The 288,358-nt window shown below is 46.6% G+C and overlaps 8 protein-coding genes across 18 annotated transcripts in view; 5 read left to right on the top strand and 3 right to left on the bottom strand.

Annotated features, from left to right (window-relative positions):
• The window catches only part of LOC146072690 (volume-regulated anion channel subunit LRRC8D-like), a 6,055-nt gene extending 5,154 nt beyond the window's left edge, over positions 1 to 901 (top strand). Inside the window, exon 2 of the mRNA XM_083179886.1 lies at positions 1 to 901. This exon is cut by the window's left edge and continues 1,777 nt beyond it. Within this exon, the coding sequence (XP_083036012.1) occupies positions 1 to 565 (565 nt within the window). The 3' untranslated portion in view covers positions 566 to 901.
• A 14,068-nt stretch (positions 902 to 14,969) lies between these two features.
• Positions 14,970 to 36,833, top strand: MAP2K7 (mitogen-activated protein kinase kinase 7). 2 transcript variants are annotated; one of them, XM_083184959.1, is made up of 12 exons: positions 14,971 to 15,128; positions 22,214 to 22,261; positions 22,812 to 22,950; positions 25,823 to 25,889; positions 28,712 to 28,825; positions 30,939 to 31,058; positions 31,606 to 31,713; positions 32,142 to 32,321; positions 32,450 to 32,530; positions 32,686 to 32,828; positions 33,230 to 33,275; positions 34,559 to 36,833. In XM_083184959.1, the coding sequence occupies exons 1-12, from the start codon at positions 15,011 to 15,013 to the stop codon at positions 34,694 to 34,696; spliced, it is 1,302 nt and encodes a 433-aa protein (XP_083041085.1). In that variant the 5' UTR covers positions 14,971 to 15,010; the 3' UTR covers positions 34,697 to 36,833. The 2 variants fall into 2 exon arrangements, with proteins under 2 accessions (XP_083041086.1, XP_083041085.1); XM_083184960.1 differs by lacking the exon at positions 22,214 to 22,261 and having other exon boundaries at positions 14,970 to 15,128.
• A 20,627-nt stretch (positions 36,834 to 57,460) lies between these two features.
• TGFBR3L (transforming growth factor beta receptor 3 like) lies at positions 57,461 to 77,025 on the top strand. 3 transcript variants are annotated; one of them, XM_083184962.1, is made up of 9 exons: positions 57,461 to 64,127; positions 64,217 to 64,347; positions 67,030 to 67,154; positions 72,001 to 72,141; positions 72,278 to 72,580; positions 76,135 to 76,273; positions 76,351 to 76,383; positions 76,435 to 76,566; positions 76,670 to 77,025. In XM_083184962.1, exons 2-9 carry the CDS (start codon positions 64,302 to 64,304, stop codon positions 76,699 to 76,701), a joined length of 951 nt encoding a protein of 316 aa, XP_083041088.1. In that variant the 5' UTR covers positions 57,461 to 64,127; positions 64,217 to 64,301; the 3' UTR covers positions 76,702 to 77,025. The 3 variants fall into 3 exon arrangements, with proteins under 3 accessions (XP_083041088.1, XP_083041087.1, XP_083041089.1); XM_083184961.1 differs by having other exon boundaries at positions 64,249 to 64,347; positions 76,670 to 77,024; XM_083184963.1 differs by having other exon boundaries at positions 57,462 to 64,127; positions 64,249 to 64,347; positions 76,456 to 76,566; positions 76,670 to 77,021.
• Positions 77,026 to 80,275: 3,250 nt separating this feature from the next.
• Positions 80,276 to 121,465, bottom strand: EVI5L (ecotropic viral integration site 5 like). 4 transcript variants are annotated; one of them, XM_083184951.1, is made up of 20 exons: positions 121,318 to 121,465; positions 118,908 to 119,068; positions 115,317 to 115,482; positions 114,139 to 114,363; positions 113,356 to 113,430; positions 113,005 to 113,130; positions 107,932 to 108,075; positions 107,749 to 107,838; positions 95,661 to 95,758; positions 95,512 to 95,572; positions 88,364 to 88,417; positions 87,678 to 87,710; positions 87,198 to 87,338; positions 85,925 to 86,053; positions 84,590 to 84,730; positions 84,316 to 84,474; positions 83,297 to 83,443; positions 82,763 to 82,858; positions 82,530 to 82,625; positions 80,276 to 81,769 (listed from the first exon to the last, which is right to left on the bottom strand). In XM_083184951.1, exons 2-20 carry the CDS (start codon positions 119,066 to 119,068, stop codon positions 81,482 to 81,484), a joined length of 2,430 nt encoding a protein of 809 aa, XP_083041077.1. In that variant the 5' UTR covers positions 121,318 to 121,465; the 3' UTR covers positions 80,276 to 81,481. The 4 variants fall into 4 exon arrangements, with proteins under 4 accessions (XP_083041077.1, XP_083041078.1, XP_083041080.1 ...); XM_083184952.1 differs by having other exon boundaries at positions 118,908 to 119,037; positions 121,318 to 121,450; XM_083184954.1 differs by lacking the exon at positions 84,316 to 84,474.
• A 17,247-nt stretch (positions 121,466 to 138,712) lies between these two features.
• LOC146075584 (CD209 antigen-like protein C) lies at positions 138,713 to 190,874 on the top strand. Of its 3 annotated transcripts, XM_083184955.1 has the most exons (12): positions 138,713 to 139,777; positions 140,133 to 140,270; positions 149,656 to 149,712; positions 151,416 to 151,454; positions 151,744 to 151,794; positions 155,251 to 155,367; positions 158,510 to 158,551; positions 161,370 to 161,441; positions 161,895 to 161,948; positions 165,043 to 165,191; positions 180,703 to 180,806; positions 187,478 to 190,874. In XM_083184955.1, exons 1-12 carry the CDS (start codon positions 139,738 to 139,740, stop codon positions 187,608 to 187,610), a joined length of 996 nt encoding a protein of 331 aa, XP_083041081.1. In that variant the 5' UTR covers positions 138,713 to 139,737; the 3' UTR covers positions 187,611 to 190,874. The 3 variants fall into 3 exon arrangements, with proteins under 3 accessions (XP_083041081.1, XP_083041084.1, XP_083041083.1); XM_083184958.1 differs by lacking the exon at positions 140,133 to 140,270; XM_083184957.1 differs by lacking the exon at positions 149,656 to 149,712.
• A 13,438-nt stretch (positions 190,875 to 204,312) lies between these two features.
• LOC146075582 (perlucin-like protein) lies at positions 204,313 to 225,067 on the top strand. The gene is made up of 9 exons (XM_083184950.1): positions 204,313 to 204,447; positions 210,868 to 210,918; positions 211,041 to 211,148; positions 213,347 to 213,388; positions 215,241 to 215,288; positions 216,039 to 216,080; positions 218,907 to 219,070; positions 220,513 to 220,622; positions 222,994 to 225,067. The coding sequence occupies exons 1-9, from the start codon at positions 204,405 to 204,407 to the stop codon at positions 223,130 to 223,132; spliced, it is 747 nt and encodes a 248-aa protein (XP_083041076.1). The 5' UTR covers positions 204,313 to 204,404; the 3' UTR covers positions 223,133 to 225,067.
• Positions 225,068 to 229,983: 4,916 nt separating this feature from the next.
• Positions 229,984 to 261,083, bottom strand: LOC146072689 (low affinity immunoglobulin epsilon Fc receptor-like). Of its 3 annotated transcripts, none has more exons than XM_083179883.1 (7): positions 260,962 to 261,083; positions 256,020 to 256,094; positions 250,105 to 250,212; positions 248,718 to 248,753; positions 238,939 to 239,081; positions 233,141 to 233,256; positions 229,984 to 230,830 (listed from the first exon to the last, which is right to left on the bottom strand). In XM_083179883.1, exons 1-7 carry the CDS (start codon positions 261,071 to 261,073, stop codon positions 230,704 to 230,706), a joined length of 717 nt encoding a protein of 238 aa, XP_083036009.1. In that variant the 5' UTR covers positions 261,074 to 261,083; the 3' UTR covers positions 229,984 to 230,703. The 3 variants fall into 3 exon arrangements, with proteins under 3 accessions (XP_083036009.1, XP_083036010.1, XP_083036011.1); XM_083179884.1 differs by lacking the exon at positions 260,962 to 261,083 and adding an exon at positions 256,573 to 257,031; XM_083179885.1 differs by lacking the exon at positions 233,141 to 233,256.
• A 9,914-nt stretch (positions 261,084 to 270,997) lies between these two features.
• On the bottom strand, positions 270,998 to 286,668 carry LOC146072688 (uncharacterized). The gene is made up of 6 exons (XM_083179882.1): positions 286,568 to 286,668; positions 285,127 to 285,279; positions 284,223 to 284,312; positions 283,155 to 283,217; positions 274,644 to 274,706; positions 270,998 to 274,547 (listed from the first exon to the last, which is right to left on the bottom strand). The coding sequence occupies exons 1-6, from the start codon at positions 286,638 to 286,640 to the stop codon at positions 274,120 to 274,122; spliced, it is 870 nt and encodes a 289-aa protein (XP_083036008.1). The 5' UTR covers positions 286,641 to 286,668; the 3' UTR covers positions 270,998 to 274,119.
• Positions 286,669 to 288,358: the final 1,690 nt, after the last annotated feature.

The following is a 288,358-nucleotide window of genomic DNA, read 5'->3' as shown; positions in this document are numbered from 1 at the left end:
GCAGTCCATTGATTTGTCGTCAAATATGCTGCAGGCTGTTCATGAACTGGGAACACTTCAGCGTCTCCGAAATCTAATCATCTTGAGACTGTGCCATAATTCTATCTACCATCTTCCACCATCTATTGAGCTTCTGTTAAATCTAGAAGAGCTGTATATTTCCCACAACTTACTGGAGACACTGCCAGTGTCCATTCTTAACCTTGTTAGGCTAAAACATTTAGATGTTAGCTACAACCGTATTCGATTTATTCCTCCAGAAATTGGCCATTTAACGCGTCTGGAAATGTTGGCAATTACTTCTAACCAAATAACTTTCCTGCCACATGAGCTGTTCCGCTGCACTAGGCTCAGGTTCCTTCATGCAGGTTCCAACAAACTCTCCAGTTTAGCACCTGAGGTTGGGAAGCTGCCTCTACTGTGCAGCCTGGAACTCATAGGAAACAGCCTGACATCCTTGCCCGAGGAGATTGCCAACTGTTTACAGCTGAAAAAAGGAGGTCTGGAGGTGGACCAACAAGTGCTGGAGAATTTACCCCAAGGATTAAGGAGAAGATACTTGTAAATAATTAATCATAAATGAATGGCATAAGTACGCTTTCTTGAGATCAAAGACATATTTCACTGAGTCATAATCGTTGGTCCACAGTGGTAAAATGATCTTCTTACAATACAGCTTAACCAGGTCAATAGAAAACTTGTGGAGACTTACATAAAACCACATAGAAATTCCATTGTCATTGAAATGGCTATGTCTCATGGATACATGCTGTATGTTACAGTATAACAATGCAGCCTTCTACCTGATCAGCACAACGTCCCGGAACCAGCCTACATTAGCTATTAAGTGATTTTATTTCCTATCACTCCATTGTGTACTGTATCTATCAATAGCTATGTAGGCACGTATCTGCACATGAGATTTTTTAATGTATATTTTATATTTTCATATTGCTTATGTTATTTTGTGTTAGAATTAAACATTTTATAGTTCTTCAAATATCACCTCTGTTATTGCTAACATTAATTGTTTTAGTAACCCGCCACTGGACTTATTGGGGGATATTTACTAAGATGGGAGTTCTATTTCACATGGGATGTTGCTATGAGAAACCAATCAGAATCTACTTAATTATTTAGCACCTTCTCTAGAAGATAAAAGATAGTTTCTGATTGGTTACCCCTGCAAACCATATGCACTGCAGGTGGAGCAGATGTAACATGTTTTGGTTCTGTGCAGAGTAAATACCGGCTGTTTATTTTTACACTGCAATATAATACCAGTTTGAAGTACAAACCCCACCCAAATCTAACTCTCTCTGCACAAGTTATATCTGCTGCACCTGCAGTGCACATGGTTTTATCCATTAGAGAATTTGCTTTTGCAAGTGAACCAGAATCAGGCCCACATAGTGATGTGTGCTGAGCAATCTGTGCTAACCAGTGCTTAACTCCGTGTTCTTTGTGAACATGCGGGTGATCTGACTAGTTTTAGACTGCATGTGCTGAAGATCTGAACAGGCGATGGCAACGCGCGGGACCGCGCATCGCTATGGGGCATACACCCGGGGTGATGTGTGCTTTATTTCAAAGTGATCTAGACAGATCAATTAGAAAATACAGAAACATCTTCCGGTGTGTATGTACCCTTACAAAGATGTACAGGCCCTGGTCAGACCTATTTTGGGGAATTTACACACTTTGTGATTTTCCACAGACTTGGCATATAACTGAAATACTGGCTCCTTCTGCATGTAGCCAACAAATGTTAGACACCTTTAGTTCTACCATACAATTTAGATTTCAGTTTGGACACACCCCACCCAAATATAACTCTCTCTGTACATGTTACATCTGCCCCACCTGAAATGCATACCTCCCAACATGGACGTGGCCTAGTGACAAGGGGGTGTGGCTTATACTTGTGACGCTCCCACAAGGCCACACCCCATTTTCGCCGCTGTGGGGCCCTTCTGGCTGCAGGAATAGATACATGCGCACAGCATCTATTCATCGGTGACAGGGGGTACATACTCCCAACTGCATGTTGCTTTGAGCGACTTTCAGCTCAGAGTCGCCCAGTGTGTATGGGCCATTAGAGTTCTTTTTCTTTTACATGGCTACAGTTCCACAGACTGAATGTATTTTGTTGGTAAGGATTAAATGAAACACCAGATGGTTAACAGTCAATACATAGACAGGGTGTAAAGGTTGAAGGTTAAATGGTCGACACAGACTTATGCCAACAGGATCAGAAGGTTGACACAGAAAAGGTTGACATTTTTTTTACCCTAGTCCTAACCAGGAACCTTACCCTACCCCTAGTGCCCTACCCTAACTGTCCCCATAGTGCCTAACCCTAACTGTCCCCATAGTGCCTAACTGTCCCCATAGTGCCTAACCCTACCTGTCCCCATAGTGCCTAACCCTAACTGTCCCCTGGTTCCTAACCCTAACTGGCCTTAATAATGCCTAACCCTAACTTTCCTCCTAGTGCCTAACCCTAACTGTCCTCCTAGTGCCCAACCCTAACTGTCCCCATAGTGCCTAACCCTAACTGTCCCCTGGTGCCTAACCCTAACTGTCCCCTGGTGCCTAACCCTAACTGTCCCCATAGTGCCTAACCCTAACTGTCCCCATAGTGCCTAACCTTAACTGTCCCCATAGTGCCTAACCCTAACTGTCCCCTGGTGCCTAACCCTAACTGTCCCCATAGTGCCTAACCCTAACTGTCCCCTGGTGCCTAACCATAACTGTCCCCATAGTGCCTAACCCTAACTGTCCCCTGGTGCCTAACCATAACTGTCCCCATAGTGCCTAACCCTAACTGTCCCCATAGTGCCTAACCCTAACTGGCCCCAATAATGCCTAACCCTAACTGTCCCCATAGTGCCTAACCCTAACTGGCCCCAATAATGCCTAACCCTAACTTTCCTCCTAGTGCCTAACCCTAACTGACCCCTGGTACCTAACCCTAACTGGCCCCATAGTACCTAACCCTAACTGCCCCCATAGTGCCTAACCCAAACTGACCCCTGGTACCTAACCCTAACTGTCCTCCAAGTGCCTAACCCTAACTGTCCCCATAGTGCCTAACCCTAACTGTCCCCTGGTGCCTAACCCTAACTGTCCCCATAGTGCCTAACCCTAACTGTCCCCATAGTGCCTAACCCTAACTGCCCCCATAGTGCCTAACCCTAACTGTCCCCATAGTGCCTAACCCTAACTGTCCCCATAGTGCCTAACCCTAACTTCCCCCATAGTGCCTAACCCTAATGGACCCCTGGTGCCTAACCCTAACTGTCCCCTGGTGCCTAACCCTAACTGTCCTCCTAGTGCCTAACCCTAATTGACCCCTGGTACCTAACCCTAACTGTCCCCATGGTGCCTAACACTAACTGCCCCCATAGTGCCTAACCCTAACTGCTCCCATAGTGCCTAACCCTAACTGTCCTCCTAGTGCCTAATCCTAACTGCCCCCATAGTGCCCAACCCTAATGGACCCCTGGTGCCTAACCCTAACTGTCCCCATAGTGCTTAACCCTAATGGACCCCTGGTGCCTAACCCTAACTGTCCCCATAGTGCCTAACCCTAACTGTCCCCTGGTGCCTAACCCTAACTGTCCCCATAGTGCCTAACCCTAACTGTCCCCATAGTGCCTAACCCTAACTGTCCCCATAGTGATCAACCCTAACTGTCCTAGTGTCTAACCCTAACTGTCCCCATAGTGCCTAACCCTAACTGTCCCCTGGTACCTAACCCTAACTGGCCCCATAATGCCTAACCCTAACTGTCCCCATAGTGCCTAACCCTAACTGTCCTCCTAGTGCCTAACCCTAACTGTCCCCATAGTGCCTAACCCTAACTGTCCCCATAGTGCCTAACCCTAACTGACCTCTGGTGCCTAACCCTAACTGTCCTCCTAGTGCCTAACTGTCCCCATAGTGCCTAACCCTAACTGTCCTCCTAGTGCCTAACCCTAACTGTCCTCCTAGTGCCTAACCCTAACTGTCCCCATAGTGCCTAACCCTAACTGTCCCCATAGTGCCTAACCCTAACTGTCCTCCTAGTGCCTAACCCTAACTGTCCTCCTAGTGCCTAACCCTAACTGTCCTCCTAGTGCCTAACCCTAACTGTCCCCTAGTGCCTAACCCTAACTGTCCCCTGGTACCTAACCATAACTGTCCTCCTAGTACCTAACCCTAACTGTCCTCCTAGTGCCTAACCCTAACTGTCCCCTGGTGCCTAACCCTAACTGTCCCCATAGTGCCTAACCCTAACTGTCCCCATAGTGCCTAACCCTAACTGTCCCCATAGTGCCTAACCCTAACTGTCCCCATAGTGCCTAACCCTAACTGTCCCCATAGTGCCTAACCCTAACTGTCCTCCTAGTGCCTAACCCTAACTGCCCCCATAGTGTCTAACCCTAACGGGCCTCTGGTGCCTAACCCTAACTGTCCCCATAGTGTCTAACCCTAACTGTCCTAGTGCCTAACCCTAACTGCCCCCATAGTGCCTAACCCTAACTGTCCCCATAGTGCCTAACCCTAACTGTCCTCCTAGTGTCTAACCCTAACTGTCCCCATAGTGCCTAACCCTAACTGTCCTCCTAGTGCCTAACCCTAACTGACCCCTGGTACCTAACCCTAACTGGCCCCATAATGCCTAACCCTAACTGTCCCCTGGTACCTAACCCTAACTGTCCCCATAGTGCCTAACCCTAACTGTCCCCATAGTGCCTAACCCTAACTGTCCCCATCGTGCCTAACTCTAACTGTCCCCATAGTGCCTAACCCTAACTGTCCCATAGTGCCTAACCCTAACTGTCCTCCTAGTGCCTAACCCGAACTGTCCCCTAGTGCCTAACCCTAACTGCCCCCTGGTGCCTAACCCTAACTGTCCTCATAGTGCCTAACCCTAACTTCCCCCATAGTGCCTAACCCTAATGGGCCTCTGGTGCCTAACCCTAACTGTCCTCCTAGTGCCTAACCCTAATTGTCCCCATAGTGCCTAACCCCCCCCCCCCACTAGTGCCGAACCCAAAGTGTCCGCATAGTGCCTCGAACTAACTGTCCCCTGGTGCCTAACCCTAACTGTCCCCATAGTGCCTAACCCTAACTGTCCCCCTAGTGCTTATCCCTAAAAACCCCTTCCGAATCTTATACCCAACCTTAAAAATCCTGATGTCATTGTTGACCAGTACCGGTCAACCTTTTAACCCTGTTGACCATCTGGTGTTGACCGATTGAAGCTCTATTTACTATCTTCCTTCCCGGACATCGCACGCTTGTGGCGAGTGTGAACCTGCTGCAGTGGCAGGCAGGGAGATGGAAGTCTCCCTGCCTGCCCTAGAACGTATGCCTGCCGGGAGCCAGGCAGCACAAGCTGCCCCCCCCGGGACGGCCAGCAGGGGACCAGGTATGCACTGCTCCCGATCGTGCATATGTAATGATCGGGAGCAGTGAATATATGAATATCTAATGAGCGGCTCTCGGCTCCCGGCTCTGCTATGTGTAAAAAAAAATTCCTGATTTTTTGACACCAAATGTAAAACAACAACAACTTTATTTTAAAAGTTCACTTTCCACTTCACCATGAAAAGATGGAGATTTGCTACACGGCGAAAATCACTTAGAAAGACGGTGAAAAGGTCACATTGAATAGGGTGATTCACTTTTTGACCCAAAAAATCACCTTCCAACGCGAAAATGCGAGGGGATGCGGTGCACTTTAAACTGTGTCCATGTCGACTGTGTTGACATTCATATAAAACAACAGTGAAAAACCCCATGTCGACCTTTTGACTGTCGACCTAGACACTGTCGAACTGATGACTGGTCGAACTAACGACCTATTGAACTAATGACCTTTCGATCTATAACCATGTCGACATTTACCATGTCGACCTTTTCCCATGTCGACCTAATGGTGTCGACCATCATGCTGTAGACCAAATGATCCCAACCCATAAGTTAGCTGCCTCTCATTCCTGCCCTTCATCCTTAATGCTGCCCTTATAGAATGTAGTCTGTAAGCAGAGCATTGAGCAGGCAGCCAATGCAGCATTATAATAGTTTCCAGTAAGTAAACCTCTTTATTCTGAAAGGCATTCTTATACCCCTTTCCCACTGCAGGCTTTACACGGTAAAATGCCGTTTTTTTAGCCTTTTTAAACGGCTAGAGCTGCAGTGGGAAAGCTCCAGGTTGCTTTACACGGTTAACAAATACCGGTATTTGTTAACCGGGTAAAAAGCAGTGTTTTTACCGTGTAAAAGCCGTTTTTTCGGCAGTGGGAAAGGGGTAGCCCTTTACCCGTTAAAAAAAAAACGGCATGGGGTCCCCCCCCACTGCTGTAACCAGCACCAGGCTGAAGGAGCCGGGGCTGGTATTAAAAAAATCAGGAAACCCGACAAATAGGGGTTCCCTGATTTTTTACAACCAGCCCCAGGCTCTAGGTCCGGGGCTGGTTCCCAAAATACGGGGGACAAAATGACTAGGGGTCCCCCGTATTTTAAGAACCAGCCCCAGGCACAACCAGCCAGCAGGGTAATGCCACAGCCGGGGGACACTTATGATATAAGTTCCCGCGGCCAAAGCATTAACCCTACCGACCAGTCAGCCTGGCCAGGGGCCCTGGGGGAGTGGGGACCCCCCCAATAAAGGGGTCCCCCCCCTCCAGGACTTACCTGACCAGGCTGAAGCCTGGTGCTGTCCTCGATGCCCCTGGGCGGTGGGCATCGAGCTGATGGTATGGTGTAAAAAATAGAATAAAAACCATTGTCTTTTACTGGTGAACTATGAGTCCCAGCAAGCCTCCCCCGCAAGCTGGGACTTGGAGAACCACAAGTCCCAGCCTGCGGGGCATTAAAGGGCCCGCTGGGTCTTGTAGTTCCACAGTAAAAGAAAGAGTTAAATAAACACACTGACACACGTGAAAAATAAAAGTTTAATACATACATAACACATACATACTGATACTTACCTATCTTGAGCCCGTAGGTAGCCCTGGTCCTGATGTCCTGGTCCGTGTCGGCGTCTGTATCCATGTCGGCATCCCTGTCGGCGACGGCGTCCGAAGAAATCCATTTGGGAAGCTGTGGAAGGAAACCATACTCACCTGTCCCAGCGCGACGTAGTCCAGGTAAGGTCTTTGCAAAAAAAACAAACCGAACACCCGAACCAAGCGGACAGCTGAGAGACGCACGGTGTGTTTACATCGTGCGGCTCCGCCCCCGAATGCCGCTATTGGCCGCCCTATTTGTCGGGTTTCCTGATTTTTTATTACCAGCCCCGGCTCTTTCAGCCTGGTGCTGGTTACGGCAGTGGGGGGGACCCCACGCCGTTTTTTTTTTTTTTAAATTCTCCCCCCCCCCCCTATCTTTACACTGCTTAAACGGGTTTTTAAACGGGTAAGTGTGAATGTGACAAAAACAGCTTTTAAACGGTAATTTACCGTTTAAAAGCTGCAGTGGGAAAGAGTCTTTATGGCTCTTACCCGTTTAAAGACCCGTTTAAAAAAAACGGGTCATTACCCGTGTAGGCAGTGGGAAAGCAGCATGAGACTATATTTCATGGAATCTCTTATATATTTAGCCAGATCTGTCACTCAACCCCTGTGGAAAACGTTCCTGTGTAGAACAGTTTCATGTGTATGACGTTCCACCCCCTTGACATCACCTCCCCCCGCCCAGCCAGGGCTACAGTACACGCCCACCATCCACCATTACTCCACAGCAACCATCCACCATTACTCCTGCACATCCCTACCCTCTGCCAGGACCCCCGCGACCCATCTTCCGCGATTCGCGGGACCCCCCGCGACCCCCCCTCCCACGATTTGCGGGACCCCCCCGTGACCCCCCCTCCCGCGATTCGCGGGACCCCCCGCGACCCCCCTCCCGCGAATCGTGGGACACCCGCGACCCTCCTCCCGCGATTCACGGGACCCCCGCGACCCCCTCTCCCGCGATTCGCGCGACCCCCCCGCGATTCGCGGAACCCCCGTGACCCCCCCTCCCGCGATTCGCGGGACCCCGCACCCCCCCTCCCGCGATTAGCGGGACCCCCGCTTTCCCCCCTCCCGCGAGTCGCGGGACCGCCGCGACCCCCCCTCCCGTGATTCGCGGGACCTCCCCGACCCCCCCCCCTCCCACGATTCGCGGGACCCCCGCGACCCCCCTCCCGCGATTCGCGGGACCCCCGCGACCACCCCATCCCGCGATTCACTGGACCCCCGCGACCACCCCCTCCCGCGAAACGCGGGACCCCCGCAACCCTCCCGCGAATAGCGAGACCCCAGCGACCCCTCCCTCCCGCGAGCCCCCTCCCGCGATTCGCGGGACCCCCGCGACCACCCCATCCCGCGATTCGCTGGACCACCGCGACCACCCCCTCCCGCGAAACGCGGGACCCCCGCAACCCTCCCGCGAATAGCGGGACCCCAGCGACCCCTCCCTCCCGCGATTCGCAGGACCCACGCGACCCCCCCTCCCGCGATTCGCGGAACCCCCGTGACCCCCCCTCCCGCGATTCGCGGGACCCCGCACCCCCCCTCCCGCGATTAGCGGGACCCCCGCTTTCCCTCCTCCCGCGAGTCGCGGGACCCCCGCGACCCCCCCTCCCGTGATTCGCGGGACCTCCGCAACCCCCCCTCCCGCGATTCGCGGAACCCCCGCGGCCCCCCTCCCGCGATTCGCTGGACCCCCGCGACCAACCCCTCCGCGCGAAACGCGGGACCCCCGCAACCCTCCCGCGAATCGCGGGACCCCAGCGACCCCTCCCTCCCGCGAGCCACCTCCCGCGATTCGCAGGACCCCTGCATCCTCCCCTCCCGCGATTCGCGGGACCCCTGCGACCCCCCTCCCGGCATTAAAAGGGCCCCCTGCGACCCCCCCTCCCGCGATTCACGGCACCCCCCCCTACTGCGATTTGCGACCCCCCCTCCCGCAATTCGCGCCGCGAACCCCCCCGTAGCGCCCCCCTCCCGCGATTTGCGGGCCCCCTCGGCACCTCTTGCGATTTGCGACCGCCCCGTAATTCACACATTCGGGGACCCCCCCTCCCGCGATTCATGCCCCCCTCACGCAATTCACGGCACCCCCCACACCCCCCTTCCTGCGATTCGCAACCCCCCACGACCCCCCCTCCCGCGATTCATGCCCCCTCCCGCGATTCACGGACCCCCGCACCACCCCCTGCGCCCACCCTCCCTTGATTCACACCCCCCTCATGCAATTCACGGCAACCCCCCACACCCCCCCTCCTGCGATTCGCAGCCCCCCCACGACCCCCCCTCCTGCGATTTATGACCCCTCCCGTGATTCACGGACCCCCGCACCACCCCCCCTTGACTCACGGCACCCCACGCGCCCCTCCCGCAATTCACGGACCTCCGCAACCCCCCCTCCCGCAATTTGCAGACCCCCCTTCCCACGTTTCAAGCCCCCCGCGCCCCCGCCCACGATTTGCGGACCCCCGCCCCCTCCCCCTGTACCACCACAAGCAGGTACCGCCCCTAGGTGGGAAATCCGGCCCTGGCTGCCGCACTGCAGGTTTCCCCACTGCCCTCTGCACCAGCGCCACAACTTTTATCAATGTCTTGCCCACATACCACTATTATACGGGATGCGGTCATTCGTCAGACTGCATTTAGGTCTACAGTCATTAGGTCGACCCCACTAGGTCGACTGGCAGGTAGGTCGACCTGACTTAAGGTCGACATGGGCCAAGGTCGACATGACATAAGGTCGAATTTGCATAAAGGTCGACATGAGGAAGGTCGACTGGTCATAAGGTCGACATGGGTTTTTCACTGTTTTTTGAGCCGACATGTGCCGACAGGCGGTATTTCATGCCCTACCATCCACTAGGGCGTGGTGGGAGAATAAAATAGTGTGCCGAGCGCAGCGAGGCACCGTGCCCGAAGCATTGCGAGCGAAGCGAGCGATGCGAGGGTCCGATTCTCATTGCCAACTGTGTCCATGTCGACTGTGTCGACATTCGGATCAAAAAACAGTGAAAAACCCATGTCGACCTTATGACCAGTCGACCTTCCTCATGTCGACCTTTATGCAAATTCGACCTTAAGTCATGTCGACCTTGGCCCATGTCGACCTTAAGTCAGGTCGACCTTCCTGCCAGTCGACCTAGTGGGGTCGACCTAATGACTGTAGACCTAAATGCAGTCTGACGAATGATCCCATTCCTATTATACAGCCTCCTGCTCTCATGCACGCTCACTCCCTCCCAGTGGGAGGAGACGCTCACCCACTGCCGGGAGCTGCATACTGTCCCCCACCCTCCTCCAGTTCTAGGGATGCCCATCGACCATCAATGATTTTCAAATAATCGATGGTTTATGGCCGATGTTGAATACTTTTGCCATCAATGTGGGAGGACACTGCCCTGCCTCCTGTTCTCCTGCCCTGTAACTTCCGCCAGTGGAGACCCGCTCACCCTGTGTTGCCCACATTCCCCTATCATGCTTTACCGCCCAGCCTCCTGCTCTCATGCACCCTAACTCCCACCTAGTCGGAGGAGACACTGACTCCTGTATTTCTGTGCTGCCACGCTGGACCCTCACCCACTGGCAGAAGCTGCACAGTGTCCACCACCCTCTTTAGTCCCCCGTATGCCCACACACCCCTATCACTACCCAGCTTCCTGCTCTCCTGAACCGTAACTTCCACCACTGGGTAACCACTGACGCTGTGTTGCCCACATGCCCCTATTATGCCTCATATCCCAGCCTCCTGCTCTCATGCACCCTAACTCCCACCCAGTAGGAGGAGACACTGACTCAGGGCCACCGTCCAGTACTCCTGTGCTGCCACTCTGGACCCTCACCCACTGCCAGAAGCTGCAATACAAGGCATCTTTCATACAATTCTAACCATATTTCTCACAATACAAATGTTCACAAATTAAGGGGCGTAGCCCCTTACGCCGGTGTGAAGAGCGCCCGTAGGGCGCGATGAATCACCTAGTACTACAATATTATGTTAACGCTGCACTATGAGCTGAAACTACTCATCAATACAATTCTATGCATTTAGCATGTGGACATGAGCTTTCACCTAAGCTGGGGATGGTGAATTTAGTCACAAAATCAGATTTTCTCTATCCTGTCACATGTATTAGATACACATAAATAAGATTAACAATAGCTTTATCTGAAAATATAAGTTGTCAGTTCATCACTATAGAATAGAAATATTCTTATTGTATCTTATAGAATAAAAGGCTATTGCTGCTCTCATGTTGTGAATTCAAGAATTGTGCATGCCAGCAGCCACTAGATGGCACCCAATGGAGAAAGTCAATTGTTGAACCATTATGGTGCACAGAGTTGGGAACTAGTTTAACTAATAAAAATACAGAAATGCATAAAAACTACAAACATTTGAAATAATTAAATTACCCATAACATAAAGGCCAGTATTCAATGCTCCCGATTCACCGTTTTTTCAGCAAATCGGGCTGTTTTCACTCCTTGCAGTGAATCTTTTTCACTGAAAATCTGATTCGCTCTATTCAATGTTCACTGTTCGACGAAAGCGAACAGCGCATGCCGGCCAGTTCTCCAATATTATTCCACAAGAAAGCCACATATGTGGAGCTCCGCAATTCAATTGCAAAATTATCCTTGTGCTCATTATTATCATTTTAGTTAATGTGTTTTTTATTTTTCATGATTGTTTTTATATGTATAAAATAAATTGTTAATATTTTTGAGAAACCGTCTGGTCTTCCTAATTGTTCAGACAGCGCTGGCACATCACCTTTCTTTTTTAATCCTAACCTATTGGGCTTGACAACCCAGTGCCAGCTGCTGTTGATAGAGCACCATTCAGGGGTTAAAATTCGCCGTCAGGGGCAGCGAGCCCCTGCTGAATTGAATAGGGTGACAGGGAGAGCTGCCAGGAAATGCTGCAGCCCTCCGGAACCCTGCGAATGTGCAGCGAATCCTAAACAGAATTTGCTGCGCATGGAGAATAAAAACATTGAATACTCCCCTAAATGTAAAGCCACTTGCTTTAGTGAAATAGGATGTTGGTGCATTCTATTTGCACAGAGTCACTGTAGATGTGTTGTAAATCAGGGAAGACTCTGAAGTGCAGAAACCTTTACTTAAGGTCCATACACACTGGGCATTTTTGAGCTAAAAGCAGCTCAGTTTTGTCTTGCAAATTCGACATATCCAGCATGTACCACATTGATAAAATCCTGGCGGGGGGAGGGCAGGGAGGTCCCTGCTGTGTGTGGCAGGCAGTGGGGTCTCTGTGGCACTGGGCATTAAGTCAGTGGGTCTGTACAGTTGATGGGAACTGAGTAGCGCTATTCGCCAGATGAAGCACTGATGAATTTGAAAACCCTGGCCGGACGCCGATTGGCTGAGTAGTGCTATTTGCCGGGCGGCAGCATGGGAAGCGCTGCTGAATTTGAAAACACTGGGCGGATGCTGATTGGCTGGGTAGTGCTATATCGCTAATATCGAAGTATCGCTACTCCGTTCCCATCCGCCTCATGGACCCGCTGACCAGCGCCGCAGGGACCGCCTCACGCTCCTTCCCAGCCACCGCCCCTCTGCCAGCTGGCCAGACCCCACAGTCTGCCCCTCCCGCTGCATGGGAAGGAGGTCCCAGGATAGGTGGTCGGACGGCCAGCAGGTCCGACCAACTGCTCGGGTCCGATGACCGTGATCTATCCTTATGTATCCCTCCTATTATACAGAAAAAGTGAAATAGTCCCAAGGAGCAAAGCCGGAATCCTGCAGCCAGGGCTATTTTTGTGCAGGCTCCAGCAGGAACTGTGGCCCTTATTCTAGTTCACTCTTTCTGACAAAATATTTCTTAGATGGACAAAACCATGTGCACTGCAGGTGAGGCAGGTGTTACTTGTCCAGAGATAATTAGATTTGGGTGGGGTTTTACACCTGCCTCACCTGCAGTGCAAATGGTTTTGTCCATCTAAGAAATAGTTTGTCAGAAAGAGTGAACTAGAATAAGGGCCACAGTTCCTGCTGGAGCCTGCACAAAAATAGCCCTGCCTGCAGCCTTACAGTGGAAGAAAAGGTTCACCAAAGGCCTCTTGTAGACAAAATGGTTAGCGGAGAACCAATGTAGAATAGGCGCTGGTTTCCTGTTCACTTCAGTAATATGATTATCCAATGGCTCATATATGTGGAATATGAAAAGAGAAACAGATGGACATTTATTAATTATGAATCTGTGTATATATGGTCCACAAAGGGAAGGTCAAAGGGCTAGTTTGACCCAAAGAAAGAATTCCCAAACAGATATCGTACCCTCACTCACACAGAGGGATGGGTGTACAAACACATCAAGGTATCTTTGAGTTTGAAAAAACACCTCCGTGTGTGGTGGATGGTAGAAATATGGTCGAAATATGGTCGTACCGTACTCACATGTACGAACACAGCCGTAATCACATAGAGGTATTTAGGATCCCAAAGATGATGGGTAAGGGTTATACCAAATGACTCCAGATGTCCCAGTGTAATCAAAAAGAAAGAGGAGAAAACGTTTTCTCTTAGTGCAAATATTTATTGAGAATAAAACATAGATGGTGTGCAGGATGCAACCTGTACCGGATAGATGTAAAAACAAAAGGAATCGTACCTGAGCAGGCAATGTATGGCCATCCACTGCCAGCCAGGTGTTCCAAGGTCACAGGTGTAGTAGATGCACAACTCCTCTCCACCAACGCGTTTCGACAGATAAACTGTCTTTTTCATGGCCTTGAAAAAGACAGTTTATCTGTCGAAACGCGTTGGTTGAGAGAACGTTTTCTCCTCTTTCTTTTTGATTACACTGGGACATCTGGGGTCATTTGGTATAACCCCTACCCATCATCTTTGGGATCCTAAAGATACCTCTATGTGATTACGGCTGTGTTCGTACATGTGAGTACGGTACGACCATATTTCTACCATCCACCACACACGGAGGTGTTTTTTCAAGCTCAAAGATACCTTGATGTGTTTGTACACCCATCCCTCTGTGTGGGTGAGGGTACGATATCTGTTTGGGAATTCTTTCTTTGGGTCAAACTAGCCCTTTGACCTTTCCTTTGTGGACCATATATACACAGATTCATAATTAATGAATGTCCATCTGTTTCTCTTTTCATATTCCACATATATGAGCCATTGGATAATCATATTACTGAAGTGAACAGGAAACCAGCGCCTATTCTACATTGGTTTTCCATCTAACCATCCCTCCTTTTATCTCTATAGATTGTAAGCTTGCGAGCAGGGCCCTTCTACCTCCATGTCTGTTTGTATCTACCCAGTTTGTTTAATCACTGTTTTCTCCAATTGTAAAGTGCAACAGAATATGCTGTGTTATATAAGAAACTCATACCTCTTAGCATTTTTTTTAATTCTCACGTGTCGCAGGGTTTTCAGAGATTAAAATGTCACCAGAATTTTTTAAATTGCATATTGGGAGCGCGAATACCCGCTGTGATCCAAAATTTGGAGCAATGGGTGCGAGTTTTTCTTGTGAAGAAAACCATGCGTCCAATTGAATTGCACCCAAAGTGCGTACCCCAATTTATGTGTGTACCCAACTTAATCCACCATTTGGTGATCAAGTGTTGCCAACAAAATGTGTCTCCACTACAGACGCCACATTGTGTGAGGCATTTACATATGGGCCTCAGTGAATTTTCGTCTCCAGAAGATTGATTTACGCTTACCAAACTCTAGTCAGCAAGCACGCACCTCAGCCAAAAGGCCAGCACAGATGTGCACCGCATCCAGAAGAACAGCGTGCCGTACATGCGCCGTGAGGACGGAGATGGGATCGCTATCATCGCTGCGGGATCTTGCGCGCAGCCGCAGTGCCAGCTGTCAATCTCCCCCTGTGTCAGGCTGTCCCGGGCTGTCAGGAGGCCGCGCATGCGCGCAGGCAGCTGTCACTCTTCCCTCTCCCCGCGCACGCGCCCTGGGCTGTTTGTTTATTATTAGTGCGCGGAAGAAAGATGGCGGCGTCCTCCCTGGAACAGAAACTCTCTCGTCTGGAGGCGAAGCTGAAGCAGGAGAACAGGGAGGCGAGGCGGAGAATTGAGCTGGAGATCAGCCCGCAGCGTCCCCGGCCTAGTAAGGATGGTAGGGGGAGCGGGGAGAATGGAGGGGGCAGAGTGTACCGGAGCCCTGTGTGGGGGGAGGGGTGATCCTGTTACCGGAGAGGTGATCGGGGCACTCTGCTGTCTGATGGAGGGCGGCTTGTGGTTATTGGGACGGGGAGATGACATGGAGGTGTGAGGGGGATGCCTGCTGGGAGGACTGTAATGGCCGAGAGGCTCTTACCTCTATAGAGGGGACCTGACTAGCTTTTGAGATGTGGCTTATGGCCCTTGCTGTGACATTAGGTGTAGAACCAGGTAATGGCATAGTAGTGAGAGGATGGTGGTGACACAAACCTGTGTGCTCTGATTTGCCTAAATGGATTGGTGGCTCCAGGGGTTCCATTTGATGCCTGCATTAGGCACTCTGCTGGAGGCTGGTTGGAGACTGCTTGGCTGCCTGGATTGGGGGCTCTGCTGGAGACTGTTTGGCCACCTGGCTTGGGTGTATCGCTGGAGACTGAACGTCTGTTGTTTAGGGGCTCCACAGTAGACTGGGTGGCCGCCTCTGGTTTGGGGGCTGTGCTTTAGACTGCGTGGCCGCCTCTGTTTTGGGGTCTTTGCTGTAGACTGGTTGGCTGCCCCTGGCTTGGGGGTACTACAGGAGGCTGGTTGGCTGCCCCTGGCCTGGGGGCTCGGCTGTAGGCTGGTTGGTCGACCCTGGCTTGGGGGCTCCGCTGTAGGCTGGTTGGCCGCCCGGGTTAGGACACAGTGGTTAAGTTGCCACCTGGATTGGGTTGCTGGGGGTCTGGTGCTGGGATGTGGCCTCTCTAAGCAACCTTTGACTCCAACTCCCCAATTAGTAGTGGAATCTCATACAAAGGTTTTATTTCTCCCCTCCACACGCTTTGGTGTGCTGTCTGGATTGGGGAGCTGGGGTCTGGTTGAGAGAGACTACTAAATGCGGTATAGCTATATAGGGAAGTTAAATAGCTTTATCTGGTTTATTGTAGGACAATTTAGTCCCATTTAGCGAATACCAAAAACCATTACTTATGGTATGTGACTTGGAAGTCATTGCTAGTAATGTCAGATGTACAACTTTAATGATTACTTTAAAGCTATTGCAGATTTAAAATGTGGGTTATTATGGCCTCTGGAAAGAGATCAGCAGATGTTCCTATTACTGGAAATGGGAAGGCAATGTTTGAGACTGTTCTAGTTCAAGGTTTTTCAAAACCCTGGGCTTTATTGAACCCTAAAGCCCCATACAAAACGGGGCGAACCGGCCTCTCCTTTCTGAGCGACGTGCTTAGCCATGATTGCTCATCCCACATCGCAGCACACCCCTGATGCACACCACGATCTGTGCAAAGCGGGGCTTTGCCTATTGTTTATAAGCAAAGCCTCACAATCTAGCAGGATAGACTGTGTAAGCACTGACTATCTGTGTGGGCAATAGCGATGTGCGGGACCTCATATAACCGTCGCCCGGGGCTATACATACTAAGTATTCAGTGCTTCATTGCTAAGCGATCTAGTCAGATCGCTTAGAAATGGGGTGAAATTGGGGTCAAAGTTTGCGTATACCAGCTCCTCAGTTCTGGATATATTGGGTTGCTGTATTACCTGAGCAGAAACCTTCCTTACTTATACCCCTTTCACACCAGAAGCAAACAACCGGGTTAACGCTTTTCAACCCAGGAATTTGCTGTAAAACACAGGTTTTTCTGTGGTGTAAAAGGGTCAACACGGGTCTTAAATTCCAGCTTTTCGACTCTGCTCTTGACCAGGGTTGGAGTGCCGGGATTTAAGACCCGTGTTGACCCTTTCACACCACAGAAAAACCCGGGTTTTTCAGCAAATTCCTGGGTTGAAAAGCTTTAACCTGGTAATTTGCGGGTGGTGTGATTTGGGGTTAGGACGTAACCGGCAATATCACCGGCACTCAAAAATGCACACCGTGAGTCTTATTTAGATTGCATCATATCTAGTTTAAAATGCGTGTGATGTACTACAACCGCGTGTGTTAAGAACTAGATGCGATGCAATCTAGTTAAAAAACTACGTGCTGCACATACTTTTTGTACCATGGGATGCACAGAAGCATGCATCGCCTTGCACAGTACAAAATGTACCATGTATGTGTATGGGCACCATAACTCACCCACAAATAAAAAAGGGGGGGTTGGCCACCGCCATTACAGGTCCTGCATTGCTGGGTTGAGGTGATAGGGTGACAGTAGAGAGTAACAGATGGTGAGAGGGTTTCAGGTGACGGGGGAGAGTTGACAGGAAGGGGTAAGGTGCGATGCGCAGAGGTGATGGTGATAGGAAGGGGTGAGGTGAGAGGGAGTCAGATGACAGGGGACAAGGTGATGTGGGGCAAATGGCACCAGTGCCTGCGATGCAACTGGTCAGTTAGGATGGGGACAGGGTACTGCTGCTGATTTTCAGCAGAAGAGGGAGAGACGTGGTCAGTTTCCAGTGCTGCTGCTAACTTCCAGGGGGTCAGTTTGGGCGCTGGTGCCTGCAATGCCGCTGGTCAGTTAGGAGGGGAGAGGGGGGGTGGGTCAGGCACCACTGCCTCGGAGGTTGTTGCCTGCACTGCTGTTGACCAGTTAGGAGGGGGGGAGAATGGGGTCGGGCACCGCTGCCTGTGCTGTTGCTGGTGACTTCCAGCAAGAGAGGGTTAGCTTCTGGTGCCAGCGCTGCCACTGGTCTGTTAGGAGTGGGGTCGGGCAGCCCGTGCTGCTGCTGACGACCTCAAGCAGGAGGGGGTGTGGATACTCTGCCGCTGACCTGCCCATGATCAGATTCTGCTTCCTCCTTCCATTCAAAAATTCTGGTTGCCAGGAAGCAGAATCTGGTTGCCATGGCGACCTGGCGCCTAGTATTTGTCGAACCCTGCACTAGAAGCACCAGTGCAGACAGCAACACCCCTGACAGACGAACTGCATGTGTTTTGAAAGGTGCAGTAGTAGAAGGCACACTATTACTGTTGGGAAAACATGAATTATAAAATGCATTTGGTTTCTGACTCCAGAAATGAAAGTGTTCTTCCCTATAACATCTGTAATTTATTTCTTTATTACCAGGTATTTACAGTATATAGTGCGCACACATTCCGCAGCGCTTTACAGGGAATATTTGAACATCCACGTAAGCCTTACAATCTAAGGGGGTAATTCAGACCCGCTCGTAGCAGGCCGAAATAACTCCCCTGTTCGATGCTTTGGTTTTGCTCATGCACGAATATGTGCATGTGCGAACGTCATTGGCGATTTTCACACTCGCCGAGGCGTTCATTCCTTGCAGGTGGCAGGCTTGGGGTGGAAGCCGGGGAACGCAGTTGTGTCGATGCCTGATTGGGGTGGGCAGCGGACATCTCATGACGTCAGTGCCCATCCCGAATTCACAGGATGCGTACACACAGTTGAAAATACTTCGATGTCGAGGGGGGGGGGGGGGGGCGTTTGCTGGGGTGGTGTTTAACTGGGATGTGTGCATTCACAGCCAAGCGAACAAGTCTGAATCGCCCTGGTATTCCTACCACACCCTGATAATCGTACCATACCAGGGCCTGTGTCCTACAGTATCCAGCATAATGTGAATGACAGTGCAGTAATGTAGACCATGTGGAAGTCCTATTTATGAGATACTGTACAGTAGGGATCGAGTGGTACAGTGGATTACGTGTTAATAAGAACGGAACCAGGAATACTTTTAGAGATAATAAAGCTGATCCTGAGAACAATATCCCGAACTTAGTACACAGAGTAAAGACAAAATCACTAGATAACAGGACTCAATAGCGTGATTGGGCGGCAGCGTGGCCAGGGGAGGTGCTTTGATACAGGCATAAAATTAGCTCTGGAATGCTTTCTAAGATAACAATGCTGCATCTGTGAATAAAACCCAGTACTTAGTACAGAGCGGTAGTGTGGCATTGTATTGTTTATAAAGGGAAGAGCATGATTGGCCAGCCTCTCGCATGTCACTGTCTATTGCCACAGCATTGTATTCAGCACTGTAGTCTTAACGTGTAACATTCGCCACCCAGTGGTTAAACGGCGTATTGCATGATGTGGGCTTAACGCCATAATCTTATTTACAACTCTCGATTTAGTAGCCTAAATAGAGCGCTATGAGCAACGATGTATGCGGGTACGTCTGTAGAAGTGTGTTCCATGGGACGCAACTTGGAGGCAGAGTGTGATGTAGAGAGTTCAGGTAGCGGTGATTGGCAGAGCATGACAGAAGAGCTGGATCATGGGTGTTGCAGTAGTCAAGGATAGGCAGGAGTGATTGAATGAGCCTTATGCTGCTTTCAGACCGCAAAACTGGCTTTGACCCTGTATTTGGAAACGTTTCCAAAAACGGGTCTGCCAGGTAAAACCCCTTTCACACTGCATCTCTTAAACGGTATATTACCGTTTAAGTGCGTTTTTTTGCACTGGCAGACCCGTTTTTGGAAACCTTCCAAATACAGGGTCAAAGCCAGTCTTCAGCGACCGCCCCCCCCTCCCCGCACGCAGGTTAACACATACAATCCCGTTAACCCCTCCGCACCCCCAACCCCGTTAAACCCTCCCCGCATTGTTTAAGAACACACACCCCCCCCCCCTGTGAAGTCGGTACCTCCTCACGTGAGTGACTTACGGAAAATGGCAGCCCCCATACAAAAGACAGTTTTTTTAAATGGGTTTTCCTATGGGGCAGCCATTTTCAGAAAGTTCCATATTTTTTTCATACGCGAAGCCAGCTGTGGTACAGTACTGCGGCTGCCGATCAACTGCAACGTGAGGAGGTACCGGCTTCACAGGGGCGGGGGGTGTTCTTAAACACAATGCGGGGGGTGTTAACGGGTGTGGGGGTGCGGAGGGGTTAATGGGTTTGTATGTGTTAACCCGCGTCCGGGGGGGCGGCGGCGGCCTCCAGCGCAATGAATATTTAATGAGCGCATTAAATATTCACTGCACTGCTTATTGGCTGGGTCCTAAATACCGTTTCAGACCCGATTTTGATCCCAAAATACCGGGTCTGAAACGGGTAGGACCCTCCATTTTAACCGGTTTACAAAAATGGCTTTTGTAAAATGGTTATGGGGTCCTGCACCCTTCAGACCGCACAGATTACCGTTTTAAAACGGTAAAATAACGGCAATATACCATTTACAAAGTGCGGTCTGAAAGGGGCATTATTGTAGCATCCTCGTCGAGGAATTGTATCATTCTGTTTCAAAGCTGCGAGAGAGAGCAGCTTTGGAGAGGGAATGAATGTGAAAGAGGGGTCTGCCACCGCAGCAACTGAGGAATCGGAGAAAATTATAATGTCAACTGATTGGTGAGGTCTGATAACTAGAAGGAGAGGTGATGGTAAGCTTTACTTTAGGTTATGTTGGGACATCTATTAGGAAATAGTAGTGTGAACATATGAAAGGGAGGACAGGTAGATATCATCAGCATACAGTAATTTGGCCCTAAAATTGGTGGGATTTGACTGTCCAATCCCGGGATCCTGGGTTTAGACTGCTCATGCGCACTCTATTGCCGGGCAGTGTCTGAGCACCTGACTGGCTTCTCCCATCCCCTGCTGTGCAGCACTGCATAGTGTGATGTGGTCCGGTCACACCGCACATCCCGCGGCGCACCACACTGGTTTTGAGGGGTGCAGGCTTTTTTTTTTTTAAATTAGGGATGCCAATCCTGGGCTTGTTATCCCTAATAGGGATGTTACTGGAGTCCTATGGGCATGATTAACTCACAGAGGAAGGAGGTGCACATCAAAGAGTAGAGGGCCCATGACTGAGCCTTGTGGGACTCTGGTGGAAGAGGAAACAGAGAAGCTGTAGTTGGACATGTAGAAAATCCAGTTGAGATGGTGTGCGGAAGGTGAGGGCAGTCTACGGTGTCAAAAATAGGCAAGGGTGATCCAGACTGAGTTAACAGTAGCGACCTTACATTATAAAAATTATCATTGCTGCAGTTTCTGTCATAAAGGGGATGTACATGAAAAGTGTGTGGGAGGGATCAGGAGGAAAGGAAGCTGGTGAGCCACTTATAGATCAGGTGCTCCAGCAATCCTGGAGTAAATGAGTGAAGACTGTAAATGAAACGTGTTTATGTCTATAGCTGACCATTTAACATGGCTCCTTCCACCTGGCACAACATACGCCACCTCCCATTGTACAGTTACTAAGGCTAAAACGCAGGCCTCATGGAGTGAGAGTGATCTCCTGGTCTGAGCTGGCTTGGGAGCGAGAAGGACTTCTGAGATTGGAGCTGTTCTGCAGGCGCTGTGGGAGGGAGGTGACCTTGATGAAGGGAGAGAGATGGGGACTACAGGGAATAGAGCTGTCCTTGAGGAAGAGAGTGCAATTATCTATGGCAGGCCTGGCTAACCTGAGGCTCTACAGCTGTTGTGAAACTATAAGTCCCAGCATACATTGCCACAGTTTCGCTATTATGGAATGCTAGAATTGTGGCAAAGTATGCTAAGAAGTGTAGTTTCCCAACATCTGGAGAACCACAGGTTTGCCAGGTCTCATCTATGGTATGGATTGACTAAATAATATATAAGTCCAGGGCCAGTAACGTAACTTGAGGAGCCTGCAGTGATTTCATAGGCACATTGGCTTCTTGGTTCCAAGGATTTGTCTGGTTACGTCTGTGATGGTATTGAGATGAGGCGTACCCGAATTGTGCTGGTATGTAGCAGAAGGGCCCCATGTTGTACTGGCAATGAAGTAGAACAAATGCACTTATGTGATTGTGTTGGTGGTACTGAGTTGAGGAGTCCTTCTAAGACCAGAGAGTGGAAGGTCTGTGGTCTGATGTGTTAATATGGGAAGGGAATTGATGTTATTTTAAGTTTATTGGAAACTGTCTGAGAAAATTCCCATGTCTTTATATCCCCATTATCTTCTGACCATTTCTCATCATACCCATCTACGTTCTCCATATTGCTCACCCCTCTGTTCTCATGGTTCTGTTCATTTTTCCATGAAAAGATTCCTTTGTTCTTTCCCTGTCTCCGATTTGTCTCTTCTTATGCCCTAGGTTGCTCTGTATTTTATGTTGATTTTTATTTTTTTCCCTCCCCTATTTTTCCCCCCAGTTATTCTCATCACTCTAAGCCCCACGCCCGCTCCATCCCAGCGAGCAGGTACCGGATCTTCCTTCTCAACTCCTCACTTGCTCCAGGCCCAGCTAACGGCCCCATGTTACCTAACACGCACCCACTGCTTTTTATTATTATTTTCCTGTATTCTCTCCTCATACTGACCCTCCTGTGTACCTGCTTTCCTCTGCTCATGCCTGGCATCGCTTTCCCACCTACCTCTGTGCATGGGATGGGCAATGTTGCATGCAGAGTGGACATGGCATGCGGGCTTTGGAGCATGAGCTCAGGAGAACCTAACAGAGGAACAAAGATTAGATGTTTAGTAAAACAAGTGTGGGAATTTGGGGGGGGGTGCATTGCATGGACTGTAATAGATCAGAGGCGAGGGAAAATCAACTATTACTAAAACTGACTATTGTGTGGGGGCATGATGTGTAACAAATGCTACCAGTACGCGGTGCGATAGAAGCCACTGGAGCAGGTGACTGACAGAGGGGTTAATATGGAACATTGCTGTTGCTCAGTGCTTACGTCTGTTCCCCAGTCTTTCTCCCTTTTCTACATATCGCCCTCTACCACTTTTTTTGTGCAGCCTTACAACTCCCTCTTGCCAATGATGGACACACTCGTCCTGACAACCCCTCACACCACCATTCTTCAGTGCCTGTGCGGCCGCGGAACATGCTGAACATACCCCAGTCCAACTACGTGCCGCAGAGAAGCTTGGAGAGGTGAGACCATGGCAGGCTTACACCTGATTCATTTCTGCTTGTGGTCACATCACAAGCCTACACACGTTGCACGTATGCGTTATGTTAAGGGAACTTAAAACTAATGGTTTTGTCTCATCTGTCCATTACACAACAAATGTCCCCCCTGTCTCCTTTCCAGTTTATTGCAGTAGATAGGGAAAGGAACGCAGGGTCCAGACGAGGGCAGCAGTAACTAAATCAGATGATACTGCAGTTAGCACATGGCAGCCTGGGTGGGAAAGATTCTGCCAGACTCCCTCCAATGATTTCATTGGCATAGGTGTTTGGTGCGGAGGACCCGAAAGCAAATGAGATCCTAATGCTGTGTACACACGGGTCTATATGATTGCTGGGGATATATTGCTAGCAATATATCCCCAGCAATCATATTGCTAGTGTCTCCTTTTCATCAGCGATGAAAAGGAGACACTGCTACGGGGCGGAGCTCAGCAGCAGGTGACGGGAGGAGGGAGGGAGCAGCGTCGCAGGGCATGGGAGAACAGCGCTGATTTCTCCGGCGCTGACCTCCTGCCCGGCGCTGACCTCCTGCCCGGCGCTGACCTCCTGCCGCGGGAGCGCGCTCCCAGCCATCTATCGCCGGCTGCACATGAAATCACTGGCAATATGGTCGCTGAGCGACCATTTTGCCAGCGATTTCATACATAATTGCACCCGTGTGTACGCACCTTAAGAGGCTGGTAGAGACAGAGAGCCTAGCATGGCCTTGTATATCTACAGTGTCTAGATCTACAATCCAAAGGTCGATAGGGTCTAATGGCCGACAGAATCTAAAGGTTGACAGTCAAAAAGGTGGACATGGTGAAAGGGTTGACCTTGGAAAGATCGCCATGAGTTTTTCATGTTTTTTTTTGTGTGTCTGCGTGTACCGCGTCCCCTTGCATGGCTCGCTGTGCTCCATACGCTATTATAATCTAACTCTGTGCCCACGTGGCTGGCAAAGTATGAGCACGTCTGTTCTAAAACAAATCACCAAAACTCATGTCGACTTTAAAAAACATTTGACCATGTCGAGCTTTGGATTGTCTACCTAAACCCTGTAGATCTAATGCCTGGATACCCTCGGTGAGGATGCAGGCTGTTTTACCAACCCTACTTGCTCATGCAACATTACAATAAATAAATAGTCTGAACAAAAGGAAATTGGTGTTTAAAATATTATGTTCCAGTCCTTCCCAATCATATGTTGTATTAGTAATATAGGTCTGGAAACTGAGTGGTCTGCAGGCTTATAATCTGGTAGAGAGGGGATTGATAACTTCACCTAAACCAGGGGTGGGGAACATTTTTTGTGCCAAGGGCCATTTGTATGGCGGAAAAAATCCTTCGGGGGCCATATGTAAAAAAATAATGTTAGAAATAGTCCTGCTGCAGCCATCCCACGCTCCGGCGGCTGCCGCTGAATAGGACTGACAGTCTCCGGCTGCTGTTGATTAAGAGGAATCTCGCGAGAATTCACCCATGCGGGTGGGCAGGCCACTCAGACCGGGCCTGAGGTTCCCCACCCCTGACCTAAACAATCCATTTTTAGCGGCTAGACTCCCCCAGGGCCCCTGTACTCGCAGTAATATGCCCCGCCTTTACGGGGGAAAAAAGCTGTGAATGGTTGGTAAAAGTAATGCCCTGCAAGTAGAGGGTGTCCTTTATCTGCATGTTCCTTGGGTGTTCGTGGAAAGTTACCTTGCTGATTACTTGCTCTTGTATGTGATCAGTAAACCTCAAGGTAATAGTGCTCCCCAGTGGCCAGTTATAAGGAACAATTCCCAAGTATTTACATAGCTTTATCCAATCTATTCGTAAAAAGTGTGGTGACACTTTTTTGTTGAGTTAGAAACCTACGGATTTAATTAATCTATCATTATCTTGTTCCATTGATTAGATAGTCATGATATTGTTATACAGAGCCTGTCAGTTACTTATGGCACAGTGGGCTACGCACAAACACCCAACCAATTTGTGCGTATATCAGGGTTGCCGACCCTCCCGGAATTTCCGGGAGTCTCCCGAAAATCGGGTCCCCCTCCCGGCCCCCCGGAAGGGTGGGCAACCTCCCGGATTTAGGGGGGACCCCCGCTGACCCCAGGATCGCGGCATTAAAATGCCGCAATCCTCGGGTCTCAGAGGAGGGGGCGGAGCTAAAACGGCACAATCGCGTCATTTTAGCTCCGCCCCCTCCACGGAGATCCATGAATTAGCTGCTTTACCAGCACGGGGGCGGGGCTTAGTGATGTCACTCGCAAGCCCCGCCCCCTGAATGGCTGCTGAATCTCTCCTCTCCGGGCTTCTCCCGGAGAGGAGAAACTTAAAGTCGGCAACCCTGGCGTATATATCATGTGTCGCTGTCAGCGACAGTGCAACTCTGCTAGTGTGGGGCGTCTTCATATTGCCGAAAATGTTCGCAAATCAAGTAGGCTGCACCAGGAGGCACTGCTGATTAATTGTATATTGTGTGTGCCTGTCTATATACAAAGCACAAGAAAGCTTGGCATGGAAAAAAGCCGTGTCCGCTGCATTGTAGCAGGTTAATCAGCACAGTCTCCTGGTGCCTTCTAGACCCATGACATTGCGACTGAGTTGCATTTATAAAAAAAAAAAAAGATCCCCAACACTAGTAGTCTGTCGCGCTGTATAGTGTGACCGCAGAGATGATGTACCAGGATGCATCTGTATTAAGCTGTGTTTGACTACTAGGGCAATAGGATGAGATCAGACTAGTGTCCCTCTCCCAGTGTGTCAAACTGGAAATATATTGGGCAGCATGATGTTGTGGTTCTTTATTTAATAATATTGTTTTATATTTCATTTTTATCTAATTTATTTTTTTATTTTTCAGTACTGAAATTGATCTAAAGCTGCAAGAAATCATTAAGCAGACGGGTTTTCTTTTAATTGAGGGCCAGGTGAGAGATGACTGGAGTACACATTTAGCATAACTAACATATGTTCTAGACTAACATATGTAGGATTGTATGTCATTGTTTGATATAGGACAGTACAGGTGAGTCTGTGTAATAGGGGTACCTAGAATAGTACTGTATGGCAGGTGTAGAATAATATAATAATGTGCAATCTGTTATAAATACATTATGATACTGGCTCAGGTAGTAGAGTGGAGAACCCTACAGGATGGTTATGTTATGGCCGATGTAATAGAGCATGGATATATACTGGGCAGTTTTATGGAGAAGAATCCTATACAGGACAGTCATGTAATAACATAGGAAAGTCTACATATGAAATGAGGGATCAGTATTAAGGTGTAATATATAATGGCCTATTGAATGGTGAATGTAATCAATCCGTGATCTATACCAAGCAGTTACAGGGTGACTGGTGATCCTGATCAGTGGGGATACAGTGCTTCTTGTTTGCGAACCAAATCAAACAACGGAGGCAAGAACTTTACACATGCTCATTATTTTATGTATTTATTGAAGAAAATAGTCCAATATCCCATATCTGTCAGTGGCAGAAGAATGTGAACCTTTAGGCTTAGCGGATAATTTGAAGGTGATTCGGGTATTCTCAGTCCATGGGATGATGGCCAAGTGTGAGTGGACAGCCTGTGTGTTTAAAAACAGGGATCTACCAAAGTCTGAGGTTCCACACGTTTGTGGAAGTGTATCATGCCACGAGCAAAGGAGATTTTTGGGGATCTCAGAAGAAGAGTTGTTGATGCTTATTGAGGTGGAAGATGTTACAGAACCATCTAGTTCGGGCTCCACTAATCAACAGTCAGAGAGATTGTGTACAAATGAAGGAAATTCCAGACCGTTATGAGCCTCCCAGAAATCTCACACCGAGAGCAATGCATCTAATCATTTTTAAGTTCACAAAGGAACCAAGTCAAATTCCTGACCTTAAGCCAATCACAATGGGGGTTATTCTGGTTTACTCCCTCTGGCAAATTCCTCCTTAGATGGACAAAACCACGTGCACTGCAGGTGGGGCAGATGTAAGATGTGCAGGGCAAATACTTGCTGCTTTATTTTTACACTGCAATATAGATCTCACTTTGAAGTAAAACCACATCCAAATCTAACTCTCTCTTCACAAATAAATTCGACCCCACCTGCAGTGCACTTGTTTTTGTCCATCTAAGAAGGAATTTGCCAGAAGGAATGAACCAGAATAACCCCCAATGTCTGCAATGGCCTGATGCGAGCGGTCCATGAGAGAGTTGAAGCTGTTTTATATGAAGGAATGGTGTAAAATCCTTCCAAGCCAGTGTTCAGGACTTGCAAATATAGCCACATTGCTGCGATCTGGCCATTCGTGTCCGTGTAGCACAGTAAATATCACCAGCAGAGTGGAATCGCAGCGCTGCACCATGGTCCCTCTAAAGGTTTTCTATGAGCTGCGTGTGTGAATAAAGTGCACAAGCACGGTGACCGGTGTGCGCTTTTCACCATGGATGTTGTACTTTGTAATTGACACAGCAACAATCTATACCTTCATCAACAATTACTGGAAACCTTTAGGTGCAGATTGCTGCATAAGGGGTCATACCAGATACTGAAAGTAAAGGTTCACACATTTTGCCACTGGATCTCTGCATTTTGCCATTTGGATCTCTGCATTCACTTAGGACTTGTATAAAAATTTGAGGTAGATTTAGGCCAAATTTTAGCAGACATATAGACATTTCTGAAGGGTCCACAAACTTTCAAATATCATTGTTGATGCTGGGCAGTTACAGGGTGATGTTGTATCACTTGGATAGATGCTGGGAAGTTACAGAGCAATGTCGTTTGTCGAGGATAGCTACTGGGCAGTTACATTGTGGTGTAGTACTGAAGGGATACATTCTGGGCAGTTGCAGGCTGATGTACGACAGGGATAGATGCTGGGAAGTTACAGGGTGATGTTATACGGCAGGGATAGATGCTGCGCTGTTACAGGGTGATTTTGTACGGCAGGGATAGATGCTGGGCAGTTGCAGGGTGATGTTGTGCGGCAGGGATACATCCTGGGCAGTTGCAGGGTGATGGTGTACGGCAGGATACATGCTGGGCAGTTGCAGGGTGATGGTGTATGGCAGGGATACATGCTGGGCAGTTGCAGGATGATGTTAGATAGCCGAGATAGATGCTGGGCAGTTACAGAGTGATGTTGTAAGGCAGGGATAGATGATGGGCAGTTGCAGGCTGATGTAGGGCAGGGATATATGCTGGTCAGTTGCAGGGTGATGTTGCACAGCAGAGATAGATGATGGGCAGTTGCAGGGTGATGTTGTACGGCAGGGATACATGCCGGGCAGTTACATGGTGATGTTGTATGGCAGGGTTTAAAACTGTGCAAATACAGGGTGATTTATGCAAGAAACTGATTCTGGGCAGTTACAAGGTAAAGTTGTACAGAGGGTACAGAAGCTGGGCAGGCAAGGACAAATAAAGTATAGTTCTCATGTGAAGGGTCAGTGCTAGAGCTCAGTGATGGTAACAGTATGCAGGGTCAAGGCACAGGTCCATGTGTATTCCCAGGGCAGTTGGATGGTAAATGGATCACTTTATGGATAATAGGACAGATGTGCAGTCATGTAATAGAGCAGTGAGTGATCTGTAACCATCACATGAGCCTCCTACTATATAACGAGGTGACTAGAGGTAGATACAGGATAGTAATTAGAAAGAGGGCCATGGGCCATTTGTAGAGGAGCTGGAATAGGGCATGGGATACAGTAGTGGGGATCTCTTCTGACTTCTAATGTTCTTGCACTCAGAAATTCCAGGCGGACATCAATGATCTGGAGAATTTGGGGGAAATCGGCTGTGGGACTTGCGGACAAGTCTGGAAGATGAGGTTTAAGAAGACTGGGCATGTCATTGCTGTTAAGGTGACTGTGGAGGATTGGTGTCAGGGACGGAATGAGGTCTAGAATGCAATGTGTGGTATTTTCTTTATTCTAGTCTCACTACAGTCTGGGATGTAGACAATTCTGATGCTCGGATGTTATTTTTCATTGTTTTCTGTTTTCTCTGCCATGGCAGGGCATGTGGGAAGAGGGGTAAAGGCAACATGCAAGTGCAGGTTTATACAACTGGATATGTGGCCCATAGCAACCAATCAGATTCTACTTCTTATTTAGCGAACACATTCTATAAGAAAATAGCTAGAATCTGATTGGCTGCCATGCACAACATCCCCACTTCCAAAAAAAGTTATTAAACTTTAGTTAATATACCCCTTAGTAGTGTCAACTCTAGGATTTTTTTAGGGCAGGGCGCTGATCACCGAGCAGGGCATATTTTATATTCGAAATTTTACATTAGAAGCAAAAAACATAGAGTATATAAAAACCTGCACACTGCACTAGGATGACGCTCATTAAACATTGTACTACTGTCTTAATAACGATTACACATTATACCACACACCATCATACCCATTACACATTATGACATACACCGTACTACCCATTACACATGATGGCACACACCGAAAGTTCTTAGAGGCATGTCAGCGCGGTAGGGGGCTGTGTAAGGGCGCACAGTGCCACACACAAAAAGGCCAGGGTGCATTTTGAGCTTTTAAAAATGGGCAGGGTGTGGCACCCTGCAAAAGAAGCTTAGAGGGAACACTACCTTAGGATCTGCCAATAAGCATTCAGGTACTAGGAAATTAATTCATTTCATCCTCTTACCACTTATGAACAGATGCCACCATTAATGTTCCCTGTTTGATGTTAGGCCCGTTTAGCGGTCACCTGTTTTCGGTCCAGAATCCATAGCAGCCAGTAGACCAGATCAATGGATCCATAGGGCAAGGCTAGGAATACATCTAGTGCTGTTGCTTGTCTTGATGATGATAGCATTAAGTGATGTTTTGATCCACTATTACAGGGGTAGCCAACTCCAGTCCCCGAGAGCTACCAACAGTTCATGTTTTCCAGACCACCTAGCTGGGGTACAGGTGCACTCTTTACTCACTCCCAAATTACATAAGATCCACAGGTGGAGCTAATGACTTATCTTGTGATTCTGTGAGGAGACCTGGAAAATGTTAACGGTTGGTAGCTCTCGAGGACTGGAGTTGGCTGCCCATGGTCTATTATATCGGAATATAAACTATGTAGAGACTGGTGATAGTTCATTGTATCCTCTATAGTGAACGGTGGCTTTATTGGCCATCACTAATGCAGCAAGTTAAAACAAAATGAATATTATGTGACCTCTCTTGTTAAATGGAAAGTTTGGACTCTCCAATGTATGTTTTTTTTATTTTTCAGCAATATGTATGTATTTGCCTATATTTTCCCCAGGGAGTTTCTGCAAGCTGAAATTGTTGGTATTTGCCTTCAAAACTGCTTTGGGTTCAGACTTCCTATTTGTAAGGCTATTAAACAATACATGTGGCACTAGTCAGGGTATCCGGTCCATAGGTCGAACTTGTCTAGGCCGACACATGACGAGGTCAACGAGTTTTTGGAGTTTTATCTGAACTCTTCATTCTTTACCATTCACGGAGACTCATTGTGAGCGAGTGCGGTACACAATTTGGGGTCCATGTGATACGGTATACATTTTGGGGTCCATGAAATCTACAAAAAAAAACATGAAAAACTCGTGTCAACCTATTGTATGTTGAGTTTGTCACTGTCGTCCTAGACACAGACAAGCATGTCCAAACTATGGCCCTCCAGCTGTTGTGAAACAAGTCTGATCATGCCCTGCCACAGTTTTGCTATAAGGGAATGCTAAAGCTATGGCAAGGCATGCTGGGATGTGTGGTTTCACAACAGCTGGAGGGCCACAGTATGGACATGCCGGATTTATGCAATAACCACTTCTCAGCGCCTGTGATGAGTGATTACAGATATACTGGTTTGAGTTTTGCCAGAAGTGGAGTCAGTGGCCCTTTCATATTGATCCCTGGGAGTAGTTGTGTATATAATGTGACCACCCTCTGAGGTAGTAAGATGTCATGATTTGTCTGTCCTTGGTCTCCAGCAAATGCGGCGCTCTGGTAACAAGGAGGAGAACAAACGGATCCTAATGGATTTGGATGTTGTTCTGAAGAGTCACGACTGTCCATACATTGTCCAGTGTTACGGCACTTTTATCACAAATGTAAGTTTACCATAGTACTGTATGGATTGTTTCTGTCCTTCTATGGTTCCGGTCACCCTACTCTACTTTTGCCTCAGTGCTTCTCACCCAGTAAACACCCCCCCCCCCTCAATCATGGATTGTCAGAAGCAGCCAATGATTGGATGTTGGGTTTAAAACGGGACCACAAACATTTTGGATAAAGGGTTTTTTTTTTTTTCCGGATTTTGGACATTTTTTTTTTTCATACTTACCTGGGCCCCTGGTGGTGCCCCGATGGTTCCACGGCGGCCTTCAGGATCCTCTTCAGCAGCTTCTCTGGTCCCAGGGGTGCCTTGCAAAAGTGCGCGGACGCATGGGTGACGTCACCGGCGCGCCTGCGCATTCGTGCAATGCTCCCCTGGGACTGGAGATGCCACAGAAAAGGTTCCCGGAGGCCGCCGTGGACATTGGGGGACGAGGTAAGTATGAAAAAATGTGGCTGGAGGGAAAAAATGTTTTGACCAAATCATACGCACCAACAGTTGTTCTTGCAGCATGTGAGTCCTTATCTGTGTTCTCTCTATAGACAGACGTGTTCATAGCCATGGAGCTGATGGGGACGTGTGCAGAAAAGCTGAAGAAGAGGATCCAGGGACCCATCCCAGAGAGCATTTTGGGAAAGATGACTGTAGCAGTGAGTAGTACGAATGATATGACAGAGCTTTACAAAGGTTTTTCAGCAGTGCGTAAACTGTGGGGGGTTACAGAAAAAGTAGGTAAAAGGTTATGGTGGGTATTCAATGTTCCGACAGTCATAATCCTGGCCCCCTCTTGCCCGGCTCAACAGTGTATTGACAGGTGCAATTCAATGTTCTGCTTGTCCACTGTCGAAAAGGGGTCGTGTTGGCCAAAGACGGCTGTGGATTGTCGTGATCGGGCCGTGAATTTCAACAAAACAGACCCGACTGGTTTTAAAGTCAGATCCATTTTGTCGGAAACGGAAGCATTGAATAGGCGGCTGCCGCCACTATTTCCCCTGTCAGAAATAGCGGTGGGGATTGAATACCCCCACGTGTGTCGTTAAATTGTCTCATTGCACTGAATTCTCTCTTGTCTTCATAGATTGTGAATGCTTTATATTATTTGAAAGAGAAGCATGGTGTTATACACAGGGACGTGAAGCCCTCCAACATATTGCTGGATGCCAATGGACAGATAAAACTGTGTGACTTTGGAATAAGTGGGCGGCTTGTGGATTCCAAGGCCAAAACCAGGAGTGCCGGATGTGCTGCTTATATGGCGGTGAGGGAGAAAGGGGGTTTGGGGTAGGAGGGGGAAAGAAAAGTGTTCTGTGAGCACATATGGAGAGGGGTAATTACTAGCTGCTTGATGTCAGATTAAATTAATGTTTTTTTTCTTGGTTTTCTCAGCCTGAGAGAATTGACCCTCCGGATCCAACCAAACCAGACTACGACATCCGAGCAGATGTCTGGAGTCTAGGAATCTCATTGGTGAGTTAATGATCCTGGAAAGCCCAGCATATTCTCAGTGTGCTAATTCCTTCTCCTGACTCGCTTTGGAGGCCATTTTGTAGTTGATGACGGTCTATGAACTTGCATGTTTTTCTTATTGTTCATCATACTCCAGCATGCTTGTTCTCCCTCAGGTGGAGTTGGCGACAGGACAGTTCCCTTACAAAAACTGCAAGACTGATTTTGAAGTTCTCACCAAAGTCCTCCAAGAGGAACCCCCAGTTCTCCCTCACAATATGGGGTTTTCTTCTCTCTTCCAGTCTTTTGTGAAGGACTGGTAAGTTATAAATGACATATTTCTGTTCACGGTATGGTACCCCCACCTTTCCCTCGTAAGTCATCACGGGCCGATCGTACAAGTACGGTTTGTTTCAGCTTCACTGGTTGTCCTGGACTTTGTTACCTATTGCATTATGATTGGTTCATTGTCCCCTCTATGCATTTAAGATGATATTTCACTACCAGTGGTCCATGATTGTGGATTCCATTATCATCTTGTGTATTTTATCTAATTGACAAGGAGGCTGCATATTCAGCAAAGCCAAGCACAGCCTGTGCTCCTATAGCTGATCAGGAGGATATCATTTTTTTCCTATAAATGTGCCAGTCACCAGTGCACAGCCTTTTGTTATTTGTCCTACTCCTTATACTAACTACCTGTCTGATTTCTGTCTACAGTCTCACTAAGGATCACCGAAAGAGGCCAAAGTACAATAAGCTTCTGGTGAGTAGATGAATGGTCTTGTCTACAGGTGACTGTTTCCGTTATGGAGCCACTTTATTGATCACGTTTGTAGTGGCCGAGAGGTTTTACTATTCACAAGACATTTCTGACACACTAACAACGTCTTGGACTGCTCTCCACCCATTACCTAATTTGGGTACTCTTTACCTAGAACGGCGCCCGCGATTAGAATCGCGGGCGTCGGGGGTAAAAAATCGCGGGTACATCAAAATCGTGTACCCGCGATGACCGCGATTTTCCCATAGGGAACAATGTTAAAAAGCCTGATTGACCGCGATTTTACTTTAAAATGCCTCAATGCCCGCGATTTTCACATAGGAATCAATGTTAAATGGGCTACAGAGCCCAAATAGGCAGAATTAACCCTTAAATGTCACCCCAATTTTTGTACGCCACCACACGATCCACGCCAACCCGAAGCGTGGCGAGCGCAGCGAGCCCGCGAGGGGCGGCGGTACGCGTCCTCCGACCTTTTCATGCCCTACTATCCACGTCGGCGTGGAGTTGAGAATAGAATAGTGTGGCGAGCGCAGCGAGCCACCGAGCCCGAAGCGTGGCGAGCGGACGCGGATACCTTCACAGTTATACGCGTCCCCTCGCGGGCTTCACAGGTATCCGTGGCGAAAAGCGGACACCTGTGAAGCCCGCGAGGGGACGCGTTTACCTGTGAAGGTATACGCGTCCCATCGCGGGGCGCGCTGCGCTCGCCACGCTTCGGGCTCGGTGGCTCGCTACGCTCGCCACACTATTCTATTCTCAACTCCACGCCGACGTGGATAGTAGGGCATGAAAAGGTCGGAGGACGCGTACCGCCGCCCCTCGCGGGCTCGCTGCGCTCGCCATGCTTCGGGGTGGCGTACAAAAATTGGGGGGACATTTAAGGGTTAATTGTGCCTATTTGGGCTCTGTAGCCCATTTAACATTGATTCCTATGGGAAAATCGCGGGCATTGAGGCATTGAATGCAAAATCGCGGTCAATCAGGCTTTTTAACATTGTTCCCTATGGGAAAATCGCGGTGATCGCGGGCATCGCGTCGCGGCCGTTTATGTACTGCCCGCGATGCCGCGATCACCGCGATGGGCGCCGTTCTAAGTAAAGAGTACCCTAATTTGTATTGTATGTGTGTAGTTTACTTGCGAGACAGAACTTTCATTCTTCCAATAGAATTTGATATTTCTGCTCCTGTATCTTCTTCTTCTCCACTATCTCTTCAGCTAGTCTTTTATGTTTTGTAATAACTGTCTCTTGCTTGCCTTCCAGGAGCACCAATTCTTGCGTCGGTATGAAACACAGGAGGTGGATGTAGCCTCTTGGTTTCAGGATGTCATGGCTCAGACAGAGTCTCCAAGGAGCAGCACTCTCCTTAGCCCTCAAAACCTCCCCTTCTTTAGCAGGTAGCATCTGGCTCGGGAGGGGAGGACTGCCCCCTCCCCAATATGTTCTGTGGATGCGGCTTTGAGACTCAAATTTGGATAATCATGTATTACGTGGTGTATGGGGGATTCTTACGAACATTTTCCTCAAAGGGGAAGGTCTTCTCCCTCTCCCTCATTATTTCTTCTGTTGGAGAATACCCTCGTTTACCCTTTCATACTGCCCCGATATGGAACCTAGGACGAGGAATCCCCTTCGTATTATGAGATGTCTTTAATCAGCACATTACTGCCCTCCTTTTATCTAGAGACTCTGCATCAGAGTTGGAGGCTCCTATCAAAACACTGGTGACCTCCATGTGGAAGCATGTAGGTCTGGATGTACCACCACTTGTAGGCGATGGGTCATATGGAAGGTTTCATAGACTGTAACTCTGATCCAGTGCCCCGAGGGAAGACATGGAAGCCTATTTATATAAAGGCAGAGGTTTTTTCACGATAGGGGAGGTTTATATTTATTTTTTAATTAGAAAGTTTGGCATATTCATAGTCTCTCCATAACCACCACATTTCTTGTACACCTGTTATTTGGGGTGGTTGAATGGACCCATATCAAACCACCTGTTTTTATTTTCCCCCACATATCCCACCACACCAGCATATCCTTGTAACTGCTTTCTTATATGAGGACATCCTCGAGACCACAAGTTCATTACAGGCCAGAGACCTTACGTCAACAAAATGCCATATGTATTTAAATGCTATTCATAGCTGAACAGGATCAAGCACATTGTCTTTCTGACAAGCATCTCCGTCTAAATGTTCCTAGTCTACTGGTGAAGTGGAGGTATGTGTCAAGGTCCTCATCCTTAGCAAGTTCTCTGCAGTATCGTGCGGTCAGTCCCAAGTGGGCAGAGAGATGGCTACAAAACACACTGTTGCTTCTTAGACTCTCTTCATGAAGACTATTTGATGACCTCCAGCTACATGTATGGAAAAGGTCCATACGCCTCTGTTAAAAGCAGAACTGTTACAACATACAGTATGCTCGGCAGGGGAAGTGTGTCCTCAGGAGACCTGTTGAGGGTAGATGTGCTGCTAGAAGTTAATATCGTGTGAAGATATCGACTTGTTAGTGTATCTGCTGAAGGTGATAGTAGATTTTTTTTTTTTTTTTTTTTTTTTTAACTGATTTTTGTTTTTGGTGCTTCCACCACAAAGACTTTAAAATAAGGGAGAAGCGGTTCTCATAACTAGCCTCTGTTGGCTCAGGATGAAGTGGATGCACATACCATGGCTTTGATATGGTGATCCCACTTGGCACAAGAGGAGGGAGTGAGAGAAAGCTTTGGACTGAAAACCCATCAAGACTGAGACTCCGTGGTTCCTCTATGCAGGTGGTCACAGAAGTAAGTTGCTGGACAATTGGGGCATTTTCTGTAAAGAGCCCACAATGATAGGAGATTGGAACAATGCATGTGAACAGAAAAGCAGGAGCAACGTTGCTCTTTTTGGCTGGGGCTCTGAGAGATTAGCGCACGTGGAAATGAGACAATGTCAGAGGAAGAGGTTACGCACGGTTTCCATGGAGATCTCATGCAGGAAGTATTTGCAAATGCATTGCTCAGCTACAGAGTAGATGATCAATGCACTACTTGTCTTCAGGACTGTTCATAAATGGGTCTATAGATGCAGTTTTAATGCATTATCCGTTAATTAATTGTCAGATCGATAAGTGACCGCCCCCTTCCTATGTGAAGGTGGAGCCTGAAGTGGTTGACTGGGTGGGAGGGGCTTAATATGACTGTACCAAAGCTACATGGTGGATTGGGGGGGGGGGGGGGGGGGGGGGAGATATCCCACCGGTTTTAGTGTCTGTAATTATATTATTGCAGCATTGTAGCAGGCACACTGCTATTTTGCATTGTAGTGCGGGTGTGTATGTGTGTTTCCTTTTTCCCACCTCTTTCCCCACATCCCCCTTTTTTATTTAATTTTTTCCTCTCTCTTTTTTTTTTTTTTTCTTTTTTTTTTTTTTCCTCTTTTTCACCATCTATCCTCATCCTGCTTCAATATATCCACTCTACTATTCCTGTTGCATGTGTCCAGCTGGCTTTTCTGCAGGGGAGGCCAAGTTCGAAATAAACTCTGCTACAACACTCCAGGATGTGCGCAGTTACTGTATATGGAAGTGAGGTTTCAGTTTCTTATATGGTGCTATATCTGGCTTTTTTTTTACACAAGCACACAGACATATAGGGTGAAATGTAATAGGATGAGAGATTCAAAAAGTGAGAGATCCCCAGTTTTTTTTTTTTAAAGCCGAAATCACTAACTCTGCAAAACCAGTTTTGTGTTTAAATGATTGCCGCTTTAAAAAAACCTGGAGATTTCTTACCAAATCTCTCACTTTCTGAATCTCTCATCCTGTTAAATCTCACCCATAGTCTTAATGCAATCATTACATCCATAATAAAGCCAGAAACTTATCACAGACAGGTGTAGTATCAATCAGCATCTCAATCCAATGAAGTCAGGTCAAACCAGCTTTACACAATACAAATATATATTCTACACAACGTGCACTACAGATTTTCCGGCATCCCCCCTCATTGCCAGGACATCTAGTATTCGGTGGGATGTGAAGGGGATAGTACCGATAATCCGTCAAAATGGATTATCCGACACGTGTCAGAACTGAGGATGCCGGACTCATGGTTGTGTATGTATGTATATACAGTAGGAGCAAGTTTCATCTTTGCTCCTTAGGCCATGGCTATTCTATTGTTCTCAGCTGCAATACGTATTGTATTGCAGCTGAGAACAATAGAATAGCCATGGCTAGCCATGACCAAAGGAGCAAAGCTGAAACTTGCTCCTACTGTATGTGTGTGTTCCTTCAGCAGGACAAGCAACAGAACTGGCAATCAGAATCCAACATAGTTTTGAAAGTATGAAGGAAAAAAATAACACCCAGGGCCCAACAGCTGTTTCAACTGCACATTGCAGTTTTCCTCAGGGGCTAATGTGAGGAAACTGCAATGTGCATTTGAAATGGCTGTTGGGCCATGTGTTAGTTTTAGTCAAAGCATGAAAGAAAAAATATGTTGGATTCTGAGTGCCAGTTCTGTTGCTTTTCCTGCGATCCTGTGAGTGCAGTCTTCAACAATTATATTGTGAAAAAACACATGTGGAGTCCATTAAAAAAAAAAAAAATCCAGGGATCAGTGGCAACAGCTCGTCTGATGATTGTATCAAACTGCTTGCTGTTGGTTTTCTTCAGGTCAATTTTTATGGAGAATCACGATATTACGTATCAATCGCATGTAAATGCCAGGAAAGTTCTTGGCCAGTTTTTCTTTGACTTTTTACTACACATCTCCCCTTTGTCATAGATTAATGTCTCATACACTGAAAGCTTCCTCTAAAAAATGCTCTACAGAAACCACATAAGTCTGTTCACTGGTTCTAGAGATTAGCCGGAACGGGCAGACACATGCCTACCATGGACTTTGTTTTATACTATGTAGAGATATTTAACAGTTTTTTTTTTTTGATTTTCATTGGAATAAATGTTTAGCTTGGACATACTAAGGCAAATTAAGATGGGAGTTCTATTTCACATGGGATGTTGCTATGGGCAATCATTCAGAATCTACTTATTTATTTAGCACCATCTAGGATATTAGGATATAGATAGTATCTGATTGGTTGCTCAAAGCAACATGCCATGTGAAATAGGTTTGCCCGAATGAAAATGAGACTTTTGCTGTAGCGGAGTTGTATCTAACCGCAGTGGGTTAATGTGTTTCCTGATAGATGGTGTCATGTTTGTTCCCAGTTGCGCTTATGTAGAAAAAAAGCTTCGCCTCAGTTTCTTAATTTCTTTAAAGTGGTTTTGCGCGGTCAGATGTATGATGGATTTCTTCAGATCAGCGCATTTATCGCAGGATGAAAGTGGTGTACGGGAGCAGTGTCTTGCACAGTGCGTCCCACCTCCATAATGTTGGCACCACCGGAATATGGTGCACTGAGTGAGACTGCTCTCCGTACACCACCTTCATCCTGCACTAAATTTCTGAAGCATGTTCACTTCTGGGAGAAATTGGATAACTGCTCTTTGCGCTGATCTGGAGGAATCCATCATGCATCGGACCGTGCAAAACAACTTTTACAGGAGTAAAGATACTGAGGCAAAGCCGTTCACTACACGTAACTCGGAAAAACGTAACACCATCTATCGGCAAACAAAAATTCCATAGGTCGACAGGTAAAAGTAAAAGGTCAACATGGACTTGAGGTTTTTTTTTGGTGTCTTTTGACCTGGACACCGTATAAGTGTACTGCTTTCCCCCACTGTGCTCGCCATGCTCCAGGCACGGTGCCTTGCTGTTCTTGGCACCCTATTTTATTCTCCCTCCACACCCTAGTGGATGGTATGGTTTTTAAAAAGGATTTTTTTTGCAAAAGAAAAAAAGGTCGGTTTTCATATCCTATCAACCTTTTATAGGTGTCGATACAATGTATGTTGACCGAATATAGATAGACCCAATGTATGTCGACCCAATGACTGTATCTCATTTGGGCACACTTTATAGAACTCCCATTTTAGTAAATTCCCCCCACTCTGTACTTTGTTGGATTTCTAATTGCAATAAACTATATAAAGTACTACATATTTACAAACAACAACGCACCTCCTAGCCATTTTCATATATCCTTTTTGATTGCACTCCTTTTTGTTGGTTAGGTCTCTCAAAGGGTATTTTTACACCTATCCCAAGTGCATTCCACCGCCTTGGACTCTATTACCTCTGAGAGGCTATTCCACTTTTTCCCTCAAATTTACTCTGACCTGACCTCCCAGTTTCAGTGCATGTGCTGGTGTTCTTTGATTTGTCTTCCTTAGCAGAGTTTTTTCCCTATATTTGAAAGCTTCATTCATTTCCCCTGTTCCTTTCTCCGCTACAAACTATACAAGAAGGATCGTCTAGACTTTTTGGGTAAGTCTTGTGATCTAGGCTATGCAACATTTTTGTTGCTTTTATTTGTGCCATCTTTAATGTACCCTATATGGACAAAAGTATTTGACCACACCTGTTAAATATTAAATCCTGTTTTAATCAGACCCGTTACCACAGGTGTATACAATCGAGCACCTAGCCATGCAGTCTCCATTTGCAAACATTTATGATACAAAATGGGTCATTATGAAGAGCTCAGTGCCTTCAAGTGTGGTACTGTGATAGGATGCTACCTTTGCAATAACGCTGTTCATAGATTTTTAGATTGTATAAGTGCAAGTGTTTAGGAACCGCCATGCTGCTGAATAACTTGTAAAATCACAGAGTGTGGTTAATGACTTCTAAGGTGTACCAAGAGTGGACTGTGGAGCAGCACAACATGTTCTTTGGGGTGACTGATCACGCTTTTCTGTTTGGCAGTCAGGTGGGCGAGTCTGGGTTTGTCAGATTCTGGGAAAATGTTGCCTGCCTGAATAGTATATTGCCAACTCTAGGTTACTAGATGAGGGATAATGGTATGGGGCTGTTTTTTCAGGGCTTACGCTAGGCCTCTGATCTCCAGTAAAGGGCAGTTTTAATGCATCAGCATACCAGGACATTTTGAACAATGCTATGCTTCCTTCTCTATGGCAGCAGTTTGGAGAAGGCCATTTTCTATTCCAACATGACTGTGCCCTGTACACAAAATAAGGACTAAAAAGACAATTGATGATTTTTCTGTGGAAGAACTTGACCTTTAACCCCATCGACCGCCTTTGGAATGAACTGGAACGGAAATTGTGAGCCGGTGCCTGGTCAGAAAGTGCTCTGCAAAATGAATGGGAACCTATTCCCACAGAAACACTCCATCTTGTTAAAAGCCTTCCCGGAAGAGTGGAAGCTGTTCTAACTGCAAAAGTATAATCTACTGTCCGTTTGTGTTTCTCCGAAACACTGCCATCTGTTGGCAGTGAGTGAAACTACATCTTTCTCTTGCACAAACACAGAGGCAATCACAAGGCAGCATACTAGCTTTAGAATCATTTGCTTTGAGCGGGCTTACGAGTACTGTATGTATTTAAGTACAATATCATTACAGTCCCTGTTGATGTAATGGTCAGGTGTCTAAATACTTTTGTCAATATAGTAATTTTATATACTTCCGGTGATATGGCCTCCAGAACACAGTATTCTAGGCCATACCAGTGACCTTTACAGGGGCATTAATTGACCTTTTACTGGGGCATTTTTTTTTCTGCTGCTGATTCCTCTACCTATGCAACCAAGCATCTGACTTTTCTTCCTCATTGCTTTGGTAAGTTGCTTACCTGCCTACCTTCAAGTCATCTGAAATGGTGATTCGTAAATTAATTTTCTCCTCTATTTTTCATTATAGGGCTCTTGATGCTATATTTAGGGCCAAATGTAATGAGTGTGTTTGTTTGAGAATCAGAAAGTAAGTGATTTTGGGACCGTTTTCCCATTTGTTTTAAAGCAATGATTTCACAGTACACTGAAAAACCAGGTCAATTTTGCCATGTAACTAACTGCCGCTTTAAAAATATGGGAACCCCCCCATCTCACATTCCTACTCTAATACTCTATATGGCCCTATATTTAGACTTAACATTTTTTAAGCCCCAAGTGTGTCATTTTGCATTATTTGATATAAAATTGTAGTTGCCATTTTCTTGCCTGTTCCTCTAGTCTACCTCGATCCTCAATCATTTGTTTTACCCCTCCTGGTGTGCCTACTACCATGTTGCATACTTTTGTGTAATCGGCGAAACGCCGTACTGTACTTATTATTTTTAAATGAACAGTTTCTGTTTCAAATTCTGTTCCACTTTGCAATTGGACACACAGATAAAACAATACTGGGTAATAACAAACAGTAATAAAGGTAGAAAGGCCTTGCTCGCAAGCTTACAATCTGTATGTAAATAGGCATTGATACATAAGGATAGGTGCTATCTATTGCATAGTTCGAGGTGGGCTGCTTAATGGCACATAATGGCAGTGATGAACCAGGCTCTGAAGGAAGAAAAGTGAAGAAAGAGAAAATATGTTGTCTGTACAGTGGGGATATAATTGGATAGGAAAGTACTGTATATGATGTTCAGTGAGCTGTTTTGGAATGTGATTAGCTTTCTGAAGAGATGAGTTTTCAGGGAACACTTGAAGGTTTGGTGTCTGAGAGAGTCTTATTGTGCCTGGAAGAGTATTCTACAGAGTGGGTGCAGCCCCAGGAAAGTCCTGCACTCATGCATGGTAGTGAATGATAAGTGTGGCGGAGAGATTGGTTGGGAGATGTTTTGAAATAAGTGAAGAGATGTAAGTTGGTGTAGTTTGGTTGGTCTTGTGCATGAGTAAAAGTATTTTATATTGAATAAGGTAGAATACAGGTAACCACCTGAGGTACTTACAGTGGATCTGCAGCCGATGAATGTCTAGCAAGGGAGATAGCCTTACAGCTGCATTCAGAATGGATTGTAGTGGTGAGAGTCTCTTCTTGGGGATGCATGCAACATGAATTTGAGACAGATTTGTGGGGAGCACAGGACCGTTCTGAGATGTGTATAACACCTAGACAGCGAGCTTGTGGGGTAGGATTGATTTGATGAGTTCTCAACAGTGATAGATATATCAGGTTGATAACTTATCTTGGTCGATGGAAATATTATTAACTGTTTTGGAAATGTTAAGTTTGAGTTGGAAAGATGATATTCAAGATGAAATGGCAGAAAGGCATTCAGAGACATGGAGCAATACAGAAGGTAACAAGTCTGAAGAGGATATATAGGTTTGAGTACCATCTGCGTACAGATGATACTGAAATTCAATAGAGCTAATTAGTTTACCAAGAGATGAGGCATAGATTGAGAAAAGCAGAGGACCTAAGGCTGGGCCTTACGATACTCCAACTAAAATAGGTAGCAAAGAGGAGGTGGATTCAGAGAAGCCAACACTGAAGGAGCGATTAGGTGGGATAGGAACCAAGAGAGGGCAGTCTTGAAGACCTAGTGATTGTAGTGTTTGTATGAGTAGAGAATAATCAACAAAGCCGCAGTGAAATCTAGAAGAATAAGTAGTGAGTAGTTGACTTTGGACTTCGCAGTGACTAGATCATTTACTACTCTAGTTAGTGCTGTCTCTGAGGAGTGTTGGGGCCAAAAGCCTGTCTGATGAGGGTTCAGCAAGTTGTGTGAATATAAAGGGTGTGAACCATGTGTAGGCAAGTTTCGAGTAGCTTTGAGAGACATGGGAGTTGAGCGATGGGACGTAGTTTGAGGGAGTGTTGGGGTCAGATTTTTTTTTATAATGGGAGTAGTCACTGCATGCTTCAACACTGCATACTTTCCCTTTTAATATTTTTTGCAATGTCATCAACAATGATATTAAAGCACTGGTCCCAGTAGATACCTGGGAAACTCCACTAGTAACCTTTCCTATCTGTGAATGCATATACTACAATTCTTTGTTTCTTGTTCTGCAACCAAGATCTTATCCATTCAACTGTCCTAGAATCCAATCCCAGGCATTCCAGTTTGTTTATCAGTCTGTGGTTTGTTAAAAGCCTTCCTTAAGCCTAGATAAGATATATCCACTTAATCTCCTTGAGCTATTCATTTTGTAACCCAATGAAAATAGTTAGTTAAATAAGTTTGGCCTGATCTTCCACCAGTACATCCATGCTGTTTGAACTCCTGCAAATTGCTGTACTTGAGAGATTCCATAACTCTTTATTTAAAGTGGTTTTATAATTTTCCTGCAACTGATGTATGGCTCACTGGTCAGTTGTGCCTCTTCCTTGCTTCTACTTTTGTGCAGTGGGCTGGCATTTGCTCTTTTCCAGTCCATTGGAATTACTTCTGTTACAAAATCTCTGTATGTGTAACCTCCTTTAGTGTCCTTGGATGTGACCCCATTGATTTGTCAATTTTATTGTTGGGATGAAGTCATATGGTCAATCGCAAAGAGGTAGACAGGGGAGCAGGGGAGCTGCCCAGCACAGGGCAAAGCCATCTCTCAAGCTGGGTCCTGCCCAGTGATGTGCCCCAAAAAATTTTCAGGGAACATTGCTAAAATGTTATGTGTCTGTAGTTCCTAGCTGCAAAGCTAGATGTGAGCCTGTCATGTTTAGGTGTGCAGTGGCTGTTTGTGACCTTACACAGCGGTGGTGGCCCTCCCCTCGAATAGTCTGGACACGCCTGCATATTTTTTGTGCCAGTCCCACAAAATGCTTTGTCCCAGCATCGTCACCACTCCCCTTTGGAATTTAAACTGCGATAGGGAATCGGGCTCAGTTTAAGTGTTTGCACGTGCACAGATCTTGTGTGTAAAATTTGTGATCTGTGAATATTGGAGATCTGCGTTTGGGTCTTAATTAGGGCCATAGTCAGGTGTATGATTACCCAGTCCTACCAAAGAGGTTATAAGGATCATTTTCATATGTGGGTTGAAATACTGTCATTAACAAAAATAGCTCTATAGGAGGCTTAAATCCAGGTAAGTGCAGAACAGTCTTTGTTACAAATGTGAAGACCGTTTCATGTCCCATGTCACACACCATGGCAAGACTGAGCACAGCAACAAAACACGTGGTAGTTCTACTGCATCAGCAAGGTCTTTCCCATGCAAACGTTTCAAAGTAGAGTCTAGGTACGCATCATGCTATAGCGTCAGGTGTTGAACTTTTTGTGTGCCAACATTGCTGTTAGAGATCCTGAAAACATCCACTAAAAATGCCAGCGCCGCTCACAGCGACTGTTCTTTTAGTATAAATAAATACAAGTGATAAAGCACGCAGTGCATGCATTTTGAGCGATTGTCGTGGAGGATGAACCACTTTCCATAGTAAGAGGCTATGGAAAGTTTTCCTCTGACTGTAAAACGGGTGGACAACGGTGATGCGGGAACGTGCATCCTCGCTCATCGCACGCCTGTATACACTAGTCGATTTTGAGCTCAAAATGGGAAAAGTGAGCTACTTTGAGCAAATAATCACCTAGTGTGTATACACCTTTTGAGTTAGACGAAAGAAGTCTACAGGAGCAGAGTTCGCTGAGATAATTGTTCACCTGTTTAGCTCCTGTGTAGCTCCAGTTTCAATGTAAATATTCTATTAACACTTTGAACTGAACAGTTTGAATCTCCACAGCTTAAGATTTTATTTTAAATATTGGCGTCTTGTGGAGGAATGGGTATTTTTAAGAGGAGCTGCTCCTCCACAAAAGATAATAGGGGCTTTGTGATGTTAAAGCAGGCATGTCCAAACTATGGCCCTCAAGCTGTTTTAAAACTACATGTCCCATCATGCCTTGCCCCAGTTTTGCTATTAGGGAATACTAAAGCAATGCATGCTGGGATGTGTATTTTCACAGCAGCTGGAGGGCTATAGTTTGGACATGCCTGTGTTAAAGCTTTGTAAAAAAAAAAAAAAACTGTTTAAAATTGCTACATGTATGTCTTGAATGAAAGCTAGTTTGGCATATTACAAATGCTCTGGGAATAAGTGCAGGATGTGTGTGCTCTATGTAAATCTCTTATATATTTGGCTACATCTGTCACTCAGTGTGTGTGTGTGTGTGTGTGTGTGTGTGTGTGTCTGTAACGCTGGGTGGAGCCTCTGACTCATATGACTGACTCACATGACAGAGAACCAGCCCAGTGAGCCCACAGTGACAGGCACCCTCTGCCTCCCCATGTTGCCCAGGAACCTACTCCACAGCCACCAGGTGAGCGTCCCCCTCCCGCGATTTGCGCCACCCCCTCCCGCGATACGCGCCACCCCCACCCGCGATTTGCGGAAAAACAGGCCCCTCCCGCGATTCGCAGCACACACCCCCACCACCCCCTTCCCGCGGCACATCCCCCCCCCCTCCCGCCATTCGTTGCACCCCCCTGTGACACCCCTCCCGCGATTTGCGGCAGCCCCCCTCCCAGGATTAAATGGCACATGCAAAACACTGATATGGCTATGGTCGACAATGAAAAAGGTTGACATGAGTTTTTGAAGATTTATTTTAAATTATTTTAATGTTTTCATATTCATTCTCATGTGTCGACATGGACACCAATGAAGTGCCACACTTATGTCAACATTTACATGTGTTTGACCTTTCTGTTGATTTTTTTTTCTTGTGGCGATACGCGGCACATCCCCGCGCCCTCCCCCCCCCCCACGATTTGTGGCACCCCCCCTCCCACGATTCACTCCAACCCCCGCCCCCCCCTCCAACGATTCGCCGCAAACCCCCGCGCCCCCACTCCCGCGATTCGCGGCACCCACCCCCCGCAACCCCCCCTCCCGCAATTCGTTCAAACCCCCCCGTACCCCCCCCCCTCCCGCGATCCTCCTCTTTAGTCCCCCTTATGCCCACACACCCCTATCACTTCCCAGCCTCCTGTGTTCCTGTGTCATGACCTCCGCCAGTGGGGAGCTGCTGACCCAAAAACACCCTACTATACTATTGCCCACACACACACACACACACACACCTAAACAACCGCTTTTTAATGAAACAAAACAATACACACCCCCTTCCACATCATATGCTCTCTATTTAACACATTTCACCTATAACTCAAGTTGCAATACAGGCCATCTTTCATACAATTCTAACCATATTTCTCACAATACAAACGTTCACAAATTAAGGTGGGGCAGCCCCTTACGAGGGTGTGAAGAGCGCCCGTAGGGCGTGATGAATCACCTAGTAACTAAATTATTGTATTTTCCCTCTTTGATAACTCCTTCATACAATTTCATGCAATAGGTTATACAAAACCCTTTATTAGAGACCGCTTGTAGATGCTTGCAGTAGCAGGAGGCCACCGTCCTTATGTGTTTCTTCATATTGTCAAACTTTGGGCATTATTCAGACCTGATTGCTGCTGTGCTAATTTGATCAGATAGCCGCCCAGACAGAATGAAATCCCGCCCCATGCAAGTCTGCAAATGGATCAAATGATCCCTTCCACAACTCTGGGACAGAGACCGGGTGGTCGAGACCAGGACTGATGTCATACGCCTTCCCTGAACATTACTGGACACGCCTTCACTTTTTCTGACTCTCCCGGAAAACAGCCGTTTACCTCCCACAAACACTGGCTTCCTGTCAGTCAAGTTGTGAGGGGATTGGGAATATATTCATTGATGGTTTTGTCACGTGCTGTAGTTTGATCATTGATATTCTTGTAAATTCGCAGTAGGGCGATCAACGCTGCATGAAGGTCCCCATATCGCAGCGTGCAATGCGACGCGTTATCGGGTGGATCACATCCCAATGCATACGTTTTGCATGCGATGCGATCCGCGGGAAGTACAAAAAGTATGCGCAGCACTTTTTGTACTATGCAATGCCCGCGGGATGGCACGTCACATTGCACACTGATATCGCAGCGTGTATGGGAATCTTAACACACTTTGATTGGTAAGGAAGAACTCGCTGGCCTGCCCTCACTAGGACTCTTGTTTCTAATTGGTTGTAAATACCTACAGCCATGTTCTATATTGTAGTGGAATGCCCTGAAAGTCATGTTTAAAAGCAACTTTTATTCTTCAATGAGGAAAGTGAGGACCACTTGGTTTAGTGATAATTGTTGCAGTGACTAAAATGAGTTAGTTGATTGTGTGTGTGACCACCGGGTGGTGCTGTCTCCCTTAGAATGGGGACATTTCAGAACAAGACAATGATAGAAATGGATGTGAATTATTATATAGACAGTGTGGGTTGACGTGTTGGGTCGGCCACTGAAGGTTGACACATGCATTCGGTTGACAATGGGAAGGTCCACAGGAGTTTTTCGCATTTTTAAATAAACTGCGGGCAAGACTATATAGTACATATATACTATACTAGGTGATTCATTGCGCCCTACGGGCGCTCTTCACACCGTCGTAAGGGGCTACGCCCCCTTAATTTGTGACCGTTTGTATTGTGAGAAATATGGTTAGAATTGTATGAAAGATGGCCTGTATTGCAACTTGAGTTATAGGTGAAATGTGTTAAATAGAGAACATATGATGTGGAAGGGGGTGTGTATTGTTTTGTTTAATTAAAAAGCGGTTACAGAGTAAGATGTACATTGATAGTGTGGAGGGTACAGTGACATTTGTGGGGGGGGGGGGGTTGTTGTTGAGGTGTGTGTGCAATAGTATAGTAGGTTGTTTTTGAGTCAGCGGCTCCCCACTGGCGGAGGTCACGACACAGGAAAACAGGGGGCTGGGTAGTGATGGGGGTGTGTGGGCATAAGGGGGACTAAAGAGGAGGGTGGGGGACACTGTAGCTTCTGCCAGTGGGTGAGGGTCCAGCATGGCAGCACAGGAGTACAGGACGGTGGCCCTGGGTCAGTGTCTCCTCCTACTTGGTGGGAGTTCGGGTGCATGAGAGCAGGAGGCTGGGCTATGAGGCATGATAGGGGTATGTGGGCAACACAGCGTCAGCGACTCCCCAGTGGTGGAAGTTACGGTTCAGGAGAGCAGGAAACTGGGTAGTGATAGGGGTGTGTGGGCATAAGGGGGACTAAAGAGGAGGGTGGGGGACACTGTGCAGCTTCTGCCAGTGGGTGAGGGTCCAGCGTGGCAGCACAGGAGTACAGGATGGTGGCCCTGAGTCAGTGTCTCCTCAGGTAGGGTGCATGAGAGCAGGAGGCTGGGTTGTGAAGCATAATGGGGGAATGTGGGCAACATTCCCCACTGGCGGAAGTTACGAGACAGGAGGCAGGGCAGTGATAGAGGTGTGTGGGCATGTGAGGTAGTAAAGGTTTTTGGCTGTTGCAGAGTAGGGATAGGCATTGGTGCAGACGCCATCGATAATAGTAAAATATTACTTGGATAACCATTGATTGTTGTGGCTATCGATGGTCATCCATTATATCTGACTGAATAGGCCGTGGGACAATCAGAACTCGGTGGCGGGACTTCCGGGTGTGGGGGGGGGGCGGAGCTATGCTCAGTGTCCCGGCACCATAAAAAAATTTGAAACTTGATCGGTTCTCCTTTGCCATCGATGTAGGGAAACCATGTGGTCCTCCCCCATTGATGGCAAAAGTATTCAACATCGGCCATAAACCATCGATGATTTGAAATCGTTGATGGACATCCCTAGAACTGGGGACACTTCTGGCAATGGGGGAACCTGCAGCGCGGCAACCATGGGCCAGATTTCCCACCTAGGGGTGGCACCTGCTTGTGGTGGTAAAGGATCCCCCATTCTCACGGGGGTATGTGAAATGTGGGGGTCCGCTGGGGGGTGGAATTGCCGGAAAGGGGTCAGGGGGGTCTGCGAATTGCAGAAGGGTGCGGGGGTTTGCAAATCGCCAGAGGGGGTTTGCAAATCGCCAGAGGGGGTTTGTGGGGGTCAGTGAATTGCGGGAAGGGTGTTGCGTGGGTCCATGAATAGCGGGAGAGGGTGGCGTGAATCGTGGGAGGGAGGGGCTGCGTGGGGGTGGGGGCAGAATTGCATTAGGGAGGGTGCAGTTGTCCACGAATTGCGGGAGGGGGTCTGCAAATCGCGGGGGTGCCGTGAATCGTGGGAGTGGGGGCGTCAAGTGCGGGAGGCGGGACACAGGTGGCCCGCGAATTGCGGTAGGGGTGGCCACAGGGGTGCCGTGAATTGCGGGATGGTGGTCCGCGAATCGCGGGAGGTGGGGGGGCCCGTGAATCGCGGGATGGGGGTCTGCGAATAGTGGAAGCGGGTGTAGGTCGGCAAATCGCGCGGGGGGTCACGGGGGGGGGGGGGCCGTAAATCGCGGGAGGGTGGGTCGCAAGGGGTGCCGTGAATCGCAGTGGAGGGCCATGAATCGCGGGAGGGGGGATTGCAGGGGGTGTTTGCCGCAAATCGTGGGAGGGGGCGCTAGGGGTTGCCGCGAATCGCGGGGGGGGGGGGGTGTGCCGCGAATCACGTTTTCAAATGTACCAACACCTGGCCGCCGCAGACTCCTACTCCCTCCCCATCCTCCGTGCTGCTCCTCCTCCCCCAGCAGCATGTCAGCCATGGATGTCTTTCTGGCTGCAGGGGAAAGGAGGAGACACCATGTACCGCACGGAGACCCCCGCACACCACATCACCGGTATCGCTGGGGGCCTCTGTCACCGCACCGCGATGCTAGCCGCATATATTAGTACATATGCGATAGCATCACAGCGAAGGGTGGCGGTATGTTACTACATCCCGCCCCTTAATCATTTCACATAAGAAAATGGGTCTAACAATACGCTTACAAGTAATGCCACACCAAATGCCAATCTGCTTCTCTGATGTTGAGGGCCTACTGGAGCAGGGCATATCCAAAACTCTGCCAGCATTTATCACCATGGCATAAGGAGAGTTCAATCAAACACACACTATGGGGGGTCATTCAAACCTGCTTGCTAGGCTGTATTTATTCGCTGCCTAGCGAATAGGTAGATGTCGCCCCCTCTGCTGCCCGAATTCCCACGCTACCACGCAAGGGCATGTGTTTGCTTACACATCTGCTCGCATGTGGATGCACAGATGAAAAATCATTCCATGGTTACTCACCATGGAATGATTTTTCCTTTGTTCGGAATAAAAAGTAAGCCAGGACTAAAGCTGGCCATACATCAGAAAGATCGATCTTAAGATCGATTGCACTCATGATTGTGTACAATTTCCCTTGAAATCCCCGGCAGTCCTTGGTGGTTTTTGAACACACAATCTACACGCAATCCATCATACAATCAGTCATACAATCCATCTGCTGCATGATTTTGTACACAAGATGTGCATACAATCCATCATACAATCAGTCATACAATCCATCTTATGATTGATTGTATGATTGTGTACACAAGATGTGCACACAATCTGCATACAATCCATCTTACAATCAATTGAGATTGTATGATTGGGTACAATATCTTTCTGATGTATGGCCAGCTTTACTTTTCATTTGGACGGTTCCAGACGAATTCGGGGTGGGCACTGATGTCATGTGACTTCAGTTGCCTGCCCCCGAGCAGGCAGCGGCAGGGCTGCATTCCCCTGAGCCCGCCCAGCGTTTCTCTGGGTGTGCCGCTATGCAGGCCTGTAGCAGTTGTGCATGCGCAGACCCCCTTTATTGGGGACAGGGCTAAATTGGCCCCCTGTTCCATTGTCAACATCATTGATCTTGTGCCAAGATGAGTGATCACTCAACGTGTATGCCTCCATCATCTACACTACTCCCAGCCGTGTGTAGGGTAACGTGTGGCGGAGACCAGACACAGCACTGTTCTGTGTGGAGCTTCAGTGCAAACTCCATTCATATTATTCCTGTATTACAACATCACTGCATTCAGTGCACAGTAACCTTTCCGACCTCCTGTATAACCCAAATTCTTAGTTCTTTTTATGTTCAGCTTATTTTGTGTCTTGTGTTTTATAAATGCAAATCTAAAGCATTCTGAGTCCTATTTGTAGAAAGGGGCTAAATTAATAACATTATTAGAATTATTAATATTACATTATTCCAGGGTTGCCAACTTTTACAATCTCCTCTCCGGGAGAACCCCGGAGAGGAGACTGTCTACATCACTTCTGGGGGCGGGGCCTGATGGAGCATCATCAGTCCCTGCCCCCAGTAATGCAAATACCGCAATACGCGGGTCTCCGATGAGGGGCCAAAAATGCGCGATTTGCATATTTAGCCCCGCCCCTTCCGACGAAATGCCGCGGATCGCGGCAATTTAACGCTACGGGCTACGGCCACCACAAGGTAAATGAGGGGGGGAAGGGGACAGCCGGAATCCGGGAGGGTTGCCCCCCTTTCCGGGGGACCGGGAGGGGGACCCGATTTTCGGGATTCTCCCGGCCATTCCGGGAGGGTTGGCAACCCTGCATTATTCTCTGATAGATTATTTAGTGTAAGTGAAGTACACATTGCACATTTGCTCAACCACATCAGTAAAGACATTAGTAGCAATGAACTGTTGTTTGGATGGTGTAACTGTTGTTTGGATGGTGTTAAGTAACCTATGTGGGCATTGATTTGTATATATTAAGCTGGTTATGATTTGCTTCTGTCAGAAAACAAACTGCTTATTAAAAGCACTTCCCATAAGAGCAGTGTCAGTTCTGCTTTTTAAGACTCACAAACGCCTCAACTGTGGTGTCCAAGAGTAATCCCCTGCCAACCATCAGAAGAGATCCAATCACTGGGGGTGTACAGAAGAGGCAGATGCCACACCTACATGAATATAGTATTTTTGCTGCCATGAAAATGTGACATTTTCCTCTGAGCCACTCGGTTTGGTTTCCAGTTATTAAAGGGCACTCACACCTTATGTGAGTGCCCTTAGGCCAGGAACACCCTGACACGTGAAATCAGACTGGCAAAAAAGCGCTATGCCAGCAAGCTGACAAATAACCTCTCAGCCAACGACCCTGCAGCAGTCTGGAAAAGCATGCAAGCTACTATAGTAGTACAATGTAAACATGCTTGGGATCGGCATATTGATATCCTTACAAAAAAATAAGGATCAAATATGGTTTGAGGTAACATGTTTAAAAAAGGGGCAGACTAGATGGGCCAAGTGGTTCTTATCTGCCGTCAAATTCTATTTTTACTACCAGCTACAAGAAAGCCCAACTCAAATGCTCCAGGAACTGGCTGAGGAGCTGAACAAGTTTTACTGCAAATTCGAAAAAGGAACCCATTGCCTCAAACCCCCCTTCCCCATGGCCATATTGAGGCAGCTCCAATGCCACACCACCCTGACCGACACTCCGAGATCTTGCAGGTGGACCTGGGGGAGGTAGAAGCTTTGTTCAAAAGGGTCAGACTTATGCTGGCCACACATCAGACCAACTTTATTCCAACCATCCAACTGGTTGGTTGGTTGGACTGAAAATCTGGTACTGTATGGGGGCAAATGCCAATAAGCAATTTGCTCACAAACTCAGGAGAATGGACAAAAACCTTCAGTGAAATAGTTTAAATCAAATATATCTAACTACAGTACCTTGTCTGGATGACAGTTTTTTTTCCATTTCCAGATTTGGGAAACAAATGACTTAATTACAAATCAGATTTACAGGATCCTATGCAGTACCAGGTTTTTATTCCCTCAAACCAACTAGTTGGATGGTTGGAGGAAAGTTGGTCTGATGTGTGGCCAGCATTAGGAAGGCTATGGGTCCTGATGGAGTGTTGCCATCTACACTTAAGACCTGTGCAACGCAGCTTGCACCCATCTTCACTGTGATCTTTAACACCTCACTGGAAGCGAGTAAGGTCCCCGCCTGCTTCAAACACTCAGTTATTCCGGTTCCCAAGAAGTTGGCTGTGAAGGATCTAAATGGCTACAACATCAGTGGTCATGAAGGCATTCGAAAGACTGGTACTGAACCATCTAAGGGAAGTGACCAACACCCATCTCAACCCCCTGCAGTTTGCCTACCAAGCAAACAGAATCATCGAGGATGCAGTTAGCCTAGGGCTCCATTATATCCCAGAACACCTAGATCAGGCATGTCAAACGTTGGCCCTCCAGATGTTGTGAAACTACACATCCCAGCATGCTTTGTCACAGTTTTGCTATTAGAGAATGCTAAAACTATTGGAAAGCATGCTGGGGGATGTGTAGTTTCACAACATCTGGAGGGCCAACGTTGGACATGCCTGACCTAGATCATCCAGGTACCTAGGCGAGGGTCCTATTCATTGACTTCAGCTCGGCATTTAACACAATTGCCCCTTCTATCCTAAAGCCCAAACTACTCTCCCTAGGAGTTCCAGAATGTACCTGCTCCTGGATCCTGATGGCACGGAAACAGGTGGTGAAAGCTGGAGCCTTCACATCCACCATACGTACGATCAGCACTGGTGCTCCCCAGGATGTGTCCTTTCCCCCCTGCTCTTCTCCCTCTACACTAACGACTGCATCTGGAGTGACCAGTCAGTGAAAATCATAAAATTTGCTGATGACACCACCATCATCGGCCTAAACAAAGAGGCAGATGAGTCTGTATACAGACAGGAAAGGACAGGCTTTCACATTGGTGCAGCAGAAACAACCTAGGCCTAAACCCCATCAAAACAGTCCAGATGATAGTAGATTTCAGGAGAAAACCAAATGCCAAGGTCCCACTGGTAATTTCCAACAGAGTGGTGTCATGGGTAGAGACCTTCAAATTCCTTGGGACTAAAATCTCTCGCAACCTCAGATGGGAGCTCAACATAACCTCTATTGACAAAAAGGCCCAACAGCGGCTGTTCTTCCTGAGGCAACTGAAAAAAATTAATTCCGCAGGAGCTGCTGTGGCTCTTTTACACTTCTATCATGGAGTCCGGTCTATACTCCTCTATTACAATCTGGTATGGAGGGGCCAATGAATCTGACAAACGAAGCCTGCAAAGAGTGGTGAGGACAGCAGCGAAGAACCCTAACCCCCCCCCCCCTTAAGCAAGGTCAAGAAGCGAGCTGCGAAGATCGGGGCGGACAAACTCCACCCTGGCTATAACTTGTTTGATATTCTCCCATCAGGTAGATGCTTTATTCCTGCCAAGTCATCAAGAACCGCAAAAAGCTTCTTCCTGACAGCTATTCAACTATTGAACAATGTGCTCTAAGATACTGCTAATCTAACACCTAACTGCTCAGTCTAACCTTGCAAATCATAACATGTGAATTGATGCAGTGTATGTATGTCCTGTTATCCCTCTGGTACCATGCTTGAAGCTGCACTGTACCCACAAAATATTCCTAGTATACGAGAGCATACATGGCCAATAAAGTGATTCTGATTTGCCTACCCTACCTTGCACGCCAGAAAGGTGGGCAAGACTCCTGCATGCCCCCAGAGCCCCACATCTCCCCTGCTCACCTTTGCAATACCACATTTTAAATGTGGCTAAAATGACAAATTGTGTCCTCATAGAAATGTGAATAATGATATTTGCTGCACTGGGGATTAAGCTTGATGACATTGATATCAGTCCCCGCCCCCCGAAGTGCCTCTGACAGCCTCCTCTCTGGTATTTTCGTGGAGAGAACAGAAAAAAAGTAGGTAAGTATCACTTACAGTACATTAGATAGAGGAGGGACCCTCTTTTTAAAATATTGTGGCCTCTGGGTACTTATTGTAGCGTGTTCGCCAATCAAAATCCCCCGCTCCATGAAACATACATTTGTATCAAAGCTTGGAGAGAGTATGGGCCTGATATACATGTGTTTGGAGGTGCTGTCACCACCACTTACATGGAATCCGCAGTGATAGCACACTAATACTGTATGTTAATGCAGCAGGAGATCACATTGGCCAGCTTCGTGACCCAAGGGGTCGTGCAAGCAGCACCATGCAGATCCAAGAATAGGCCAGGATATCATCTTCCAACAGAGATCCTGGCATTGTCACTGTTTCGGAAAATGGAGGCTGTCACTGCCCCGTGCCCATCACCAAACAGCAGCAGACTGTTAGTTACTGATAGACTGCAGCTGGGTGCCGGACGGCTCCCCGACAGTCGGGATTCCGACAGTCATTCCTCCGACGTCGGAATCCTGACTGCTCCCTTGTGGGGGTCCACGACCCCCATAGAGGGAGAATAAAATAGCTTGCCACCGTGCCCGCAAGGGGCTTCATTGCTCTCCCCACGCTGTGCAGTCGGGATTCCGACGCCTGAGTAATGACTGTCGAAATCCCGACTTTCGGGGAAATATACCACACCCCTGCAGCCAATGTCACAGACCTAGAATGCATATGTGCGGTACAGGTCCAATGCAGACACCGAATATCAGTACTTTTTGGCATGATCCACACCGGGGGCATTACTAGAACTTTTAGGGCCCCATAGCAATATCTTAAAAAGGACTCCCCTACCCAAGAGAGGGGGGGGGGGTGTTGTGAGACAAAGAGGGTAACGGGGAGACAGAGAAGGATAGAGAAAGGGTCTCACGGAAAATAAGGGAACTAGAGAAAAGAAGCAAGAGACAGGGTGTCAGGGAGGAAAAGGGGAATAGAAGGGAGAGGGGGTTAGAGAGAGGAACAAGATAGAGGGGGAGAGAGAAAGTGTCAGGGAGAGGGGTTGGGTGGAGAGAGTGTTAGAGAGAGAGCTGGAGAGAGACAGTGTCACGGATAGAGTAAAGCAGGCATGTCCAAAATATGGTCCTCCAGCTGTTGTGAAACTACACATACCAGTGTGCCTCACATAGTTTTAGCAATCCCTAATAGCAAAACTGTGGCAATGCATGATGGGACTTGTAGTTTTACAACAGCTGGAGGGCCATAGTTTGGACATGCCTGGAGTAGAGTGTCCATGAAAGGGAAGGAGATAGAGAGAGATGGGGACAGAAGGAGGGGGTGCGATGACTACCTGACTACAGCATAGCCAACGGTCTCTGATGGAATGGACTTCACAGTATTAGGCCCTGCCACCTATTTGCGGCACTCCCGTGAGATGGCCAGCCTTGTGCCACAGCATGAGGGTCCGATACATCCTCTGGTTGAAGCTTGTGAGGGGAGAATGCAGTGACAGCCAGTGGCTGCGTTCTCTAGTGGGCAGGAATGAAAAGGGAGTTGTGGGCTTTTGGGGCTGCCAGTGACTGGGTCCATTGGGAGCTGTAGGCCCTGGCCCCTACATTGGAACCTAAACCAGGGCCAAAGTGAAGTAACAATCAGCTCCTAATTGGCATTTTTTAAACACACCTGTAACATGGCAGCTACTTTATCTCTCCACTTTCTCACTCTGCTTATGATGGGAATAATCCAATCTTCTCTAATTCTGGAATTTCTTCTGTATGGTATCTTATACAATCTCAAAAGGGTAATAATCACTTTTTCTATGGACATTTCCATTGTAGACTCATAAAAGCGAGATGGACCTGAGGAAGAGACTGGATTAGTGCTCAGCAGCTGTTTTATTGTTTATCCCTGTTCACCAGACCATAAGGGAAGAAGGTAAGTGGAAAAGTGACTGCCCACACGTTTTTCAGGTCCGGATCTCTGGGAAATCTGTGTGTAGACTGCATTATATCACTGTCTTCACCCTGAGGTCTGTTTAAAGTGTATATTTTTTGGATTGTATTTTATCTTGATTGTTCATTTCAATGGGCAGTATTCAATGAGAAAAGTTCTCCGTGTTTTGTGGAGAACTTGTGCTTTGTTCGCCTTGGACGGAGCATTTTGCTCTCCAAAAGCGAGCAACCCTATTCAATGTGAAATTCTCTCCGTCTTTCTAAGTGACTTTCTCCGTGTCTCTCCGTGTAGCAATTCTCCATCTTTTGATGGAGAGCTGGAATGTGAACTTTTAAACTAAAAGGTTTTTTTAAGAAATTTTGGTGTCAAAAAATCAGTTTTTTTGGTACTTATGTAGTAACTGGGCTGCCGATTTTGAAATCGGGTCCATCGCATCGCATCGCACCCGACCAAATCGCATGCGATGCGATGCGATGCGATGCGATGCGATGGACCCGATTTTTCCATAGGATTCAATGTTAAAATGGACTGAGTCCATTTTAACATGGAATTGAATGGGAAAAAGGGGTCCTTTTCATACCCCTACTATCCAAGTGGGCATGGAGTTGGATATAAACCTGTGGCGAGCGTAGCGAGCCACCGAGCCCGAAGCGTGGCGAGCGTAGCGAGCCCCGCGAGGGGACACAGAATACCGTCCCCTCGCGGGGCTCGCTTCGCTCGCCACGCTTCGGGCTCGGTGGCTCGCTACGCTCGCCACAGGTTTATATCCAACTCCATGCCCACTTGGATAGTAGGGGTATGAAAAGGACCCCTTTTTCCCATTCAATTCCATGTTAAAATGGACTCAGTCCATTTTAACATTGAATCCTATGGAAAAATCGGGTCATCGCATCGCATCGCATCGCATCGCATCGTATGCGATGCGATGCGATATCGCATCGCATCGCATCTGATTGTATGCCTTAACTTAAGGCATACAATCAAAAAATCGGCAGCCCAGATACTACATAAGTACCGTTTTTTTTTTCTGTGAAGGGGCATGTTATTGTTATTCATGTGCTTATAGCACATGAATATATATTTAATTTAAAAAAAAAATATTTCTATTAATTTTTTTTTTTTTTTTTTTTTTTTTACACAGTGCAGCCAGCAGGGGGCCGGAGCGCTCGAGCCGCTCATTAGATATTCATATATTCACTGCACCCGAACGTAACTATGCACAAACGGGTGCAGTGAATACTGGGTCCCCCGCTGGCTATAGGGGGGTGCAGCCTGGGTCCTGGAGAGCCCCCCTCCCCTCCACAGTCCTCTGGAGCAGCCAGGGAGACTTTAATCTCTCTGGCTGCTTCCGGCTCCCTGAAAGCTCCCTGTAGGGGTTAAGACTCTCCGCGAGTGGCGGAGAGCATCAGCCACATTGAATAGAGGGAGCAGGAGTGGCAGAGAGCCCTCCGGAACACGGAGAGTGCATGGAGAGCGAAATAAAACGCTCTCCATGCACGGAGAACTTTTTCATTGAATACTGCCCAATAAGTCAACTTTTTTATGAGAAAAGATTTGAAAGAAACCATTATGTGCTTGGAAAACTGCATTTGATCGTGAGTAGGGGTACGATATCCCATTTAAAGAAACCTAGATATGTGTATTTCAGCTTACTACTAGTGAGTTGATGTACACCTACGTGATGCAACTTTAATAACTACAACAGTTTAACAAAAACGTACTTTACACATTGGATCTTGTATGTCTTTTATTTATATATAAACTTCGAGGACCACTTGTGAGAGAGAGAAAAGTTTATGAAAAGTGGAGCAGTGGAGAGAACGTATAATTCCTGAATATTCATTTATTGTCCTAATCTATTGTCCTAATCTATTGTCCGTGAAAGGGGCGCCAAGTTTTGAGTAAAATTACTTTTTTTTGTGTCTCATAAAAGCGAGATGCCTGCACATAAAGGTAAGATGTTCCTTGAAAGGATTCTTTATGGTCCTTCAACCCTTCCTTCCCTCAGTAGTAAACAGACATGGATGGTATTACCAAAGTTGTTTCCAAAGAAGTATATTTATTCCAAGAAGAAGTAAAAGCAGAAAAAAACTGTGTGTGTGTGTGTGTGTGTATGCATCAAAACTCTCCAGAAGAAGAATACAGCAGGAAGTGTTTCCCTTTCTCATCAGGAATGAGCAGAACCCAAGGCAGCCTAAACCCAATGGAGTAGGTAGGTATACATCCACAGAGAGAATTCCCTTTCAATTGCACCTAAATGGTAGCACCTACTGTACACTTACATACCTCCCAACTACTATGCAGATGGAGGAGGGACACCGAGAAGCGCGCTAAAAATTTAGTGGTGTGGCCGAATGAAAGGAGGTGTGGGTCTATACTCGAGGCTCCTGTGAGGCCATGCCCCATGCCCCCCCTTTGGGGCCATGACCCAGAGGCTCTGTGAGCCTCTAGCCATGCCCCCAGCCCCCTGGCTGTGGGAATAGACCCTGTGCGCATGCACACAGCATTTATTCACCACTGCTCAGCAGCCGACGGGAACTCCCAATAGCCCCCCGCCGCCGCGGGACTCTGTCGAACGCGGGAACGTCCCCGAAAACTGGGACGTTCCCACAGTAATCGGGACTGTTGGGAGGTACAGTATGCACTTACATGTGTATCATCTTTAAATAATGTGGCACTCTTGTAGATATTAGGGAAAATATAGTAAGATGGGAGTTCAATTTCAGATGTGATGTTGCTATGGGAAACCAATCAGAATCTACTTATTAATTTAGCACCTTCTAGAAGATAGTATATGATTGGTTGCCCCTAGCAACATCCCATCTGAAATAGAACTCCCATATTAGTAAATTTCCACCATTGTTTGGAGATTACATGACACAGGAGCAGGTTATTAATCTGCAATAATCTGTACCACTGTGAGCTATCTGATCGGCTATATATTGGGATATATGTAATAAACCAGTGGTTCCCCAACTGTGTGCCGTGGCACCCTGGGGTGTCTTGAGACACTTGCAAGGGTGCCCTGGTTTGGGTGACCAATTCAAAATATGCTCAATGAAATAGGCTAAAACAGTGCTGGTGCCTGCCAATCCTAAAATATGTGGATAAATTGAAGCAAATCTTGTCCCTTACCATATAATTAAACCCCATACCCCCCAACTATCCCGATTTTTTTGTGCAGTGAATAGACAGAAGAGAGTCAGAGGGTACCCAGGGCATGGTCAGCAGCTCTCACAGCACTGGTCATGCCCCCACAACGGCAAAACGCGTGTATAGCCTCGCGATTGCAGGCATCTCAGCAAAGCTATGCCCCTTTTTTGGAACGTGCAGGAGTCCCAACCCTGGCCCTATAAGAGTTCAGAGATATGTATACCTAAGTATGAGATATAAAAACAATTAAAAACATTATAAATAAGAAACTATAGGCCTAGAGGTGCCGTGAAATAAATTCTGATACTCTGAGGTGATGTGATTTTAAACATTTGGAACCAATGTAATAGGGTCTACATTTGCGGGATGCTGGTTGAGCTTGGACACTATTTATAAGTGGCAATCATTTACAAGGCATATCAAGCCTTGTAATTGACTGATGCTTTGAAAAAAAAATTCTGCTATCGGCTGGCACCCCGCATCTCTGCTAAACTTATACCCGGCTATGTCCAATGGTGGCAATGAAGAATGAGGACTTCAGTAAAAGGTGCCCACATCTTATCCAAATGCTCCAGTTAAAAAACCTTACTTAGTTACTGTAATTTCCACTAATTGTTACTATATTTTCTGCATTTAGAATGGAAAGCTGTAGATTTCTTACCAGGAAACCAGCAATCTAATGATTGTGACAACAGGAAGTGCTGTAACTTAACTTCCTCACTCCAGCAAGCCAAGCATGACTGAGTGTTCTATGTACTAAGTCTGAGACAGAGAGAGAGAGAGAGAGATAAAGTACATACACAGCCTGAAACAATGCAGTTAGAAGCTGATTGGTTGTTACTTTATTTCCTTTCAGCCAGAGTTGCCTATACTGTAATGGCTGGGAAGCTCCTGAAAAATTGTGCCCACCTCCTGGGCCCCCGGAAAGGTGGACAACCCTCCCGGATACCGGCGGCACCCCCTCGAATCTCCCTGGCCGCAGCAGTAAATTACCATGATTCTCGACTTTTTGGAGAGGGGGCCTAATTGCAAATCACATCATTTAGCCCTGCCCTCTCCTTGAAGGCCTGCAAATTGTGGGATTTGCAGTACTGACGTCTACATCAGGCCCACCCTGTGAAGTGCTGCTGACAGTCTCCTCTCCGGGCTTTTCAATGGGGGTGATTCAGGTTGGTTTGCAAAAGCTAACTCCTTTTTTAATGGGCAAAACCATGTGCACTGCAGGTGGGGCAGATGTAAAATGTGCTGAGAGTGTTACATTTGGGTGAGTTATTTTATTTATCTGCAGAATAAATACTGGCTGGTTTTTTTTTTTACACTGAAATTTAGATTTCAGTTTGAACACACCCTACCCAAATGTAACTCTCTCTGCACATGTTACATCTGCCCCACCTGCAGTGCAGCATGTACTGTATTTGCCTATTAGAGAGAGATTTTGCTTTTGCAAGCCAACCTGAATTATGCCCAATATTCCCCAAAACAAGAGTTGTGATATCAAATACACTCCTATATAATACAAAGTTCCAATGTACAGTAATAACATATTGCCTTGATTTCTGTAAGCAGGCTAACTCAAGGTGCCCATACATGATACAATTATTGTATGCAATTTGGACTAGATCGCACCGTAACACATACGTTTTGCAATGCAATGCTAACTAGTACAAACAGTATGTGCAGCACATGGGCTGCTAAGGCCACAGCTGCTGTCTTGTAGAGATGCCCACTGCTGAGATCTCTCACACAGCATCAGATGCACTATGGCCACACCATCATATCTGTGAGTAACCCTATGTCCGCCATTACATAGCTGCCATGGCCAGGGGCATCTATAAGAGAATGAACATGAGCCAACTGCGACAAATGAGTCAGGCTCTGTACGCTGAAAGCACCATCTCTTCTATGGAAGGAGACACTGGTGCTTTATATCTTTATGAGGTGATGGAAGAACATTCTGGGAACACCCTGTAGCTAACTTTGTTTTTATGTTAAATAAAACCACACAAGCTTCTGGTATGTATGCAGAATGAGGAACCATTACTGACATTTGGGTGGGCACCTCTTTACCACCTGTCATGGTCTGCTGCCCGAACTACCTCTTCATAGACTTATCTTAAATTTTAGATTTATGAACAACATAATAATAATAACATTAACACTGCCTGCAGGACCACTATGTCATTTTATACCGCTTTCACACTGCCAAAACGTTTCACAACCCGGGTATTTTTAAACGGTGTTTAAAACGGGTCTGAGCCTTCACATTGCAGTAGATTACCGTATTAAATACCGTGTAAGCACCATTCATATGAGAACCCGTCTAATCCCCTGAACATGTTTCAAGGCAGAATGCAGGGGACAGCCTATCACAGGTCTGGAATCTGTTGTTTTTACTAAATACCGTTTCAGAGCCATTCTCACTGCTTAAAAAACGGCTCTGAAACATGTAGGACTCCGCTTTTTAAACGTTATGAAATACCGGTTATCTTTAACCGGTAAATGAACTCTGGCGCTTTCCCACTGCAGCCTTAAACGTTTTGAAATGGGAAAAAAATTGCAATATACCGTTTAACAAGTGCGGTGTGAAAGGGGTATTAGTGACCGCCAGACAATACAAACACCATTTTTAGTGATTGCCAAAATATTATAATCTCATCATTAAATACCAAGGTCAGGTGAGGAGGCAGCATTGGTTGCATCGCAGCACCTGACATGTCAGTCATGTGACTGTCAGTACTGTGTGGCCAGCTTGCCCTGGACCTGAGACAGCAGATATGCATTGATTGTGGCAGCTATGACTGGTAAGATCAGCAGCCGCCAACATAATAAGATAGGTAATATAGCGCTACTGTATATATAGCGAGACAGCAATTAAAACCAGCAGTACACAATAAATTGCAGCCTGAAGTGGCTGAAATGGGCTTGGCCTAATTTGCATAAGCCACACCCTCATTTGGATACACCCCACCCCCTTTTCCGGGTGCTCGTCAATGGAAAAAGTTGGGAGGTATGATTTACATATCAGTTACATATCATGTCCTCAGTAGTGCCAGTTGCATATCATGTCCTCAGTAGTGGCAGTTACATATCATGTCCTCAATAGTGCCAGTTGCATATCATGTCCTCAGTAGTGCCAGTTACATATCAAGTCCTCAGTAGTGCCAGTTACATATCATCATACCTCCCAACTTTGAAACTCCCTGAAGAGGGACACAAGCCTGAAAATTGGGGGACGTAACCCATAATCACATCTCCCTGTGAGGCCACGCCCCTGTTTTGACGCTGCGGGGTTATGGCCCAGAGGCTCTGTGAGCCTCTAGCCATGCCCCCAGCCCCCACTGGCTGTGGGAATAGATGCTGTGCGCATGCGCACACCATTTATTCACCGCTGCTCAGCAGCTGACATGGGGGGACTCCCAGCAGCCCCCCCCCCCCCGCCGCCACGAGACAATGCCATGGTATTCGGGACTGTTGGGAGGTAATCATGGTTAAGGGCCCCATACATCAGCAATTAATTCAATTTTCAGATATGGAGATGATTGCCACAATTAATTTTAGATGTGTGGGCTCCCCCTTTTGGCAATCCCAATCAAAATCGCCAATCGATTGCTTAATCAGGTTTTTAAACATGTTTAATAATCTGGTATTATCTGCAGATCTTTTTTTATATGTGTGGGCATTCCCAATTCGTCGTCTTCATCTATTTACATTATGAACAGCAATCGATTGGGCAATTCGCAGATATGAAGACGCAATCTTTAGATGGAAAAATCTGCCGATCACTGAAATAAATCTGTAATGTGTGGGCAAAGTCAGATAGATTGTAAAATCCATTTATCTGGCCAAAAAATCCCTGTATCTGGAAATCCATAAATTGTGATTGCTGATGTATGGGGCCCATTAACTTAAGGTATGCGATGACCCACGACAGGCGCCGTGCTAGGAAACAAGTACCTTATTTATAAATTATTTATTAAGTGTTTTCTATACTGTAAAATGTAAAGTTTTGATAAATGTCTGTAGCCTATAATGTCCATCAAATATACAGTATATTGCTTGTTTTAAATAAATACCAGAACCAAGGTTTCAGAATGAGCCGTGACTAACATTTCCCCCTCTTCTCCTTGGTACATGGATCTCTGGCTTGTGTGTGTCACCTGCTGTCTGAGCACCATAAGGCCACTGCCACATGTGCGGTTAGTAACAGGAGAGGGAGTTGAAGGACAGGACACAGGGAGAGATGGAGTTGGCCAGTTGGAGGCGGGAGCTCTGGGTAGAAGAGGAGACGGCAGAATTAAGATAGCCTGAAATCTGAACTCATCTATGGCTATATAAGCCAAACACCCTGCTGTTCGATTCTGCAGCTCTGCTTGGCCAGGTAAAACACCTATTGTAGGATGCCCCAGTATTGTGTCTTGTATTCAAAGTGTCTCCATTATAGATGGTGAATATATCGTTTATTCACAGCCAATGGCTCTGCTGCTGTTGCTGTTTTATAGGTTTATTCCCTAGTAGGGAAAGCCGGAACACAAAGAACTATTGTGCGCACGGGATGCATTTCCTGATCATCGTGCTGTTCTGCGCAGGACTAGTGGAAGGTAGGAATGGCTACATTTGTATATTATTGGATGTATGGCTAATTAGCACTCACATTACTCAGGAGAAAGCAGGATTCTGATTGGAGGGATTCCAACTGTTTTCATGCTCACTATAATAATCATCTTTTTTTAAACGCATAATCAAATTGACATGTGACATACCATATGCAATGCTATGTATCTATAGAAGTCTACCAAGCACACTGCCACCAAACCCCTGTAATACCCCTATTGTGCACCATACAGGACCGGAGCCACCACTAGGCAGCTCTAGGCATTTGCCTAGGGCTCCAGGCCACTGGAGGGCGCCAGTTTATAGCAGGAGGTGCCCGTGAAGGTGAGTGGCACCGGTGGCTGCAAACCCCCCCCCCCCCAGAGCAACTAATGCGGCCGCTGCCGCATTACCCAATCCCTCTTACTACCCCTGGTATTACTTAGCGGTGGTCGCCACATCATCCGACACCCCCCCCCCCCCCCCGCGCGCCCCGGGAAATGTACAGCGGCTGGGGGGGCGGGTGAGCACCGGAGCGCCCCACTCCTGCCTGGGGCCATCCGGTGGCTTGCACCGGCACTGGCACCATATCAGTCTAAGATGGGAGTTCTATTGAAGATGGGATGTTGCCCAAACCAACCAATCAGATTCTATCTATTATCTTCGAGAAGGTGCTAAATAAATACTGTAAGAAGTAGAATCGGATTAGTTGCTATGGGCAACATCCCATCTTCAATAGACCTCCCATTTGAATAAATGTACCCCCATAGTGCAGAGATATTGCCCCAGTAGTACAGAGGAATAATCTGTACACCCATTTTCCCACCAATCCTCTGCATGTGTACAGCACCTCAGAGATGAGAAGTGTCAGTCACAGACATCCAGTCCGTCTCTTGGTAGTTCCTCCATACAGATTATTGCAGCAATTATAATTCTGCTTATAGAATATTGGTTGTAATCTCATTTATTACTTTAATAAATCATGAGCGTAAGACGTCAATATTTCAATATTTGTACATACAGTATTAATCGGTACTTATGTAGTATCTGGACGCCCGATTTAGAAATCGGGTCGGATCGGGCACATCGCATCGCATGCAACCAAATCGGATGCGATGGACCCGATTTTTCCATAGGATTTAATGTTAAAATGGTCTGAGTCCATTTTAACATAGAATTCAATGGGAAAAAGGGGTCCTGTTCCTTGCCCCACTATCCAAGTGGGCATGGAGTTGGATATAAACCTGTGGCGAGCGTAGCGAGCCACCGAGCCCGAAGCGTGGCGAGCGTACACAGAATACTTTTTAAAAAATCTGTGACCCCTTCGCTCGCCACGCTTCGGGCTCGGTGGCTCGCTACGCTCGCCACAGGTTTATATCCAACTCCATGCCCACTTGGATAGTGGGGCAAGAAACAGGACCCCTTTTTCCCATTGTCCCATTGAATTCTATGGTATGTGTGCGCACAGGGGCATAGCCAGAAGAACTTTATGAACCCTTTAGCAACATTTTGAAGGGGTCTCTGTCCTGTGCATTAGTTGTTAATACAGTATTCTGCTCCATAATAGTGCCTCGGTTAATGTTATGCCACTTGGTAGTGTACTAGTTAATGTTATGCCACTTGGTAGCGTACTAGTTAATGTTATGCCACTTGGTAGTGTACTAGTTAATGTTATGCCACTTGGTAGTGTACTAGTTAATGTTATGCCACTTGATAGTGTACTAGTTAATGGTATGCCACTTGGTAGTGTACTAGTTAATGTTATGCCACTTGATAGTGTACTAGTTAATGTTATGCCACTTGGTAGTGTACTAGTTAATGTTATGCCACTTGATAGTGTACTAGTTAATGTTATGCCACTTGGTAGTGTACTAGTTAATGTTATGCCACTTGGTAGTGTCCATGTTCACATTATGTCACTGCGTAGGACTGGCAGTACACATTAGCCAATGCAATACCCTCAATCCAAATTACAACATACAGTGCCCCTAGTACATATTATGCCACATTACAGTGCCCCCAGTTCATGTGGTTATGGTATAAAGGGTCAATAGTGTCTAAGTCGACAGTCGATAGGTCAACATAAACAAAGTTCTCACAAGCATAAGATTGCCACATGAAATAGTTGACAGTTTATCATGGCTTTTTGGGGTCAATGTCAACAACTGAGCGCTTGGATTCATAATTAGTATTCTGCATCCTTTTGCTTACTATGCTTGGGGCCAGGTGCTACTGCTGCGCCCGGCGCACTTTACCGTTCCCAATAGAGTCCATGAGTTTCCAAAAAACTCATGTCTATTTTTTCCATGCGTCAACCCTTGCCATGTGCAATTTTATCTTGTGCCAACCTTTTGTCTATGTCAACCTTGGGCATGTTGACCATATGTTGTCGACATAGACACTCTAAACCCATTGACCGCCTACCAGTTTATGTTGTGCCACACTATAGTGCTTCCACTATATATTATGCCACATTACATTGCTTTCCATTTAATTTTATGCCACATTACAACATACGGGTCCAGGGGTGTTACTAGGTACTAGACTGGTTAATAATAACATTGTTTGCCAGGGCTCTCTGTACTCAAGTACGAGCTTGGTGGCCTAATGGAGAAATTGAGATTGTCCATTAACAAAAGCATCAGGATATAATTACCAGGTTGTCTCACTCTTGTTCTCTGTTATTTTAGGTCCTCCACCATGGCTCAGTTTTGAAAGTCCCAGGGACTTGGGTTTAAAGCAACCCCCAGAGGCTCCGTCTCCGGCACCTTTCCTGTGTCAATATCCTTCTGATAAACTATTCAAAGGACCAGATGTGAGTGAGTATAGTTGTCAGTGGTCCCTATTTTCCAGGGGCAATACAAGGATTTAAAGATGTATCCAATCGAAGTCTCACTAGTTATTGACCAAATGTGCAATGCCGTATTTTTACTCTTCACCTTCATGCATTCCCTACAATATGTCCCTATTATATAGCCTGTATAGTTAAAATTTACTGACCACCATGTACTACACACAGCACAGCATTAGTGTCCACCATGTACTACACACAGCACAGCATTAGTGTCCACCATGTACTACACACAGCACAGCATTAGTGGCCACCATGTACTACACACAGCACAGCATTAGTGGCCACCATGTACTACACACAGCACAGCATTAGTGGCCACCATGTACTACACACAGCACAGCATTAGTGGCCACCATGTACTACACACAGCACAGCATTAGTGGCCACCATGTACTACACACAACGCAGCATTAGTGACCACCATGTACTACACACAGCACAGCATTAGTGGCCACCATGTACTACACACAGCACAGCATTAGTGGCCACCATGTACTACACACAGCACAGCATTAGTGGCCACCATGTACTACACACAGCACAGCATTAGTGGCCACCATGTACTACACACACAGCACAGCATTAGTGGCCACCATGTACTACACACAGCACATCATTGGTGGCCACCATGTATTACACACAGTACGGCATTAGTGGCCACCATGTACTACACACAGCACAGCATTAGTGGCCACCATGTACTACACACAGCAAAGCATTAGTGGCCACCATGTACTACACACAGCACAGCATTAGTGGCCACCATGTACTACACACAGCACAGCATTAGTGGCCACCATGTACTACACACAGCACAGCATTAGTGTCCACCATGTACTACACACAGCACAGCATTAGTGGCCACCATGTAATACACACAGCACGGCATTAGTGGCCACCATGTACTACCCACATACCCACAGCACGGCATTAGTGACCACCATGTACTACCCACAGCACAGCATTAGTGACCTATATGTACTACACACAGCACAGCATTAGTGCCCACCATGTACTACACACATCACAGCATTAGTAACCACCATGTACTACCCACAGCATTAGTGTCCACCATGTACAACCCACAGCACAGCATTAGTGTCCACCATGTACTACACACAGCACAGCATTAGTGTCCACCATGTACTACACACAGCACAGCATTAGTGGCCACCATGTACTACACACAGCACAGCATTAGTGTCCACCATGTACTACACACAGCACAGCATTAGTGTCCACCATGTACTACACACAGCACAGCATTAGTGTCCACCATGTACTACACACAGCACAGCATTAGTGTCCACCATGTACTACACACAGCACAGCATTAGTGGCCACCATGTACTACACACCGCACAGCATTAGTGGCCACCATGTAATACACACCGCACAGCATTAGTGGCCACCATGTACTACCCACATACCCACAGCACGGCATTAGTGACCACCATGTACTACCCGCAGCAGAGCATTAGTGACCTATATGTACTACACACAGCACAGCATTAGTGACCACCATGTACTACACACAGCACAGCATTAGTGACCTATATGTACTACACACAGCACAGCATTAGTGACCACCATGTACTACACACAGCACAGCATTAGTGGCCACCATGTACTACCCACAGCACGGCATTAGTGACCACCATGTACTACACACAGCACAGCATTAGTGACCTATATGTACTACACACAGCACAGCATTAGTGCCCACCATGTACTACACACAGCACAGCATTAGTGACCACCATGTACTACCCACAGCATTAGTGTCCACCATGTACTACCCACAGCACAGCATTAGTGTCCACCATGTACTACACACAGCACAGCATTAGTGTCCACCATGTACTACACACAGCACAGCATTAGTGTCCACCATGTACTACACACAGCACAGCATTAGTGGCCACCGTGTACTACACACAGCACAGCATTAGTGGCCACCGTGTACTACACACAGCACAGCATTAGTGGCCACCATGTACTACACACAGCACAGCATTAGTGGCCACCATGTACTACACACAGCACAGCATTAGTGGCCACCATGTACTACACACAGCACAGCATTAGTGACCACCATGTACTACACACAGCACAGCATTAGTGACCTATATGTACTACACACAGCACAGCATTAGTGGCCACCATGTACTACACACAGCACAGAATTAGTGGCCACCATGTACTACCCACAGCATTAGTGTCCACCATGTACTACCCACAGCACAGCATTAGTGTCCACCATGTACTACACACAGCACAGCATTAGTGTCCACCATGTACTACACACAGCACAGCATTGGTGGCCACCATGTACTACACACAGCACAGCATTAGTGGCCACCATGTACTACACACAGCACAGCATTAGTGGCCACCATGTACTACACACAGCACAGCATTAGTGGCCACCATGTACTACACACAGCACAGCATTAGTGACCACCATGTACTACACACAGCACAGCATTAGTGACCTATATGTACTACACACAGCACAGCATTAGTGGCCACCATGTACTACACACAGCACAGCATTAGTGGCCACCATGTACTAACCATAGCATTAGTGTCCACCATGTACTACCCACAGCACAGCATTAGTGTCCACCATGTACTACACACAGCACAGCATTAGTGTCCACCATGTACTACACACAGCACAGCATTAGTGGCCACCATGTACTACACACAGCACAGCATTAGTGGCCACCATGTACTACACACAGCACAGCATTAGTGGCCACCATGTACTACACACAGCACAACATTAGTGTCCACCATGTACTACACACAGCACAGCATTAGTGTCCACCATGTACTACACACAGCACGGCATTAGTGCCCACCATGTACTACCCACAGCACGGCATTAGTGACCACCATGTATTACCCACAGCACAACATTAGTGACCACCATGTACTACACACAGCACATCATTAGTGACCACCATGTACTACACACAGCACAGCATTAGTGACCACCATGTACTACACACAGCACAGCATTAGTGACCACCATGTACTACACACAGCACAGCATTAGTGACCACCATGTACTACACACAGCACAGCATTAGTGACCACCATGTATTACACAAAGCACAGCATTAGTGACCACCATGTACTACACACAGCACAGCATTAGTGACCTATATGTACTACATACAGCACAGCATTAGTGCCCACCATGTACTTTACACACAGCACAGCATTAGTGACCACCATGTACTACACACAGCACAGCATTAGTGACCACCATGTACTACACACAGCACAGCATTAGTGACCTATATGTACTACACACAGCACAGCATTAGTGCCCACCATGTACTTTACACACAGCACAGCATTAGTGACCACCATGTACAACACACAGCACAGCAGTAGTGACCACCATGTACTACACACAGCACAGCATTAGTGACCACCATGTACTACACACAGCAGAGCATAAGTGCCCACCATGGACTTTACACACAGCACAGCATTAGTGACCACCATGTACTACACACAGCACAGCATTAGTGCCCACCATGTACTACACACAGCAGAGCATTAGTGCCCACCATGTACTTTACACACAGCACAGCATTAGTGACCACCATGTATTACACACAGCAGAGCATTAGTGCCCACCATGTACTTTACACACAGCACAGCATTAGTGACTGCCATATACTGCAGACCAGGGAGGAAGGGTAAATGCTAATGCAGGGGGCAGAAAAATCTCCTGAGGGGATAGAAGCTCATCAGGGTTGCACCTCCTGCGAATTTGGATGCTATTATATATGCCCCAAGTGTGAACTTTAGGGAATAAAAAAATAGTCCAAACCGTTTTGACTGTCATTTTCCTTTAATATTTACTTTCTGCACATATTTCATATAATATATATTGTGAAGATTTTTGCAAAGATTGTAAGGGGATTTCTTTGGTCAGGTGTAAAGTTAATTGTGAACCATGGGAATTATGCAGTGATGTGCGGTGAGGTCAGTGACTGGGGAGGCTCTGGTGAGCCACTGCCATCAAAACCCAATTCACTACCTCCAGTGCCCGTAGCGGACAGTATCCCTGCTACCCCCCACCAAAGATCAGCTACCATCGCTGATCTTTTCTGCCCCCGTGAATGTCCGGGTACCTCCTCCACCCGATGCCGTTGCCATGAATGCCGGCTACCAAAGGCACTGCCCGTTAGAGCCAGTGCTTGCTAACACTGCTGCCCACAACTGTGACAGCGAATACAGACTGTCAGTGTGTGACAGACTAATCCACTGTCCTACCACATCTGTCTCAGGGACAGGGGGCGTGCTTTGATGTGGGCTTAAGGCATGTCTCTGCCACTGAGGCAAATGTACAGGTTCCACTTCCCCATTGCTTTTTAATGGGCCTGTGCCTGCAATAAGCCCCGGCCCGCTGCTGACAGTTCAGAGGCAAAACTCCCACTGCCTCCCAGTTCTCACACACAGTGTCTCACCCCATAAATTATTTAAAAAAATACCAGTAAGATATTTATTACACAGGTGAGGCACTGCCTCCCCTGACTTTACGTCCCTGGAATTATTCTCCAGAGCATGAATTTCTACTATGCATGCGGATGGATACCTGATACCAGAAAGCTGAAAGATACATGTGGCTGTGAACACGTAGATCTGTGACGGAGCTATAGAACAGTGATGCATATATAGTGTATAGAGCTATATAACAATATAATAGTGACAGGAATTTATAGTAAGCAGTTTACTTATTCTGCATAATCCTAGTATATCTGTATTGTGTCCATTCTTCTAGTCTCCCTGCACCTCCCATCTGCCCCCACAGCGCAGCCACATGGACTCGGCACGCGTGCAGTTTCTGGTCCATGGCCCAGACAAGCTATGTGAAGGTGGAAGCATGTGCAGTGTGAAAGTAGGAAGCAGAGTGCAGGCAGAGGTCAGGTGACTTATCTTTCATCTATTTCTTGTTCTTTACCAGTCTTTTTGCTGCTAAAAATGAATCTTTCAATTTATTTTATTTGAATATCCCCTCAAATGTTTATTCTGATATTATAGCAATGACTTCCTCATAGGTGTCTCTTTCTGCTGCATTGCCATCCCTTGGTCTCTCTCTGGCCCAATGTTCACTCTCACCGTCTTCAGATCCTTTTAATTCCTCCCATATCCCGCTTCTTGTGGACGATTGCCCCGTTGCAGTAGGAGTATCCTTGACTTTGGTCCCGCCCATACCATGCACCAAGGCTCTACCCACCAAGAGATTCAGCTTCCAGCTCGGTCCTTTCTACAACAATTCCATCCAGTTCCTGCACTGCAGAGTACAGTTTTGCTTGAAGGAAACAATGTGCAGTAGCGCTGAGACTATGCCAATTCCAAAGGTAACTTGCATATTATATTTCACTTACTCAGCTACTCCCCTGCCAAATGTTTCAGTGATTTCCACCTTCAGACAACTTATTTACATTGTCAGATGCTTTGTTGCATAGGGAGAGGAATCAGCAGCAGAAAGAAGAAATAATAATGCCACTGTATAGGTCATCGTTCCCAAACTGTGTGGCTAGAAATGCTGGGGTAAATATATATTTATTAGTATGAATATATCAATATATAAAATTAAAAATAATTTTCTTTATACACATTTATACATAAAGAGACACATATAAACGTAATACAATAAAAATCTTTGAAAAAGCTCCAATACGAGCGAAACGCGTTAGAGGAGAATTGCCCGGTGTCTACATCCAAAGAAGGGACCTCTAAACAGCCAACAATCACCGATATTATCCGCTAACAGCAGCACAAACAGAGACTGCAGATCTATTCCTTCCAGCTGACAGAGAGCGGGTGAGAGACGCGACTCTGCAGCACTACGCAAACAGCAGCACAAACAGAGACCACAGATCCATTTCTTCCAGCTGACAGAGAGCGGGTGAGAGACGCGTCTCTGCAGACTCACGGGCCAGCCTGACGCCTGACTGTGACCCCAGCCGTGTGTGAGAGACACGGCGTCTGGACTGAGTTCAACTGCCGGCTTTTGGGTCAGTGTCACGGCGACGGAGTTCTCTGCGGGTGTAGAACGGAGAGTCACAGACTAAAGTATACTTACCAACTCTCCTGCCTCCCTGCTAATTTATGCTACAGCCCAGCGTTACATTTGTATGGAATCTGTGAGTATGAGATTTATCTAAAGTGCACTGGACAATTTTATACTAAAATCACAAGCGGTGATTGAAAATTACCAAATTGGCTGCTAATATTGTCCCCTCTTTCACTGGAAAAACGATATCCATCCTTATCAAGGAAAGCTTCCTTTCGTGAAGCAATATTTAACTATTGATTTATTCATATTTTTAGGTGGCCACCGATTTTTATTGTATTAAGTTTATATGTGTCTCTTTATGTATAAATGTGTATAAAGAAAATTCTTTTTAATTTTATATATTGATATATTCATACTAATAAATATATATTTATTTATCATTTAGTAGTAATCGTTAATTTAGCCTACGTGCACCTGCTATATAAGCGCAGTCTATATAAAAGGTTTTTGGTTGGACAGGTGGGGTAAACTTAGGTGCACCCAACACCTGATTAGGTGCGAGATCACAATCGCACCATTTAGTCTGCTGCTCACTATATAAAATATCCTTGTTACAATATTTAATTAAGATTTTGATAAGTAAAAAATAAAAATATCACAGTTTGATTAGCGCCTATCACAGGGAGAAAAAGTATAATACTTTCTTTCCCAAAAAATAGAAATGCTGGGGTGCCACAAGAGGTGCCGCCGGTTTAGGGGTCCAGGACCAATTCAAATTATTTAGATTAAAGTGCTCAGCAAAACAACTGTGTTCCGAAGTGATCAGCCAATCATAGCACAATACTTGCCTACTTTTAAAATCTATTTTCAGGGAAATATTAGGAGATAATAAAGTTCACCGCTCCACTGAGAGGTGTGTCATGGTCCACCCAAAGGGTGTGTCTAACTCCACCTATTACCACTAAGGGGCATGTACTGGACCCGATTTAAAGATGGACATTACTGCATTCACTCTGGCACATGTTGCTGGAGTGACGGGAACGATAATATGCAAATGCTAGTTTTAGCCTCCCCCTCATGTACTAGCATTCATCCCAATGTGCAACCCCCCAATCCCAATTTGTACCACTACATGCTGAAACCCCACATGTCAGAGACAGATAGGGAGAGAGTATGTGTGTGTGAGACAAAGAGAGATTGTGAGAGTGTCAGTGGAAAGTGGAAGAGAAAAGAGAGATTGTCTGGAAGAATGGAGAGAGAGAGAGAAAGACTATTAGGGGAGGGAAAGAATGTTTTGGGGGGTGAGAGTGTGAAGGACAGAGTTTCAGGGAGAGAGTGTCAGAGGGAGATGAAAGGAGAGAGAGGGAGAGAGAGAGAGCAACATGGTCAGAGAGAAAGGGAGAGAGGCATTTTCAGAGAGACCGTGTCAGGGAGAGTTTATCTGTGAAAGAGATGGTGTCGGGGGTAGAGAGTGAGGGAGGGGGAGTGAGCAGAGTGATTGCAGAGGGCGGGGGGGGGGGGCAGTGAAAGACATGGAGGGATGGGGACAAGGACCGACAGAGCACTATGTGGAGCATAGATGACTGGATGGGGGCATAGGCGAAAAGAGCAGCATTTTGGGACATAGATGGACAGATAGACAAACATTACACAGCAAAGGAATAGGACTTCCATGTCCACCTCCTTTACCTCTGCAGCTGATATGTACTTACAGACAGGTTCAATCTCCTGTCAAAAGAGCTACAAATCCCTTCATACACAGTTATAGGAATTTCTTCAGCACTGAGACAAACGTTACATCCAACCCTTGATACAATATATACAATTGGTATTGTACTTCAGAAGGTAAAATCTCCCAGCTTCCGATTAGTATTCTCAGTAAGGTACTTCTAATTATAAATGAATGATATGGAAATACTATTTGCACGCCTTCAGTGATGACGTTAAAAAATAAATGTTATAGTTTTACCAATCCATCCATAAAAAACAAAGAAAAAAAGTCAATCCACCCTTTGCTAGCAAATAAAGGGTGTGATGAAATACATGGTATGAGGACCGAGCCTGGTGACTTCTAAAATATTTGCAATGAAGGGAAATGTTATGCTAAAGGAGGGTGGGCAGTTATTCCAAAGATCCGTTAGCTCCGGGATATGAGCAGAGCTGGGTAGATAAACACCGCCGCTCCTGTAGCCATATACTCTGTCCTGTTTGCTCTGAGATGTGAGTGGGACTGATGTGTAGTTACCGACGCTGTAGCAGCCCTGCACGTTGCTCCATACCAGTTTCCTCCTGCTAGCAGTCTCTGCTATTGCGCCGTACTGCTAATCCAGTTATAACCCTTTTCACTGCTGGTTCTCCCATTTGGTATTCTGGTCCCCACAGACATGCAATTTGTAAAACGTCCATAGACAGACAGACAGACAGGCAGACTGAGGGCATAGACAGAAAGATAGGTTAGGGGGTGCTCACCATCAGCAGGGTGTGGTATAAGGTACCGACAGTCGGGATCCTGACACTCATTAGCCCGACATCAGGATCCGACTGCCCGGACTCAGACAGCATGGCGAGCGCAACAAAGGCCCTTGCGGACAGTCAGTGATTGGCTGAGAACTCTCTTGGTCACTCACTGGCTGTCCATTCATTTCATTTACTGTAATTCATTTCTATGTGTTTTTTTTCTATGTGGCTTTCCTTGCGGGTTTATGCATGTACCAGCCAAATGATCACTTACATACATTTTATCTGTTAAGCACCTTGATCCTACTGGAGAAAGACTACTGTATATAAATACAATTATTATTATATTACTTCGCCGGGCTTAATAAATCTGTCCCCATGTAACTTATTCTGTCTAGAATAAAATGTATTCCTTTTCTTACCACACTATGCCAGTGTCGCTTTCCTAATGACCACTGCAACCAACTTACTGCTCCGCCATTGTACCGGAGTCCTGAGCTCCAGCGCACAGTGACGCAACCTCTGTTGGTGACAATCTCTGGTCCCTCTCGCCCACTGCTCCATCCCAGCACAGGTACTGTACATAGTATCACCCAGCATATACAGAAACACAAACAATAAATGATTGTAAATGTAATTCTTGCTTTTTAGGCCACAAGAAGCCATCTCTTCCTGCACGCAGAGGTGAGTAAGACAAAACCCTTTATGTAGGCGCTGACCAAAGCGGATGTCTAGTCTATTTGTCTGTCATTACAGAATATCATGTACAGGGGGTAGGGGTGTCGGCAATGGTTGGGGTCACACTCTGCTCCTTCTTCATCGGGTCAATGCTGATGGCTGGACTGTGGTGTATTCACATCAAGACATGTGAGTAAGGCATCTATTTCCTTTTAACATGACCTCCGCGTGCCTGTGGTCCAGTACCTATGACACTTAGGTGTGTGACAATGACACTCTCTCTTCTTTACAGCGCCGGACTGTCAGGTGACGTCAAGCTCATAAGGACATCAGAATTCCCTAAAGATGTGATGATATGTGACAGTAATGGATCGGACTCCTGTATTTTATCTACGAGTTGACGTTAGTCATCAATAAAAATCTGAATGCAGCAAAGTATTTTGGGTGTTAGTTACAGTCCAGTGACTAATTATACAGTACAATACAGGAGCGGAACTAGAACTTTGTGGGCACAATATCCAAATCTCTCCACTGAGTACAAGCAGCCATGTTGTGGGCTGAACCAATTTCCAGTGAACTTAACACTATACAATAAGGACAAGATTCAGGTTGACTCGGTAAGTTGCAAACATTCCAGCTTACCGAGTGCCAGAGACGCCCCCCCCCCCCCCCCCAATGACCCTGTCGAGGCATGTCGACCTAATGACTTTCAACCAACATGCTGGTGACCTAATGACCGTATTCCAGCAGGCATCGGCCCGACCGCGTACCCATGGGAATGCTGGGTGTTCCCATGGGTCAGCCCCATTCCCGCCACCATCCATCCCCGCCCTGATGCTTGTGTACGGCTTGGCCGCAAAGGGGAGCTGCATATGCCCATAATAGACCATGAACAGTTCCCAACACATCGGATGAGTCAAGCAGAATGATCCCCTAAGTGTGTGCTCACTGTGGGGTAGATGTATGAAGCAGTGATAAGGGAGGAGATGAGAGCCAGAGGAGAAGTGGCCCGTGGCAACCAATCAGCACTGAAGTAACATCTAGAATTTGTATAATATAAAATTATACAGAGCAGCTGATTGGTTGCCATGGGTCACTTCTCCTCTGGCACACTTTTCCTCCCTTATCACTGCTTCATACATCTACTCCACTATGTTAAAAAGTATTGATTGAGGGGATGTCTGTCAGACGTACGCATAGCACCAGTTTCACATCTGAGGCATGGTTTCATCAGAGCAAGCATGGCAGATTACAATGAAAGGGACTATAAACCCTATATATTTTATTTTCACGTAGTATTTGCATACTGTGACATCTAGATACAATTGATTGAAAAGTTTCTTTCTTTAGGTCTTTACCTATTATAGGATGATGGTGGTAGTAGTAACCTACGTGCAGAGCTGATAATGCAGTGGAGAGGACATTGTTTGACTTACCTTCCCCAATATTCCTTACTCTCCATCCAGATTCTTCCTGTCAATCAAACTGTATGAGTGATAATGATCTCACAATGCTGTGGGTGTATAATTTAGTGATCAATATATTGAAACATATAGCACCCTGTGGTTAGAGAAGCCCCATCATTTCTGTAGGACAACTCTAGCGCATTGCATGGCCATTCAGTGAATTATAGAGAACCGCCATTGCCTCTCTTGTATAGCATCATTCAAGAGAATGTATAGACCTACAACCGCATAACAGTACTGAATAGAATAACACAGAGATGCTTTATTAATAACAGAGTGAATTTATTTATTGAATAAAGTGAAGGTGTGGCCACAGCAGCCACTACAATATCTGCAGCTGGGGTGCCAGCCACGTGACTCATTGACCAGTGTAAAAGTGCAGATGGAGCAGTGTGGCACCTGCCTAACACTACAGGTAGAGTAGTCTGCAGGGTCTTCAATAAATCAGCTCCCTGAAAAGAGGTATCAGAGAATCAGTTTTGTCAGACCCCAAAAAACAATAGACTAAAGTCACCGCACCTGACACCTGCAGAGCTTCAGTCACCTAACATGTACAGTACCTGCAGAGCATCACGCCTCCAACACCATGGGCGAGATATATCAATGCTTGCATATAGATAAAGTACCAACGATTTACCTCATGCCATTTAAAAGGCCAGTTAGGAGCTCATTGGCTGGTACTTTAGCTCTCTCCCACATGTCTCATGTATCTGCAGAGGTTCACTGCACTTCCACTATCTCCTTATAGTGTCTGCACAATCATCGCTCGACTCCCACAATCCCATGTGCCTGCACAGTAACACTGGAGCCGCCAGATATCACTAATGCCCTCCTCCCTATGCAGGTGCCAGGAGACCCTCAGTCCCCCCCACCCCCTCCCGGGGCAGACTTACAGTATGCAGGACACAAGTACTAAGTTGCGGCTCACCTACCTGAAGCTCTGCACCCACTGTCATATCACTGTCCTCTCAGTTCTTAACCTGCAAGAACCGTCATGGTGTACCCTCAGAGTCTGCTTATGGTGCATTTGGCACTCGACAAAATTAGACAGAAACAGCAGTATTTACACACTATACACATATAAACAACAGGCGTGCAAGTACGTTCTTGCACGGAACATAGTGCACTGTTCACAACAACATCATATTAAGGTCCGCTGGAGTATCTGACATTATACAGCCAGATATAATACATGACAGAGTTTATTATTCTGTTCATCAAAAAAACGTAAATCTTTTATATAGTGTAAATGGAATCGTTCTATGCAGTGGTATGTGTTGGGGGCACTTATTGCACTTTAAAGGTAAACTATAGATTTATATTTTTTGTGCATTTATCAGTATATGACTCTATAACGGCCATAGGTTCAGGCGAAAGGTCTCACCTATAAAGTTAAGAAATTACATTGATATTTAAAAATGTACCTCAAAAACAGGATTAGATAAGCCATGGCTCTCTAGCAGCAACTGGTAATGCCTGGCAATTTCTAGTTCCACAGCTGAATGAGAGCCAGGACTGCTTTATCTGGGTATAAAACAGGCATGTCCAAACTATGCTCTCCAGCTGTTGCGATAATACAATTCCCATAATGCCTTGCCACAGTTTTGCTATAAGGGAATGCTAAAACTATGGCAAGGCATGCTGGGATGTGTAGTTTCAAAGCATCTGGAGGGACACAGTTTGGACATGCATGGTATAAAATAACAATGAGATGTACCCCAGTTTGACAAATCATTGCCCTTAAGATTTGCATTTTACAGCCTACAAATAAGTTAAAGCAGGACAAAAGCCATTATAATGGGGATATTCAACATGCGGCTCTCCGACTGATGTGTAATACACATACCTGCATGCCCTGCCACAGTGCATGCACTGGTTTAGGATTCCCTAAGCGCAAACACGTGACAGTGGATGATGGGAAGTGTTGTTCCTCAACAGCCAGAGGGACACATGAATACCTCTGCATTACATTATAAAGAGCCAACAATAGGGACCATTTTGTCCTTCATACAATAGATCGGACACCTGTAACAATTGCACTCATTACATTGGCAAAGTGATGGAGTGTGCGTTTTTGTCTACATATTTGAATGTTGCATTTCTGTAGAGAGAACAATAATAATAAAAAAAGAACAAGATATATCTTATTTGTTTGTTAACACTGAAGCATGTACAATAAACAAAATAATTATATATAAATATATATACATTAACACAATTTGTTCTGTAGTGTCAGAGTCTCAGTAACACTGTAGTAAAAGTACTGGGCTGGTACAGTTTTGCGCAGTGGTTAGACAAAGGCCGGCTGGAGGCTAGGCCAGGAGACTCTGGAGTTTGGCAAGCTCAGATTGAGCTGGTTGGAGGCACCTTTGTTTCATACTATATTATGTCAGCAGCCATATTAATCATACTTTGTATGTGGGGGGGGGGGGATCATTTAGCTAAGCAGAAATGTGGGTTTATGTGAAAGGGTGTCATGTTCACAAATCTGCTGTAGTCCATAGGGTAGGTCTGCTTTAATTTTCCAATCTACAATACAAAATGGCAGCTGGAATCTCATTGGTTGCTATGGCTAGGGCAGTGGTGTTATATGCTCAAGTCTTCAAAGACAGACAGAAGTAGTGGCCCAATTTGTAATATACAATATTACAAAACCATAATAGCATTCTGTGAGGCTTAATGGAGTGTTCCCTTTTCTTATTTAGAGGTATTATTACGTGTAACCTTCACACAATAGAGGCAGCCATTTTGTGGTCTGAATTAACATTTATGAAAACGCATTCAATCTCTTGAGACTATGGACATCACAGAGGTACTTCATGAAGTACACATCGGAGGCACTAATTTTGTGAACTGAACAAATATTCAAATGCAACCTATACATTAATATCTTTAAGGTACTGGTTCTTATAAACAGTGGTTCAACCCACAAAATGGCTGCCTTCATGACATTATGGTGGCAGGTACACTATAAAACTTCAGAACTTCCTATATCCATTGAAAAATCAACACTCTGCTACAATCCTTTAGCAGGAATACTGATCTTCTGCATTCACAACTATACTAACTATACTATAAGAAACTACTAGCCAGGTTCAGCAATGGTAAGAGTAATTCATATTATTTTTTTGTCACATAGAACTATAAATGTTGTGGAGCAATCTTATGTCCCTTATTATTTGTAATGCAAGTATGGGTTTAATTATTTCACATTCCAGTTTGCCCATTTCCCCCGACACTGGTTAGTCCTCTATAGGTGTAAAGCATGTGAACAATGGACATTCAGGTGAATGTTAGAATAAAAATGTGAAGTTAAAAACCATCTACTGGATTATCTCATGGAAGTCAGTCAGAACCCATGTGTCAATTCCAACAAGATTCTGTGAAAGTCTCATATGAGGTGTAAGATGAAGGTCTCATTCCATACTGCATGAAGTAGTGTGATTAATACTGGTCCTCTTAAAGGTCAAACTTCAAGTATCCTTGTTGGGATATGGAGGAGCAAATGAAGCACCCATGACGTACCCATCAGTTGTTGCTTCTCAGAGAGAATACTGAGGCTCCTCCTTCAGAGGAATAAGTCGTCCTACAGTGCCAGGCAATACACAAAGATGTGATTTCTGATCCTAACCTTCCTGCTATTCCTCCTCTGCTGGCTCAGGGGGAGTATCAGATGTTGCGCCATTGGTTTCTACTCCTTCTTCACTATCAGAGCTGGCAGAACTCCTGAGGGGCCGCAGAAAGCAAGACTTGTGTGGGGAGTGGGAATACAGGGCATCTTGCAAGGCCCCGAGTGGTCTGGAGAGCAGCTCCTCATCTGAGGAAGGAATAGAGTCTTCATCTTCCCGCCCAGAGTGGGAGGAGAGGTGCAGTCCATCGAAATTTATGGAATCAGAATAAGGTTTGTGACCTCTAAGAAGGAGAATCTGTGGAGAGGAGAGAGATATCAGAGATTGTAAAATAGTATTACACAATATCTTACAATGGACGAGACTTGTCAATTACAGATGGTCCATAGTCAATAGGTTGAACCCATATTGTTGATAGGGTCAATAAGTGGATATGAAAAAGGTAGACACCACAAAAGGTTTACAGGTACAAAAGATTGACAAAAAAAACTCACATGAGAATTTGTAATTTTTATATTTAATCACATGTAACCAGTGGAGTCTCCAGAGGAGGGGCTACAGCAGAGTTCAAAATTCAAATAGGGGAGCCCCACCAACTGCCACACTAAACTGACTAGCAGTTGGTGTTACTCCCCTATTTGAATTTTGAACTGTACTGCAGCCCCTCCTCTGGAGCCGCTACTGCATGTAAACCAAATTATTGGAAAGGTGTACCCTTACAGACTTGCATAGTACTACAAGCTTTGGGCAAGGTGCCTCACTCCCCTACTGCTGGACTCGCCACAGGGTACAATTACCAATTATAGTCCACGTGGATGATAAATTATGAAAAAAATAGAAAAAAAAAACTTGTGTCAACCATTGTCATGTTTACTTTTTGCACCTGTCAACATGAAGCACTGTTGACCTATTGAGAAGGTTGACCTTTTTTTTTACCAGTTGACCATATCATCCAGATACCTTATACAGACAGAATAGACATTTGGTGCACACCATAGATAATTAATTTCAAAGGAAAACATGTACTGGTGAACCATTGATAAACACATAGACTGACCTCCTGCCTCAGCTCCTCGATCTGATCCTTCAGCTCCCGGATATACTGAGAGGAGTCGGAGTCATTCAGCTTTCCTTGTATCACCCCTTCCTCTTTCTGGGAGAGAGGAGAAGGAGTCAGAGAGCAGCATTTACCACAGGTGACAGGGATAACACAGCAGGGATGGGGGAATCTGAACAGATGGAAGTGGTGTAAATGGACAGACGTGCAGATGGTTCATATAAACCCTTCACCTGTATCTCCAGCTCAGCGATCCGCTGACGCATTTCAGCAACGGCTGCCATGCTGTCTGCTTCTCTCAGCCTCACTGCCATCACTTCTTCTTTATTCTGGGAAGAAACACAAAATGGCTCATTTACAAAATGGAGGTGGCACACAGAAGCCCTTCATTTACTGCTGTACTCTCACTAATGTGTATCCTCCAGACCTTGCACATACTATGTATGGAAATGTGACAACTTGCACAGCACAATGCGTACTGAGGACATTTGGGTGGGGGGTGGGGGACAGGTGTTGCCTAGTTTTGACGTCATGCACTCTGCCCACGAATAATGTATTTTTGCACTGAGATCAGGTCTACTAGGTGGGAGACCACTGGACTTTTTAACTACAATTCAATCCAGTCTTCAATCCACAATAATAATAACACCTAGGCTGGATATGCAGAATGATCATAGAATGGCTAAATGGGGCTTAAACATAGGTGCAGACCAATATATGTAGGCTTCACTTGTATATGTCCTGTGCTGCACCATCTTTAGCCTCACCTTGCACTCTGTCACTGCATGTTTCCGCTTAGCCTCGCTCATCTGTGTCTGCAGAGTCTTGGTCTGAGCGGCCTCAGTTTGCAGCCTCTCTCGCAGCTCCTTGCACTCTTTCTCCAGCCGCGAGAGCTGTTTCTCATGCATCAGCTCCTGGGGAGAGTAGGAGGCATCAGCAGCCTGTTGGGTGACTCAGTTTATCCCAGGACCACAATTCCCTGTAATTACTGTACAGTACATCCTTTCATCCACACACAGAGCATACAGGTACAATAGGTCTTCTGCTGCAGCCTGTTTCACCACAAACTGATGCTAGGGGCATCCTGTTACTTGACATCAGTTAGTGAATCCTACAGGTACCTTCCTAGTCACAGCTTACACTGACTTTCCACTGCCAACACCGAACACAAAAGCTACAGAAGCTGGTAGAAGACAAAAAGCTTAAAAGAGCAAGAGGAAAGAACCTCAGTTGTATATGTTAGTGTTAATTTTAGTACCCTGCATCTTCCAAAACCAAGTGCAGTTCCTCTTCCCTGCCTGGGGTGTCTGCTCTGATAGGCAGACCAGCTTTGGTCTGCATATTAGTGCTGAACTACAGACCACACTGTGCTAGAAGCACCATTGCAGAGAGTTACTTTCATTATACACAGCCAATCAACCAATCAGAAGCCTTGTCACTAAGGACCATTTTATTAAGTTAGGACTTCTGCAGAGCGTGGCATTGTGCCCTTTTATATAAACATTCCTTTCACTTCATTCAATTATATTATTTAACAAAAGATTACTAAAAACAGTACTTGTGTATTATCATGGCGCCCGCAAAATCAGCCGAAAATCGTACGCAAATCGCAGGCAAAAATCGGATGCGATTTAGCGACCGATTTTCGGCTGATTTTCATGCTATTCACAACCTTGAAGTCAGAACGATGCAAGATTAAGCATGACTGACACCAACCAGCCCTTTACAAGGAGAATATACAGAATACAATACAGTATATGACCACTGACGGCAAATGTCGAGTCACCTGACTTTCCAGTACAAGAACTCTTTGGCGGAGTTCACGTGTTTCGCTTTGAGCCATGGCTTCTCTTAACCGACAAGACATAATCTCATCCTGTAGGTCCCCAGTTGCACTCTTACGAGGAGAGTCTTTCCAAATACCTCCACCCCGGGACGACAGTGACTACATAATAACAAAAAAATGGCATGACAAGAAATAAAAAATGATTATGACAAATGCTGAGGAGACAATGTGAACTAGAGGGAAAGCTCTGAAGACCTAATTATGTGTCTCTCACCTGCCAGCGATCACTCAGCTCGATCACTTGTTGCTTTCCCTCCCGCATGACCTGCAAAGCGTGGGCTTCTCTCTTCCTCAGAGCCTGCACTTCTTCCTGGAGCATTGCAATGTTACTCTCATCGGGAAGAGAGCTGTTCCGCTGCAGAGAAGAACATCCATGATAGAGAGGTTCCTCCAACCTTTATATCCCATAGTTGGAACTTGACTGATACTGTACGTCATCTTCTCCAGCTGTTCCCAACTCAACAATACCTCATTTTATATGATGATGTTTGGACTAGCTAAGGTCTCACCTTAGCTAGCTGGTACCATTGATATCATGCTATCTTCTGTAGCTGGAACAGGACATGAAGTACTTTCACATTTCTAGTAGACCATATCATGTCTCACCTTCTACAGATAAACCACCATACCATGGGCCCATATACACTTCATCATTCACCTTCTATAGCTAGTAACGAGCATCCGGTGGCTCACCCTCTATAGCCGCTATACACCATGTTGTTAAGTCATGGTCTAATGCTAGCTAGCCAGTAAAGACTATGTAGACATCATGGTCTTCAATTGTTCCCAACTATGAGCCTGAATCCGACCTGATTGCTAGACTAGCGTATTCTCGCAGCCTAGCGAACAGGTCATCGCCGCCCACTCCCCCGATCAACACTCTCCCCCTCCCGCCGCCTGCAACCTAATTGCTAGCATGTGAATGGATATGTACGAGAACACATCATCCCGCATGGGGCCGAAGGTTTGCGACCATCGAATGATTTCTCTCCCCATCGGAAATAAAAGTCATTCTAAACCGACTTATTTCTGCTGCAGATCGCCGAATACGGGGCGGGCGCTAACGTCATGTGACATCAACCGCCCATCCCGAGCAGTGTACCCAGGAGAGCGTCCAGTGTTTTTATGGGGACGCCTCATAAAAAAGCACAGCGTCCCCTGCTGCCACCCCCTGTCCACCCCTGTCAGTGGGAACACCTTGAAAAATGTGATACTCACCAAATGCATTCATACAGGGAGTATGAACATGCACATATCCACGCAAGCGCAAACCCCCCACCATCAGAAACGGGGCCAATTCCTGTCCGAGCCAGCTTAACACAGGCTTATATCAGTATTACTGTAGCTGGTATAGAACAAGTCACATTGGGGGAAATTAACTAAGATGAGATTTCTATTTCACATGGAATCTCTGGTCAACCAATCAGAATCTACTACTTATTTATTTATCACCTTTTAGAAGATAATAGATAGTATCTCATTGGTTACCCATAGCAACATGCCATGTGAACTAGAACTCCATCTTAGTAAATGTCCCCCATTGTCTCACCTTTTCTAGCTCTACTACTTTCTCCTGCATCTCCTTTAGGGCTCCCAGTGTCTCTGCCTCTCTTAGCCGGGATTGTTCTCGCTCTGTCTCCAGGTGGGTAACTAGCTCTTCTGTAATACGTGGATCACCCTACAACAGGAGAGAACAACAGATTTCCTCAGCCTAGTACAGGTGGTGCCAGACATTATAATAATGCAGCCAATATACCATTGTGTGGGAGGGTCACGTACATGTAGCAACAGGAAGACTAATGTCACAGATTTTGCATTGCACGCAAGTCCGAATGTGGCTACATCTAGTGATAAACTGCTGCGTACACATCTTAGTGTACTTGTGAGCAACTCAGTTGTACGTATCTCCCTCTCTGCACCTGTTGAATGGCTGTGGGCATCAATAATGTAAATTCCCGCAAGAAAGACGTTTGTGGGTGTGTCTCTTGCATACAGATAAGTGGGGTGGTGTGCTTGCATTACAGTGGGCCTCCCAAATAGTGTTTGATTACATGTGACAAGAATCAGACCCAATTAGCGTACGCTGGCTTATGTGCGCACATGCCTGTGTCAATATCACGCACTAAATACATGCCACACAGACTATTACATCCCATTCTGACACTCATGTGGCCACAGTTGCAGCAATCAGCATGATATACCTGCGGGGACATGGAATGTTCAAAATAATGGGTGGCCCAAGCTGTATATAGGCAGAACAATGGGGCGTTCCCTATCAAATGATATAGAGCTGCAATAATGCAGCTATTTTATGGACAAACGCAGAAACAAAATTGAATTTGATGAAATGCCAATTATCTTCTATGGGTGGAGAATTCACTCCTTCGCTAAGCGTGCTTACAAAAGTACAGTACATTAATATGTACACATTCTAATTAAATATGTAAAAAAAAAAGTACAATGCCGGTCTCATGGTTGGATAACATGACGAGGCATTAACTGTGCAAGTTAGCGTTCTGACTAAAGCAAACTGTATTTCGGTGCTGTATTCGTGAAGAGATTGGATAGGATAAGCCATCCTCTGATGAAACCACACCCAGTAGGAGGCGGAGAAATGCATTTGCAGGACATTGTTTCTTGGCGCAGCGGTCAGCCACTTGGGCAGGGACTGATGCGAATGTTTAAATATTCTCTGTGCGGAATAGGTGTGTGCTATATAAATAACTGGTAGTAATAATAATAATAATAATAATAACTGAACGTGCTGGTGGGGTTTAGAAGCATTGGTTAGGAAGGCTGTTCCATCATGGAATCTCGCTCACCTGTTTATCCTGCAGTTGCCGTATAAGGTTCTGTGCACTTTGTAGATTCTCGGCAGAAGTGTAATATTGCTGCTTTACCAAAGCCAGTTCTCTTTTTATGGCATAGTTCTCCTCAGCTTCCTGAGCCCGTGTCACCTGACCCTGTGTGGGAGGAGCCAAGGAAAGCCATTCCTATCAGACTTATTCTGCCACCCTGACATATCAATCCCTGCATGCCTCCCCAATGGTCTCTATTTTTGCAGAAAGGCTCCAGTTATCTCTATTTCCATAACCCCTACCCAGTCTTCTGAAGGCACAATCTACAGTCTGTCTGTATTATCTGTCTCCATAACCAATTGACATTCAGCCCCACCATGGAAGACATTAATTGGTTTCCACCCATCTACAGCTGTCTTTGCCCATGACAGGACCAATACATCAGGAAAAGAAGGAATCACAGGGTGATCCTAGACAAATAAGCAAGAAGAGAGGTCACTGTACCTGGATGAGCCTGTCCGCTAATGCAGCACTTTCCTATGAGACAGTCCACAAAGGACGAGGAGACAGGAAGAGAGAGGAAAGGAAGGAAAAAAGCGAGAGAGAAGACAAAAGGGAGATAGAGCAGGGGAGAGAGAAAGAAAAAAGGTAACCACCACCGCACTAGGAAAAGCAGAGTTAGACAGGTTGCACCAAAACCATTTTTAAAATGACATTTCTCTATTGGAAGAAATCACCCTGGGACAATTCAAAATGGCCACCTTACAAATATGGCATTTAGTATGTATTCCCTGGGCCGGATTAATGTTTGTAGGGCAGATGTAACATGTGCAGAGAGAGTAAGATTTGGGTGGGGTGAGTCCAAACTGAAATTACGTGCTCTCTGCACGTAACGTCATCCCCACCAACATTGCAATATGGTTTCGCCCAGTTGTGTGCTTTACTTAAAAATATGAATATGATACCAATAGATTTGTTTGAAAGCCACTACTATGGACTACTGGATCTAATTAGTGAGCAGAATTTGTTCATCCAATCAATTTTTGTTACAATGCAGGAGAAGAAGGTAAGGCAGCCATATTGAAATATCCCATGTAGGGAAGATGGGGGAAGGAAAATTATGGCATTACCATAGACACTGTGATGAGGGGAAGAAAGAACAGTTAAATGATAGAGATGCAAAGACTTACCTTTTCTAGTGTCTCAATACGCTGCTTTAGAAGTCTGTTCTCCGTTCGCAATCGCTGCACAGAGTGGTAAGAAAGGAAACAGGCATCAGGTACAGAAAAACCTTCCAACCCAACCAGAGCAGACGTACTTACACTGCTCTTCTACAAAGCCTCAGGAAGCTTATTGGTTGCTAGACCTGGATGATTAGATGTATATCTGCTAGAACAGATCTATAAGGAGCTTGCTCAACCTTTAGTCCTCAAATAGTTTCATTCATTTACATGTACACCAGAAATTTAGCTTTTTATTGTCTATTTCTGGTGAAGCACAGCGACAATAACATCACAAGGGGTGGCAGCAGATTCTATCTGCACAGTATATAAATGTGTCATCATACATCATTGCTGCAGTCACACCAAGCAGCACCTCTATGCGCACCATGTCCCTTGAGACTCTGCAGGTGTCAGGCATCTTGTTTGCAGGAAATGTGTCTACATTGCACCACAATGTAACTGACACACCAGGAGACTGTGCTGATTAATGTGATATAAGACACTAGTATATCTGTGTGCAACTGAGTCTCATCTGTACACAAAGTACTACAACAGGCTTAGCCAACCTGTGGCTCTCCAGCTATTGTGAAACTACACATCCCAGCATGCCCTGCTACAGTTTTAATATTCCCTAATAGCAAAATTGTGGCAGGGCATGCTGGGACTTGTAGTTTCACAACAGCTGGAGAGCCACAGGTTGGTCAGGCCTGTACTACAATGTAGCAGCCACAGCATTCTTCCAATACAAGTGCTGTGCTGCCCCATATACAGTCTCAGACACACAGAATATACAAGTGTCATATATCACACTCTATATTTCTCTTTCAATGGTCCTGGTGACACAGCTCAACACTGGGATGTAGGAGGGTCCGAAGGAGCCAGGCACCTATCCTAAAGCTTTAGAGGGTAGGCTCCTCCCCTACTGCATCCCTGGACTCTTCAGTTCGTGTTAGGTGCCCACTGGAGTGGGTGCTATTCTAAAGGGCTGCAGGAGCAGCCGAAGAATTAGAGTAGTTAGGGTTTTTTTTTATTATTTTATTAACTATTACCCTAGCTAGGTAGGCACAGTGTGAGGATTTTCATAGTGAATCCTCACACTGCTAGCGCAGCAGGAGCTGACAGAAGCGCGTCCTGTCAGCTCTCTGTGCACAGGGTAGACTCTGTCTGGTCTCCCTGTGCTGCGCTTACAGCCTCTATTAAGAGGCTGCCTGGGCTCCGGAGTAGCCTGAAACCGGCTCCACATTTAGGTGGGGATCATGGGGGACAGGCGCTCCGTGATGGCGGCGGCCATTTTATGCGGAGCTTACACGCTGAGCTCCTGACTGAGAGGACAGCAGCGCTGTGACAGGCATGTTCCAAGTGGTCCCCATTTGAGGGGGAGATACTGGAACAAGGAAATCCTACCTAAGGAGCGGCTAGCTGGGGGTGGTTGGCGCCAAAAGGTCACGGACCCCGCAGCAGCAGGGACTTTGGTCTCTTCCTTCACTCTGACTTTGGCGCCTTTCAGAACGCTTGCAGCGGAGCTGAGCTGGCTTATTGATCCTGGCAGAGTGACTTGGATTTCCTGGGCATCGCTTCCCCGCAGTTGAAACCTACAGACAGCTAAGTGATTGGGTGCATTGACTTTGTATAAACGCTTGTACAATTGTTTGCACTGTGTATATTGAGATATATATATATACGCTTCACTTGCATCATGTCTGAGCATCAGGCTGTGGTTTTGGGGGAGGGAGTCCTTAGTGCACTGAGCGCGTGCAATGTTTGCACACAAAAGTTTGTCCCTGAGCAGATGGCCAAGGGGGGCTTATGTATTACTTGCGCTGATGTGAGACCCATGGGCAGTGAACACCATAGGGGAGAGCAGAGTGAACCTGCGTGGGCCAGTGCCCTAGGCAGGTCGGTAAACGCTTTGGTGCAGCTTCTGGACAGGCAGAGTGATGTGCTGGTAGAATCACAGAGACCTATGCCATCATCTCAGCAGTCGTCTGGCTCCTTACCTCTTACCCAGGCAGATCCTGCACTTATTCAGGTGATGCAGGATACTGCTAAGGGGATCAACAGATTCAGTGAAATACTGGACAAAATGGATGAGGTTACAGGGACCCCTAAAAGGTCTTATGCTATGCCTAATGTGTTAGAGGAAGAGGAAGGAGAGTATACTGACACACCCTGGGACCAGGGTGATGATTTTGAAGAGACCTCTGCTGCTGGTATAGAGGATCTTATTGTGGCTGTAAAACAGGCGTTAAAACTGTCTGTTGAGGATAAGACCCCTGTTAAGGGTGTTTTTAAGCGACAGCGAAAGGAGGCTGTTACTTTTCCCTCAGATGAGGGGTTACAGGAACTATTGGAAGGGGCTTGGAAAACCCCAGATAAGAGGCTACAGATGCCTAAAAGATTCCTTAGTCTGTACCCCATGCCGGAGTCTCATTCTGAACTCTGGGAAAAGGTGCCTGTTGTGGATGCTTCTGTGGCACGCTTATCAAAAGCTACGGTATTACCTGTACAGGGTGGTGCAGCTTTTAAAGATGCTGTGGATAAAAAGCTAGAGGGAAACCTCAAGGCTATTTTTGAAGGGGTGGGGTTTACCCTGCGTCCCCTTATTGCTTCAGCCTGGGTCTCTAAGGCCATTATAGAGTGGGCTGGTGAGCTATGCACCATGCTGCAGGCTGACCACGGTGCTTTGCTGGTAGCAGAAAAGATTAAGGCCGCTGCAGAATATGCGGTGGAAGCAGAGGAGGAAGCTCTTAAAATGGCTACCAGAGTATCCACAGTCTCCATAAATGCCAGGAGGGTACTCTGGCTTAAGGCCTGGGAAGCGGACAATGAGTCCAAAAAGGCCTTAGAAATGTTAGCTTTCAAGGGAAAGTTACTTTTTGGTTCTGAGCTTGAGGAGATTATAAAACAAGCCACAGGCGGCAAGAGTACGTTTCTGCCGGCCTCCTCAACAAAGCAGTCATCCAGATTTGCTGCTTTTAGGCCGTCCTTTCGGCCCTCCCCTAGAGGTGGTGCGTCCTTTCGGGGACAATCGTTCAGGGGAAAGTTCCAGAACTCCAGGGGCAAATCCCAAAGGTCCAAGTTTGGCTCTTTCAATAAGAAGCCTGCCTCTAAAGGAGAGGAAAAACCCTCCGCATGACTGCCAGGGGATCAGCCCGGCAGGGATAAAGGTGGGGGGGGCGTCTTACACACTTCAGAGACGCTTGGGCTTCTCTAGACCAGGATACCTGGGTCTTAGAGATTATTACCCAGGGTTACAAAATCCCTTTCAGAGGGCGGACTCCAAAGAGGTTCATCCCCACACCCATACCAAAGCAGGCGCTCCTGCGCACAGCTCTTATGAGAGCGGCTCATTCCCTTTTGGAAAAAGGGGTGGTAGTCCCGGTTCCCAGGGCAGAGTGGAAGAAAGGATTTTACTCCACGCTGTTCCTGGTGCCCAAACCAGACGGGTCTTTCAGACCAATACTAAATTTGAAGTCCTTAAATGTTCACCTTTGGGTAGACCATTTCAAAATGGAGTCTTTGAGAACTGTACTCCTGAGTCTGGACCAGGGAGAATTTCTGGCGTCCATGGATGTCCAGGACGCATATCTGCACGTTCCCATTCACCCGGAACATCAGATGCTGTTGAGATTTGCCATAGGAGACCTGCATTTACAGTTCCGGGCGTTACCCTTTGGCCTAGCAACCGCGCCAAGGGTATTTACAAAAATAATGTCTGTGATGGCGGCAGTGCTGAGGCTCAGGGGAATCACAGTAATACCCTATTTGGACGATCTCCTGTTCAAAGCAGAATCAGCAACACTGCATCAAAGTCATTTAAAAGAGGCCATCAGTTTTTTGCAGGCTCACGGCTGGATTTTAAACTTACAAAAATCTCAGTTGGTACCATCACAGAGGATCCAGTTCTTGGGAGTCATACTGGATACCCATCTCCATCGGGTATTCCTCCCGGAGATAAAGGCCAGGGACCTGGTCAATCTAGTTCAGGAGATCCTCAGTGCTCCGAGCTTGTCAGTATGGAGGTGCCTCAAACTCCTGGGGAAAATGGTGGCGTCATTCGAAACGCTTCAATTTGCCAGGTTCCACTCTCGAGTATTCCAATGGAACATTTTGTCAGCCTGGTCAGGAAACACTTTGACCATGAAGACGGAGTTGATAGTGCTGTCCGCAGACACTCGGGACTCCTTGAAATGGTGGACAGAGGTAGATTCCCTTCAGTGGGGTCGGTCATTACAGACCTGGGACTGGTTGATAGTAACTACCGATGCCAGTCTCAGGGGCTGGGGGGCAGTAGCCCTGGATCTCAGGCTGCAGGGCCTGTGGACGGCAGAGGAATCAGCGTTGCCAATCAACATCTTGGAGCTGAGAGCTGTCTGGAAAGTGATTTCCTTGGCGGGAGACAGGTTAAGGAACTCCCCCTTGAGGATTCAGACCGACAATGCCACAGCTGTGGCGTATCTGAATCACCAGGGAGGTACACGCAGCAGATTGGCCATGTGGGAGGTGTCCAGAATCTTTCTATGGGCGGAACAGAATGTTCCTGCAGTATCGGCTATATTCATTCCAGGAGTGGAGAATATAGAAGCAGTCTTCCTGAGCAGGGAGGAGCTCAAGGAAGGAGAATGGAGCCTACACCCTCAGGTGTTTCACCAGATCACTGCAATGTGGGGAACTCCGGATTTGGACCTAATGGCATCCAGGTTCAACCATCAGGTGCCCAGGTTCTATGCCAGAACGAGAGATCCGCTAGCAGAGGCAGTGGATGCCATGACTACCCATTGGCAGGGAGATCTTCTTTATGCATTCCCTCCTATTCCGATGTTAGCAAGACTGTTAAAGAGGGTACAGGACCAGAAGGTCCCGGTGATCCTTGTGGCCCCAGATTGGCCAAGGAGGTCTTGGTATTCGAGGCTTCAGAGGTTATCAGTGGATTCATGGCGTCTACCTCTGAGACCAGACCTGTTAAGACAAGGCCCATTCAATCATCTGGATTCCGATCGATTGATTTTGACGGCTTGGTTATTGAAACCGCCATTTTGAAAAAGAAAGGATTTTCTGACGCAGTAGTGCAGACTATGATAAAAGCCAGAAAGGCTGTTTCTTCTGCAAATTATTATAGAGTCTGGAAGACTTATATTAGATGGTGTGAGAGGCAAAAAGCTCACACATCTCACTTCAAATTATCAAAAAATGTTGGATTTTTTACAAGATGGATTTTCTTCGGGCCTAAGCCTTCAGTCGTTGAAGGTGCAGATTTCGGCCTTGTCCATCTATTTTCAAAAAAAGAATTGCCATTTTACCGGAGATTCAAACTTTTTTACAAGGGGTATCCAAACTGAAACCCCCTTACAAGCAACCAGTAGCACCTTGGGACCTGTCACTGGTTTTGGATTGCCTTCAGAAGGCACCTTTTGAGCCTTTGAGGTCGGCTGACTTTAAGTTTCTCACGTGGAAGTTAGTGTTTTTGTTAGCAGTAGCATCTGCTAAGAGGGTGTCTGAGTTGGGAGCCTTGTCATGCAAATCTCCCTTCTTAATCTTTCACGATGACAGGGCTGTTCTGAGAACAGTGCCGCAATTTTTACCGAAGGTAGTCTCTGCCTTCCATTTAAATCAGGAGATAGTTCTACCTGTGTTTCAACCCCCAGAGGGTTCCAAGAAAAGGGACAAGTTGAAGACTTTGGATGTTGTGCGTGCCTTACGCATATATGTGGACAGAGTGAAGAGTGTTAGAAAGACTGACACTTTATTGGTATTGTATGACGTACATAAAATTGGTTGGCCTGCATCTAAGCAGACCATTGCTAGGTGGTTGCGATCTGTGATAGCTTTTGCATACACCAAAGTGGGTAGGCCTGTACCGGCCAGAATTAATGCGCATACCACCAGGTCAGTTGCTACCTCTTGGGCGGTCCGACATGGGGCCACAGCGGAGCAGGTTTGCAGAGCTGCCACTTGGTCATCTGTTCACACATTTGCCAAATTCTATAGGTTCCATGAGTTCGCGTCGGAGGACGCATCATTCGGGCGAGCAGTGCTGAGAGCTGCAGACCTGAGCGTACCCTCCCAAAGGACCGGCTCTGGAACGTCCCAGTGTTGAGCTGTGTCACCAGGACCATTGAAAGAGAAAAAGGGATTTTTGTAAGAACTTACCGTTCGAATCCCTTTCTCTGATATGGTCCTGGTGACACAGCGATCCCTCCCTTACGCTCAGTAAGTATGCCAGAATTTCATGATGTTCATGTTAAAATGGTTAAAAGTTAACAGTTTCTGTTATAAAATGTGCATATAATATGTGCAGGCGTTTGTACTGAGTTTATGTATTCCAGTGGCTTTGAAAGTTGAACTGAAGAGTCCAGGGATGCAGTAGGGGAGGAGCCTACCCTCTAAAGCTTTAGGATAGGTGCCTGGCTCCTTCGGACCCTCCTACATCCCAGTGTTGAGCTGTGTCACCAGGACCATATCAGAGAAAGGGATTCGAACGGTAAGTTCTTACAAAAATCCCTTTATTGTGTTTCTATTAAAGATGCATTTTCAGCAAAATAAGCCATCTGGCAATTATAGAACGGAACAGGACCTGGTGGCTCCCTGGCGCCGGGCATCATGCGCTGCGTGGTGTACTAAGGCAAGATGTATGAGGACACGTTTATTATTGTCACGTAATGTGAAGGTAACATGAGGGGCTACCTGATACTGTAGGTTGGCTTCCACCTACAGGCATCAGTCTGGTCTGTATTTAGGAAGACATGACTTTTTACTTCCTGATTTACGATTGGCTAGCTCTAGAGACTTGACTGTATGCATGATTTCAATAGGATTTATTTATTTAGGGAAATGACTACTTCTGATGACATCTGCATCATTAATATCACAAACATTCTACAGTGCTGGACAGTGGTTACCCCATAGACTTACAGCATAACATGCAGGGTAAGACCTGTGTGACAGACAAGAAAACAGGGCACTGCACACAACAGTTTACTATCTAGTGGACGCTTTATTTGTTCATTTGCTGGGATTTGCATGACAACTTCTGATTGGACGGCTGCCTGAATCTATTGCTCTACCCGTGCCTGGCTTTAGAAGACATGTTTTACATTTGACAGCAGAGGTTTCACCTTGATTTCAATTTGCTCTTCCATCTCTTTGCTTTTAATTGCAGCATATTCTTTTTCCAATCTACGGGGAGAAACCAACACGAACGTCTGAGCGTGAAACACACAATTATGAAGTGCAAAGTGTAATCTCATTTGGCATAGGTCCATACCGTTTCATTCTCTTTGGGTTGTACTTGACTTGGTATGCCTTAAGGATCAGCTTATCGGGGCAGCTGTCAAACTGGTGCGGGATTACCTTTTGAAAATACTGAGATGACAGATACAATGCTGTTACTTAACCAAGGTTTACAAGACAATCATTGAGAATATCATTGTCTCTTTATATATAAAATATAAATTAAATCAGACTAAATTCAATATCAACATGAGATCAGATACAATGCTATGAGATCCAAGTCCAAAGAGGCTCTCTTGGGTCTTCTATTCTGACTTGACTATTCAACATGGTCTGTGTATGAAAGCAGGGGTAGAGTGTGGCGCAGTTCCACAATAACCTACCTACAGTATACAGTACATCTTCTTGTTGACAATCTGATTTGACCGTTAACTATAGTGGCCAGGAGGAGTAGTAAAGCCTGCAAGTGTGCTAATGGGGGAGGACAAGATGAGGTGATGAAACCACCACATCAGAAAGGAAGGGTTTCCCCCACCTCATCTCACACTTTGTCAAGCCGATCTACATAGAATCTGGTCACGTCTGCTTTGAACAGAGAACACTGAGGCGACTCATGGCCCTCATATAACCAATTTCATAGAGATTATGGCCGGTATTCAATGCCACTGACGCTGAGCTATGACGGTGAGCAGTGCCGGTAGCTCGCCGTCAGAGTATCCAACTCCCCCCCCCCCCTTTATATGCTGGTTCCACCTCGGTGGTTCGTTTTCAGTGTGGTGGAAACTGCGAGGCTCGCCACAAAATGCAGCGGACTCGCTGCATTTTCGGAGAACCTCGCCGTTTTAGAGGATCCTTGCCGTTCTCCGACGGTGAGGATTCCGGGCAAACATTGAATATGGCGAGGGTGTTGGACGGCTAGGATGGCTCACTCTATAGAAGTACAGACACATACACACGCACGTGCACACACACACACACCTACTGTATATCCATACCGATTTTCTGCTCCACCAGTGTACCACGTTTCCATGGAAACTTGCCGCTCACTATATGAATACTACAGATAGTATATGAATATTGACAGCAGCCCTACTTAATGTATTCCAAATTACAAAATAATAGTCAATTTCCAATCAAGTGAAATATTATCTTTTTCCCTTTACTGATAAGTGCAGATACTTTATCTGGTCCGATCCATTTGTTTTTGTAATTACTAATTACTGCAATCTTCTTTCAGACAAGTTCCGACACTTAAGGCTTGAATATGTGCAGTGCAAAATATAAAGTGCTGCCTGATAAATGGACAGATGGCAGATAATAATTCAATGACATATGCGAAGACAAGCCTGTGTTCTTTAAGAATGTATCAGGTAGGTGCAGGGGTGCCGACAGGTCGGCCTGGCACCGTTAAAGCAGAAGGCAAGCAGCCACAAGAAAAACTATATTTGTTTTTTTTAGGGTGGGGTGAGAGGTGCAGAGTGCACTGAACAGCGTGTGCTGAGCTGGGGAAAGAGGCTGTGCTGCGGCCTGTCCTCTCTCAAGAAATGCCTAGCTCTCTGCAATGCGGCAGGGGGTGCAGAACCTTGCGCCTCCATCAGACCTGAGTAAAAAGTAACTCTTCCCCCCTCTCAGTGCCACTGGGCAGGCAAGACTCAGAGGCAGATGGAAGATATAAACATGCTTGCGATACATGAGCAATTTAAATATACCTAGGACAGGCATATGAATATCCTTGCAAATACCTAAGGATCAAAAAGGGTTTATATTATACCTAAAGGATCCAAAAGGGCCAGACTAGATGGGCCAAGTCGTTCTTATCTGCCGTCACATTCTATGTTTCTATGTGAGATGAGATCATGCAGAAGGAGTGTACCACCACTCACCACCAGCATCATCGCTTCCTACAGATCATTTATAATTTACTGTTCTGAACACTTTAAAAAAAAAATGAGAAGAGACAATTGTGCATTCAAGCACTAAAGGGGTTGAAGAGATTAACCCCTTCACGACATTTGACGTATATATACGTCATGGCCGGGAAGTACTTCCCGACACATGACGTATATATACGTCATGACTTTAAACTGTCACTGCGTCTCGAGACGCAGTGACAGAGGGACGATGTCTGCTGTCCCTGACAGCAGACATGTCCCTGCATGCCCAGGGGGGGCTGCGATGTCGCCCCCCCGTCGGCGATCGCTGTGATTGGCTGTTCAGTGTGAACAGCCATTCACAGCGTTTTCCTGTGTTACCAGCGAATCAGACGCTTGGTAACACAGGTGTCAATCACCGCCGGGCGTCAGGGGGCATGAGGGGGTCATCGGTGACGATGACACCTCACCCCACCCTCACCCCACCTGCCCCCAAGGCTGTGATTGGTCCGTGGGACCCACGGACCAATCACAGCCAAGGCGCGACATTTAAACTAACGGTGACTGCGCTGCAGACGCCATTCCGGTCTGGAGTAGCGTGCAGAGCGGTCACCGTGCCTATCTGCCGTGATACTGACCTGATTCTTGCTAATACTTACCTGATCCTTGCAAATACCTTACCTGATCACTTGATCACTGCTTGTAGCGTGCTGGACGCTTCCTGGATCTGACTTCCTGAGACTTCCTGCTGCTGCTGCAGTGTGATAGAGAGATAGAGAGAGAGAGATAGAGAGAGATAGTGACAGAGAGAGCTATATTTTGTGTCTGCTACCCCCCCTTTTTGGGGGTGCAGGGGTTTTTTATATATAAATAACTGTCGCTGCTGCTGCAGTGTCATAGTGATAGATAGTGATAGATAGTGAGAGATAGTGATAGATAGTAATAGATAGTGAGAGATAGAGAGATTTGTGTCTGCTACCCCCCTTTTTTGGGGGTGCAGGTTTTTTTTTTATATATATAACTGTCAGTGCTGCTGCTGCAGTGTCATAGTGATAGATAGTGATAGATAGTGAGAGATAGAGAGATAGAGAGAGATAGTGACAGAGAGTGATAGAGAGTGTATATTTTGTGTCTGCTACCCCCCCTTTTTGGGGGTGCAGGTTTTTTTTTATACATATAACTGTCAGTGCTGCTGCTGCAGTGTGATAGATAGTGATAGATAGTGATAGATAGTGAGAGATAGTGACAGAGAGTGATAGAGAGTGTATATTTTGTGTCTGCTACCCCCGCCTTTTGTGCTGATCACTATATCTGAGGTGATCAGCAACTTTTTGGGGGTGCAGAGGTTTTTTTTTTTTATATATACCTGTCAGTTGCTGCCAGTTGCACCAAAGGTTGTGCACCTGCTGCCCCTCACTGGTAATCAGTGTCGCATCACTGATCACCTTTTTTTTTTTTTTGTGGGTGCTGTGGTCTTTTTTTAATTTTTTTTTTACACACACTGTGATTTTGTGGGTGTCCTGTGGCCACTGTGCGCTGATCAGTGACGTACATCACTGATCAGCTTTTTCGGCACAGGGTTGATCTATTTTTTTTTTTTTTGATCAAATTCCTGTTGCCTTTGAGCGCTGTTCAGTGACAGACGTTACTGACCAACATCTGTGCTCAATTTTTGGTGCAGGACCTTTTTTTTTTGTTTTTTTAACCCCTTCAATTTTTTTTTTTTTTAACCCCTTCAATTTTTTTTTTTTTTAACCCCTTCATTTTTTTTTTTTGTATAAAGTATTTTTTTTGTTCTGCACTACATACACACAACACACTACATACCCCCCGGGTTGAAATAAAGTTTGTACCCCCCCCTACACTATACACGTGTTGAAACATTTCACTACCAGTAACACAAAAATAAAAATGTCATCCCAAATGTCATCCCAAATGTCATCCCAGTCATCCAGAAGAATGTATTCAGTGGAGGAGGCATATGCCATGCTTGCCTCTGATTCTGACACAGCCAGTGAGGCAAGCGGGGAATTTGAAGGATTCGTCTTAAGCTCCTCTTCCTCCTCTGGTGATGAGGGACCCCCTCAAAGACGCCCCCGTAGAGCAGCTGAGACCCCCCCCCCAATAATTGATCTCGTATGGACCCCACCACCAGACAATTTTGAGCCCCAGGTTCCTGAGTTTTTGGCCATGCCAGGAATCCAATTTGATTCCACAGGTCTCAGAGAAATTGACTTTTTCAAATTATTTTTCTCTGATGATTTTATAAATTTAATGGTGGACCAAACTAATTTATATGCCCAGCAGTTTATTGCTCAAAACCCCACGTCATCATTTGCTAGGTGGACCCCTGTAGATGCAGTAGAGATGATGACGTTTTGGGGTCTGGTGTTTCATATGGGCATAGTAAAAAAGCCACAAATTAGGCAATATTGGAGTACAGATGTTCTGTACAGCACCCCATTTTACCGTATGGCCATGACTCGGACTTGTTTTGAGGCAATCCATAAATTTATACATTACACCGATAATGCACAGTGCCCACCCAGAGATGATCCCACCTTTGACCGGCTATTCAAAGTCAGGCCGGTCATTGATCATTTCAGTGCCAAATTTGCAGAGCTATACATCCCTGAAAAATTTATTTGTATTGACGAGTCCCTTATACATTTTAAAGGAAGGGTTAAATTCCGCCAGTACCTTCCCAGTAAGAGGGCAAGGTATGGCATAAAAATGTATAAGCTGTGTGAAAGCACCACAGGGTACACCCACAAGTTTAGGGTATATGAAGGGAAGGATTCAAGAATTGAACCGCCAGAATGCCCCCCCTCCCTCGTAGGTGTTAGTGGCAAAATTGTCTGGGATTTAATGCACCCCTTCCTGGATAAGGGTTATCACCTCTATGTGGATAACTTTTACACCAGCATCCCCCTGTTTAAGGCCCTTGGTTCAAGAGGTACAGCAGCTTGCGGTACTGTGCGCAAGAACCAAAGAGGCCTCCCCAAAACGCACATTGCCCAAGTAATGAGAAGGGGTGAAAGCAGGGGAATATGCACCGAAAATATGTTGTTGGTCAAATATAAGGACAAGAGGGATGTCCTTATACTGACAACAATTCATGGAGACAGTACCACCTCCATCCCTGTACGAGGTACCAGTACCCACACCTCAAAACCAAATTGTATCCTAGATTACAATAAGTACATGGGCGGAGTGGATCTTTCAGATCAGGTACTGAAGCCGTACAGTGCCCTGCGGAAAACAAATATCTGGTACAAGAAGCTGGCCGTGTATATCATCCAGATGGCACTGTATAACGCTTACGTGCTATTCCGTTCTACCGGCCAGAGGGGGACATTTATGCACTTTCAAGAGGAAGTCATAAAGGGCCTAATATTTGGGAACCAGCAGGCAGAGGGCCCCAGTACTTCTAGTACTGGCCCCGTATTGTACCAGGGCAGCATTTTCCCAACGAAATCCCCTCCACTGCAAGAAAGGGCAGGACACAAAAAAGGTGCAAAGTTTGCTATAAAAAGGGAATAAGAAAGGAAACTATTTTCCACTGTGAAACTTGCCCCGACAAACCCGGCCTATGTATAAAGGAGTGTTTCAAAATATACCACACATCGATGGATTATTAGGTTCATCATTTCACCGTGCATCGGGGGTCTTGCTAATGCCACATAGCACCCACCATTCATTCCACCAGAATCTGAGCTGCAAAATCCAAAAATCACTCCTTCCCTTCTGAGTCCTGCCATGCACCCAACTGGTATTTTTTGGTCACATGTGAGGCATTGCCGTACTCTGGAGAAATGGGGGCACAGATTTTGGGGTGCTTTGTCTCCTTCATTCCTTGTGAAAATGAAAAATTTTGAGCCAGAAGTACATTTTTGTGTAAAAAAATGTAATTTTTCATTTTCACAGCCCAGTTGTACCAAAATTGGTGAAACCCCTGGGGGTTTGAAATGTACACTATACCCCTAGATGAATTCCCTAAGGGGTGTAGTTTGCAAAATGGGGTCACTTGTGGGGGGGTTCCACTGTATTGGTAATGCAACATAGCACCCACCATTCATTCCACCAAAATCTGTGCTGCCAAATCCAAAAATCACTCCTTCCCTTCTGAGTCCTGCCATGCGCCCAACTGGTATTTTTTGGTCACATGTGAGGCATTGCCGTACTCGGGAGAAATTGGGGCACAGATTTTGGGGTGCTTTGTCTCCTTCATTCCTTGTGAAAATGAAAAATTTTGAGCCAGAACTGCATTTTTGTGTAAAAAAATGTAATTTTTCATTTTCACAGCCCAGTTGTACCAAAATTGGTGAAACCCCTGGGGGTTTGAAATGTACACTATACCCCTAGATGAATTCCCTGAGGGGTGTAGTTTGCAAAATGGGGTCACTTGTGGGGGGGTTCCACTGTATTGGTAATGCAACATAGCACCCACCATTCATTCCACCAAAATCTGTGCTGCCAAATCCAAAAATCACTCCTTCCCTTCTGAGTCCTGCCATGCGCCCAACTGGTATTTTTTGGTCACATGTGAGGCATTGCCGTACTCGGGAGAAATTGGGGCACAGATTTTGGGGTGCTTTGTCTCCTTCATTCCTTGTGAAAATGAAAAATTTTGAGCCAGAACTGCATTTTTGTGTAAAAAAATGTAATTTTTCATTTTCACTGCCCGGTTGTATCAAAATTGGTGAAACCCCTGGGGGTTTTAAATGTACACTATACCCCGAGATGAATTCCCTGAGGGGTGTACTTTGCAAAATGGGGTGACTTGTGGGGGGGTTCCACTGTATTGGTGCTTTGGGAGTCTTGCTAATGCAACATGGCACCCACCATTCATTCCACCAAAATCTGTGCTGCCAAATCCAAAAATCACTCCTTCCCTTCTGAGTCCTGCCATGCGCCCCACTGGTATTTTTTGGTCACATGTGAGGCATTGCCGTACTCGGGAGAAATTGGGGCACAGATTTTGGGGTGCTTTGTCTCCTTCATTCCTTGTGAAAATGAAAAATTTTGAGCCAGAACTGCATGTTTGTGTAAAAAAATGTAATTTTCCATTTTCACATCCCAGTTGTACCAAAATTGGTGAAACCCCTGGGGGTTTGAAATGTACACTATACCCCTAGATGAATTCCCTGAGGGGTGTACTTTGCAAAATGGGGTGACTTGTGGGGGGGTTCCACTGTATTGGTGCTTTGGGAGTCTTGCTAATGCAACATGGCACCCACCATTCATTCCACCAAAATCTGTGCTGCCAAATCCAAAAATCACTCCTTCCCTTCTGAGTCCTGCCATGCGCCCCACTGGTATTTTTTGGTCACATGTGAGGCATTGCCGTACTCGGGAGAAATTGGGGCACAGATTTTGGGGTGCTTTGTCTCCTTCATTCCTTGTGAAAATGAAAAATTTTGAGCCAGAACTGCATGTTTGTGTAAAAAAATTTAATTTTCCATTTTCACATCCCAGTTGTACCAAAATTGGTGAAACCCCTGGGGGTTTGAAATGTACACTATACCCCTAGATGAATTCCCTGAGGGGTGTACTTTGCAAAATGGGGTGACTTGTGGGGGGGTTCCACTGTATTGGTGCTTTGGGAGTCTTGCTAATGCAACATGGCACCCACCATTCATTCCACCAAAATCTGTGCTGCCAAATCCAAAAATCACTCCTTCCCTTCTGAGTCCTGCCATGCGCCCCACTGGTATTTTTTGGTCACATGTGAGGCATTGCCGTACTCGGGAGAAATTGGGGCACAGATTTTGGGGTGCTTTGTCTCCTTCATTCCTTGTGAAAATGAAAAATTTTGAGCCAGAACTGCATGTTTGTGTAAAAAAATGTAATTTTCCATTTTCACATCCCAGTTGTACCAAAATTGGTGAAACCCCTGGGGGTTTGAAATGTACACTATACCCCTAGATGAATTCCCTGAGGGGTGTACTTTGCAAAATGGGGTGACTTGTGGGGGGGTTCCACTGTATTGGTGCTTTGGGAGTCTTGCTAATGCAACATGGCACCCACCATTCATTCCACCAAAATCTGTGCTGCCAAATCCAAAAATCACTCCTTCCCTTCTGAGTCCTGCCATGCGCCCCACTGGTATTTTTTGGTCACATGTGAGGCATTGCCGTACTCGGGAGAAATTGGGGCACAGATTTTGGGGTGCTTTGTCTCCTTCATTCCTTGTGAAAATGAAAAATTTTGAGCCAGAACTGCATGTTTGTGTAAAAAAATTTAATTTTCCATTTTCACATCCCAGTTGTACCAAAATTGGTGAAACCCCTGGGGGTTTGAAATGTACACTATACCCCTAGATGAATTCCCTGAGGGGTGTACTTTGCAAAATGGGGTGACTTGTGGGGGGGTTCCACTGTATTGGTGCTTTGGGAGTCTTGCTAATGCAACATGGCACCCACCATTCATTCCACCAAAATCTGTGCTGCCAAATCCAAAAATCACTCCTTCCCTTCTGAGTCCTGCTATGCGCCCCACTGGTATTTTTTGGTCACATGTGAGGCATTGCCGTACTCGGGAGAAATTGGGGCACAGATTTTGGGGTGCTTTGTCTCCTTCATTCCTTGTGAAAATGAAAAATTTTGAGCCAGAACTGCATGTTTGTGTAAAAAAAATGTAATTTTCCATTTTCACATCCCAGTTGTACCAAAATTGGTGAAACCCCTGGGGGTTTGAAATGTACACTATACCCCTAGATGAATTCCCTGAGGGGTGTAGATTGCAAAATGGGGTGACTTGTGGGGAAGGTTCCTAACTTTTAGCACTTATGGTGCCTAGAAACCTACATGGTGCCTAAAAAAAAATCTCATAAAAAGGAGGCTCCAAAATCAAGTAGGTGCTCCTTCTATTATGAAGCCTGTGGTTTGGTCAACGTGCACACTAGGGCCACATATAGGATATTTTTGAAAACACAAGAATTGGGGGAATCAATTTTTAGTCACATTTCTCTAGTAAAATCTACTGTATTTGTTAGAAAAATGTATTAAAATTGAAACTCTGCAAAAAAAAAGAAATTTTGAAATTTCACCTACACTTTGTTTTAATTCCTGTGAAACACCTAAAGGGTTAACAAACTTCCAAAATGCTGTTTTGAATACTGTGAGGGGTGCAGTTTTTGAAATGGCATCATTTATGGGGGTGTCTCACATACAAGTCCCTCAAAGTCACATCAGAACTGAACTGGTCCCTAAAAAAATCAGTGTTTGAAATTTTCTTGAAAATTTGAGAATTTGCTAGTCATATTTGAAGCCTCCTAGTGTCCAAAAAAATGAAAAGGGGGTTGAAATAATGATGGCAACATAAAGTAGACATATGGTCTATGTTAGTTATTAACTATTTTGAGTGGTATGATTATTTGTCTCACAAGCAGAAAATTTAACATTTTGCATATTGCTAAATTTTCCATTTTTTCACGATATTTTGGTATTTTTCACAAAAAAACACAGACTGTATCGACCAAAATTTACCACTAACTTGAAGTACAATGTGTCACGAGAAAACAATCTCAAAATCACTGGGATAAGTAAAAGCAAAAAAAAGTTATCCCCACTTAAGTGAGACATGTCAGATTTGAAAAAAAGGGCTCTGTCATGAAGGCACAAACTGGCTCTGTCATGAAGGGGTTAAGGAATTAGAACAGACCTATGAAGGTCACAGGGAGAGATTCAATCCTATATTTGTCTATAACTATGTCCAAGCTTTTGCAGTGAATGTGGGTATTACTGTATGTAGTTGGAGGAACAGCTGCGAGTAAACGATGTAACATGATAAAATCAGCTTAAGCTGTGTACACACGGCCGCGATATGGGCTATAATAGCTGGAAATATGGTCGCTGGCAACCATATTGCCAGTTATGGGAGTGTGCCCCGGTGATAAATCGCTGGGTGCGCGCTCCCGTTTTCAGCCCCATTCTAATTGCTGGTCGCAGGAGCTTGCTCCTGCGACCAGCGGATTACCTCGCTGATTGCGACCTAGCTGATTACCTCTGCGGCACCGCCCGGCAGAGGTTCCCTTTCATCAGTGACCATCTCTGGTCGCTGATGAAAAGGAGAGACTGAGCAATATATCTCCCTTAAGAAGACAGGGCCTGATTAAAAGCTTTCAGGTGCCTTAAGGTGCATACACACGGGGGGAGATACATTGCTCAGCAATTTATTGCTAGCAATATGTTGCTGAGCAATATATTGCTCAGTGTGTACACGGCTTTAGGCTGATACACATGTAGCTCCTCCCCTTGTAATGCTGCTAAACACCTGTGTATGGGGACTCAGGGACTCGTCAGTCATACTGCCCATGTGCATGTAACACAGGTTATATAATTGCATGTAGGATGTAATGCTTGTGGCGTGGAAAGGAGACTAAGGGGGGTATTCAATGTCAGGGGCACGGCTGTCGAGCAAGCTCGACAGCCGTGCCCCTGTCCCGTTCTCGTTTTGCTCGCCTGGAGCTCGGCAGTCGGGATTCAATGTCCCGGCCGCCGAGCGGCGAGAAGGGGGCGTGGCCGCGAGTTGATGACGAAAATAGACGAGCTCCGGCCAGGAGCTCGCCTATTTCCGGCTTTTCTCGGCAGAACGAGCCCGACAGCTTGTGCTGTCGGGCTCGTTCTGCGCAAAACCCCCGTTCAATGCTGTCAGGGAAGACAGCATTGAATAGGGCCCCGCAGCCATCTCCCCCGTCAGGAGATGGCTGCAGGAGCACACCTAACATTGAATACCCCCCTATGGGCGAGATTTAATGCCGCCCGAGTCCAGCGGCAGTGCGAGATGTCCGCCGAACTCGGACGTTTTTAAAAGGGGAATTAACTTATAAGGCAAAACCATGCCTTGTAAGTTAATTCCCCTTTAAAAAAAACGTCAGAGTTCGGCGGACATCTCGCACTGCCGCTGGACTCGGGCGGCATTAAATCTTGCCCTTTGGCTTTTGGCTGGTGCTGTAGCACAATGTATTTAAAGTAATGGTTCCATCAGTAAGTTACTTTGGCACAGCCATCCGGGAGTCACCCGGGAGTCAGATCTTTACCCCCCACAGTACATTGGGAACTGCGATAGATAACAGGCATGGAATAAATTAGGGCTTAATTAGCAGCCTAATCAGCATATTGGTTAATCAGGCATTTTAAGTAGGGTCTCATCATGAAAGAGAATAATGATGAGAAGTCCGTTGTTACACTGCGCAGCCTACTTGTGCAGTCAATAGTCCTTCTAAGAGTGCCATGATGGCGTGATTCAGTAACACCGAGCACCGTGATTCAGTAGCACCCCCCCCCTGGACTGGTTGGGATGGGTGGCTCTAGTGTGGCAAGCTCTTACATTTTATTAACACTTAGCACATTTTTTTTCCCCACTAACACTATTTCTTTAATATTTTAATAAAAAAATGTTTTTTCTTTTTTTCTCTCTCTCTCTCACTTTCTATACAAAGCTTCGGCTTCCTATCACTAATATTTATTAACACTATAGTATCTCACTGGCATGCTGCTCTGGGCTTTCTAGCTTATGCTAGTTTTTTGGGGTGCCACACCCTGCACCTAGATATAGTGTTAGGGACCCCCAATATACAGAGAAGCCTAGACGATGGCTTGGAGGTTTATCATACATTTGCGCAAGTATATGTGACCAATATCTCTGAATTCTATTATCATGTAGTGTTCAAGATTGGTTGCTAACACCATTCAGTGAGCTGGGAGAAACCTTGTCTTTGTTTACTTACACAAAAAGGAACTGCACAGGTTTCTAAAAGGTGCAGGGTGCTAGAACGAACACTACTTATTAAAAGTGTACAAACCATTACCTTTTCAAACCCAGAATTCCATCTGAGAGGCATTTTGGGTACAACGCCTCCCAGACCCATAGGTTCTGTGTAGCCATCACAACAAGAGATTGTACAAAAATATAAAGGGGGGGGTGGGGGGGGGGGGCAAATATTTCTAATATCAGTACTACGGTAGGCTTTACCAGACTGGTGGTGCTATAGCCCAATCTAACTTATGGGTGCTTGGTCTAATAAGCAGAGATGTGCAAGTTTGGATTTATTTGGTTCTTCTGAAGAAATTATCGCATGTTCTGATTGGCTATCTGCTGTCACGTGTTTGCGATAGCCAATAAGTTATCGCTTTGAGATCTGAGTAAAAGCGAACCTACACAGCTCTACTAAAAATTGTTGTAAAAGATTTTTATTTGTTTATATATTTCCATTATATAAACAAAAACATCAATACAAAATCTTACCTGCGACATCCCTTCCATGTCCAACTGCATCAGCTCAGTCTGGTTTACGGTCAGCAGGGCCATTCCCACCCGGAATATGACCTCCAGTCCCTGTAATGTGACACAGAGTCAGCAAAAAGAATCCTAGAACTCTGCACTGGACAAACTGATCCCTTCTGTCCAGGGACCACGGCTGCCACTCACCTCATAAATGAAGATGTCAAAGACGCGAGTGGCCACAGGTAAGGGGAACGTTGTGAGGAACAGGGTTAGGAACCAGGAAGAGGCATACATAGACGTGTGGAAGCAGTGAGAGCGGAAATGGAGATTTAACTCAGGGAGCTGGTCCTGTAAAACACACAGTACAGCAACTGCGTCAGTGAGGACATAACTGGAATCTGTACTGGAACATGTATCACCGCCATAAGGGCCACTGCTACAGGGGCATCCGAGGACCACGGTCAGCTATCTCTGTATAATCAGAAGCAACAGTCTGATATAAAACACAAAAAATATTTCATACACAACAGGTGCAGTATAGGAAATACAGTTATGTCAAGCATGGAGTGTTCCTTCCAGCCAGTCCTTAGTAACGGTGATATGAGGGATGATTGACACCTAGGACATATCATTTCCGCAATCAGTGCATTATCAAAAAAATACAAGTAATAAAAAAGAAATACAGAAGGATGGAGCATAATAAAAAGGGCCTGAACATCCCTGATCCTATGCGATACAAGCTGTAAGATCTGGGAGGTATACTCTGGGGAACGGCCATCAGTCAGCTATACAAGGTATGGTAGAAGAGAGATACACAGATGTTCGATGGTAATTCTATCACCTATAGATCAGTGATATCCAACTGAAATGTGTGGCGTTAGTATCCATTTCAGTGGCGCACCAATGAAGTTGGCTGCTGTAGGGGACACCAGGAGGGGAGCAGGAATGTGCTCTGCACTGTGCACTGCTCCTTTCCCATTGTAGCAGCTACTCCTCTCCTCCTCTCCCTGCAGCAGCAGTGAAAACAAGACTCGCCCTCATATCAAAATGTAAGTGGCACTTTTGGGGGCATTGCTTAAGGGCCACTACTAATGGCATTATGTGGGGCCATATTGTGTGGCATCATGTGTCATGGGCATTACGGGTGTAATGGGCCTTACAGTTTGTGGCATCATGTATAATGGGCATTACAGTGTGTGGCATCATGTATAATGGGCATTACAATGTGTGGCATCATGTTTAATGGGCACTATGGTGTGCAGCATCACGTTTAATGGGCCTTGCTGTGTGTGGCATAAAGTGTAATGGGCATTTGGGTGGGCAGCATAACTTGTAATGGCCATTATGGTGTACGACATAATGTGTAATGGGCATTACAGTGTGCTGAATCATATGTAAGGGGCATTGCGGTGTGTGGCATAATGTGTAATGGGCATTACGGTGTGTGGTATAATGTGTAATGGGCATTATGGTGGGCAGCATAATTTGTAATGGGCGTTATGGTATACAACAAAGTGCAATGGGCATTACAGTGTGCTGCATCATGTGTAAGGGGCATTACGGTTTGTGGCATAATATGTAATGGGCTTTACGGTGTGCGGCATTATGTGTAATGGGCACTATAGTGTGTAACATTATGTGTAATGGGCACTATAGTGTGTAACATTATGTGTAATGGGCACCGCAGTGTGTAATGACACAATTTTTTTACCTTTGGTACTTGTTGCCAACTGTCACTCACTGCATCCCTGTCACCCTCTACCTCTGCTGCACCCACTGCTATATATATATATATATATATATATATATATATATATATATATATATATATATATATATATATATATATATATATATATATATATATATATATATATATATATATATATATATACATACACATACATACACACACACACACACACACACACATATTTTTTAAACAATTTGGAAACCCCTCTCTAAAAATCCTGCGTTTGCCCCTGCATTTGCAGTTAAACAATGGACAAACTCCCTCAGAGGGCTACAACAACCTGCAAGTAATAACAGCAACCTAATGCTTACAGTGTGATATGTAACAGTGCTCAATCTCCGCGGTAACATACTGGCAGAATTATATGAAACTAAACACAACCCGAGCACTATCCATTCAGAGAATTCCATCTTACATGGGAAAGATCAACTCTTGGCCAATTAGTAAATTATAACATTGCAGCGATTGAAGTAATTACAGGATTAGGTTTCCAAGGATAGACCAGCACGTAGCTAATTAGTACATTGTAATGTTTAGAATGATAGAACAACTCTTGGCCAATCAAAGCATTAGGTACTTGTGTAATAGCACGGCGCCTGGCTACTCTACGTTTTCAGCAAAGCCCAACGGCTGCCTAGTGTAGTTAGTGTAGTGACTCTGTGGCAGCCCAACGGCTGCCTAGCGTAGTGAACATACGGACTCTGCGGCAGCCCAGCTTTGTCCCCGGCGTCCATGGCACGCCTAGTGAGCACCTCTCATACAGCGCGGGTTACCGCCAGATCCCCTGCGCTGGCGGACACCGGCGGAGAGGGGATCATGCGGGCGCCGGCAGAGAGGCGAACCACCTGTCTGAGACGCAGGTGCAGCTCAGACGCTCCTGCGTCTCAGTAATTATTGCGGCAGGGTACGGGGAGATGGGGTTAGGGGGTTCGGTCGCACGTTTGTCTCCTGCATAAAGGGGGTATGCGGGCGCAAGTGCGTCTTATGCACAATAAAGGAGGCATTTGCCAGTGCTTCATGTTACATACTGACAAATGCCTCCTTTTTAAACCCCCACTATCCACACAAGCCCGAAGCGTGGCAAGTCCAGGGAGCCCCGCGAGAGGACGAGTTATGCGTCCTCCCGATTTGTTCATACTCCCACTATCCATGTCGGCGTGGAGTTGATTCTATAAAGTGTGGCGAGCACAGCGAGCCCGAAAGCGTGGCGAGCCCCGCGTGGGGATGCGGAATACATGTGAAGTAATCCGCTGCGCTCGCCACACTTTATAAAATCAACTCCACGCCAATGTGGATAGTGGGGGTATAAACAAGTTGGTAGGACGCGTAACGCGTCCCCTCGCCACGCTTCGGGCTGGTGTTGATAATGGGGGTGTTTCAGGAACACATTCACACCAGCCATATCATACATCTGAGACAGTAATGACAACATGTGTTCTACAGCCATTACGCAGTCACTTCACCTCTGACTGACTACAGTAACTGCGTAACGCTGACTGACTACGCTTGCCGTGAGAACAGTACGCCGAATCTGTCAGATACGCTGACTACGCTGGGCGCACAAACACTACGCTGATTCTGCCAGCGCCGCTACGCTAACTACGTAATGAGCGCCGTGATATTACACAAGTACCAAGCAATATATATACAACAAACACCAACCTGTATCCAATCAGATTATTTCAGGTTTACTCATAGCCAGTTAGCACATTATAGCATTAAAGGGGTAGATTAACTCATTGCCTGTAACTACATTATAGCATTACAGGGATAGACCAGCTCATAGCCAGTAACCATATGATGGCCCTTTTTCAGATCTGATTGCAGTACAAATTTGTTCTCAAACTGGGCAAAACTATTTGCACTGCAGGTGGGGCAGATGTAACATGTGCAGAGTTAGATTTGTGTGAGTTATTTTGTTTCTGTGCAGGATAAATACTGGCTGCTTTATTTTTACACTGTAATTTAGATTTCAGTTTCAACACACCCAACCCAAATCTAACTCTCTCTGCACATGTTACATCTGCCCCACCTGCAGTGCACATGGTTTTGCCCATTTTGAGAACAAATTTGTACTGCGATCAGATCTAAATAAGGGCCGATATTATTACAGGGATAAACTTATAGCCAATCAGAGCTTTGTAACGTTTCAAGGCCAGAAAAACCTGTAGCCAATGTGAGCATTTCAATTTCCATGACTCAATAGTAAAAAAGTGCACTCTCGTGCCGACTAATGTTCCGAACACACTAATCGATATGCGACACCTCCAAATGAACAATTTGTGGGCTAAACTCTAAATTATATTGTTAATGATATCCTTCAGTGATGTCACCGACCCGCGCCGAACATGCAGTCATGGACGATATTGTCAGATGTTATTGTTAACAAACCGCGGGAGCACGCATCCTCAATGATATAGTGGGTACACACTGATATCAATGATATTGTTATTGTGTATATTGTTAACACAAATCATAAAGCTACTGTAAATTGGCTATATTTACTATGTAGCTATCAGGCTTTCTTAACCCTTTGATTGCCAAAGTTGATGTGACAAATGTGCAAAATATCGGCAAAAAAAATGGTAGCGCAATTTTTGGGTGAAATATTTATAACTGAACTTCAAATAACTGACTTCAGATCATTTGCCGGCAATAACTAGAGCGATTTATATTCCTCAACTACAACGGCATTTTTAGTGGATATTTGGCACATCTTTCACAGCAACATTGGCCCTCTAAGGGTTAAGGTATATAATGACGGTCTCATCGACAAAATTACCAAATACACCAGATGGATGAACACAAACATATTAATAATTATTAAAAACCATTGTCAATGCCACAGTCACTTGATGCATGAACATTTATTTTATCACGCTACCAGCGCAATAGACAGCGGACCTTATTCTGGTTCACACGCCGCGATGCGTGTGATTTAAAGCCCGGCCTGCATTGGCATTGCCACCCACCCCTCTTCGCATGGCCAATTCACCCGCACGGCTGCGAATGAATGTTTTGTATAAACATCCATTTGCAGCCTAGAGGGTGAGGACCACATCATTTGATGGTCGCGACCATCGAATGATGTGGAATGTGCACGCAAAACTAAGACCCATTCTCAGGTGCCTTAGCTTGGCATGCACCCTGTGAGAGGACAAGACGGGCAGCTGACATCCGGTGATGTCAGCCGCCTGCCCCTGACACCCGTGTCATCGGGAAATTACCATGAGAATGCCCAGCGTTTTTATGGGAATGCCCATGACACTGGGCGTTCCCATGGGCGAATCCCCTGGACCGCTGCCCCCCCACCCGCACTGTTGTGTGCAAGAGCCCGGTGAACAATCTATTCCCCGTTCGCTCACACAGCTTATGCCCCGTTCGCTCACACAGCTTATGCACATGCCTATGGTCCCACGTGCAGGGGACCGAACCAACCAGAATAACCTCCAGATGTTGAGCACAGATGTTGTAGCCGTTCCCAGCAATGTGACAAGGTCAGGCGTAAGAAGGATGAGGCTTACCTGTAACATGTACTCCAGCTGGTATATACACAGACCTAGCTCTGCCATGCTGGGCTTAAACAGCTCCCGCAGCCGGTACTCCTGCATTAGCCGGACAAAGACACAGAAGGCCTCCTCCTCTGGCATCTGAAGAGGAAAAGGGCGATGCACATGGGAGAAATGATGGATGGGTCACTCATAGCGCTCTCTGAAGAAGAGAGCTGTGGAGATATAAAGTCTAATAAATATATATGTTTCTCTCTATCACCTTTATACCGGTCACAGAAACCTGAGGTGGCTTCTGCAATGATTTACTGGAGCTTATACCTATATTTCCATCACTGGGAAAGCAGAGGAAGTAACAGATCTCACCTGCATTAGGAGGAGTCCCACGATGAAGGCACTGCCCTGACAGTAACCTACCTCCCGGTCTATCAGGGAGTAGGCCTGTGGGGAAAGCAGAACACACGGGTCTGTATATACAGCTCAGCCACCTACTGGTTATCAACATAGCACTTCTCCCTGCTAATGAAAAATGACCCTCACCCAATGTCTGCCCCTTACAGCAGACAGTTTTTGAGGATGCTAGTGCAGGCGGCGGAAAATTTTCTAGTTACGCCACTGAGTGGGTGACAGGGAGAGGCAGAGGATGACCGGGGCAGCAGTGGTGCACTGCACCTGCTGCACCAAAGTTGGCTCCACACCTGCTGCTAACCACGGCATCCATGATATGCCTTTTACTTATACTTTATTCTCCCTTTCCTCTATATGTTCTCATGCTCACAAAAATACTGGAATTCTATTACCATTTTTATTTCATCTAAGGTGTAAAATGATTCATTTTGGTTTGGAACTAAAGGTGGCCATACACACGCAGATTTATCTTTAGATCTGGCTGGTTTGAACAAAAACATGGTAAGGGATGAGAGCAAATGACCGTTGACCATTTGCTTGGAAATGCTGGAAAACTGCCAAACTGTCACTCATCCATAACCAGGTTTTTGTTCCAACCAGCCAGATCTCAAGATAAATCTTACTAGTGTATGGGCACCTTAAAATCGGTTCATTTATTTATAACTTGGAAATCCTGGAAAATGTTCCCACCCCACATATCCGGAGTGCTATTTGGTCTCCACAGCGGCCTCCTTTCCTTACTTTCATGACGTTAAACAGTCCCTCCTGTCCCAGGCTGTCTTGGCCCCGGAAGAAGTCATGCTCAGGGTAGGTGCGAGCTATGTCCCGCCGAATCAGCTTCTCACATGGTGAAGACATCCGGAGGAGATCAGCATATTGCTTCTTCACTGGCATGTCTGTGGCATTACACAGCATTTGCCATACCATGACTCTAAAGGGATGAGGGATCCCTTTACGGATCAGTTCCTGCATTGTGGACATGGAAGTATAAGTTATATTCATGGTAAGAAATGGGCAGGTTGTGCTAAAGCAGTACAATAAAACAGTACTATATAAATTCACATCCAATGAGCAAAACATTAACATTGATTTTTGTCTGTCTGTGTGCAGTGACCCAATGCTACAATATGAAGACAAGTGTTAATCATTGGCAGCAATGAAACCAGATTACCCTGCAATGTTACTTGCCCCAGCAGCAGAAATCTACATAACCTTTACTCTCTACAGGAGTGCAACCTAGTCACGTCCGACCAAGCATGACCGCTACCCTGCCTCAGGCCATGTGTCTTACCTCCACAGGAGTCCAACCTGCCTCAGGTTATATGTTTTCCCTCTACAAGTGTGCAACCTAGACATGTCCGGCCAAGCATGACCATTAACCCTGCCGCAGGCCATACAGTATGTCTTCCCTCCACATGAGTCCAACCTAGACAAGTCCGGCCAACCATGACCACTACCCTTCCTCATACCATATGTGTTCCCTCTACAGGAGTGCAATCTAGACATGTCTGGCCAAACATGACCACTACCCTTCTTCAGACCATAGGTCTTTCCTCTAAAGTAGTGCAACCTAGACATGTCCGGCCAATCATGACCACTACCCTTCCTCATACCATATGTGTTCCCTCTACAGGAGTGCAACCTAGATATGTCTGGCCAAGCATGACCACTACCTTTCCTCAGACCATAAGTCTTCCCTCTAAAATAGTGCAACCTAGACATGTTCGGCCAAGCATGACCACTACCCTTCCTCAGACCATCTGTCTCAACGCTATAGGAATGCAACCTAGACATGTCTGGCCAAGCATGACCACTACCCTTCCTCAGACCATATGTCTTCCCTCTAAAGTAGTGCGACCTAGATATGTCTGGCCAAGCCTGACCACTACCCTGCCTCAGTCCATCTGTCCCTCACACACCTTCAGTAGCTTTTCCTTCCTCCTGGTCCATTCATCCCAGTGAGTAATGATACGGCCCCATAGTTCACAGCTATCCTGGTCCAGAGGGGGTGGCCCCGGGGAGGTGACGCTGGTCCTGCAGGATCCGGTAACGCTGCGTAAGGACTTGGAGTCTGCTTCCAAAAGCCTGAGAAACACGATAGGAAAGACTTGTAGATTGGCTAGTTGTAACCAGTCAAATGTCATGGTTTCATAGCAAACATAATTCATCACTATATATATATATATATTGTTCATTCTAGAACCCTGCAACTTTCGAAACCTGTGCAGTTCCTCTTCCCTGCCATGGTTTCATTCTCTGCTTGTGGTGCTCCTAGCCCAGTTTAGGCTGTACTTCAACACTGTGCAGACCAGACCTGTATAGTAATCAGATTTCTTTGACAATAATAGTCATTCCCTGCAAGGTGCTATTGATTGAACCATGTTTTAATTGGATTGTTTTCAAGCCAAGTGGGAATGACTGGAGTAAGGACATCACATGTAAGAAACAAGGAAAACATTTATATATTATTAACTCCGGTACTTGTTTCCTAGCACGGCGCCCGTCGTAGGTGATCGCATACCTTAACTTAAGGTATGCGATGGACGCGACCGACGTGATTTTAGGGCTATTTTTAGCCTTTTCCCTGACAATGAAAAAATCGCGTCCATCGCAATGCGACCGATGCGATGGACTTGATTTTACATGGGGAACAAAGTTAAATGGGCCAATGGACCCGATTTTTCATTGTTAAGGGTGGGTATACTGCGCTCCCCTCTATGTTGTGGTTTGGCGCTGCTTAGCCTAAGGGGTGTCTTGTGCCCCCTTTTGGTCATACAGGGAGAAGGAGGGTTGGGCTGAAGCGCTGCCTTAGTGTGGTAGAATAGAATGAATGAGAGAAAAAAGGTGTGTTTGGTGCATAAAATGTTTTATTAGGAAATGACAATAAATGAATAATATGCATTCATTGGTATATAGGGTGCAAAAAATGTTCGGTGAGAATGGTGGGGTTGACAGCCCGTTGAGTACCACTACTGAGAGCCCCTGAGGGTATCAGGGTATCAACAGATCCCTTTCTACCATAAGCCCAATTGGGCTTATGTCTCTCGGTAGGTGTGTCCTTGTCCTGGGGCTGCTGGGGATATATACAGTCTGTGTGCGTGATGGGGATAAGCAGGGAGCGGCATCCCGCTGGCCTGCTTCTTACCCTGTCAGCGTTGCGGGGTTGTGCAGTCTGTTCTTTGTGCACAAGCACTTTGGTCCTCCCTTGGGTGGACTTCATGTGCGGGTGAGAGGGTTTCCCAAGCCTGGGAAACCGGTCTTTACTCCTCCCTATTCGGTGTAGGTCTTTTGGATTCGGTGTCCGGGTGACGCTGCAGCCGCAGCGTGCTGTTCCCGGTGCTGTGTCTGGGTCCCGATGGATACAATTTTTATCGCTGGCGCCGTGCTAGGAAACAAATACCTTAACACCTTCTTTTTATACTGGCCATACTGTCTTACAGACATGTTACCATGTTAGTTAGCAAACATGACATAAACTGACATATGTCATCTGGAATGTACTGCTAATATACACTATCTGTGCACTATTCTGTTACATAAAGCATTCTATAAATGAATGGGATATATTTTGACTTTAATCAGAAAGGTAATTGTAACAAAACCCAGCCTGCAGCATTCATGCAGGCCAGGGTGTCTGAATAGGGGCATTGTACAGCAATTGAAAGCTGCCTGGCATCACTATCTGTACAGCATTGTCCTGCAGAGACTCTCAGCTGACTTTCCCAGACACACGCAGCAATGGATCGCTTTAACGCCGGCTCCCAGCAAATTATAATGAGCCTTGTACAGAGCCCATCAAATGCTGCCCAGACAGCAAGTCAGGGTGCTCCGTGATCATGCAACACCAGTCGTACATAGAGTAATACACAGCGGCGTGTAATATGAACATTGTTAAACCGTTTTACAGATCCATGGCAAGGAGAGGTCAATAATACAACTTGGTTAGTCATTTGTGAAACACTTAAGCACCCATATACATACACACAGTACAGTACGGGTGACGCCAAATAGTCACAATAAACACCAAAGTAAATACTATATATATGTACGACTGTTCCTGCGATGATTAAGCAACAGTTATCCCAAACAGACTCAGATGCCAAATGCTTCTCTACAAGACCACTTTGGGTACTTGTTTCCTAGCACGGCACCCACCATATTCAGTCGTATGGCATTGTATACAATTTAAAATTGTATACCAGTGTATATGGCATACAATGGCATACAATGCAATGCGATTTTAAATTGTATAAGCACCCTAATGGGTTTTTTCAATGTTAAATGGTCCCCGTATACAATTTTTAATTGTATAAGCACCTTAATAGGTGCTTACAATGTTAAATGCACCCCCACTCCACCGCCACTATCAACGCCAACCCGAAGCGCGGCGAGCGCTGCGAGCCCGTGAGGGGCGGCGGTACGCATCCTCCGACCTTTTCATACCCCCACTATCCACATCGGCGTGGAGTTGATTTCATATAGTGTGCGGCGTGGAGTTGATTTCATATAGTGTGGCGAGTGCAGCGAGCCACCGAGGCCCGAAGCGTGGCAAGCGCAGCGAGCCCCACGAGGGGACGTGCATTACTTCACATGTATTCCGCGTCCCCTCGCAGGGCTCGCTGCGCTTGGGCTCGCTGCGCTTGGGCTCGGTGGCTCACCACACTATATAAAATCAACTCCACGCCGACGTGGATAGTGTGGGTATGAAAAAGGTCGGAGGACGCGTACCGCTGCACTCGCCACGCTTCAGGTTGGCGTTGATAGTACGGGTGACGTGGGGGTGCTTTTAACATTGTATGCACCTATTACGGTGCTTATACAATTATTTATCTTATAGGGGGCACATTTAACATTGAAAACACCCATTAGGGTGCTTATACAATTTAAAATCGTATACCATTGTATATGCCATACAATTCGATGGTATACAATTTAAAATTGTATAACATCGGCTAACATCGCATCGCATACCATCGTATGCCTTATGGTATGCGATGGGCGCCGTGCTAGGAAACAAGTACCCCACTTTGTATAATGTTTTCGTGAGTGTTAATTACTGCACGTGTTGGCAATATTTTGAGAATTTGACTAAAAACAGACTAGTAAGCAGCTGGTTACCTTGTACATAACCTGTTTCCATCTAAACATCTTACATCCTGATCTGGAAACTAGGCTGAGGGGACAATGTACCAAACCTCTTAGACTGAGGTGAAAATGCATCAAACCTGGAGAACAATATGGACCAGATTATTTATAACTGGGCTCCTGATGATCTATTCAGATTATGTCCAAACATCACAATTTACAGTCCCAACAACCAGGACATTACCTAGTTATTATTAGACGTTACTGGTCAGGCTTTTGTGGGATTTGTAACCATGATGGCTATGACTTAAACCCAATAGGGACAGAAATGTACTGTGGCCACATGACTGAGGGTTTTCTTCAGAATATACACCTACTATACAGTGTGAGCTTATGTTCCAATCACAAAAGGCAGCCCTGTGTACCTGTTCTGTTCCTCCAGTTTGTTGAGTAACTCCAGCTCATCTGGACTAAGGTTCTCAGAGTCTGAAGGCGAGACACTCACAGTCGCCGATAGAGATGAATCATCGGGACTAAGGGCCGGACTGGCCATGTCTGTGGGACAGAGGGGGGCCAGAGTATTCATCTGAAAGCACAGGAAAGTCAGTAGCTTGGGGAGGAGAACAGGACGGAGAGTGGCGAAATACTGGAGTGAGTCACAATAAACATCTATTGTGAGAGGATTCCTACTGTATATCTAACAGTGGTCTACATTTCCTCACAGAACTCAAGACAACAAAGTTAGTGGGTCTATACACTAAGCATTGGAGAGATACAGTTGACAGAGATAAGTACTAGCCAATCAGCAGTTAAGAGCTAGTTGGTACTTTATCTCTCTTCAAGGCTTAGTACATTGACCCCTGAAAACACAGTTGGGTAAAGAGGTGTACACACGGTGCAATTTATCCAGGGGAGGCGATTTTGACTAGTATAAATCAGCTAGGTTAGCCAAAATCGCCCCGTGCGTACACTTTGGGTGATAGCAATGCGTGGCCCCACTATCGCCAAATAAAATAGACAGAGCAGGTAAGGCAATTTTGACTGTAGGTCTTTGTATATTTGGCCTAAGGCCAAATCACACATAGTCAAAATAGTTTAGTGCACTAAGCCAAAATCGCCAGGAGCCTGCCCGCGTGTACACTGCTTAAGTGTTGCATAATAAACAGTTATATAAAGTAACAGAACAACGAATTGCATTTGGTGTGAAAAAAAATATTGGTCCAGCTGCAAAAACACAACATTCACAATACAAATGGTGGTGCATACTATCACATTTCCCTAATGGTGTACCTGACCACCGGCCCTCCAGATGTTAGTGAACTACACATCCCAGGATGCTTTGCATTAGTTTTGCTATGTGGCCATGCTGAAACTGATGCAAGGCATGCTGGGATGTGTAGTTCATCAACATCTGGAGGGCCGGTGTTGCCAAGCCCTGCCCTAGACCTTTTTGTGGAATACATAAAAATTCAGCCTTTTCATTCAATGGATTCTAGTAACTTTACTGAAGCATGGGCTGATAGGCCACATTCTCCTACATGTTAGTTCAGACCACAAAATGGCTACCTCTGCAGAAAGTACTGTAAGTGCTTTATAATACTATCTATGGGAGTAAGCTATTCTAAGATAGACAGGTTTGTTGGACATATGGTGAAACTTGAAGGGTTGAAAACGTAAAATTTGTAAAGGGTTAAGATTGCCCATCATATCTCCAGCCAATCAGCTCCTGTCATTTGTTCATGACAGGAGTTCTAGCTGGCATGTGCTTAAAAATGATAGTTGGGAGCTGATTGACTGGAGCATCATTTATTATATGCAAGAATTTATCATATGCAAGAGTTTTATCACTTGTTGATAAATGGGCCCAATTGTACGATGTTTAAGTAAATCATAAATAAATGAATTCTTTATATATAAATTGGAGAAGCCTGTAAGGAGTGATCGTTATAGTGATACAGTGATGGTTGATGACTAGGTAAAAGAACAATATATATGTGGGCTGCTGACTAATAGTGGTATACATGCATTGGCTGATAGGTAGAATGAGAAGTGTGTGTGCACTGATGACTAGGTAGACCAATATACATACATACATACATACATAGTCTCGGGGATAGGCATAGGTGGGTTGAAGAGCACATGAAATACACATAAGTGACACATATATACATATACTGTATATGGTATATCAATTGTAAATGAGGATAGTAATATTAATAATGCAGCATTTTAGTTCAAAACATTAAAGTTCAAATGAATGGAGAGTGTGCTCCTTGGGTTGGCATATTAGGTCCCGTGTGCTGGAGTCTCACCCCCCAGCCAGATGGGCATATAATGTATTTGGAGAAGGTGAAGAGTATGGGGTACTGTGCTAGCACATACATGGGGGGGGGGGGGGGGGGGGGGGGAGGGGGGGGTCAGGAGGTAATAATCCACCTGCACCCTACAGGCTCTTAGATCAGCCTCTGGGGATAATACACCACACAGGATACAGGGAGACATGGGAGAGGGGGCAGGAGGGTGGCCAAGAGGGTCTACTGGGGGCACAGAGAGGAGGGGGCAGCCCCTGCAGATGGGTCTGATGTGAGCTATGCACAGCATGGCGTCAGCGGCAGACCATGATGTCACTACATCGCAGACTGATGATGTGTGATGGAAGACACAATGATGATAACCACACCGACACACAATTGCACCGACACACCCTCTGCGTGAGTCTGCCAGCCGGTTGTGCTGAGAGACACCTACGACCCCGCACGGTAAGCCCGTGCTACGTCATACACCGTCTACCTGATGCAATTACACTAATCATACAATGCGCTCTTCGTTCCTCACCTCAGGCCCCAGACCCCGAGCGCTGTCACACGCAGCTCCTCCCTCCCCGGGGCTCGACAGGACCGAACGGCGGAGGAATCAGACACACGGCATTTCCCCGCCTCGTTTCTACGTCACACCAGACTCAGCCAACTGCAGTGCGATGATCTGCAGAGTGGCACAAGCCACGACCAACCAGGGGACAAGCCGGTGACAGCGGGGCGGAACTAGTTACAACTGCTATGGAATGAAGGTGCAGCGAATCCGATCGTAGGCAAGAGAAACGTGACCAATCGGAGAACACAGAAAATGACAGGAGGGTGGGACTTGAAAAAGGCGTTGCTTTTTTGCCAAGAAACCAAGCGCCACAACAGACTGCTTCTATCCAATCATGGCACACCTTTACCTGAGTGGCAGCACAGTTCCCCAATAACAAGCGAGACAGCTACTGCTATTTACTTTCTGGCTTCTGCTGTAATAATCGTCAGGTCAGGCGTCATCAATATTATGCAGAACATGCAGGTACAGTATATCCGTACATGGAGGCTAAAGTATCCGATGAGATCTCCAAGGAGAAGGTGCAAAATGGGAAGAGGAGGGGGGCTAAGTGCAGAAACCTGAGGGACACCACCAGCACTGGAAGCACTAGAAGCTGGGGGGTCTGCACTGGATGCAGAGGAAATGTGGGAAACACTGAAAAATGTACTCGAATCACTAACTATTAAATACGTCCCAAAATTCACGTGTCAACAGGTGAACCTCTTGAGGGAAGAAACTTTTTAGGCTTCTGGTGGGAATAGCATCTGCCTGATGGCAGCAGGTTAAACAAGCCATGGCCAGGATGTAGTTGGTCCTTGTCTATCTTCGTCACCCGCTTTTTTGCTCTGGTCAGGTACAGGTCCGTCAGAGAAAAGGTCCGTCCCGATTATCTTCTCCGCAGTTCTGACTACCTTTTGAAGTCTGCATTCCTCTCTCTGCATTCCTCTGGTGGAGCCGTACCAGACCAGTAGTGAGGAGCACAGTACAGACTCGACAATCTCGGAGTAGAAGAGGAGCAGAAGCTTCTGTGAGATGTTGAACTTCCTCAGTTGCCTAAGGAAGAATAGCCTGTGCTGCGCTTTTCCAACAATAGTATCAGTGTTGCCTCCATTTAAGGTCCCAGGAGATTGTGGTTCCAAGGAACTTGAAGGAGTCCACTAGCGTTTCCACACTGTCAGTAATTGTTAGCGGAGGAACACCAACAGCCTTCCTAAAGTCCACTACCATCTCAATGGTTTTGAGTGGGTTGAACTCTAGATGGTTGCTGCTGCACCACCGGGCCAATTGGTCCACTTCTTGTCTGTAGGCCAATTCGTCCCCGTCCTTGATAAGGCCTTTCCACACAAATACAGGGTCATTAGTGGACAGGTCATTTTTTAGCTTGTCAGAGAACTTCTTGTTTTCTAGCCGTATTTCTTTTATTAGGGAGTTCCTGGCTTGGTTGTATTGTGCTCTGTCACCGCTGGTTTAGGCCTCCTCTTTGGCTCAGCAGAGTTATCTGAGCTGGGCGTTGAACCAAGGTTGTTGTTGAAGATGCGGTAGGTCTTGGTGGGTGTACACATGTCCTCACAGTAGCTTATGTAGGATGTGACGGTGTCATTCAGGTAATTCAGGGCAGTTGCCGAGGCTTCAAAGACGTGCAGTCGAGGCAGGACTGGAGTTTGAGCTTAGCCTCGTTAGTCCATTTCTTAACTGTCTTGACGACATACTTAGCCACTCTCAACTTTTGCGTATAGGTAGGAAGTAGGTGGACAAGGCAGTGGTCAGATAGTCCCAGCACGGGGGATTGACTGGAAGGCAGACTTAAGGGTGTTGTAGCAGTGGTCAAGGGTACGCCCTTCCCTGGTGGGGCACGTGACTTGCTGTTTGAACTTGGGTAGCTCCTGGCTTAGGTTAGTTCTGTTGAAGTCACCCAGCACTATGAACAGAGAGTGGCCAGGTGGTGCAGGGCTTCCTTTGCACAGGCAAGGGGCGGGATGTACACTGCCACTAGGACAATCGAGGCAAATTCCCAGGGTGAGCAGAATGGTTTGCAGTTGATACATAGCATCTCCAGATGAGGGCTGCATGATTTGCCTAAGATCGTGACATTGGTGCACCATCTATCATTGATGTAGAAGCAGATGCCGCCAGTTGTGGTCTGCTTGCAAAGTCGCATATAATTCTACGTACTCATCTGCACCCACCTTTGCATCAGCCTGTCATGCTGAGCATCACTCATTACTATAGTTACGGCTCAGAGGCTGAACTGACATTGGTGCAGCAGGTGCATTGCCCCTGAGGAATAAAGGACCGACTGCTGCCGAAACCAGCAATGCCTTATCCCCTGGTCCTCGCGCAGACCATTTTGGGCAGTGTTGGATGAATGCGGGCAGAGAGCAGGGTTGGCCCCACTGCCTGAGGGACCTAGCCATTACCTTAGGAAGGCAGGAAGGACCTTGTGTTCTGGACTGATAGCAGAGTCCTGCCACCTATCAGCGCTGATGATCACGGTCACATGCTGCCTCTAATGAGCAGAGAGTTGTATATTTTTTTTCTGATTCACTTCTATCTGTGAATTAAAGGCATCTCACATCCGGTGAAATTGGCCCTGTCAGAGTATGCCAAACTGAGGAATGCCAAGGGGTGGGGGGCCTGTCACAGACAGAGCAGGGGCCACTGTGTTCCTGCCTCCACCAAGGTACATTCCCCCTATTATCCGCACTACACAGGACATTGTGCTTGTACCCATCATCCTGTCATTGACTCTTTCTCCCTGTCACACTCTGCCTCCTCCTGCCTCACACTGTTACCTTCTTCCTCTCCCTGTCACCCACTGCAATGCTGCATATTATGAACTTGAGTTGGGGGAAAGAGGGGGCCTAAATAATATTTTTGCACCTGTGGCCACAACCCACAAGCTCCGCTATGGTTACTGTTCCAGGCTAAAGCATAAATAAGAGTGTTTCAGTCTATGAGGAAGTTGTATGATGTGTTTTACAAATAGTGGTGACCCTGATGAAAGGCTTTTTTGTTCCAGCTGTGATATAATATGGTTTCATTGGAAGAAGGAAGTTTTCCTGATACACTATATTGTGGTTTGAGGTTGCATAGCAAAGAGCTGTCTGACTAGTCATGCCGGTGAGACCTCAGCTACATCGATGGTGTTACTGCAGTGCATACTTGCCTACCCTCCAGGAATGGCCGGAAGGGCCCTGAAAATTCGGTCCCCCTCCTGGCCCCCCAGAAGGGTGGGTAAGACTCCCACATTTAGCGGGGCACCCCCGCATCGGTCCCTCTGCTGCTCAAATACCGCCATTTGCGACTCCTCAGGGAGGGTGCGAGGCTAAAATGACACAAATCGCATCATTTCGTACCACCCCTCCCACGAGGCATTTACCAAAATGGGGGTATGGCTTGATGGGGGAGTGGCTTAATGACAGCAAGCCCCGCCCCTGTGGAAAAAGCTGCACAGATGCCATCTGTAGGGATGGCATCCATTTTTATGGCAACCATTTTTTTTAACTGATTGGCCTGTGGGCCAATTAAAATATGGGGGCGGGGCTTCACAGTGTTGGGGGCAGGGCTATGCTCCGTGCCCTGACACTTTGAGGAAAAAAAAAAAACATTGGTTGTGCTGTGGAGGCAAACCATCTGGTTCTCTCCCATTGATGGCAAAAGTATTCAACATTTTGAATCATCAATGGCCATCCCTACTGGAAAAGAGACAGTCAAAGTAGCAAAGTATGCTGCTGTGTCCTCACACTGGGTACAGAACTCCTATAATGCCTGGTGCTCCACTTTGCTAACAAACTGTTCTGTTTCAGCAGATTAATGGGTGCAAGAATATATTGATAACCTGAATGTTGCCTTGTTCATATGCCTTCATGAGGGGAAGAGAGAAAGGACAGGCTTTATGGGAACTGTGCACTATATGACCAAAACTGATTTACATTTGTATTGAGACATAGTACACATTGAGTCTCACATATCCAAAAATCAGTAATACAGAATATTCCGAAACACAACATTTTCTGAGTACGACTAAGATAGTTTTCTGATGGTCAGTGTACACAGGTAGCACGCACCAAGGGTAAACTAGGGGTACTAAGGGCACTGGCAGAATTTATATATAAATATACGGTGTGTGGTATATGTATAATGGGCATCACGGTGTGTGGCATATGTATAATGGGCATCACGGTGTGTGGCATATGTATAATGGGCATCACGGTGTGTGGCATATGTATAATGGGCATCACGGTGTGGCATATGTATAATGGGGCATCACTGTGTGTGGCATATGTATAATGGCATCTTGGTGTGCGGCATATGTATAATGGCATCATGGTGTGTGGCATATGTATAATGGGCATCACGGTGTGTGGCATATGTATAATGGGCATCACGGTGTGTGGCATATGTATAATGGGCATCACGGTGTGTGGCATATGTATAATGGGCATCACGGTGTGTGGCATATGTATAATGGGCATCACGGTGTGTGGCATATGTATAATGGGCATCACGGTGTGGCATATGTATAATGGGGCATCACGGTGTGTGGCATATGTATAATGGCATCTTGGTGTGCGGCATATGTATAATGGCATCATGGTGTGTGGCATATGTATAATGGGCATCACGGTGTGTGGCATATGTATAATGGGCATCACGGTGTGCAGCATATGTATAATGGGCATCACGGTGTGTGGCATATGTATAATGGGCATCACGGTGTGGCATATGTATAATGGGCATCACGGTGTGTGGCATATGTATAATGGGCATCACGGTGTGTGGCATATGTATAATGGGCATCACTGTCTCCCCTCCTTGCATCCTCCACCACTTTGTGACTCCCCTCCCTGCATCCCCTGCCACTCTGCATTCCCCCTCCTACCCTGCATCCTGTGCCACCATGCCCCCCTCACACTCTGCGTCCTGTGCCACCCTGCGTAAGTCCTCACTCCCTTCGTTCTCAGCCACTCTGCATCTCCCCTCCCAGCATTCTACGCCACCCTCCATCCCCCCCTCCCTCCCTGCATCCTCTTCCACCCTGCCACTCTACTGTGTTGGGAGACCCCCTGTCACACACCCCCCCCTATCTCTATCTCCCCAGCCCCACATGCTGCAGGATAAACGCTGTACGCATGCGCCTATTCTGCAGCCTGAGGGGCTGGGGACATAGCCAGCAGCCCGTTGAAATAGGCCACACCCCCATATTGATAGGCCACGCCCCCCCAAAAAAATCGGGCGCGTCTGCGGCGCGCAACAACACCCCCCCCCCCCCCATTAGGGCTGCTTCAAGATATTTCCCGGGCTGGTTTTAATTCCCAATCCGCCCCTGTGTATAAGCAGCACTACATGGGGCATTATGTGTAAGTGGCACTAAAATACCATGGGGTATGGGGGGGGTGCAAAATATATAATTCTGCCACTGCATTTATATCGCGTTATCCAGAAGTACAGTGAATGCTTGCGCCGCTGGGAGAAGATGCAGAAATCTATATATTTTGCTATGAAATCCCTGGCAACTAATTAGTAGCCTTACTCTAGGAGTGCTTTGTAAAGGGCTATGGTGTGTGGCATAATGTATAATGGGCATTACAGTGTGTGGCATAGTGTGTAAGGGTGTTACGGTGGGTGGCATAATGTGGTGTGTTGCATAATGTATAAGGGGCATTACTATATGATGTAAAAATGACAAATGGGGTCGGGCGTAAAGGGGGGAGTGTCGAAACATACCCATACCAACATGTCACCTACCTCTTGTGACTTGTGTATGGATTTGCAGATGGATTGCAAATAGCGATCCATTTGCAATTCACTCACAGATTTGCACTGGACAGGTTTTTACTCTGTCTGGGCAGAGGCTATCTTCTCTCAGTCATCTGCAAATTTGCACTGAATCAGGCCCTTAGGGGTAAATTTACTAAGATGGGAGTTCTATTGAACATGGGATGTTGCCTGTAACAACCAATCAGATTTTAATTATTTAGATTGATTCTGATTGGTTGTTATGGGCAACATCCCATCTTCAGTAGAACTCACTTGTTTTTAAATTTACCCATAAGTGTTCTAAATAATTGTAAATCTCTCTCAGTAATAATACTTCCGCCATTATTAAGGTTCATTTAGGTAAAGGCCCATACACACTAGAAGTCGTTGGCCTCAATATTGCTCAGAAAAGGGCTTCTGAGCGATATCGAGGCCAATGTCTTCTAGTGTGTATGCCTAATACATAGTTGCCTACCCTCCTGCATTCTGCAGGAGACTCTCTGAAATAACAGCAATCTCCCTCTCTCCCTCATTAGTCTAGCAATCTCCCTCATTTCACCTAGCCCACATTACACTGTTACATTTTTTGGGAAAAAAGGAATGAGAGATAGATACATTTACATTGAATCATCAGCGCCATCTCCCAGCAGTTTATCAAGTACAGTATCTCTTACTAACTGCTTTGGGCTCATCTACATTTGGATAGAAGTAATTTTAAATTACACTCCCATGCTTCTAGGTGCCACGTTCACAATCTCTTTAAACAATCTCTCCATATATGGAACTAGATACGCCCTTTTGGTGGAGTATGACATGCCCCCTCAATGGGGCACTTTGCAAAATTCTATTAGCAACTATAATCTCCCTGACACTAGTTTTCAAAAGAAGGCAAGTATGGCCTAATATCGTTAACGATGTGCGCCCCCATGCGCCGTTAACGTCAGTCATTATTTTCCTAAATGCAGCCCAATATCATAAATATCATTCAGCACATCGTTCTGTGTGTAAGCACCCACCTGCCTCCTCGAAAACTCCTTGCTCTGGCGTGCATGTGGGCGTGTGCTGCTGCTGCCACTGCTCAGCTCCCCCGCCCACCTTCCATCCCCAGAGAGGCGGGGGAGCTGAGCAGCAGCACGTGGCCACACGCACGTATGTGCGCTATATAAGAAACTGTTAATAAATAATAATAATAAATAAATAAAAGAAATATATAGAGGTGTGCTAACAGACATTATATTACCAAACGTGATTATTTTCTTTGTGTGTCAATAAAAAGTTCCAATTGAAAAACCACAATGTTTATTTTTCATTTTTTTTATAAGCACTTAAAACATGATGTCTATATGATTCTCCACAAAATAGTTCACAGGAATATTACATTTTGGTACAGTTCATCCATGATTGGATTGCAAGAATAACGAGAAGAAAACCTTACGCTTTTCATCCGTTCGGACTTCATCAGGGGAAAAGTCTGAATGGTAGAAAGATATATGCCGCAAATAAACCATCTTTAATGCATGGTAAGAAAGCGGTTGGCTCCAAACCAGATATATACATACCCATGACCACTGGGTAATGATCTTACTGCAAAAAAGGGAAATACCTCAGAAGTAATGTTATAAAGCCATGTTCCACCATGGGCCATAAATACAGGCCCATGGTGGAAAAATATAAACTAAACTATAATTTGTATAGTAAAAGAGCATGTGTATAAAAAGTAATATCGGGACTGGGTGGTATCCATACCAGTTCACAATAGGTAATGGTATAATGAAGAACACTCCATTGTGTGGAGCTCCTTCATATAGGTTCCACTGAAACCCAGAAATCGTGGCTGGAATCTACAATATAAGTGTGATTGAGTAAACTATAATAGCATAGACAAGATATACTGTATACATATAGTTAATATCCCGACCATATCTTTACATACCATACCTTTGGTTTAGACATGCATAGATAGCAGAAAATGGGCCCATGAAAGGATTTGAATCCTAAATAGCATAAAATGCATAGATTAGGGCAGTGGTTCCCAAACTTTTTAAAATCACAGCACCCTAGAGCATCAGAATTTTTTTCACGGCACCCCTAGTCCAAAAGTTTCTTATTCTGTAAATTGATTTGTATGTCGTACATGGGTTTATTTATGGGTGAGGGACAGGATTAGCTTCTGTTTGTCCACATATTTTATTATTGGTAGCCCACCAGCAATGTTTTTGCTTTTACAATGACCATAAATAATTTCAATTATTATTATAATTCAATCTAGACCACTAATCCAGGGCACCCCTGCAAGTGTCCCGAGGCACCCCAGGGAGCCTAGGCACACAGTTTGGGAACCACTGGATTAGGGGATTTAATCCATAAATTATGTACTAAATATACAACATACAAAACTGCTATATATATATATATATATATATATATATATATATATATATATATAATATTCCACAGCATGCAAAACAATTGTTATATTATTATATACAGATAACTGACCAATACATATAGGAGTTTATAAACCTGGATAAAAACAGGTATCAAACTCTACAAAGAACATCTACAAAGAAGGTAAAGTACATAGAGACTTATTCAGACACAAGGATATAAAAATCAATGTTGGTGCAACCTACAGTACCAGCGGAATGATCCTCACTGCAACTCACAAAGCCAGCAACTGTGTGTAATTGTGCTGCAAGCACATGAATAACAATAGCAGGCCCCTTCACAGAATAAAATTACTGATTTTTTTATACAAAAAAACCCCAAACCATTTATATTAAAAGATCACTTTCCAGTTCACCTTAAAAAGATGTAAAATGCAGAAGGGTGAATCGTGGAGAAAATCATGCTGAAAGCAGTTCTCAACCCTAGCATTGAATATACTCTCGGCAAATTCCAGTGAAAACCCCATTGAAATACACCAGCGAATTGCAGCGAGCATGAAACGGAGAACTGGCCGCCATTCACTGTTTGCTTTCGGCGAACAGTGAACATTGAATATGGTGAATCACATTTTCAGTGAAAAAGATTCACCGCAAGGAGTGAAAACAGCCCGATTCTCCGAAAAAAAATGGTGAATAGGGAGCATTGAATACTGCCCTATATATTGCTATATACTGTAGTGTAAAATATGTGATATGTTTCAAAAAAAGGCAGGAAAAGTTGTTCCTTTCTACAGTAGAATTATGTTTTTCAAGGAAATGCCTGGGTAGGCTATGAGAAGTGCGTTTTTTTTATTTCTCATATGCTCCGTTATTCTTACTTTTAATTGACGCTTTGTTTTTCCAATATGTGATTAAATTAACCGCATCCGCAAGTGATTCTGTAGACAACAACATTTGAATTACAGTTGGAAGGATGATTCAATTTGTAGGTCCTATTCTCCATTGTTTTCCAATTAAACATACTTCTTTCCATGAATTGGCAATATATACATTTGTTGCATTGGGTACACCTAAATTGATCATTCAGGAAATTTTTCTTCGTATCACATTTGGCTGGATCAGTCCTAAATTGACTAGAGGCAATTATACTTATTAAGTTAGAAGCTTTATGAATGATCATAATGTAGGAGCCGGACTTGAGGCAAAGCCTAGGGGTAGGCTCCCCTGACAGGGTTTGTAGGGAGCTGATTAGCAGGTTAGTCATAGAAGGGGTGTCAAAGGAGAGGGTCATAGGGGGAGGGGCTTAACGGGGTGTTGGAAGGGTTTATAAGCAGGGTTCAGGCGGGAAATAGGGGTCACTGGGAGAATTTTTTCAACAGCTAAGATGCCCTGGCATCTCCCATGGCTTCCCCAGGCGCCGCTGATGCGGAGGTATCCGCTGCGCTTGCTGCCCTTAGGGAGGCAGCGGGCACTAGAGGGGCTGAATGGCTGCAGCAGCAGATGTCCGGTTTGCTGGGGGGACTGGGAGCAGCAACACAAGAGGCTGCTTCAGCGGGCACACGGCCTCGGAGGTCTAGGCCTCCGGAGCGCTTCAGCCCATCGGTGTCCCCCAGGGTTCAGCGCCGTTCACGGAGCCCCGTCAGGGACCCTCCAGGCCTGGCTGCGGGCCGGGCACCTTCCGCCCGCAGGACCAGGTCTGGGAGGAATCCAGCTAGCAGGCGGAACCCTCCGCGCGGGGGGGATCCCCCCCCCGTGCATGAAGATCCGGCGGTGCGGGGTGCTGGACCTGGAACGGCGGGGCGTGCTGCGCATGCCGCTGCCCAGCGCGGGGTGAGTCGTGCCAGGGGGGCAGACGTACGGGCTGAGGAACGCAGGCCTGGTACACGGAGCGAGCGGCGCCCATCTGGCTCCGCCTCCAGTGAGGTCACGCCGGCTGGCGCTGTACCTGAGGGTCACGATGACAGGAGAAGAGAGATGCCACCAGCAGCAGAGGATGGAGAAGTACCTGGTCCTTCCACATTGGCTGGGGCCCGTCAGGACGCTGGATCTGCGGCTGCTGGGTTCACAGCCCCCAGGCAGCCTGGTGAGTCTGTCTCTATGTCTGTTAATGCTTTAGCGCAGAGTCAGGGGGGGGGAGGGTTAGCCCTCCAAGGGGAGATGAGCAGGGGTTTTACTGAATTGTTGAGTGGTTTTGCAGAGTGGTTGGCTGTTTTGCGGCAGGGGGCGGGGCCGTCCCCGGTGGCGGCGTGGGTGCCGCAGAATGCGGGCACACCAGCCAGCAGTAGCGTGGTAGTCAGCAGTAGTGTGCCGGTTAGCGGTGGGGTGCCGGCTAGCAGCGGGGTGCCGGTGGCCGGCAGTGGGCAAAGCAGCAGTAGTGCAGGGGCACAAGGGAGCAGTGGGGAGACGCAGGAAGAGAGTGGGAGGCTCAGTGACACTGCAAAAGGGGAGGTGTATGTCTGTTTTGAGGGGCCGTTGGGGGCCCACCTGAAGCAAGAAGTGAGGGAGAAGATTTGGAAAGGGGAATACGTGGATATATTTTCACTTCTCCCTTTGGAGCGTTTTAATCTGGATAGGCCCCGTAAGGAGGAGAAGAAGGAGGAGGGGGAGCGTCGGCGGTATCGGCTGATACCGCGGTCGTTCACGAACTGGTTACAAGCATTTGCTATTTTAGCTAGTGTGATTGGGGAAAAGGCACCTGACAATTGTTCAGGTTTGTTTTGTTACATGGATGCGATTGGGGAGGCGCACCGTGTGTATGGGGGCCTGGCTTGGCTCCGGTATGATGAACAGTTTAGACAGAGGAAGGCGGTGCGCCCTAACATACGTTGGGACCATAAGGATATTGCTTTATGGTTAAAGGTGACGGCTCCCATGAAAAGCGGGCAGCCCTTTCGTGGGGACGGGGGGGGGGCCGAGGGAGGCCACAAACGGGACGGCCATGCAGAAGGGACTCTGTTTTGCCTTCAACGACGGGTCATGCCGGTTTGGGGCAAAATGCAAATTTAAGCATGAATGTTCCTCGTGTGGAGGGACCCATGGTGCAAATAAATGCTTCAGGGGGAAGTCACGGGACGGTAATTCAAAAGGGGGAGACGCCGGTTCGGCTGGAAAGGATGCTGGGCTATCTACATAGATTTCCCGACCAGCAGACAGCCGCGTTGTTGGAGGAGGGGTTTAAGGAAGGTTTTAAGATACCTTCCGACGTGCGGGTTTCAGGGGTTTTTAGGAGGAATTTGAAGTCTGCAAGGGAACACCCAGACGTGGTTCAGGATAAATTGTTTAAGGAGGTACAGCTGGGTCGTATGGCGGGACCATTTGGGTCGCCACCATGGCCAGATTTGATAGTCTCACCATTGGGGGTGGTGCCAAAAAAGGAGGCGAACAAGTTTCGTCTTATACATCATTTATCTTTTCCAAAAGGGGCATCGGTCAATGATGGCATTGACCCCGACATCTGCTCGGTGGTTTATACATCGTTTGACGCGGCTGTTCAGTGGGTGAAGCGGTTTGGGAAAGGGGCCCGGTTGGCAAAAACTGATATTGAATCGGCATTTCGTTTGCTGCCGGTTCACCCAGCTAGTTTGCGTTTGTTAGGATGTTGTTGGGACGGGGAGTTTTTTGTTGATCGTTGTTTACCGATGGGTTGCTCCTTGTCGTGTGCTTATTTTGAGGCCTTTAGTTCCTTTCTGGAGTGGGTGGTTAAGGATGTCTCTGGGTGCAGTTCAGTTATTCATTACCTGGATGACTTCTTATGTATTGGTCCTGGGGGGACTGGGGTATGCGACTTGTTGTTGAGGACGGTTGAAAGGGTGGGGGCGGACTTTGGGGTCCCTCTTGCACCTGGCAAGACAGAGGGCCCTGCGACAGTGATCAGTTTTTTGGGTATTGTCATTGATACTGAAAATATGGAGTGCCGCTTGCCCGAGGAGAAATTGCTGGGTTTGAAGGCTGAGGTAGGGAGGGCATTGCTGGTGAAGAAAATTAGGTTGCGGGAATTACAGTCCTTGCTGGGTAAATTGAACTTCGCATGTCGCATTATGCCTATGGGCCGCATATTCAGCAGGAGGCTGGCAGCAGCGACGGCAGGGGTGGTTCTTCCTCATCATTTTGTCAGATTAGGTAGTGCATTGAAAGGTGACTTGCGGGTATGGGCAACATTTTTGGAGGCTTTTAACGGCAGAGCTTTGTGGATGTCGGACACGTGCGTGGCCACGGAGCTGGACCTCTTCACAGACGCGGCCGGGAGTGGCGGTTTTGGGGCATATTGCCAGGGACATTGGTGTGTAGGCCGGTGGCCTGAGTCTTGGGTGCAGAGGGGCATGGTAAAGAACTTGGCATTGTTGGAATTGTTTCCTATTTTGGTTGCAGTAGTGGTTTGGGGGGAGTTGTTCCGCAATAGGAAGATTTGTTTTCACTGCGATAATTTAGGGGTTGTCATGGCCATTAACCAATTGTCGGCATCTTCACCGCCAGTGGTCACTATTTTGCAGCAGTTAGTATTAGAATGCCTGGCGTTGAATTTGTGGGTGGTGGCGAGGCACGTCCCCGGTGTCTCTAACGGTATTGCGGATTCTTTATCTCGTTCACAGTGGGAGCGTTTCCGGGAGTTGGCGCCAGAGGCGGACAGGGAGGGGACCTGGGATCTGCTGGACGGGTAGTTGACCAGCTCATCAGGGAATCTTTGGCCCCGAATACATGGTCGGCGTATAATCAAGACTGGCGGAGCTGGTTGGAATGGCGTGAGGCAGCAGGTTTGAAGGAGGATGACGATGAGTTGGCCGTTCTGTTATATATAGGCCATTGTAAAGAGATTGGTTGGTCAGTGGCAAAAATCACGCGCTGCATGGCGGGCTTGGCTTTCGGGTTTCGTGCAGGAGGTAGGCCGGATGTCACTAAGAATTTCCTTATTGCGCAAGCATTGAAGGGTTGGAGGAGAGGCCATGTGGTACAGGATCAGAGAAGGCCGGTTTCCTTTCAGTTTTTGCAGAGTATGGGCATGAAGTTAGGGGCGGTTTGTAGTTCCAATTTCGAGGAAAGGTTGTTCGGAGCGGCCTTCTCGCTTGCCTTCTTCGGGGCATTGCGGATAGGTGAGCTCGTGAGTCCAAGTGTGTCCAGGCCGGGGGGCTTGTTGGAGGAGGATGTAGATTTATACTCGGATAGGGTGGAGCTATTGGTGAGGAGGTCAAAGACGGATCAGTTAGGGAGGGGGAAGAGGGTAGTTCTCTTCTCTGTACCAGGGTCGGAGATGTGCCCGGTGGCACGACTAAGTAGGTTTAAGGAAGTCAGAGTGGGCAGGGGAAGTGATCCTTTGTTGGTGCATGCAAATGGGTCTTTTTTGTCACGGTTCCAGTTCACAAGTGTGTTTAGAGCAGTCCTGCGGACGTTGGGCCTCAAGGGTGAGGAATACGCTGGTCACTCTTTCCGTATTGGGGCCGCAACTGAGGCTGCTAGAATGGGATTTGGTGATGAGTTAATAAAGCGTATTGGGCGGTGGGAATCGTCTCGTTTTCGTTCTTATGTTCGCTTAGGGGATTGTTGAGGTTGACTGCGTGTTCTTTTCTGTTTTAGGGCAGTCTCCGTGCCTGATTTGGATTTTAGGACATTCATATGTCTTTTGGGGAGCTTTACGGGCGGATGTCAGACCGAACGGCCGCCAGCTGGGTTTGGATAGAGAGGAGGCATTGGTCCGCTGGCTGGGGAAGCGCGGTATGGTATAGAGTGGAGTGTTGCAGGAATTTCACCGCTTTGTTCGACTCGATAGGGCTCCCGATATATTAGTGTTGCATGTGGGTGGGAACGACCTTGGGGGCAGACCATTTAGGGAGTTGATACGGGATATCAAGTTTGATCTCCTGCGTTTATGGGCAATGTTTCCGGAGGTGATCACGGTTTGGTCGGACATTGTGCCACGCCAATATTGGAGGGATGCAAGGTCGGCTGACAAGCTCAATAAGGCACGGATTAAAGTTAACAGGGCGATTGGGCGCTTTATGGCCAGAAACGGGGCTGTGGTGGTGAGGCACAGGGAACTGGAGTCTGGTGCCGGGGCATTTTGGAGAGGGGACGGTGTGCACCTGAATGCTGTAGGGATAGATATTTGGTCGTTGGGAATACAAGAGGGAGTTGAAACAGCGTTCCGGATGTGGGGGGGGGGCGCACGGGGTTAAGGGTTTAATCCCGTGCTTGGTGGCGGAGGGGGGTCCTCGAGGTTAGTGGCATTGAGGCTTAATTATGCGGCGGGGAGGGCCCCATGAGGGGGCTGGACTCCCCTGGGTGAGGTTAAGTAATGAGCACTGGGTGTTGACAATTGGTGCCCTCGAGCCAATCGCTATCGGCTGGGGGTAAGAACTCCTGGAAGTGCTTGAACGTGTGGATAGATTTATTGAGGGCCTCTGGGACCACCTCCGTGGGGAATGTTTTGGTTATTGTTAAACTTGTATTGTTTCAATAAAGATGGCCGCTGTGGCCAATTTTATCCAACAGGAGAGTTGTGTCATTTTTGGTGGATATATGGGCACAGCGATTAGACAATACCCTGTCATGTAGGAGCCGGACTTGAGGCAAAGCCTAGGGGTAGGCTCCCCTGACAGGGTTTGTAGGGAGCAGATTAGCAGGTTAGTCATAGAAGGGGTGTCAAAGGAGAGGGTCATAGGGGGAGGGGCTTAACGGGGTGTTGGAAGGGTTTATAAGCAGGGTTCAGGCGGGAAATAGGGGTCACTGGGAGAATTTTTTCAACAGCTCCCACCCACCCTCCCTATTTTTAGACGATTTTAGGTAAAATAATTGATAGAATGTCTTTTTGTCACAGTGGCCTGTGCGGAGGGGGGTCCTCGAGGTTAGTGGCATTGAGGCTTAATTATGCGGCGGGGAGGGCCCCATGAGGGGGCTGGACTCCCCTGGGTGAGGTTAAGTAATGAGCACTGGGTGTTGACAATTGGTGCCCTCGAGCCAATCGCTATCGGCTGGGGGTAAGAACTCCTGGAAGTGCTTGAACGTGTGGATAGATTTATTGAGGGCCTCGGGGACCACCTCCGTGGGGAATGTTTTGGTTATTGTTAAACTTGTATTGTTTCAATAAAGATGGCCGCTGTGGCCAATTTTATCCAACAGGAGAGTTGTGTCATTTTTGGTGGATATATGGGCACAGCGATTAGACAATACCCTGTCATTGGTTTGGATGGAGAGGTGCGGCCAAAAACCGGATAGTTTAAAAGAATGCCCTAGTGTTTTTCTAAAGTTTTTCTAATAAGGAAATTTTCCCTATTGTATTGAGTAATGAATGGTCGTTCATTGTTGAAATCTTTCTTGGGTTTCTTGACCTCTGTAAGGATGGTTTCACTCTGTAATACAGCGGCTTTAGACCTTACTTCTTCCATCTTACCAGGATTATAGTCTCTTTGAAGGAATCTTTTTAAGAGGATCTCAGACTGTTTAAAAAAATCTTCATCTTTGTTACAATTTCTGAGTATGGGACTCCATCCTTCCATATTTGGAGATGACAGCTAAGAAATAAAGCTGTTTGTGTCAACTTCCTCAAAATAAGTCTTAGTGGTGATTTTTTCTCCTTGTCAGTGTCAATTCCAAGTTATCAATTTTTCTTTATCCATCTTGAATGTGAATTTTAAATTGAAACCTTTACATTTACGTGTATGTAGGTCATAAATTCTTGGATAATTTTCTCATCACCCTCCCATATAAAAATTAGATCATTAATGTATCTCCCGTTATATCTGATGAGTGACTAAGGGCCTTATTTTAGTTCACTCTTTCGGACAAAATCCTTCTTACATGGACAAAACCATGTGCACTGCAGGGGGGGCAGATGTAAAATGTGCAGAGAGAATTAGATTTGGGTGGGGTTTTACTTCAAAGTGAGATCTATATTGCAGTGTAAAATTAAAGCAGTCAGTATTTACCCTGCACAGAAACAAAATAACTCACCCAAATCTAACTCTCTCTGCACAGTTTACATCTACCCCCCTGCAGTGCACATGGTTTTGTCCATGTAAGAAGGATTTTGTCAGAAAGAGCGAACTAAAATAAGGCCCTGCAACACAGAACCATATACATAGAGCTCCTTCCACTATCCCATCGGTGAATAAGCATACAACGGGGCAAATTTTGTCCCCATTGCAGTTCCTTTTTTGTTGTAATTAAAGCTTTCCATGGAATTCAAAATAGTTGTGGTTAAGGATATACTCAATAATTTTAAGTAATAAAATCAATTTCTGGCATAGTGCGGTCCAGGGTCCTTAGAGATCATTGTTTTCACATCCCTTTTATGTGTGATATGGAGTGCCTGTACATCTACTGTTAGCCAGAAAAGGTTCTCTTCAAAATTAAAAGATTTTAGATTCTGGGGGAATCCCTTAGATGGGAACGATTTTTCTAATCATATGGTTGTAGTAATAATTCAACACAATGGGACAGGTTGGCAGTCAAAATTTGTACAGACCCAGGAGGTGGCTGCCTAGCGTCATCTGAAGTTCTCATCCAAATCCATCCAGCGGAAGGCCCTGAACATGCTCCCCATTCCCATGGTGTGCCCCGCTTACACCACTCTCTGGTCAGCTCCCGGATCTGACCACATTTTTTCCTAAACTTCTTGTCCTCTGTCCCCTCTATGTTATGCAAGTTTGCCTTATCTTGCTTCCCTGACCCACTTTGTGTAGTGGTCAGACCCCTTTTTGGGCCCCCAGGACATGAAAATGCTGGGCGTTCCCTTGGGAATGCAGGTGGGTCGATGCCTGCGTGGGGTGGGCAGCTGACATCACATGACATCAGCACCCTCCCCCTTCCACCATCTCCAGACAAAATAAAAGTCAGTTCAGACTAAATTTTATTACCGAAGGGGAGAAAAATCATTAGATGGTACTCATTTCTCCAATACTTCAGCTGCATGCGAGGGGAATTTTTTTTGTTTGGCAGCATGCTGACCTGTTTGCTAGGCTGTGAGTATATGCACCCTAGCAAACAGATCTGAAACAGGCCCATGGTTTAGAAGAGGGTTATCAAGTCAGGAAGCAGAACAGAAAGACAGAAGAGGAAGAACGCAAGGGAAAACTCACCACCTACTAAGTCACTGGGACTTTTGTTTTCTATCCCAAGGGGCCTTCTGGTATATGTGGAGGATGTTATCTGTACTCTGACAGGAAGACTGAGGGTGAATGGAAATATTAATTATATGTGCATTCATCTCAGCCACTAGTATAGAGTTCTGACTAGGTGAAGCACTCCTGAACAGAGGAGTACCGTGTGGAGGCAGTGTGCTGTGCAGAGGGGTACAGTGTGGAGGCAGTGTGCTGTGCAGAGGGGTACAGTGTGGAGGCATTGTGCTGTGCAGAGGAGTACAGTGTGGAGGCAGTGTGCTGTGCAGAGGAGTACCGTGTGGAGGCAGTGTGCTGTGCAGAGGGGTACATTGTGGAGGCAGTGTGCTGTAAAGAGGGGTACAGTGTGGAGGCAGTGTGCTGTACTGAGGAGTACAGTGTGGAGGCAGTGTGCTGTACAGAGGGGTACAGTGTGCTGTACAGAGGGGTACAGTGTGGAGGCAGTGTGCTGTACTGAGGAGTACAGTGTGGAGGCAGTGTGCTGTACAGAGGGGTACAGTGTGCTGTACTGAGGGGTACAGTGTGGAGGCAGTGTGCTGTACAGAGGGGTACAGTGTGGCGGCAGTGTGCTGTACAGAGGAGTACAGTGTGCTGTACAGAGGGGTACAGTGTGCTATACAGAGGAGTACAGTGTGGCGGCAGTGTGCTGTACAGAGGAGTACAGTGTGACAGCAGTGTGCTGTACAGAGGAGTACAGTGTTGAGGCAGTGTGCTGTACAGAGGAGTACAGTGTGACAGCAGTGTGCTGTACAGAGGTGCAGTGTGCTGTACAGAGGTACAGTGTGGAGGTAGTGTGCTGTACAGAGGGGTACAGTGTACTGTACAGTGGTGGAGGAGTACCTTACAGAGAGATACAGTGCTGTGGCAGTGTGCTGTACTGTGCAGTGGTGGAGGTGTACTGTATAGAGAGAGATACAATGTTGTAGCAGTGTGCTGGGCACAGTTTGGTGGCAGTGTGCTGTACTGTACAGTAGTGGAGGTTTACCCTACAGAGATACCACAGTGCTGTGGCAGTGTGCTGTACTATAGAGAAGGGCACAGTTTGGAGGCAGTGTGTTGCACTGTACAGTGTGGTGAAGGGAACTGATAATCATCTGTATCGTGGTACAGAGTAGTAGCCAATTGTACTGTGACAGAGAGGTGGCAAAATGCAGAACTTTTATGGAGAACCAAAGAACAGAATGAAAGGTAAGAAAGGACAGAGGAATGCGTTCCAGTAAGTAACTGGGCGATCTACTGTATATACTGGTTATAATATACTGGTTATAAGGTTATGCTACAATAGAGCCACACAGGTATATGTATTGCCCTGAACTTAATTATAGCATAGCTTTGTTTTTATTCCTTTATAAATAACTATTAGTGGCTGAGCAATGTACTGCGCTTATTCTTCATGTCCTCGTTAACAGTTTCCTATAAGGATGATGGGTTGATAGGTTACAGATGTGTCTATGGATGTGTAAGCCCTGCGGTAATTCCTCCTATAGTCGCTCCTGTGAGGAGTGCAGGTGAAGGTAATACATACCTGTGTGTATGTCCTCAGTGTGCGGCGCAACTGATGCTGATGATGATGCTGATGACTATGAGAATGTGAGTGACATTAGGAGTAGACCAGCTGTGCCGACACGAGAGAAGAAGGGGACTGAAGCCACTGACAGAAGGGAGGACCTGCAGCTACAATGTAAAGTATATATGGTTACACTCAGTTGTTCACTATGATACTGGTCTCATGTAAATGGGTCAGTTGGTTCCGAAGATATAGCTGGTTGGTTAAAGGGGGGTAGGGAGAGGGGAGTGGTTGTCTCTCCCCCTCACACCAGAAAATGCATCCTGGGACCATATTCCCGGGTAAATCCTTGCATTTTCTGTTGTGAAAGGGGTATTATTTCAAACAGCCGTGACCTGAAGTGCTCTGAATACAGCCGGGCACTGTCCAAACCATAGGGAGCGCCCACTAGTGGATCCCTACACCCTTTGTACTATTGTCATTTTTTTTAGGTGAAATTGGGACACACCTCCAGAGATCCATCAGGCAGATCCCCTCAGATAGCGCCACGATACTCTGCTCACTTTCCCCATTACTACAGCCGGGCAGCCCCCTGCTCTCTGCCCAGCTGTCAATGACTGTCACTCCTTAAGCTTCCCCTCCAATTCTTCTCCCCGCTTTCACCTCAGCCTGCCCCCCCTTTAATCATGTGGTGCCGGCGCCCGGTGCGCTCCCCCGACGTCACGCACAACAACAGCGAGCACAATATTTAAAATGTCCACTCGGCTAGAGGGGACACCAGGAAGGGAGTGGGAGCATGCTCTGCGCTGCGCTCTGCTCCTCTCCCCATAGAAGCAGCTGCACCGCTCTCCATCTCTCCATGCAGCAGCAGCAGCAGCGAAGGCTCATATAAAAATTTACAGCAAGTGGCACTTTTGGGGGCATTGCTTAAGGGACGCTACAAGTGGTGGTATGTGGGGGCATTACGCATAATGTGTGGCTTAATGTGTAAGGGGCATTAAGGTGTGCAGCATCATGTGTAAGCGGCATTATGTGTGCAGCATCATGTGTAAGGGACATTATGTGTGCAGCATCATGTGTAATGGGTACTATGGTGCGCGGCATCATGTGTAATGGGTACTATGGTGTGCGGCATCATGTGTAATGGGTACTATGGTGTGTGGCATCATGTGTAATGGGTACTATGGTGCCATCAAGCAAGAACCCCCTAGCAATGAGCACGTAGATAAGCAGCACTTATGTGGCAAATATGTAATGGGCATTACGGTTTGTTATATAGTATGTAATGGGCATCATGATGTGTGGCACAATGTGTAATGGGCATTATGATGTGTGGCCTTATGTGTAATTGGCATTACGGCGTGTGGCTTTATGTGTAATGGGTATTACGGAGTTTGCTAAAATGTGTAAAAGGCATTACTGTGTATGGTCTAAAGTGTAATACCACACCCCTTTTTGTGATGCCACGCCTCCTTCCCATTAGGCCACGCCCCCTTTTGCAGCGCGGCTACGCCACGCAAAGGTCCCCCTGCTATTATGTCTAGATCTGGGACCACCCATTACCAAAATTCTAGATTCGCCTATGACTATGATGGGATTCTAGTGAAGATGGGATATTGCCCATAGCAACCAATCAGATTGTGGGCGGGATGTTATAACATCCGCGGCCCCCCTTCGCCGGACATCGCATTTTTAATAACGGCATATGCTATAACATATGCCGTTATTCATGCAAGGGACAGCTCTTGCGGTAAGAGCTGTCCCTTGCGATGCGGTGCCGGCACTGGACTTCCGGGTCTGTGACCCGGGAGTCCATCTGCGCATGCGCAGACCCCGGCGCCGGCCGCAGGGCACGCTGGGAGGGATCCGTGACGGATCCCTCAAACAGCGCTGCGGTAAGAAGCCCATAGGCTTCTGCAGGGATTCGCCAGCTTTAGCTGGCGATTCCCTCCGCAGCGCTGACACTGCGGAGGCGCCATATAGCATATAGAAATGCGGTAGAAACCCCGAAAACGGGGTTTTTACCGCATTTCTGCTATATAGCATCCCGCCCTATATCTATTATATTCTATAAGAGGAAAAAAAATGTAGCCGGGGGCTCAGTTCTGTCCAGCTACCCACCAGCCCCTTATGGCTTATCAGGTGTCTTGAACCTAAATTCATAATGTCTTTCATTAAACACTCTAACAGCTGATGTGTGACCTTAGTGTGCATTAAGATAATAATAACTTGACACAATAAATTGAGACACCTGAAATAAAGACTCGGAGACATAGGTTTGGCAGAATAATGTCAGCTGAAATTTATTTAAAAGGATTTTAAGCTAATTTTTAGTTTTGTTTAATTATTTAATTTTTATTTTATTTTATTTTATTTTTAATTTAATTAAATTTTTGGTGGCCAGAAAGAACGGCACTAAAACTAAGCCCACCCCAAAACTATTCTGCATGATTCAGCAAACTCATCAAACAGCGGTCTCCACTCAACCTACTATTGACTCCCCACCCAGCCGGGTGGGGTCGCAGCTCCCGAGCGGGTGGTCCAGCGAAGGCCTAAGCCAATGAGAGGCGAGCGCACCGAAAACAAGCCAAATCTGCAGTAAACATAACTTACATCAAGCCTTCAAATCTATGAAATTGCCGTTCTTTCCCGCCTTCAGCCAACGCGCTTAGATAAACCAGAAAACCCACCCAAAAAACCCATTGATATAATAGGGAAGGGAGGGTGGGAAACTTCACAGGAAGAAGAGGCAGACTCCTCCCACTCCTGCAGTATTACCTCAGCTAACTTGCTTTCACCTATGCCCTTATTGGTCACTCCGAGTCGCATGCAAACTACAGGCACACACACAGCTTGGACTGTTTAAGCCACTGCATGCCTATGCAGCCATTCCGTTGTTCTAAACACTCTAACAGCTGATGTGTGACCTTAGTGTGCATTAAGATAATAATAACTTGACACAATAAATTGAGACACCTGAAATAAAGACTCGGAGACATAGGTTTGGCAGAATAATGTCAGCTGAAATTTATTTAAAAGGATTTTAAGCTAATTTTTAGTTTTGTTTAATTATTTAATTTTTATTTTATTTTATTTTATTTTTAATTTAATTAAATTTTTGGTGGCCAGAAAGAACGGCACTAAAACTAAGCCCACCCCAAAACTATTCTGCATGATTCAGCAAACTCATCAAACAGCGGTCTCCACTCAACCTACTATTGACTCCCCACCCAGCCGGGTGGGGTCGCAGCTCCCGAGCGGGTGGTCCAGCGAAGGCCTAAGCCAATGAGAGGCGAGCGCACCGAAAACAAGCCAAATCTGCAGTAAACATAACTTACATCAAGCCTTCAAATCTATGAAATTGCCGTTCTTTCCCGCCAAAGCGGAGACTCCGACGCCGGAGGCTCCGCCCGCCACCAAACTAACGTAATGAGGCAACAACTGTCAACAGATCCTCCACAAAGAAGAATAATCCGGCCCTCGTGAGGTGAACCCCATCGGGTCTGTACAGCTGGTGGAACCTATATCGAATGCGCTCGTGTGGGACCACAGCCCCACCAGCCTGCAGAACCCAACGAGCAACTGCAGTGTTCAGCTTTTTTCTAGCCTCATCTATAGCTTTACAATCCCTAGCATCCCTCCAGGACAGGCGTGGGACAATAAATGACCAGATCAACTTACATGTAGGCCATTCTCCCTTTATGGCCGCCAGATCCTCCAATATCATGGCCCTCAGCTCCAACTGGGAAATTTTCCCGAGGTCGTTTCCTCCCAAATGTATGACCAACACCTCAGGTAAGCCATACGACCTCACATTATCGAGAAGAAATGACCTTAGCTTGCGCCAGGACATACCTCGAACTCCAAGCCAACGCACAAGATGGCAACCTTCAAATACAGGACCACACCCTGAAGCCATCAATTTTGCTGACCAAAATATGAAAGAATGACCTACTACCCACACCTTTAGGTTGTCGAAGCCCACACCTGGGGAAGAGAATGAATGAAGTGGGATTAGTCTTTGCTTAATAAGGACCGGTATAATCATATTAATAGGAGGATCTGCCAAAAAGAAAAAATTTATAATGATGCACAAATTTGGTGCTTGATAATGCTTCAATGCCAATTGAAGCCACTCCTAGACACAAAAGGTAAGATGACAAACCAGGGGAGGTAAGGGTAATGGACGGGAATATAGGTAAACCGGGGATTACTCGGCCGGAGGAAAAAACGTCTGAACCTGCTGAGGGACTCTTAATTGGTGCCTAATTAGCCGAATTATAATTGAGCCGAATTCAGTCCGTCAGGTCAGGCAAAAAAGCGTGAAAACTCCGGACGCTGGCCCAACAACAGAGCGTGGCTAATCCCCGAGTAGGAAACAGGCGGTATGGGGTAACAAAGGAGTACAACCAAACAACTGGAAACCAAACATTCACATATAAATCAGGACAAAAGATGCGGTCTGATGTATTTCTTGTAGCTAGCAGAGCGCCATCTACCTAGTGTCTTTATCTCCTGAACTGGCCAGCCTGCCCTAGCTGCTGATGTAGCCGCGCCTATCCTGAAGGAATGGGTGCCAAACTCCTCCGGTGCCAGACCCATATCGCTCAGACAACGCCGCATCATCCAGGTAAATTGGTACCTTGTTAAGGGCAACCCATTATAATGCAGCAGCCAAGACCCACCAACTTCTGGTCTCACTAGGGCATACTGACCGGCCAGCGTGACCGGGCAAACTGATGCTGGCGAAACGGGGGACATTGGCACCCATGTACCTTTAGCTAGCTGATCTGTCTTTGACCGCCTGATTCTGCACCAAAGCGCCTGATCATCAATGCGAATATCTGACGCCAGCAAGGTCGCATTCTTATGTTTGGAGGGGGCAACTAACTCCAAAACCCTCAGAGCTCCATGAAACGCCATAGAAAAAGCTAATCTAAACAACAAAGACTCAAACTCTGAGTCTGCATGGTTGGATACCAAACCTAACAAAGGAGGAAGCATGGTGCTGTCTATCGGGCGCCTACCGTCGGGAGCAGGGGGAGCAGTCCGCAGCCATCCCTTCATAGCTTTCCGCACTAAAAAACCCTTAGTAAAATCGCTAAGTCCCTTTAGCTGCGCAAAGAAGGATATGCCTGCTAGATACCGAACAGCTAGCGCCCTGGATTTGCCTGACTTGTAGATTGACCAGAGAAAAGATAACAAGAGCTGCTGCCCCTGCCTACCTGGCTGCGCTGACCCTCCGGAAAATTTTTCCCATTCCGACCAAGCCTGGCGGTAAGATCTAAGCGTAGCCGGCGCCAACGACAGTTCGGCTAACCCCTCCATTCCGGCCTGATGACCTGCCAAATATAAAGTGGGCACGAAACCCCGATAGTATCAGCACCCGGAGCCAACGATCTAAAACGCTCCCATTGGAATCGCGACAACGCATCAGCCACATCATTCTTCACACCAGGAACATGCTTAGCCTTGAACAGTATATTAAACCGCAAGCACTGTAAGTATAGCTGCGACAAAACCCTTAGCACCAACAGTGACTTCGCCTTTTGGTTGTTAATCGCGTGCACTGCGCTATAGTTGTCACACCAAAACAGCACGTTGCGGTTTGCCAACTGGGAGCCCCAGATTTCCATTGCCACCATAATGGGAAATAGCTCAAGAAGCAACATATCCCTAATGAGGCCTTCCTGCACCCAGCTATCTGGCCAAGCCTGCGCACACCAGCTGCCGTCGAGGTAACAACCAAAACCAGTAGATCCCGCCGCGTCCGTGTAAAGCTGCAGTCTGGAGCTGTCAACCACGGGAGCCAGCCAAATGCGTACCCCATTGAAATCCTCCAAGAAGGAGGACCATACTACAAGGTCCCGCCGAATTTCGGCAGACAGACGCACAAAATGGTGAGGTCTGGCCACTCCCGCGGTTGCACGCTCCAACCTGCGACAGAACAACCTACCCATAGGGATCACACGACAGGCAAAGTTTAGCTGGCCCAAGAGTGATTGAGCCTGGCGCAGTGTTACCTTCCGCACAGACTGAAAGGCTGTGATCGTCTCCTTCAGCTTAGCCACCTTATCCTGAGGTAAACTGCAGCATCCCGAGCTTGAGTCAATCTGGATCCCCAGAAATGACAAGCAAGTGACTGGACCCTCCGTTTTCTCCTCGGCAATTGGGACCCCAAACTGACCGAAGAGAGCACGGACGGTTGCCAGCAGCTCCATGCATTGGTCCGTGTTTGACGGACCAACACATAGGAAGTCGTCGAGGTAGTGGGCAATGCCCACCACACCAGCCGACCTCTCTACACACCAATGAAGAAAAGTACTGAACTTCTCAAAAAAGGCACAAGAAACCGAACACCCCATCGGCAAGCACTTGTCGATGAAGTATTCGTTCCCAATGCGGAAGCCCATGTACTTAAATGCTTCAGGGTGCAGAGGCAATAGACGGAAAGCTGACTCTACGTCAATCTTGGCCATCAGTGCTTCCCTCCCGAATGCCTGCACCATTGCCAGTGCATCATCAAATGACTGGTACGCAACCGAACAGCATTCGTCAGGGATGGCGTCGTTAACCGACAAACCTGCAGGATAAGACAGGTGTTGGATCAATCTGAATTTACCTGGAGCCTTTTTCGGCACCACCCCCACCGGTGAGATAACCAGGTCTGGAAGTGGAGGCTCCGAAAAAGGCCCTGCCATGCGACCCAACTGAACTTCCTTCACAACCTTCTCCTTTAGAACTGCCGCAAATGAACGAGCGGATAACAAATTTCTATAAGCTCCTCCAACAACCTCACCCCGTATAGGTAGGTGAAAACCTTCGCTAAAACCTTTGTACAAAAACTCGGCAACCTCTCTATCAGGGTACAACTGCAGCCATGGTCCCATGGCTGCCACCTGTACCGGGGTGGATGCTCTAGCGAGCGGGGCCTGGAGTGGGGTTTCTAGAGGCCGCCGAGGTAGCCGCCCCTCTGCCGGGGCGGCCTCCCCGAAAGCAACCAGATGCCGGGTGATTGCCTGAACAGTTTATACAAACGTGTTTGTACCTACAACGGTTGCCCAAGTTACAAGAAGAATTATTAAAGGCATAGCATTTACCCCTAGCTGTGCCCGGGGTGAATGACCTACCCCCAGGTGTGAAACGTTTCTGTGGAACACTGTCGGTAATGGCCCGCTGTGGCTGTTGGGGTGCGGAAGGAAGGGGGGCAGCTGTGCGAACTGACTCCAAGCCCTCCGCATGAGTCCTTGCTACCTCCATCCAAACCTCAACATCCTTGCACCCGAAGTCAATCACATGCAAGCAGTCCTGCTTCCGCCTGAACTGGTCATCATAATTTCTCCATGCTACACCCCCGTACCTTCTGTACATGTCATGGACCATATGAATATACCTAATAATATTCATATGCTCCTCGGGCCTATCCTCCAAGTAACAGGCTGCGAATACGCAGAATCCTGCCAGCCAGTTATCATATGATCTGTATGCTTCGGCCCCTATGCCCCCTTTTCCCTTAGCCGCTTTGTAGGCCTTTTTGGATTCATCTGTCAGCCCAAATAGGTCCACAAAATCACCCTTCTTAATCTTGGACCTACAACTCTCCCTCAGGCCTCTGAGAACCCGAGTATAGTCACAATGCACGACACCCGGCAAGTTCCTCCTCTTTCTCTCCCTTCGTGAGACTGCAACCGCCCGCTTACGTTTACTGCTGCGGGTGTGCTTACTCGCCTCCTTCTTGGCATATTTGGCTGCCCTCTTACGAGCCTTAGCCTTGCTGCCCGTGTCAGAACCCCCAACCGAGGAGGAGGAAGAGGAGGACGAGTAATGAGATGAACCTGAACCATCAGAACTGGAACCCTCAACTGACGTATTCTCCTCCTTTGAGGTATTCTCACCTGACGACTCCGCCTTTTCGACCCAAGTCTCATCGTCGTCGTCATCATCATCCACATCTGGCATATCTTCATACCAATCATCACCTTCCATGTCCTCCGGGACCTCATCTGTACCTGCAGGAACATTAGGAGGGGGCCTAGGGACCTGCGCTGCTCTACGTCTAGTCCCAGCTAACGGGACATTAGAATGCTCTTCTTCCGCCTCTGGTTGGAATGCGGAGCCACTGGGCCCCCCAAAAGCCCTCACAAACTCCGCGCACCCAGGGATGGGTTCCCTGCTCACTCTCCCTGACCTGCGACCTCTCCTGCCAGAACTACTTTCTCCGCCGGGCACCCCGTCCACCAGTGGGGCCAGCGCGCCTGCCACAGAGGACAGCGCCGCAGACAACAGTGCCGGGTCAAAAGCTGGGGCGTGCGGAGCATCCCTGCCGGCCCCCCTGGGTGCAGTAGCAGCCCCATGGTGGCCTCCCCGGGACGACCGCCTCCTACCAGCTGCAACCCTGGCAGCAGCCGCTGCCGACTCACCGCCCTCCATTTCATTCACTGCGCCCTGCCGTTCCCAAGATGGTAAATAACCATACATGGGAGTCTCAGGATCAGGCGCAGGGTCACCTAACACAGCATCCCCTTGAAATTCAGCGTGCAGACCTCTGCTAAGCCTACCAGATCTGCCTCTGCCTAGCGCAGCACTTCCGCCCCGCCCCCTCTGCTGCCCGGGCCTCGCCGCCATTCCAGGCCGTCTGCTGCTCCTTCCTGAAACACCAGCGGCTAATGGCCGCCGCCCGGAGTCAGGGGACACCAGCGGAGACCCGCCGCTGCCTCCCACAGTCCCTCCGCGGTGAGCGCGTCCTAAGGACGAGCGCCCACCGCGTGACATCATCCTCCCCCGCCCGGCTGCAGTGACCGGCGTCACAGGCCTAGCCGCAGCAGCCACCCGAGCCGTACCAGCGCGAACAGCGCGCCCGGCTCTAGCAGCTACTACCGCCGCCCGGACCACCCTGGGAGCAGCAACAAGGACCGGGGGCTGGACAGTGAGACTGGGTAAGTCCAGCTCAGCGCGGTCAGCGCCATCTTCCAGAAACCTAGCTGGGGGCCTGGTGGAGCGCCTCGGACGCTGGGGGGTGACTCTGGGCATTTTGTGAGGAAAAATTCTCTAGCACCACCTCTAAACAACTAAGCAACGCTACCTAGCTGTGCTTGACAAACGAATTTTACCCTCAAAAAACTAAAATCACAAGCTGAAAGAGCAGAGCGCAGGGACACAGCTACTCACCACAAACTTCACAGGAAGAAGAGGCAGACTCCTCCCACTCCTGCAGTATTACCTCAGCTAACTTGCTTTCACCTATGCCCTTATTGGTCACTCCGAGTCGCATGCAAACTACAGGCACACACACAGCTTGGACTGTTTAAGCCACTGCATGCCTATGCAGCCATTCCGTTGTTCTACATTGTAAGCTGAAATTTGTATCCAGTTATATGTTTTATTAAAACATTATATATGTGTGTGTGTGTATCAAGGCTGTGCTTCTTTTTATTGCAATGAAAATGCACATTTATATAAATACGGCTTTGCTCCGTTATTCGCTATTGTTAATGATGACTCATCAGCCTCCAGGTGACACTGTGGTTAATGTTTGGGTTTTTTGTTGGTTTCTTTTCAGGCCTGGCAAATCCTGGGAACATCAATGATACAGTAAACAAACTGACAGAAAATGTTGGTGAGAATAGTGTGCCTACTCTACTGTACATTAACTAATGCCAAACGCAAGACTGCTTACATATATGTTCTACATGTCAGTGTACAGGCTCATCTGTAGGTGCAGGGAGTGCAGCTGCAACTATGGTAGCCACACCCTTGTATATAACACGTAACTCTGACGGGGAAGGTGGCCTCTCTCAGCTCTGGGCCCTATAGCAGCTGCACTCCCTGCACCAATGGTACACACATACTATACATCAAGGGATTAGCTATTAAAACCTAGTTTGAACTAGATGGACGCAAGTCTTTATTCAGCCTTAAATACTATATAACTATGTAATGGTAACTACACCCTTGTATATAACACATGTAACTGTGACAGAGAAGGTGGCCCCTCTCAGCTCTGGGCCCCATAGCAGCTGCATGCTCTGCACCTATGATAGCTACACCCTTTTATATAACACGTAACTGTGACTGTAACGGTGACAGGGAAGTTGACCCCACTGTGACAGAGAAGGCGGCCCCTCTCAGCTTTGGGCCCCATAGCAGCTGCATGCTCTGCACCTATGATAGCTACACCCTTTTATATAACACATGTAACTGTGACAGGGAAGTTGCCCCCGCCTCTACTCTGGGTCCCATAGCAGCTGCACTCTGCACCTATGGTAGCTACACCCTTGTATATAACACATGTAACTGTGACCCTCTCACAGATACATAGGGTTACTATCACCCGTCCGGGATTACGCCATACAGTCCGGTAATTAAGACCAGAGTCCAGAGGAGTGGTGTTCCCGGACTATACAATGCCCGGGAATAGCTTCTTATTCCTGGACGTTGTATAGTCCGGGAATGCCATCCCTCCGGACTCCAGACACCGGTCTTAATTACCGGACTGTCCGAAGTAATACTGGACGGGTGGTAACCCTACAGTTACATGTGTTATATACAAGAGCATAGCTACTGCAGCTATTGAGCCCAGGGCTGAGTGGGGCCCAAACCTCCTGTGCCCTGAGGCACAATATGAACTGGAGGCCCTACAATGTGGCATAATATGAACTGGGGATAATTTATATCCTAATGTGAATGGGGGATACTGTGTGAAATAATGGGTACTTTATGTGAAGTAGGGCACTAGTATGGCTCATTAAATAACCCATGGCACTAAGATGGGGCATAACATGAAGTAAAACACTACTATGGTTCAGAAAAGGAACTAGGGCACCATCATGGGGCATACAGGTAGCATCTGTATCTTTCTATAAGCACTGGGACAGGGGCAATGTTCCCTCTAATTTTACGAAGGCTGTGTGCGGCAAAAGATTTTGGCTGTGCGATTTTGGAAGGAAATTTACATTTTTGTGCGTCACTTATATATAACTGGAAAATGACGTTCAGCATTTGTGTTAACTTTACTTCAAAATGATATTAAACATTTAAACATTCAAAACACAGCACACAATGTAGTTATTGAGTCCACAACTGCAAAAAGGGACCAGTGCTGCTTTGTGCGCTCTGTTGTAATGTCTGTGCGCACGCTCCTCGAGTTGTGTGCGCGCGCACGTGCGCACAGCTTAGAGGGAACACTGGACAGGGGCCCCTTCAAAAAGTTGCTTTGGGCCCACAAATTTCTGGCTATGCCCCTGGTTACATGTGTGTTTTATTACTACTGGGGACTGTATTTATAGTGCTGTATGCCTGACTTGTATTTTGTGTTGCTAGTGGTTCGGACGGTCCCACCAATCCAGGCACCAGCTATAGGTAAGTTTGTCACTCACAGTGCTATGAGTGTAGGGAGAGAATAGGAATTAAGGGGGTGATTCTGATTGAAATCCGCTGTAGCCAATTTACTGCACAGATATCTGGCAAATATGGCCCTTTGCTGACATCACACATCCCCCCCTAAAAAGCTTAGGCACTCCTAATGCAATTTGACCTATAGGGGTCTGCATGAAGATGGCCGGCTTGTGATAAATGTGAGGTCGGGGGTCACAACATGCTCTATACACTGCATCCAATAATGGCACTTTCTCCAACCTTCTTTCATTAGGTCTTGATTTCTCGTCCCCAGCTGTAAATGCAGCATTCAGAGATCTGACAGGTGAGAAGCCATAGGAACCATCAACTAACTATTTGGAACCGGGGTCAGCTAAAAGGGGAACTATTCTTATAATATAACTGATTTTCAAATATGTAAAACATTTCAGTAATGGGCAGATTTATGGACAAGTGATATTCTTGTCATTACTCACTACGAAGGAGCCAATCAGATCCTATTGTTTTTCAAATAAACGACAGTCAGAAGTTGATTGGCTGGAACATCATTTATTATTTGTAACAGGTGGTAAGAAGAACATCTCTTGCTGTTATATCTGCCCCTTGTTTGGGTACCATTGCCTTCTGACTAGGTCACACTATGTACATTAGTCAGGCAGTGTCTCGGTGATATCTCTGGTTTAGGTTCTATACATGATTTCTCTGTGTGTAGATGACAGGTCTACATAAATATATTTCCATCCAGTCTTATATAACATTGCTCTCATAACCAGTAAGCCTCCTAGCTATTCTTGGACTGGGCAGAGATGATTCCGTAATTGCACAGATATAAATTTGCATATTATATGCAGAGATGTACGCATCTCTGCAACCAGGCTGCCATATACATACAGTTGGGTCATAGCTGTCATCATTATCAATAGGCACTTGCAACAGTCCTCTCTACTTGAAGATACATCGAAAAACTAGATCTAATTGCACCCAACTCTGCATAGCCTGTAGTTCTGCCGAAATGCACTCCCTAACCTTGGCTCACGTGCGACCCCCTACGCATTCCACCCAGTTATGCCCCTTCAGACACAAAAGGAGATACAACTAATGCTGGGCACACACTGGGCTATACCGGCGGTGCCACGGGGAGATGATATAGTGCATACACTATGCACTGTAGTGATGTCACTTGTCCCATGCTTCGTACATGCAGTCGCTGATAATATTGTCAGATTGAGTTGCATGTACAGAGGACAGGGGGGTCATTAATGACCCGCGGCCACACACATCCTTAAACCCCAACAGCAAACGGCCGTGGCAAATTACATACTAGTCGGGTCGTTCGCAGCAGGGAGGGAGGGACGGGGGCGGTTGGCGCCGTGGACGGGGATCCAGTGCCTTCCCATGGCTAAGCGTGCAGGCCAATGCCTGCTGGGGGAGGGCGACTGACGTCACAGGAAGTCAGCCGCCCGCCCAGTCTTCGGGCAGGCACATACATAGAAGTCAGTTCAGACTTACTCTTATTTGCGATGATAGGAGAAATTATTTGATGGTCCCCAACCATTGAATGATTTCTCCAGCAGCGGCAGCATGCGAGGGGGTGTGTCTTCGTTACACATCCCCTCGCATGGTTGTGTGTATTCGGTGAGGCGGGCTTCTAGCCAGGGGTGCTGAGAGGGGGGGGGGGGGTGGAGCAGGTACAGTTTACCCGGGCCCAGGCCTGTCGGGGAAGCCCGGGTCTGGACACACTTTTTTTTTATTTGGTGGAGAGTGCGCTGGGTCTGAGTGCGTCATAGTCAACTTTTCATGAGCGGTATTGGGAGTGCGGATGTGGGTGGACGTGGGCCGGCATGGGGGCAGCATCACAGAGGTCCTTCCGTTCTCCAACTCCAGGGCCAGCTGAGAGTCTGCCACATGATTTTTTGAGTTTACTCCTGGCAGAGTATGTAACTCTGGGCAGAGCATGTAACCCCATGGCAAAGAGCATGTTAATCCCTGGTAGAGAATGTTAACCCCTGGCAGAGCATGTAACTCCAGGCAGAGCATGTACCCATGGCAACAAGCATGTTAACCCCTGGTAGATCATGTTAACCCCAAGCATGAAGCCCATAGCAATGAGCATTTAGGTAAGTGGAACTTACAGTATGTGGCATAATATGTGAGGTATTATATGTAATAGACATTACAGTGTGAGGCATAATATGCAATGAGCATTATGGTGTGTGGAATAATGTGTAATGGGCATTATGGCATGTGGTAAAATATGTAATAGGTATTACAGTGTATGGTATAATGTGTACTGGCCACTATGGTGTGGCATAACGTGTAATGAGCAATATGGCATGTGGTATAATATGTAATGGGTGTGTGACATGTGCAATAGGCATTAAGGTGTAAATTTTCATCCCTGTATCCACCTTGGAAGCAATGGTGTAACAAGGGTCAACAGAGTGTGCGGGGAGCTTCGTCCATGGGGCAGCTTACCAAGCCAACCAGAATCAGGCCCTATATTTATGTGATATAGTGAATGGTATCATGGAATAAATTAAGAAAAACTCAGTACAGATAAATAGCTCCACAGCTGCACCGGTGCTCTGGACCTAATACTGGGAATCCACCTACTTTGTTTGTATTGAGGTTTTTTCTTCCCTATGGATGGATGTTCCATGGAGAACAAAAGAAAATATAGATAAGTAATTTATTGTCACTATGCTAAAGCAAATAATGGTTTAAGAAAAATTTATTTGCATAGATTTTTTTCACATACACATGAAACATTGTAACAACATAGAGAACTGAGGGCCTAATTCAGACCCGCTCGCTAAGCAGCGTTCTTTCGCTGCTTAGAGAGCGGGTAAATGTCACCTGCCCGGGGAGCGAACGCCCGCCCCCCAGGCCAACAGAATGTTCGCGCCTGCATGCCAATCGATGGGTCTAGACTGTGTGGCGCACACCCCGTGCAGACTTGACACACCTACATTATCATGGCGACTCCCAGCGTTTTTCTGGGCGCACCAACCATTTTTGTGGACGCGCCCAGGGCGTTCCCATGGGACATCCCCCTGCCTGCCCCCTACCCACCCCACTCTGTGCAAATGCGTCAGCAAGTGTGATACTCACCAAAGGCGTTGACACAGCGGGTCTGCACATGCGTATTTTCGCATATACACATACGCAGACCCGAAACATGGGTCCCTGGACCGAATTTGCTATGTTCCGATCAAACCTGAATCACCCCCAGTATATGGGCCATCATGTCCACAATTGTTTGCTATGAATACATTCGGTACTTGTGTAGTTTCACGGCGCCAGCATGGCGCCGTGCTACTTCCGGGTTCTACGCTCGCCACAAACTATGTTAAAAAAAGTAACTTAACTCCATGCCAATCATACCTCGACTATCCATGTTGGCATGGAGTTGATTTTAAATAGCGTGGCGAGCGTAACGAGCCACCGAGCCCGCAGCGTGGGTGAGCGAAGCAAGCCCCGCAAGGGGACTCAGACGCACTGGCGCCGTGAAACTACACAAGTACCATACATTCTTAGTTCTCACCTGCAGTCTGACTGTCCCACTGGTCCATAAGGCGTGGTGCTCCCAGAATGCCTGGGATTGTGCAGATGTGCACCACCAGCTTATTCCAGATCTTGACCGTACGAATATCTTGCCTTGGAGCCTTCCCAGATGAACCTCCCAGTCCACTAACCCACTGATTATAAGCAAGGCATTTACCACATCATAGAAATCCCGAGCCATATGATATGTTACAGACATTACTATACCTCCTTTCAGATGCGCCAAGTCCTGAGAAGAACCACAAAGGTGGACAATTTCATCTAATGATAGTAGTCTGGCTGATCCTTATGTTCTTGTTCTACATGATTACGGGCAGCATCACGCTGATGTATTGTAAGTAACAGATTCTTATGTATTTCCATGTATTTAAATATTATTATTCCAGAATATTACTTACCTGGAGTCCAGGTTCTGCTGATTTGGTTGGTCCCCCAATGACTCTCCTACTGTAGCTCCTGCAATATGGCCCTTTGTCATACACTCAGTAGGATCAAAGATAGCATCAATGGTCTAATGAACAATGAAGGACCCACTCAATCCAGTGGAACATCGGTAACCAATACACTTATTTATTATGCTTTTTACACCAACAGTGGGATCAAATGAGGGACTATCCTTACCCATTACATATTTAGTTCCCAGGAGACATCACTCTGTATAGGAAGTAGCCCAGGTATCCCCATGTGTAAGGAAAGTGGGCAAGGAACCCTCCTTCACCAGACTTCATAACCGTTTGATTACCTTCCCCCTGGGTATTGCAGACCTGTGGGAATCTCCTCTGCTTCCACAGCCTTTACCCTTATCTCCTGGGGTGGTTAAGAACTTATGGGAAGGTGTATCAAACATTGGAGAGAGATAATGTTTCGCATAGCAACTAATCAGCCTCTAAGGTTTTTTTTTACTAAGTAAGAGTAAGTAAGAGTTCTATTATGGGATGTTGCTATGGGCAACCAATCATAATCTACTTCAGTTCTTGTGTAGTTTCACGGCGACATAGAAACATAGAATTTGACAGCAGATAAGAACCACTTGGCCCATCTAGTCTGCCCCTTTTTTAAACATGTTACCTCAAACCATATTTGATCCTTATTTTTTTGTAAGGATATCAATATGCCGATCCCAAGCATGTTTAAATTGTACTACTGTATTTGAGTCTACCACCTCTGATGGTAGGCTATTCCACTTATCTACTACTCTTTCTGTGAAGTAATTCTTCCTCACATTTCCCCTGAATCTTCCTCCCTCTAGTTTCAGTGCATGTCCTCATGTTCTGTTGCTCCTCTTCCTGTGAAGAATGTCTCCCACCTGTACCTTGTTAAAGCCCTTGATATATTTGAAAGTTTCTATCATGTCCCCCTTTCCCTTCTCTGCTCTAAAGTATACATATTAAGATCTTTTCGTCTTTCCTGGTACGTTTTGTGATGTAGGCCATGCACCATTTTAGCTGCTCTTCTTTGTACAGTCTCTAATGTATTTATATCCTTCTGGAGATATGGCCTCCAGAACTGGACACAATACTCTAGGTGAGGTCGTACCAATGACCTATACATTGGCATTATTACTTATTTCTTTCTACTGCTGATACCTCTCCCTATGTAACCAAGCATCTGACTTGCCTTCTTCATTGCTTTGTTACATTGCCTACCTGCCTTTAAGTCCCCTGAAATAGTGACACCTAGATCCCTCTCTTCCTCATTAGTTTCCATTATAGTGCCATTTATACTATATTTAGTCTTTGGATTTCTGAGACTCAAGTGCATGATTTTGCATTTTTTGGCATTAAACTGTAGTTGCCATTCTCTTCACCATTTCTCTAATCTACCTAGATCCTCAATCATTTGTTTTACCCTCCTGGTGTGTCTACCCTGTTGCATACCTTTGTGTCATCTGCAAAAAAGGCACATTTTACCCTCAATTCCATTTGCAATATCACCAATAAAGATATTAAAAAGCACTGGTCCAAGTACAGATCCCTGGGGTACCCCACTTGTAACCTTTCCCTCCTTTGACTGTACTCCGTTTACTACAACTCTCTGTTTTCTGTCCTGCAACCATGCTCTTATCCATTCAACTATCTTAGAATCCAATCCCAAGCTTTCAAGTTTATTTAACAGTCTGCGATGTGGGACAGTGTCAAAAGCTTTACTAAAGTCTAGATAAGCTACATCTACAGCCCCACCTTGATCTATTACTTTAGTCACCCAGTCAAAGAAGTCAATAAGATTTGTTTGACATGATCTTCCCCCAGTATACCCATGCTGTTTTGGACAGCAGTTACGTAGTTAGCGTAGCGTCCCTATCAGAATCAGTGTAGTGTTCCCGTGGGCAGCGTAGTCAGCGTCCCCTGTCAGCGTCCCCTGTACGCTGCCGCAATAGTTACTCAGACGCAGAAGTGTCTCAGACGCTCCTGCATCTCAGACAGATGGAGCTGATTGGATGCTGTGAGCATCTTTATCTCTCTCCAAGTTTTGATACATCTTCTCTTCAGTCTCTGCGGCTTGCTCTCTGTAGCCGCCTGTACATAATGACCGTGTGTAGATTCAGAAAACCTTAAACCCTGTAGATTCAGAATACTGAACGAATGAATGTGTCGGGGATGGCTGGATAATACCCATATGTTTAGAGACTGTGTATGCTCATAAGCATTATTGCGCAGCCTCATTGTGCGAGCAGGCGCTGCAAATTGTCTATTCGCGCGGAGCAGTGAGGACGAGGTTACGCCTATGGGATGCGCCTATGTTCCCATGAAAATTAACCGGTGACACGGGTGCCCATAAAGGGGAACTGCAGATCTAAGACACCGGAGAGTGTCTTAGATTTGCAGACATTAGAAAAATCATTCTATGGACAGCGATCATTGAATGATTTCTGCCCTGTACACTCACATGTGTATGGATGTGTGAGCGTACACATCTGTTCAAGAGATGTGCAGGCTCTGATTTCAAAGCAGGATCTTATTGGCTATCCCAAATCACATGACAGTTGTTGACATTTGATAGCCAATAAGATCCTGCTTTGAAATCAGAGTAAATCAGAGCCTGCACATCTCTAAATTCTATTCCCATGCAAATGTGGGTGTTTGCTCTGGGAAGGGGGGCATGAGTTCCTAAGCCCAACGGGCGGAGTCTAACCGCTTGGTAAGCAGGAAATGTGCACTGCTTACTGAACCAACGTTAATCATTGTTTGCATACCAGCTACCGATACAGTATAGTGCCCAATGTGTTCCCAGCTTATTTATACTGTCTTCTCTCTATAGACTTCCATATCTCATCCATTCGCACCTTCATTGCAGATGTTTGTTTGCTCCCATAGGGACGAGCACAAAAATCCACAATGTTGGAGTGGTCCTGGGGGGTACGGTGCATTCATTTACAGGACACTGGACATTTGCCCCTGACTGTAGATGAGGCATTTTGTGTATGTGACAATGATGATGCTTCAAATGACCTGATCTTCAATATTATTTTGTTTCAGTCTTTGATTTCTTTGATCAACTCTCAGACATAAAGCACAATGGTAAGCATCGCCTGCGCTCGTTCCAATGGATGACTGTGAATGACTTATTCTACACTCTGCAGCTGTGGGGGTTATTCTGGTTCATGTGCACTGCAGGTGGAGCAGATGTAACATGTATAGAGGGCGGGATGTATTAATATGCATCGTCGCCCTTCGCCTGGCAGCCGCCGCGATGCTGCCGCATATGTACTAACATATGCGGCTAGCATCGGGTTGCGGTGATGGAGACCCCCGCGATACCTTTGATGTGGTCTGCGAGGGTCTCCGTCACATCCCGGCGGCTGCCAGTGTCCCCCTGCATCTCCTCCTCCCCCCTGCAGCCGGATGTCCTCCCGGCTGTGACACCTGCTGGGGGAGGAGGAGATCAGGAGGATGGGAGGAGGGGGGGGGCGCGCGGACGGCAGACGTTGGGCGGCGATAGAAGCCCATAGGCTTCTATAGGGTATCGCCACCCTGATTTTGCACTCCTGTGTTTTCCCTGACACTCACACCCAATGTGCGGTTACCACCCACAAACGCCGGCTTCCTGTCAATCAACTTTTTTGTAGTCCAATGATAAAAAGTAGCAGGATAGAATTGCGCATGTGTACTACAGCCCGTATGCGTGCGCAGTCTATCGATAATCGCCCCGCATTCTTATTTGCAGTGATTGGGCTTGAATTAGGCCCTTTGTAAGGAATGTAGAAGCAGTGGACCCCATATATCTCCATTCAAATAAAGGCCAATGATAATTAGAATAGTATGTCAGGCCTAAAGGGGGAAAAAAAACACGTCTATATAATTCAGAAACTAAGGGGGTTATTCAGATCTGATCGCTGAACTACTAATTTGCGGTCCCCTGCAATCAGGTAATTGCCACCCAGCCAGAGTGATATCCCTGTGCAGTCCTGCGAAAAGCGTAAACAAATATCAAAGCCCTGAGATTAGCTGCAAATCCAATTCTCTCCCGCTCCCCAGAGAATGATTGTTACAATGTGTGCATAGCCCAGGACCGACTCAGCCAGTGCGCTAGAAACAGGCTGATCGGGGCCAGAGCTGATGCCACACACCCTCCCTGAAAACACTTGGGCATGCCGGCATTTTCCCAGTAAAGGCCGGATGACATCCACAAACACCGGCTTACTGTCAATCACCTTGCAAACGGCCACCGGTAAAAAGAGATCCTGGAAACCGGGATTCAGTATTGAAGCCCGGCGGTCGGGATCCCGGCGTTCAGAATCCCGACGCCGGAATCCCGACAGCCGACAAGGGGGGGACGTGGATCGCCCCCCCCTTGCGGGCTCGCTGCGCTCGCCACGCAGTGGGCCCGGTGCCTCGCTACGCTCGGCACACTAATTTATTCTCCCTCCAGGGGTGTCGTGGACACCCACGGAGGGAGAATGTGTCAGCATTTCGGCGGTCGGGATTCCGGCGCCGGGATTGTAACTGTATCCCCTGGAAACCGTATGCACAGGGGGTTAAAGTGAGGGGGGAACGGGTTGGAACTGAGTTCCCCCACCTGTAATCGTAAGGTAAGAACCAGTTCCACCTCCATCACCTTGGCTCTGCACAGTATTTCTATCTTATTAATACTACTTTCAGACCGCAAATGCCGTGTCGCACACGGGATTAGGACACGGGTCCCATCCCCAGAGCAACACGGCAATGCGGTCTGAAAGTTCCGACACCGCCACGGCATATTGCCGAGTCGGTGACGTCACATGGGGCGGAGCTGGGCGGCGACGCGTCATCGGGGGCTCGGAAGGAGGCAGTACTTGGAGCTGACAGTGCTGCCTCCTCCATACTGTGAGCGGGACACGGGTCGCTCGACCCAGGCACCCGTTCACACTGCACTTGACACAGGTCATAGTCGTGTTCAACCCTGGTCATTACCAGGGTTGAACACCCATGTTGCTCAACCCGTGGTGGTCTTTTCAGACCGCACCTTGACCCGTGTTGGGGCCGCAAGAACACGGCAATAACCCGGGTCTAGAGTGCGGTCTGAAAGCGGTATTATTTATTTAGTTTCTTATATAGCGCAGCAGATTCCGATGCACTTTACAATAGTAGACAGTGATAAAACAAACTGGGTAACAACAGACAGACTTGGAGGGAGGAGAGCCCTGCTGCAAGCTTACAATCTATATAACAGAAAAACATTATCGCTTGCAAGGGGGTGCCAAATACCGTACCACTGGTCCTGGCTCAGCCTAGAGGACGCAGGGGTGAGGGAAGAAAGGGGGATGAATTAATTGGCAGAGAATAAGGAGTTCCACAACTTCATCAGGACCACTTTAAGCCCTGCATACCCATACGCAGTCGCACGATAACTGCCAAGACTGCAAATTCACAGCCGTGCAAACAGGTCTAAATAACCCTCTAAATCCCTTTGATTTTCAGAGTGAGGAACACTGATAGCCTGGGTGTTATATATACCATGATGTAAGACTTCTGTACACTGTGTGGTTGCATACCTCCCAACATTGGACTGGCTCATGGAGAGACACATCACGTGCCGAAGGTGCGTGCCCGATTTTTGGGGACATGGCCTATCGGTAAGGGGGTATGGCCTATATCCGCAAGGCCACGCCACCATTTTTGCCGCTGTGGGGGCATAAATAGCATCTCTGTGAGCTGCTGGCTGTGTCCCCAGTCCCTCAGCCTGCAGTGCATTTAAAGTATTCAAATGCAAGACAGATAGTGTTATATCAAACTGCTTCCTATTCATATTATTTTCCAAATGCTATAATACTCTGACATAGTTATAGGACCACAAAATATGTTTATCTAGTAATCCCTGCTTTACGTACTAAATGTATTAATTTATATTATCATATAGTCTCTTTAGCCCAAGAGTCAACCGTGAAGGAAATAGAGTTGTGGAAGGAATACCTGAAGAAAGACGACCAAGGTGAGTGTGAGACACAGTCCTCCGCTATCACCAGGGGAAGAGCAGCTCAGCTTGGTCTGCTGATGTTGCAGTTAGTAGCTGTTAACATTGGATGCTGCAAGGAGGGGCTTGCAGCATCAGGTGCTAACAGCTCCGAACTGTCAGGTTACATGCTGGGCTTGAAAAATGACAGTTATGGGGCTGATTGGCTGGTGCATTATCACCTTCCACTTTATCACTTCATCAGGATTAATACATATTCCCCCCCCCCCCCCGGTCTGTAACATGACAGGTAGGAGCCGATTGGCTGGTTGTTTATCACTCTCCATGTTATCACTTTTTGAAGCTTGGTACATCTGGCCCTAACTGTGACGTTCTTAGGACCCTGGTACCCATTACTATAGCCTACCTGTTTCCCAGAGCTTTCTAGCATCCAATTAAGAACTTCTGCTGATTTCCATTTGTATCTTTCAGTGAATGAAATAAACGCTCTAAAGACTGATATAAAATCCATTAAAGAACATTTGGGTAAGTACAGTATTCAGAGGAAGCAACATTTCTATTCATAATAACTTCATATCCGTTCTCACCACTAGAGGGGGCACAGAGCACATCTGAAGAAACCTGTATGTCAATAGACACAGCAGAGGGATGGCCGCTGTGTAAGATGAAGAATGTAAAAATTAGAAATCCACAGGTTTCTTAGAAAATCTAGGATCTTTTATTTTACTTGGCGCCTACTATAAAAAGAGATGGTCCAGAAGAGGGGGACATGCTTTGCATTTTTTTGGCTTGATGAAGCAGCACAGTACAGCTAGAGGAAAGTTTGGCCAGTTTTGGTGCAATGAACATGATCTCGAACCTAAGCCCATCCAACACCCCGGCATGCACTGGAACGCCAACTGCCAGGATTCACTAATGCTCTTGTGGAACACAGGATCCAAATTTGCTGAAGTGATATATTCCACAGCACAGCGGAAATCCTTCCCAGAAAAAAGAAGGGCTGTTATACAGCAATAGGGGGACCAATGCCATAGTGTTACTGCCCATATGCAATATCCACATCACTGCTGCCCTATAGTGAATCGATCTACAGTATAGACACACACACACATAGTCAGAGATGGATTTAGACCTCATGTTCTCATGGGAACGCATATGGGCGGGCTGGCCCATATGCTAATGGGCCAGCCCGTCGCCCACAGCCTCCGCCCGCAAGGATGAGTGCGTGCACCCTGCAAACAGTTGGCATGTGCATTCAAAAAAACATCACCCCCGTGCGAATGCATATGGGCTTGCGAATGGACCTGAATAAGGTCCAATATTATGCACATACACAGGGGTGGATTGGGATGGAAAACCAGCCCGGGAAATTTATGGATGCAGCCCTAATAGGGGCGGGGTCAGTTGAGGGGGTGTGTTCAGTCAAGGATGGCAGAATCCTTCCTTACAGGGCTTGATTCTGAGTTGAACACAGTTGTAGCCTTCCTTACACTTTCACCAGCCCTAAGCCAGGTGCAACATGCCCATACTGCGTTACCTCTGCATCTGGTTCGCCAACCCCTGTAACCGCCTTAGGAAACCCCAAAATCTCCTAATCCGTACTGTAACTCTGTACGATGAGCATTAGGAGGCATGCACAGTTCGTCCGCATGCACAGATGCTCAGGCTAAGAACACTTAGTGCCCTTTAGTCTTAGTTAGGCCCCAACAGGAAACACACACATTGGCCCATTTTTTGGTTGGGAGGGGGGCCCCCAAGATAAAATCACAGTTTGGCACCCCTACCATCTTGGCACCTTTGACCAGTCGCTTGTATCTGTATGGAACTTTAAGGAGTAGCGAGTTGCTACATGTACACATTATGCCAGGTGGCTCAACTTATTCACATTATGCCAGTTAACGCTTCTTGCACACATTACGTCTGATAGAGCCCATTACACACATTATGCCAGGTAGTCACTTATGAACATTATGCCAGGTACAGCTCATAAAACACATTGGGTGAGATTTAATAGGATGAGAGATTCAGATAGTGAGAGATTTTGTAAGAAATCTGCAGTTTTTTTTAAAGCGGCAATCATTTGCACTGCAAAACCAGTTTGATTTTGCAGTGTAAATGATTGCCGCTTTAAAAAAAAACCTGGAGATTTCTTACCAAATCTCTCACTTTCTGAATCTCTCATCCTATTAAATTTCAGCCATTATACCAGATAGTGTTGCATATACACATTAAACCAGGTAGAGATGTTTTTGCACATTATGCCAGGTAGAGTCACTTATGCACATTATGCCAGGTACAGCTCATAACACACATTATACTAGGTAGTGACAGTAACATTGAACACAACAGCAGGGTATATAGCAGAGCAGGGAGAGCGCTGCTCCTGCCAGGCATCTCACTGTGCATTCAGTGTTGGCGCCGTCTCTCATGTTTGGGAAAACTACCCCCTTGCTCTCCCCCCCATTCAAATGCCCCTGCATTGGCACCACAGGAAAAAAACACATAGAACAATAAAAACATAGTGGCCCCCACAGGAAATTAAACAAACACACACACACACACACACACACACACATTAGCTGAAACAGGAATAAAGAATAAATAAGACACTGCCCTCCACAATAAAAAAAATATGGTGTGCATAGTGTACGACTCTGGCTTGGGGGGGTACTGTGTCTAGGGGACTGACACACTGGCAGACAGACACTGACACACACCAACACTGACACACAAAAGGACGATGAAACACACAGACACAGACATACACAAATGCCAACACAAAGATGCTGACACACATATACAGACGCTAACACACAAACAGATGCTAAAATACTGACAGACACACAAAAATGCCAACACAAAGATACTGCCAAAAGCAAACAGGCACTGACACACATGCAGATGCTAATATACTGACAAACAGACACACACAAATGCAGACACAAAGATGCTGACAAACCAATCAACACATATAAGTTGCCAGCAACTATTAACTCCCTCTCCCACCCAGCAATATGAAGCAGCTGCCAGCAGCCCCTGCAGTGGCCAGCAACCTCTGACCCACAACAGTCGCTTCCTTCTCTGTGCAGCACTCAACAACCCCCCTCCCTTCTCCGTCAACTCTGTTCTCCCTGCAGCACCCGGCAACCACCCTCCCCCGCACATGGCTCCTTCTCCCTGCAGCACCCTGCGACCACCCTCCCCCGCACAGGGCTCCTTCTCCCTGCAGTGTCCAACAAACCCCCTTTCCCCTCCATCCCACAGTGGAGCGTATAGGGCCGGGCACCAACAGGGTTACTGTGTCTGCATTGATGTACTTACCCTGCTTACCCGGCCGCCAATCCGCTCACCCCCTCGCCTGGGAGGAGTCTTTTTATTCTGGCTGGCAGGCAGCTGTAGTGCTGCTCCTGGCTTGCAGCACCAAGTTTCCTGTTTCTGCAAGTGGCCGCGGAACAGCAGCCCTGCCTATCAGGCAGCCTGCCATTGGACCAGCCCGCCAAGGGGTCTATTGGACTCGCCCACCCGGTGGGCCAATCCGCCACCGGCACATACATGTATACTATACAGCACTTTGCTATTGATCGTGTTCTCTGAGCCCTTTGCTTTGTCTCCCATACAGGCCTCTGCAGTTTATGTCCTGATAAGTGGACTTTGCTGGGTTCCAAATGTTATTTTTTGTCCAAATCTCATCAGAACTGGGAGAATTCACAGAAGGAATGCAGCACACATGGCTCCACCCTCCTCGTCCTTAATAGCAGGACTGAACTGGTAAATATTGTATTGCCAATCCACTGGTGTTTTCCCTCCCCTGATGCCACTGAGCAATCCTCACCATGCCTCATACATAGGGTTGCCACCTCTCCCGGGATTGGTGGCAACCCTCAAGGAGGCTTTACCAGTTTCCCGTTTGTCTAAGAAAGCCTCCATTGCCTCTCCCCCGATTGCCCACTGTCAAGGGCCGTCTGTAGAGCCGCAGCCTGACAGACGCGCTGGCGAGATGATGATGTCATAATCGTGAAAGTATTTGTCCCTCAGGCCCACCATCGCCAGCGGGGAGTGTTGGGTGATGCGGCGAAAGTAACTCCAGGGGTGGGGAGGGGGAACGGGCGATGCGGCGGCAGCCTAGTCGCTCCGGAGGAGGGGGGGGGGAGTTGCACTAAACTGTCCAAACTGCCGCCCTCCAGTGGCCGGGGCCCTAGGCAAATGCCTAGAGCTGCCTAGTGGTGGCGCCGGCCCTGTGTCCGCCACACCATTTTCCTGGAGACCTGCTCGTGCATACTAGACTCTGGTACAGTGCTAGGGTCTCCTAGTGACTCTAGCGCACAGAGGCTACTGAGCTGCCAGCTAGAGAGGAGGGAGCCCAGATGGAGATTGACTTTCTTGATCAGAGGCGTAGGGAGGGCGGAGCCACCGGAGCTCATGCTCCGGGCGCCGATTGGTCAAATGGTGCTGCCGGCCCGCCCCACCTGCAGTCTGCACAAGTTCAAGCATCATGGCAGCCGCCGGCGCTGCACACGCTGCCCATTAGTATAGTACTTTGAATCATTGTACTATACTAACGGGCAGCGTGCGCAGTGGCGGCGGCTGCCCTGCCCGGCACCTGCCTCCTGCCCTGCTCGCCCGGTCCCTGCTGCCAAGCGTCACGGACGGTGGGGCCGGGCGGCGGGCTGACCAGTCCTCTCCAGTGGCGGTTCTAGCGCAAGGCAGCTACCGCTTGGGGAGCAAGCGGCAGCGGGCTTCGGTGTGGGCGCCTGGCAGTGGCATTCTATCGTGCCGCAGACCCCGCAGCAGGTTGGAGGAGGCAGCGCCGACGGGGTCTTCATCGACGCATTGAAGATGCTCAGGATCTGCTGCTGCTGCAAGGAAGGAGGTGCCCGGCGCACGCACCATGGCCTGGTCCAGCTGTCACTGGGGTTAAGGAGGTCTCTCTCGTCCGCTCCTCTTATCAGCGGCCTGTGCTCAGCTGTCTGCCTGATTAGAGTTCAGTATATGCTCCTCCCACATGTGACAGGCGTTTGCAGCAGTCAGACAACATTAGGAAGGCTGAGCCATTGGTTATTGAAGTCACAACAGCTGCCTGGCCTGGGGGCTTCATTCTGGGGGTCCCATGAAATCTTGGACACGGTGCTTCAGTCCTAGAGGTGTGCAGGAATAGGTTAGCAGTCTGGGGGTGCTCAGGGTAACTATAATGATGCTTGTGCCTCAGTGTCTTATAGGTTGTTATAAAGCGCAGCAGATTCCGTTACAGGTTGTTATATAGCGCTGAAAATTCCATTACAGCGTGTTATATGGCGCATCAGATTCCGTTACAGTGTCTTATATAGCACAGCAGATACCGTCAGTGTCTTATATAGCGCAGCAGATTCCGTTACAGCGTCTTATATAGCACAGCAGATTCCGTTACAGTGTCTTCTATAGCGCAGCAGATTCCGTCACAGTGTCTTATATAGCGCAGCAGATTCCGTTACAGTGTCTTCTATAGCGCAGCAGATTCCGTCATAGTGTCTTATATAGCGCAGCAGATTCCGTCACAGTGTCTTATATAGCGCAGCAGATTCCATCACAGTGTCTTATATAGCGCAGCAGATTCCGTCACAGTGTCTTATATAGCGCAGCAGATTCCGTCACAGTGTCTTATATAGCGCAGCAGATTCCGTTACTAGTTCTTATATAGCGCAGCAGATTCCGTTAGCCACGCCCCCAAGTCATTACCGGGGGGGGGCGAGAAATATGCCCTTGCTCCGGGCAGCATGGCACCTAGCTACACCGCTGTTCTTGATGCACTCTTCTAATATTATAGACAGGCAGCGGCACCCAGGGTTTGTGCATGTAAACTATATTTGTGTCACATATAACCGATGTTTCGAGGTGGAACCTCTTTATCAAGGTGTGAACAACTGTACTGTGCAAAATTATTATCTCAAATGACCCACGAGTGTGTATTGGCATCATCACCGCCAACCCTGCTTCCGGTGTCGCTGCCTGGTGGTGTCACGTACTCCGGGTGTCTGTTTGCCATAGACGCTCTAGACACTACGGGGGACATTTACCAAAATGGATTCGTAGAAAAAAGGTGTATTCGTAGGGAGAAATACACCTTTTTTTTACGAATTTGTATTTTCGGGATTTACAATCCCAAAAATACAACAATTCGTAGTCCTAAAGATGGAACATTCGTATTTGTATTTACAAATACGAATGTCTACACCATCGATAGAATACGACAGAAATCACCATTCAAAAGAATGGTGGTTTCTGATTTACTAAGCAGCCGTACTGATAATACGGCTGCTTAGTGGTGTAAAACACCCACGCAAATACGACAGGAAAATAGAACACCATTTTCATGTCGTATTTGCGTTTTAGCCTGCACGGATCAGTCAGATCTGTGCAGGCTTCAGTGTAAAAAAAATAGAAAAATTAAATAAATAAATAAAAAAACGGCGTGGGGTCCCCCCCACAGCCGAAACCAGCACCAGGCTGACAGAGGCTGGAGCCGGTAATTAAAAATCAGGGAACCCGACAAATAGGGGTTCCCTGATTTTTAACAACCAGCCCCAGGCTCCTGCTCTGGGGCTGGTTCCCAAAATACGGGGGACAAAATGACTAGGGGTCCCCCGTATTTTAAGAACCAGCCCCAGGCAAAACCAGCCAGCAGGGTAATGCCACAGCCGGGGGGAGACTTTTTATGCAAGTCCCCCCGGCCAAAGCATTAACCCTACCGACCAGTCAGCCTGGCCAGGGGCCCTGGGGGAGTGGGGACCCCCCAATAAAGGGGTCCCCCCCCTCCAGGACTTACCTGACCAGGCTGAAGCCTGGTGCTGTCCTCGATGCCCCTGGGCGGTGGGCATCGAGCTGATAGCGGTGTAAAAAATAGAAAAAACTATTGTTTTTTACTGTGGCACTACAAGTGCCAGCAAGCCTCCCCAGCAAGCTGGGACTTGGAGAACCACAAGTCCCAGCCTGCTGGGCATTAAAGGGCCCGCTGGGTCTTGTAGTGCCACAGTAAAAAAAATAGTTAAATAAAACACACTGACACCCATTTTAAATAAAAGTTTAATACACACATTACTAGAGATGTGCACCGGACACTTTTTCGCGTTTTGGGTTTTGGGTTTTGGGTTCTGATTACCTTCAGGTTTTGGGTTCTAATGGGTTTTGCCAAAACACCCCCTAAAGGTTTTGGGTTTTGGGTTCTGATTTTTTTGAAAAAAGCATAAAAATGGTTAACATTGCATAATTTAGGTGTTTTTTTGCTCCTATGCTATTATTAACCCCATCAGCTTTCTTCTCCACTCATTTACAGTCTATTCTGAAGACCTCACACCTCACAATATTGTTTTTAGGCCAAAATGTTGCACCGAGGTAGCTGGATGACTATGATAAGCAAGACAAATGGGCGGCACAAACACGTGGCCCATCTAGGAGTGGCACTGCAGTGGCAGATAGAAAAACTAGGCCCCAAAGAGCACATTATTCAAAAGAAAAAAAGAGGTGCAAGATGGAATTGTCCAAGGGCCCTCCCACCCAAACTAGGCCCCAAAGAGCACATCATTCAAAAGACAAAAAAGAGGTGCAAGATGGAATTGTCCTACGGCACTCCCACCCAAACTAGGCCCCAAAGAGCACATTATTCAAAAGACAAAAAAGAGGTGCAAGATGGAAGTGTCCAAGGGCACTCCCACCCAAACTAGGCCCCAAAGAGCACATTATTCAAAAGACAAAAAAGAGGTGCAAGATGGAAGTGTCCAAGGGCACTCCCACCCAAACTAGGCCCCAAAGAGCACATTATTCAAAAGACAAAAAAGAGGTGCAAGATGGAATTGTCCTACGGCACTCCCACCCAAACTAGGCCCCAAAGAGCACATTATTCAAAAGATAAAAAAGAGGTGCAAGATGGAAGTGTCCAAGGGCACTCCCACCCAAACTAGGCCCCAAAGAGCACATTATTCAAAAGACAAAAAAGAGGTGCAAGATGGAATTGTCCTACGGCACTCCCACCCAAACTAGGCCCCAAAGAGCACATTATTCAAAAGACAAAAAAGAGGTGCAAGATGGAATTGTCCTACGGCACTCCCACCCAAACTAGGCCCCAAAGAGCACATTATTCAAAAGACAAAAAAGAGGTGCAAGATGGAAGTGTCCAAGGGCACTCCCACCCAAACTAGGCCCCAAAGAGCACATTATTCAAAAGACAAAAAAGAGGTGCAAGATGGAATTGTCCTACGGCACTCCCACCCAAACTAGGCCCCAAAGAGCACATTATTCAAAAGACAAAAAAGAGGTGCAAGATGGAATTGTCCTTGGGCCCTCCCACCCACCCTTATGTTGTATAAACAGGACACGCACACTTTAACAAACCAATCATTTCAGCCACAGGGTCTGCCACACGACTGTGGCTGAAATGATTGGTTCGTTTGGGCCCCCACATCACAAGCTGCCATTTAATATGTCCCTGCACAAACTGGCTCTACAGAGGCAAAAGGTCGTCCTCATCCTCATCCAGCGATTCCTCACCACCATCAGTATCTTGTTCTTCCTCACCCTCACAGAGTATTAATTCGTCCCCGCTGGAATCCACCACCACAGGTTCCTGTGTACTTTGTGGACGCTGGTCTTTCTCGTAGAATTGATAATTCATTTTTATGAACATCATCTTCTCCACATTTTTTGGAAGCAACCTCCTACGCTTATTGCTGACAAGGTTCCCAGCTGCACTAAAAACTCTTTCGGAGTACACACTGGAGGAAGGGCAACTGAGGTAATATAGAGCCAGTTTGTACAGGGGCTTCCAAATTTCCTTTTTTTTCTGCCAGTACTGGTAAGGACTCTCTAACATGCCTACTTGGGTGCTGTCACCCATATAATCCTCCACCATTCTGTCAATGGTGATAGCATCATAGGCAGTGGAAGTAGACATGTCAGAAATTGTTGGAAGGTCCTTCAGCCCAGACCAAATGTCCAAACTTGGTCCTTTATCACCACCAGCGGGGGGTTTAGGAAATCGCAGTTGTTTCCTTGCAGAACCAGTTGCTGGAGAAAATGAAGGAGAAGGTGCTGCTGAGTCACTTTCCACTTCAGAAGATGACAGTTTTCTAACCAGCAGTTCTTTGCACTTCTGCAGGCTTGTGTCCGCCGGAAAGAGTGACACCACGTAGGCTTTAAACCGAGGATCGAGCACGGTGGCCAAAATGTACTCCTCTGATTTCAAAATTTGTACCACCCTCGAATCCTGGCAAAGCGTATGAAGGACTTCATCCACAAGTCCCACATGCTTAGAGGACTCGCTCCGTCTCAGCTCCTCCTTCACTTTCTCAAACTGTTTCTGCAAAAGCCTGATGAGGGGAATGACCTGACTCAAGCTGGCAGTGTCTGAACTGACTTCACGTGTGGCAAGTTCGAAGGGTTGGAGAATCTTGCACAACACTGAAATCATTCTCCACTGTGCTTGAGTCAGGTGCATACCCCCTCCTTTGCCTATGTCATAGGTGGATGTATAGGCTTGAATGGCCCTTTGCTGCTCCTCCATCCTCTGAAGCATATAGAGGGTTGAGTTCCACCGCGTTACGACCTCTTGCTTCAGCTGATGGAGGGGCAGGTTCAACAGTGTTTGCTGCCGCTCCAGTCTTTGGCATGCAGCCGCCGAATGACGAAAGTGGCCACAAATTTTTCGGGCCACCGAAAGAGTCCCCTGCACAGCTCTGTTGTCTCTTAGAAAACTCTGGACCACCAAATTTATCGTGTGAGCAAAACAGGGCACATGCTGGAATTTGCCCTGCTTTAATGCCCGCACGATATTGCAGGCATTGTCTGACACCACAAATCCCCAGGAGAGTCTAAGAGGGGTAAGCCATTGCCCAATGATTACCCTCAGTTTCTGTAAGAGGTTATCGGCGGTGTGCCTCTTACGGAAAGCGGTTACACACAACGTAGCCTGCCTAGGAAGGAGCTGGCATTTCCCAGGTCCTACTACTGGTGCTGCTGCTGTTGTTGCTGCTGGACAAGGTGATTCATCTACCCAGTGGGCTGTCACGGTCATGTAATCCCTAGTCTGCCCTTTTCCACTTGTCCACATGTCCGTTGTTAAGTGGACAGTGGGTATGACCGCATTTTTTAGGGCACTGAGAACACTTTTATGCACTTTACTGTACAGCTTCGGTATCGCCTGTCTAGCGAAGTGGAATCTTGACGGTATTTTGTAACGGGGACACACTAAGTCCATCAATCGTCTAAATCCTACTCCAGCAGTTATGGACACCGGAAGCACATCTAATACAATCAGATCTGCTAAGGCCTCAGTTACCCGCTTTGCCATTGGATGACTGCTGTCATACTTCATCTTCATGGCAAAGGACTGTTGGACAGTCAATTGCTTAGTGAAATAAGTGTTCCGACTTCCCCTCCGGGATGATGAATGACTCCCAGCAGCAACAGCAGCAGCGGCAGCAGTAGGAGGCGTAGCAATGCAGGATCCTCCAGAAGAATCCCGGATAGGAGAGGAGTCAGTCAGGCAAGTAACATGGCCTATAGGACTACTCCCAATCCTCATTGAGGAAGAAATTGACGAGGAGGGACTTTGCGGTGTAGTTGGGCACGTGGACACAACAGGACAAAGGGATTTAGTTGTCCCTGGACTGTGTACATTCTTAGCCACAGTTTCTGAACTAAACAGCAACTTATGAACGCTCTTCAAGTGACGTAGAAGGGAGGATGTCCCTAGGTGGGAAACGTCCTTACCCCTGCTTATTTGAGCTTTGCATAAGCTACATATGGCAAAACAATTGTTGGACGGTTTGGGATAAAAATAATTCCAGACCGAAGAGGTGGATTTATTGGTCTTCTGTCCAGGCATGGTGATGCCCTTTGGGATCTCACGGACAACAACTGTCTTGCCCGGTGCCTCATTTAAGCAAACCGCATCAGCATCGTCCTCCTCGTCAATTTCTCCCTCAGCACCAGCTTCATCAATATCCTCCTCCTGGTGTACAACACTGACACCTTCATTATCGACATCTGCAACTGCACTGTCTGTGATCCTTCCAGCACATGCAGAGGGTGTGCTGCGAATGCTGAAAGGAGCATCCTCTTCCCGTACAGTGATGGGAAGGTCAGGCATCGCAACCACCAACACCCTTGGACTCTCCACTGGGATTTGTGATACCATGTCTTCTTTGGAAGGCAGAGTTGTTTGCTGGATTTTTGTTGGTGACACCTTAAATCTCTTAAATTTTAAAGTGGGAGAAGGAGGAGGAGGAGGAGGAGGAGGAGGACTTTGATCATCTTGTGAAGCTGAGCCACTAGTCATGAACATAGGCCATGGCCGTAGCCGTTCCTTGCCACTCCGCGTTGTAAATGGCACACTGGCAACTTTAAGTTTCTCCTCCAATGATTTGCTTTTTCTTTTTAAGGGCCTTTTACTCAACTTTGGCTTTTTGGATTTTACATGCCCTCTACTTTGACACTGGGCATCGGCCTTGGCAGACGACGTCGATGGCATTTCATCGCCTATGTCATGATGACTAGTGGCATCAGCTTCAGAAGCACGACGAAGTGGCTCCTCATCTTTTCCTTTTTTTTTATCCTCCATATTTTGGATATCTAACGGTAGGCAGCTGTGTCAGCAAACTGGATACCGAGATATCAGCTGGTTGTTGTCACTATCCAGTGACAACAGCAGCAAGATACAAAATGGGATATATATCAGTAACACAACAAGTGGCGTCAGCAAACCAGAGTTATGTACTGCGATATCTAACGGTAGGCAGCGGTGGCAGCAAACTGGATACCGAGATATCAGCTGGTTGTTGTCACTAGCCAGTGACAACAGCAGCAAGATACAATATTTATTTTGTGGATAGTTACACTGGTAGGTAACACAACAAGTGGCGTCAGCAAACCGGAGTTATTTACTGCGATATATGTAACGGCAGCGGTGGCAGCAAACTGGATACCCAGATATCAGCTGGTTGTTGTCACTAGCCAGTGACAACAGCAGCAAGATACAATATTTATTTTGTGGATACACTGGTAGGTAACACAACAAGTGGCGTCAGCAAACCGGAGTTATTTACTGCGATATATGTAACGGCAGCAGTGGCAGCAAACTGGATACCCAGATATCAGCTGGTTGTTGTCACTAGCCAGTGACAACAGCAGCAAGATACAAAAGTGGATACACTGGTAGGTAACACAACAAGTGGCGTCAGCAAACCGGAGTTATTTACTGCGATATATGTAACGGCAGCAGTGGCAGCAAACTGGATACCCAGATATCAGCTGGTTGTTGTCACTAGCCAGTGACAACAGCAGCAAGATACAATATTTATTTTGTGGATAGTTACACTGGTAGGTAACACAACAAGTGGCGTCAGCAAACCGGAGTTATTTACTGCGATATATGTAACGGCAGCAGTGGCAGCAAACTGGATACCCAGATATCAGCTGGTTGTTGTCACTAGCCAGTGACAACAGCAGCAAGATACAATATTTATTTTGTGGATACACTGGTAGGTAACACAACAAGTGGCGTCAGCAAACCGGAGTTATTTACTGCGATATATGTAACGGCAGCAGTGGCAGCAAACTGGATACCCAGATATCAGCTGGTTGTTGTCACTAGCCAGTGACAACAGCAGCAAGATACAAAAGTGGATACACTGGTAGGTAACACAACAAGTGGCGTCAGCAAACCGGAGTTATTTACTGCGATATATGTAACGGCAGCAGTGGCAGCAAACTGGATACCCAGATATCAGCTGGTTGTTGTCACTAGCCAGTGACAACAGCAGCAAGATACAATATTTATTTTGTGGATAGTTACACTGGTAGGTAACACAACAGGTGGCGTCAGCAAACCGGAGTTATTTACTGCGATATATGTAACGGCAGCGGTGGCAGCAAACTGGATACCCAGATATCAGCTGGTTGTTGTCACTAGCCAGTGACAACAGCAGCAAGATACAATATTTATTTTGTGGATAGTTACACTGGTAGGTAACACAACAAGTGGCGTCAGCAAACCGGAGTTATTTACTGCGATATATGTAACGGCAGCAGTGGCAGCAAACTGGATACCCAGATATCAGCTGGTTGTTGTCACTAGCCAGTGACAACAGCAGCAAGATACAATATTTATTTTGTGGATAGTTACACTGGTAGGTAACACAACAAGTGGCGTCAGCAAACCGGAGTTATTTACTGCGATATATGTAACGGCAGCGGTGGCAGCAAACTGGATACCCAGATATCAGCTGGTTGTTGTCACTAGCCAGTGACAACAGCAGCAAGATACAATATTTATTTTGTGGATACACTGGTAGGTAACACAACAAGTGGCGTCAGCAAACCGGAGTTATTTACTGCGATATATGTAACGGCAGCAGTGGCAGCAAACTGGATACCCAGATATCAGCTGGTTGTTGTCACTAGCCAGTGACAACAGCAGCAAGATACAAAAGTGGATACACTGGTAGGTAACACAACAAGTGGCGTCAGCAAACCGGAGTTATTTACTGCGATATATGTAACGGCAGCAGTGGCAGCAAACTGGATACCCAGATATCAGCTGGTTGTTGTCACTAGCCAGTGACAACAGCAGCAAGATACAATATTTATTTTGTGGATAGTTACACTGGTAGGTAACACAACAGGTGGCGTCAGCAAACCGGAGTTATTTACTGCGATATATGTAACGGCAGCGGTGGCAGCAAACTGGATACCCAGATATCAGCTGGTTGTTGTCACTAGCCAGTGACAACAGCAGCAAGATACAATATTTATTTTGTGGATAGTTACACTGGTAGGTAACACAACAGGTGGCGTCAGCAAACCGGAGTTATTTACTGCGATATATGTAACGGCAGCGGTGGCAGCAAACTGGATACCCAGATATCAGCTGGTTGTCACTAGCCAGTGACAACAGCAGCAAGATACAATATTTATTTTGTGGATAGTTACACTGGTAGGTAACACAACAAGTGGCGTCAGCAAACCGGAGTTATTTACTGCGATATATGTAACGGCAGCAGTGGCAGCAAACTGGATACCCAGATATCAGCTGGTTGTTGTCACTAGCCAGTGACAACAGCAGCAAGATACAATATTTATTTTGTGGATAGTTACACTGGTAGGTAACACAACAAGTGGCGTCAGCAAACCGGAGTTATTTACTGCGATATATGTAACGGCAGCAGTGGCAGCAAACTGGATACCCAGATATCAGCTGGTTGTCACTAGCCAGTGACAACAGCAGCAAGATACAATATTTATTTTGTGGATAGTTACACTGGTAGGTAACACAACAAGTGGCGTCAGCAAACCGGAGTTATTTACTGCGATATATGTAACGGCAGCGGTGGCAGCAAACTGGATACCCAGATATCAGCTGGTTGTCACTAGCCAGTGACAACAGCAGCAAGATACAATATTTATTTTGTGGATAGTTACACTGGTAGGTAACACAACAAGTGGCGTCAGCAAACCGGAGTTATTTACTGCGATATATGTAACGGCAGCGGTGGCAGCAAACTGGATACCCAGATATCAGCTGGTTGTCACTAGCCAGTGACAACAGCAGCAAGATACAATATTTATTTTGTGGATACACTGGTAGGTAACACAACAAGTGGCGTCAGCAAACCGGAGTTATTTACTGCGATATATGTAACGGCAGCGGTGGCAGCAAACTGGATACCCAGATATCAGCTGGTTGTTGTCACTAGCCAGTGACAACAGCAGCAAGATACAAAAGTGGATACACTGGTAGGTAACACAACAAGTGGCGTCAGCAAACCACAGTTAAAAATTTAATTACTGAGTCTGCGATATCTAACGGCAGCCAGTGATGTCAGCAACAACAACAACTTAATTATTTTTTTTTTATATTTTTATATATTTTTAATTTTTTTTTATTTTTTTTTATATACTCTGAGAGGTAGGTACAAGGTAGTGGCACTGGCAACAACAGAGGTGACTGCCTGGTAGGTGTTTACAACCATATAACAGGTAGCCAGGCAGCACAAAAACCCTCTCTGGCAGCACAATAAAAATTATTAAACCCCCCTCTGTCTGTAGTATTCTGTAGCAGGCTAGCAGCAGCAGTGACACAATTAGAGATGAGCAGGCTATAGCAATATAGAAAGAAAACCCCCTCTGCGGCAGTACAATAAACCCCCCTCTGTCTGTAGTATTCTGTAGCAGCAGCAGTGACACAAATTACAGATGAGCAGGCTACAGCAATATAGAAAAAAAAATCACTCTCCAGCAGCACAATAAAAATGATTAAACCCCCTCTGTACTTGCAGCTCTTTAGCAGCAAGCAGCACAGTGACACACACAACGCTCCAGCAAACCCCCCTCACGGAGCAATAAATAAAACCCCCCTCTCTGGCAGCACTGCTGCCTGCTCTGCGTCGCCCCACAGAATGAAGATGGCGGCGGCGGGTCCCGGCTTTTATGTAATCCGGATCTCGCGAGAATCCGACGTCACCAATGTGACGTCGGGCCTCGATTTCGGCTCCGGGCCTGCGCGGGAGTCCGCGGACGTCCTGGATCCGGATTCGGATTCAGGACGTCCGTGCGGATCCGGATCTCGGAGATCCGGACCCGCTCATCACTACACATTACATACATACTGATACTTACCTTTCTTGATCCCGTAGGTAGCCCTGGTCCTGATGTCCTGTGTCGTCCTCCAGGTCCATGTCGGCTGTCTGCGTCGTCCTCCAGGTCCATGTCGACGGTCCGTGTCGTCCTCCAGGTCCATGGCGGTGTCCGGGTCCGAAGAAATCCATGTTGGAGCTGTGGAAGGAAATCCTACTCACCTGGTCCTGCGCTGAAGAAGTCTTCTCTTGATCCGACGTAATCCAGGTAATCTTCACAGCTGTCGGCGCTCCCCGCTGTCTCCGCTGTCTCTGCATCGCGCTGAGGAGAGATGCTGAGATGTTTCATATTCGGCGCCTCTCCTCAGACTGAATTCTATTGGCCGCCTAGCAGGCCAATCAGGAGCCGAGAAAGTCGGCTCCTGATTGGCCTGCTAGGCGGCCAATAGAATTCAGTCTGAGGAGAGGCGCCGAATATGAAACATCTCAGCATCTCTCCTCAGCGCGATGCAGAGACAGCGGGGAGCGCCGACAGCTGTGAAGATTACCTGGATTACGTCGGATCAAGAGAAGACTTCTTTAGCGCAGGACCAGGTGAGTAGGATTTCCTTCCACAGCTCCAACATGGATTTCTTCGGACCCGGACACCGCCATGGACCTGGAGGACGACACGGACCGTCGACATGGACCTGGAGGACGACGCAGACAGCCGACATGGACCTGGAGGACGACACAGGACATCAGGACCAGGGCTACCTACGGGATCAAGAAAGGTAAGTATCAGTATGTATGTAATGTGTGTATTAAACTTTTATTTAAAATGGGTGTCAGTGTGTTTTATTTAACTATTTTTTTTACTGTGGCACTACAAGACCCAGCGGGCCCTTTAATGCCCAGCAGGCTGGGACTTGTGGTTATCCAAGTCCCAGCTTGCTGGGGAGGCTTGCTGGGACTTGTAGTGCCACAGTAAAAAACAATAGTTTTTTCTATTTTTTTAGAAAGCTCGATGCCCACCGCCCAGGGGCATCGAGGACAGCACCAGGCTTCAGCCTGGTCAGGTAAGTCCTGGAGGGGGGGGACCCCTTTATTGGGGGGGTCCCCACTCCCCCAGGGCCCCTGGCCAGGCTGACTGGTCGGTAGGGTTAATGCTTTGGCCGGGGGGACTTGCATAAAAAGTCTCCCCCCGGCTGTGGCATTACCCTGCTGGCTGGTTTTGCCTGGGGCTGGTTCTTAAAATACGGGGGACCCCTAGTCATTTTGTCCCCCGTATTTTGGGAACCAGCCCCAGAGCAGGAGCCTGGGGCTGGTTGTTAAAAATCAGGGAACCCCTATTTGTCGGGTTCCCTGATTTTTAATTACCGGCTCCAGCCTCTGTCAGCCTGGTGCTGGTTTCGGCTGTGGGGGGGACCCCACGCCGGTTTTTTATTTATTTATTTATTTAATTTTTTTTTACACCTTGCAGCCTGCACGGATCTGACTGATCCGTGCAGACTGCCTACAAATAATTCGTATTAGCAGCCGTATATACGGCTGCTAATACGAATTCCTACGACATCGGAGGGTTACAAAGCAGTCGTATATGACTGCTTTGTAACTGATCCTCCGGAACACGACTTTGCATACGACTTAAACAGTCGTATGCAGTCGTAGGGAAAATACCAATACGAAAAACTAGGTTTTTCATATTGGTAAATTTCCCCCTACCTGTCATGTGTTACGCTGTCACTGTTAATGTAGGGAAGTGAGATGTGCACAAAAGACTGTGTTTAGGAACTACTGTACAACTTAAAATACCTAAGTTTCCATTAACTATAAGAAGAATTGAAAGTGAAAAATGGTGACAGAGTGGCAGAGAGAACCCCTGATATATCACATGCGGATTACTGAAGTTGAGACAAGGTTAAGGAAAGAAGGGAAGGAAGACCTTGGGCCTGATTCTGGTTCACTTGCAAAAGCAAATTCTCTCTAATGGACAAAACCATGTGTGTGTGGGAGGGGGGGGGGGGGGTCGGGGAGCATAGGTAACATGTGCAGAGAGTTAGATTTGGGTGTTATTTTGTTTCTGTGCAAAGTAAATACTGGCTGCTTTATTTTTACACTGCAATATCAGTTTGAAGTACAAACCCGACCTAAATGTACAGCTGTGTACACACACGGGAGCGGTTTCAGCATATATCGCTGGCAATATGGTCGCTGACGCTCCGACCAGCGACTTCCCCTGCCTCTTCTCCCGGCAGTGTGTCATTTTCATCAGCGACCATCTCTGGTCTCTGATGAAAACGGGACACTGAGCAATATATTACCAGCGATCATATTGCTCCATGTGTATGCACCATAACTCTCTCTGCACATGTTACATCAGCCCCACCTGCAGTGCACATGGTTTTGTTCATTAGAGAGTGAATTTGCCTTTGCGAGTGAACCAGAATAACCCCCTGTGTCTTTATATGCTCAAAATATGCTTATTTGCATGCAGAAAATTTGCAAGTAACAGCACAGCATTGCTAGAGTACACTGGTCGGTGGTGAGTGCGACGTGTGCCTCCATGTGGGAATGTAGTATGATTCTATCTCATAATAAAAATACTCTGAAGTGAAGAGCTGCTGCCTCATCTGTGGCTTTCCTGTGCAATTAAAGTTACAGACTGACATCTCTAGTACACTATGAGTGATCTTGCCATCATATCTTACAGAGAGCCTCACGGACCTCCATATAAAACAGAGAAATGCCCTGCATATTGTGCATTTTACAGTACATAAGTCACTAGCGTGCCCTGTCTCTTACTAAAGGTACCCATAGACGGTCCGTTCCCGGACCGTCCGTTTTGTACTATGCGATGCACGCTCCCGCGCATCACATAGTACGGTACAAAAAGTATGTGCTGCACATACTTTTTGTACTAGCTAAACATCGTATCGGATCGCATTGCATGCACTAGGCATGCGATCCGATACGATGCATGCTAATTAAGACCCAAACGGATCCGTTTAACGGACCGTGTATGGGCCCCTTTAGACATCATCTGGTAGAATGCTGTTGGCCGAGTCTGCTCTTTGTTTTTGTTTTTTAACAATTTTTCATCTATTTCTTTAGCTACGTAAAAGCACGACATTGTTACACAAACCCTTCCCACACTTGTTCTGTCGTGGGATATTTGCTTGTGTTTGCCCTCTCACCAAGCCTTGCATTCCTGGCATTCACCTCTTAATTACTTATTTATTAACAGTTTCTTATATAGCGCACACAGATTCCACAGCGCTTTACAGAGAATATCTGAACATTCACCTCATTCCCTGCCCCAGTGGAGCTTACAATCTATATTCCCTACCACATGAACACATGCACACAGACATTCTAGGGTTAATTTTGTTGGGAGCCAGTTAGCCTACCAGTATATATTTTTTGGATTGTGAGAGGAAACTGGAGTACCCGGAGGAAACCTACGCAAGTACAGGGAGAATATACAAACTCCACACAGTTAGGGCCATGGTGGGAATGGAACCCATGACCTCAGTGCAGTGAGGCAGTAATGCTAACCGTTACACCATCCATACTGTCTACCTCTTCATTATAATGTATTCTGTATATTTTGCTACATTTATTTCTGTATATTTTTCTTATCCTGCTGAATGAAATGATAAATCCTCATAGCTGAAGGTTTGAAATGTTGTCTTTCACAGGAAGCACTGCGGCCAGTAATTGGTGATAAAAGGTTCTGGATTGGGCTGAGAAAGGTCAATAACAAGGATTGGATTTATGTGGATGGAACAGCCCCAGTGTTCACGTAAGTTAGAAATGAAGCAATCTGCTATACACATTTACATACAGTATGGGGGAAATTTACTAAAGGAAATTTGTAAAAAATTGTTGTATTTTTATCCAGAAATACACTTATTTTTGACATTTACTATCCCGAAAATACGGCAATCCGTATTCGTATTGATGTGCTATCAATACGAATACGAATTGCCGTATTTTCGGGATAGTAAATGTAAAAAATAAGTGTATTTCTGGATAAAAATACACCTATTTTTTTTACAAATTTCCTTTAGTAAATTTCCCCCATATGTGCACTATAGTATTTGGCCAACTCCAGAGTGAGAATTCCAGTGAGTACTGTATGTGATTTATGTGGCCATTTAACCCCTTACCGACGCAGCCTGTTTTTGCCTTCCTGACAGAGCCCTTTTTTTCAAATCTGACATGCATCACTTAAGTGGGGATAACTTTTTTTTTCTTTTACTTATCCCAGTGATTTTGAGTGTTTTCTCGTGACACATTGTACTTTAAGTTAGTGGTAAATTTTGGTCGATTCAGTCTGTGTTTTTTTGTGAAAAATACCAAAATGTCGTAAAAAAATTGAAAATTTTGCAATTTGCAAAATGTTAAATTTTCTGCTTGTGAGACAAATAATCATACCACTCAAAATAGTTAATAACTAACATAGACCATATGTATACTTTATGTTTCCATCATTATTTCAACCTCCTTTTAATTTTTTTGGACACTAGGAGGCTTAAAATATGAATAGCAAATTCTCAAATTTTCAAGAAAATTTCAAACACTGATTTTTTTAGGGACCAGTTCAGTTCTGATGTGACTTTGAGGGACTTGTATGTTAGACACCCCCATAAATGATGCCATTTCAAAAACTGCACCCCTCACAGTATTCAAAACAGCATTTTGGAAGTTTGTTAACCCTTTAGGTGTTTCACAGGAATTAAAACAAAGTGTAGGTGAAATTTCAAAATTTCATTTTTTTTGCAGATTTTCAATTTTAATACATTTTTCTAAGGAACATAGTAGATTTTACTAGAGAAATGTGACTAAAAATTGATTCCCCCAATTCTTTTGTTTTCATAAATATCCTATATGTGGCCCTAGTGTGCACGTTGACCAAACCACAGGCTTCATAATAGAAGGAGCACCTACTTGATTTTGGAGCCTCCTTTTTATGAGATTATTTTTTAGGCACCATGTAGGTTTCTAGGCACCATAAGATGCTAAAAGTTAGGAACCCCCCCACAAGTGACCCCATTTTGCAAACTACACCCCTCAGGGAATTCATCTAGGGGTATAGTGTACATTTCAAACCCCCAGGGGTTTCACCAATTTTGGTACAACTGGGCTGTGAAAATGAAAAATTACATTTTTTTACACAAAAATGCAGTTCTGGCTCAAAATTTTTCATTTTCACAAGGAATGAAGGAGACAAAGCACCCCAAAATCTGTGCCCCAATTTCTCCCGAGTACGGCAATGCCTCATATGTGACCAAAAAATACCATTTGGGTGCATGGCAGGACTCAGAAGGGAAGGAGTGATATTTGGATTTTGCAGCACACATTCTGGTGGAATGAATGGTGGGTGCTATGTCGCATTAGCAAGACCCCCGAAGCACCAATACAGTGGAACCCCCCCACAAGTGACCCCATTTTGCAAACTACACCCCTCAGGGAATTCATCTAGGGGTATAGTGTACATTTCAAACCCCCAGGGGTTTCACCAATTTTGGTACAACTGGGCTGTGAAAATGAAAAATTACATTTTTTTACACAAAAATGCAGTTCTGGCTCAAAATTTTTCATTTTCACAAGGAATGAAGGAGACAAAGCACCCCAAAATCTGTGCCCCAATTTCTCCCGAGTACGGAAATGCCTCATATGTGACCAAAAAATACCATTTGGGTGCATGGCAGGACTCAGAAGGGAAGGAGTGATATTTGGATTTTGCAGCACACATTCTGGTGGAATGAATGGTGGGTGCTATGTCGCATTAGCAAGACCCCCGAAGCACCAATACAGTGGAACCCCCCCACAAGTGACCCCATTTTGCAAACTACACCCCTCAGGGAATTCATCTAGGGGTATAGTGTACATTTCAAACCCCCAGGGGTTTCACCAATTTTGGTACAACTGGGCTGTGAAAATGAAAAATTACATTTTTTTACACAAAAATACAGTTCTGGCTCAAAATTTTTCATTTTCACAAGGAATGAAGGAGACAAAGCACCCCAAAATCTGTGCCCCAATTTCTCCCGAGTACGGCAATGCCTCATATGTGACCAAAAAATGGCAGGACTCAGAAGGGAAGGAGTGATATTTGGATTTTGCAGCACAGATTCTGGTGGAATGAATGGTGGGTGCTATGTCGCATTAGCAAGACCCCCGAAGCACCAATACAGTGGAACCCCGCCACAAGTGACCCCATTTTGCAAACTACACCCCTCAGGGAATTCATCTAGAGGTATAGTGTACATTTCAAACCCCCAGGGGTTTCACCAATTTTGGTACAATTGGGCTGTGAAAATGAAAAAATAAATTTTTTACACAAAAATGCAGTTCTGGCTCAAAATTTTTCATTTTCACAAGGAATGAAGGAGACAAAGTACCCCAAAATCTGTGCCCCAATTTCTCCCGAGTACGGCAATGCCTCATATCTGACCAAAAAATACCATTTGGGTGCATGGCAGGACTCAGAAGGGAAGGAGTGATATTTGGATTTTGCAGCACACATTCTGGTGGAATGAATGGTGGGTGCTATGTCGCATTAGCAAGACCCCCGAAGCACGGTGAAATGATGAACCTAATAATCCATAGATGTGTGGTATATTTTAAAGCACTCCTTCATACATAGGCCGGGTTTGTCGGGGCAAGTTTCACAGTGGAAAATAGTTTGCTTTCGTATTCCCTTTTTATAGCAAACTTTGCACCTTTTTTGTGTCCTGCCCTTTTTTCCAGTGGAGGGGATTTTGTTAGGAAAATGCTGCCCTGATACAATACGGGGGCCAGTACTAGAAGTACTGGGGCCAGTACTAGAAGTACTGGGGCCCTCTGCCTGCTGGTTCCCAAATATTAGGCCCTTTATGACTTCCTCTTGAAAGTGCATAAATGTCCCCGTCTGGCTGGTAGAACGGAATAGTACGTAAGCGTTATACAGTGCCATCTGAATGATATACACGGCCAGCTTCTTATACCATATTTTTGTTTTCCGCAGGGCACTGTACGGCTTCAGTACCTGATCTGAAAGATCCACTCCGCCCATGTACTTATTGTAATCAAGGATACAAATAGGTTTTGAGGTGTGGGTACTGGTACCTCGTACAGGGACGGAGGTGGTACTGTCTCCGTGAATTGTTGTCAGTATAAGGACATCCCTCTTGTCCTTAAATTTGACCAACAACATATTTTCGGTGCATATTCCCCTGCTTTCACCCTTTCTCAGTAATTGGGCAACGTGCGTTTTTGGGAGGCCTCTTTGGTTCTTGCGCACAGTACCGCAAGCTGCTGTACCTCTTGAACCAAGGGCCTTAAACAGGGGGATGCTGGTGTAAAAGTTATCCACATAGAGGTGATAACCCTTATCCAGGAAGGGGTGCACTAAATCCCAGACAATCTTTCCACTAACACCTACGAGGGAGGGGGGGCATTCTGGCGGTTCAATTCTTGTGTCCTTCCCTTCATATACCCTAGACCTGTGGGTGTACCCTGAGGTACTTTCGCACAGCTTATACATTTTTATGCCATACCTTGCCCTCTTATTGGGAAGGTACTGGCGGAATTTAACCCTTCCTTTAAAATGTATAAGTGACTCGTCTACACAAATGAATTTTTGGGGGATGTACATCTCAGCAAATTTGGCGCAGAAATGATCAATGACCGGCCTGACTTTGAATAGCCGGTCAAAGGGGGGATCATCTCTGGGTGGGCACTGTGCATTATCGTTGTAATGCAAAAATTTAAGGATCGTCTCAAAACTAGTCCGGGTCATGGCCATACGATGAAGTGGGGTGCTGTACAGAACATCTGTACTCCAATATTGCCTAATTTCTGGCTTTTTAACTATGCCCATATGTAACACCAGACCCCAAAACGTCATCATCTCTACTGCATCTACAGGGGTCCACCTAGCAAATGATGACGTGGGGTTTTGGGCAATAAACTGCTGGGCATATAAATTACTTTGGTCCACCATTAAATTGATAAAATCATCAGAGAAAAAGACTTTGAAAAAGTCAATTTCTTTGAGGCCTGTACTATCAAATTGGATTCCTGGGTTGGCCAAAAACTCAGGAACCTGGGGCTCAAAATTGTCTGGTGGTGGGGTCCATACGAGATCAATCATTGGGGGGGGTCTCAGCTGCTCTACGGGGGCGTCTTTGAGGGGGTCCCTCATCACTAGAGGAGGAAGAGGAGCTTAAGACAAATGCCAATTCATCGCTTACTTCACTGGCTGTGTCAGTGTCAGAGGCAAGAAGGGCATATGCCTCCTCCGCTGAAAACAGTCTTTGCGATGATTGGGACATTTTTATTATTTTTAAGTGTAGTGTTTCAACACGTGTATAGTGTAGGGGGGGGGGTACAAACTTTATTTCAACACGGGGGGTATGTAGTGTGTATGTAGTGCTTTAACACGTGTAAGTTAAAAGAAAAAAAAAAGCTCCTGCGCCAAAAATTGAGCACAGATGTTGGTCAGTAACGTCCGTCACTGATCAGCGCTCAGCGGGCACAGGACACCCACAAAAGCACCGTGGGTGTAAAAACAATTTAAAAAAAAAAAACCACAGCACTCTCCAAAAAAAAAAATTTAAAATAACTGCTGATGAGTCAAAGGCAACAGAAATTTGATAAAAAAAAAAAAATTAGATCAACCCTGTGCCAAAAATGCTGATCAGTGATGTACGTCACTGATCAGCGCTCAGCGACCACAGGACACCCACAAAAGCACCGTGGGTGTAAAAACAATTTAAAAAAAAAAACCCACAGCACTCTCCCAAAAAATTTTTTTTAAAATAACTGCTGATGAGTCAAAGGCAACAGAAATTTGATAAAAAAAAAAAAATAGATCAACCCTGTGCCAAAAATGCTGATCAGTGATGTACCTCACTGATCAGCGCTCAGCAGCCACAAGACACCCACAAAAGCACCGTGGGTGTAAAAACAATTTAAAAAAAAAAAACCACAGCACTCTCCAAAAAAAAAAAACTGCTGATCAGTGATGCAACACTGATTAGCAGTGAGGGGCAGCAGGCACACAACTGTGGGTGCAACCTGACAGGGTATATGTATAAAAAAAAAACCCTGCACCCCAAAAAAGGTGCTGATCAGTTAGTTTATACTGATCAGCACAAAAGGGGGGCAGCAGATACAAAATTATATCACACAATATCTATATCTCTGACACAATGACGCTGCAGCAGCAGCACAAGCAGACAGGAAGCAAGAGCAACCAGGAAGCAACCAGTAGCTGGCAGCACGGATGCCACCAACGCTGATCAGGTCAGTATAGGGCACAGATGGGCACGGAGACCGCTCTGCACGCTGTTCCTGACCGGAATGGCGGCTGCAGGGCTGTCTGCGTTATCTTATTTGAGGTGTAATGGCTGTGATTGGTCCGTCGGTCCGACGGACCAATCACAGCCTTTGGGGGCAGGTGGGGTGAGGTGGGGTGACCACCAGTGACACCCTTACACCCGGTGGTGATTGGTGCTGTACTTAACAGCACCAATCACCACCGATCCCTGTGTCACCGCCGAACGTTATTCGCCGGTACACAGAAAACGCTGTAATTGGCTGTTCACATTGAACAGCCAATCACAGCGATCGCCGATGGGCGGGGGCATCGCTGCCCCCCCTGGGCAATGAGGGAAGATGTCTGCTGTCAGGGACAGCAGACATCGTCCCTCTGTCACCGCGTCTATAGACGCGGTAACAGTTAAATGGCATGACGTACATTTATGCCATGTGTCGGGAAGTACATCCCGACCATGACGTAAATGTACGTCAAATGTCGGGAAGGGGTTAAAAACACAAACAAAATAAAAATAAATAAAAAAATAGCCATTCCTGTCAGTGGAATTACTCAACTCACCTGGGGGCAGATGTATTAAGCCTAGCAAGGAGATAAAGTGGAAGGAGATAACGCACCAGCCAATCAGCTGTGTTTGAAATATGACAGTTGGGAGTTGATTGGCTGGTGCGCTATCCCCTTCCAATTTATCTCCACTTTATCTCCAGTTTATCTCTCCTCCAGGCTCAATATATCTGCCCACAGCTTAATTTTTAAGCTGGGAGATTTGGGATGTTTGCTAGGACGTCTGGAAAGGGGGAGGGACCTGGACTGAGAAGGGGCGTGGTCTCAGTGGGCTTGGCCTCACAACACTTTCTCTGTTATCAGCAATTCCAAGGAGCACTGCAATACACTTAGATGCCATGCACAGAGCAGCAGTGATCACAGGCTCCCTATCTTGCCCTACACTGCACATGGGAGAGTTAAAATGTGCAGAGAGAAATGGATTGGACAGAAGTGCACAAATAAAGCTGCACAGTGTGGGTGGGCTACATGCAAAAGCAGCCAGTATTTGCTTTGCAGCATGGTCTGTCCCGGTGCACAGTTACTCCTATAGATTTGCTTTGCTCCCGGCTGTGTATCAGCTCTATTGTGTCTTGTCTTTGCAGTAACTGGAATAAGGGTGAACCAAATAATGCCGCCAATCGTGAGCACTGTACAGAGATGATAACGGGAGGATGGAACGACTTGGACTGTGGGAATACAATAGACTTCATCTGCGAGAGATCGGCCAACTGCTGACCAAGAGCAATGTTACGAGCCATGTCCAAATCATTGTCATACAAAGGGCATCTATATAACCCAGAATAGACCCCTTTTCCGTCCCTTTAAGGGCTATTTGAGTTCTGCGTGATACGCCACGGAACATAACGCCACATAAATCAATATTACAGTAGGCACCGACATCACAAGATTTCTCATGCATCTCTATGGGGTACAAGGGAGCAGTGCTGATGGCCGCAATGTGCTGTTCTGAAACAAAACATTGCGGCCGTCACGCAGAACTGGTTTGCTCTGTGAATCTTTAAACTTTTGCTGAAGCTCAGCTAACAAGTACATTTAGAACAGATTACAATAAAATACCATGTTTTCCTTTATGAATCGCCTACAGCAGTGGTTCCCAAACTGTGTGCCGTGGCTCCCTGGGGTACCTCGGAGCACTGGCAAGGGTGCCACGGGTTGGTGGTCCTGGACCAATTCAAATTATTTACATACTTGCCTACCCTCCCAGAATGGCCGGGAGGGTCCCGCAAATTGGGTTCCCCTTCTGGCTCCCCGGGAAGGTGGGGCCAGGAGGGGTGCCGTGGCATTTTTACCACAGCCACGGCACCCCCCCCCCCCCTTCCCCGCGGTATAAAATGCAGATTTTCGTGGGTCCGCGGGAGGGGCTAAAATGACACGAATCACGTAATTTTGTGTCGTTTTAGCCCCTCCCCCATCCACAGACCCGCAAATTAATGCGGCTGCTTCTCGTGGGGGCGGGGCTATGCAACGTCAATATCGCCCCGCCCCCCGAAACTTCGCCTCGTCCCGCCCCACATTCACTCCTCTCCGGGCTTCTCCCGGAGAGGAGTTTTTAAAAGTCGGCAAGTATTATTATTTATGATCAAATATTTATGGACAAAACCAGTGCTGGTGGCTGCCAATCATAAAATGTGTACAATCAGCAGCCAATCCTGCCCTTTACCACATAACTGACCCTAAGAAGCGCATATAAACACAATCTAATTAATTTTATATATATTTTTGTGCCTTGGAAAAATTCTGATAGGGTGCCGAAAAAAGATTGGGAACCCCCGGCCTACAGTACAGTTTATGGCCTGATCAAATTTCAGCTCACATAGTTTTTTTAATCTTATCCATGTTCCCAACTATTAGTGTAGAAATCAGTATGGGGGACAGGCGGCCTTTGTGTTGTATGTATTCATGTTTTCTTGTATTCTTGAGCACAAATGAGAAGGACACAAACCAAATATTCATAGCAGGGAAACGCTTGATTACGTGTGCTAGACCTACTGTATCATCATTTCTTGTTATCGTTTCAGTACTGTACATGTTTATTTTCTAGGATATGAAATGTAAAATATTGTGTCCTCGTATTTGTTATATATAAAAGCTGTGATGCCAGGAGAATTACTAAGAAAGCAATGACTTAATGCAAAGTACTGGTATGGAAAGCCGTCCACCCCATCGCTCATGCAGATGAGCGCACATTGGCTGCGGATGATGCGGGAGTGGGCACCTCAAGTGGCAAAACTGATCTGCTTTCAGCTGGAAGTCGCCCAGTGTGTATGGGCCTTAAAGGATTTTTAGCAGCTGTATCTGTGTTATGGTGTGTACACACTTGTACAATCATGACTATATTACAATTTAGACTATCTGCATACAATATATTTAGACTATGCATTCAATTTAGTCTATATAGTGCAGATCTGCACTATATAGTCTATGCAGCTAAGACTTTCTGGCTGCGATACGGGAGAACGCATCGGGATCGCAAGGGTTAAAACGCATACAATCTGCATGAGATCCAGATGAGATTTTGACTATATAGTCAAAATCTCATGCACATTGTACAAGAATGTGCAACTGCAGGGGAATTAAACTAATCTCATACACTTGTGGTATTGTGGGTGTAACTGGGCGTTCACTTGTAAGATGTGTGCCGTGGGGGTGCAGCAGGTGCAGCGCCGGCCTTATCCAATTTGATATCCTAGGCAAGATTTAGGTACCCCCCCCCCCAAACACACACATACACACACGCATTAGAATAAACATCCATTCGCAGCTTTGTGCACGCTCCCCTGTGCGAACGCACAGGGGAGCGTGTCAATCAGAATCAGGCCCATAATGTTTAGCCACCAGGGTGCCCTTCAGTAAAAGATCATGCAAATGTTTGATTTAAATAGTTAAAATATATATGGATGTTGCGTTTACTCACTATAAATATAGATCTGTACTGCGCCACAGTCCGCCCATGAAGTTCTCTCTTCCAGTGGTACTGGGAGGAGGAGTGTGTGGTGGTGAGCCAAGTGACTGTAGTGCTTGAAGTCAAACTGAATTTGCAAAGGATTATGGGAGGAGGAGCGGCTGCTGGGCATGCGTGCAGGTGAGTGGGTGGGCGCGGCGCCGGTCGTGCAGCTGAGAGCCGGAGGTGCTGACATTTGGCTGAGAGTCTGCCGCCCCTAGGCATATGCCGATGCCCTAGGCAATTGCCTAGTATGCCTATGCCTAGGGCCGGCTCTGAGCAGGTGGATTTGTGAGTAATTCAGTGTTGAGCACATGCAAAGATCTGGCAGACACAGACACAGCTTCCTCCATTCTGCAGTGCTGAGGTAAAATCTGACCTCAGGGGGCGGGGCTTACATACAGCAGGTGCATGTGACCATAATGATGACTTGGGGACAAGCCAATAGTCTAGTCTTGATGAGGATTTGTGTTGGTGGGAGTAGATGGTGTACTCCCTTGATGTAGGGTGGAGAAACCTCCAAGAGTCTATTATTGTAAATTGTCTATAAGTAAAGATAAACTAGGGGGGGGGTCCTTGTCTGCGGCTGCCACCAATGCTAACATCAGTGGCATCCAGTGCTGGATCCATTGTGATATTAAGATCCCCACCGATAATTAGCGGTTCCTCCGCCCAGTCTTGTAAGTGGGTGAACATATCTGAAAAAAATGCAGCATTTGGGCAGGTAGGAGCGTATAGACAGACCAGAGTATATTTTTCACCTTCCATGGTGACCTTTAAAAACAAGAATCTGCCCTCTGGATCATCCCATTCCTGCGTAATCTCATAAGACAGGTTTTTACTGAATAATATTAGTACCCCTCTCGATTTTGATTTGTAAGAAGCGTATTTGAAATCTTTTAGCCATTTATCTCTTAAGACATTAGAACCTCCCGCTTTCCAGTGGGACTCCTGAATAAATACTACATCAGGTTTGAAGGTCCTAAGGTGTCAAAGTATTTTTTTCCTCTTTATCGGTGTGTTTAGGCCTTCCACATTCCACGTCAGTAATTTTATGTTAGTTTTACCTATCTTAATGGTGTTTGCCATATTAACCAATACCTTTTCTATGTGTGTCAATTATGGATTTATATATTTTAAGACATCCCCTCTTGTCCCAGCCGTCAGGATAGGAAACACTTGAATTAACATGAAAACTAGCAGCCTTGCAGTGGACAAACATAATATATAGTACGGTTAGATATAGAGCATCATTTACAGAAATCAGCAATGAAATTACTTTGACATGTATCACAGTACATTTTCTTGCTTTTTGTACCCAACACGGGGGATTAACATATCCCCCCTTGTAATATAAGAAGTAAACAGATATGAATACGCATTCGGCAAATCAGCCGCATGTGTATCAAAACGTGACCTAAATATTGGTTGCAGGATGAACAGCCAACTTAGTAGTGTGGAAACAAAGAAATAAGTAACAAAAACTAAACCATCAGGAGGTTCTAGGAACAGCCCCATGGTGGAAGAGATAAAGCATAGTTACGTTTTTAACGAATATTGTGGTGCCGGTGTAGAGTCTTCAGCCCAACTCCCCATCAAGGGACTGTAAGACGTTCTTGGCTGGTTGAATATCGTCAAAATAAATCGGCCTGTCATTATGGATGATCCTTAGCTTTGCCGGATAGAGTAGGGCAAATCTCACTCCACGGTCAAATAGTTCCTTGCAGATTGTTGTAAATTCTCTGCGACGGATGAGACCTGAAACGAAAAGTCCTGGAAGAGGAGTAATCTGGATTCCTCATAGAACACATCTTTCTTTTTCCGATAGGCCTCCAGGATTCTTAGTTTGTCTAGGTAGTTTATTAGCTTAAAGATGACTGGTCTTGGTATTTGATGCTGTGAGGATCTTTTCTCTGGGCCTATTCTGTGAGCCCTTTCAACTATGATAGGACCATCTTTCACTCTTATGTTTAGGGCTTCAGGTAACCAAGTGTTTATCAGGTGCAGTAGGTCTTTGGGCTTGACCGTTTCAGGAACTCCGATTAGGCGCGGATTGTTACGTCGGTTTCGATTTTCAATATCTTCTAATTTCTCCTGCATCGCTGTTATGGTGGTAGTCTGGTCAGCGAGGAGAGTTTTTGCCTCTTGGAGCTCATCCTCCAATGTGGAGATTCGCTCCTCAGCCTCATCCAGCCTAGTTGCGTGTTGTTTCAGTTGGCTCACCGCTGTGTTGATTGCTTCAGTGAGTGGAGCCAGTTTGGCATCCAAGAGAGGGAATAGAATTTCCTATATTTATTTTGCCCTTTGGGCAGGGGAGGTGGGGAGGGACTGGGAAGATTTGTTATCGGCCAGAGGGTCGGTTGGGCTAGGAAATTGTGGCGACGCTGGGGATCCCATGTTTTGTTGTTTGTCCTTCGCCTTGTGCCCCACCTGCAGTGCACATGGTTTTACCCATTTTCCAAACAAATCTGTCCTGCGATCAGATCTGAATAAGGCATACTTGCCTATCTGACCCTCTCCATGCGGGAGAAAATGCTCTGTTTCTGGACTTCCCTGGTAATGTATGATTGCCATCACCTGTGGTGAGCTAGGTAAAGGTGTTTTACCACAGGTGATGGCAATCATACATTACCAGGGAAGTCCAGGAACGGAGCATTCTCTCCCTGAAGGATACCATCAGGGGATACGGTCATTGGGTCACCAGGAAGTTGTTAGACAGTCATTAGGTCGACATCATTAGGTCAGCATGTGTTTAGGTCGACATGCAGGAAGGTCGACATGGGTTGGGTTGACTGGGTCATTATGTCAACATTGGTTAGGTCGACAGTCAAAAGGTCGACGTGGTTTTTCACTGTTTCTTGAGCCTAAACGTGCCGACAGGCGGTATTTCATGCCCTACCAACCACTAGGGCATGGTGGGAGAATAAAATAGTGTGCTGAGCGCAGCGAGGCACCAAGCCCGAAGCATGGCGAGTGCAGCGAGCTATGCGAGGGGTCACGGTGAACTTTAACCTGTGTCCATGTCGACTGTGATGACATTTGGGTCAAAAAACTGGGAAAAAACCCATGTCGACCTTGTGACTGTCGACCTAACCCATGTCGACCTGATGACCCTGTAGACCTTATGACCATGTTGACCTAACCCATGTCGACCTAAATGCATGTCGACCGAATGACTGTCTAACAACTTGCTGGTGACCAACTGATCCACACCCAGGGTCAGGTAGGTAACCCTGTTTTAAATGAATTGTGTTACATACATACCTGCCGACTTTTGCAAACTCCTCTCTGGGAGAAGCCCTGAGAGGAGTGAAAGGGGGGCGGGAAGAGGCTTCGTTTTGGGGGCGGGGCGAGGCTAACGTCACCAAGCCCCGCCCCCATGACAGACAGCCGCATCAATTTTCGGGTCCTTGGATGGGGGAGGGGCTAAAATCACGTCATTTTAGCCCCGCCCCCTCCCAGCGGATCCGCAAAATTCGTAATTTTATACCGCAGGGAGGGGGGGGGGGGGGCAGGGGCTGTGGGGAAAATTCGGGAGACTTGCCCCCTTTCCCGGGGGGCCGGGAGGGGGACCTGATTTGCAGGACCCTCTGGGAGGGTAGGCAAGTAGGGTTACATATTGTTTATGACATAATTTCTCCTGGAACCCTGAAAGAACGTTTGTTGTGGTAGCAACAACTTCTGTCTCTGCATTAAAACCAGTGGCGTAACTATAAATTTTGCTCCCCCCTGCTAAAAAAATTGTGGCGCCCCCCCCCCCCCCCCACACACACACACACAAAAAAATATATATATATATTTATATATATATATATATATATATATATATATATTTTGCCAGGATGCATGTACTCACTAAGAGTGGAAAGAGACAAAAGGACAACAGAAAGAGAAAAGACATGGGAGAGCGGGACAGCAGAAAGAGCAGAGAGAGAGATAAGGACAGCAGAGAGAGAGAGAGAGAGAGAGATAAGGACAGCAGAGAGAGAGAGAGAGAGAGAGAGAGAGAGATAAGGACAGCAGAGAGAGAGAGAGAGATAAGGACAGCAGAGAGAGAGAGAGAGAGATAAGGACAGCAGAGAGAGAGAGAGAGAGAGAGAGAGAGATATAAGAACAGCAGAGAGAGAGATAAGGACAGCAGAGAGAGATAAGGACAGCAGAGAGAGAGATAAGGACAGCAGAGAGAGATAAGGACAGCAGAGAGAGATAAGGACAGCAGAGAGAGATAAAGAAAGCAGAGATAAGGACAGCAATCATTTAGACAATCAGTGTACCGTAGAGGCAGCGGCCATTGTCCCGTGGAGGCTGCAGTGGGAAGCAGGGCATCACATTAGGGAGCAGACCTTCCGGCGACCTCCCTACGCCCCTGCTCCTGTGCCCCCTTCTCCTTCAGCAAGTGGCTGTGGGTCCCGGCTGCATCTTCTCCTGCCTCCTCCTGTACTCTGCCGGCTCGGGATGTGACGTGCTGGCATCACACCGCGCTCTCCCCCGCCCTGCGCTGTACTGACTCAGGAGGAGTACAGCGCAGGGCGGGGGAGAGCATGGTGTGACGCCAGCACGTCACATCGTGAGCCGGCCAGACGAGCATTGATATGGGTGGGCTGAGCCAGCCACCAGTTGACGGTCGGTGGGACTGGACCGGAATCTATGCCGGGGATGCAGGCAGGGCTGGCATTAGAAATCTTGGGGCCCCATACATTGATATCTGTGGGGTCCCGCCCTACCCCTACCTAGTGAGGATGGTTAAGCGCTAGCGCGGAGAGTTAGGCCCTAGTTGGGAGGGTTAAGCTGCTAGGGTAGGGGGGTTAGGCTGGTAGGGGAGGGGGACTAGGCTGCAGGAAGGGGGGATAAGGGGGGCAGGGGGAGGGATTCCCTCCTTTGGGATGCTGGTGTCAGTATTGTGACCGCTGGCATCCCAACACCTGTCATCCAGATGTATCCCATATACTGTACCTACACACACATATAAACATATATATATATATATATATATATATATATATATATATATGTAACCCCCCCCACACACACATGTACATACATACATACATAAGCATATATACCTACACATACATATACAGTACATACACATATATACATTTGACATACTGTGAAATGGTGAGGGAAGGGTTCTATGACCCATGGGTACTCACTGTTGGTACAGACAGGATGTCTCTTAGCTGTAGGGACCAAGGGCCGTCAGCCTTTGGCAGAAACTTTGTAAGTGTGGATGCCAACTCGGACTGTGCATGAACCCCATCACTGCCAGGAGAAGATCGGGACGGGGATGTCCCTCGTATCCTCTGACATCTGCTCCCTCCAACTGCACCGCAGGCTGCGCATATTGCTGGGCAGGCAGCGGCGCTAATGACTGGCAGCGGGGCTCCTGAGCGGACACAGCATGTCTCCTGACGGGGACAGTTCAGCGGTGGGGCTGCAGGGGGCTGACGGCAGCTGATGCCACTGCCTTGCAGTAGTTGCTGGCGCAGGCAGGAGACGGGGCTGCTCCGCGAACGTCCTCTGTGTCCAGTGATTTGTAAAGGCCGGCACAGCGTAATCGGAGCGGGACTCGGTAAGGGAAAGGGGAGGGATATTGGTGCAGCAGCCCCCATGCTCCCTGTACGTGTCCCTCATATCTGACCCTTGGGGCCCCTCTGACCCTTGGGGCCCAGTACAGGTGTCCCCCTTGACCCCCCCTGCGCCGGGCCTGGATGCGGGGTGGGCAGCGGCAGTATAAAGTGCTGAATGCCGGCGCCCACACAGACAGCGCTGCCACTCGCTCCCCCAAGCATTGGCGGTGGCTGCCTTAGTGTAGTTACGCCCCTGATTAAAACATCTCACAGTGTTTGTAGGTTTTTGTAAAGTTAATATGAAAAGTAAAGTGTGATAGAAACTGCTGACTCAAGTGCAAATTCTGTGTTCCTGGGAACGAAATTCTCTTAATAGTGCCTACTGTAAGTTACCTATTGATAACATTGCTGGCTTCTCCACTGACACAACAAATATCATCAAGGGTTTGCATGAAAGTTATGCAACAAACATTGGGTTGGAATTTCCATGGGTTGTTTATTATCAAATGTGCATATCACAAGTCACCTCGCATCCTGTCATGCCTGTAAGCATCTTCCCCTGTCATGTGATCAGACTGGAATGTGTTTGCCATGTGCGAGGATAGGAAAAGCATTAACTACTCATTGCAACTGACTTAAACGAGAGAGGGCGGCCTTCTGTGCCCCTGCCAAACCGTCCCAATCAACCCTCCCCCCGAAATCATACTCTGAGACAAGCTTTGGGTTTTAAACATCCTAGCATCTGATGTGTGTGACCTCATATAGCATGTATATACATCACATTTCAAAACTTACAAACTAAACCTGAAATAAAGACTCGGAGACTTAGGTTTGGCAGAAATTGTTAGCTTATTTATTTTAGCACTTTTAAGCTAGATTAATTTATTAATGGTGGCTCAGAAAGAACGGCTAATTAACTAAGCTCCACCCACACAATCTGCATACGTAATCAAGCCTACCCTAACAAGCGATATCCGCTCGACCTACTGCCTTGACTACCCACCCATCAGGGTGGGGTCGCTGTCCCTGAGCGGGTGATCCAGCAAAGGCCTAAGCCAATGAGAGGCGAGCGCACCGAAAAGGGTACTTATGTAGTATCTGGGCGCCCGATTTTAAGATTGGGTCGGAAAATCTAATCGCATCGAAATTGCATGCGAGATCGCATGCGAGATCGCATGCAATCCGATGCGATTCGATTTTTGATAGGATTCAATGTTAACAAGGTCCTGTTCATTTCCTCACTATCCAAGTGGGCATAGAGTTGATTTTATATAGCGTGGCGAGCGCAGCGAGCCCCACGAGTGGCCGCGGATTAGATAAAATGTTTTCCGCGTCCCCTCGCGGGGCTCACTGCGCTCGCCACGCTTCGGGCTCGGTAGCTCGCTGCGCTCGCCACACTATATAAAATCAACTCTATGCCCACTTGGATAGTGGGGAAATGAACAGGACCTTGTTAACATTGAATCCTATGAAAAATTGCATCGGATTGCATGCGATCTCGCATGCAGTTTCGATGCGATTTTGCCGAAAAATTGTGTCGAATCGCATCTGATTGTATGCCTTAAGGTAAGGCATACAATCACAAAATCGGGCGCCCAGATACTACATAAGTACCCCGAAAAGCAAACATATACGTAGCATCATCATTTGAATAAGAACTAATTCTATTAACCTGCCGTTCTTTCCCACCTATCAGCCAACGCAACTAAACACCCACCCAACCATAATAACACAAGGGAGGGAGGGAGGGAGGGAAAACTTTCAGGAAAGAGAGGAAGACTCCTCCCTTTCCTGCACTGATATCCCAGCTAACACTGCCCTTCCATAAGTCCTTATTGGACCCAGGGCCGGTGCAAGGCACCAGAGCGCCCCAGGCAAGTCGGGGTGGGGGCACCCCGGTGTCTGCCGCCCGGGTACCTGTCCTGCGGCGCTGTAAAGCTGGCGGCGGCGGCGGGTCCCTGCAGTCAATAAGAAATAACGAGCGCTATCCGCCGGGCTATGTGGAAGCGCTTCTGTTTTGGAAACACTGGCCGCACGGCGCACGCTGATTGGCTGAATCTCAGCCAATCAGCGTGCGGCCAGTGTTTCCAAAACAGAAGCGCTTCCGCATAGCCCGGCGGATACCACTCATTATTTCTTATTGACTGCAGGGACCCCCCGCTGCCGCCAGATTTTACGCACATATACGCCGCAGGACAGGTACCCGGGCGGCAAGGGGGGGCAAAATACCGCCCTCCAGTGGCCTAGATTTGCCTAGTGGTGGCGCCGGCCCTGATTGGACCCCCGAGTCACATGCTTCCCTAGGTCACACAACAGCCTTGGATGTTTAACCCACTCCATGCCTATTGCAGTCATTACGTTATTCAAATCATTGGCCATAGTTTTATTCACAATCCTTAAGCAAAGTTCTGCAGGGTGAGGACAGAGAGCGGTGGGCAAGGTGCAAGAGCCAATCAATACCGGTTATTGATTTTGCACCGGGGCGTGCCACATACCTATGTGGTTGGCCCTCGGCAACGCCCCCCATCCTGTTTTCGGGAGTCAGCCCCCACAGATCACTCTTGCTTGGTGCGCAGTCGATGGCCCGCCGTCGGAAGCTGGAGCCTGGCGTGCGGCACTGTGCCAAGGGTGAATCTGCCACCTCAGCTGGTTCCCCTCCTCCGCCTGCCTTGCGCACCGCCTCTTCCCGCCCTGCAACATACATCAATGCAACCACTGTGACATAGTACATAACTCATACAAAATATCACTGCAACAACTGCGACATAGCACATACTGTAAAAATTTAGCATTACAGTATCGACTTGACATGTATAAACCTCATCACGCACTTATGCCATAAAAAGGGGTGGGTGGGATTGTGCTCCAGTGCTGTGTGCCCGGCCTCCTCCCCTGCCCCTGTCTTTTAACCCATTCCCGGCCACGCCATCCCCCCAGGTGCCTCACTGGCTGCCCTTGTCCCCCCAGGTGTGAAAAGGGGGACGGCGATACCAGCCCAACTACCCCCCCCCCCTGTTGTGCCGGGTCGCCGGTCGCGCGGCCTGCCACTTCGGTGCCATACCAGCGCCTGTGCTTCCTATTGCTCGCTGGGCTGCATGTGTTCAAAGCCCAGGGAGCAGGTTAGCACAGCCCCGCCATCAGAGCCCCTGTGCAGTGCTGTGAACGGATGTGTACGGGTCATAGTTGCCTACCCTCCTGCATTCTGCAGGATGCTCCCTGAAATAGCAGCAATCTCCCTCTCTCCCTCATTAGTCTAGCAATCTCCCTCATTTCACCTAGCCCACATTACACTATTACATTTATTGGTGAAAAAGGAATGAGAGACAGATACATTTACATTGAATCATCAGCACAATTTCCCAGCACTTTACCAAATATAGTAGCGCTTACTAACTGCTTTGGGACTCATCTATATTTGGATATAAGTCATGTTAAAATATTCCTCTCAGATGTAGCAGTGCACACCCACAATCTTTTTTTCACAATCTCTCCATATATGGATGTAGACACACCCTTTGGGTGGAGCATGACACCCCCCCTCAATGGAGCACTTTGCAAAATTCTATTACCAACTATAATCTCCCTGAAACCAGTTTTCAAGTAGGCAAGTTAGGTACAGGTGCACATCCGTTCCCTAACCCCCACACAGAGGAGAAATCTTTCAACGGTTACTTACCATCGAAGGATTTCTCCTCCTTTACCCGGCTCTCGCAGCTGCCACGTTACCCAGGAATCACTCAGCGACTGCTGGGTTTGAAGCGAAATTGGGCAGGCGCCGAAGTTATGCACCCTCCCCGAACAGGCAAAGGAAGGCCTGCATTAGCTTGGGCCCTACCAGCATTTTTATGGGCACGGACACCATTTTTGTGGGCATGCCACCACCTGTCGATTCAGGCTGTGATCGCTTTGCCAAAGAAGAAATTGGCCTGAAGGCGTTTACAGCTGGGCCCTGCACATTTGCATTACTGACAATGCGCAGGAGCATTCGAGCCACCATCAGAAGAGGGAAGAATTTTTTTACACAAATTTATAAAATTAAGAGCATTTAGACTAGATTCAGTATAATTGTATAAAAAAATGATAAAAATGTGTTAATTAAGTAACATACCTCCCAACTTTTGTTTGCAGTGCTTGGGACTCCTGCGCGCAGCCCTGACAAGCTTTGTGACATCAGTAGAAAGGGGCGTTGCTTCACACGGATGCTCTCAAGGCACAGAGTCTATTCCCTGCTGCCTGCTAAACAGGGCAGCAAGTGACAGGGGGGACCCCCAACTGCCTTTCACAGCGGGACACTGCAGGCCATGGGTGGGATGCAGGACAGTCACAAAACATCGGGACTATCCCATGAAAATTGGGACAGTTTGGAGGTATGAAGTAAATAAGTAATTTATTGTAGCAGGTGCTTTATTCAGTATTACTTCATACCTCCAAACTGTTCCAATTTTCATGGGATAGTCCCGATGTGTTGTGACTTTTTCCAGCCACTAAGTTTAGAGTGGCTTGGGAGTAGAGGAGGAGGGGGGGGGATGGGGGCTAGGGCATGCTCAGGGGTTCGGGCGCTCACACATCATAATGCCTATTGCACCACACACCGTGATGCCCATTACACATTATGCCGGACACCGTAATGCCCATTACACATTATGTCGCACACAGTAGTAGTAGTTTGTTTATTTATAAGGCGCCACAAAGTGTCCGCAGTGCTGTGCAAAACAAACAAAAAATTACAAGGTAACGTACAGTAATGATCATTGCCCATTATGTACCCACCAGTGCCCCTGCACATAATGCCCCCACCAGTGCTCCTTATACATAATGCCCCCACCAGTGCCCCTTATGCATAATGCATAGTCACACCACTCCGGCATATGCTGCCCTGTTGCAGGCCACTGACCGTCCATAAGGCGCCAACTAGCATGGTGTGGTTGGTGTGCCCCTGCACCTGGGTGCCACCCTTCAGAGGGGAGAAACCAATCCCCTGTAGCTACTGTGCCTCAACTGCCACACCTCAGGTGGCATTGTGGTATTTCCCCTTCAGAGAGGAGACACTCTGCCGTTACCCCCTGAAACTACCGCGTCTCAGCTACTTGTGCCTCAGCCAGACCTTTGCCATTTCAAATGTGGTGCTGGCTCATAAGCTGTTCAGAGCTTATGGCATGGCAGCCACTCACGGCGGCTTCCGTCCCACAAGATCTAATTGGCTCACGAGCCAGACCCACACTTGAAGTGACAGAGGGCCGCCAAAGGCGTAGTAGCTGCAGGGGTCCCGGAATGGTACGTATCTCCCTTATGAAGGGAAGACTTACTGACACACACACACACACACGCACACCTGACAGGTTTGGACTGGCTCATTAGAGAACAGGTGAAACCCCCTGTTTGAGTGGAATACATGCTGGCCAGTGGTAGGAATGCGGGCAAGCAGAATACTGACTCTGGTATTCCTATTAAAGGTCCAGTAAGTATACTTACCTTCCCTCTGTCCCCTTAACCTTCCTTTCAAACAGGGAAGGTTGGGGTGTGGGTAACTTGGCAATGCTACCTCAGACAGCCAGGACAGAAGGTGAGCAAGTGGGCTGTTGCTGGTGACATTATTTTCCTGTCAGCCCTGGCTGCATTGCAGGGGGTTCCCATGGGCCTATATTCAGTGGGGGACCAGTAACTGGAGCTGCATCAGCCACATTGTTAATCCTGCCTTGCTTCCTCTGCCTGATGTGCAGAAAGATTGCAGAGGATAACTAGTTTATCCGAAGCAACATAAGCTTACCAGCATGGGCATATAACAAGGAATCATATACACTGGCGTGTGGGGGTTGAGCTTTTAAGGGGAGGAACGTTGTGTGAAGGGAGTACTGATTTAATTGGTTGGTGGAATATCAGGGGAGTGGCTCTACGCTGATATATGCCTATGTCTAGAAGGTTCCATCTCTTTTCAGTCAGATTAGTTTAGGGTTACCACCCGTCCGGGATTACTCCGGACAGTCCGGTAATTTAGACCGGCGTCCGGAGACTATACATAGTCTGGGAAAAAGTCCCCCTCTCTGCCCGCCCCGGCCGCCCGGCTCCCTCCGCTTGTTTATGAGGTGGCAGAAGTGCGCTGCAGCACTGTGCAGCAGCGCCGGGCGGGTGGCCGTGATGATTTCTTCAAGGAGGGGATGCAGGCGGGGGGCGGCGCAGAGTCATGATGAGTGAGTCAGTCACTCACTCCGCCGCAGCGCTCGCTGAGAGGAGGGAGGTGGACTCGGGAGTCAGACGGACACACACACAGACAGTGTGTGTGTGTCACTGAATCCACCTCCTCCAGGATCCCGGGCTCCTCCTCCGTTATTTTGCGCGCTCAGCCTCTGACCAAGGCAAGGCAGACCAAGCTTAGTCAGCGGCACCCCTCCACGTCAGCGGTCTCCTCCACCCAGCCTCCTTCACCCTCAGCCTCCTTCACCACCCTTGCCTCCACCACGCTCAGCCAGCTACACTGGTCAGACTCCACCAGCTCGGCCATGGCCTGTCAGACTGTCAGTCTCCTCCGTCATAGTCACACCGTGCTGCATTGCTGCATGGTGAGTCAGTGAGTGCCTTACTGCCACAGGTGTTTTGTTTAGGTTGTTGGGGAATGGATGCAGCCATAACGTTGACACTTGACAATCATTTACAATTTAGGCTTTTAAAATGTTGACAACAACTTGACATTAGTATTAGGGTTAGGCTACAAGAGGGGAGAGTTTGGCTCTAGGGGGAGGGTTAGGCTACAGGTCAGGAGGAGAGGGTTAGGCAAATAGTATACATATATTGGGGTATATTATATTCAATGCCGCGGGTGAGCTGTGACTAGGGTTACCACCCGTCTTGGATTACTCTGGACAGTCCGGTAATTCAGGCCGGCGTCCGGACGGGTGGCTGCCCTGGACTATACAATGTCCGGGATTCGGGCGGCCCTGGCAGCAGCAGCTGCAGCGCTGTCCGGGTGATGGGAGGAGAGTCTGTGGCTAAGAGGCAGCTCCGGGGGGTTAGTGCGGGTGGCGGGAGAGACAGGTATGGTCTGGGCTGGCTCTATCACATCACCCCGGGGTCCGGCAGCCCAGGCAGACAGGGGGTCCCTCCAGGGTATGGGAAGTCGCCGGCGTGGTCCCTCTCAAGCGCATGGGAAGTAACCGGCGGTGTCTCGCCGGTTACTTCCCATGCGCTAGAGGGACCCGGCCGACGACTTCCTATACCCTGGACCTGGAGGGACCCCCTGCCTGCCTGGGCTGCCGACCCCGGGGTGATTTGATACTGCCGGTATGCCCACCGCCCAGGGGCATCGAGGACAGCCCCGGGCTTCAGCATGGACAGGTAAGCTCTGGAGGGGGGGACCCCTTCTTTGGGGGGAGTCCCCACTCCCCCAGGACCCCTGCCCATGCTGACCAGTCAGAGGGATGAATGCTTTGGCCGGGGGGACTTGTATAAAAAGTCTCCCCCGGCTGTGGCATTACCCTGCTGGCTGGTTGGGTCCGGTGCTGGTTCTTAAAATACAGGGGAGCCCTACTCATTTTGTCCCCCGTTTTTTGGGAACCAGGTCCGGCCCTTGAGCCTGGTGCTGGTTTAATAAAATCCTGGGGAAGGCTATTTGTTCAGCCCCATGATTTTATGAAACCAGGACCGGCTCTTTGAGCCCGGGGCTGGTTATGCTCATGACGGGGGACCCCACGCCGTTTTTTTTAACACTTTTTTTTTTTTACACAAAATCGCACATTTCTGAAAATGTGCCGATTTTCATGACTGAAAATTGCACATTTTCATGGCTAAAAATCGCACTATATCGCACTTTATCGCGCTTTTTTTCCGCAAAATCGCATCTTATTAAATATGCGAATTCACAACAAAAGTGCAATTTTTAAAAAGTGCGATATAGGGCGAATTGGGAGAAAATCGCATTTAAAAAAAAAAAGGTAATTCCACTAAATCTCGCCCATTGCGTCAGCTTTATTGGTGACTGATTCAGAATGGTTATATGTTTTGCTTATATTTAAAATATTGGTTGAAGGACAGTTTAGTCATATAAGTGGCTAGGCATGTATATCAGCTCACAAAGGTGGGCATCACCGGTCCTGGTGGGTCCACACACCACTTTATGATTGGCTGTCGTAATTATATGAATTGCTATGGGGCAGTTGGTCCAATTATTATTCCCGTAGGCGGCAGAGTAATCAGCTTTGCCATTTGTGCCGTGGTCAGGGATAGTGGCAGATGGTCGATCCCTGACCATTGACGGGTAGTTGGCCCAATTATTGGGGTGGAGTAATCAGCTCTGCCATTACCGATTGGGTCATGTCCGGAATAGTGGCAGATGGTCGATCCCTGACCATTGTGGGGCAGTTGGCCCATTAGTAGATTGAATTTAATGTTGGTGTTATTTTCTCGTTTGAAAAGGATAGTGGCAGAAGGCCAATCCTTAATTTTAAGGTGGCCAAGGATAGTGGCAGATGGTCAATCCTTGGCCATCAGGGCAGTTGGCCCCCCTTTTTCTTATTTGAGTTATATCATTTTTAGCATACATTTTTGTCCATATTTTTAACCATTCTTCTCACCGCCACCTTAGTTTAGAGGAAGGGACCTTTTATTAAGAGTTAGTTATAAATAGGCCTTCCTCTTCAAATAAATAAAAAGCCGACCCCTTTCATGCCAAATGCAGTTGTCCGAGTCTTTATTTTTACATAAGTGGGTATGAATGACACGTGCATGCATCTGACTGTGTAACGCTTAAATAATAGGACTGCAATCTCTCTGCTCACCATAGGGGGGGAAAAGCGATGTGTTGATAGCTACGGATATATAAGATTTGGCTGATTTCAGCATTTTAATGTTTCCTGAATTCTATCTCCATGAATTATGCAAACCCCTTTCCCAAATGATCACAGGAAGGTCAAGAGGTCAAGGAACATGTTTTTGTTCCAGTGGTGAGTTCCATCTATCACAGAGAAGAGAGAGACATAGTAGAGACAAGTATTACCTGTGGGAGAAATGAGGAATGATTATAAGCGATCAATGGATGACTCGAATACAGGTAACAAAAATACTGAATAATACATAATGCTAGGTGTCTGTCTGTAAATTCTTCTGAGCTATTTTATTATTATGTAGTGTGTGCTCCCATGCAGGGACGTGCAGTCAGGGGAGGCAGTGCCTCACCTGTCATAAATGATTTAAAAAAAAATACAAAGATATTTAAAACACATATAGTGTGCAATAAATATCTTATTTGTAATTTTTTTTTTAATAATTTATGTGGTGGGACACTGAGGACAGGCTGGGAGGCATCGGGAGCTGTGCCTCCTGCTGACAATTAAAAATTGACAGCAGCGAGGGGCAGAGCTTAGGATGAGCACAAATAGAGGCTGAAAAGCCCATTAGAAATCAACGTGGAAGCGGCATCTACACATCTGCCTCAGTGACAGGGCTGTCACTGAGACAGATGTGATAGGCCAGCAGATACAGGCTGTCATACACTGACAGCCCGTATCCGCTCTCAGATCCAGCCCTATCTGCCGGGATCAGAGCCTGCAGCAGAGGGACCAGCCGGGGGCACTCATCACCAGACACCCCCTCCCCTCCCCAGAAGGTATGACCCCCGGGCAGCGGCGGTTATAGTAGCGGGCAGCAGCGGTGATAGTAGCGGGCAGCAGCGGCGGTGATAGTAGCGGGCAGCGGCGGTGATAGTAGCGGGCAGCGGCGGTGATAGTAGCGGGCAGCGGCGGTTATAGTAGCGGGGCTGGTGCACAGCACAGCACACATCCCTGTCCCCTCCCCAGAAGGTATGACCCGCGGGCAGCGGCGGTGATGGTAGCGGGCAGCGGTGGTGATGGTAGCGGGCAGCGGCGGTGATGGTAGTAGCGGGCAGCGGCGGTGATGGTGGTAGCGGGCAGCGGCGGTGATGGTGGTAGCGGGCAGCGGCGGTGATGGTGGTAGCGGGCAGCAGCGGCGGTGATGGTGGTAGCGGGCGGCGGTGATGGTGGTAGCGGGCAGCGGCGGTGATGGTGGTAGCGGGCAGCGGCGGTGATGGTGATAGCGGGCAGCAGCGGCGGTGATGGTGGTAGCGGGCAGTCACACATCACCAGACGGAAGTTACGGATACCAGATAAATGCCTGACTTCTGGAATGCACAGAGGTCGTGCTGGAACTCCAAGCAACCATAACCTAAAGGCCCCCTTACACTTGTCAACTAATTGTCTCAACAAATTGAACCTGATTGACTCGAGATTTATCCTATGTGCAGGAGGTTCAATCTCTTCCAATCTCTTGGTTATACTCAATGGCACGGGATTGTAGATTGTGTCCTACACATCAGGCACATAAGATTTTGTCAGACGGCACATCAGATCTCCTCAGATAAATTGACTCAAATTGGATGAAATCTCACAAAATCTCACAAGTGTAAGGGGCCCTTAAGGGTGAGACTGCAAGGAGAGTACCTGTTTCCGTACTCCCGGCCTCCAGATGTAAATTGACGGTCAATGCTAAAATCTCAATCCCCACCCAAGGCCATAAAAATGACCAATTAAGTTCAAATTTATAAACATCGCCACAGTGGAGTCTTGCACCGTGCATAAACAGGCACCCATATCCCCACTAATGAATAATTTAAACTAGATCACAAGAATCAAATATTGTATTTAGAATGAACAAACCTCTACTCTATATAGACCATAATCGAAAAGGGATATTAATATCAACATCATATTAAACATAATATAATAGACAAGATGTATCCAAGAATAATACAGTAAATAAAATATAATAAGTTTTTTTTTTAAAGCATAACTAAAGAAAATATACAGTACACACAATCACATATGCAAGGAGTCCCCTATAGAATTACATTAAAGTTAATTTCCTCATTAAGTCCTGATGGTGCTAGTGTCTCAAACTTATAAATGAGTTCACACTCGTTTAGCAGCAGTTTTAGGTGTCAATCTCCACCCCTTTTGAGTGGTTTAATCTGATATAATGGCATACATTTCTCTGTGGGTGGCTGCTTTTTAAATGGAGGAGCGGTGCATTGCTATGTGCTCCTTTAGCATCCTATATAGTTTTTCCAATATATAATTGTTGGCATGGGCATACTATCACGTAATTTACTTTCACATGTCATCCATTGTTGGAACTTGAATTTAAATCTTGTGTTAGGAATGTACAAAGCTGTCGCCTGCAAATAAATGTTGGTCATTTATGCACCTGCTACATCTAAAATGTTTTTTTTTAGCAATATTTAGACATTGTAGGGGCCATCTCCACAATGTGCCAATGTTTGAGTATTGAATCTCTCAGCCTTTTGGAACAAATTGAACACATAGCTGGTAAAATCATGCGGTCCATTCTGGTCTCTTTATTGGTTCATAGCCTCACCAGTGGCTGACCTCACCGCACGTCACTGCTCCCATGTATGTTATATGTGACACTGGTGGATGCTGGGGCACCACAACGTCATGTCATGTTTATTAGGGATTGCTACTGTGTAGTGTCATTTTTGAATACTGTAACTTATAACTCCTAGAGCAGTGTTATTGCTAGTGTGCCTTGAGCTGTTCCCAAGTGTGCCCCCAGATCTAGAGATGCCCAAACCAGTTTACAGCCACCACCAGTTCAACTGTCATTTACCGGTCTCTTCTTTTCATGTAAAGGCCAATGTATTTTATTTTTGTTACCTGTGGAGACCAGTGTGATTGTTTTTTATAGGGGGCCAATAGGTTTGTTTTTTTCCTGTGGGGTCAATGTGTTTTGCCCTGTGGGGATCTCATGGTGTGCCTTGGCAAGTTTAAAATCTTATTAAGTGTGCCGCACAGTAAAAAGGATGAAAATCACTGTTCTAGAAAGTTATGCTGTGTACAGACGGTGTGATTTGCACTATCGATTTTGACTATATAGCCAAAAACTATAGCAAGTTAGTGCAAATCGTGCCATGGTTTGCCTCACCCAATCGCGATTTGATCCTGATGCACAGCCATGTGGCATCAGAATCAAAAGAAGAAATAGATTGGGGAGCACAGTCTATTTTTACTCTCTTGGAAGGAGGGCCATGCTGCTCAATGTAGCATCGCACCCAGATTTCAGAGAGCAGGAGATCAAGCACATAAAGCATTTGTCAAGCAATATTTAACTATTTCCCCCCCAAACACCCATTTTTAGGGGTTAGATGCAAATATTAAGTATCTCCTGAATGTATGTAGTATCTCTGATACCTTCTGCGATCCCTCCATTCCTGTCCGCCATCCCACATATGTTCCTATGGGGCATGTGATGCTGACAGAGGGGCTAATTCATCAAGCCCAGTAGATAGCAATTTCTGCAGATCTGGGCAGCCACGCAGACACCAAAATGTAATGGCAGTACACGTCATGACATGATTTGTAACGTCGCAACAGGCGGTGGTGAGGCAGGAACCTGAGTGTTTGTGACCCAAAATGCCTGGCTTTGGGTCTGCAAAATGCTGGGTGGGACCTGCCTGCACCTTCTGCCTGTAATTGCAGTGCTGGCAATTTTGCAAAATAGAATTCATACTAAATCAGGCCCCGATTTAGAAATATCTGAAGGCATTCCCGATATTGGCCTCCGCAGCTACCGCCATCGTTACCGATCGGGGCTGTAGTTCCAGCAAGGTTCCCCAAGAATCCTCTGCCAGAATGGGGACTGTACATGGCGGTCAGCGTGACCGCGCATCTCTAGCAGCCCTGGCACCACACGCGGTACATCACAGGGAAGGGCTCAGAGCCCCTGTCCCTGTCTGTGCCAGGAAATACATTCGGTACTAATATAGCACACAGATCACACTGCAAATCCGACCAATAATACATGATATATGGGCCCCTCATTCCTTGTGCCTTGTACCTAGAACATATGGACAGGACAGAGAAATGAGAATAATTCGTAGTTAGATGCATCTGAGTCAATGCTTCCGCTGCTCTCTGGAGTCAGCAGTGCGGAAAGGCCATCCTTAGGGAAGGAAGATAACATGTATCTCTGCTCCTGTTCTAACCCCTCTTCCTCCATGTGTTTGCTATATCCTTCCTTCAACTGTAACTGCTACACTTCCAGTTTCTGCGCACACACACACACACACACACACACACACACTATTGACACCTAAGCTTATAATTACATTACATGACCCTCTGAAAACTGATCACATTGTTTTTACTTTAGTTTGTAAATTGCTTAGAATAGTTATTTAGGGGGAGATGTATCAAATCTTCAAGGTAGACAAAGTGGGATTTTTTTTTTATAGCAACCAATCAGCTTCTAGCTAGTCTATTGAATGACAGAAGCTGACCGGTTGCTATGGGCAAAATTCCCAGCTAATACCCGTTTTACACCAAGGCAGAAACCCGGGTTTTTGCCTCGTGAACCTGGGGCAGTGTCGGTGTAAATGGGGTAGCTTAAAAAACCACGGGTCCATTTCTCCGCAAATCCTACCCTGGTCCTGACCAGGGTGGAACATGGGGAGGGGTTATTTTCCCCTCAAATAAGGTATACTAATCTATATTTTCAATAGATCCCCTAAACAGTTCAAAGTTTGCTATCCTAAAGTTTAGTATTTTAGATAATACCTTTATATTGTTGTTTACCGAAGCAGATTTCCAGTGAAACTATGTTGTGATCACTGTTTCCCATGTGTTCAATTACCTTGGTGTCTGAAACTAAGGGGCCGATTCAGGATTACTCCTAGTAATACGAATTTGGCTCCAGCCCCGATGGTCGGAGCTTGTGCATTGGCATGCACATTTCTGTACATGCGAAAACCCTGACAGCGAACAGCTTCGGAGAGTAACACACTCACCGGGCTGTTCGGCAGATGGGGGTGAAAACGAGGCTCGCCCATGGAAAAGCCCAACGGTACTTGGGCGTCCCTGTCAAAACACTGGGCGTTCCCATAGGTACACGGATAGGTTGCCGGGTGCGAGCTGCTGACATCACATGATGTCAGCCGCCTGCCACATCTTCATCCTAGCGCTTGCAAATAAGTCAGTTAAGATTTTTATTTGCGACAGCAGAAGAAATCATTCAGTGGTCGGCGATTGCGCAATATTCTGGTCCTTCAGTAAATATAGAAAACCCCCACTTTTAGCTGAAGTGCTAGTCTCATTAGTCTATGTCAGGATAGTTAAAATCCCCCAAAACTAATACTTACCCATATCCATTGATTTCCTGATTTGTTCTAGAATTAATGCTTCCTCCCTTTCTTTAATATCAGGTGGATTTTAATATACCCCTGCAGTTTCTTTTATATTAGTAAGAATTGGCTATTTGCCACTGCTTCAAGCCATTGGTTCAAATGCTGGCATTCTCTGTGTATAAAGCTATTGGTATCTGTTAGTTTACATGGTGCTTATGTTAATATTGAGCTTGATATTTAGTTCATTTTCTATAGTAATATTTACTGAAATCTTCAAAATCTTCCTTTGAGCCATGATACGAGGTTACGCCCCCATGCCAGATGCCTGTAGAAATTATCCTCTTCCCATTTACTAAGGAAGAGGTTGGCATAGCTGGCGCAAACCTGGTACCCATGGCTGTTCCAATTTTTAGGTTTGGAGATGATGGTCAATGTACAAAGAGAGGTTACTTGTGAGGTTGTCTGTTCATGCTACTGTATGTCCTGGTTTATTAAATTCATTTTTATGGACTTTGGGAAGAATGTAGATGGTGGAAGTGGGTGTATTGGCTGGTTCCAGGAATCCATGCTCTTCTGTTGGTTGGAGCAGAGCTGTGTGCCTCACATACTCATAATTAAACTATTTTATATTGGACTGGTGCTCAGACAGTTGCACTAAAAAGCATCTTTGTAGTTTTATATACACTTTTCATGCTAATAATTATAATAAACTACCATGCTTGACCCTGCAGTATTGAGGTAACATACATGAGTATGAGTTCATGCATGTGCTGCGTTGGAGGGCAACAGGAGGCAAATTAATACATGTGGATCAATCTGCAACCCAGACCAGAGGAAACTGCAGGATTTTTTTTTTTTTTAGAATATATTTATTTGAAACTGCAGGATTTTATTATAATGTTATTGTTCGCTTGGTTGCATAGCTGCTTATGAGTCCTTACAACTAATCTTATTGCATGAGGTACATCTGAAAACAGATGGATCACTGTATAAGTACAACTGTGTAACTCCATCTACTTGTCCTCCAAATTTGTATAACTTTGATCACCCATACTGTAAAAAGGTTCATGTGCCCCATTAAAAGGTGTATTTCAGGAGAGATGTTAAAAAGGTTTCATCAATGTCCTCACTGATTGGTGGAGCTGCCACTAGTCTGTCCTTCTGACCATATCATAAAAGGTGGGTGGCTCCCACTGGTCTTGTGTGCACCCAGTAGTAAGCACTGCTGAAGACATGTGCACCCACCACATAAATGCTGTCATGTTTCCATTATACCTACCATAAAATATTAAATCTTTGTACTCCTGTTTCTTTCAGAATTGGAAAATTCGGACTATAACTTCACTGAAGGGTTTTTTAGCACTGCAGGTGAGAAGAACACAAGGTTTCAATTACAATTTAACAATTGAACTTATTGTATTATTATGCTATACCAAAATATATTATAATATAATAGATGTGTGCTAAAATCCAACCATTGTCTATAACAGGTGGCCAGAAAAAGTCTGCACATGGTTGGCTGGCAGGAGCTCTGGTGTTCCTGTTGGTCATAATATTCATTATCTTGGCCATCCTTACCGGAATCTTGTTTGGTTATTGTGAGTATTATAAGAGAAGGTATAGGGGAAACTGGGTACATACTGATCTGTTGGGGTGTATACACTGCAGAACGATAGATATGTGACTGTATAGCAGAATAAAAAAAACAGTACTTGTTTAGTTTCAGGGCTGCAGTTACGTAGTTTACATAGTGCTGTATTGAGAATACCAATACAGTACTATGCTGCCTACGTAAACTACGTAACTGCTTCTGGAGCCCTGAAACCACACAATGGTTAATATCCCCACTATCCACGTCATACCCCCAGTGTCCACGTGGGCGTGGTGTTGATTTTATAAAGTGCGGCGAGCCTCGCGGGGCTCGCAGCGCTCGCCACGCTTCGGGCTCGGTGCGCTCACCACACTTTATAAATCAACTCCACACCCACGTGGCCACTGGGGGTATGATGTGGATAGTGGGTATATGATTGTGTTAATGTGTGAAATGTGTGTTGATAGTGTGTGTGTGTGTACTGCAGTGCGTGATACTTACCCTCAACGATTTCCCCGTTGCTCCCCTCCGCCCCCTGCGTCACGCTGAAGCTTCTGCTGGCGGCTTTCACTCTGCTGCTACGCCGCACCTGCCTGTCTACTGCGCACACAGCCGGCAGCCTGGAGCGGTGGGAGATGCATCTGGCGGCACAAAGTCGGGAGTGGGGGGAGCCATTGTTTAGTTTCACGCCGCCGGCTACACTGACAATGTAGCTTAGGCTACGTTGTCAGTGTAGCGTAGAGCTGCCACCGTAAAACGAAACAAGTACCAATTTTATTTTTTTTAAATATGTGAAATAAGGAGATAGGGGTTCTTCTAGATTAATCATGAATGTGAGGGGACATTTGGATATCTTTAATTGTGTGTCTGATGTTTTAAACTACAACACGTAGATACAAAAAAAATGTTCCCCTTAGCGCTGTCACATCTGATTGGATTTAATTATCCTTTCCTCTCCAACCAGGGTGCCCACGAAGAAAAAAAGGTTCAGATTAATACATGGTATTCAATAGCCATTTCAATGGGATAAACCCATAGACACTAGCCTCACATAAGTGGGTGATGTTCCCGTTAAGGTTTCTATGTGTGTTGCACCTTGGATGGATATAGATACCAAACCTCTAACAAACTTCAACTGTAAGACTGACACTCACTGAAAAGGGGGTTCCTATGTTCCCATAAAGTATCTTTCAATCGGGGTTCTCAATTATCATCCCAGGCAGAGATTCCAAAATCCTCCAACAGGAATTTATTTGTACAAAGACACCACTCCAGTAAAATCAAACATAAAAAGTTTCAGATAAAAAATAGAATAGCTGGTGGTAAATCGTTGACTCAAACGTTACTCAATCAAGGCTCACCCGGAATGAGTCCAGAGGGAGAATGTGTCCCAGATGACATAGGGGTCAACAATAACCAGCCAGGTGGAGGACTTTCTCCCTCTGGACTCATTCCGGATGAGCCTTGATAAGGAGGGATTCAGTATGAAATCCCGGCGGTCGGGATCCCGGCGTTCAAAATACAGACACCGGAATCCTGACTGCCGCAATCCCGACAAGGGGGGGGCGTGGATCGCCCCCCCCCCTTGCGGGCTCGCTACGCTCGCCACGCAGCGGGCCCGGTGCCTTGCTACGTTCGGCACGCTAATTTATTCTCCCTCCAGGGGTGTCGTGGACACCCACGGAGAAAGAAAGTGTCGGGATTTCGGCGGTAGGGATTTCGGCGGTAGGGATTCCGGCGTTGGGATTCTGAACGCCGGGATCCCGACCGCCGGGATTTTAACTGCATCCCATAAGGAGAAATTATGATTTTGGCATTGATAATGGGAATTCAATAGCTTTCCACCTTTGCTGATTCATTTTCCTATGAGTGCAGAAGATGTAGCTGAGCTCCACTCTCTGCCACACCACTAAGTCCTGCAACCTTTCCTGATTGGCCAATTATTCATCAATGCAGGGATGACTACAATGGGTTCATAATATTAATGTTTACCAGTCACGTCATGGATGTTCCGATCACTAGTTAACCTGCTGATGGTCATCCGACATCCCTGCTCAACGGTAATGCCATGCCATGACCTGCTCAGATCATTCCTCACAAGGAGCAAACACCACCATGGTCACAAACAATCTTGAAATGTTAATTATTTCATCTAAAATAATATTATTGCTGTGAACATTCAGTTTTCTTCTTCATTTTTATCAGATTACACCATGGTAGATGAGCTCAAAGTGATAAAGCATAACGGTAAGTAACATAAATACTGTAATTCTAGATAAAGGGTTGAATTCAGTCCTGCTCACTAGGCTGAGTGTGTTCGGAGCCTAGCAAGCAGGTTACAACTGCCCTGATGCAGGGCTGCAAATGGATGTGTACAGGTACATATCCGGTCACTAGCGCCTCGAAGATGCATACCTCCCAATTGTCCTGTTATTTGGAGACTGTCCAGCTGTTCCTCCTGTGGGTGGCAATGTCCTACAGGTGATGGGGGGGGGGGTGCAGTTGGGAGGAACAGGAGATCACTGCTGCTCGTTATCGCTGAAGATATACTGTGATCCTGTGCACGCCATCTCTTCAGTTTAGGGAAGGGGGAGGGAGGGCACAGAGGGGGCCGGGGTTGACCAGTTGATAGAAAAGAGCTGGCCACACCCCCGAAAATGGAATAAAATGTGGGTCGCGGCACTAGGCCATGCCCCCTTTACCCTAGGCCCTGCCTACTTAGCCCCACCCCCTTTTTGGGCCAGCCACGCCTTGGGCGCAGCAGGTCCCGATTTTGGGATTAGCAAAGTTGGGAGGTATTCAAACCTGTTCAAGGAGCATAGGGGTTAACGATCTGTTTGGTTTGTTGTATAGCTAATAAGATTACCGGGGGCCGTTGCTAGGGGTGGTGCCTTTTAAGTTATGTTGTTTTGGTATAAGGCAGTTGGCTTTTAATTTGGATTTTGTGTCCGCAGTGATTAGGGCTGGTGGTGGCTTACCTTGTGAATTGTGCTGATACAGAGATGTCAAGCTGGAGGCTCATCCTGTATTTGGGGAGGGCAGCTGGCCTGATTTAGAATTTAGTTATGTTATTATTGTTATGTTCTGCTTTGCTTCTGCTAGGCCATTCCTTCTCCCTGCCACCATATACCTCATTTATTACATAGTAGAGAAAATATTTGAATATTCACATTAGTCCCTGCCGCAGTAGAGTTTACAATCAATATTCCCAATCCCATATACAAGCACACACAGATATTCTAGAGTTAGTTTTTTGTTTGGAGCCAATTAACCTACCAGTATATTTTTGGATTGTGGTAGGAAACCGGAGTACCCGGAGGAAACCCACGCAAGTACGGGGAGAATATACAAACTCTGCACAGTTAGAGCCATGGTGGGAATCAAACACACAACCTCAACACTGTGAGGCAGTAATGCTAACATTACACCATCCATACTGTAAATTTTAGTTACATTTAGAACTAAATAGGTTTCCCCCTCTAAAATAAAAAGCTGACCCCCTATTCCTGGCACTTCCATTGTCAGTGTGATATTGGGGCAGATTTATTAAGATTGGAGAAGAGATAAACTGGAGATAAAGCGGAGAAAAGGTAAAAAGAAATAAAGCACCAGCCAATCAGCTGCGTTTGAAAAAGACAGTTGGGAGCTGATTGGCTGGTGCTTTATCTCCTTTTACCTTTTCTCAGCTTTATCTCCAGTTTATCTCTTCTCCAAGCTTAATAAATCTGCCCAATGTCTTTAATTTGGTGGCGAATGGAGCATGATGATCCTTGGCCAGTAGAGAATTATGTTGCACAGGGCCCCTTGGAGTCTGGCTCTGGGTGTAGGCTGTCTGAATATTGGCATTTACTTTGTGACTGTGCTGCAGGTATTGCAGTAGATGTACATCACCATCACTGTCCAGTCATTGTCCCTCTGGTACTCTGTATGCAGTGCTGATGTTTGCAGTGTTCTGTGGTTTATTTTGGACAGTGCAAGCGTCAGAATCTCTCATGTCAACATAGCTTTGAAGTCCACTAGAATGTTAAGTGATTCTATACATCTTAAGAGTCTCTTTAGCCTGAAATGTAAAATAATGTATCACTCGTTGTCCCTCCAGTCTCAGAGTCGAATCAGAAATCTGAAGTCTCGGATCTGTGGAAATCAGGTAATTATTCTGTATGTGACAGCACGCCATGTCGCAGACCAATCACACCGGCATCCAGTTGGCCAGTGAAAGATTTGCAGCTGCCTATAAACAAATACAGAGATTAATTTAATCCATAAAACCTCATACAGTATGTGAAGTGCACTGGAAGAGGACAGTGGTACCCACTGGTGTCAGAATGGGAACCCCCCCCCCCCGACACATACACACACGAATAATAATAATTGATATTAACCAGTCATTGAACTGTGTTTTGGGGAAGTGTAAGGATAGCACAGGCAGTGTGTCTGTAGTCCCTCACACACTCACACTTGGCACACATGTATACACTTCTCATTTCTCTTTTAAAGGATGTTTAGGGGTGCTTAAGCCTTAGTGAATGTGTCTCGTACCCTCTTTTCATCACAACAATGTTTGTCCAATACCTCGCCTATTATACTGTAATCATTTATGTTTCATGAACAATCTGTATATTACCTCTACTTGTTCTGTCTTGTAATGTGCTACTTGTCCCCAGTGTGCGGTGCAGCAAAACTATGACACCATAAATAATAACAAAAATTAATACGTTAATTGATGTTAGTTAAGTTTATGTTAAGACACCAATACTGCCGCTTAGCAAATTATTATTAAATGATTTAGCCCTAAAGTTCTTTCAATAATAATGGGATGAAGGAGTGGGATTAGTTAGGTGTACTGTGCGTGTTCTTTTTTTTCTTTTACACACTTTTTTTGTTTACCTTTTTCCAGTTTCCAAAATCATTGGTGACCTTTCAAAGATAACGCAAAAAGGTATCGTTTACATGTATTCTGTACAGTCAGTGTGGTCACTCCCAGAATACCCTGTCCCAACGCACATACTATATACAGTATCCAAATACTGCTTGTTATATGCCATGCTTAGTCATCACATGCCAAGTCTTCAGCCATATAACATCACAACATTAATCACAACCAAAAATGTATAAGACCGTAGAGAAAGGAAAAAGGCACAAAGAGATACACATGCCGCATACAGAAAGACAAAACAGTGTAGGGGAGATAACATAAAACTACAAATAAAAAAAAAAAAAAGATAAAATAAAGTGCTGATAAGAGAAATGCACAAAGTGTGTGTGTGTGTGGGGGGGGGGGGGGGAGAGAAGTGAGAGGAAAAAAAACAGTCAGTGTCGGGGCAGCATAAATTGGGCAGGATGTTCTAAACTGAAAATGCCGTAAAAACTGTTATCAGGGTTTTTACCACATTTTCACATGCTGTAAAGCCCCGCTGTCGAAGCCGAGGGGGAGGGGGGGATGCGCGTAACCCCATAGAAGCCAATTAGCTTTTTTTTGCGTCCTGCGCCCCACCACGCAACCTCCACCAATCCGCACTGCCCCCCACCCCCTCTCACCTCTGTCCAGAGAGCATCCTGCTGTGTTGCCTGGACCAGTGACCTCCTCCTCTCTGCACCTCTTCCAGGAGGGAGGAGGAGGCGGAGCCCTGCAGCCATCTGAGAAGGACGCTGATGGGCAGAGTGGAAGGGGAGACCCGCTCACTCCCCACCTGCTTCTTCATAAAGGGCAGCTCTTATCGCAAGAGCTGCCCTTTTGCGATACTAATGCGATACTAATCGCAAATGTTAGTGTAATTAGTATGATTGCGATGTGTGGCGGGATGTACCGCAACTGCTTAGTACATGACGCCCATTATCATACAAATCAGCCATCCTAAATACATATCAAGCATCAGATAAACTAGAGATGTGCACCGGACACTTTTCGGGTTTTGGTTTCGGATCTGTATTTTTAACCTCAATAACATTCATTTCCACTAATTTACAGCCTATTCTGAACACCTCACAATATTGTTTCTAGGCTAATAGATGTATGGGGATGCCCACAAAAATGGTGGGTGTGCCCAGAAAAACAGTGGCCCCTCCTTGCAAACACAGGCGGATTAAAGCCAAGACGTCAGCGCCCACCCCATAGTCGGCCATTTGCGAGCCACAAAAAAGTATGTCTACACTGACTTTTATTGGAAAACGCCTTTTTTTTTGGCCATGCAAATGGATGTGTAAGCACACAAATCCATTTTCATGCTGGCAGGGGGCGGGTGTTCGCTTGAGCCATCCAAAATCAGGTCCATTGTTCACTGTGGTGTTCACTAATACCCCTTTCACACCAAGAAGCAAATTCCCGGGTTAAAGCTTTTCAACCCGGTAATTTGCTGAAGAACCTGGGTTTTTCGGTGGTGTGAATGGGTCAACACGGGTCTTAAATCCCAGCACTTCGACGCTGCTCTTGACCAGGGTTGGAGTTCTGGCATTTAAGTCCCATGTTGAGCCATTCACACCACCGAAAAACCTGGGTTCTTCAGCAAATTACCAGGTTGAAAAGTTTTAACCAGGTAATTTGCGGGTGGTGTGAATGGGGTCCGGCTGCACCCGGCAAAATGACCCGGCACTCAAAAATTCCGGGTAATTGCCGGGTGGCTGGTGTAAAAGGGGTATATATAGGTTGTTTACCTATAAAACTAGTATCTAAAACTTACCCAGACACCTAGGGGTCAATCCAATTAGATGTTAGGTGATTAATCCGAGATGCGAGGTGCGAGTGGCCGCTTTATCTGCAAATTTGCATTTTGCAATCCATTTAGAATCTCACACTGAACCAAAGTGATCTCATATTTTTCTGTTTGCACCTCACTGATGTAAAAGATGCTAGGGAATAAGGATAAAATATTGTTGTGACATCATGCACAACCTCTTGGCCTAATTAGGATATTAGAAGTGTTTCAATTAGCCTTAAATGGGACAATATTTCATGGCCTGAAATTACCCCAAAATCAACTTTTTTATTAGAACATGGACAATGTAATGAAAGTATTTAAGCCAGAAATAATTGCAATGAATAATTCATTTAACCCTTTGAGTGACAACCTCTCTGTGAGTGTCACTCACATTAGTTATAGAAAATCAAATAAAAAAATGTGTAAAAATAATGATATTTCCTATATACGTATATATTGCAGGTCCTATATTCCTATATTGCAGGCCATTATGATGAATAAAAATGTTTGCTTGGCAATTTCCGCACCAATTTTGACAAATTCACTTGGCATTCAAAGGGTAAAATGGCCACAGATTACCCCACAAGCAACTTTTTACAATTTGTTTTTTCAATTCTTCATTTCATTCCTTTGTAAATAAATTAATTTTGTAAACTTTTTAAATTGTTTTTACTTTAAGAAAGCACTATGATTTTCCTTTTCCCCACTAACATCTTCTATATGATTCTGCTGACAATACGAACCCCACCGCTGCAAGTACCGTGAATAGGCATTTTTTTATTGGATAGGAGAATTCTCGAGAGCGTGTATACAGTATGTGCAAATAGTTGTGTGTTTCAAGAAACAAATCACAATTTGCACCTAATTGGATGGATGTACTGTGAATTCCTCTAAAAGCTGGTACAGTCTGTGTCGTGATACTTACCTGAGTATAATATATGTCGTCTAGGTCTAGCCCCAAGTCCCAGCATGCCTTGCCAGACACTTGGGTATACCTCTGTATATGCATATAATGATGACTGTTTTGCCTCACATCTTCTTTATTCTGTTTTTCCCTCTCTATTCCCAAGTGGACATCACAGAAGGCTCCTGTGCCAGTTGTCCCACCGGATGGAAACTGATTCGTTCACATTGTTATTATTTTAAGTCCACTGGTACATCCTGGGAAAGGAGTGTAGATCAATGCGCAACACGGAATGCAATTCTCCTTGTTCTAAAAGACCAGTTTGAAATGGTGAGTTCCAAATGTCAGTCACATAACTGTCTGCCTGCTCCTTTGTTGCATGTCACCTTTGTGGCACATGCTGGGGTCATTTCATTGTGTATTAAAATTTGTGTTACAAATAACAACCAAACAAATCAGGTCAGATTAGATTACCCAGATAACTTTTTTAATCTATGTCTACTTCAGGCTGTTGGCTCGAGCTCTGTAGTTTCAATGCTGGCCCTGTAGTACAAACATCATGGCACTGTAGTATATACTGGACATACCTCCCAACTGTCACGATTCCGTCGGGACAGTCCCGATTTTCGGGTCCTGTCCCGACGTCCCACCCGCGGCAGGCATTGTCCCGCTGCGGGGGGTGGCAGTTGGGAGACCCCCCAATCTAGTAGAATAGACGCTGTGCGCATGCGCACAGCGTCTATTCTCGTATGAAAATGAGGTCGCGGCTAATTAGCATAAGCCGCACCCTCATTTGCATACGCCCCGCCCCCTTTTCGGGCGCTCGTGCGGCTTCGCCGCGCGAGTGTCCCTATTTCATCCGGACACAAGTTGGGAGGTATGTATACTGATCACCAGAGCACGCCCCCCCCCCCCCCCCCCCCCCCTCCTCCCCAAATTAATAAATAAATCTTGAATTTGTGCCTGGCCTAATTAATATTTCACTTTTGATTTTCAGAGTATTTAATATGTTTTCTATGACGTATTTCTGTGTAAAATTGTCAGCCTGTATATACTGTAAATTCCTGGGACTTTGACCGTGGGTTTTTTCTGGGTCTTATGCAGGTTACAGGCTATGTGAAAGCATACTTCCCAACTGTCCCAATTTGCGCTACAGTCCTGATTTTTTGAGAATTGCATAAGCATAAACTTTCACCTGTCCATCTTTTGGGCCTTCAGACCAGTCTCCAATAAAACTCCTGTAAATCGACCCCATTCTATCTGTCTGTATAGCAAGGGAGAGGGCTGGACTGCAGAACAGGAAAGGGAAATGTCATAGATATGGAGTAAAATAAATGAATCACAGAACAGGCATGAGATTTTTATGAGCACAATGCTACCCTATTCACCAGAGGTCATTATTATTTAAATATGCATAATGCACATAGAAGGATATTTTATACAAGAGTCATGCTCTGTTGTGAGATAACTATATAACTCTATACCTAGATAACTCATACATACCAACATTTCATCTCAGTGATAGGCGATGGAGCCAGACCAGTGATGTCATTGGGCTCTTGCACTCTCATGCCAAAATACCATCATTAGTATATGGGGCAAGGCAAAAATGACATGCTTACAATACAGCCTGTGTCATTATGTGAGACATTTATCTTCCCCATACTCCCATACTGCCCCCTTTGCTAAGAGGTGGGCAAAATGTGGGAGGGTTACTCACTCTTCTGGGGGGGGGGGACTTATACCATATTTAATGATCTCTTTATTACCAGGATGCTTTACTGCCAACCATAGGCAGCGAGAGATACTGGATAGGACTGCGGCGGGATAAGGAGGACAGTGATACGTGGCTTTGGGCAGACGGCACACCTCTGGGGTTCAGGTGAGTGACCAGGTGACTGCAGGTCATACAGGCTATAGCAGCGTGTATAAAGCATGTGGTGGGTATGCAGTATGAGTTGTAAAGCTGGATGGAGGAGGTCTAGATAGACAATGACTTGAATGACCACTAATGGTTGACGTGACTAAACATCTAAAAATGATCGGCATACACTAGATCGACATTGACAGAAAGTAGACACAAGCAAAAGGCCGACATGGCCATTGTTGACACTAGGAAGGTTGACAAGAGTTTTTTGTGTTTTTTTTTTTTTTTTTTAATCAACTTGTTCATAATTTACCATCCCAGTGGATATAGATGGAGAATAATATAGTGTGCTGAGCGTAGTAGTGCCAATTATAAACATGGTGCCAGATAGAGCTCTCCTTAGACACAAAGAGCAAGGATTATGCACACCATAATGCCCATTACACATTATACCGCACACGGTAAAGCTTATTACATATTAAACCACACACCATATTTCCCATATCAAATGATGCCGGGTACCATAATGCCTATTACATATTATGCCTCACACTGTAATGTCCATTGCACATTATGCCACAAACCATAATGCCCATTATATATTATGCCGCACATCCTAATTTATTTATTTACAGTTTTTTTATATAGCGCAGCAGATTCTGTGGCGCTTTAGAATAGTAGACAATGATAGAACAAACTGGGTAACAACAGACAGACATGGAGGTAGGAGGGCCATGCTCAGGGGCGTAACTATAGCACCGCAGCCCCCGCGGTCGCGGAGGGGGCACTGTGCATGTGGGGGCGCTGGGGGGCTGCGGTGCTATAGTTAGCCCCCTCCCGTCTGCCCATCCGCCTCTTGCCCGCCCATCCGCCGCCCACAGCCTTACCTGTCTTCAGTGGTGGTCATTCTTCTGCTAGTGAGACGGACCACAATAAAATGTCCGCCCCATATAGCAGACATTTCTCTGAAACTGTCTGCTGTATGGGGGTGGACATTTTGTGTTGGTCCATCTCCATAGCAGAAGAATGAAGCCAGCAAGCTAGCCGGGACCAGCAAGACAGGTAAGGCTGCGGACGGGTGAAGGGGGTGCGGGCGGGGGAGGGGGTGCGGGGGGGCCCAATTCATAGTTATGCTGCTGGCCATGCTGCAAGCTTACAATCTATAGGGACATAGAAGAGAAACACAAGGACAGGCATCAGTAATAGCATAGCAGTCTCTCCTTCTTTCTCTCAGCCCCCTTTCTCTATTTTCCTAGCACTGTCTCTCCCACTCTCTATGTCTGACCCCTTTCTCTCCCTGACAGCCTCCCCACCTCTCTATCTTTCCTTTCTCGCCATGACACCCTCCTTCTCTCTCTTTCCCTGACACTCTCTCTGGCTCCCTCATTCTCTCTCTTTCCCTGACACCCCCTCTCTCCTTTCTCACCTTCCTTCTTCCTCTCTTTCCCTGACACTCTCTCTGGCTCCCTCATTCTCTGTCTTTTCCTGACACCCCCTCTAGCCCTGACACACCCACTCTCGTTCTCTTTCCCTGACATCCCCTTTTCTCTCCCTTTCTCTCGTGTGCTGAGCGCAGCGAGGCACCATGCCCGAAACATGGCAAATGCATGGAACCATGCAGGGGTGTAACTAGAACTTTGTAAGCCCCCTACCCTACCATTGTAGTGACAATGGTAGGGTAGGGGGCTTACAAAGTTCTAGTTACACCCCTGCATGGTTCCATGCATTTGCCATGTTTCGGGCATGGTGCCTCGCTGCGCTCAGCACACGATTATATTCTCTCTTTATGCCCACTGGGATGGTAAAGTATAAACAAGCTGGTTTAAAAAAAATTCATGAAAAACTTATGTTGACCTTTTTCAATGTGTACCTTTTTGCTTGTGTCAACCTTTTGACCATGTTGACCTTTTTCTTGTGTCGACCTATTAGCTATCGCCCAATTGTAGTCTACCTTTTGACTGTTGAACTAAGCACTGTCGGCCCCATGTCATGCCATACATTTTATACCACACACCGTAATGCCTATTACATATTAGACCACATACAGTAAGTGCTGCTTACCTACGTGCTTGCTGCCAGGGGTTTCTTGCTTGTTGCCAGAGGTTAAAGTGAAGTAGATTGTGTTTATATGCGCTTCTTGTGTTCAGTTATGTGGTAAAGGGCAGGGTTTGCTTCTGATTGTACCCATATTCTATGATTGGCAGCCACCAGCAGTGGTTTTGTCCATAAAAAAAACCATCATAAATAATTTGAATTGGTCCTGGACCACCAACCCGTGGCACCCCTGCAAGTGTTTCAAGGCACTCCAGGGAGCCACGGCACACAGTTTGGGAACCACTGGGCTAGACATTTTACTTGTGTGTAATCTGTAATGTTCTTCCTGCAGTGCCTGGAATGAAGGAGAACCCAATAATGACAAAGATAATGAACACTGTGCAGAGATCCTTGGAGGAGTACAAATGTGGAATGACCGCACGTGTGACCACTTGCTGGGCTACATATGTAAGGGAGTGTGGAGCTGTTAGGGGAGATAGTGTACAGCGCATCTATTACCCATTGGGCTGGAATGAATTACCGATGATGCTTACCGCAGGCTTGTAAATACAGGTTTAATACCTTGAGCTATTCATTTGTAAGGCCATTTTCTTGCAAGATAAGCCCCTGGCTAATGGACCTTAACCTGTAAATTCCAGGTTATGGGGCCCATTTATTATGGATCGCATATTCACTGCATTCTGGGAGAGATCTTACACCCGGATCTCATCGCAATACGCGATCCTAATGGCAGGAGGCATCACTGCGCAGATGCCGGGACAGGAGCTCCGAAAGACTCCATTCCTGCGATCTACTCTGTCGCGTGCCGGGGGATCTGTGTAGCACTGACCCCCGGCTGACTGCTGGTATATCAGCCACTCCGGCCGGCAGTGTGTGTATAGCCCATAGGCTGCAATTGGCTATCAGGGTTTTTACCGCATTTTGGGATGCTGTAAGCCTCCCCCGCCGGGTTACCGCGGCGGGGGGCATCGCCAGAAAAATCTGGCGATGCCCCATAGAAGCCAATGGGCTTCTACCGCAACCCTCCGCCGCCATGCCCCGCCCCCTTGCCGCCCCGCATCGCCCCCTCCCCCCTCACCTGTGTCCGGGCAGCACAGAGCTGTGCTGCCCGGACCTGTGACCTCCTCCCTGCACTGATCCTCTTCCGGGTGCAGGGAGGAGGAGAGCCCGGCACAGCAGCAGCAGCGCCGGATGTGGGAGGGAGGGGGGAGCCGCCGGGACCTGCTGGGACCCGGCGACTCTCACCGCAAAGGACAGCTCTTAACGCAAGAGCTGTCCTTTGCTATAATTATCGCATATGTTAGAACATATGCGATAATTAAAATTGCGATGGGCAGCGCAGGTGGGAGGAGATTCTTAGAGAATCTCCCCCATAGAATGATAAATGGGCCCCTAAATGCCCAGAGCTCTGAGTTTACATGCTTGTGCCAGCAGTGGTAAGGGCAGAATGTGCTACGCATAGATTTCTGTTGGCACATCGGAGTGTATGAACAGAAATCCATGGTGAATGCATCTTGTGGTTGTGGGGCCGACTGCAAGCCCACCGTAAGCACCATGGGTAATTGTATATCTGCTGTATTCATGTGTACATACAGAAATCTGTAGACATCTTGTGACCTGTGAAATTACAATTCTCTGCAGATTAATACAATTGACAGAAATGGTAAAACCCTGTAAAAGACTTTTTGAATCCATCATTTGTTTCACCATGTGACCAATGGTCAGTTTATTCTGGTCTGTGTTTTGGTTGCGGCAAGAATGGGAACAATTAAGGCCAAAAGTTCTAAATATTTCTAAATAGAGTTAATTTACAAAAGAACCGTTTTGAACATGAGTTATAACTCATTACACATCTTCCACATATTACATTACAAAATAATCCTATTAGTGTATCAGTAGTAGATTAAATAAAACAGGAAATTATAGGGACACAATCAATGTTATACTGTAAGTAGGAGACGGAGGCTTCAGTTATTCTGAGTTGCGGAAGAGTGAGCACCAGACACATTTCCTAATGTCTTTTCCAGACGCTTTGGGGGAAATTTACTAAGATGTGTATTATACTTCACATGTGATATTGCTATGGGCAACCAATCAGAATCTACTTCTTATTTATTTAGCACCCTCTAAGATAGTAGACAGGATCTGATTGGTTGCCCATAGCAACATCACATGTAAAGTAGAATACACCTCAGTAAATTTCCCCCTTTGTTTCCAGTCATTGAATTTGAAACTTTTGGCTTGGCGTAGCTCATATACCTAGAGAGACTCATTATAGACCAAATATATGCAAAGTGTCTCAAAATGTATTCTGTACAAAAACCCAGTGTGTGAATTTAACTCTTTGGGATGCATTTATATTATAAACCAGTTACCCCTTTGAGCAAAATATATTCTTAAAGTCACGTGTTGGTTTATGTGTTTTTATTCGTGTGTGTCTAGTGTTATAACTGTCCTTATAATCGTGGGAACATCCCAGTTTTCAGGGACGTTCCCGTGTCCCTCCCGCCACCGGCAGTGTCCCACGGCGGGGGGGACCGTTGGGAGTCCCCCGTTAGTTGCTGGCGAGCGGAAAATAGACACTGTGCGCATGCGCACAGCGTCTATCCCCCGCATCCAGAGGGGCTGGGGGCTTGGCTAGAGGCTCAAAGAGCCTCAGGGCCATGCCCCCACAGCGTAAAATGGGGGCGTGGCATCGTGGTACTGCGCGATTATAGGCCATGCCCCCCCCAGTGGCAAACTACGCCCCCTAATTTCGGGCACGCGCCTTCGGTGCGCGCAAGTGTCCATCCTCGGACAAACTAAAAGTTGGGAGGTATGTTATAATGAACTAATAAAAGATAACTTTTAACATCAATAATCAAAAACGAGGAATCACCCTAACTCAGTGGTTCCCAAACTGTGTGCCGTGGCACCCTGGGGTTTCTTGGAGGATTTGCAGGGGTGTCCTGGGTGGTCCAGGGCCAATTCAGGTCATTTATGTCCAATATATTAGCGAAATTGTGCACAAACAGAAGGGAATCCTGTCTATTACCACATAACTGATCCCGAGGATGAGATATTTATTTGTTTATTTATAGTTTCTTATATAGCGCAGCAGATTTCGTTGCGCTTTACAATAGTAGACAGTGATAAAACAATCTGGGTAACAACAGACAGATATAAGCATAATTCTGATGCTTCTGGGTGCCATGATTAAAAAAAAGTTTAGAAACCCCTGTCCTATCTACTACCATTGTGAGAACTAGCACTACTGTATCTAATCAAGCGGGAGGCAATCACGTGTTTGGAACTTGGATAGTCCTATTTATCTATGCACAAATCAATCCCATATATATAGGGACATTGTACATAATTTTCTTATAAGAGTGCCCAGACAAAAAGAGAGTCCTTTCCTTCTTTTTCTAAAATACTTAACCTACTCTCAAGGGTGCACCTCCACAATTTTTGACCACTAAAGAATATTTTTTTCTTCTCTCCATATATAATCTGATTTTGGAATTGATCAGACTTGGCGAAAACGTAACCTGTGCACCGGTCTTCCCCCTTCCCCTCATACATTTCCTAATGTGCTTAGAGAGAGACATTATAATGACAGCAATGGGCATTTCACAAGGTGATATCACAAGTCCAAGGTCGTCACTATGTGGACCCTAACCCAGTATCCTGTAGACCCCTCGCCTTTTTTCACTACAGAGAGATAGGAAAGGCAGGAGAGAGAGGTAGAGTGAGAGAGAAAGAGGGTGTCAGGGGAGGGATAGAGAAAAGGAGTAAGAGAGAGAAAGTTTTTTTAAATGGAAAACAATAGATTGAGAGAAAGGAGAGAGTGCAGCGAGAAAGAAAGGGATGAGAGGGGAGAGAGACATGGCATCAGGGAGACAGAGGGTGTTGGTGGGGAAGCGGTACATCTGTCAGAATCAACTTAGGTCTACAGTCATTAGGTCGACCCCACTAGGTCGACTGGCAGGAAGGTCGACCTGACTTAAGGTCGACATGGGCCAAGGTCGACATGACTTAAGGTCAAATTTGCATAAAGGTCGACATGAGGAAGGTCGACTGGTCATAAGGTCGACATGGATTTTTCACTGTTTTTTTGATCCGAATGTCGACACAGTCGACATGGACACAGTTGGCAATGAGAATCGGACCCTCGCATCGCTCGCTTCGCTCGCAATGCTTCGGGCACGGTGCCTCGCTGCGCTCGGCACACTATTTTATTCTCCCACCACGCCCTAGTGGATGGTAGGGCATGAAATACCGCCTGTCGGCACATGTCGGCTCAAAAAACAGTGAAAAACCCATGTCGACCTTATGACCAGTCGACCTTCCTCATGTCGACCTTTATGCAAATTCGACCTTAAGTCATGTCGACCTTGGCCCATGTCGACCTTAAGTCAGGTCGACCTTCCTGCCAGTCGACCTAGTGGGGTCGACCTAATGACTGTAGACCTAAGTTCATTCTGACAGATGACCGCATCCCGTTGGTGGTGGGAACAAGAAAGAGCGAAGGGGGGAAGGGTGCGAGCAGGAGTGATAGAGTGTCACAAGACAGAGAGAGAAAGAGGGGAGTTTTAGGAAGAGGAAGAGAGAGGGTTGGTGAGAGAAAGGTAGAAAAACTATAAGAGGTAGAGAGACTGTCAGAGAGAGAGAGTTAGAATCAGATGGAAGTTGAACTTGTCAGGGGTAGTGAGAGAGAGGGAGTGTCAGAGAAGGAGTGATACATTGTCGGGGTAGAGAGATTGTGTCAGGGGGTAGATGAGAGAGGGTGTCAGGGATAGAGAGTAAAAGTGAGAGAGAGACAGTGTCAGAGAGAGAGAGACTGTGTCAGGAAAAGAGTAAGTTGGTGTCAGGTAGAGAGAGAGGAGTAAGAGAAAGAGCGTGTTATGGAGAAAGAGAAGGGGAGAGAGTGAGGAAGGTGAAGTGAGCAGAAGAGACACTACCTGAATGCAGGACAGGGCAAGGGGTCATAGATGGATGGATGGGGGAGGGCATAGACAGACCCGGACATGGGAGAACAGATGGATGGCCAGAGCACCATATGAGTACATAGATGGACAGATGGGGAGGAGGTGGGAGCCTAGATGAACAAACGGACTGGATCTCACCATCAGCAGGACTGTGTGGCAATGTCGAAACATTAACAGTCTGCATCCATCAGCCGCACATCACCTTATGCTTATGGGTTCTCTTTAAGAAGAGGGTCCGGGCACATATTGATGGTGGCTCTTCCTCCCACCTCCTCCTTCTCCCTTTCAAGAAGTAAACAGCTGGTATCCACCAGATGCGTTTCGCTGTATAAACAGCTTTTTCAAGGTGTGTCTTGAAAAAGCTATTTATACAGTGAAACGCGTTGGTGGATTGGTGCTACACAATAGTGACACCCAAACCTTGCTTTCCCCTGATGACCAGAAAGGAACTCAAACCTATCTACAAATACTTACGGGTTCTGTGTACCAGGAGAGCATCCTCAACCATCTGGCTACTAGTGAGACTGGCATATTCAACTTGCTGACACCATACAGCTCCTGCCATCCCACTGTAAGGAACGCCACCTCGCCATTTATTGGAGGATCCTGGAAAACGTTGGTACCAACAGACTGCCACATTCCCTACCATTCATCCCAATTTGGTTGGACGTTAACCCCGGGCTGTGCCTCAGTGCCCAGTCTGGCAAACCCGGAAAATTCTCGGGATTGCCACTGTTTAGAGCCCCCCTCCCCTCTGGGTTTTCTAATGACGTCTCCGGCTTATGACAAGCTGTCTGCCGGGGGGCAGGGATGGGGCGCCGGGGTGCAGGGCCGGGCAGCGACTGATTGACACTTCAGTGGTGCTGCTCGAACCCGGGGAGACAGTGGTAGGTTTTTTTTAGGGAGCGCTCCCCATAAAAAACTCGCCCAGTGGGGAGCGCTTCCTAAAAAAAAACACCACTGAAGGGGTTAATACTCCATTGGATAGGTGAAAATCAGAGGACATGGGTGACTATTTATCCCTAATGCACCATTACTCTTTTTAATAAATTTTATTATAAATTGTTTTCTTTTTAATTGTTGAGCATGTTATATATGTAAAAATTCTTTGAAAATGTGTTTATTAAATAGACAGTAATTTTTATTGGTTAATCCCATTATTCTTTTATTGTTTAGCGCAGCATACCACTCATCCTTTTTTTTTTTTTTACATATTTATCGTTTATAGGGTTTGTCAACACTTATTTTATTGCTGCTGCTGCTTGAGTAAAACCATCCATTCCGACCAGCGCCCCAATCCGATATCTTGATTTCACATTCCTGCATTCCCTCTGTGTATCTGAATAGATGCTGTGCGCATGAACACAGTGGGGCCTTATTCTGATTCATATGCTCCCCCACGCATTCGCACAGGGGAGCTATGTTTTCCTTATGTGCATGCGCATTTCTGCAAATGTGTCCCGTTCGCACCTAGCAGTGCGGGCATGGGGCGGTGGCGAAGGGCTGCCCCCATAGGAACTCCCATCGTTTCGTGGGTGTTCCCATTAAAACACTGGGCGTTTCCATGGAAATGACAAATTAGGCAGTGACGCGGTTGCCGGGGGCGAACAGCTGACATCAGCAGATATCAGCTGCCCGCACTGTTCCCATACAGGGAGCATGCACAGCTACGACACCAGAGAGTGTCTTAATTTTACATGCACCTTCCATGATTTGGCCCCCGCACCCAAGGCTGCGAATGGATATTTATGCAAAACATCCATTTGCAGCCATGTGGGGGTATTCGCTGAGTGAGGGGGGGGGACGGGGGACAGGTGGCTGTGTGAGCGGCGTTTCATCCACATGCAACGCTGCAAATTTAGCAGTGTTGCATGTGGACCAGAATGAGGTCTAGGGCCAAATGTAATAGGGTTTCAGAAAGTGAGAGATTTTGGGAGAGTTTTCCCATGTTTTTTAAAGAAGCAATCAATTACATGGCAAAATCAACCTGGTTTTGCAGTTTAATTGATTGCTGCTTTAAAAAACATGGGAAAACTCTCCCAAAATCTCTCACTTTCTGAAACTCTCACCCTATTACATTTGGCCCCTAGAGTCTATCTGATGCTGCTCTGCTAGTGTTTGATGAGGGGGGAGGTGGGGGGGGACTCCCCCACCACAGGATACTGCCAGCCAAGAGTGGGAAGCAGGACAGTCCCCAAAAACCGGGACTGTCCAGTGAAAATCGGCCAGTTGGGAGGTATGTAGAAGTGTTATGCACTAAAGTCCACTCACTTCTTTCTGATCTTCATATGCTGTTCTGTGTATTGAATTTATTAAACAATAAAACATTACGTTACCTATTTATTATACACAGATTTTATTCTTCCAGCAGTTTATTTCAATTATATCAGCAACACAGACAAATATTTTTACTGGTTCATTTTTTATTTTTTTACACCTTTAGTGCAAAACCAGTAGTGCTACAGCCCCAGCGACCAGTATATCTCACCTCACACTGACTGACTTTTCATGGAGACACAGGCAGATTTATCAGAGCTTGGAGAGAGATAAAGTGGAGAACGATCAAGTGCGCACCAACCAACATCTGACATTTTACATGCTGTTTGCAAAATGACAGAAGCTGATTGTTTGGTACGTATCTCTCTCCAAGCTTTGATACATCTCTCCCTTAGGTCTTAAGGCCTCCATACACTAGTACTATATGACCCTTTTCAAAGTGCCACATCGTACGTGACTTACTTCGGATTGCAATCCGATGCGTGGCCCCGTGTGCGTACGATATAGAGATCATCATGGCTGGTACAAGGATTTGTCGTATCACGCAGCCTTGGCAGTTTGGAATAGGGGGGTTAATTAAAAAATAAAACACCAAAAAGTGCAATATAACATGCAATTGTATGGGAAACGCGGTTCTAGACTGCACACCCTGACTGCAGCCTGAGGTGTTACCTTGCCGAGAATCAAATAACGTGCAAATTTACAGGACAGATTACTGCATCATAATAGTTTTGGATGAAGCTTCACAAGACAGACTTTGATAATGGATCCATTTATACATTAGCATCATGTATCCCTTAGAGGATCTTCTCACAGATGGCGTAGTTTTCACCAGCGCAGGGGGCATCGTTCCATTTCCCATAGTCCCTCAGTTGAACGCAGTGTTCTCCGTCTTTATTGTCTGGGTTTCCCGGCTTCCAGTCGCTGTGAGAGATAAACAAGTACACAACATTGTAGTGTAATACCGTTCTGCCTCACTGATCGGCGGGATTCCCCCCATTACCTCTATATACTGACATCTGTGGAGGTCACAGTTACTCATCCTATGTTCATGGTATATTAGATCTAGATATATTAGATAGGGGTTACCCGATTTTTTAAAACCAGCCTCAGGCTCCAGGGCCAGTTCCCAAAATACGGGGGATAAAATGACTAGGGGTCCCCCGTATTTTAAGAACCAGCCCCAGACCCAACCAGCCAGCAGGGTAATGCCACAGCCGGGGGGGGAGACTTTTTATACAAGTCACCCCGGCCAAAGCATTAACCCTACCGACCAGTCAGCCTGGCCAGGGTTCCTGGGGAAGTGGGACCCCCCCCCCCCTCAGGGATTTACCTGGCCAGGCTGAAGCCTGGTACTGTCCTCGATGCCCCTGGGCAGTGGGCATCGAGCTGATTGGAGTGTAAAAAAAAGACTTGGAGAACCACAAGTCCCAGCATGCGGGGCATTAAAGGGCCCGCTGGCACTTGTAGTACAAGAAATAGTTAAATAAACACACACTGACACACATGAGAAATAAAACTTTAATACATACATTACACATTCCGGGGTCCGGGGCTCCAGGGCTGAAGAGTCCGGGGCCTTGGGTCCCGGGCTCCATAGGGGTACCTGTGGAAGAAAATCCTACTCACCAAGGTCCTCCGGCGAAGATCCCATCCTCTTCTTTCCGCTGTAGTCCAGGTCTTCTTTAGAAAAAAAAAAATGCGACTATTCCACCTGGTACCCGCTCACGGACTAACCGGAGAGACGCCGATGTTTAATCTTCAGCGCATCGCCTCCGAATGATTCTATTCAATCAGGAGCCAAATTTCTTGGCTTGCCGCTGCCCGATGCCTCCTGCCCACATTGGTGGGTGTGAACGGGATGGTGAACTAGAAGTTTGCCGTGCCCACTCACACCCAGCATATGCACATTTGCAGATATATGCATGCGCATGTGCATTAGAAAACATCGCGTTCTAACGGGGGAATGAATAAACCAGAATCAGGCCCTATATGTCCATTGGTGATACACCTCCTTTTTTAAATAAAAGGGTGTGTGGCCAAGGGGGGGGGGGGGGGGGTAATTAGGCCACGGCCCTGACTTTGTCATAATATTTTTTTTTATTAGTGTGGCCAGTCCCCGGAATCTCGGGATTGAAAAAACGCCCCGGAATTGGCATCCCTAGTCTCACTATGCCTTCCCTAGTGAACTGCATCTCACTGCGCCTACATCTCTTGCTGTGGCCTGTCCTGGTCATCCAATATATAAAAGCGAAAATCTGTCCTTCTGTCTGGGAGATAAATCATTCAATGGTTGGCGCTTACTTGCTTGCTAGGCCGCTTGAGTACGCTGCCTAGCAAGCGGGTCTGAATTAGGAAGAGTTATCAGAAGCTTTACACTTACCATATGGGGGTTGGTGGGGGGGGGGGTCAGGTGCTGCTGCTGCTTTCTCTACCTTTCCCTTTTAACTCACCATGTTCTTCTATTGGGGCTTAAGCTTCAAAATGAGGACCGCCCCGAATGCACATCGCTTGTATGCTGCGTGGAAGCACCACTTTCCTCTTTAGCATTTCTTGACTGGTATCCTTACCCAGAAGGCACTGGGAGTACTGAGAGCACGCAAGTGCTCAGTCAACGTGCATCTCCCCACTCTCCCATCTTCCCTCTTTCCAGGTATCACTGGCATGCTGAAGTTAAGTTAAAGTAGCTGGGGCCCATTTGAACCTCAAGGCCCGGTATGTGTGTCCCATTTGACCCCCCGTGTTGCTAGGCCTGCTGTTAGTTCCACCTTTGACACAGCACAGCACCCATCACCCAGCAGGACACATACCAGCAGCAGCCTGCAACACCCATCACCTCTCACTCATAGCAATACTCATCCACAAAGATTTTTTAAATGGGGACATTGCACGTCTTTGGTGTGCACTCAAAAAACGAGCTTGACTTTGCTGGGAAGTGGAGGTTTCACTCAATAGTATCCCCAATTCAAATTGCCCTACACAGTAGTGTAACCTCATTCACATTACACCGCACAATAGTGTCCCTTATTCACATTATGCCACACAGTAAGGCCCTTTATTCATGCTACGCAACACAAAAGTGGACATTATACACATAAAGCCATACAGTAGTGCCCCTTACACATTATGCCCACATTATTTTGACATGTGGAGTTTGCATCAGTTTTGTTATATTAAATAAGATTTCCTTTGCCTCAGGGGGCAATATTTAAAATGTAAAAAAAAAAAACATACCTAAAAGATGTTGATGATAAAGTTGTTCCATCAACCCATATGAACACGTTTTCAGTTTCCAAATCAGTCAGACCAATCCAATAATGTCTAGGGGTCATATGGGAATTTAAGAATTCCTACATTAAAAAAAACAACAGTTGCAGTATTGTAGAGAAGTGGAGAGTCTGTTAGGTCCGAATTCCAGATGAAGGAAGCAACACATCGAGCGTCTTGGAGGCCGGAGTGAGAGGAAGTAGGCAGTTGGCAGGAGCCGAGGTACAGTATGTATCTATGGAGAGGAAGATGAACCGGGCAGCAGCTTTGAGGGTAGATTGGAGTGGAGAGAGAATTTGTCAGAGAGGCCAGAAAGGAGGAGATTACAGTAATCGAATCTGGTGATGACTAGTGAGGGGATGAGTGTCTTGGAACTTCCTGGGTGAGGAATGGACTAATCCTAGAAATATTTTTGAGTAGAAATGGCAGGACTGTGAGAGGTGCTGAATGTGTGGTGTGAAGGAAAGGAATCAAGGATAACTCCAAAACAGCCTACTTTTAGCCTAGAGGAGAACATAGGGGGTTTTTCTGGTTCACTCCTTCTGGCTAATTCCTTCTTAGATGGACAAAACCATGTGCATTGCGGGGGGGGGGGGGGCAGATGTAACAGGTGCAGAGAGAATTAGATTTGGGGGAGTTATTTTGTTTCTGTGCAGGGTAAATACTGACTGCTTTATTTTTACACTGCAATATAGATCTCACTTTGAAGTAAAACCCCACCCAAATCTAACTCTCTCTGCACATGTTACATCTGCCCCACCTGCAGTGCACATGTTTTTGTCCATCTAAGAAGGAATTTGCCAGTAGGAGTAAACCAGAATAACCCCCATAGTGCCATCAATAGGTAACGAATATGTGGGAGGGTGGGAAGATGATCAGCTCAGATTTTCAGCACAGCAATGATGGGAAAACCGCTGGGTTGAAAATCACTAAGTGCATACACACTGGGCCTTATTCTAGTTCACTCTTTCTGACAAAATCCTTCTTAGATGGACAAAACCATGTGCACTGCAGGTGGGGCAGATGTAACATGTGCAGAGAGAATTAGATTTGGGTGGGGTTTTACTTCAAAGAGATCTACAGTATATTGCAGTGTAAAAATAAAGCAGCCAGTATTTACCCTGCACAGAAACAAAATAACTCACCCAAATCTAATTCTCTCTGCACATTTTACATCTGCCCCCCTGCAGTGCACATGGTTTTGTCCATCTAAGAAGGATTTTGTCAGAAAGAGTGAACTAGAATAATGCCCACTGAGCGACCTTTGCCCACTCAAGCAAATTTTGCAGGGGTGGATGGCTTTCCATAGCAGGACACTATGGAAAGCCGTCCACCCCATCAATCATCTGCTGGTAATACCAGTCAATGAGCGGTGGCAGACAGTGATGATTCGGGAGCAAGCATCAGCGCAGATGAAAGCAGCTCAAACAGCAAAACTGAGCTGGCTTCAGCTAAAAATTGTCCCGTGTGTATGGGTCTTTAACCCCTTCCCGACATTGCCTTTTATGCTAATTTTTTTTTTTTTCCTCCTTGCGTTCAAATAAGCGTAACTTTTTTAATTTTCCGGCTATATAGACACATGAGGGCTTTTTTTTTGCGGGACAAGTTTTACTTTGTAATGGTACCATTTACTATACCGTATAATATTCTGGGGAATCAGGAAATAATTCAATGTGGGGTAAAAAAAAAAAACAAACGCCATTCCACAATTTTGCGCTGGTTACGGTTTTTTTGGAGTTCATAGTTCGTTTAAAATGATGGGTTATCTTTATTCTATGGGTCGTTACGATTCTGGTGATACCAAACTTATATAGTTTTCGTTATGTTTTACCACTAAAAAAAAAAAATCGCAACTTTTACGGTTTTTCTAATTTGCGTTGCGTCGCCATGTTCTGCGGCTTATAACTTTTTTATTTTTCCACCTACGGACCTGGGTGAGGGCTCATTTTTTGCGGGCTGAAGTGTACTTTTTAATTAATTTAATTATGGGATATGGGCGACTTTCTGATCTCTTTTAGTTATTTTTTTTTGGGTACGCGATGCGACCAAAAAACGTAGTTTTGGCGTTTGGAATTATTTTCCGTTTACGCCTTTAACCGTGTGGGATAACTAATGTTATATTTTAATAGATCGGACTTTTAGGAACGCGGCGATACCAAATATGTTTATTTTTTTTTATTTTTTATTTTTTTTTATTTGTGAAATGGGGAAAGGGGGGTGATTTGAACTTTTAATATTTTTTTATTTTTTTTTATTTTTAAACTTTATTTTTTTTTTTTTTTTACTTTTACTACAAGGCCCCCTAGTGTACTTGACCACTAGGGGGCGCGATCGCCTGTACTAGGTTCAGCCATAGAGCTCTATGGCTGAACGTAGTGATTTTATGCACTTCCTATTACATCCTGCCTGAGGCAGGATGTAATAGGTATGCATACACGGCCAGCACAGGGGTCTACATTAGACCCCTGGCTACCATGGCAACCGATCGGCACCCTCCGATCTCGCTGCGGGGGGCCCCGATCGGCGCCGGAGGGGGGCGCCCCCCCTCCGATCAGCTATTTAAGCACTGCGGTCGCTTTGCCCGCGGTGCTTAAAGGGTTAAACGGCCACGATCGGTGAACTCGCCGCTCGTGGCCGTGAGAGCAGGGACCTGGCTGTAATATACAGCCATTACCTGCTCTCTTTCAAGCCAGCTCACTCCGTGAGCTGGCTTGATTCCCCCTCAACCGACATATGACGTAAATGTACGTCATATGTCGGGAAGGGGTTAAACATGATAAGTTTGAGAAATTGCAGGGACATCCAAGAAGAGATAGCAGAAAAACAATTGGAGAAACTAGTCAGAATAAAGGGGAAGAGGTGAGGGGAGGACAGATATATTTGCGTATCGTCTGCATAGAGATGAAAGAACAAATGATCTCACCCAAAAAGGACATATAGGGTGGAATTCATATGTTAGCGTACCAGCAGCCAGCTGATGACACCCAGCGGAGCTATTCAACTGTTGTTCCATTTGAGTGCAATCAGCTGAAATAAGTAAAAAGTGACCCGTTTGAGCTCTGAAACTGGACTTTTGATTTGCTAACCCTGAAAAAAATTAGCACGGTCAGCAGCATCCACTGAATATTGCCACGTGATCTCCCGAGGGAGATCTGGTGGGTGAAATATAATTGAATTTCTGGCATAGAGACAGAAAAGGAGAGGTCCAAGAGCCTTGAGGGACACCTACTGTTAAGGTATATGTGGGGGGAGGACAGCCAGGATAAGGCAGTATCACACAGGCCAATAGAGGGTGCTCCACTGCGTTAAAAGAAGAGACATCAACGAGAATAAATGGAAAGTAGTGGCCCTTGGTTTTGGCAGCATAAAGCTCACAAACTTTCTCACAAATCCCACTACACATAGGGCCTTATTCTGCTTGGTGTGGTCCGTTCCGAATTCTTTCGAAGCGCATTTTTTAGCCTTCTGCGCATGCGTAGGCAACGCAATGCGCATGTGCAACGTAGTGTCTCACACTCGTTCTCGCCAATACGTCTAGAAATGTGCACCGAAGTGGCTCGGGAAATATGGGTGTAACATAGGCATCATGTGGGCGTACACAAGGGCGCGGTTTCAAAGTGGGCAAAACTGGGCGTAAATCTGGGCGTACACGTAGGAGTGCACAAAATGTGGTAGGCGTGCATTCGGACAGGACACCGACTGCAAGCGAACCAACACGCATGAAATATGCGGTGTCCATAAGCAAGTTTCAGTTTGCGGAGAGCACTTGTTCATGCGATAGGCATTCGGTTCGCCCAATTAATACACCCGCACCTGAAGCACTCTCAGCTGACCACAATACAATCCACTCCTCTACTCATTAGTGATTAATTACACTCTTTTCACAGCTTCAATTGGAACCACTAAGACAGGTAAAGGGGCAACAATGAAGTAATACCACTTAACATGATGTAAGGGTTAATCTAAAGTGCTAGTAATGTGTTTAATTAGCTATTAGGAATTAATTGATTACATTTAAAAATAATCAATGTGTTATGAGGTTGGCTAATTGGATAAGTGTGTCATGTTGCAGAAGCATGTGAGTAGTGAGGTTTGCGGAAATACACCAACTCGGTGCGTACGGTCAGCTTCCCGTCAGTTCGGACGCTGTAAGACCGTGCAGAATCTTTGTGTTCCCACCGCACACGAACGTTTGGATGTAGTCCGAAGACACTCCCTCTTCTTAGCGAGTCCGTCCAAAGGGATGTGGACGACCTGTGGGCGTGTGTTCTTAGAATGTCCACACGGCGTGGCGTTCGTTTATTTCCGAAAGAAGACGGAACAGACCACAAAAAACAGAATAAGGCCCATACAGTCAAGGGCGTAATTGCCATAGATGCAAGGGGTGCCGCTGCTATGGGGCCCAGAGCTGATGGGGGCCCATCTGTACTGTATAAGTAACTTACATTTATCACCGTCAGTTGCTAAACAGGGGACCCTTATAAACTTTTGCTATGGGGCCTATGAATATCGAGTTACACCCCTGCATACTGTGGTGTCATTTCCCTGGCTACAATAAGGCACGTAAAATGCCACTGTAGTGTAGAATGACAATTCTGTTTACAAACATGCCAACTTTCCAGCACCATCAGATATCAGATAGCAAAGCTCCACCTTAATAAGAACAATCCATACTGGTTATTAATCTATGGGATGTTAGGTACTGGGGTAGCGCCTAATATAAGAATGGAGGTAGAACAGCTCACCTGCTCCTTCTCACTGGTTATTAATCTATGGGATGTAAGGTACTGGGGCAGCGCGTAATATAAGAATGGAGGTAGAACCGCTCACCTGCTCCTTCTCACTGGTTATTAATCTATGGGATGTTAGGTACTGGGGCAGCGCGTAATATAAGAATGGAGGTAGAACCGCTCACCTGCTCCTTCTCACTGGTTATTAATCTATGGGATGTTAGGTACTGGGGCAGCGCCTAATATAAGAATGGAGGTAGAAAAGCTCACCTGCTCCTTCTCACTGGTTATTAATCTATGGGATGTTAGGTACTGGGGCAGCGCGTAATATAAGAATGGAGGTAGAACCGCTCACCTGCTCCTTCTCACTGGTTATTAATCTATGGGATGTTAGGTACTGGGGCAGCGCCTAATATAAGAATGGAGGTAGAACCGCTCACCTGCTCCTTCTCACTGGTTATTAATCTATGGGATGTTAGGTACTGGGGCAGCGCCTCATATAAGAATGGAGGTAGAACCGCTCACCTGCTCCTTCTCACTGGTTATTAATCTATGGGATGTTAGGTACTGGGGCAGCGCCTAATATAAGAATGGAGGTAGAACCGCTCACCTGCTCCTTCTCACTGGTTATTAATCTATGGGATGTTAGGTACTGGGGCAGCGCCTCATATAAGAATGGAGGTAGAACAGCTCACCTGCTCCTTCTCACTGGTTATTAATCTATGGGATGTTAGGTACTGGGGCAGCGCCTAATATAAGAATGGAGGTAGAACCGCTCACCTGCTCCTTCTCACTGGTTATTAATCTATGGGATGTAAGATACTGGGGCAGCGCGTAATATAAGAATGGAGGTAGAACCGCTCACCTGCTCCTTCTCACTGGTTATTAATCTATGGGATGTAAGGTACAGGGGCAGCGCCTAATATAAGAATGGAGGTAGAACCGCTCACCTGCTCCTTCTCACTGGTTATTAATCTATGGGATGTAAGGTACTGGGGCAGCGCGTAATATAAGAATGGAGGTAGAACCGCTCACCTGCTCCTTCTCACTGGTTATTATAGTCAGGTTGCTTTGCATCATTTTGCAGTCACTTTGAGCTGTTGCCCAGTTTTTTCTAGATGAAGTTAAGAGGTAGCAACTGTCCTCAAACTGCAGCCAGCCGCTGTCACAGGATCCGGCTGTAAACATACATAAAAGTTAGAAATAGATGGATATAATCACTTATGTACAGTAATGATAAACAACCAAAGTGTAAAGGCACTTTATTCACTGTTCTAATCTTAGGATTTGTGTAACATGGAATACAATCAATGGCATAATTATATGCTGGATATGGTAGAAACCGGTCAGCAGCTTTTTTATAGAAGACATCCATGTGTTCCCCATACTGCCGTGGAATAAATTTGACTGATGCATTGGCCGACTTTAAAGGCAGGTTCTGTGATACCGGGCTGAAATCCCTCAGGTGCTTACCAGATCCGATGGTGATGCTTGATGCAGTTGTTGGCACCTTTCTGCTTCCTGCCTGCTCTCTCTACTCACCCAAGTGTATGCATGCTGCTTCCTCCTCTAGAGGTAAGGTCACAGCATGCAGTCATGTGACTACTGACCTCACTCTGGCACTAACCCTTAAATCAGCCCAGAATATTTTGTCCTCTCTCTGACATCGGACAGGGTTCAGAATATAAGGCTGCATTGTTTTTCACCAGGGTTACATAGAAACATAGAATGTGATGGCAATTAAGAACCATTTGGCCCATCTAGTCTGCCCCTTTTTAAACCATATTTTACTATTAAACCCTATGGGGAAAATTTACTAAGAATACGGAAATTCGTATTCTTAATACAAATGCATATGACTGGCATTGCCGACATTTACAAATTCATATACATTTATAAATTACATTTACATTTACAAGTTCATAAATTACATTCACTGGCATTTACAAATTCATATTCCGAAGGAAAATTTAATAATCAATAGTATTTGACTGATTCGTATTTTCCGATGGCGTATGGATTCGTATTTTTAACCCCTTCCCGCCCGCGGACGTACCTGTACGTCACGGCAGCGGGGTAGTTCGCGCACCTTGCCGTACAGGTACGTCCCCGCTGTGTCATGTCGCCTTGTCAAGTGACAAGGCGACATAGTATAGATGGCTGCTGTCATCAACAGCAGCCGATCGTGTCAGTGCGCCCGCGGACCAATCAGAGTGGTCCCGCCCCGCCGATCGCTGTGATTGGTCAGTCAGTCCTGACTACACCAATCACAGCCTTTCTATTGTAAAAGGGGTGTTTTGCTTCTCTTCCCGGGCTCTAACCCTCTCACTGTGTTAGAGCCTTGGAAGGAGAAGCTGTGTCAGAGCTGTGTCAGAGTTTAGGCTGTGTTTAGGCTGTGTAAAATTGCGCTGATCACCACAATACCCCTGCCTATATCACCCTCCCTGTGGTCATCTGTGCAGGGATCACCCTCCCTGTGGTCACCCCTGCCTATATCACCCTCCCTGTGGTCATCTGTGCAGGGATCACCCTCCCTGTGGTAACCCCTGCCTATATCACCCTCCCTGTGGTCATCTGTGCAGGGATCACCCTCCCTGTGGTCACCCCTGCCTATATCACCCTCCCTGTGGTCATCTGTGCTGGGATCACCCTCCCTGTGGTCACCCCTGCCTATATCACCCTCCCTGTGGTCATCTGTGCAGGGATCACCCTCCCTGTGGTCACCCCTGCCTATATCACCCTCCCTGTGGTCATCTGTGCAGGGATCACCCTCCCTGTGGTCACCCCTGCCTATATCACCCTCCCTGTGGTCATCTGTGCAGGGATCACCCTCCCTGTGGTCATCTGTGCTGTGATCACCCTCCCTGTGGTCATCTGTGCTGGGATCACCCTCCCTGTGGTCATCTGTGCTGTGATCACCCTCCCTGTAGTCACCACCTAATTTTGTGTGTTGTGATCCGTATAATTTTTCTGTACCTTATCCGTACACCATAATTTTTCTGTGCGTTATTCGTACCCCATAATTTTTCGGTGCATTTGTACCCCATAATTTTTTATGTGCGTTACTCGTACCCCATAATTTTTCTGTGCATTTGTACCCCATAATTTTTTCTGTGCGTTATTCGTACCCCATAATTTTTCGGTGCATTTGTACCCCATAATTTTTTCTGTGCGTTACTCGTACCCCATAATTTTTCGGTGCATTTGTACCCCATAATTTTTTCTGTGCGTTATTCGTACCCCATAATTTTTCGGTGCATTTGTACCCCATAATTTTTTCTGTGCGTTACTTGTACACCATAATTTTTCAGTGCATTTGTACCCCATAATTTTTCAGTGCATTCGCACACCATAATTTTTGCAGTGCATTTGCACATTGTCAGTGCTACAAAACCCCACACGTGTTGAAGCACCTCATAAATACATACACCAATAAAACTATGGCCCAACGAACATATACTGCCGAGGAGGCATACGCGTTTCTGGCCTCTGAAACTGAGTCTGCTAGCGAGGATGAGACAAATTTCCGTTTGTCATCCTCTTCATCATCTAGTGACTCTGATGAACCCCCGAGGAGGCAACGCAGGACTCCCACTGCAGTAGTCGAGTCCTCTGACCCCACATGGACAACCCCTGAAAACTACGTACCCCAGGTCCCTGAGTTCACAGGGAATCCAGGAATACAATTTAATTCAGCAGGGTTCAGAGAGCTGGACTTTTTAAAAAAAAATTTTAGTGATGATTTAGTTGATCTAATGGTCACCCAGACTAATGTTTATGCCCAACAATTTATTGAGCAAAACCCCACCTCTAATTATGCCCAGCCCCGCAAGTGGACCCCTGTACATAAAAATGAAATGGTTATATTTTGGGGCCTTGTACTGTGCATGGGGCTAGTGAAGAAGCCCACGATTAGGTCCTACTGGAGCACAGACATCTTATACAATACACCAATGTTCCGTGTGGCTATGTCAAGGACCCGCTTCGAAGCGATCCTTAGGTTTCTCCATTATAGGGATAATGCACAGTGCCCACCCCGGGATGACCCCAATTATGACCGGTTATATAAACTTAGACCCCTAATAGACCATTTTAGTACCAAGTTTGCCCAGGCATACATCCCCGAGAAGCACATTTCAATAGATGAGTCCCTGGTACATTTCAAAGGGAGGCTCCAATTCCGCCAGTACCTGCCAAGTAAGAGGGCAAGGTATGGCGTGAAGATGTACAAGCTGTGTGAGAGTACATCAGGGTACACACACAAATTTAGGATATATGAAGGTAGAGACACAAAAATAGACCCCCCACAATGCCCCCCCTTACTCGGAATTAGTGGGAAGATAGTGTGGGATTTGGTGCACCCACTGCTGGACCAGGGATACCACCTGTACCTGGATAATTTCTATACCAGCGTCCCACTATTCAAAAGCCTCGCTTCCAGAAGTACTGTGGCATGCGGCACTGCACGGAAAAATAATAGAAGCCTCCCTAGGTCGCTGCTTGGGCAAACACTTAGAAGGGGCGAGAGCAGGGCATTATGCAGCGACAATGTACTGTGTGTCAAGTATAGGGACAAGAGAGATGTCCTTATCTTGACAACAGTGCATGGCCATAGCAGCACCCCCACAGTGCGGGGCACAAGTACCGAAACTACAAAACATAACTGCATTTTGGATTATAATAGGTACATGGGGGGGGGTCGACCTGTCAGATCAAGTGCTGAAGCCTTACAGTGCTATGAGAAAAACAAGGTTCTGGTATAAAAAATTAGCTGTACACATAGTACAAATGGCACTGTACAACGCATTTGTACTACATCGATGTGCAGGCCAAAGGGGGACATTCCTGGAGTACCAAGAGGCAGTAATAAAGGCCCTTATTTTTGGCAACCAGGAACAGGGGGGCCCTAGTACTTCTGGAAGCGAGGCCTCGCGAATTGTACCAGGGCAACATTTTCCGAGTGAAGTCCCCCACACTGGAAAGAAAGGAAGGTCCCAGAAACGATGTAGAGTATGCTACAAAAAGGGGATAAGAAAGGACACAACTTACCATTGTGAAACCTGCCCCACACAACCAGGCTTGTGTATCAAAGATTGTTTTAAGATATATCACACTTCCCTTGAATTTTAATGTACTCCACACAGCTTGTACAAAGAGCCGCATGCCATTACCTTCCCTTCTGAGTCTTGCCATGTGTCCAAACAGAAATTTACAAACACATATATGCTATTGCCATACTCAGGAGAAAAAGCACCCCATAATATGTTACACAATTTCTCCTATTAACCCTTGTGAAAATGGCACATTTTGATCTAAAGTTACATATTAATGTAAAAAATTAGTTTTTTTTTTATTTTCACAGCCCATAACAATTTGACAAAACACCAGTGGGGTCAAAATGCTCACTACGGCCGTAAGTGAGTTCCATGAGGGGGGCTAGTAACAAAAAGGTATCACTTGCTTGGGATTTCCACTGCACAGGTACAATATGGGCTCTGCAAATGCAAGATGGCGCCCGAAAACCATTCCAGCAAACTCTGTGATAAAATGGCACTCCTTCCCTTCTGAAGCATGCTGTCTGCCCAAATAGCGTTTTACAACCATATATGGGGTATTGCCATACTCAGGAGAAATTGTGTAACAAATTTTGGGGTGCTTTTTCTACTATTGCCCTTTGTGGAAGTATAAAATTATGGGGTGAATCTACAAATTAATGGAAAAAATTACATTTTTCATTTTCACGTATCGATGCCTAACAATTTGACAAAACACCAGTGGGGTCAAAGTACTCACTATACCCATAGATGAGTTCCTTGAGGGGTGTAGTTTACAAAATGGTATCACTTGTTGGGGTTTTTGACTGCTCTGATACAACAGGGGTTCTGCAAATGCAACATGGCGCATGAAAACCATTCCAGCAAAATCTGCGCCAAAAACGCCAAATGGTGCACCTTCCCTTCTGAAGCCTGCTGTCTGCCCAAATAGCGTTTTACAACCATATATGGGGTATTGCCATACTCAGGAGAAATTGTGTAACAAATTTTGGGGTGCTTTTTCTACTATTGCCCTTTGTGGAAGTATAAAATTATGGGGTGAATCTACAAATTAATGGAAAAAATGACATTTTTCATTTTCACGTATCGATGCCTAACAATTTGACAAAACACCAGTGGGGTCAAAGTACTCACTATACCCATAGATGAATTCCCTGAGGGGTGTAGTTTGCAAAATGGGGTCACTTGTGGGGGGGTTCCACTGTATTGGTTCTTCGGGGGTCTTGCTAATGCGACATAGCACCCACCAACATTCCACCAGAATCTGAGCTGCAAAATCCAAAAATCACTCCTTCCCTTCTGAGTCCTGCCATGCACCCAACTGGTATTTTTTGGTCACATGTGAGGCATTGCCGTACTCGGGAGAAATTGGGCCACAGATTTTGGGGTGCTTTTTCTCCTTCATTCCTTGTTAAAATGACACATTTTGAGCCAGAACTGCATTTTTGTGTAAAAAAATGTAATTTTTCATTTTCACTGCCCAGTTGTATCAAAATTGGTGAAACCCCTGGGGGTTTGAAATGTACACTATACCCCTAGATGAATTCCCTGAGGGGTGTACTTTGCAAAATGGGGTGACTTGTGGGGGGGTTCCACTGTATTGGTGCTTTGGGAGTCTTGCTAATGCAACATGGCACCCACCATTCATTCCACCAAAATCTGTGCTGCCAAATCCAAAAATCACTCCTTCCCTTCTGAGTCCTGCCATGCACCCAACTGGTATTTTTTGGTCACATGTGAGGCATTGCCGTACTCGGGAGAAATTGGGCCACAGATTTTGGGGTGCTTTTTCTCCTTCATTCCTTGTTAAAATGACACATTTTGAGCCAGAACTGCATTTTTGTGTAAAAAAATGTAATTTTTCATTTTCACTGCCCAGTTGTATCAAAATTGGTGAAACCCCTGGGGGTTTGAAATGTACACTATACCCCTAGATGAATTCCCTGATTGGTGTACTTTGCAAAATGGGGTGACTTGTGGGGGGGTTCCACTGTATTGGTGCAACATAGCACCCACCATTCATTCCACCAAAATCTGTGCTGCAAAATCCAAAAATCACTCCTTCCCTTCTGAGTCCTGCCATGCACCCAACTGGTATTTTTTGGTCACATGTGAGGCATTGCCGTACTCTGTAGAAATGGGGGCACAGATTTTGGGGTGCTTTGTCTCCTTCATTCCTTGTGAAAATGAAAATTTTTGAGCCAGAAGTACATTTTTGTGTAAAAAAATGTAATTTTTCATTTTCACAGCCCAGTTGTACCAAAATTGGTGAAACCCCTGGGGGTTTGAAATGTACACTATACCCCTAGATGAATTCCCTGAGGGGTGTACTTTGCAAAATGGGGTGACTTGTGGGGGGGGTTCCACTGTATTGGTGCTTTGGGAGTCTTGCTAATGCAACATGGCACCCACTATTCATTCCACCAAAATCTGTGCTGCCAAATCCAAAAATCACTCCTTCCCTTCTGAGTCCTGCCATGCGCCCAACTGGTATTTTTTGGTCACATGTGAGGCATTGCCGTACTCGGGAGAAATTGGGGCACAGACTTTGGGGTGCTTTGTCTCCTTCATTCCTTGTGAAAATGAAAAATTTTGAGCCAGAACTGCATGTTTGTGTAAAAAAATGTAATTTTCCATTTTCACATCCCAGTTGTACCAAAATTGGTGAAACCCCTGGGGGTTTGAAATGTACACTATACCCCTAGATGAATTCCCTGAGGGGTGTAGATTGCAAAATGGGGTGACTTGTGGGGGAGGTTCCTAACTTTTAGCACTTATGGTGCCTAGAAACCTACATGGTGCCTAAAAAAAAATCTCATAAAAAGGAGGCTCCAAAATCAAGTAGGTGCTCCTTCTATTATGAAGCCTGTGGTTTGGTCAACGTGCACACTAGGGCCACATATAGGATATTTTTGAAAACAAAAGAATTGGGGGAATCAATTTTTAGTCACATTTCTCTAGTAAAATCTACTGTATTCGTTAGAAAAATGTATTAAAATTGAAACTCTGCAAAAAAAAAGAAATTTTGAAATTTCACCTACACTTTGTTTTAATTCCTGTGAAACACCTAAAGGGTTAACAAACTTCCAAAATGCTGTTTTGAATACTGTGAGGGGTGCAGTTTTTGAAATGGCATCATTTATGGGGGTGTCTCACATACAAGTCCCTTAAAGTCACATCAGAACTGAACTGGTCCCTAAAAAAATCAGTGTTTGAAATTTTCTTGAAAATTTGAGAATTTGCTAGTCATATTTGAAGCCTCCTAGTGTCCAAAAAAATGAAAAGGAGGTTGAAATAATGATTGCAACATAAAGTAGACATATGGTCTTTGTTAGTTATTAACTATTTTGAGTGGTATGATTATTTGTCTCACAAGCAGAAAATGTGACATTTTGCATATTGCTAAATTTTCCATTTTTTCACGATATTTTGGTATTTTTCACAAAAAAACACAGACTGTATCGACCAAAATTTACCACTAACTTGAAGTACAATGTGTCACGAGAAAACAATCTCAAAATCACTGGGATAAGTAAAAGCAAAAAAAAGTTATCCCCACTTAAGTGAGACATGTCAGGTTTGAAAAAAAGGGCTCTGTCATGAAGGCACAAACTGGCTCTGTCATGAAGGGGTTAAATACAAATTCGTATTTTTAAATACGAAATCGAATCGGCTGCAGTGGTAAAAAATAAATAATTTAAAAAAACCAGCGTGGGGTCCCTCCCCCACGGGCATAACCAGCCCCAGGCTCAAAGAGCCGGTCCTGGTTTAAAAAAATCAGGGAAACAATCAAGGTGGGGTTCCCCTTATTTTTTAAAACCAGCACCAGGCGCAACCAGCCAGCAGGGTAATGTCACAACCGCCAAAAAATTATCCCCCTGGCCAGTCATCCTGGGCAGGAGTTGTGGGGGAGTGGGGAACCCCCAATGAAGGGGTCCCCACCTCCAGAATTTACCTGCACAGGCTGAATCCTGGGGCTGTCCCAGGTTTCTCAGAGCGGAGGGCACCGGGCTGATAAATGGTGTAAAAATAGACGTATGGAGTGAGGAGTCACTGACAAGTACCAGAGCCAGATTTGCACACAATATATGAGCTCAGAGGTACATTAGACACATGTGCAGCAGTATATACTGCTGAAGATTCAATAAGTTTTGATAAGAGCAGAAAAAAGGTAGCCAGGTGAGGCACTGTCTCACCTAACATAGACTTTTTACTCCAGAGTTTTGACTATAAAAATTATTAGAATAATAAAAATTTGAATTTTATATATTCTTTGTATTTTTGACTTACTTTATAAACTCATAACTCCGTCGTATACGTTAGTAGGACAGGAAAGGCTCTGCCTCACCCCACCGCACGCCACTGGTAACTGGCACTAAATATGTGCAAGAAAATGACTGCTTGGCATTCAAATGCAGTGTCTGAGGATAGTACACAAGCTTTGTTTCTTGTTTTAAAACCTTGTTTCATGCACAAATATATTTGTGTGTATTTAATATGTGAGATGTGTTTTTACAACACAAATGCAAGATACCTCATTCAAATATAAAAATATTTTGAAATATGGAAAAAATCCGTTTTTTTTACCTTTTACCCCAAAATATATTTAGAAACGCCGACGTAAAGCCCCTTGATTTGAAAGGAAGGAAATCATATCATTGTAATACACACTGTACCCCGCGAAATGTATGATATATCCTGCTAGTACGGTACACAGCCTGGCAGCATCTGATGATGATGATTACCATGTACAGATGGAGCCTTTCTCATCTGAGGGTCTCCCGGCACACCGATCACCATCCGCGTCGGAGACACTCGTGCGCCCCATTCTCAGCAATGGATGCGTGACCCAAATACCAGAGGATGGTGCACTGGCAGATAGACTCTGGCTCCATTTGTATGGCTGGGTGTGGTACAAAATTTGTACCACACCCAGCCATACATGGTAGTCATTTTCATTGGCTGCCAGGCTGTGTGTGGTATAGCCATTGATAATATGACACCCAGGCAATTATTAGAGTCAGTATTTCAAGATGATATAGTAACAGTCTGTGCAAATGTTTTTCTAGAGATGTGTATACCTTGACAGGAGCCTAAAACCAGGCAAAGAAACTCGGTGCTGCAGCAACAGTACAGACTGCGCACTGCCGAGATGGAGCAGCAACTAGTTGATTCTACTGAAGAAGCGGGTGGATTTGGAGGCGGGGCCCGGGGCTTCCCTCAGGAAAGCGTGTTATACTGCACTGCGTCAGGTCCTTGTACACTACAGTACTGTGACACACACAGCTGGGCATGCATATAGAATGTATATATAAATGATATATGCAATGAAATTAAATTCCTGGGGGTAATGGATGGTCGCGCTGCCGAGACACAGCCAGACATGCATACTTGGTTGTGTCTTGGGAGCACGACTGTCCATTAGCCCCAGGAATTTCATTTTTACCCCATTTGAGGTAATTTACCCCTGTTTCCTGACCTCTGGGAAAAGGGATACTCAACCTGTACTTAATCTTTTATGGCTGATGTTCTATTATGTTGTAACTAGTAAGCCCGCTCGAAGCAAATGCTTTGAAACTAGTCTGCTACCTTGTGATTACAAACAGATGGCAGTGTTTCGGAGACACACGGACACTACATATATATATATATATATATATATATATATATATATATATATATATATATATAGATGAATAGTTAAACTCCTTTAAACAAAGGTACAGATTACCCTCATATACAGTGTTGTTGGGTTCTTACCATTATGTTGTGGTAAATTTTCAGTCATCCTGGTCTCTGGGGAAGAAACAGACAAACGGCCAATTCACTTTGCACCCAAACCAATGCTGGCAGCTATTGATAGAGTTACGGGCCCCATACACTACAACAATATGTCTGACCCTGAAGTCGGATGTGATTTCCCTTGAACTCCCCCAGGACCTTCCCGGGAGTGATATTTTCCGATTATCTTAGTATCATGCGATTGATTGATCAAGCCAAGATAAATCACATGAGATATATCTTATGGTATACAATTGTACTGTAAGGTATATCTAACGGGCTGGATTAGAGGGCTACGGGGGCTAGAACTGCCAGTTAAAATTCCTGAGATATATCGCATGCACAAAAAGCACTCAATTTTCCATCAGATTCCATGCGATTCCGATAAATCAGTGGTGCAGTACGAGCGATCTAGAGGCCCCTATCCGCCACTCACTGGGCCGCGCATTGGATGGAAAATACATACGATTTGCCACTTTACAAACAATATCGGCCCAAAAGGTCGTAATCGAATGAAATCGTGAAAAATCAATGATGTGAATGGGGGCCTTCATAAGAAGTCATCTATGCTGCTTTCAGACCGCAAAACTGGCTTTGACCCTGTATTTGAAAACGTTTCCAAAAACGGGTCTGCCAGGTAAAACCCCTTTCACGCCACATCTCTTAAACGGTATATTACCGTTTAAGTGCGTTTTTTTTTATACTGGCAGACCCGTTTTTGAAAACTTTCCAAATACAGGGTCAAAGCCAGTCTTCAGCGCCTGTCTTCTTATAAGAAAAGTGACTTTTGGAAAATAGCTGCCCCCATACGAAAGACAGTTTTTTTTTAAACAGGTTTTCCTATGGGGCAGCCATTTTCCGAAAGACACTTTTTTTCATAAGTGCATCCGTCCATACTGCAGTGCCGGGATCCGTAATTACGGAGGTACCGGCTGCACAGGGGGGGGATGTTAACCCACGCGCGCGGGGGGGGGGGGGGGGGGTTGTCAGGGGCGGCTACAGTGCTATGAATATTTAATGAGCGCTCATTAAATATTCACTGCGCTGAATTTAGGCTGGGTCCTAAATATCGTTTCAGACCCAATTTTGATGCCAAAATATCGGGTCTGAAACGGGTAGGACCCTCCATTTTAACCGTTTTACAAAAACGGCTTTTGTAAACCGGTAAAGTGGTCCTGCACCTTTCAGACCGCACAGATTACCATTTTAAAATGGTTAAAAATCGGCAAAATACCGGTTTTTAAGTGCGGTCTACCAAAGAATGCTATGTGCTACCAAAGAATGCTGAGCTCATCAGATCTGACATGCAGGGATGATACTTATATTAACACCTGTTTTGTATTATCACTGTATAAAACAAACTTACTGTGGATCAGTAGACTTGCAGGAATGATCACAATAATGAACTTCAGGATTATTAGAACTGCTAGGATCACTTTAAAAAGCTTCTCTTTATTCTTGCATGGAGACATGTCTGAAATCAATATAAGCAGTAACACTTCATCAGAATAATTGTGACCAGCTTCGTCAGGACCAGTGACCAGTCAGGACGTAGCGAAGCGTGCGCCGACCGCACACTTTGTGGTTTTGACTCCACTTTCCCTTCCCCACTTTGTTAAATGTGTATTTAAATTGTTGTGAGATTTAGGGGGTTATTCTAGTTCATTCTTTCTGACAAAATCCTTCTTAGATGGACAAAACCATGTGCACTGCGGGTGGGGCAGATGTAACTTGTGCAGAGAGAATTAGATTTGGGTGGGGTTTTTCTTCAAAGTGAGATCTATATTGCAGTTTAAAATAAAGCAGTCAGTATTTTCCCTGCACAGAAACAAAATAACTCACCCAAATCTAATTCTATCTGCACATGTTACATCTGCCCCCCTGCAGTACACATGGGCCCTTATTCTGATCTGTGCGGAAATTCCCGCATTCTTACGGAGCGGTCCGCACGCCACGGTGTTTTTCCGCATGCGGCCATCGTCCGTAGAAACGCCCACGTGTCCTCCGCATTCGGACGGACTCACTCTTTAAGAACAGGGCGTGTTTACGGACGACATACAAACCATGCGTGTGCGGGAGAAACACTCCGATTCGGCACGGTATTACAGAGTATTACAGAGTATGCTCGGGAATACCGCATCCGAACGGGAGCCAAGCGGTGCTACCGCACGTAAGCGGAGGATTTCCGCCAAACAACCCACTATGAAGTATCTTCTGCAATACATCACATGACCCACTTATTCAATTACCTACCCTCATAAAAAACAGCTTATTTGGAATTGGAATCAATTAGATTCCAATATATCCTTACAAGCATGCCTAACACATGCATAGCACACATTAACCCTTACAGCAATGTAAGTGCAATGGTTTCTATTAAAGCACTGACAAGCGGCCTATTAGTGAGTAATGAGTAAAGGAGTAGATTCTATTGGGTTCAGGTGTTAATGGTTGTAGTCATTAGGCGTACGTTCGCCTACCGCATGAACGAGTGGTGTCCGCAAAGCAATAGTACACTTGTGGACACCGCACATTTCTGCCCTTTTTGATCGCGTGCATTCGGAGTGGTTTCCGAATGTACGCCCCCCAACATAAGTGTACTCCCCCGTGTCCGCCCATGTTTCCGCCCCGTTTTGCCCACTTTGAAACTACGCCCATGTGTCATTCCGCATGACGCCCATAATACGCCCCTATTTCCCGAATGATAGCGGTGAACAGTTCTGGACGCTCTTTGTCCGAACTGGTACCGAGTCAAGGCGTGGCACATGCGCGTAGCGTTCTCCACGCATGCGCAGACGCCGTAAAGACGCAATCCGTAAGAACGCGGTAAAGTCCGCATCAATCAGAATAAGGGCCATGGTTTTGTCCATCTAAGAAGGATTTTGTCAGAAAGAATGAACTAGAATAAACCCCTTAGAGAGAATAAGCGGTACCTGACCGGACTCAGTCAGCCATACCAACACGTGCGGCTGCTGGATACGCGGGGTGTGACGTCTACACTGCGATCCTTCAGCAGAGTCACGGTGACTGACCGAGCGTCCTTCATTGCCAGCTATCTCGGTCATACACGGAGCTGTCGGTCCGGTTGGCGTCTGGCGATTCGCCCGGTCTGTGAATGCGTGCTGATACTGTCAGACGCAGTACTCTAACACGGTGAGATACCACTTGCCAAGGTGCAGTGGTTGTTTGGCGCAATACACATTATCCAATGGTACATTATATTTCTGTTTGAGTAGAGGACTTTGGGTCTCCATCAGATCTAGCTGTCATATAGCAATCTGACCTACCAAATAGACGATTAGTTATCTACTAATTCAATCAGATACCACAACTCTCATACTTATTACATAAACTGCAACAATTAAAACACATTTTATTTACACTATTATAGTGAAAATTTAAACCCTAATAAGTGGAATAGTGGAGTCCCACGTCGTGAGGATAGTGATATCCTTTTTATCTTTACATGTTTAATGTGTGTATCCGTATGTATTTTGTCTTTTATTTTGCTATTGCTTTTTTACTAAAGAATTAATAAAGGTTATATTTTAATAAGATTCCTCTTGGTGCACCACACAGTGATACTCCTTTTACATTGCATATTCTAGTCCCTGATCAGTGTCCAGTGGTAGCACACCCCTACCGTGATATATACATCTAGGTAACTCATTCATGTAGGGGGCCTCATTAAAATCTGCTTTGACCAATTTATCCTGTGCGATTAAATCCCCTCTACCCCCTTTTCCCCTTTTGCCATATATTCAGATGTAACATGTACAGAGAGCGTTACATTTGGGAGGGGTGTGTTGAAACTAGGGAGGTCAATCCTGGGCCATTTTTTCCATCCCTGGATTGAAAACCTGTCAATCCCGGGATTCCCGGGATTCCCGGGATCCCGGGATTGGCCTCCTGATATGTGAAGGAAATGTGTTAATGGCTGCCGGGCACTGCAGCAGCTCATTACCTGTTCTGGAGAAGCAGAAGGACTGCTGACAGCCATGTACACAGCAGTAAGCGGGGGAGGAGGCGCAGGGACTCTGGTCAGACCTGTCTGACCGGTGCGGGGTTGAAGAGATGGTGACTGCAGAATGCAGACTGAGGAGGTCCCGCAACAAACCCGGTGGTGATGGGAGGAAACCAGCCTGCCAGGTGACTTCCAGCAGACGTGGCGGGGTCAGGACAGTGCATGGCTGCGCAGCGTGACCTCTGACATCATGATGCGCAGCCACACAGCTTGTTGCTGGGCAGCGCCAGAGCCATCCACCGCTGGTGCTCAGCGCTGCTCAGCTTAAAGGTATCAAATTCGCATGCGCATTACAATCCTGAAATCCCGATTCAAATCCCGGGCAAAAACGCCCTAAATCCCGGGATCCCGCCGATCCCAATCCCGGGATTGGCATCCCTAATTTACTCTGCACAGAAACAAAATAACTCAAACAAATCTAAACCCACGTACACACGGGGGAGATATATTGCTCAGCAATATATTGCTAGCAATATATTGCTGAGCAATATATTGGTCAGTTTCTCCTTTCCATCAGCGACCAGAGATGGTCGCTGATGAAAGGTAACTTCTACCGCCGGTGCCGCAGAGGTAATCAGCTGGTCTCCTGCAAGCTCCTGCAACCAGCGATCATAATGGGGCTGAAAACGGGAGCGCGCACCTGGCGATTTATCGCCGGGGCACACTTCAATCACTGGCAATATGGTTGCCAGCGACCATATTTCCAGTGATTTCAGCCCCTATCGCCCCCGTGTGTACACAGCATTACTCTCTCTATACATGTTACATCTGCCCCACCTGCAGTGCACATGGTTTTGCCCATTTTGAGAACAAATTTGTACTGCGATCAGATCTGAATAAGGGCCTATGCTAAGCGACACAAGTGGGCAACACAAACATGTGGCCCATCTAGGAGTGGCACTGCAGTGGCAGACAGGATGGCAGTTTGAAAAACTAAAGCTGTTTTTTTTTTAAGAAAAAAAAAGAGCAAAGAAAAAAGAGAGATGCAAGATGGAATTGTCCTTGGGCCCTCCTACCCACCCTTATATTGTATAGTAGTTAGTATAGTTGTATGCACACTGTCTTTAACAAACCAATCATTTCAGTGACAGGGTCTGTCTCACGACTGTGGCTGAAATTATTGGTTTGTTTTGCCCCCATAAAAAAAGCAAATCATCTCTTCCTGTGCAAACCGCCTCTACAGAGGCAAGATGTTGTCCTCATCCTCATAATCCTCACCCCCTTCAGTGTGTACTTCCTCATCCTCACAGATTATTAATTCATTTCCGCTGGAATCCACCATCCCGGATAACTCTGTAGTCTCTTGAGGCAATTGCTGGTCTTCATTGAAGAATTGAGCATTCATTTTGATGAACACCATCTTCTCCACATTTTGTGGAAGCAACCTTCTACGCTGATCACTGACCAGGTTCCCGGCTGCACTAAAAACTCTTTCGGAGTACACACTGGAGGGGGGACAACTCAGGTAAAATAGAGACAGTTTGTACAGGGGCCTCCACATTGCCTTTTTTTCCTGCCAGTAGAGCTATGAACTGTCTGACATACCTATTCGGATGCTGTCACCAATGTAATCCTCCCGCCAGAATGGGGCACGAGACATTTGTGTGCCCCCTTCCTGGCAATGCGAATCCCCATCTGCCATCGCATCCCTGTCTGCCATCCCCATCTGCCAGCCTGGCGGCAAGGGGAAGAGTGGCCTCATCTGTATGCAGCAGTATCATTGGACTGGACGTATGCACCAGTATCAATGGACTTTAATGGCAGAACCACTGGACTGGACTTATACAGCAGTATCACTGGACTGGACGTGTGCAGCAGTATCACTGTACTGGACTTATGCAACACTTATGCACTGGACTTATGCAACAGTACCAATGGACTTTAAGGGCAGTACCACTGGACTGGGCTTATACAGAAGTTTCACTAGACTGGGTTTATACAGCAGTACCAATGGACTTTAATGGCAGTACCACTGGACTGGACTTATACAGCAATATCACCAGACTGGATTTATGCAGCAATATCACTGGATCGGACTTATGCAGCATTATCACTGGACTGGGTTTATACAGCAGTTTCACTAGACTGAAATTATACTGCAGTACACTGGACTGGACTTATGCAGCAGTATTACTGGACTGGACTTATACAGCAGTACCAATGGACTTTAATGGCAGTACCACTAGACTGGACTTACTGTATACAGCAATATCACCAGACTGGATTTATGCAACAATATCACTGGATGGGACTTAGGCAGCAATATCACCAGACTGGATTTATGCAGCAATATCACTGGACGGGACTTAGGCAGCAGTATCACTGGACCGGACTTATGCAGCAGTATGGAGCAGTATCACTGGACTGCAGTTATACAGTAGCACCAATGACTTATGGCAGCACAGGACACCAACACAGAACCACAGTACTGGTCTTATGGCAGCACTGAACACCAGCACTAGTCAGCACAGCACCACAGGACACCAGCACTAGGCAGCACAGGACCATGGTACTGGGCTTATGGCAGCACTGAACCCCAGCACTAGTCAGCGCAGCACCACAGGACACCAGCAAGCACAGGACCACAGGACTGGACTTATGGCAGCACAGTGACAGGACACCATCACTAGGCAGCACAGCAGCACAGGACACCACCACAGAACAGCACCAGGTCGCCACCCCACGTGCTCAACACCAGACCACCAGTACCATGGACCCTTTCTCTCAGTTTCCTCTCCAATACTGGAGTGAAGATGTCGGCAGACTGCCCAGACGTTATAAATGCTGTCCGGATCTCGCGAGCAGCTGGGTGGGAATACCCGAGCAGTGCTCGGGTCCAGGCTCGGATCAGGAGGGCTCAGTGATGTTCAGATTCCCATAATACGAACCTGCTCTTCCCTAATTGGAACTAGAGATGTGCAGGTTCTGATTTACTCTGATTTCAAAGCAGGATCTTATTGGCTATCCCAAATCACATGACAGTTGTTGACAGGTGATAGCCAATAAGATCCTGATTTGAAATCAGAGTAAATCAGAATCTGCACATCTCTAATTGGAACACTAACCTGACTCCCCCGTTTCATTATTTGATGCATTTACAGTATGTAACACACAAATGGAAAGTCCCGTTTGGATTTTAGATATATTTCATGTACCTACAGTATAAGTTATCACTGCAGTAGCGTCAATCTGAAAATATATTCCTTATTGCTGCGATATGGAGAGATAAGGAATGTTCAGGATTTCTGACTCCTTACCTGTCTTCCCCTGATTGAGTTCTGTCCCGTTCATATTGGTATATGCATGTTCCATATTTCCTAGATAAGTAGCACCTACAAAAAAAGGGGGTAGGGTAGATGATGAGCCCAGAAATACAGGAACACTCTGGGAGATGTAGCAAACCTTCAATGGAGAAGTTGCCCATAGCAACCAGATAGATAGTTAGAGTATATATATATATATATATAATATATATATATATATATATATATATATATATATGTACAGTATATAATAAAACTGTACACTTGTATGTAGTAATGTATATAATATAACTGTACACTTGTATGTAGTAATGGCTGCTGACAGCATAATAAAACTGAGTAGACTTTAACTTGGTAATAAATCCACACAAATATAGTTACTATACTGTTATTTCCCTACCTTATTTCTCCCTTACATTTGCACTGACGGTTCCCCCCCCCCCCCCCCCCCAGGCTCCGCATCCAGAGTATAGAGAAGGAAGTGGGCCGCAGGACAGACTTGGGCAGAAGAATGGTCCTCCAGTGGCTGTGGCTGGGCGTATAGTACCTGTAGGATGCTGATGGCTGTCAGTCCTCCAGTGCCCTGCTGCAAATGCTGCTCTTCCCACTGACAGGACACCAGGGGGGGAGGGGGGGATAACAGGGGTGTCACTATGTCTGGGAAAGAGAGGGAGGAGTTCTCATTTGTGTGCTGGAAAAGTGGTAGGGGCCTTGCAATAGGGACCAGGGGCAAGAGAGAAGCAGTAGGGTGTCAGGTAGATACAGTGGGGAACAGAAGAGGCACAGGGTGAAGGGAGAGGGTGGCAGGGAGAGGCAGTAGGTGACATATAAGGGGGCACTGGGATGGATGGAAAGGGGATGGGAGGGTACTCTGGGCTGAATGAGGGAGGACACTAAGCTAATTAAGGAGGGAACACTATGACTGGTTTAGCTGGGGTTTACTGAGGGGCAGTTAGAAAGGGGGGGTAGGCTAATTGAGGATGAGAAAGGGATAGTAAGAAAGGGATTGAGGGGGAACGCTTGGTAGCTGCTAAATATAAGTGAGCTAAATGACCTTTCATGCCCAGGGGGAGGAGCAAGGCAGGGGGCCTTGCAGTGCAACTCCACTACTGGTTTCCTTTAGTAACCAGGTGGTAAGTGAAGCATGGCAAGGGTCCATTTGGGCTCTCTGTACTTATGTATTACCCGGGCTACGTTGTCAGCGTAGCCATTGCCGGGCGCCCTACTAATATGTGGTGAGTTACTAATATGTGGTGAGTTACTTATGTGGGAGCTTGTAGCTTGTCTGCACACCAATTTATTTTATTGGATAATATGAAGAGACCCCAATTTTTACATAAATAGGCAGTGGGGGTGCTGTTCCTCACAGTCAATTGTACAAGATTCACAAGAAAAAGAAAAAGGGGACTGGTTGATGGGGAACGCACTAGTAACTGAATTTATTAAAATATAAATTTTATTAGATTATTGTTTAATATTCCCTGTATCACAATGCAGGAATTAGGAAGACAGTGAAAAATAGAGGCAAAATCATGTATACATAGACATATACATTGAGTGTATTTAAAGAAAGAAAACTAGTGTACAGTAGTGTGCTTGTGGTAAGGCACAGTACAATATTTAGCAGGTGGATCAGTGATACATTTTAATATATGGTATCACTTATCCCTGTATTTTTATATCTATTGAGTTTTTAATGCCACCTGCTGGTCATTTATAGTAATGCGTGCAATGCTCATTTAGTAGCATGCATCCAAGGGGTATAAAGGCCCAAGATGAGGCACATATCTTTTTAAGGTCAGAGGGATATTTATCTGGGGTCCCAACACTGGGGACTCTCTCAGACAGATTCCCTTCTGGCCCTGGCCCCACGGGGATCGCTTAATGGAGTACTAGTTCAGTGCAACAAAAATAAAATTTCTATTGCTATTTCTAGCAAACAAGCATTTCGGTCTTGGGATCAGTGCCAACACATGCGTTTTACTGCCTTGAAGCAGCTTTGTCAAGGCCTGGATTCACCAATCATATTAATTATTTGCAACATGAGTTATAAAAACAGTATTTCCTTTGTGGACTCTAAACCCAAGGGTTGAGTTACCTAAATGTCCTTGGTGGGAAAGACTAGCAGGATTCTTATGCAGATATTATATTTTTTCTTAATAGCACCATCTGTACAGAGCTGCTGTAAGAAACACATTGTACTCTAGGATATTTTTGCAAACTAAAATGTATAAATCATAGTTGCCTCCCCTCCTGCATTCTGCAGGAGACTCCCTGAAATAGTACCAATCTCCCTGACTCCCAGAATAATCTAGCAATCTCCCTGATTTTATCTAACCCATATTATACAGTTGTAAAGAAAATTTGGGGAAAAAAGAAATCAGAGAATTAAACATTCAAATGGAATCATCAGTGGCATGTCCCTGTGTTACGATCCGCCTACAGCAGATCGGTGTAATGTGCTATTCACATTTTCTGTGTGTAGTCGGTCTGTTTTCCCTGGATTCTGCTCCCTGGGTTTATTCCAGCCTGTGTTTGTGTTTGCTCGCTGGTGGCCTCCATTGGAAAGCCTGGGCCATTGCAGCTCACTCTATGTGATGTGTCTAATTAGGCTTCAAGCCTGCAGTGCTCACCTGCAGGCAATGTGTAATCAGCACCACATTGTGCTCACTATATAAACCCTCTGGTTATTCACTCCCATGCCGGTTATAGTTCTGTCCTGCGTGTCCAGAGTATTCCCGGTTCCTTGGCATTACCCCACCTGTCCAGTCTGTTGGTTTCCATGTCTAGGAGGTTTCCTGGTTGTTACCGTGCCTGTCCAGCCTGTCGGTGTTCGTGTGCAAGTGCCATCTCCAGCGTTCCTATACTCCTGTCCTGGTGTCCCTTCCTAGTGCTGCTGCGGTGTTCCTGCTTGTTTGCTGCATATGATTTCACAGATAAGTTGGGGATCTCCCCACCTTTGGCACTTGCATTCCTTGGTTCATTATTACATCTCCTGTGTATTGTTACACCTGTTTGGCATTATAAATATCTTCTGTGTATTGTTACACCCATTTAGTTTTATTACATCACCTGAGTATTGTTACTCCTGTATTGCCCTCAGTCGTGTCTGCCCCTGGAGCCACATCAGGCTCCTTAGCCTTTGGGGGGGATCAGTGGCCCGCAGGTCACCTTAGTTAGTCTGTCTTCTTGTTCCTGGTCCGTCTCCACGGGTGCATTGTCCCAACATAAGACCTGCCTGTAACGAAGTCTGGGTGGACCTAATTCGCCCTTACAGCCGGGACGGGTACAGGCGAAGCCTAGCCCTGCACGCAACCGTGGACGCTAGGCCAGGACAACAGAGTTAGGGAGTGTGGCCACTGATCCTCCCCTAACACCCTGCTTGGATTCTAAAACTTATGGCTACAAGCATTATAAGGTTTCACCAGGGCCGAAACTAGGTTTTCTGGCGCCCAGGGCAAGGCATTTATTCGGTGCCCCCCCCCCCCCCAAAAAAAAAAATATATATGGTGGTGTGGTGCAGTGTCACCATGTAACTGTGTCTGCCGCCAGCCTGCTTCTCTGTTCTGTGTCCCGAATCCCGCTGCCCTCACCTGTGTGCTCGGATGTGCAGCCTGTTCTGGAGGTGCTGTGCAGCACCGCCGCCCATGTAACTGTGCTGTCACCGTGCACAGTGTAACTTCATTGCAGTCAGTGTCTGCCGGCCGGGCCCGCTGCTGTGTCCCGCCGCCACCATGCCCTCTGTGTCCTGTCGATGGTGCGGAGGCTTGCAGCCTGGTGGTGCCATGCTGAACTGGTACTGTAGCAGTTGTAGTGGGATGCTGGACGATCCCGCCCGGGCTCTTTACGCGCCGGCTGTCCCTCCGCTCTGAGTCCTGCTGCTGCAGTGCACAGTCGCTCCTCCACCTTGCGATGTGATACGGGTGGTGACTGCATGATGATGTCACACCCACATCATCACACATCACGAAGGAGGGACCCAACGGCCTGCGGTGGTGTCATGTAAAGTAGGAGGATCATTCATCTACCATAACAAGCCTCAGTCAGCGCCCCCCACACCCAGCGCCCGGTGCGGGTGACCCCCTAGCCCCCCCCCCCCCCCTAGTTACGGCCCTGGTTTCACTTATGTGGAACCACATGTAAAACACAACACATGTACAAGCCCTGACACATGTCAGTGTCGTAACTTCAACAAGTATAGTAGATCTTACTACCTGCTTTGGGGCTCATCTACAATTGATGCAAGTCATGTTTATGACATGTCTCCCAGATGTAGCAGTACATGTCTGCGCTTCTAGGTGCCACCTTCACAATCTCCCTGACAGGCTTTTTCAAAAGTAGACAAATATTACATGTATTTCAAACCTCCCAACTGTCCCGCTTTCTGCGGGAACGTCCAGTTATTTTGTGACGTTCCCCAATCCCGCCCGGGACCGGGGGGGGGGGGGGAGTTGGGAGTCCCCCCCTGTCACTCGTGAATATGAATAGACGCTGTGCCCCCAGAGCAGCAAAACCAGGGGCGTGGCCTGGTGGGAACATTGCAAGTATAGGCCACGCCCCCTTCCCACAAGGCCATGCTCCAAAAATTTCCAGCCGCGCCTTGGCGTGGATGAGCGTCCCTCCTCCCTCCACAAAGTTGAGAGGTATGGTATTATCATGTATAATGTGCTGAAGAAGAAAATACATTTTGACAGCAAATAGTTGCAAACAAATAAATACAGTATTGCAGGCAGCAATGTTGTTATCAAAACTACATTTCTTAATATCATAGTTAATAATGTTATATAGAAATATCTCACAACAAGCATTTAAGCACTAATATGACCATATATGGAGTTAGACACGCCCTTAGGGTAAAGCAGAAGTCTTGTGTGTACAGCTCAAACCTCCTTTTCCATGTCTAGCAGCCTGTTACAAGAACACCACAATGAGTTACCTGTGCTTATTCTGTGATCGGTAATATTCTCCATGTCTCTGTGGAGATCTGGCAGTTTATTATTGTAGTAATTGCTAGAAACTTTAGAAACTTTGGTTTTGAATATAAACATGTTCTGCTTTTCTATTTACTTCGTGGAAGTATAAAAGCCACAGAGAAACGGGAAATGAAAACCTTATATTCAGCAAATTCTTACATGAACAAACCTCTGACCTAAATTTAAATGAGATGATCCAAACACACAAAAAGAAGTATATACTGATAGCATCATCACAACAGATACAAGTATACTATGTTTATGGAGTTGCAACACACTTTGCTACATGTGTAACACTGGGAACTACTTTACAATAATATGTATCATGCCCTTACCTTCAGTGTCCTGATCTCTGTCCTCTAGGGATACAGAAACAGACTGAGGGCTGTTCCACACGCTCCGGCTGACACCGGGCGGCGGAACACTATACGGACAAAAGCCGTGCCATGCACAGTAGTTAATAATGGACTGGGATTTTGTCCATACGCACGAGATGGTCAGGGCCCGGCCGCAACCGGATGTCGCCACTGGAAAGGACGGCTGCTGGGCTGTGGCCATTCCGACCATTGTAAACTTCTGTGTATGGCACGGCTTCTTCTCAACTGTATGGGGGTTGCTTATTTTGCAAATTTACAAAGCAACTTGGGTTCAGTAGCTAACCGCATCTCCAGCATATAATGATAATTTCCTATGTATAACCTATCAATGTACATTATGTATTGTGACAAGGAATCACCGGATAAGATGAAGTCTTGGCCTTTATTTTGTAGCAGGTAAACAGCATAGACAAGGATGGTAACAGCATTGCAGCATACAGGTGTCACAGCATAGTACAAACTCCTCAGTATGTTCTAGTGGTGCACATGCGTTGAGGTCTCCCTACGATAAAAGCCAGCGTTGACTTTTCAATGCTGGCCATTCGCAAGGTGACTGACAGGAGGCCGGTGTCTGGGGGTTGCACCCGGCCGTTTCCAGGAAGTGTCACGTAAAAAACACAGGTGGAGCCAGCTGTTTACAGGGAGGGCCTCCGACGTCAGTGCCGGCCCCTATCACCCACTTTCATCACAAAAAATCTGCACCAACCGAATACCCTGGTACTGTAAAATATTAATATTTTTGTGGAGAACTAAAAAAGTTAAAATCGCACATAATGATCGCAGTGTGTGGGCAACATTACCAATTCATCAGTGACTGACATAAGAATGGCTTTGCCATTTACAGTGCTACTTCCAGCAATATACCTGCACTTCCATCCATTTGTTTCACCTCCCATGGAATCCCAATGCGTGGTGAAGTCATCCATTTTATCTCCCTTGTTTCCTTTTCTTCCCCCCTGCTCCCATGCACATACTGTACCTCCTGCTCCTGTGTTTGCCTCCTTGCCCCAATCTTTGTCCCATTTTTCCTTACTGTTACCCTGCTCTTCCCTCCTTTCTGCTTGCTGTATCTGGTTGCCACCAGCAGGGCAGTAGAGAGCCTTGCCAGGCCCAGGTACTTTTCAGGGGGTGTGGCCTAACTGGAAAAAAGACCACCCTAGGGCGGTCAGAGGGCGCTGCCCAGTAGCGCACGCAGGGGGGGTTTCCGAGTACCCAGAACCCCCCCCCAGGAATCTAAGGGCCATTGTCTGAAAGCTGAGGGTCCCCTCTTTCCAAGAGTACAAGAATTTTTAAAATCGGACCTTGGGTACCGGAGATATCTGACTTCAAAGCAGTGGTCCCCATCCAAGCCTGTTAATTGCTGTTCCCAGTCAGATATTTCAGGTTCTGTCTGACGTAGAGTTTTTATGAGGATATATTCCAAAATCTGTGACTCTCCCCCTTTGAAGGACACTAGAAGCTTGTCTCTACTGTTCCCAGAACCAGAGATATCAGCCTTCCAGCAGCTGGTTACTGCTCCAGCTCCACACACCTGGTATGTAGTTTTATATACTCATTGGGAGATTGCTCTTCCTCCTGAACTCTGATCCCCTAGTCCCCAGCAACATTTGGTAGGTGGGATTCTCTAGTTTTTAGTTCCATTAAAATCTAAGAAATCTATTTCTGGGAACTGGAGATATCTGCAGTCAAGCAAGCTGTCCTCCCACCAGAAAATTGTGAATAATAAGCCCACTCCACTATACACCCCTCCTCTGCATATTAAACATCCTCTACCACCCTGGAAGTTATGTATCAGGGCCCCTTCATTCAGCCCAATGCCCCCTTCTCCCACCATCTGTGCAGTAAAGGGGTAATTAGTGGAAATTACTGATCCAGGCCCTACATGCTGAGCGGTTGATATAATACCCCCTACCACCCGCGGGACATCAAAACATATACTGGGTCACCTAAGTGTCCATCTCTGTACTTTGCTCCGCACCTCTGGAAACCCCCTTCTGAAAATCCTGCGTTTGCCCCTGCTGCCATGGGATGTAAGGTCAAAGTGAAGCTGCTACTTAGAGGGACTGAGTAGGTCCCTAAATATAGAAAAAGGGATATAGGAAAAAAGTAGCGCTTACCAATGAGAAATTACAGTAAAAAAAACATTTAGGGGGAAATTTACTAATATGGATTCGTAAAAAATAGGTGTATTCGTAGCCAGTCCGGTCGGAGCTCGCTATCGTTCAGGGTTGAACTATAGCCCGGTCGAAGGTCAGGGAAAGGAAGATGTGCCGAAGTGACCGAGGCCGCCCTGGGTCACCTATCTTATAGGGTCAGAAGGGGGAGGTCAAAGGCCATTCCTATTGGTCAGGGTTCGTATGTCAAGTCCTCTGTGATTGGGGCAAAGGTGCAGGGGGAAGGTGAACTTTGGAGTCCTTTGTATGTTGGTATCGTCGTCAGGGGGTGTAAATAGCAGTAGAACCGGTTATAACTAGATTCCTTTGTTATACACTTTTTAACAGAAACTGTCTTGGGAATATGGATTTTTGTCCATAACTATTGGGCCGTATGGATTGCGATTTATTTGCAATGACCGGAATACTGCGCATAAGAAACGGAACGTAACGGTACTAAACATTATACAGACGGATGTATGCAATGCTAACTAAGCTATGTGTGGTGCTCTAAACCTTTAACTATATTTTAATTAGTGTCAGTATGTTATTATGAATTTATGTGTAATAGTATGGCTGCGCTTCTGGTCCACTTTGTCACACAGACTCGGGTATGGAAACTTTATTTGCGCAACTCTGCGAACCAAAATGGCGGCCATACTATCCTAAAATGGCGTGTATGCAACTCGACTTCAACAGTGTAAAAAAATAAATAAATATTTAAAAAAAAAACAGCGTGGGGTCCCCCCCCCACAGCTGTAACCAGCACCAGGCTGAAAGAGCCGGGGCCGGTAATTAAGAATCAGGGAACCCGACAAATAGGGGTTCCCAGATTTTTAACAACCAGCCCCAGGCTCCAGGTCCGGGCTGGTTCCCAAAATACGGGGGACAAAATGACTAGGGGTCCCGCGTATTTTAAGAACCAGCCCCAGGCCAAACTAGCCAGCAGGGTAATGCCATAGCCAGCAGGGTAATGCCACAGCCGGGGGGAGACTTTTTATACAAGTCCCCCCAGCCAAAGCATTCGGCCCTCTGACCAGTCAGCCTGGCCAGGGGCCCTGGGGGAGTGGGGACCCCCCCAATAAAGGGGTCCCTCCCCCCCTCCAGGACTTACCTGACCAGGCTGAAGCCTGGTGCTGTCCCCGGTGGCCCTGTGCGGTGGCCACCGGGCTGATCTTGGTGTAAAAAAAATAGAATAATAAACTATTGTTCTAAACTGTGAGTCCCAGCAAGCCTCCCCCGCAAGCTGGGACTTGGAAAAAAACAAGTCCCAGCGTGCGGGGCATTAAAGGGCCCGCTGGGTCTTGTAGTTCCACAGTAAAAAAAAATAGTTAAATACACACTGACACCTGAAAAATAAAAGTTTAATACATACATTACACACACACTGATACTTACCTATCTTGATCCCGTAGGTAGGTCCCAGAGTCTTGATCCGGTGCCTTGTCCTGGTTCCGGATCCATGTCGGCATTCTTCACCATGTCGATCTTCATGTCGGCGTCCGGTCCGGGGTCCGAAGAAATCCATGGTGGACTTGTGGAAGGAAATCCTACTCACCCAGGTCCTCCATGGAAGTTCTTCTGGCTTGATCCGACGTAGTCCAGGGCTTCTTCCTTCTTCTTCCATCTTCTTGCTTCTTCTTCAAGCTGCCGGCGACTCCGGCAGCTCCCCGACTGTCAGAGCCGCAGAGATCCTTCCTCCTCGGCGTCTGTACTCAGAATGAATTCTGGCCAATCAGGAGCCGCCTAGCGGCCAATCAGGAGCCAGGAAAGTCGGCTCCTGATTGGCCAGAATTCATTCTGAGTACAGACGCCGAGAAGGAAGGATCTCTGCGCTCTGACAGTCGGGGAGCTGCCGAAGTCGCCGGCAGCTTGAAGAAGAAGCAAGAAGATGAAAGAAGGAAGAAGCCCTGGACTACGTCGGATCAAGCCAGAAGAACTTCCATGGAGGACCTGGGTGAGTAGGATTTCCTTCCACAGGTCCACCATGGATTTCTTCAGACCCCGGACCGGACGCCGATGCCGACATGAAGATCGACATGGTGAAGAATGCCGACATGGATCCGGAACCAGGACAAGGCACCGGATCAAGACTCTGGGACCTACCTACGGGATCAAGATAGGTAAGTATCAGTGTGTGTGTAATGTATGTATTAAACTTTTATTTTTCAGGTGTCAGTGTGTATTTATTTAACTATTTTTTTTACTGTGGAACTACAAGACCCAGCGGGCCCTTTAATGCCCTGCAGGCTGGGACTTGTGGTTCTCCAAGTCCCAGCTTGCGGGGGAGGCTTGCTGGGACTCATAGTTCCACAGTTTAAAACAATAGTTTATTCTATTTTTTTACACCAAGATCAGCCCGGTGGCCACCACACAGGGCCATCGGGGACAGCACCAGGCTTCAGCCTGGTCAGGTAAGTCCTGGAGGGGGGGGACCCCTTTATTGGGGGGGTCCCCACTCCCCCAGGGCCCCTGGCCAGGCTGACTGGTCAGAGGGTTAATGCTTTGGCCGGAGGGACTTGTATAAAAAGTCCCCCCCGGCTGTGGCATTACCCTGCTGGCTGGTTTGGCCTGGGGCTGGTTCTTAAAATACGGGGGACCCCTAGTCATTTTGTCCCCCGTATTTTGGGAACCAGCCCCAGACCAGGAGCCTGGGGCTGGTTGTTAAAAATCGGGGAACCCCTATTTGCCGGGTTCCCTGATTTTTAATTACCGGCCCGGCTCTTTCAGCCTGGTGCTGGTTATGGCCATTTATTTTTTCTATTTTTTTTTTATTTTTTTACACACTGCAGCCTGCACGGATCTGACTGATCCATGCAGGCTGCCAGAAAAATTCGTATAAGCGGCCGTATATATGGCCAGCTAATACGAATTCCTACGACATCGGAGGATTACAAAGCAGTCGTATATGACTGCTTTGTAAATTCCCCTCCGGAACACGACTTTGCATACGACTGAAACAGTCGAATGCAGTCGTAGGGAAAATACTAATACGAAAAACTAGGTTTTTCATATTAGTAAATTTCCCCCTTAATGTACATACATAACAATAAAAATTACATAAACATAATCAATAAAAATCTCTCATATATGGCCCTTTATGTGTGCCACTGTGTGGATATAGATAGATATTGGTAAGGATCCGCTCCTATTATGCCGCCTGAATAATGTCCCAATTTGGAACGATGCAGTTCTCAAAAGGGGATAGGTTAGCTTTCCACTGGATTCAAAAAGATGTTATTGGAGGTAGATATATTTACCACTGCTGGTCCCCTTGGAGTCTTGTATCCATTTAGGATTGCATGAAAAGCTGTGATCTCCGTTGGGTGGGGTAGGTGGAACTTTCTCCGCTTAATGATTTGTGGAAAGCGGTGTGTATTTTTCCAAAATAAGCAATTCTCCAAAAGGTGAGGAGATAAGACGGCTGGTTGGATCCAAAAGGTGCACAGTGCAGCGATGGCAATGAGGGGCCTTCAGAGTAGCAGCTTCCAACGCGTTTCACTGCCTCTAGGGGCAGCTTTTTCAAGGTGTGGCCTAACTGTTGAAGGCATGGCCATGCACCTTTAGAATAAAATACAGAACAAATAGCACTTTACACACCTCCCAGCACACCCAGCATGTTTTGAGAAGTGCTGCTGCAGCTGCTACTGCAAGGCAACGAGGGCCCAACTGGGCCCCTCAATAAGACCTAGGCCCGGGTAGTAGTACCTCCTACCCCCCTCTCTGCACCAATGACCACCATTGAGGAAAGTTAAGTGTCAGTGCTTGGACCCATCTAGCCTCAGCTCCGATGGGATTGAAGGGACCATTGTCCCGCTGTAGAGACTGCCCATTTGTGTTGTCTTTACCGGCTTTATTGCTTAACCATGACTTCCACGCCTGCGCCCTGCAGAGTACTTCTATTGTACTCATCTAAACCTTTGGTTTAAAGTCAACAGCAGATGACTACTTAGGACACTTCTTTCCTAAAGCCTACTCATCATCACCTGTCAGCCACTTGTAACTTGCAACAGGCTTATATATTATTTTCATTTCATATCATTTTTGTTATCTTGTTGTGGCCTCTGACTGCCTACTTATGTTTATACATTGAATGCCTACAGTACTTTGTGCTGTTGTAGCCTAACATCAGGTAACCACCTAATATTTGTGTTGGGTAGTCACAAAAAAGGGTACTTGTGTATTATCAGGGCGCCCATTACGTAGTTTACGTAGTAGTGTATTCAGAATACCAATACAGCACTATGCTGGCTACGTAAACTACGTAAGTGGCTCTGGAGCCCTAAAAATACACAATGGTTAATATCCCCACTATCCACGTCATACCCCCAGTATCCACGTCGGCGATTTTATAAAGTCCACTCAGCGAGCCGCTCGCCATGCTTCAGGCTCGGTGGCTCGCTGCGGTCGCCACACTTTATAAGATCAACTCCATGCCGACGTGAATACTGGGGGTATGACGTGGATATTGGGGGTGAAATGGGTGGTCTATACTTACACTTCTCCAACCCGGGCACTGCGTCGATCCCCGCTGACTCATGCTGGGATCCACAGTGACTCCTCGGCTGTCGCATTCAGTCCTCCTGCTCTGGCACTCGCCACGGACACTGTACGCAATTAGCGTAGTGCCGCTGGGGGTATAGAGAAACCATGTGATGCGCCAACAGCGGCACTACGCTGAATTATGTACAGCATCCGCCGTGAGTGCCGGAGGGACTGAACGCTGCCGCCGGGGAGTGACCGTTGCTGCCGCCAGGGAGTAAACGTCACTGCCACCAGGGAGTCGTCGGGGATCGCCGCCCGGAGGAGGGTAAGTATAAACCACTCCACCCTGCTCCCAGTGCTACCTCCTGTACTATCATGATGCCGGCTACGATGACAACGGAGCTGGGCACCGTGATAATACACAAGTACCCAAAAAAGTTATGTATACAAATTAGATTACAGTTCTTGTAACGTCTACTCCTGACACCTTGTGGTTACTTAGGCACATTACATTCATCCTAAACCAATACTCGCATTGTATACATGCTTCGTATCCAGTGCTCTTATCTGAGGTAAGGTCAGTGGCTGGTGAGGCTTTTGGAGTCTACTCTAGTTCAAAATATGGGGGGAAATGTGAATTGGGTCCCCTGTATTTTAGGAACCAGCACCGGGCTCTTGATCTGGCCCTAGTTCCAAAAAATATGGTGGACATAATGAGTAGGGATCCCCCTAATTTTAGGAACCAGCTCCAGGCTCTTGAGCCGGCCCTGGTTCCCAAAAAGACAAAATAAGTACAGTTCCCCCGTATCTTAAGAACCAGAACCAGGATCCACTTGCAGGAGGTGTAATGCCACAGCCAGGGGACACGCTTGATGGGGTCCCGTGGCCAAAACCCTTACTAATCAGCCCAGGCCTGGAATTCTTGAGGAGGTGTGGGCCCCCTAAATAAAGGGGTCCCACCTCTCCAGGGCACCCCTGGCTTGGGCTGAAGCCCGGGGCTATGCCCCGCACCCATAGGCGTGTGCAGCCCATTTTATTATTGGGTGCACAATTGGATGGGCGTGTCTATCGCCGCCTACTGGGCAAGGGCTTTCTGTACATTGCTTATGACCTCCCACGACAGTCGTGCTGCAGCTGAAAACTCCCTTGTCCAAACAAGGGAGTTCGGACAAGGGAGTTTTCAGCTGCAGCATGACCGTCGCTCCCACCTGCCATCGCCCCCATCGCACCCGCCAAGTGTGTGTGCACTTTCCAATGCTGCCCCCCACCACCACCAATTTCGGCTGCGGGGATCGGCAAATATGAAAGGGGTTTGGCTTTGCAGTACCGACCAACAATGAAGCCTTTAATGCATCAAGCAATAGGTTTGTTGCAATACATGATTCCTCCCTTGGCTCTCTTTCCCCTAACAGGCTGCCAGCAGCAGACAGATATATTAAAATACATTTAACATTTTGTAATGATCGAGTCCCACTTCTCCTGCATAACGTGGAGATTCAGGCACCCTTTTCCCCCTAATGTATTATCCCCTGCAGCCGATAAAGAGAGCCGTTATGTTCTCAGTCCATAGCTCTTCTTATTGGCACCTCTGCAAGGTCTCAGTGGGCATGCGTAAGATCTCGCTATTATCACGAGAGCTAGCAGCAGGGCTAGCATTGTCCCTGCAGTGGGAATAGGACAACGCTAGCCCTGGGCTGGTGAAGCGGCCAGGGCTGCTTAACAGGCGATGTAAGCTGAGGAAGCATGCCGCTAGTAAACATAAAAAAAATGTTAAGCCCTGCAGATAAGAGCGTTAATATATATGCATAATACGCACTTAACTCTGGTTAATACATCTACCCCTCAGTGACTGTTGCAGCAGACCCTGCCCACCACAGTAAAATCAGATTTATCACATTTACTGTATTTACTTTACTAATTTATTACTTTTTCCCCCCACTTTTTTCTTAACAATTCAGCCTTCTTTCCCCTTAGGAGGAACACTGGCTGTAGGTGGCTGGACTGATCGACGTGAGCGGAACATAGCTGCATACCCTCCTGCATTCTGCAGGAGACTCCCTGAAATAACAGCAATCTCCCTCTCTCCCTCATTAGTCTAGCAATCTCCCTCATTTCACCTAGCCCACATTACACTGTTACATTTTTGGGGAAAAAAGGAATGAGAGATAGATACATTTACATTGAATCATCAGCACCATTTCCCAGCACTTTAGCAAGTATACAGTAGTAGCTCTTACAAACTGCTTTGAGGCTCATCTAAATTTGGATATAAGTCATTTAAAAGATTCCTCTCAGATGTAGCAGTACACACCCACGCTTGTAGGTGCCACGTTCACAATCTCTTTTCACAATCTTTCCATATATGGAACTAGACACGCCCTTTGAGTGGAGCATGACACGCCCCCTCAATAGTTGGTTTAAAAAAAAGTTATATTTCCTTTACAGTAGGACTACAGGTCCCATCAAGCCTGCCCCACATGCTGGTACCAAAGGTATCATTAGGCCCAATGGTACCTATAGCCCCTCTATAGCCCCCCCTTATAAAAATAAAAGTATTAACTACTGTGTATGGCACGGCTTTTGTCCGTGCAGTGTTTCGCCACCTGTCGTCAGCCAGAGCGTGTGAAACCGGCCTATGGCAGGGTTACAAGAGGGTTAGCCTACGCTTTCACATTTCAATTGCAGGTTGGACCCGGAATCTTGATCCCAGGCCAGACCCAGGTCCAACATTTTCCCATTTAACCCGGTTCGCCCATTATACATAGGTTTAACCCAACTTATAACCTGGGTCGAATTGCCAGTTGCTCAACCCGGGTTACTAGGTTGGGTGCTAACGCACCTCGACACCGTAGACAAGGCATTAACCCGGCAATAACCCGTTTTTTTCTGCCATGTGAAATGGGTATAAGTGTGGATGGGGATAGTTGGTAACATTTTTGAAACAAGTGAATAGATGTAAAATGGAGCAGTTTTGTGGCTGGCCATGTAATTTATTATTTAGTAACAGTTTCTTATATAGCGCAGCATATTCCGTTGCGCTTTACAAAAGGAGACAGTATTACCACAAACAGTGTATTTACAGACAGTCAAAAGGTAGGAGGGCCCTGCTCGCGAGCTTACAATCTATAGGGAAATAGGCATTGATACATAAGGATAGATACTGTATTCTTTATTGCATCGATTCCACCAGAATGCAAGGTTCTATGACTGGTTCTGGAATTTGATAAGCTTGCCTGAAGAAATTAGTTTTTAGGGAACGCTTATAGGTTTGGAGTCTGGAGGAGAGTCTTATTGTGGTTGAGAGGGCATTCCACAGAGTGGGTGCAGCCCGAAGAAAGTCCTGCAGTCGGGAATGGGAGCGGGTAATGAGTGTGGATGAGAGACGCAGATCTTGGGAGGAGCGTAGAGGTTGGGTTGGAAGATATTTTGACATAAGAGATGATATGTATGCTGGTGTAGTTTGGGTTATGGCTTTGTGTGTAACTAATAGAAATGAAATATGTGCCCTGTAAAATCTTTAGAAAACACTTAACATTTTGCAACTTAATGTATTTTTTTAAATCGTAAATACTTCTGGATAAAGGAAATTCCCATAACATTGCGTAAATACAGAAATAGCGTAATGTGCAGTAAATACAGCAAGCATCAGACAACGTAACAAGCCATAGACAATATCACCTCAGGGGCCAAAGCTTATTATACAGTAACTTATACAGGGCAGGCCAGCCAGGGAGGTGTAGACACAGTTATACAGGGCAGGCCAGCCAGGGAGGTGTAGACACAGTTATACAGGGCAGGCCGGCCAAGGAGGTATAGCCACAGTTATACAGCGCAGGCTGGCCAGGGAGGTATAGCCACAGTTATACAGGACAGATCGGCCAGGGGAGCATAGCCACAGTTATACAGTTATACAGGGCAGGCCGGCCAGAGAGGTATACCCACAGTTATACAGGACAGATCGGCCAGGGGAGCTAGCCACAGTTATACAGTTATACAGGGCAGGCCAGCCAGGGAGGAATAGCCACAGTTATACAGGACAGATCGGCCAGGGGAGCATAGCCACAGTTATACAGTTATACAGGGCAGGCCGGCCAGGGAGGTATAGCCACAGTTATACAGGACAGATAGGCCAGGGGAGCATAGCCAGAGTTACAGATGGAGTGGGAGACATCTTTGGCCGGCGCTCGCCAGATCCCTTGCATTGGCGAGCGCCGGCGATAGAGACTGGGACGCGTGTGCGTCTCACACGCACGTGCGTCCCAGTTTCCCGTCGGCGGGTGGACGGGAACCCTGTCCGTCTCCGCTTCAGGGAGATGGACAGGGTTAGGGGGGGTGCGGCAACGCGGCGAGGACCCGGGCTGCGGGGACCCAGGGGGAGCCCTGTTGTAAGGGGACGTGCGCGCGCATCCCCTTACGGCGGCTTGCGGGGGATGGCAGATGGCGACTCTTCCGCCATCCCCTGCAAAGATGTCTCCCGCTCCAACTGTATAGAGGGCAGGCCGGCCAGGCAGATATAGCCAGAGTTATACAGGGCAGGCCGGCCAGGGAGGTATAGACAGAGTTATACAGTTATACAGGGCAGGCTGGCCAGGGAGGTATAGACACAGTTATACAGGGCAGGCCGGCCGGGGGAGCATAGCCACAGTTATACAGGGCAGATCGGCCAGGGTGGTATAGACACAGTTATACAGGGCAGATTGGCCAGGGAGGTATAGCCACAGTTATACAGGGCAGATCGGCCAGGGAGGTATAGACACAGTTATACAGGGCAGGCCGGCCAAGGAGGTATAGCCACAGTTATACAGGGCAGGCCGGCCAGGAATGTATAGACACAGTTATACAGGGCAGATCGGCCAGGGAGGTATAGACACAGTTATACAGGGCAGATTGGCCAGGGAGGTATAGACACAGTTATACAGGGCAGGCCAGGCAGGTATAGACACAGTTATATAGGGCAGATCAGCCAGGGGAGCATAGCCAGAGTTATACAGGGCAGGCCAGCCAAGGAGGTATAGACACAGTTATACAGGGCAGGCCGGCCAAGGAGGTATAGCCACAGTTATACAGGGCAGATCGGCCAGGGTGATGTAGCCATAGTTATACAAGTCAGGCCGGCCAGGGAGGTATAGCCACAGTTATACAGTTATACAGGTCAGGCCGGCCAGGGAGGTATAGCCACAGTTATACAGTTATACAGCGCAGGCCGGCCAGGGAGGTATAGCCACAGTTATACAGTTATACAGCGCAGGCCGGCCAGGGAGGTATAGCCACAGTTATACAGCGCAGGCTGGCCAGGGAGGTATAGCCACTCTTCATATTAACATAAAAGTCAATTTTAAGCATTTTCCAAATAATGATCAATATTTAATGAACGTATGATTACCGGATTTAAGGTTGATATGCATTATGTGGTAACGGTCAATAGGTCAGCATAATGATAATGGTCGAAACAGCATATGACCGACATCAGTTTTTAAAAACATTTTTTTTACCCTTTTCATACTTTACCATCCATGTGAACTACAATTTAGAATGGTAGCATGAAGAGAAGATAAAAATTTTGATACCCAAAAACCTACATAGCCCTAATGTCAACCTACATAGCCCTCATGTCAACCTACATAGCCCTCATGTCAACCTATTTTCCAAATATCACTTTTTTTATATAAGCAGTAGGAGCCGGGACCCGCAAGACAGATGCGGCAGGAGGTACTGGCCACACAGGGGTGTGTGTGTGTGTGTGTTAACCCAATGGGGGCGGGGGGTAGTGGTTAACACTACTGGGGCGGTTTGTTAACCCTATGGGCAGGGGGCGCATAATTAATAGTTACACTACCGGATCTAGACACTGTTAACACCAGGACTGGCTAAACCGGTCCTCAAGATCTATCAACAGTCCATGTTTTCCACATCACCTAGCTGGTGCACAGCTGTAGTCATTACTAACCAATCAGCATCTGCTTATTAAGCCCCTTCTAGAAGATAATAGACAGAATCTGATTGGTTACCCATAGCAACATCCCAATTATTAGTAGAACTCCCATCTTAGTCAATAAACCCCTTTGTGCACTCCAGCTGCTGGAAGGCTATGTCTTGTGTTGTCAGATTAACTGCAAGATTGAGCACAGGCTCCCCCATCCTGCAGTTTCCCTTCAAGGCTTTGGGCTCTCCAACGACTCCAGGGTCCTGTACCCCAATACAGCATAACTATCCCTTGTTTGTTGTTCCCATAATTGAAGTAGAGATTCTCACCCTTAACCCCAAGCAAAGTCTCATTAGTGCACACCCAGCTCAGGGACTTTTTAGTGTCACAGGCAAAGAGCCTCAATGGTTTCTGCGACAGAAGCTTCCCCTCCAACCCCACACACAGCCCCTCCTTTGTGCTCATGAGCCGGCCCCCTGGGAGCCAACGGAAGAACTGGGAATAAGAAATTGATGAGCAACTGGAGGCTGTAAGTTCTGAGGGAGAAGAGGAGGATGACGGGCGTACCTCTGCACACTTATTGTGTTCCTCATTAAATAGGAGGAAGGAACCTGTAAAGATGAAATTAAGCAGGTATTTGGTCAAAAGAATCATAGTTGTACAGTCATATATAGTAGCATTATTGTTAGAAGTAATTTGTTGTATACCCAAATATGAAAATGTCCTCTGCTTTTCTCTTAATGATGCTAATTCCACTCTCTCAGCAGTATCTGCAGAGAACACAGAGCTATTATATTGCCATATACACAGAAACGCACAGAAATAATAACAGAAGTGCATCAACTTATAATAATCACCATACAAGACTTCAGAGTTATTTTACTGCTGAGAGTACTGCTATTATCTTATCTACTATGTTCTCCAGACAGGAGTGGTGTTGGTGGGCTGTGCTTAGCTAGCAGAGAGTGCTTTTTACCAAGGGCAATCGTCATTACATCCTTGCCAAGCTGTCAAAAATAATTAGTGTGGGGAATGGGGTCTCACATTGATAGGTTGATGGGTTGCTATATTCAATGGGTAATTAGTATGCTTAATAGTACAAGGCTCTGACCAGGGGTGCTTGACGGCTGCTGCTATCCAGGACACAAGGCCAAAGGAGGGGGGGGGGGGGGGGGGCTGTATCTGGATTATAGTCAAAATGTCAACAATATATGTCAACATGCATTAGGTTGACAGGTACAAAGGGGGATATTTACCAATCATATTCTACTTATTTATTTATCACCTTCTAGAAGATAATACATCCAATCTGATTGGTTGTTATGGGCAACATCCCATCTTCAAGAGAACTCTCATCTTAGTAAATTTAGCCCAAGTCAACAGCTAAAAGGTTGATAGGTACAAAAGGCTGACATGGCCCACGGGGGTATACGTTCTTACTGATGGTGGTCACATATTAATAAACATACACAATTTGATCCAAAACACTGAAAAAACATGTGTTGACCATTTTCATTTTGACCTTTTATACCTGTTGACCTTACCCACTGTCAACTTATCAACTGTTGGCCTTTTGTACCTTTGGACCTTACCCACTGTCAATTTATCAACTGTTGACCTTTGTACCTGTTGACCTTAACCACTGGCTACCTAACATCGGTTGACATTTTGCACTTGTTACTCAAATGCATGTAGACCATTTAGTGTTGACCTGAAGACTGTAGATCTTGGGGGGTGGCACCATTGCTACATAGTTACATACTGTAGTATTTAAGGCTGAATAAAGACTCATATCCATCCAGTTCAACCTTGGTGTATTAGCTTCATCCCTTGTTATATGTAGTGTACTGATATATTTGAGGACAGTTTATGATTATTGCTTGTACCCCTGGATGTTTTTATCCAATAGATGTTTGTCCAACCTTAATTTAAACGTATTTATTGTGTCTGCCGACACCACCTCACCAGGAAGAGAGTTCCATAGTTTGGCTTCTTTCCTCTAATCTAAACTGTCCTTGTGTACTTGAGTCCTTCCTTACAGTAAAAAGGGCGTCTGACAGTTCCTTATATTGGCCCCTGATAAATTTGTACATGATAAGCATGTCCCTCCTTAAACGTCTCTTTTCTAGCGTAAACAGTTGTAAATGGTTCAATCTATCTCCATAGCTTAAATTCTCCATTCCCTTTATTAGTTTGGTTGCTCTTCTTTGGACTTTTTCCAGTTCCATAATGCTATCCCATTGGCACCAGCATTTGCATTGCGGGGAATGTGCTACAACCTGAACAGCCCTTACTTACGTGAAAGACTCAGTGGCACCTGAGGAGATATGGCAGAACTGCTTGGGGAGGTTTATGTCTTTAGCAACCTTATACTTTTGTGTTGTTTTTTTCTTGTGTCATTTATGTGGTTTGTGACCATTATTCTCACAGCGGAGAATAATGGTAGTGCAATTATTTATTTCTGTCTGGTCAGTTACTTATATTTTGGAATATGATTTATTTTAATACATACTCTACACTAGCGCCTTTAGTGATATCTTGTATCATGCCTTTAGACGTGTTTTTTTAGTTATTACTTTTTATGTAAACATTAAAGGCAGGGGACTGTTTGGTGTATATTAACTTTTAATAATTTACTCTAGGTTGTAATTCCTATCTGGGATAAGACAAGGAGTAACTGAAGTGTGAGGTTTGGGTTTCACAGGAAAGAGAAATTTATCAAAGCTTGTATAAAAAGGAGAGAACCAATCAGATACTATCATTATACAGGCTGTTTGAATAATAACAGAAGCTGATTGGTTGGTACTTTTCCTCTGTCCACTTGATCTCTCTCCAAGCTAAATCTCATGTGGGATTTTCTTTTCTGGAGTTTTAGTCATTTTTATCCATATCTTATCATTAATACCCCTTTCACATCACACAAATTACCCAGGTCTGACCTCGGTTGTTGACTGGTCGGCCAGGGTTTCTGGCAACCCAGCATTCCGACCCGTTTCAAAAAGAAGGGTTAATCCTGGGTTAGACCTCGTTGCTGTGCAGTGTGAATGGGTAATCCAGGTCCCATGACCCAGGTCCCGTTCACACTATAAAAAGGAGGCAGCATCAACTATAAGCGTTGCCTCTTCCCTGCCCGCTGATGACATGCCTCCTATCCGCCCCGCCCCTTTTCTGATATCAGCAATCTGGAAATAAGCCAAGTCGCTGATGTCATAAAGGGGGCGGGGTGGAGCTTATTACTGGGTCACTGTGGGGGGCTCACCTGCATATTAGTCCGACCGCTGCCGGGAGGGACCCATGTCAAAATCCTGGATGCAACCCAGCATTTTTTATTTTAAAGGGGTATAAATGTTTTACACTAAGGTGACATGACACGTATATAAAAATAAGAACAAAAATGAGTCACATACAGTTTTCTACATCCTGGATGGATATTGTATATAGGCGGATATTCTGGTTCACTTGCAAAGACAAATTCACTCTCTAATGGACAAAACCATGTGCACTGCAGAGAGGGCAGATGTAACGTGCAACGAGAGTTAGATTTGGGTGATACATTGTTTCTGTGCAGGGCAGGATCGGATTAACAATGGGCCCAATGGAGCTACAGACCTTCAATCTGATACAAGGCTGGTCCATAGTGTGTTAATTGGTTCTAGAGATATTGTGGGTAAGCCGATGTTTTCATTTCTGAAATGTAATTTCATGCCTGTTCATGTTGTTTGAGGACAGATTTCTCTGGAGCCAAACGGCCCAGTTTCACGGGACCAAAATCATTCAAAGCCCACATATAAATGGGTCAGTTGGTTCTTAAAATATACCTGGTTCTTTAATGGGGGGGGGGGGGGTTTCTCACCCCCCTCACACCAGAAAATGCAGGGACTAGGCTGGTGTAAAAGGGTCCAGCCTGGGAATGTCCCTGCATGATCCTGGGACCATATTTCTGGGTAAGTCCCTGCATTTTCTGGTGTGAAAGGGGTATTATTTCAAATAGCCAAGACCTGCAGTGCTCTGAATACAGCCGGGCAGCCCCCTACTCTCTGCCCGGCTGTCAATGGCTGTAATTTCTGCTCGGTGGCTGTCCCCCAGTTACCGCGAGCATGCATTCCCAATTGGCAATGAGCACGTAATCCCACATGGCAATGAGCATGGAACCCCTGGCAATGAGCATGGAACCCCTAGCAATGAGCATGGAACCCCTAGCAATGAGCATGTAGATAAGCAGCACTTATGTAGCATAATATTTAATAGGCATTATGGTGTGTGGCTTAACATGTAATGGGCATTATGCTGTAAATTTTTAATGCACGCCTTCAACGTGCAATGCCCCTGTTTATGCAGCATAATGTGCATTATTGCTTAATCTGTTTGGTATAGTGTGTATTTTGGCTCGATCCACGTGGCAAAATGTGAATTTTGCCTTCATCTGTGTGGCATAACGTGAATTGTGACTGAGTCGGAGTGAATTTTGGCTCATTCCATGTGGCATAATGTGTAAGAGGCAAATACAGTATAAGGGGGATGCAGTTAGAATCCCGGCGTTCAAAATCCTGACACCCGTAGAGGGAGAATAAATGAGTGTGCTGAGCATAGCGAGGCACCGGGCCCGCATGCGTGGTGAGCGCACCAAGCCCGCAAGAAGGGGTGATCCACGCCCCCTCCTTGTCGGGATTTCGGCGGTCGGGATTTTGAACGCCGGGATTCCAACTGCCGGGATTTAGTACCAATCCCGTATAAGGGGTTACTATTGTGTTGCATGATTTCTATAAAGGGTATATGGTGTGGTAAACTTAGGTGACCACATAAAAGGTGCTGAAATGTTGTCTACCAAGTTTTGGCTTTCCGTATTTGGTACTTGTTTCCTAGCACGGAGCCCATCGCATACCATCGCATGCCTTAATTAGTGGTATGCGATGGTATGTGATGGGACCCGATTTTGGGGTCCTAAGACCAGCACTGTACAATTTTAAAATGGCATGTGATGCAATCGATGCGATCAAAACGATGATTTAATTGTACATGCACCCTGATGGGTGATTAGTATGTTATATGCACCCCCATCGTTAACGCCACCGCCACTATTAATGCCAACCCGAAGCGTGGGGAGCGCAGCGAGGGGCGGCGGTACACGTCCTCCGACCTTTTCATACCCCCACTATCCACGTCGGCGTGGAGTGCCGGGCAAGGGAGGGAGGGGGGATCCGCCGAGACCCGATGGGACCCACTGACTCACCGCAAAGGATAACTCTTAATGCAAGAGCTGTCCTTTGCCATAATTATCGCATATGTTAGAGCGTATGCGATAATTATGTATGCGATGAGCGGCAAAGGAGGGCAGAGCTGGCCTGCGGATGTTTGAACATGTCCCGCCCTATGATCATGAGATAGGGGGAGTGTTCTAAAGCTATATTTGAATACAATTGTGGACACACTGTTAGAGGTTTTTATCGGTATTGTTGACTGTTACGATACATTATTTTCAATGATTAATTAACAGTATGTAGGTACATGGATCTGAGGAAAAGGGGGATGTTTAGGAGGTGGTTGCACCCCTTTGAGAATTGTAAGATCAAAAAGAAATACTTTTAGATTTCATACAGGGGGGCATTATCTCTTATATATTTAGCCAGATCTGTCACTCAACCCCTGTGGAGAACGTTCCTGTGTAGAACAGTTTCACTTTCATGTGTCTGACGTTCCACCCCCTTGACATCACCTCCCCCCGCCCAGCCAGGGCTACAGTACACGCCCACCATCCACCATTACTCCACAGCCACCATCCACCATTACTCCTGCACATCCCTACCCTCCGCGGGACCCCCCCTGACCCCCCCTCCCGCGAATCGCGGGACCCCCGCGACCCCCCCCTCCCGCGAAACGCGGGACCCCCGCGACCCCCCTCCCGCGATTCGCGGGACCCCCGCGACCCCCCCTCCCGCGATTTGCGGAACCCCCGTGACCCCCCCTCCCGCCATTCGCAGGACCCCGCACCCCCCCTCCCGCGATTCGCGGGACCCCCGCTTTCCACCCTCCCGCAAGTCGCGGGACCCCCGCGACCCCCCCTCCCGTGATTCGCGGGACCCCAGCGAACCCCCCCTCCCGCGATTCGCGGGACCCCCGCGACCCCCCTCCCGCGATTCGCGGGACCCCCGCGACCACCCCGGTATCCGGACTATTGTTAGACAGCACTTACATCGACAGCCATTACATCGACACCATTAGTTCGACACCTCAATAGGTCGACATGGTTTTAGGTCGACATACCATTAGGTCGACATGTCATTATGTCGACAGCTCATTAGGTCGACATGTTTTTAGGTCGACACTGCCATTAGGTCGACAGTGTCTATGTCGACAGTCAAAATGTCGACATGGGTTTTTTCACTGTTTATTGAGCCGACATGTGCCAACAGGCGGTATTTCATGCCCTACTATCCACTAGGGCGTGGTGGGAGAATAAAATAGTGTGCCGAGCGCAGCGAGGCACCGTGCCGGAAGCATAGCGAGCGGCTGCGGTACACTTCAAACTGTGCCCATGTCGACTGTGTCGACATTTCGGCCAAAAAACAGTGAAAAAACCCATGTCGACCTTTTGACTGTCGACATAGACTCTGTCGACCTAATGGCAGTGTCGACCTAAAAACATGTCGACCTAATGAGCTGTCGACCTAATGGTATGTCGACGTAAAACCATGTCGACCTATTGAGCTGTCGAACTAATGGTGTCGATGTAATGGCTGTCGATAAGTGCTGTCTAATATCCGTCCCAGACCCGACCACCCCCTCCCGCGATTCGCTGGACCTCCGCGACCACCCCCTCCCGCGAAACGCGGGACCCCCTCGACCCACCCGCAAATCGCGGGACCCCAGCGACCCCTCCCTCCCGCGATTCGCAGGACCTCTGCATCCTCCCCTCCCGCGATTCGCGGGACCCCTGCGACCCCCCCTCCCGGCATTAAAAGGGCCCCCCGCGACCCCCCCTCCCGCGATTCACGGCACCCCCCCCCCTACTGTGATTTGCGACCCCCCTCCCGCAATTCGCGCCGCCCCCTCCCGCGATTCACGGAACCCCCCTCCCGCGATTTGCGGGCCCCCTCGGCACTTCTCGCGATTTGCGACCGCCCCCTAATTCACACATTCGGGGACCCCACCTCCCGCGATTCATGCCCCCCTCACGCAATTCACGGCACCCCCCCCACCCCCCTTCCTGCGATTCGCAACCCCTCACGACCCCCCCTCCCGCGATTCACGAAACCCCCCGTAGCACCCCCATCCCGCGATTTGCGGGCCCCCTCGGCACCTCTCGCGATTTGCGACCGCCCCGTAATTCACACATTCGGGGACCCCCCCTCCCGCGATTCATGCCCCCCTCACGCAATTCACGGCACCCCCCATACCCCCCTTCCTGCGATTCGGAACCCCCCACGACCCCCCCTCCCGCGATTCATGCCCCCTCCCGCGATTCACGGACCCCCGCACCACCCCCCTGCGCCCACCCTCCCTTGATTCATGCCCCCCTCATGCAATTCACGGCAACCCCCTACACCCCCCCTCCTGCGATTCGCAGCCCCCCCACGACCCCCGCCTCCTGCGATTCATGACCCCTCCCGTGATTCACGGACCCCCGCACCACCCTCCCTTGACTCACGGCACCCCACGCGCCCCTCCCGCAATTCACGGACCTCCGCAACCCCCCCTCCCGCAATTCACTAACCCCGACAACCCCCCTCCCGCAATTTGCGGACCCCCCTTCCCACGATTCAAGCCCCCCCGCGCCCCCGCCCACGATTTGCGGACCCCCGCCCCCTCCCGCTAACCGCGGATCCCCACACACCACCCCCCCTCCCGCAATTTGCAGACCCCCCAGACCCCCTTCCGGCAATTCCACCCCCCAGCGGACCACCGCGGCCCCCGCTCCCGCATTTCACGTACCCCCGTGACAATGGGGGATCCTGTACCACCACAAGCAGGTACCGCCCCTAGGTGGGAAATCCGGCCCTGGCTGCCGCACTGCAGGTTTCCCCACTGCCCTCTGCACCAGCGCCACAACTTTTATCAATGTCTTGCCCACATACCACTATTATACAGCCTCCTGCTCTCATGCACGCTCACTCCCTCCCAGTGGGAGGAGACGCTCACCCACTGCCGGGAGCTGCATACTGTCCCCCACCCTCCTCCAGTTCTAGGGATGCCCATCGACCATCAATGATTTTCAAATAATCGATGGTTTATGGCCGATGTTGAATACTTTTGCCATCAATGTGGGAGGACACTGCCCTGCCTCCTGCTCTCCTGCCCCGTAACTTCCGCCAGTGGAGACCCGCTCACCCTGTGTTGCCCACATTCCCCTATCATGCTTTACCGCCCAGCCTCCTGCTCTCATGCACCCTAACTCCCACCCAGTCGGAGGAGACACTGACTCCTGTATTTCTGTGCTGCCACGCTGGACCCTCACCCACTGGCAGAAGCTGCACAGTGTCCACCACCCTCTTTAGTCCCCCGTTTGCCCACACACCCCTATCACTACCCAGCTTCCTGCTCTCCTGAACCGTAACTTCCACCACTGGGTAATTGCTGACGCTGTGTTGCCCACATACCCCTATCATGCCTCATATCCCAGCCTCCTGCTCTCATGCACCCTAACTCCCACCCAGTAGGAGGAGACACTGACTCAGGGCCACCGTCCGGTACTCCTGTGCTGCCACGCTGGACCCTCACCCACTGCCAGAAGCTGCAATACAGGCATCTTTCATACAATTCTAACCATATTTCTCACAATACAAATGTTCACAAATTAAGGGGCGTAGCCCCTTACGCCGATGTGAAGAGCGCCCGTTGGGCGCGATGAATCACCTAGTAATGAATAAGTTTAATAAGTAAAATCATGTTGTGATCCTGAGATAGTGATAATCCAATATCATTATTCAACTCCGATGCCAACCATAATGTGGTCAAGATGAAATGAATAGTATGTAAATACATAAATCTGAAGAAAAGGGGGAATGTATGGAAGATGATTAGATCTTTATGAGAATTATAAGGTCAAAAGGTCTTCTATTGTTTTAATATTGCAGAATATTTAAAAGTAAACAATAATAAAAGTTAATTTTTAATGATTTTCTTTCTTAGTGCACCTATTACAGACATTCTTCCTGTCTCTTTCGATATAATTCCTATAGCAGTTAACACACTAATATTTATAAAAATAATTATTAACATACCTAAATGTGTTACATTTTGCTTTTCTTCTCTCAGTGATGCTAATTCCATTCTAGCCTCAGAATCTGCAGGAAAAATATAGGCAATTACTTCCCTAATAAAGGAGAAATTGGGTCTGATTCTGAGCCAGACAAATCTCCGTTAGATCGGTCTTGCTGTGAATTTGAACATTTCTGCACAGTAACAATGTGAGAGCACGGAACCGCTAGGACTTGTGGGGGTGTCTAATAAGCTTGGTGGGATTCTGACTTATGCATACAGGGAAGGGAAGGTTTCAGCGGGTGTCATAAGATCAATGGGAGTCATGGTTTTGCACTTGCAAATGCATAAACCCACCAGATCAGCCCCATGGATTGGGCATTGGGGGCCATTAGCATAGGCTTCCGAGGATGCCCTCACCTACTGTATAGTTACTTTCTGTGACTTTTTTTTCTCAGGATTCCCGGAACACCTGGGATTGAGTTTGTAATGTAATTACGAACTGTAATCCTCCCTTCCCCCACCCATTGGTGGCTGGCAGGATATGAGCGGTGTGGTGGTCAGGAGCTGGGTGGAAGGCAGGAGCTGAGCAGTGTGGTGGTCAGGAGCCGGGTGGCAGGCAGGAGCTGAGCAGTGTGGTGGTCAGGAGCCGGGTGGCAGGCAGAAGCTGAGCGGTGTGGTGGTCAGGAGCCTGGTGGCGGTGCGGCGGGCAGGAGCTGGGTGGTGGTGAGGTGGGCAGGAGCCGGGTTGTGGGAAGGGAAGGAGCCGGGCAGTGCAGAGGGTGCAGGGCAGTGTCTCAGCAGGTGCTCAGTGCTGCCCGGAATTAGATTTGCGCATGCTCATGCTAATCACAGAATCCCAGGATTGGATACTGCAATACAGGGATTCAAATCCCAGTGTTTTTAGGGCCAAATGCCAGGATCCCGCTGATCCCGAGATTGGCCATCCTAGTCCCATAGTGTTAAAGACCGCACCATAGATACAGCAGGCCCTGGTTTATGTACTCATACTAGCATTGTGTCATTTTACAGCAATAACCTCTGCTTTGGTCAGTGATGCCTATCTCTGGTAACATAAGGATTTATACTCACATTTGGACATAAAAAAGCACAAGATGCTCAGAATGATGATCAGCACTAGGCCAAAGACAGCAACCAACACTCGGTGCCTCTGATTGCAGCCTATGAGAAGACATTATTGTTATTGATGATATTATTATTATTATTATTATTATTATTATTAATAATAATCAATAGACTTATATGATTGGGCGACCATACCCCAGCCCACCCATCTCCCTGCCAGCCATACCCCCTAATCACTGAACAGGCTGCCCCCTCCAGGAGGAGAGGGCAGCAAAGTCCCCAGAGGTGCCCTGCTGTCTGCCTGATCCGGACACCCTGCGTTCATCTAGCTCCCACCACTTTACCTCACACAAATGCTGACTACCTGCCACTCACTTTTCTAATGGGCAGTACGGATGGTGTAATGGTTAGCATTATTGCCTCACATCACTGAGGTCATGGGTTCGATTTCCACCATGGCTCTAACTGTGCAGAGTTTGTATATTCTCCCCGTGCTTGCGTGGCTTTCCTCCGAGTACTCCGGTTTCCTCCCACAATCCAAAAATATACTGGTAGGCTAATTGGCTCCCAACAAATTAACCCTAGAATGTCTGCATGTGCGTGTACATGTGGTAGGGAATATAGATTGTAAGCTCCACTGGGGCAGGGAATGATGTGAATGTTCAAATAGTCTCTGTAAAGCACTCCGGAATATGTGTGCGCTACAGTATATAAGAAACTGTTAATAAATAAAATAAAATAATAATGTTGACCGTGTCAACATCTTTAATGTCAACAGTTTGCCTATCAACCTAATGCCTGTGTGGACATCCTGAATGTCGTCCTTTAATACTACGCCCATATACCTAAACACACTGAACAATAGCATTATATACAAACACAATAAACAAGAATGAAAGGACAGTTGTACTTCTGTTTGGTGGTCCTTGGGGCCAGTGAAGCGTTGTCTCATCCCCACTGCTCACAGTTGAAGATAATCTCCAGAGTCTTTCTGGACTTGGCTTGTCGCTGCCCCGCACCGGCTCATATAAACTCTCATCCTGCAGATATATGTTACTCTGGTCTGGGGAAGCAGGAAGGTCACAGGAAGCTGTATAATGACTCTGTACCTGTCATAAAACACTAACTACAAAAATACTTGTACAGTACATACTGTAGGTTGCAGGCATACATGAAATCTGGACCGGATATTAAGGCTATTTTATTCCATCACACTCAGTACTCAGTTGATCAGGGCAGTAGAGAGCCTGGCTGGGCCCAGGTACATTTAAGAGGAGTGGCGCTTGCACGGAGGGGGGGTGATGGAGGCAGACAGGGGGCGCATTTGAACACTCTGTGTTTCCTGGGCATACCCACGAAAACGCTGGTTGCACCCAGGAAAATGCTACGTGTCCCCATGCAAATGTAGGCAGACACCTGACTTCTGGGGGCGCCCAGCTCTCGGACCAGACACCGCAAGTCTAAATCAGCAGCGACCATTAAATGATTTCGTGCCCGCATGCTACTCTGCGGATGGATGTTTATGCACTGCGAATGCATAAACATCCATTCGCAGTGCGGTGGGGAAATTAGCTGTGCGGTAGAGGACGGGCATTTAGAAGCCAAGCAGACAGCGTTACATACCGCTGCTTAGTGAGTCAACCAGAATCAGGCCCATAGAGTGAGACTATAATAGTGTGCCAGTGTCCACGTCGTCTCATGTCGTCATAGCCACCAAAAAAAACATGGAAAACTCAAGTGACCACCGACCACGCTCCCGCCAATCTAACCCTTGTGTCTAACTTTCCTTACTGTAGATCTAGACAAGGACGACTATCTTTAGGCTGGATGGGTTCGACTAAGGTGTCGATCCGCTATACCAGTGGTTCTTAACCTCGGTCCTCAGGGACCGCCAACGGTGCACTTTTTGCAGGTCACCTCACAGATACACAGGTGCGCTAATTACTCACTGGCACGTTTTAAAAGATCACAGGTGAAGCTAATTATTTCACCTGTGATGCTGTGTGGAGACCTGGAGTTGAGAACCACTGCGCTATACCATAGTTGTCAAAATTGGCTGGAAGAATTACCCTGTGTGTATACGGCTTATCAGATATATCATTGCAGCAATGGAGTACAAATAGCCCCTCCAACATTATCCCTGTGTCCCAGGTTCTTCCCACAATCCCAAAAAATATAAATGGCTCCTGACAAAAATGATCCCTCATGTAGATGTGTGTTTTTGTTTATGTGGTGGGGAATATAGATTGTAAGCTCCGCAGAGCAGAGATTGATGTGAATATTCAAATATCTCTGTAAGTGCTGCAGAATATATAAATAACTGATAATTAGTAGTCAAACTGCATAATTACCTGACAGGCTTCTCTTCAGGGAGAGGTCAGCAGGCCGAGCTGGGACAATGTAATCATCCACATTGCCATACATGTTACAGCACCGACAGTGGACATAGCAATGTGAGGGAGAGTTTAGCACAGGAAGATTACATGGCGTACAACAAGTAACATGTAAGGGCAGTGTAACCCGCAGGCAGTGTGTAACAGGTTTGTGTCATTGATAAGGTGCAGAGGAAGAGATGGGGAAATGAGCAGTAGCAGATTAGAAGACATTGTCAGTCAGAGAACCAGGAAAGATGGCACGCACTGTTATATATATATATAGAACTGCAACTATTACTACTATTACATCCATTTAGTATAGTGCTGAGTATGTGGTCCAGTCAGGGGAGAAGCAGTGTCCCTCCTCTCACCTCATCTTGTCTCCTGAGTAGTGAAATACTGTTTATTTTTGAAGGACCAGAAAAGATCAGATGTCAACTTATAAAACATACAGCAAATCCACCATACAGTAGGTATGAATTAAAGGTGTACCAAATAGATTGGTGTAAAAATGACAATTATACTCACATGGGTACTTGTTTACTTTTATGGCGGCAGCATGGCCATGCATCTGAGTCCCCTTGCGGGGCTCGCTGCGCTCGCCCACGCTGCGAGCTCTGTGGATCGCTACGCTCACCACACTATCTAAAATCAACTCTATGCCAACGTGGATACTGGGGGTATGAACTATACACGTTGGCATGGAGTTTATTTCGTTTATTTTAGAAAGTTTTGCGAGCGCCGAACCCGGAAGTAGCGCGCGGCCATGCTGCAGCCGTGAAACTAAACAAGTACCCTCACATGTTATCAGCGGCGGCTCCTACCTTACTGTAAGAGGGGGGCTTGCCACTGCCTAAGATGCCAGATCCCCTCACCTCTGCGGCTCACCCTACAATGCAGATGACAGGCACTGGGACAGGTGCATGTGCAGTATTTGCCTTGGTACTGTGCATGCGCACACTCCAGGCTGTATGGGCTGGTTCTGAAGCCAAAGAGGTAGCCCGGAGGGAAAAATAAAACGCCTCCTAATTGGACTGGCTTGGGTGATTGGCAGGTCTGAATTCCAATAGGAAGGCACAGCCAGTCACAGTGAGGCCAGTCCTGTCTCGTGAACTGCATCTGGCTTCACTACACATTTTACCTGCAGGGCTGCAGTCCTGCATGTTATGTGTCTGCACCTCCTTGGGTCAGGAATCTGTGGCACTCTGTGAGCATAGTAGCAATGTATCCTTCAATGGTCTTAGTACAGGTGGTAGCCTTCTACATGTATCACATACACATTTCAACTCCAAAAGGAGAGCTGAAACACCTTGGAAATACTCCTTTTAGAGTTGAAACACATTGATGTACATGTAGAAGATTATATGTAGATACATGTAATATTTACACCCAATCTATTACTAAATCTTTAATCTTTACTTGTGGTGGATTTGCTGTATGTTTTATAAGTTGACGTCCGGTTTTGTTTGCTACACCTTTCTAAAATAAACTGTATTTCACTATATTGGACCATATCTCGCCTCATTTATATTGTATGATATCCAGATGGTGGGAGCAGTGGCGTAACTATAAATTTTGCTCCCCCCTGCCAAAAAGTTTGTGGCGCCCCCCCCGGGCGCCTTTCGAGCATGTTGCCCCAGCGTGTGACGTGGTGACGTCACACGCATAACGGAGAAGCTGAAGCAGGATAGAGGAAGAGAAACCAGCAGACACTGCTGATTCCCTTGGCTCCGACGCATCCCAGGTCGCCCCAGCACGCCCATCCTA

This window comes from Crinia signifera, chromosome 4, assembly GCF_055691185.1.
Source record: "Crinia signifera chromosome 4, ASM5569118v1, whole genome shotgun sequence".
In the NCBI taxonomy this organism is placed as follows: domain Eukaryota; kingdom Metazoa; phylum Chordata; class Amphibia; order Anura; family Myobatrachidae; genus Crinia; species Crinia signifera.
Note: the sequence above shows the minus strand (reverse complement) of the source record. Positions and strands in the feature narration are given on the sequence as shown.

What these genes read in the sequence shown, in the direction of transcription:
- MAP2K7 (XM_083184959.1), top strand. Translation starts at nt 15,011, where the DNA reads ATGGCGGCGTCCTCCCTGGAACAGAAACTCTCTCGTCTGGAGGCGAAG. An exon ending in TTCTTTTAATTGAGGGCCAG is followed by an intron (nt 25,890 to 28,711) that starts GTGAGAGATGAC and finishes TCTTGCACTCAG; the next exon opens with AAATTCCAGGCGGACATCAA. An exon ending in TGGGAAAGATGACTGTAGCA is followed by an intron (nt 31,714 to 32,141) that starts GTGAGTAGTACG and finishes TTGTCTTCATAG; the next exon opens with ATTGTGAATGCTTTATATTA.
- TGFBR3L (XM_083184962.1), top strand. Translation starts at nt 64,302, where the DNA reads ATGCATTTCCTGATCATCGTGCTGTTCTGCGCAGGACTAGTGGAAG. An exon ending in CTGCGCAGGACTAGTGGAAG is followed by an intron (nt 64,348 to 67,029) that starts GTAGGAATGGCT and finishes CTGTTATTTTAG; the next exon opens with GTCCTCCACCATGGCTCAGT. An exon ending in AGACTATGCCAATTCCAAAG is followed by an intron (nt 72,581 to 76,134) that starts GTAACTTGCATA and finishes ACACTATGCCAG; the next exon opens with TGTCGCTTTCCTAATGACCA.
- EVI5L (XM_083184951.1), bottom strand. Translation starts at nt 119,068, where the DNA reads ATGAATACTCTGGCCCCCCTCTGTCCCACAGACATGGCCAGTCCGGCC. An exon ending in ACATGGAAGGGATGTCGCAG is followed by an intron (nt 95,759 to 107,748) that starts GTAAGATTTTGT and finishes CTGTCATCTCAG; the next exon opens with TATTTTCAAAAGGTAATCCC. An exon ending in AAGTAGTAGAGCTAGAAAAG is followed by an intron (nt 84,731 to 85,924) that starts GTGAGACAATGG and finishes TCTTCTCTGCAG; the next exon opens with CGGAACAGCTCTCTTCCCGA.
- LOC146075584 (XM_083184955.1), top strand. Translation starts at nt 139,738, where the DNA reads ATGCAGAACTTTTATGGAGAACCAAAGAACAGAATGAAAG. An exon ending in ACCAAAGAACAGAATGAAAG is followed by an intron (nt 139,778 to 140,132) that starts GTAAGAAAGGAC and finishes GTATGTCCTCAG; the next exon opens with TGTGCGGCGCAACTGATGCT. An exon ending in CTCAGACATAAAGCACAATG is followed by an intron (nt 158,552 to 161,369) that starts GTAAGCATCGCC and finishes ATTATCATATAG; the next exon opens with TCTCTTTAGCCCAAGAGTCA.
- LOC146075582 (XM_083184950.1), top strand. Translation starts at nt 204,405, where the DNA reads ATGAGGAATGATTATAAGCGATCAATGGATGACTCGAATACAG. An exon ending in CGGAATCTTGTTTGGTTATT is followed by an intron (nt 211,149 to 213,346) that starts GTGAGTATTATA and finishes CATTTTTATCAG; the next exon opens with ATTACACCATGGTAGATGAG. An exon ending in CTCGGATCTGTGGAAATCAG is followed by an intron (nt 215,289 to 216,038) that starts GTAATTATTCTG and finishes ACCTTTTTCCAG; the next exon opens with TTTCCAAAATCATTGGTGAC.
- LOC146072689 (XM_083179883.1), bottom strand. Translation starts at nt 261,073, where the DNA reads ATGTTTATATTCAAAACCAAAGTTTCTAAAGTTTCTAGCAATTACTAC. An exon ending in AAATTTACCACAACATAATG is followed by an intron (nt 239,082 to 248,717) that starts GTAAGAACCCAA and finishes GTATGTTTACAG; the next exon opens with CCGGATCCTGTGACAGCGGC. An exon ending in TAACCAGTGAGAAGGAGCAG is followed by an intron (nt 233,257 to 238,938) that starts GTGAGCGGTTCT and finishes TTTTTAATGTAG; the next exon opens with GAATTCTTAAATTCCCATAT.
- LOC146072688 (XM_083179882.1), bottom strand. Translation starts at nt 286,640, where the DNA reads ATGTATGGCAATGTGGATGATTACATTGTCCCAGCTCGGCCTGCTGAC. An exon ending in CCAAGGACCACCAAACAGAA is followed by an intron (nt 284,313 to 285,126) that starts GTACAACTGTCC and finishes GTCTTCTCATAG; the next exon opens with GCTGCAATCAGAGGCACCGA. An exon ending in GAGGACATTTTCATATTTGG is followed by an intron (nt 274,548 to 274,643) that starts GTATACAACAAA and finishes TCATCTTTACAG; the next exon opens with GTTCCTTCCTCCTATTTAAT.